This window comes from Myotis myotis, unplaced genomic scaffold (genome assembly GCF_014108235.1).
Source record: "Myotis myotis isolate mMyoMyo1 unplaced genomic scaffold, mMyoMyo1.p scaffold_m19_p_12, whole genome shotgun sequence".
NCBI classification, from domain to species: Eukaryota; Metazoa; Chordata; class Mammalia; order Chiroptera; family Vespertilionidae; genus Myotis; species Myotis myotis.
Window position 1 is genome coordinate 36,796,669 of NW_023416316.1, and position 277,371 is coordinate 37,074,039.

The 277,371-nt window shown below is 40.7% G+C and overlaps 1 protein-coding gene and 1 pseudogene across 8 annotated transcripts; one reads left to right on the forward strand and one right to left on the reverse strand.

Moving 5' to 3' along the window:
* The first annotated feature begins 25,812 nt into the window (after window positions 1-25,812).
* On the forward strand, window positions 25,813-233,929 carry PRUNE2 (prune homolog 2 with BCH domain). Of its 8 annotated transcripts, XM_036330781.1 has the most exons (21): window positions 25,813-25,990; window positions 69,695-69,799; window positions 73,471-73,673; window positions 75,615-75,778; window positions 86,123-86,275; window positions 88,773-88,867; window positions 156,387-156,545; window positions 158,457-165,003; window positions 165,619-166,375; window positions 194,288-194,367; window positions 196,280-196,480; window positions 205,234-205,407; window positions 208,134-208,142; window positions 210,931-211,033; window positions 211,680-211,811; window positions 212,942-213,028; window positions 216,870-216,968; window positions 220,232-220,267; window positions 220,797-220,835; window positions 225,600-225,647; window positions 230,717-233,929. In XM_036330781.1, the coding sequence occupies exons 1-21, from the start codon at window positions 25,955-25,957 to the stop codon at window positions 230,745-230,747; spliced, it is 9,258 nt and encodes a 3,085-aa protein (XP_036186674.1). In that variant the 5' UTR covers window positions 25,813-25,954; the 3' UTR covers window positions 230,748-233,929. The 8 variants fall into 8 exon arrangements, with proteins under 8 accessions (XP_036186674.1, XP_036186676.1, XP_036186675.1 ...); XM_036330783.1 differs by lacking the exon at window positions 225,600-225,647; XM_036330782.1 differs by lacking the exon at window positions 220,797-220,835.
* LOC118667663 lies at window positions 32,186-32,914 on the reverse strand (annotated as a pseudogene).
* Window positions 233,930-277,371: the final 43,442 nt, after the last annotated feature.

The window sequence follows — 277,371 nt, forward strand, 5'->3', positions numbered from 1 at the left end:
CAGCAGTCACACCTTCTAAGCCCATTGCATTCCCTAGAGGCAAACATTTCAGCTATCTCAGCTATTTCGTTTTGTATTGATCTAGGTACTTCTTAAGATTATGCTTATAATGAGATTTCTTGATTTTTTTTTATCATGTTGACATTATCTACTTATTGATTTCCTGTTAAGGTAGATGAGAACTTTACCCTTTTAAATGTCACTCACTTTCTATTCTCTGTCCTTCCGAAAAACTTCTTTTTTAAACATATTTTATTGATTTTTTACAGAGAGGAAGGGAGAGGGATAAAGAGTTAGAAACATCGATCAGCTGCCTCCTGCACACCCACTACTGGGGATGTGCCCGCAACCAAGGTACATGCCCTTGACCAGAATTGAACCTGGGACCCTCCAGTCCACAGGCCGATGCTCTATCCACTGAGCCAAACCAGTAAGGGCCCAAGAAACTTCTTAAGTCAACAGTCAGTGCTTATATTATTATTATCACGTAAATATTGTTCTCTTTTCAATTTTCAAATATACAATACAGTATAAACTGTAGTCATCATGAATCTCCATGATTTATTTTATAGCTAGAAGTTTGTACCTTTTGACTCCGTTCACCCATTTCACTCACCATCTCAATCCTTACCTCTAGCAACCACCAATCTGTTCTGTATATCTATGAACTTAGATGTTGGTTTAGATTCCATATATAAGTGAGGTCATACAGTATTTGTCCTTCTCTATCAGACTTATTTCAGCATAATGCTCTCAAGACCCATGCATGTTGTTGCAAATGGCAAGATTTCCTTCTTTTTCATGGCTAAATAATATTCTATTGTGTGTGTGCCACATTTTATTTATCTATTCATCCACTGATAGACACTTAGGTTGCTTCCATATCTTGGCTATTGTAAATAAGGCTGCAGTGAACACAGGGGTGCAGATATCTTTTTGAGTTAGTGTTTTTATTTTCTTTGGTATTTACCCAGAGTTGAATTTTTAGATCTTATGGTAGCTCCATTTTTAATTCTTTTAGGAACGTCCACACTGTTTTCCACTGTGGTTGCACCAATTTACATTCTCTCCGAAAGTACACAAGCATTCCCTTTTCTCCACATCCTCGCCAACACTTGTTGTTTCTTGTATTTTTGATAATTGCTATTCTAACAGGTGTGATATGTAAAAATCTTGACTCCAGTGGAAAGCAACTGGTTATTGCCTTAAAGAATAGAAGTATTTTTCATCTATATGTAAATATAGTTGTCCTTATGTGTGATACCTTGAGTTTCTCTTTGAACCATTCAAAACACTTACCGTATTTTTCCCGTATAAGATGTCCCCATGTATAAGACGCCCCCCACTTTTCCAACCCAAAATTAAGAAATCAATATTTTAAACATAAAACAACACATTTTTATTTAGTAATTACCACAGGTAATGTTTATATACCAGTACTATGATATTATGCAGTTTATCACTTTATTCAGCTCTGTTGCATCACTGCTCTCTTCTTCATCACTATTAGTTCCAGACATATCAAGTTCTTCAACTTCTATTGTATCACCACTGTCTTCTGAGTCACTGGCTATATATGTGAGATCATCCTCATAAACTGGTGGCATTTTCTGAGCTAACTTTATTCGTGTTCTCATGGCAAACCCTTTTCTCCTCATGAATTTGAAGTACTGTTTTTGCCTTTCCTGTTTTCTCCACTGTCTGATCACGCACGCAGTGGGAGGAGGTCCAAATTGCCTTTCTGCAGCTCTGTTTCCATGCTCTTTTGCATAGCTGATTACATTTATTTTGAATTTTGCAGAGTAAGACAATCGCTTACTGGTATTTATCTTTTCATTTTTTGACATCTTTATGGGCTCAGAACACTCTGGTCCCTGTTGCATCTACGCACTCTCCACCTTCACCTCCAATTATGGCACCAGCTGACGTCAGTAAAAATAAGGCTTGTGATTGGAGGAAGTCTGTTCGACAAGGTATGGGCAGCTACGCACCTGTGTGGCTCCCTCCTCAGCTGACTTCCATGTATAAGACGCTCCTCGATATTCAGTCTAGCGATTTTAGAAAAAAATAGCGTTTTATACACAGAAAAATAGGATACTCACTCCCTCATCAATTAATGAGTGAAACCTTTGACAGTTGTACATTTTATATCTGCATGAGAGTCATGACTACATCTTCTGTCAAAAATAATCTTATAATAGTCTTGGAGGTCATTCACTGAGGGGTGTGGTGGAGTCACCTGACAGCCAGCTAACCTGTGCTGCCATCTTCAGCCCACTATGCCTTTTCTTGGCTCACAAAGGTGAATCTCAAGAAGCAATAGAACCTTAATTTTGCCTAATCTCCATTTCTCTAGCTTTTTTCCTTCCCTACTAATTTTAGTTAAAAATTTTTTGGTTTGCAGATGGAAAGCTCTTCCCTATTGATGGTAGCAATGTTTGGGAATTTGGATTTATGGTCTGACTAATTGATGATTCCTGCAAATGGGTTATAGAGGTCTATTTTCTATTGAGTGAGAGACAACAAAGAACCTGGATTGCTTGTCCTTTGTTTATATGTAATTATATTTATTTCAAATTCAAATCAATTAAGAATTTTATAGTCACCAAGAAGCACAACTTGTTGACAGGTAGTGGAAACCAATCAGTCAGTCCATGTGTAACACCTCCATCCTAGTCCACGGGTAACTTGGCCCAATCAAAAGGAGCATTCTACTCCCCCACCCAGTGACTGATTCAGTGGTGGGCATGTGACCCAACAAGGAGCAATAAGACTTATCCAGAGACTCTTGTGAAAGAGGCAACACAGTTTCAGCTGCACTTGCACATAAAGAATCTCACTTTGAACTTGCTGGCAGGCATGTCTCCATATGTGAAGCCTGAGAATGAAGAGTCACATAAGAAGAGAGTCAGGAGAGAAGGAAAGTGAATCCTGAGGACATTAGTTGAGCTCCTAGAACAACTCTGCAGTCAGAATACAGCCCTAGTCCCAGACTTGTCAATCCTTTCACTTCTGTGGTTGAAAACAGTTGCGTTGTATTTTCTGTTATTTGTATTCAAACGACTCCTCATAATAAAAAGGGGTTCTTCATTCTTGTCATCTTCATCTATCCTAGCCCACTAAGTATATCTTTATCTCTCTGTGCCTCCATTTACTCTTCTGTTTTAGAAAAGATAAACAGATTTACTACTTCAAAGAGTTGTAAATATTAAATGATATCATTTAGAAAACATAAACTTGTTCAATATTGCCGAGATGAGAGAAGCATTATATAGCTTAGGTTTTCAAATTTGAATTAGTTTAGGCCCTACAACTCTATTTACTAGAGCGAGAAGCCACCCTCTGCCAGGCAATATTATGGGCAAGCTTTTCTCTTTAGCAAGGGATACACTTGAATAAAATACGTAGGAACGATCTGATCTTTGGCCCATGGTTGTTGTTACTGGAAGCTTTTAGTGCAAACCTGTAGGGTCCACTACAAGGTGAGTGGTGCTACCACCTCTATGCCAAGTGTGTAGCCCCCAAAACTATGGTGACTGTTGGTTATTTCCTCTAGCAAACACACCAGCTCAACCTGTGACAAGTCCCACTGCATCAGTGTGCACATCCATTGCAAGACACTGATGCTTGTTGAGCACATCTCCATAGTTCTTTCCTCAAACCTCTGTAGCCCCTAATAACCTTCGGAAGCTCCTCCTCTCAACCAAGCACCAATATCAACCCCCATCACCTTTCTCTCAGGAACACTCGGCTGACTTCCCCTCCCTTATGAGAGCCTGGGTAGTGATGTATGACAGGTGTCTAGTCACTCATGCATTTTCATTGCTGTGGCGTTAGGTGTGTGTGGGGGGCTGGGGGGTGTAAGGTGTGGTGTTGTGTAATTCCAGAAAACTTTCAGTTCCTTTGTGTCTCATCTCATTCAACCTGTGCATGTATATGAAAGTGCAATCAATGCGCCAATAGGTTTTATTACTGTCATCAATAAAGTGTTCTATAAATGTATTTTAGAACACATTTCTCTTCAAGGACATTATTCTGCTATCCTGGAACTCCATGTTTCTCACATGCCTAGGGTAGAAGTTCTAGCAGCTGTCTGGAATTATTTTTTTCTTGTGGATAAATAAGGCCATCTGAATAAATATTGTAATTAGGACCATAATGACATATTTTGATTGCTTTTAATGAATAACAACAACCAGATTGTCTCATAGATGTGACACTAATGATCATTAATGGCCAAACTGTTAGATTTAGATCAGAAATTCTTGGCTGAGGATTTTGTGAGTGCAAACTACACTGCTATCAAAGCAGAAAATAAATGTAAAATTTTCTGCAATTGCCTTGTTATCTTACGATAATCTTCAGAAATTTATAACAGAAAAATGCAAGAAACTAGAAGCTGGTATAGCTTAACAGGTATTTTGTGCAGACATATGGGTAAAATTGATATTAAAAAGAACAGGGTTGGAACATTCTTAATAAGTCTGGGCTCTGTTCAGTCTTCAATTTTAGAAAATGTTAGTAAAATCTGGTCAAAAATAAAAAGTTGACATTTGTATGCTATTAGATTCTGAAACCCTCTTGTTCAACTAAAACTTTAGGATCATAAAATTTTGCCTTTTATTTTATTTTTAAAAAATCTACTTTAATATGGTTTTATTGATTTCAGGGAGAGGGAGAGAGATAGAAATAGCAGTAATGAGAGAGAATCGTTGATTGGCTGCCTCCTGAATGTCCTCACTGGGAATAGAGCCAGCAACTGGGCATGTGCCTTGACTGGGAATCAAACTGTGACCTCCTAGTTTATGGCTGAGGCTCAGGCACACTGGCCAGGCAGAATTTTGCTTTTTAAATTAGAAAGTAGTCAAATAAAGATGGCTCATGTTGACATAACAGCACTCTGACTCACTACTCTCTTTGTGATTACATCATGTTGCCATTTTATTTTTACAAAAGTTTTAAAGATGCCAACACCTTCATTTATTTGCAACTTGCCCTTCCACTGTCCTTCGTAAAAATTAATCTTCCCATTTCTTTCATCTTATTGAGAGTTATTGATTCTGAGCAAGTTCTTTATAGACTCAAAGTTTGTTATAGCTTTAAAAAAAACATAAAAAGAAATTGGTTTTTTATTAAAACTGCTAAAGGCCAGCTCTGTGAGAGTTCCCATGAAGTCTCAGTGGTGACACTGCTCAGCAGGTGCCAATGAGAAGGTGAGTCTGAGCTGCCGCCAGCTGCCAGCAGTGGCACACGCCCTGGAGCTTCAGCAACATGACCCCGTTCTGCTTATTGAGACAAACTACTCCCATTCCTCTGGGCAGAATAGGCTTTGGCAACACTGAGAAGGTAGCTATGTGTCTCCAGGACCCTCTCCTCACCCTTCATTTATGTCACCGTCATGTTGTGGAAGGAGCATCTTATACTATGCCATGCCTATATAAAGTCCCCTTTCTGCCAGCCAGGACCCCCCACCTGGGTCTGTGCCTTCATTTACCCAATTCTGTGCATGTTGGCCATGTGTCAGTCATTGTTCTCACCTCACATTTTTTTTTCTGGGGAAAGAAAAAGTGACTTTGAGTTGGGTTTTGAGGAATAAGCCAAAACGACAAGGTAAAGATGGGAAGAGCTTGCTCTAGTTCAGGGGTGGGTAACCTTTTTTCTGTCAAGGGCCATTTAGATATTTATAACATCCTTCTTGGGCCATACAAAATTAGCAACTTAAAAATTAACCTGCTATATGTGGTCAAACATTTAATTAACTCACCCTAATGCTTTGGCAGGGCCAGACCAAATGATTTCACGGGCCTTAGATGACTCGTGGGCCAGATGTTCCCCACCCCTGCAGTTGGAGGGAACAGCATGAAAAAGCCATGGAAGAGTTCTGGCTTCCTGACTTATTAGGAAAAGGCAAGTAGTCAGGTGTGACTAGAGGCAGGTGATGTGGCATATGGAGGCTGGTTTGGGGGTAGTAGGAGGAAGAGGTGGAACTGGAAGATAGGTGGAAGCTAGACTATGAAGGGCTGAGAACTAGATAGAGAAGACAGAAGAAAAATCATTCTTCCTCTCCCAGCAAACATTGGACTTTGAGAGGCAACGTCTCCCCCATGGCTGTGTCACCAAGTCTTTAGCATGGTGAGAATTTTAGAATAGTTGGAGTGAGCATGGCCAGGTTTGCAGTAGGGGTTGGTAAATTACAGCCCAAGGACCAAATCCGACCTTCTGCCTGCTTTTGTACAACTCAAGGGTCTTTAAAAATTATGTTACATTTTTAAATGGTTGATAAAAAGGCAGACATGTGAAACTTATACAAAACTCAAATTTCAGTCTCCACAAATAAAGTTTTATTGAAACAGAGCCATGCTCTTTTGTTATGCATTGACTACAAGGGTGAAATTAAGTAGTGAAAGAAACCATGTGGCCTACAAAGCCTAAAACACTTACTGGCTGGCTCTGTTTAGAAACATTTTTCTGAGTCCTGTTCTAAGCCCCTCAAAAACAAAGGAGTAGCCCGGCTGCAGTGGCTCAGTGGTTGAGCATTGACCTATGAACCAGGAGGTCACAGTTTGATTCCCCATCAGGACACATACCTGGATTGAGGGCTCGATCCTGCAGGAGACAGCTGATCAAAGATCCTCTCTCATTATTGATTTTTCTATCTCTCCCTCTCCCTTCCTCTCTGAAATAAAAAAAAAATATATTTTAAAAAACAAACCAATCAACCCTCTCTCCCTCCCCCCCCTAAACCCCAAAAAACAAAATGATTAGAATACGACTGAGGAAACCAGTCCAAGATGTAGCCCTAGAAAGATATCAGAGGTTTTATGGACCTTAGTCTACAAAACACTTTAACAAAATGTACTAATTCTAGTGACTATGATTTCCCCAGCACTTAACCTCCTATAGCATACTTGGAAGATACAACATGTTTTCTTTAGTATGGCATATGTGGATTGAATATATATATATTTTTTAAATTCAAAATGATTTCTGGGAAATCTGGAAGACAATGTTGACAGCTGTGGTTGGCCTGCATGTTTAGAAGCATTCCCATGGTTGAAGAATCATATAAAGGAGTATCTTCCAGAAATGAGGTTCTAAATCAATATAAATAAATTGCTGAATGATTTTCTAATCTTTTTATAGTTCATGTCTCTTTATGAGAGCAGTAATGCCAATTACATATTTCTCCTTCAGTGTAGGTAATTTAAAAATTATTTTTATATGGTTGGCAGACATTACATTATATAATGTCTTTAAAATTTTTAAAGTAATCCTTACTTCCCAGTTCTACCAAAATTGTAATCATGTATTAATTCAGTTTAAAAGGAAAATTCATAATTGAGAGGGCTGGTTAAAGAAAGGTGAGTGAAGGCCATAATATAACGATAAGAGGGAAAAGTTGGTTGGTCGGGAGACCATAGTAGAGTTCTCAGAGCTGCCTGCCAGTTGATGTATAGTATCTCCAAACAACCAGCATTCTCAGCTGAGAACTTCTGCCTTCCTTGGAATGGTGAGAATAGAGGTTGTATCGACCAGGTTTCCATTGCAGCAAAGAGAAACATCTTATATTAAGCTGAAAGAGATTTAATACAGAGAATTAGATGCTTATGAAATCAGTGGAAAATTAATTACAATAAAAACTAGCCCAGCTGGTATATGGCAGAGCCAGTAGTTAGTTATTCTCAGAAATGTTTGATTCTAAGAATGCACATGACTCAAGCAATACTATGAATTGTGGAGGCTCTGACATCCTCAGAATTTCTTAACTGGAAGGTCTAAAAGCTGACAGTGCTGATCTCTTCCCAATAGTCACAGGTCTGCTTCTTTCTTTGTCAATAGGGGCTTTCCTTCAGTACTCAGGGTTGATAGCACAGACTCAGGTTTAATGGGTTAACCTCCTGGTCTTGGGTGACTTAAGTAGTCACTTTCAAGTTTCTCATGGCTGCTGTACACCTCCTACAAGTGAAATCTGTTTCTTCCAAAAGTGAATAAAGAGCAATAATTTGGCAATGGTTTAAACTAAGAACGACTCTTTTCATTCTCCAACCTTCATCTTTAAGAGGAGGGCATGGTGTTATACACTAAAGCACTTGGAACTCTAGTTTTTCTGCCCTTTGTATAATGTCTTATTTATGTCTTCATTGAGATCCTGTTATCAACGTTCCTGACTACTAATAGTCTGCCCTCCCCATCTTGTAACTACTACACAATGATACATATTTTTTGGTAGAAGAATATAGATTAGAAAATATAGGTGAATAAAAAAACAATAAATAAATAAACAGAACTTTTTTTAAAATTAAATCTTTATTGTTCAGATTATTACATTTGTTCCTCTTTTTCCCCCCCATAACTCCCCTCCTCCCAGTTCCCGCCCCACCCTCCGCCCTCACTCCCCACCCATTGTCCTCATCCATAGGTGCACGATTTTTGTCCAGTCTCTTCCCGCATCTCCCACACCCCTTTCCCTCCCAAGAATAGTCAGTCTATTCCCTTTCTATGTCCCTGATTCTATTATAATCACCAGTTCATTCTATTCATCAGATTATTTATTCACTTGATTCTTAGATTCACTTGTTGATAGATGCATATTTGTTGTTCATAATTTGTATCTTTACCTTTCTCTTCTTCTTCCTCTTCTTAAAGGATACCTTTCAGCATTTCATATAATATTGGTTTGGTGGTGATGAACTCCTTTAGCTTTTCCTTATCTGTGAAGCTCTTTATCTGACCTTCAATTCTGAATGATAGCTTTGCTGGATAAAATAATCTTGGTTGTAGGTTCTTGGTATTCATCACTTTGAATATTTCTTGCCACTCCCTTCTGGCCTGCAAAGTTTCTGTTGAGAAATCTGCTTACAGTCGTATGGGTATTCCCTTGTAAGTAACTGAGTTTCTTTCTCTTGCTGCTTTTAAGATTCTCTCTTTGTCTTTTGCTCTTGGCATTTTAATTATGATGTGTCTTGGTGTGGTCCTCTTTGGATTCCTTTTGGTTGGGGTTCTCTGCGCTTCCTGGACCTGTAAGTCTATTTCTTTCACCAGGTGGGGGAAGTTTTCTGTCATTATTTCTTCAAATAGGTTTTCAATATCTTGCTCTCTCTCATCTTCTGGCATCCCTATAATTCTGATGTTGGTACATTTGAAGCTGTCCCAGAGGCTCCTTACACTATCTTCGAATTTTCAGATTCTTTTTTCATTTTGCTTTTCTGGTTGGGTGTTTTTTGCTTCTTCTCATTTCAAATCTTTGACTTGATTCTTGCGCTCCTCTGGTCTGCTGTTGGGAGTCTGTATAATATTCTTTAATTCAGTCAGTGTATGCTTAATTTCTAGTTGGTTCTTTATCACAACATCTAGGGTCTCATTAGATTTCTTGAGGATCTCACTACATTTATCGGCAGTTTCTAGAAAATTATTGAAAGACCTTAAAAGTGTGGTTTTGAGCTCTATAGCTTCCATTTCTGACATTTGTGTCCTGTTTTTTTGTCTCTGCATTTTTTTATGTTTTCTTGGTGCACCCCCTAGTGGTCTTTGTGCACAGTCTTGTTGTAGTTAAGCCTTGATTGTTGTAGGTAAAACTAGGGGGGATTTGACTTCCAGGCCAAGTGGCTGTGAGAATCAACTGTGTCTGCAGTGAGAGAACTTCTGTCCTCTAGGGAGGTGCTAATCTAGCCTTTGCCTGAGGCTATCCGGCAAATGCCTCTGTGCAGGGCTTGGGTAGGGCGGGTCCCAGGGGATCAACAGGGCGGGCAGAGTGAGCAGTTATGGCTGCTCTCAGTCCCGTCCCCAGAGGCTCTGCCTCTCAGAGTCCCAGCAACCGCTGCAAACCTCGGAGAGAAAGCTGCCTTCGAGTTCCGACTGCTGCCAGACAGTCCCGCTTCTCCCGTTTGAGTCTGGGTCCCTAGAGACTCTCCCGGAACTGGAGCTCAGATTCTGAGACTCCCTCCCGATTGAAACAGACAACCGCACCCTCAGCCGCCAGCCTGCTCCACATGCACTCCGCACCTTAGTATTTGACTTCAGCACTGCGCCTCCTCTGAGTCTCGGTATGCTATTCTCTTTCCTTCTAGTTGTAGAATTTCCACTCAGCCAGCCTTCCTGTGGTTCTGGGTGATGTCCGTTCCGTCTCTTAGTTGTATTTTTGAAGTGGTTGTTCGAGGCAGCAAACTCCGGCGTTAACCTATGCCGCCATCTTGATTTCTTCAAAGCTACAAAGTTTCAATAAACAGAACTTTTATCACATAGAGATAACTACTGTCAATGTAGGTGTCTATCTGTCTAGATGTTTCCAATGCAAAAATATGCATACATATCACTTATTATTAGGTTTGTCTCAAACTATCTCTGAAGATAAGCTGTCCAGAGCTCATGATCTCCTGATTTTGCCATTCCCTTATTCTGTATGTATGTTTCCAACTCAAAGTCCATGATGGCTACCTGAGCCCCAACCATCATATCTAATCCACCTGCAAGAATGTGGAAGGGGTAACAGCACACCCACTCCCTTAAGGGCACTTCCTCATACCCCACTGGCCAGAATTTAGTTGGGGAAATATTTTCTTTATTCCAAGTGGCCTTTTGCCCAATTAACCATCAGAGATTGTATTAACTAAGAAGAAAAGGGGAAACAGGTACTGGTAGGGGACAATTTTTGCTAAACACATTAGATAAAAAAAAATTGTGTTATTTTTTGCTACTTTCCTAATGATTTTTTTCATGTAACAATATTACACTAATATCTTCCTAAGTCATATGCATATATGTATAAAAATGTTATTTTGATGACATTATGTTACTTTATAGGTACAAGCAATTTAATTATTTACTTATTGACAATGAGTTTTTTCAAATTTTTTATATAAACAACCTGTGGCAAATATTCCTGCATTTATGTACTTCTTTTCATACTTTGACTATTTTGAGAATAGATTTTTTTTGAGTCAGATGGTAGGCACATTGTGAACATTTTTCATGTGGACTTTTAGAAAAGGTCAGTGACGGGAACCAGCTTGTAGCAGCTCGTGAGAGTCAGTTGTCCGCATTGCTTTCCAACTTCGTGTTCATTGATGTCATACTGGTATCTTGAAATCAGCCACAATGGGAGTATTTACACCATGGACATCAACAAATGCTACAAATCAGAGCTGTTATTTATTTTTCTTCTGGAGAACTGCTTGCTAAACATAAACTAGCACAATACTGGAAAGTATATACAAATCTTCAGTCTTAATAGTTTATGAAGACCTATTTTTTTCACCTCAAAATTCATAACAGTTCTTAAAACAGTAATAATTCCAGTTGTGATTGTATATTCCAATATTGATAATTTACAATACCTTCTGTATCCCCTGGCCTTTCTTTTCATAGTTTGTTTAGAGGTTGGAAAGAATGTGGGGTATATTTTGATATATTTTGTACTCAGCCAGATCAGTATGGTCCACTAAGCACAACTAAATTTTGCAAAGACTTGGCAGCATTGTGTGATAACTCCAAAGGGTGTCTGTATTCTGGAAAATTGTTATTTATAAAAACCTTTTAAATAATTGCTTTGGCACATATTGTTGTATTGCAAGGAACATCAAACTTGGTGACTCATGGAGAGGAAAAGGGAGTGACCAGAATCTCCAGGAGGCCTTTGGCTAACTTTCCACGATCATCCCAGGCACTCCACTTAAGCCCACAGGTGGGGTTCCTCCAGACCTTGACCCCCAACTCCCACATCGGTAGCTAATAAACCACTTTATGAGAAAGTATAAATGAAGGAGAAGCAGCTTGCATAATGAAAATGGTACTAATGGGAGTCAAGGTCTCCAGAATTCTAGGTCCTATATTGCCAATGGACTGTGCAAGGAATCTGAGGGCTTCCTTTATCATGTTTGTATTCCACAGGCTTGATTTGCTGATCTAACCAACTACATTGTGCTTCAGTTTCCCTCACTATTCCTCCTAGGTCTTTCCTACAAGGACCTATAAGGATCTACTCAAGAAATTACCATGTGGCCTTAGCCAGTTTGGCTTAGTGGATAGAGCATTGGCCTGTGGACTGAAGAGTCCCAGGTTCGATTCCCGGTCAAGGGCAGGGGATGTGCAGGAGGCAGCCAATCAATTATTCTCTCTCATCATTGATGTTCCTATCTCTCTCTCCCTCTCCCTTCCTCTCTAAAATCAATAAAAAATATATTTTTTAAAAAGGAAATTACCATATGGAAGAATATTAGTTTTTCACCAATAGGAGCATAGGAACAGCCACTCTACCACATATGGCTAACTGTATGCTCTTAGACAAGTGTCAGCTTTCCCATCACTACGAAAGGGGTGTGGGAGGGTTGGATTCAATTTGTGAGCCCTCAAGTTCAATGATTCTGTGAAAACAGTTCACCTGCATAGCAAATGTAGTGGAATCAAAATAGCCTTAGCAACAGAAACTAAACTCTCTTGAAAGAAGTGTTTGATCTAGCTTCCACAGAGTGCTCGATGAGAACATGATGCCATGATGTTATATTTCATGTATGCTATAATTTGGTTCTCATTGGAAGAGTACTGCAGTGATGTAAGACACTGTTTATGAGATGATACCCTTGGGGAATGCTTATGCCCCATGAATCTAAGGGCTATAATTCACTTACACAGAGACATCAAATGTTGTTACAAAGTCATTGGAAAAATTTTCATAATTTTAACACCATCTTTAAAATATGTCTTTTATTAAGTAATATGAAACAAGATCAAATTCTGTTTGAGCTTTCTTTTATACTGATCACCTACGGAGCATTTCAAATGTGTAGTCTCTCACAGATCTCTTTTCTCATAAGTATCAATGGCAGTTATTCACCTAATGTAAGTTGGAGGGCGCAACTGAAATCACCAGAACACCCCCAGAATATCTTTTCCACCAACACTTTCAAAATGTTTGCTACTTGATATGGAGAAATCCTTTTTCTAAGTTTTTATCTCCAGCATTCCCTAAAGAATATTGCAATATAAATTGGTCATTAGCTTTGGCCTGAAATGGATAATGCAATTGCCAAATATATAGTTTTAAAAATCTACCACAAATGGGTGGCTTTAAACAATAGATATTTATTCTGTCACAATTCTGGAGGCCAGAAGTCCAAAACCAAGTTGGTTCCTTCTGGATACCCTAAGGGAGAACCCGTTCCTTGTTTCTCTTCTAGCTTCTGGGAGCTGCCAGAAATCCTTGACCTGTAGACACATCACCATTCTGCCTCCATCTTCACATCACCTTCTCTGCTCTGTCTCTGTGTCTCAAATCTTCTGCCGTTCTCTTATAAGGACACTTGCCATTAGATTTAAGGCCCAAACTAAATCCAGGATGATCTCATCTCAGGATCCTTAGCTTAATTATATCTACAGACACTTTCCCCAAATAAGGTCACATTTATAATAGGTTCCAGGGGTTAGAACATGGACATATATTTTTGGAAGGGGGTCACTATTCAACCCACTATACTAAGGGAAGCCCTGACAAAAAGGGACCCAGGATAATAAGTTTAAACTGGAAGGCATGGTAAAAGAAAGATTTTAAAAGGTCACATCAAGATACCAGGTTGAAATTGGGAGCAGAACTAGAGATGGGAAAAGAAGTAATTTTCATTTTACTAGATGAACATTCTGAAAGGGAAGTTGATAATGCATGAAGAAAACTTTGCCTCTGGGCTCTCCTTGCCAATCACATTTGTTAGTCTGACAAACCACTGGCTCTCATGCTGTTGGTACCAACAGAGAAACTGGGAGTGTGACTAGAACTGAACAGTTATGTGGGTGTTGTCTTTTCTGGCTCCTCATTTGTCTATTATTTGTTCCTCAGCCTTCCATTTAGCAAACATTTATTGAGGACTAAATATGTTCCAGGAACATGGGCTGTTACCTCCTTCTCATGTTGGGATCCTCTGTCCTTGTTTGCCCCCTGCATTGGGCTGGACATTTAGTGGAGTTGCATGTTGTCAAATCAGTCACTAAGATTACAATCAAGTGGAGTCCAAAGTGCCCTGGAAAACTCCTTAAAACATCTATAAAGCACATTAATGTGGTTTTCTCTCTGTCTGAACAAATGGTTCAGACATAACAAGCAGTCACAGGATGAAGATGAATGGAGCACACCCTAGAATGATTAGCTTTCTTCTTCTAATGTTATTTCAGTTGTTTTTCCCTTTGCCAAGCTTATAGAATTAAGTTTCTGACAATTATATATTTGACTGTAGCCAAAGCCACATAAGTAGCAGGTAGAGATATAGCAATTGGAAACTTCCAAAACTGTGTGAGCCAGAGGTAACTATAGGGATATTGTGTTTGCTTATTTATTTAGAAGGCACTGTTGTGTGGTGAGGGAGTCAGACAGGTCAGGGTTTGAGTCCAGGTTCAACTACTTCTTTCTGTGTGATAGAAAAAATTCCACAAGAGACTCATACAACCTACCAAAGGCTGGATTGCCTCCTGGTTCATTTTAATGGTACCATCATAAAGGAACCCTCAAAGCATTGACAATAGTTTAAATCTTTACTGAAATATCAAGAAGATGCACCAAAGAGGAAGTCCTTGCATGGTATAGAAAATACTTTCTTAAAACCCCTTTCCCTCATCTCTTTTCCAATACTTTACACATCACAGAAGGCAGTTATCTAAAATTCCAACTTTAAAAATTTATGTTTTTATTGATTTAAGAGAGATGAAGGGAGAGGGAGAGAGAGATAGAAATATCAATGATGAGAGAGAATAACCGAATAGCTGCCTCCTGCATGCCCCCTACTGAGGACTGAACCCTTAACTCAGGGATTTTCCCTGACTGGGAATTGAACTGTGACCTCTTGGTTCATGAGTCAATGTTCAACCACTGAGCCACACTGGCCGGACTAAAATTTCAACTTTTTATCTTTTAAAATTCTGCGAATTCTCCCAAAGCTGTCTGCACTCTGGTTGTCCCCTTCTCTCTCCCTGTCCTCTAAATTTCCTGATCTGAACTTTCGGCGCTTTTAAATCAAGGAGATGGTTTTAGCTTTTCTCAGTTCTCTTGTCCACTTTTCCTCAATCAGATGCACAAAGCACAAAGTAAAGATACACAGAAAATTCTGAGATTAAATTTGAACTGAGCAGTCTGAGTTTGCTTCTTATTAGCTATATGATTTGGGGCAAGTCACCCTTAACTCTCTGATCCTCCTTTTTATTTCTTAATTTGTAAAGTAAAACTCAAAATACCAATTTGGTAAAAAGATGGGTTGAGGAATAAATAAAATAAAAATAATATATATTCAAATTCCTAGCACAGTGTTGGCCCATTACAGTCAATCAAAAATATGCTAGTCCTCTTCTTGCTCTTTTCTCTACAGGCAGACCTCTGTGTAATCAAAGGCTGCTTGATCAATATGAAATCAGATCACATGAATGAAAGCTCTGAAGGCACCATGCTAGTAACTGATAAATCCTGCTACCATGAGAATCATTTTGCAATCATTTTGCTACTACAAACTAGGGGTCTACTTTCCACCAAAATAAAGGTAGGATAGTAGACAGTCATGAAACTTGCAGTGTCTGCTACATTGGATAAATTTGATTTGGCTACTTTCTGTGGTTTCCATTTTGTGAAATTAGGAGTTATTATTCAACAGTGGTAAATTTTACAAGATGAGAATATATCCGTCAGCACAATGTATTTTAGCATTGCTAATGCCATGGAATAAATACATGTAGCATTAGAAGTAGTTAGTCAATTAATGGGTTTTGAATTTACTTCCATGTTGGCTTTCCCTTCAAAATAAATCTTCATTATTATTGTTGTTTTTGTTATTATTACTTTCTTTCTCTCCATCTCTCTACTACCTCTCTTGGTCTAAGCCAGGGGTGGGCAAACTTTTTGACTCGAGGGCCACAAGCGGTTCTTAAACTGGACCGGAGGGCCGGAACAAAAGCATGGATGGAGTGTTTGTGTGAACTAATATAAATTCAAAGTAAACATCATTACATTAAAGGGTACAGTCTTTTTTTTTTCCAGATTTATTCATTTCAAATGGGCTGGATCCGGCCTGCGGGCCGTAGTTTGCCCACGGCTGGTCTAAGCCATCCCCATCTTTTGCGTAGATGCCAGGCTAGACCACTAAGAGGTCTACAACACTTTCTCCCGTACACAGCAAGACTGCCCTTCACATAGCAGTTCCAGTGGTTTTTATAAGAACATACATGAGGCCTCTGATGGTTTCCCACCATTATTTTATCTGGAATAAAATGCTAACACCCAACCTTGCCTCAAGGGTGTTGATGAGCTGGCCCTGCCTCTCAATTGGAACACATCTCCGTTTATTCCTCGTCCAGGGTGTGGCAGCCACGCTGGCCTGCCTTTTACTAGCACATTTGCTCTCCTCTGCCTAGAGTGTCTTCTTCTCCATCTTTACATGGCTGAGTGCTTGTTGCTCAGGTCCTAGTTGAGACTCCTTGGCCATTTCATTTTAAATAGACCTGGCCTTCCCTCTTCAGACATTCCCATGTCATTCTTTTTCTTCATTCCATCCACTACCCTCTGACATTTCGAATTGGTTGTTTATTTATTTAATCGCTTATTGTCTGTCTTCCTCCAACTGAAGTCTCTATGAGACCCCATGCCAATATGTGTCTCCAGTGCCTAGAATAGTGCCTGGAACACAATAGGAGCTTAATACACATTATCCCTAGGTACAGGGATTTGTCACAGATATGAGTGTGAAGAGCAGCAAGTCTTTGATTTCTTCCACCTCCTTGAGGTGTCTTTCCCTCATTTAGAATCATCCCCTCCCAGAGCTCCCGGAATCTCTGGGTTATTAGGAGACTTCTTTATCACAAAGGGAAAGAATCCAGATTTCCCGCCCCCTCCTCCCTCTGGCAGCTTTCTCTACTTCAGGCTGCCTCTACTGTCTGAAAAGTTCATCTGCCTCGATTTTTAATTATGCAGTGTTGCATGGGCATATTTGCATACGCAAATATTTGAGGAATTGAAATGGCAATTAACTGATGTATATTTGAGATTATTTTAAGCTCTCTGCTTGTCTTCCTGCTTTCTTTTTCTGTGGCTCAGTGATGCTGTGTTTCTCCATTCCGCATGTTTTCAGGTCTACACTAACCTCAGTCAGAGTGCTGGAAGATACTGTCCTTGAATACAATTGAAAATCATCATTTTGATCCCTTTCTAGAACTTAATAAGAGATATCAAAAATATCTGCATTTTTTTTTATTTCTACCTGGTTAGTAAACCACTCTTTTTCAAGGCTTTTGCTAGAGAGGAATTGATCAACAATTATTAAAATTACCAAGGACCTGCCATGGGAAGCGCCCTGTGCTGGACACATTACGGGCATACAGAGAGGAAAAAGACCAAAGTCCTCGCCTCTGGAGCCTTCACGTTCCACAGGAGGACGAAGACTAACAACCTGGAGTTGGTATTTGGTGGATGACAGAGCATTCAACATAAAATATTTGCTTCCCACGAAGTTGCCAATGGTTACTGAATCGTTTTGGTGATTGCCATCCAGGACATTAAAAAAATTAAAAATTTTCAACTAACTACTCTATTGGGGAAAACTGGATCTATATTAATTTATTGTTAAATGAGCAGTGACCAAACTAGGTTCTTGTTGCAGTCTGGAGTGGTCATAGAAAAGTGTTGGGGCGATGGAACAAAGAATCCAGAATACAGAAAAGATAGTATCTGCTTCTAACTTCAATTTCTGAGTTAAGTTCAGGGGAATGCTAACATGAATCTTTGAGAGGAGACAGAGCACTTGGATGGCAGCATTTCTCACAGGTGCTTAATTCCAAGTGGTGTATTCCGGGGACTGGGTCAAGGACAGCTTGACAGAGATGTGTGTTGGGAAGCAAATCCTGATGCCTGGGCGGAAGAAACTACAGCCAAGAAGCCAAATGCTGCAGCTGGGCACCATGGCTCCGTGTTAATGGAATTGGATTTTCTTCTTCCCTTCCTTCTGGAACTTTAGGAGTCTTATGATTCAGACATTTAGAGTAGGGACATGCAGAGCAAATAATTTTTGCCCTCATATAAATTGACATTTGGTTGGATTTTCAAAACATCAATTCAATTATACTCCTTTCTATACAGTATTACTGGAAACACATGGAACACTGAATTTTTTTCTTTCTGAGTGAAATATCACCACCCTGTAAGAAGAGAGATCAATGGTCTTTGTTAAATAACAATTTAGCAGCATCCTTTTTAACCTGAAAGTTGAGCCCTTTTCTTCCCAGGCTTTCTGTCATAAATAGATAATTCCTCTGCGGACATCAGTATTTAAAACAGAAGAAATCTGGTACCTTTAACAAATCCTGCTAGTTAATTTTTCTTTTTCCAAGCTAGTTGGTTTACATCTCTTAATTACTGAGCAGTAAATTGCTGTTCCTTAAAACACATTTTTTTCAAATGAAGATTTTTATGCTGACTTAACATATTTCATCTGAGTTGTCTACAAACATATTTTTATACTACAAAAATATTTAAAGACTTTTTATTGGAAATAAGACAATTTTTCTCATATTTTTCATGTTCCTTATGGATATAGAATGATTGCATTATTTAGTTTTGTAATCATAGAAGTTTAAGTTGGAAATAACCTCATAAGCCTTCCATTTTTTCTAGAAAACAAAGTCCTGGGGATACAAAAATCACATCCAAAGGACTAAAACTCATGCCTTTGGCCATTAGTATGTGGTATTTTCCACTTAGGATAGAGAGTGAGTTTGAGGATAGGGCCTGGTTAAGGGACCACATGGTGAGAAAGAAAAAACTCTGATAGCTTAGCCTTAATGTATGGACTTTACAAGGTTTGGGTACATTCTCCTCTTTCTTTCTGGTGAATTTTCTGGTGCATCTGCGAATAGCAGATGTCATATTTATGTGGCCAACAAGTATTGGGTGGGTGAGGGTGTGGCCAGGTCCCTTTTAAGTGTGATGGAAGTGTAATGTAATTGAGAGCGTAGTAATCTGTCTCCAGGTTCTTTTTTTTGGTATGCAGCAATGGACAGGCAGTGATGTGTAATAGCTCAGCACCTGGACTCTGGGATTTGTTACCTGAGTTGGAATCCTAACTTGGTCATTTATTACTTGGATAATTTTAGGCAAATTTCATCTTTGCACCTCAATTTTCACATCTTTAAACTGAGGATAATAAGCCTGGCCAGCATGGCTCAGTGGTTGAGTGTCAACCTGTGAACCAGGAGGTCACAGTTCAATTCCCAGTCAGGGCACATGCCCAAGTTGTGGGCTCCTCCCCAGTGTGAGGTGTGCAGGAGACAGCTAATCAGTGATTCTCTCATCATCATTGATGTTTCTATCTCTCTCTCCCTCTCCCTTCCTCTCTGAAATCAATAAAAATATATTTAAAAAATAAGATGAGGATAATCATAGTACCTATTTTACTCATTTATTATGAGGATTAAATGACATAAAGTTAACTGCTCAATAAGCAATGACTTTTGTAATGAAAAGGGTTTGGATTTGTTAATCCAGTGTCTGGATTTCAATCTTTGGGCATGGCAATACAGAATTTGGGGCCTCCGTTTTACTATCTCTAAAATGGGATCAGTTATCTCTATTGTCCTGGATCTTGTAGGATTGTTGCAAGGACAAGAGAGCACATAGATAGGCTCTCAGGACTGGGAAATTATTAACATTGCACTCTACTTGTGAAATACTTGCTCAGTTAAAATGCATAATGGAACCGTAAATTAAAAGTTATACTGTAGTTCTGTACCATGCAGGATTGTTTTGAAGGGACTTGAGATACTTTTCTGCAGGAAGAGAGTGTGTAAAACTTGAACCACCTGCCCTGAGAGGAAGTGGAAACATTAAGACCATCATCCCCATCTTTCAGCAGGCCGCAGAGCTGAAAGCATGGGCACTGCCTCATTATCCTGATGACTCATAGGGCCAGAGCACTTTCCCTCTCCGCTGCTGTTCCTTCAAATTTAATTCATTGTTCTTCAAGATGTCTGCAGTTCCCAGAAATGACGCAAGTGGTGTGTACCCTAGTCAGAGCCTGGACATTTGACTCTCAGGACATTCTCCCAAGAGATCCTGATCCTGCCACTCAGAAATACAGCCCCTAGCAATTCCAGCAAACCCACTTCTTTCTTAACAGAAACTCAGAGGGTTGTAGCTGTATGGACTCCTTTTTAAAAGTCTTGCAAAGCCTACTGTAAAAAGATTGGATATCCCTGTCAAAACACATGGGTAAAGAATGAGTTCCTTTTGATATTATTTTCATAAGTGACAGTATTTGGTCATCCACAGGGTGAAAAGCAGACATTGGCATAGTTGTTTAAACTCTAAATGAGAGGCACTAGTTAAATCTATTAGCAAACCAGTTAATGCACATCAGTCCTTCTTCATTCTCTCATCCTTGAAGCAAGCTTGAAATGCTTTTAAGTCTAATCAGAGTAGGAGGCACAGTCTCTGGACATCTTTTGTCACATGAAATAATTTAAAAACAGTAAACATAACACCAAGGAGACAACCCCCCATTGGAAGGGATGTTGGCAAGTAAGGAAGCTCGATGGAAATGTGCCTGACTGGTGAGGCAGCAGCTCCCATTCAAGCCACATCACGTTTTAATTTTTTTTCACATTCCATTTTTAAATGTCAGGTACTGTATTTTTTTTTAAATATATTTTATTGATTTTTTACAGAGAGGAAGGGAGAGAGATAGAGAGTTAGAAACATCGATGAGAGAGAAACATCGATTAGCTGCCTCCTGCACATCTCCCACTGGGGATGTGCCCGCAACCCAGGTACATGCCCTTGACCGGAATCGAACCCGGGGCCTTTCAGTCCACAGGCCGACACTCTATCCTTGAGCCAAACCAGTTTCGGCCTGTATTTGTTTTAACCAAACAAAAAACTTTCCTCATTATTCTCCCTTCTGTTAACATTTCCCAATATATGTAGGAATGTTAGCATTTGATATTTTATGATAATCTTGTAAAGGACAGGTATTATTTCCCCCATTTCACAGATGAGGAGATTGATGATCAGAGAGGTCATTGAACTTCCCCAACAGCACACAGACAGGTCTCACATCCACGTTCCCTGATATCATGCTGATGGGAGCTCCAGGGGTACCGACTCTATGGTGAGGAAACCTTCTGGTGCCTCTGTCTCAGTGCTAACTGCAATAAGAGCCCCCTGAGGTGGATGCAGAGCTGCAGGGTTCCCATGAGAGGCTGTGTGTGTGTGTGGGGGGGGGGTAGAGGGGGAGTGGTAATTTGGAAACATAAAACACACAAACCCTGCTGTAAGTGGGAAGTGCAGGGAGATGCTTTATTGCAGAGAAGCATCACAGCTGCAGTGCTTTTCTCTGAAACAGGCATCTCACTGTATGAGTCCCAGATTTCCAAAGGAGTGTAACCTTTACAAGGTGACTGCTAATCCATCTACAATTGAGCCAGATATTCCCCTCCTGTTGGGTTCTCTTCATAGAGACCCTTATGTCCACTTCTAGACTCTTTCTAATGACAACAATGGCAGCTATGGACTAGGAATTGGACACTTTGCATGTGTTATTGCATTACTTTTCACAGCAATCCTAAGAGAAAAGATCATTCCTATTTTATAGATGAAGAGAATGAAACTTAGAGAGGATAACTTGTCCAAAGTTACTTCACCTGTCCATGGGCAGATGTGCTGGTTACATATTGCTGCATAACAAATTACCCAGAAATCTATTGGCTTATCATAACAATCATTTTATTATATTTCACTATTGTGTGGGACAGGAATTTAGACAGGGTACAGCAGAAATAGCCTAACTTTTCCACGTGACATCAGCTATGGTGGCTTGACTGGGGCTAGAGAATCTATTTTCATGATGGTTCATTCATATGGCCGGCAACTGGACTGTTAGCCAGAGTTATCAGTTCTTTTCCACCTGGGCCTCTGTATGTGGCTGCTTGGGTTTTCTCATAGCATGATGGGTAGGTGCCAAGGGTGTGTATTCCAAAAGACAAGAAGTGAAGGCTGCCAATCTCCTAAAGCCATGGTGTCAGTTCTGCTGACTTTTATTGCCCAGGAAGTCACAGAGCTCTTCTAGATTCAAGGAAAGGGAACATAGACCTGACCTCTCATTGGGAGGAATGTCAAAGAATTTGTAGCCATGTTTAATCTACCACAGCAAGGATGAGAATCCAGGTTATAGTCATAACACCATATTGCATCTCAACTAGTTCAATACCAGATGTTGTTTTCAATGACCACATTTGTCTCTTTGTATTCTCATGACTAGACCATGAACAACATAAGGGCAGGAATCTTGCCTTATACATCTCAGGTTAGGCAGAACACCTACCTGAACATAGTCAATCTATAATAATAAAAGTGTAATATGCTAATTAGACCAGACAGCCGAATGACCTTCCGAGCATCATTCTGGATGTCCTTCTGGATGAAGCCGCGGCAGCGAGGGCTGAGGCAGAGTGGTTAGTGGTGATCAGGCAGGCAGGAGAGCAGTTAGGGGCGATCAGGCAGGCGAGTGGTTAGGGGCATCAGGCAGGCAGGCAGGCAGGCAGAGTGGTTAGGGGCGATCAGTCCTGGATTGTGAGAGGGATGTCTGACTGCCAGTGGGATAGGGCCTAAACCAGCAGTCAGACATCCCCCAAGGGGTACCGGATTTCGAGAGGGTGCAGGCCGGGCTGAGGGGACCCCCACACCCCTGCCTGTACATGAATATCATGCACTGGCCCTCTAGTGATGCATAAATGAGTGAATGATGGAGAGCTGAGTTCCAGTCCTGGCTCTGCTAAGCAACTCTGTTAGCCCAAGCAGGATGTTGAAGTACTCTGGTTCTCTGTACCACTCAGTAAAATAAGGAGATGGAATTAGATTGATCCTAAAGTCTTCCTTTTCCTAGCACTGCCATTGCATTAGTCTGCTCAGGCTGCTACCCAAAATACCTTCCTCCTTCCTTGCAGGTGGCCACTTCTTGCTGCATCCTCATGGAGATTTCCTGAGGATACATATTTCTTTTACATTGGATACAGGATAACTAATAATTGCCATTTATAGCTCATAGATGTGGTATGCGGGGAACAAGATAACAGTGAGGGGTTCTGTGGTCTCTAGGCTCTGGTGCAGTGGGTGTGCCCTGAGGGATCTAGAAAAGGAGATTACTGAGTTTCAAAGGTATGTTAGTTCTTTTAGATGCAAAAAGACAATGGACAGGCAAAGATTGACCTTTTTCAAGGAAGCTACAAGCCTAGGACATGACTACCCACAATGACTTCATTTTTAGGAATTTTTATATTCAGACCATCCTATGCAGTTACTTTCAGTCTCTGGGTTTGTAAGACCCACCATGCAAGCCTCCCCTGAACTTGTCAGGTTTAGTATGTGGATTCTTTTTCATCTATAACATCAATATTTTTAAAAGCCTCCCAGGTGATTCCATTCTGCAGCCGGGTTGCTGATTTCTAATCTGGAGTTAAAGGTGCTAGATTACTGGCTGCTATGGAATGCTAAGAAATTGAGGATCACGAGCTGACAGCCACTAAATAACTTGGGTGTGGGTTGTGCGGTATGTTGAATAATAGCTTCCCAAAGAGTCCACATCATAATCCTCAGACTCTGGGAATGTGTTAGGTTACAAGGCAAAGGGGATTATAGGGTGCTAATCAACTGACTTTGAACTGGGGGAGATGATCCTGGGTTATCCAAGTAGGACCATGTAATCACAGGGGCCTTAGAAAGTGGAAGAGGAAGGTAGACAAGAGTCAGAGAGAGAGATGTGGCTAAGGAAGAACAATCAAAGAGGTGAAACGTTGGTTTTGAAGATGGGGAGAGCACCATGAGCCAAGGAGTGTGAGATACTTTTAGGAGCTGGAAAAGGCTAAATAAATAAATAAATAAATAAATAAAAGGATTCGCCCCTAGAGCCTCCAGAAAGGACTGCAGCCCGTCTGACAACTTGATTTCTCCTAGTGGCAGACTTCTGACCTCACGTGGCTTTAAGCCACTGAGCTTGTGGTAACTTGTTACAGCAGCCTCAGGAAACTAGTATAGATGGTCAGTTCAGGAGAGCTTCCTGGAGGAGGTAAATCTCGAGAAACTTTTGCAGGGACATTGTTGGTGGAGAAAAACTCTGCGTAATAGACGTTGGAATTTGAGTCCATCAGAAAAATAAATAAATACATAAATAAATTAATTGAACAAATTTTAAAAAAAACCATAAGTGATCTCAACGCTGTATAACACTTACCAAGGATGTTTAAAATCAAAAGTCAGAGGAATAAGACAGTATTGTGTGATTGCCACTAAATTCCCCAATGGAGTCAGAGGGAAAAAATCCTCGGGAACTTTTATCAGTAATGTTACTTGAATTGTGATCACTTCACAGATTTAAAGGCTGACGAAACACTTGTTATACCTGGATGGTTTTAAACTACTTCAGTCAGCAAAGAGAGCAGATAGGATCTGTAGCTTCCACACAGCTCATCACCTGAATGCAAACTGGAGCTAACGCTCCTATCACTCTCCTTTAATCAGGTCTCCAGACTCTGCTGATTTCTTTTCATTGGATCCTCCGGAATAAAAAAATAATTGGATAATCTCTCTCTCTCTCTCTCTCTCTCTCTCTCTCTCTCTCTCTCTCTCTCTTACACACACACACACACACACACACAGAGAGAGAGAGAGAGAGAGAGAGAGAGCAAAAAAAGCCTCTATATATAAATTTGTTCATTAAAGTATATTTATGAGGATCTGTGTATGACATGAACTGTATTAGGGATACATCAATTAATGAGACAGGCAAGAGGTGGTATATCTGGGGTTCTGATCAGCTTAGAGAGTACATAGGCCAAAACTCCATGGCTTAAAATAAGGTCCATGGCTACTTGTTTAAGTGCACATTGCAGTACTCCTCAAACTTTAATGCTCTTAGAAATTATCTGAGGATCTTGTAGAAATACAGACCCCTATACAGTAGGAAAGTTCTGTTGTCCCAGCTCCCCTGAGTGTGCATGTCTGAGAGAGGATGCAGACTGCAGAAGGATGTACCTGTGCATCAGCCCCAGGGCCAACATAAGGGGCCCCAGTTGGGGTGAACTGCAGATGCCCATTGCTGGGTGGGTATATGTTTTGAGGCTAAGGAGGGTAGATGCATCCTAGTACAAACTTCCAGGCTGCTCTTCTGATTATTTTCCATCAAGGTCGTACTGCTTTTAGCTTTTTAGCTCAGTAATAGCAGCCGCCTCACACCCCGCCATACACCGCCGCCCGCCCCCCCCCCCCCGTCCTCCCCCCCCTTCTCTCCCCGTCTAGCTGAGCACATCCCCTGGCCAGGCCAGCAGAGCCAGCTCATAAAGTGACCGCTGAAGCTCTCTGTAACCTGCCAGCCAGCCAGGGAGCGCTGGCCAAGGAGGGTGGGCTCTTCAGAGGCCCTCTTTCCCCTCTCTCCCTCTTTCCACCTTCCCCTGGCTGTCAGTGGCAGTGCCTGCGGCAGAGCCGCCCTCTGCAGCAGCCCCTGGCACTGGGCTCGCACTTCTGGGCGCTGTCCATGGTTGCAGCATCCTTAGGCGCGCCACGTCAGGAGGCCGCAGCGGGGCCCTGCGATTGGCCCAGGCGCCCTTGCCATCCCCCGACACACCCGCCCCCGGGGCCAGGTCTCAAGCTCCCGCCCCGCAGGCGCGTGCGAGCAAGGGAGCCCGGCGCGCCCTGGGACTTCCGGCGGCACACCCACTTCCCTTAATAGGAAAGAGTCCGGTGCCCCGAGGGGCCGGCGTAGCTCAGGGGTGGGGCTGGGAACCTTAGGACGCGACCGCCCCGGGCGCAGCCACAGCCGCCTCCGAGCGGCAGGAGGGAGCAGAAGGTCGCTGCGCCACTGGAGGCCACTACCCGGAGATCCCGCGCCTCTCTGCCGACTGAGGTCTTCCTCCGCACCGCTCCGGGTACCCCGGGTCCAAACCTCACAACGATATGGAAGAATTTTTGCAACGGGCCAAGTCTAAACTGGTAAGTTGAGGAAGCGAGGCGTGTGTGCGCCTCTCTCTCTCTCTCTCTCTCTCTCTCTCTCTCTCTCTCTCTCTCTCTCTTCTAATGGAGAGGAAAGGGCATTGCAGTAGTAGAGGCAGAAACAACTTTGCACTTAGTTGTCAGGCTATGCGGGCTGTATGCTGGCACGGATCTCTGGAACTCTGGTGTTTTCAGCAAGCAGTCTGCCTCCAGAATCCTTCCCTGCGCCAGACAGAACGCCGACCGGGGGGGTGGTCATAGCCTGGCTCAAGTTGTGTGTCCAGTTTGGTTCCTTCAGCCTGAGGTTGGAGAGAGGCAGATCCAGTCAAATCTGCATTTTGCTCCTGAAGGCTCGAGGAGGAATGGGTGTGGTGCCCCTTGGGAAAAAGAGTCCAGCCTCTGCAGACGCAATAGGTGTCAGTGTAAAAGGAAAACTAAGGATCTCTTAGAACGGCTTTAGCTGGAGGTGGTGGCAAAGCATAAGGGAGGAAGTCAGGGTGCCAGCTAGGAAGGACGTGTGCCAATACGCAGTTTATGCAAACACACCTCACACAGAGCTTGCTCCAGGGCAGCAGTTGGGGATATTCTAATGTGAATCCTGTGTCTCTTGGGTCCCTATTCAGGTCTGTAATTTGGGACAGAAAGAGAAGGGGACAGCCCCAACTGTTGCTGGCCATGTGCATTTTGCCAGACTGGCTCTCCTGGGAGGAGACCAGCGTGTTGGTCGGCTGTGTTTAACTGTTTCACTGTACAAAGAGTGCACAAAAAATTTATGTTGACAGTTGTTACGTTCTAGCAGTTTCCTAATTCCGAATTGTTTTGGCTCTCCATCATAGCATCAACAAACATAATGGAAATGTTTCTGTTTCTACACTTAAAAAAAAAAGCCTCTGCCCATTTCGAAGCAATATCTTTAATGAACAGTGAAAGCACCTTTTATGGGCCTGGCATTGGAGGAAATGCATAATTTATGATGCCTTTAACCTTTAAACCTTCAGAAAAGCCAAAATATAAAGTCTGCATTAAGGTGATGTCTTAATCACAAGGCAGGATATTTGCAGGCTTATTCCTGTAACTCACCCTCCAACAACAAAGGGAGTGCGGAGGAAAGTGTGATTTTTGCAATGGCTTAACTGTAAGTATCTTTAAAAAGACCATTAAAGTTGATTAATGCTAATATAAGTACTTTGTTTTCCACCTTAAGCCTCACAGAGAATGGAACGTTTGCTGGAATTTCAGAATTGAGAAAATATGTGATCATTTCTGTGTTTGTTGCTGACCCCCTTATGAGTTTCACATGAGCATTAGAAGGAAAATACTGATTGCAGAAACTCCCTTGCATTTCTGATATTATACATGGGCCCTGAGTTCTTGACCTGATAATAAGTGAGAGATGGTTAAAAAGGAAAGTCAATTTTGGCAGCTTATTTATTTGTTTTTTGTGTGGATGAAAATGAATGGTTGATCAACGATAACTGCAGTTTTAGACCGCACCTGTACTCTGCTCGCCTTATGTACTCTGCTCGCCAATAAACATTTGATTGTGGGGTCTCATGTGAGCAAGAGGCTTGTCTCATTTCTGAAGAGCAATTGCTGGAATAAAAAGTGCCTATTTTAGAGTAATCAGTTTAGAGTCATGTGTAAGTTTATTTACCGAGTCCCTTCATTAGACGAGCAATTGCTCTACATCATTAAAAAAAAAAGACAGTAAAAAGAAGTGGTTGTTTGCAATACTGATCCCAGTCTACTGCTTTAGCCAGAAGAACAATTACTGCTAATTGTGTGCTTTTCTTGGAATAGATTTCCTGTTGGAGATCACAGTTAGCCTTTCATATTCGGCCACAGCAAAGGTGATTGTGTCACATTTTCTCTGACAAACTACATTTTCTAGGTAAAAAAAAAAATTTTTTTACTTAATATGCAACATTCAGCTATTGTAGTAAATAATTTTTGTTTCAGAGGATGGATAGCCTTTGTTTAGGAGGGAAAAATTGAATAAATAATTATGACATTTATTTGTGAGTTTATTCATAATAAAATAGTAGGATTGTTTAAAAATTGGGCTATTTTTAAGAAGCATTTTAAGGAGAAGAAATTATGTTGGATTTCACTTAAGCTTTATTAGGCCAGAATTAAATAGAATTTAGATGTTATATTTAAGCTGTTTTTCATCAGAAGCTAATACAGATTTATTAATATGATACCTAGACAAACTCTAATTGGCAGATTTTTTCCTACCTACTTCACTTCTTTGATATTCTACCAGCATACGATATATATCTTTGAATGCTTTGAAATTGTCAATGTCCCTTCCAAACTCATAATGTAACCTCATCATCATTGGAGCTAGCTAATTTCAATAGGCCAAAGGAATTTAAAATTCCTAAGTGGAATTGATATTAGCCATTGCTAAAATCTCCCATCATCAGACTTTGGAGAAATTGTTTGTGTGCCTTTAATTCCCAACTAGGATCATTTATCATTTATCTGTCATTGTGAGGAGAGGAGAGGTTTCCCATTCTAGGCCAGGCCCTTGGGTTGAGCAGACATCTCTGAAGCAGAGGGGTGCTTTTGAATTTTTATCAGGTAGTTTGGAGATGATTTCTGTTGAAATCAAGAGAGCCCTCTCTCAATTCTATTTATCATGCCAGTCTGGTTTTGCAAGTCTTTAAACTGAGGCAGATTCGCTGACAATCCCAATCCCCCTTTTCCCTAAATCTCCTTCTAATACCACCTGAGAATAGATGAAACTGATCCTAAATGGCAAAAGTAAACCCCAAGTGTGGCGTCAGAGGCATTGCCCTCTCCTGGAGCTCAAATACTTCTCTAGGGGGCCTGCCTTCTGCCTTGTTAGGACAGGCGTGGGTGTCGGGAGCTATTTCATAAAAAAAGAAAAACCTGGGCTGAAGGTGGAAGGCAGCAGGAGACTGGTTTCTGCCATGCACTGTCTCCATCAATGCTACTTTCTTGACAAAGAAGGAATTGACACAATAACCATTAAAACAATCAAGACAGAGTAAGCAGCATGAGAGCTAGACCCCAAAGCAGTAGAGCTGGTAATCAAAGGGTGATGTTTGTTACTTTGGTTCACTACCCCATGTGAGAACCCAGATGTTTCTGATCTGGACACTTACTGCTAGCACTAGAAATGAAAGTGAAAACATTTTCTTTTTCTCTTGCCACTGCCCACCTGGCTTTTCTTCCACTTGCCTATTCTGGGCTGGAGTAGGGAAAGAGATCAAATCCGGTAGTTCCAGGTCAGCTCTTAAGTTTCAGCCATGCTTTTCATTTTAGTTACACAAGTCTATGGTGGTGTCTCAGTCATTCTCTAGTTATACTATTTCTATGGTAAGAGAAATTGAAGACAGGTAAGAATGAGAACTTCCTGCCCTGGGCTCTAATTTGGGAACTGTCTTCCAGTTTCATGGTGGCCAGCTCAGAAAAATATTTAGGCCCAGACAAAATATTCAGGCCTCATGATGGCAGTAAACAGTCCAAGTCCCCATGAACTCTGGGAAGGGTGGGGGTGGGAGGAGGTAGATGGGGCTCTGGCTGGCAGAAAGCCATGGTCCCCACACTGAGTAGATTGGCTGCTGAGCCTCTCCCGCTGCCCAGACCCCGCAGGCTGATGTAATTCAAGCAGCTGCTCAAGGCCATGGCGAGGTGGGGGGAGGGCCTCTGCAGCACACTGCCCTAAGTTGTAGGTCATGCCAGCCTTGGGTGTGTGTGGCCAGAGTGTCAGCTGCTACCGGAAGGATATAGGGCATATTAATGCCTTAGGAATGCTGTTTTCAAAGACAGGGTGGGGACAGGGCTACCACTACCGTCTGGGGAACGCATCTGCCACTTCAGCAAGTGACAACTGCAGGTGGAGGGCTCATATCTGCAGTGGGTATTGGCCAATAGGTGGACTTCTTCAGAAGAAAAGCTCTGGGTGACCTACCTGCCAACTTATACTCCGTGGTATGTGGTCTAGAGACAAGAAGGCACACTCAAAACTCTACATGAACAACCACATTAGAGTTTATAGAGGGGCTGGGGTTTTAAACAAGAAAGAAAAACACTGCAGCATGCCCACAGACTAATCATCTTGACTAGAAATTGGAGGAATCTTTTCTTCCTGATTTCCTTTATGGGAAGAAGGTGGTGCGGGTCAATAAAAAACGTCTTTAAAGGGAAAGAGGCATACCTTTCAAAGAACTGCTGTGGTGAGGATTGGCAACCGTGAGATGCTGGCAGAGCAGTTTCCCTTGGCGAGCTGAGCTCATTCTGATCAGCGTCCATGGGATCAGTTCCTGCCCCATCATGAGTGAGAGCTGGTGCATTTGAGACTGTGCCTCTTGCCAGAGCATCCTGAGCAGGAAACTCGGGAACCCAAGCTCTTCTGTGAATATGGAGCCACCCCTCAGGGCCTGATGAGAAAAATGCCCTTGGCGGATTTAGACCAGGAGTCAGCTCCATTTCTCACTGCTGGAGCTGTCAGACCATGAGCTGTGAATGTCCCAGCTTCAGGGCCTGCAGAGGAGACCCACGTTTTTCCCTTGTGAATCTCAGAGTGGGTTGGTCTGCCTTGACGGTGAAGAATTGGTCACTCCCATTCAGACAGCACCTAGGTTCTTGAAGGATGGGCTCAGGTGAGTGAGGACACCCTTTAATCAGTGATTTGGGAATATTTTATGTTGACTAGGTAAAAAAGTAACAGCGTTGGTCCTAGAAACCTGTTTGTTTCTATGAAGCCTTTATTTGGGCAGATAGTGACATCATTTTGGGTTTGGTGTACTTCTCTGGGGAGCTCTTGTAAGCAATGGTGTCTTGGTGATGAAGGCTTCACTCTTTCCTTATATCCAGTCCTCCTTGGAGTGTTGGCTGAGCAAAAAAACAAAAAACAAAAAACAAACAAACAAAAAAAATGGCGAGGGAGGAATACCTTGGTCTGGATGGAGGTTTCAAAAGAGGAAAGAACATCCGGGGACTGGAAAGGTAAAGTGCATGGTGTTGCCTTGGTTGGTGATTCTTTTTTGAACCCTGGGGCTTATGGGAGAGTTGTGGAGTTTGGAGTCTTTGAAAAGAACCTGGGAGGGACAGGGCTGATACATTCACATGGACTTCAAATGATGGGCACCCTCTAAGTTTGTGCAGTACACAACCTACACAGTCCAACAGGGCTGCCTTGCCATGGGTCCCACAGCAGCCTGCTCAACATCTCCTGCAAAGTCCCAGATCCACTTCTGTCTGAGCCCTGTGGCTTTTGGCTTTGATTTCCAGGGAAAGTTAATCTCTCATCTTAAGAACTTTTGGGAGGTTAACTGACCCCTAGATTGCCCAGGAAAATCAGACACATGAACGTTTGATTAGAAAAACAAAGCTCATAAAAAAGCCTTGAGTTTTTAATATGAAAAATGGGATAATGATGCCTACTTTGCGGGGCTTGTTGTAAAGCCAAAATAATATACCTAAAGCCCATAGCACAGAACCTGGAACGATGGTTGCTGCTCCCCATTTGCATCCAAGTTGGTCCTTTTCTTCAATTCCTTATCTCAGTGAATAACATTATTATTCATTCAGTTTCTTCAACTTGGAATTTCCTTCTCCTCTCTCCTGCCAAGCAATGGCCAGCTAACCGGTTGGTCTCCTGCAAACCACTCTCCCACTGCTATAAGGTATGTCGCTGTGAAAGCATCTTTCACACTTCCCCCACCCCTTTCTTAAAACCTCGGTCACTTCCCATTGCTCTTAGGAGAATGAACAGACAACACTCTTAATTTGACCCTGGGCTCTGGCCCAGTCTGCTGTCCAGCTTCTGCTGGCTTCTTCTCTTGCTCCCTCGCCCCTCCCCCGGCTTAAATAACTCCTACCTCTTCTTCAGATCAAGTGCAGAAAAAGGGATGACTTTGCTGAACGATACCTCCCCCCCCCCCCCCATTTCATGTCTATAAGTCAGGTGTTTTATTGTTTGCTTGTTTTGCAATGCTTTTAGCTCACTTATCTCAGCTTGTCATTATATCTTAATTTGGCATGTTTATTTGATTGATGAAAGTATGGACCAAGACATGGTATCTCCAGGGCCTGGTACAGTGCCTGAAGCTCACTAAGTAGGGGTGTGTGTGTGTGTGTGTGTTTTGCGGGGGAAGCAATGAATCATGCCATATTATCATTAATTAAGTACAAAGACCTTCCAATCCTGTTACCTAGAGATCATTTCACTTCCTGCTCTGTTTGACAGTCTCTCTCCTCAGGAAAGAGAAATGCCTGGTTTATGGCCTTTCCATTAACAAAACTATTGGTGAGCTGAGGGGCAAAGCTATTGGCATCTTTTATCTGAACCACATCAAAAGAACCAGGATGTCCCTTTCTGTTGCTGATCACACCAATTCTTCCCAAATTAGCACCTCCCATTACCATATACGTGTTAACAGTATCAAAGTTGTTGAAATCGGTAATCTTGCCAGTCAGTTTTCAAATCAATCTGAATGGTGCCCTTCACTTGGATGAAGGGATCTGGGTAGTAGAAAGTCACCAGATGAGGGATTTATTTTGTGTCTACAAAGATCTTTCTTACTTTGCACAACGTGCACTTGGCCTCCTCAAGTGTGATACAATAAACAACGAAGCCACCCTTGGTGCCATAAATCAGAGGGAAGTGCTCTATGGTCTTGTCAATGCTGATGACGTCCATAAAACCACCAGGCTAGGCCGTATCAGTTCAGACCTCAATCTTAATGAATGGCTTCATGCAGATCTTTACTTCACTGCCTGTCAGGGCAGATTTAAGTCTGTTCCTTAGAAAAAGATGCAGGGCAAATATCCTCTCAGCTTGTGGGGATCAGTTGATAGATGAGGAACAATAACACCCATCAGTTTATCCGGCATCCAAAGCTTTGGAGTTGCTATATACTTCAGATGCTTCTTGGGACCAGGAGCCATGACTCTGCTAAGCACAAAAAGAGCAAAGTGTTTTCAGACTGAATAAAGTCATAGGGCAAAAGTCTTGCTCAAACTGGGACACATGGTAGTGGCTCAGTAAAAATGAGTAAGTGGACGAACAGATATAGACTCTTAGAGGTCTGAATCTGAAGAAGGGCTGGTGACAGTATGCAGGACCCAGGTTGGTTGAGTGGAAGGTGGTGAGAAACATTTAGATCACTTTGCACAGAGTGGGTACTTTATACTAAATGTTACTGCAAAATAACAAGGCTAGCCCTGGCCAGGTGGCTTAACTGATTTTAGTTGGTTGGAGTGTTCTCCCATATACCAAAAAGTTGCAGGTTTGATCCCCAGTTCGGGCACATACAGGAGGCAACCAATCTCTCTCTCTCTCTCTCTCTCTCTCTCTCTCTCTCTCTCTCTCTCTCTCCCTCCCTCCCTCCGTCCCTCTAAAAAAAAAAAATCAATGAAAACATACCCTCATCTGAATATTTAAAAAAAAGAAGAAGAAAAACAAAATAACAAGGCTAGCTTTTATGCAAGGCTGAATGGAATGCATATGGTCTTGAATATATTTTGGCAACAGGTCTTGTTTAGTTTAGGGTGTATCTACTCACATTTCAGAATTAGCTTTTTTAGCAATTAATATATTATGCAGATACATCAAAACAAGTGGCTGAAAGTAGACATCAATAAATCAAAAGCATATCTGTGTTATCATCCTTTATGATTGGTGAATTCCCTGGGAGCAGTAAGAACCACACATTTCTATACCTGAGCCCCGAACCCGGTAACATGAAGCAGCCTGTAGTAAAAGTTGCCAGCTCTGATAGGAAGGTTTAGGAAGAATCTCGGAGAGCACTTTTGGATTTGGAGGAACCTTAAAGATCCTGTTGTCCTCCTCACTTCTTTCCCTTCAATGCCATGTGGACTGATGGTGTGGACTCTAGGGGCCAGATGTCTGATTTCAAAGCCTGACATTGCCATTTTTACTTATTCATCAGGCAATTACTTACTCATCAGGCAACTTCACAATTTTCTGAGCCTCGGTTCCCTCATCTGTGATGTGAGAACAATAATAGCACTCCCCACCCAGGGCTGTTGCAGGTATGCATGTACTAAGATGAGAATGTGTTCTTCATCCACAATAATAAAAGCATGATAGGAGCCACTGATGACAAGAGAGCCAGAAAGCCCTGTTTAGAAACAGGGGCAATTGTTCGCTCCCTTTCCTTCAACTAAAATTTGTTGACTATCTATAAGAGTTACATTTTTGTACGTTGATACATTGATTTGAAAACTCAGTGCCCACCATGGTCTTGTGAGGTAGCCATTATTCTCCTTTTGCAGGCTCAGTGAGGTTGGCCCAAGGTTCCACAGCCACTAAAGAGCAGAGGCTTTGTCCCAAATCACCTGATTCCAGTTCCAGGACCCTTCCCCTCATCTGTAAGTACCTCTTCCCACCAGATGTCCTGGAACATTTCATTCCTTTTAAATGAAAAGTGAACAATTTGACACATTAATAGGAGGGTTGAGGGGTAAGTTCACTTGACCCAAGAGAGGTTCATTTCTCTGTTGACTATTTTATATTTAAAACCCTCAGATAACTGAGGAATCCACCAAGGTTGTGAGCACAACTTTTGGTTTTGCAGATTTCTTCATTGTTGCCACTCACTTGCTGGAGACTGGAAGGATTACTTTGATGGTTGATTGTAAGGCGGGTGAGCTCACCCCAGGTGACACAGCTAGTAAGGAGAAGGGCTGGCATTGGGGCTCAGCTCTCAGCTGTGCGGACAAGTCCTCCAGCTGAGTAATGTCCCAGAAACTGCTGGTTATACTTAAGATGCGTGTAGGAGCACAGAAAAAGGGGGAGAAAGGAAAAAGGAGAGGAGGTGGAAGGGAAGGAAAACAGGAGAAAAGAGAAGAATCAAATGATTCAGAGAGGAAGCAAGTTTGAAAAGTGGTGAGAGAGAGAGAGAAGAAAATCCTTCCAAAATCCAGGCTAGAATGAGTTGCAAGAGGCACAGTTCATGTGCCCGGAGTTCACTAATTTGGCAGCATCAGCCAACCTAAAGTCTCCTGAAAACCGGAATTAGGCAAAGGCAGCTTTCCTTCAGGCAAGTAGTGAAACATACCTTTATACTTAGTTCTGTTCTCACAGCAAAATGTCCAAACTCCATTTCTGAGCCCCTTCATGAGGTTATACCTGTAAGTCATTTAGAAAATGCTAGGAACCCAGCAAAGACTCGGGGAATGTTAGCTATAAAAATCATCGTCATTTAGTAATTTGCGCTTTGACAAGCTTGGTTTTCTCAGCTGGGGGTGATGGAAGGAGAGGCTGCCAAAGGCTGTAATTGCTGGTAACTTACAATGGAGGAATTACACAAACAAAACCAAAATCAAACAGAACCTATAATAAGCAGACCCAGGCCCTCCCTCAGTACCCTTTCATCTGTTGTGGGGTACATAAATAGTGCTAAATATCTGCATAGCTTCTGGGGACCATAATATCAGTGAGGTCAAGTCCATCACTGATGTTCACAGTAATGACCCTGAATCATCACGGAAGGAAGATCATTTAAGCTCAGTGTCCCACTTAAGGAGAAAAGTGGGGTACTCAAACAATTTCAGAAAAATTTCCAACTTAGCTAATTAAAATAGAAAAGAAATTGTCACATGGAGGGTAAGCTGTGGCTGTCTGGAAAAGTCCCTTGCATAGGAGACCTCCTTCTTGAGTGAAGCCAGCTAAGTGAAATGTCATGGTTTATAACAAGTGAGTCAGGAGTCGGGACGGACAGTGATGGGGCTGAAGTTGTAAGCCTGATCGGGAAGGTATAGGTAGGCCTGAGGCAGGTACAGGACATGAGAAACCCTACTCCCCACCCCCATCCTAAGTTCACGGCTAAACCTGGTTCCGGACTCTACAGCAGAGCTGCAGGAGGGCCCAGGGGCCTGTAAAATAAGGTCCCTAAGAACAGCCTGAGGGCTGATGGACTTTCACTTATTTGAAAGGTTTTTATGGAAGGGTTCCCATTCATAAGAACCATTTCAAAGGACTTATATGCATGCATATAAGCATCACCAATGGACACAAGACACTGCGGGGGAGGGTAAGGGCATGTGTGGCGGGGGGGGGGGGGGGGGTAAGGGAGGCCGGGGGATGGTGAATGGGGGAAAAAAGGAGACATATGTACTACTATTTGTAATACTTTAAACAAGAAAATAATTTTTTTTAAAAAAGAACCATTTTCTTCAGGTGAAAAAACAGGACTTCTGGGATGAGTGATTTTTTTTTTCTTTAAAAGAAAAGTCCAATTGTTTTGCTGTGAACCTTTATCTAACAATTAATTAAAGGGTACAAAAGAGATATGTGCATGCCTGCCTCTTGCTCTCCAAAATGGAAAAGAAGGAAGAGCTGAGGCAGAGGTGTATCCTGCATGTAGAAACAGCGTTACATTCTTCAAACACACATTCTCTAGCAAGTGGTCAGTGGTGCTGGCCAGACGGCACCTGGCTCTGGGAAGACAGAAGTGTCACAGCAGGTGGACAGATCAGCTGCTGTCGGCCGTGGGTAAATCTGAGAGGACACATGCCCAGCTGCTCCCCTGGGAGACAGTGTCCCAGGGCCCCTCTCCAGGGAGGCAAGGGGGCTGGCCTTTACCCTCCCATCCCGCATTCTCTGCTTCCCCCCACCCCCCTCTCGGCCCTGAGCAGCCCAGTTTGCTTTGCAAGCAGCATTCCCTGGCTGAGCTACCAGGGAGGATTCTTTCACCCTTTGGCGGCTACAATATAAACAGACTCCCAGAGGCACAGCCTGTTGGAGGGCTGGATTATTTCAGGGCAAGGTGAGCAGTATTCCAACTAATTCTTGTGGATTAATACAAGCCTACCCTTTGACTCAGGTTTCCGTGTTTTATGTTTTGAGTGTTTATCAAGATCATTGGGAGAAATTTTTGTTTGTTTGATTTTAGGTTGTGGACAAATGGAAAGGCTGGTGTTAGGAAATGTATAAAGGTCACAGAAAAGGTGACTAGGCGGGAGAATTTTATCCTCTAGCTGCATATTCCCTCTATTTGTTCATCGTGCATTTGTTTTGTAAGACCCTAACGTAAAGCCATGCGTGAATCCAAGTAATTTCAGTGGCTCCGTTACTGTGTCCTGGCCACTTGGCCGATACCCTTGGCCTGTGGCCTGAAGTGCCATCATCCTTGGCTCCAGTCTCCAGAAAAACTGACATAAACTCATGGAGTTGGATGCAGGTCACAATGCCACTCCAGAATGGGCTTTTAAAATATTTTGAAAAATTCATTAGCTCTCCAAAGCATTAGGACAGCCTGAGCCTTATGGAGGGAAAAAATGTGTTGCTCACTCCTGTGGCACCATTTCATGCCCAAATAGCCTGCTGACCAAGCATGACATCGCTGTAGAAACCAGCTCACACTCAGAGAGCTTCCTGAGCTAGCATTCATGTAGTCTGCTTTGAAGAATATCACAAACAGTGAGCCGGGCTGGTTACTACTGGCTCCTGGGTTGGACTTTGGCCATCGGCGAGGTTTGTATCTAGCCACCCTGATCACTCCGTCACACTAGACTCACGCTGACCTGTCACTTCAGAGAGAAGTGTGGGCAATAGGCATAGTATAACAACTAAAAGCTTTAGTCGTTTATTAGTGAGTTCTTGCTGTGAAACTGTTAGTTATCGTAATCACAGACCTAATGTGGGAACTATTGTGGAAGGATGAACTTCAACTGAAACAGATGGCTTTAGACTTTGTGCATTTTCACCTCCTGGTATTATGTTTTAGGCTTCATTGATTTATAATAGAATAAATAAACATTAAAGCAAATTTGGGAAATAAAGGAAGGCTGAAAAATGAACTGTGGATAATAGAAAAAGTAAAAATTACCCACTTTCATTGAAGCATGACTCTTGGCAATATCTCTTAGTCTTTCTTTCCTGTGCATAGGATTAAAATAGGATATTTATATATTTTGGCATCTTGATTTTTATTGTACTTAACATTATTTATTAAATATTTCTTTGTTATTACATAGTATTCCAAATCAGCATCTTAAATAATAAAAAAGATATTCTGTGGATAAACATGTTGATTATCTCTCCTTTTTGATATTGTTAATTGCATTAAAAAGTTGTTGTGCCTAAAACATTTTATCCTGTTTAAGATTGTGTCCTCAAAATAGCTTTTCAAATATTGGAGCAAAAGATATAAATATTCTCAAGTTTCTTGATAAATCTGTCCAACTGGATGAAATCCACCAAATTTCAAGACTCAGAGAAGTTCAGGAAGGTTAACTTGTCCCACAGAACACTGTGACCGAGCCAAGCATAATTTTCAGATCTCTTGGCACCTAGATCTATGCCCCTGACCAGTTGGCGAGGTTGCACAGAATAGTGGGGAGAGCGCTATGCTAATTTTTAAAATATGGATCTGAGCAAATAACCGAAGCTGCCTTGCTGCTAAATTAAGGCGAACACAATACAGCCTGGGCTCTGCCAAGTACAGCTGTTCTTTGAGATCATGCAGTGGAATCTGACTCGAAAGGCCACTTCCTCTTTTTCTTTTCACTTCCGCTCTCAATTATTTCAAAAGGATTGAGCCTTATGGAGCAGTCAAGCCAGTTGCTGTTGTACTTGGTGTGGTCATTCAAGTGCCATGGTATTGTACTTCATAACTGCTTCTACCTATGCAATCTCATGTGATCAACCTTGGATAAGGACATGTTTCATATTTACATCACAGACGAGAGAACAAGGTCAGCGAGGGGACATGCAGCCTCGCCCAAGGACATGCAGCTAGTAAATGGCAAAGTGGCTGTAGAATGTCTTCTGGGTGTCAAGCCCTTTATTGCCAATAGGATCTGTAAGAACAAAACTTGGCCCCCACTTTCAAAAAGTAGTTTGAAAGTTTCATTGAGATTTTGGTTGGTTTGGATTCATCTTCATAAAAGAAAACGGCCAAGTGAAAATACAGGGCACTTTTCCAAGAGGAAAATATCCGATGGTGAAACAAATGCATACTGTAGCTGTGTTACAGGAAAGCAAGGCCACAGAGCTTTGGAGTTTTGTGTGATGAACTCGAACATTTCGCAAGCGTGAGATGAATGGATGTGTGTTTGGTGGAAACATGCTGAGCTCCACAGGCGCTGGGGACCAAGTGTCAGCTGTGACGGGAAGGGGCTCCTGAGAGGCTGGTCTCTGGAGGGCCTGTGGGCTTCATCCCGCACACCTGTAATGGAGGCAACAGGTGATGGGATGTCACTTACGTTGACTTCAGTTGAGAGTTTTATGTAATGGGGGGACGGAAGTTTAATTGCCTGTAATATCAGCTCTTTCCTTGCTATGGAGGAGGTGTAATTCTGTGAAAATCTCTCTCTCTCTCTCTCTCTCTCTCTCTCTCTCTCTCTCTCTCTCTCTCTCTCTCTCCCTCTCCCTCTCCCTCTCTCCTTCTACTGACCCCATCCTCACTATTCTTCATTTGGATCATATTCATTAACTGGCTCAAACCCTGTATGCAACCCATATTTATGCAATAGGGAGTAATTTCTGTTTAGTGCCATTTAATGTAGTGTACACTGAGTTCTTCTCCTTCAAAACACTACGAAACATACTTTTCTGGGCCAATATTTCTTATAACCATGGCCAGACAGAGGCCACACGATGGCTAAATTCAATACCCACAAAGATGAAGATGCACCAGACACATTGGCCTATGCATAGAGGTGCTGGGTTGCCTGTGTTTTCCAATCTATTTAAGAGTTTGATGAATTCATGCTGATGAAAAAAGTGAAACATCCACACATAATTGAAAGGAGATTTAGAGAGATGGAGCTCAAGGCTAGTCTGGGCTTGAAATTCTGTATTAATAACAATTTCAGGTTTATAGGACATCAGTTATTCTGAAAACCTAATATAATTTTTAAGAGAAATTTATTATCTACAGGATGGTTTGTGTACGGTATGGTAATTCCTTTCTAGATGTCGTGTTGGGAAGCTTTAATATATGCCGAGGGAAATATATTTGGGGTGATATTTCTGGTAAGTGTTGGGGTGGGAGTGGAACTGACTGAGAGACGTAGCTGAGTAGTTGTTAAATCCTGCACATCTGTCAATAACTAGCATGCTGTGGGGCAGGAAGTTCTGGAAGGAAACCCTGTGGACCACAACCCTCGCTATCCAACTCCTCCCTGGATACACTTCTGCTTTTTTAAAGACTTAGAGCAGAGAACATGGGGAGCCAGATAGAAGCATTCAGGTTAAGCGAGTGTCTTGCCATGACCAATATCCCTTGTTGGGTCTTCTCTCTTCCCTAATTTCCCCATAACATCTTAATCCTGTTTCTTACCCCTGGCACTCAACCCTCAGCAAAACATGCTCTTGGCAAGAAAGCAAGGTAGTAGAATACCTATCAGTATTTACTCTGCGGTTTACACGGCAGTCCTTGGAGATGGGCGCTGGTATGCCTGGTATATAGCACACAATGTCTAGTATGCTATCTATACCCGAGAGTCTTCCCTTCCATTTCAGCATTCCTCAGGGGTGTGAGACAGCTACTTCAGGAGGAGTGGTCACTGTAGCAGGGCTTCCTAAGCTCATGTGCATGGAGGCCAGATTCTGGCTCAGTGCAGTTTGAGGTGGGACCTGGGATGCTGCGCTTCTAACACACTCTCAGGAGCTGCCAGCCCCCAGACCACAGTTTGCATAGTGAGAGTCTAGGGCAGTGGTTCTCAACCTTCTGGCCCTTTAAATACAGTTCCTCAAGTTGTGACCCCCAACCATAAAATTATTTTTGTTTCTACTTCATAACTGTAATTTTTCTACTGTTATGAATCGTAATGTAAATATCTGATATGCAGGATGGTCTTAGGCGACCCCTGTGAAAGGGTCGTTTGACCCCCAAAGGAGTCGCGACCCACAGGCTGAGAACCGCTGGTCTAGAGCTTTGATTTGCTGAGAGACAGGCCACTGTTCATGGCCCCTTTAAAATATTCCTTAGACTTGGAAGGGGGCTACCCCCTGCTGAAATGGACTGTTTTTCCAGAGGAGGTGTTGCCCTGCTTGCTTTCTTGCAGCCTCGCAGTGCAATCACGCTTCGTGGAGATGCCCAATGAGATGGTGCTGCTGTCTCCCGGGGTGTTAAAAATCTAATGCCAAGGAAGAGATCTTTAGTGCTTATATTTCAGGTGAGAGAAGAATTAGATTGATGACTCTCTCTGCAATCATGCCGCAAGGAGAGTCATCAATCTAATTCCTCAGAAGGCAGGCCCTGTACATAATACCTGCTTCTACTATGTGTTGCTGTTAAAATTATGCTATCCCTTATGCTTTGCCAGTACAAAACATGGGACCACACATTTGTTAATGAGCTTTGGGTGGAGGGGGCGTGGGACAGGAGAAGTGAAGGAAGTGGCAGGGTCTTAGGAAATGCAGGCTCATAACAGAACCCCTGGGATTGTCCCAGGAGAGGGACTAGCTGTAGGAAACAAAATGTTTGCATCAAACTGTTTTGTTTTTCTCTTGAAACAAAACCATTCACAGTTTTCCTCGTCACTCTTTGGTCTCCTTCTTTATCTAAATCATTTTAAAATTTTCTTCTCATTTTGGGATATGGCCTTTCTGGCAGTCCTTTGCTTTCCGTTTCTTTGTTCCCTCCCTGTTGTTAGTGGTGCTTGTTTATATGTGAGCTTTTGTTGTGGACGGTGTTCCTTTATTATTTATGCCTTTCCTTTGTGGATGGCTTTTGTTTAGTCACCCTGCTTCTCTGGTGTGCTCTTTACTCACACTCTATTTCCCACAGCCCCTTTGCCCTTTCCAACTCCTTTTCCCTTAACACGGACTTCTATTTCTATTAGGAGGATCCCAGATGGGCTTCAGGACCTAATGTAGTTGGGAGATGATAAGCAAACAGCTTTGAGTTTTTAGGAATCATTTTAGATATTGCTTTATATCAATTGGCTTTCACTAGATTATGTCCTGGTAGCAAAAATCTCCAATGTCAGTGGCTTTCAACAGCAAAGGGACGTTCTCGCTCCTGTTACATGGAGCTGTGGCTCCAGGTGCCCACTGCATTCTGGATGCAGCTAAAGAAGCTGCAGTTGCACGGGACAGGCCGCACTCGGGCAGAAGAAAAGGAAGCTGATAGGGTTCCCTGATGGCTCTTAGAACTGGAAAAAGCCACTTCCAGTCGTATTGCATCAGCCAAAGCAAGTCACATGGCCAAGCCCGTGGAGTAGGAAGTACACTCCTCCAAGAGGCATGTGCTGCAGTTACATGGCATTGCACAGGGAGGTACTGTGATCCTTCTATAGGAAGGGGGTTAGTGATTAGGAACAACGTTGCAGTGGAGTATATGCTCTAAAGCTGGAATTTATCCTGTCAGGTGGACACTGGACAGACCACACTTCCATTCTACTAGTGGTCATATTCACCAAATAAAAGCTTTGAATAAGAAATCTGACTTAACTTGGCAGTTTTTAATATTATTAATCAGTGAAAACCTCCACTAGCTATTTCATCATCTCTCATGCCTTCAGATGAGGCTTGGACGGTGTTTCTTTGGCACATTTGGGAAACTTTAGGCTGCATCTGTTTCCTAAGTTAGGGCTGTGGGAAAGCTGGGTCAACTTTTTTAGATCACTAGGGAAGCATTTATGGAATAAGACTGCCTGGGAAAATCCTTTCAGTGCTCTGTGCCTTTGTTTCTTCATATATAAACTTGGAATAACAATAGATCCCCCTTATAAGAGGTCTTGAGGATTAAATTAGATATAGATGCAAAACTCTTAAAACTGTGTTTGATTCATAATAAAAATATTTTGTTTTGTTTCCATGACAATGATGGTGATGACTTCTACCAGTTGGGAATTTGAACCCCTGAAAAACATATTAGGTATTCCAATACCATCAATTTTAGAGCTGATAGTCAGTCAGATTTATGTTTTCAAGTTTAAGGTGTACTTTAAATAAAACTAAATCAAAATTAATACAGAAAAGTAGGGGCTTTAATTCCTCTTAGCAAAATTAATCTGTAGGTTGAGTGTTCATGCCCGCCAGTCATTGTGCGAAGTGAAAGTTTTAAAAGTTGTTGCATAAAGTTCTTGTTTCATCTGGTGACTACAGTGCATTTGGGGCATGTGTGAGTTGGGACAGCTGCATGGTTTGCTGGGGAATTCTGGAAGGGCAGAGAGGAGAGGCACGGGACTCTATCCAGAAGCCAGTGGCTTGACCCTAGGGGACTCGTCCTGGGGGAAATGAGTAGAAATATGCAGGTCAGTGCTCTGTGGAGGGTTTACTAGGGAACAGAATGAGGCTTCTGGCCTGGATGGCTGACTTTGTCCCATCAACTCAGCCTGAGCAGCCCCAAGGTAAAAGGAAAGGAGCCAAGGTCATGGAATCAGAATGTCAAGTTAGTGACTTCTCAACTGTATAACCATTTCTTAACCTTTTTGGACCTTGGTTTACTCATAAATGTGATATTACTTAATGTTTATTCAGCTATGGCCATGTACCAGAGTATCTTATATAATAAAAGGCTAATATGCAAATTGTCCCCTTGGGAGTTCAACCAGCTGGGAGTTCGACGGACCCGAGAGTTTGACCGCTCGCTATGATGTGCGCTGAACACCAGGGGGCAGCGTGGAATGAAGGAAGGTACTGGCCAGCAGCCAGGGGAAGGAAGGCCCCCGCCGGCCCTGATCGCCGACCAGCCCTAAGAACCCTATCCCTATACAAATTTTGTGCACTGGGCCTGTAGTTATATATATTCTTTAAGTATTTGCTAAATACTTTTATTTTCACAGTAATTCTATTTGGTAGATATGGTAGATATGATTATATCCATTTTTCAGGTAGAGAATCTGAGGTGGAGAGAGATGAGTAATTTGCTTGCGCTAACACAGACAGGAAGGGGTGGACCTAGGTTTTCAACCCCAGCAGTCTAGCTCCCAAGGCTACGCTCTTATCCACCATGCTGTGCTGTCTCTTGATAAAGTCAACACTTAATCAGGGTTGCTGCTCTGAAGATTAAATCTGTCCATCTCTTCTAAATCCTAGTCCTCTACCTGTCACGTAATAAATAGGTGCTCAATAAACATTGACGGTTATTTCCTATCTTCTCCTTTCTTTGCTTTCAGCTGTCCTGGGAAACATCAGGGGACCAGGATTAGTGGGGTACTAGGAATGGGATGGGAGATCTTCAGCCCTAATTTTCCCTGGGCAAGGCATCACATACTTTTTACCTTGTCTTTGAAGTCCTACTTCTGTCTCATTTACTGCCTGAAGCTTTTTCCACTGTTCTGGCCTTTACTACACCAAGCTGAAGGGTGTGATATCATCTTGTAAAGCAAGCTCTAAATTAAAAAGAATGATGGCTCAGTGTGCTGTTCTTCCCAGCACACCAGCATATCCACATGTGGCCTTTACAGAGCTGCTGCCATGAAGAAACATGTGGCAAACCTCTTCAATGATTGCTTCTTTCATCTGTCTTCTCCCACTGGGACTCTGGTTCCATATTGTCCTTGTGACTAGTGCATGTTTTAGAGGCAGCATTCTGTCTTGGAAAAAGAAATGGCTACAGAGAAAAATGAGATCTGGATGCCAGTGCTTTCCTGTCTATAGGAGCCGTGCGACCTCGGCAAGTTGGTGATCCTTTCTGGGCTTCAGTTTATGCAATTGCAAAATGAAGACGTGGAGTTAGTTCAGCTGTTACAAACCAGGGGCTCTAGTATTTTGAGATCTCCCAAGACAGGGATCCATTTTAATATTTCCAAACTAATACTGCTGTTAAATGGTAGATTAAAACTTTCAAAACATGGAGAAAGAAATTTGAAGGGCTCTCTAGTGCTGAGAGATTGGGGTACAAGAATCAGTTCTTTATTTTTCTTACAGTACCTTCCACATGGTAGGACAAATTATTCACATCTTCAAGCCTCAGTCTTCTCTTCTGTATAGTGAGGATAATTTAGACCCTATTTCAGGAAGTTCAGAGAGTCACTGTGAAAATTAAATGAGATAATGCATATGGAACATGTAGCCAATGGCACTCAATACATTGTGACTATTTTCCTAGTTCTTCAATGTGGGTTCAGAATTACCCAAGGGGGATATTCTGGATTAAACAAGTCCTCACTAGGTTATGCCATAAATGTCCTTAACTCTAGGGCGGTGGACCTGGAGTTCTTTGGGGTTTCGATAACCCAAGGATGGAATAGTTACTGCCTGCTTTCTTAGGAACTATAACCCAAGTGTATTTTGTGCAAACCTTTCAGCTGGATATGCCATCAATTGGTAACATGTGGACCCAGGCAAAAATAAGTGAATAGGGAGAGGAGAGGAAAAGGGCGAGGGAAATATATGGAGACCAACATTCTTAAAACAGAGAGCAGCATTCTGGTTACATGCTCTTCATAGCATACACACTCAGTGATAATTGCTACCATTTAACCAGGGCTGACTATGTGCCTGGCACTGTGCTAACAAATTTGCATGCACTATCTCTTTTAACTTTTGTAGCCACTCTATAACCTCTTCTATCTATTGGCAAAGGAGGTCACAGGCCAGTCCATGTTCAGAGGGTGGAGAGATGAGTCCCCCTCTCTGATGAGAGGAGCGGCTAAGTTTCAGTGTAAGCGCATGGATAAGGAAAGGGACCATTTTTGTAATCAGTTTGCAATAGTCAGAAGATCATGTATTTCCCTGGGGTAACGTCTGTGCCCAAGAAACAGGGAGTCAGGTGGTAAGTGCCTCTTAGCAGCTTGAGTCCCTCTTATTTCAGAGAATTTAAGAGACAATAAAACTGAAATGTGGTCCAATTGTTTGATATGCTCAGGAGCCATATTGCAACTATTTGGGGAATTTTGCCTTTTCTGAATTCACTTGGGTTCTCGTTCAAAACAATCCCCAAGCTAAGTATGTCACTGATCTGTTATCTCAAAGCTCTGCCAAGTGCTACATGGCTAGTGTGGTAACCAAAGCTGTAAATACTTCTACCAGTCTTTTCAAGGGAGAGAGAAAGGGTAATGAATGACAACTTCTAAAAGCAAGCAAGGCCACAACTTACCAAATGATGAAAAGGGTTGGTCAGGACTGAACAGTATTATCCAAAAGGTGAGATGTTTTGTATTATAGGAAGATGATATAATATGAATTCTTGGATGGCTGGATGTGGTTCATGAAATTTTTTCTATATGTAAGCTTTTCATATTTAATAGTAAAAATATGGTTTTCTTTTGAAATATATGCTTATATTAAAAAGTGAGTCAATTAAAATGTAAGCAAACGGGGTAATCTGTGGGTAGGGCAAACATCTTGAAGGTGGTATGTGAATGATTCCTAGCAAATGGAGCCACATGTACAAAAGCTTAGAGACAACCCCTCATTCAAAGTGAGAAAAGTAAGCCCAAAAGAAGAAGTTGCTGAACTTAACATATCTGAGAAAGACCAGATCTGGGCTCTGACCCAGGCCACTGTCTCACATCCCCCCCACCCCAACTATACTAAATTACTCATTCCTTTTATTTTACTTATAAAAAATTTTACTATAAAACAAGAGTAATTCCTTATAATTCAGATTGCTTTTGGGTTAAGAGGTGGGAGTTAATCATGACAGGTAGTTAGACTTTTATAATTTTGGAAGAGAGCTTGTGAAATGCTCTAATCCCAATGGTACCTGTCACAGAATCTATTAAAGCCAGAGGAATGAATACTCTGTCTGCTTCAGCTTTTAGAGATGGTAAAGGGGAAAAGTTCTCATAAACTACTTGATAATCTTAGTCCTCAGAAAACATTTTTACTGTGCACAATCTAGCTTTTGTAAAGTAGGAGCGGGGGTGTCTACCCTCCATCTCTTAGGAAATAGCAGTGTTGCTGTAGGGATTCAGAACTCTCTGGGTACGGGTCACTTCTGGTCCTAAGTAACTTTTCTTTGTGCAGCTAAGAGGTCCACTCAACTGTGGATGATAAAAACCAAGCCAAGGGGGCAGTTGCTTCTTCATAAGAATATTGTGGTTCATCTTCTTGCACAGGACACCCTCCCTGCCTCCAAAGAATTCCCCCTTCAAATCTTTTATGTGTCCCGGTGCTTTAAAAGTAGAGACGGCTCAACTGCCCTTCCTTTTCCTTCTCCTCCTCTCCCTCAGAATTTAAAGAGAAAATTTGGTTCTCTAACCAGTGGCCCTGTCCTCAGGTCAGCCTGCATCTTTGTGCTCAGAGTCACCAATGCCTTGCATCTCCCGTGGCCTCAAGGACTGGCTGACCTTTCTGTTGCAGAGCACAGTTTCTGAGAAATCAGCAGGCCCTGCAGCGCCTTGCTTATGCGGCTATTGATCCTAACCCTGCCCTTGCTAAACAGCTTGATCAGCCCCAGAATCTGTCAATAACAACAACACTGCTGAACCCACACTTCCTGCTAAGTCCAGATCCCACTAAGGGCCACAGGATATCTTTACTCTGTACCTAAGTAGATTTTCTTTTCTGTCTTGAGCAAGTGTATCCCCTAGGTCTGTGGTCGGCAAACTGCGGCTCGCAAGCCACATGCGGCTCTTTGGCCCCTTGAGTGTGGCTCTTCCTAAGCCTTAGGAGCACCCTAATTAAGTTAATAACAATGTACCTACCTATATAGTTTAAGTTTAAAAAATTTGGCTCTCAAAAGAAATTTCAATTATAAGTTGTACTGTTGATATTTGGCTCCGTTGACTAATGAGTTTGCCGACCACTGCCCTAGGTAGATACTCTTTACAAGTTTCAGTGGCTAAAAGGGATATTTTAAGAGATAACAGTTGCCTGTCCCTGAAAAATTGTGCATTATTTGTAACCCAGAGAAAAATTTCCTTCTTCAGGTAGTAGATTACTCATCTGATCACATTTGGTTACTACACTCAAATGTCTCCATATTTTTAAGCATTAATCAAACAAACTCAGGAAAAAGACAACAGCCAAGGAAGATCACCTCCGGGCTGTATGATTAGAGGGATTTTTAAAAGGTCACCCCAAAGTCTTGAGTACAGCATGCCTGGAATTCCACCACTAGAAAGCCATTCCTTTGGTTATTTTTACATGAAACATGCAGAGGTCTTCTTAAAACATAAACTCCCCTGGGATCCTTCGTTCACACCCATATTCTTTTGTTGTTTACCTGTTCTAGAACATTAAAACTGATGATCTAGCTAGCACGTTAGTGATTATCTGGTTAAACCTCCTTCTGTTAGAGCTGAAGAATCTGAAGCTGAGAAGACAGGAGTGTCTAGAGTGGGGTCTCCCAGCTAGTTAGTAATACAGCCTCCTGCCTCTTTATATGCCAGCTTTATGTATCCTATGGCATCCTGAGGAGACATCTTTCTTTTAAATGTGTCAGCCTGCATTAAATTATGTGCCTAAAAATATTTCATGTAATGAAGTTTGATTAGTGTTTCTCTAGAGTCACTGCGGTTCTAGAGAAACAGTCAGGCATTGGGGGTAATTATATATAAAACTCCCTCTTGGGTTTAAGTCACTTCCAAGATCCAATGGTTACTTTAAAACTAGTGCATAAAGTGATATGTTTGGGTAGCAGTGATATTAGAAGCATTAGAATGATTGGCAGGCACTTTTTTAATTTCACTAAGAATGGCGGGATGATGTCAAGCCTTACCCCCACCCACCATCACCAAGTGTAATGGGTATGCCGGGGTATCACAGAAAGAGGGTATAAATTGAAGGAAGGAGAGTGACATTTCTCTGTGATTCACCTCAATCATATCCAAAGAGATTTTGAGTTCTGAGTGTTAATTGTATATATATATATTTTTAAATATATTTTATTGATTTTTTTTTATAGAGAGGAAGGGAGAGGGATAGAGAGTTAGAAACATCGATGAGAGAGAAACATCGATCAGCTGCCTCCTGCACACCCCCTACTGGGGATGTGCCCGCAACCAAGGTACATGCCCTTGACCAGAATTGAACCGGGGACCCTTGAATCCGTTGGCTGACGCTCGATTAGGGCTCATTATATATTTTTACTTCCATTAAATCATTAAAATACTTTTGCTTCTAAAACCCAAGACTGCTTCTTTGGTTCCTCTTGAGATGGGTTTCTCATGGGAAATAGCAGTTTCCAGTTTCTATTATCGATATGTCATAGAGCCATGCTTCCTAGATTACGATGTGCATCACATTCCCTGGGGAGTTTGCCAAAAACATAGGCACCTGGGCCCCCTTCAGTTCTGCCAGTCAGAATGTGGCAGCATGGCACGGGGCTATGTGTTTTTAAAAGCTCTTTATGCTCCTGTATCCGCTTTGTGATCTTGACGTTCTTCTGTCTGAGGCACATGTCAGAAGGATGTAGGAAAAGACACTTAGCAGTGCTATGGCCTAAGCGTCGGGAGCGCCTCTCTGCCCCAGCGTCTCAGTCATTCATTTATAAACATGTACCGAGCACCTGTTTACTGTGTGCACAGAATGTTGCTAGGTTTGGGGCTTACGCGAGTGACTCAAACACAAGTCCTGCCCTGAAGGTGCTCAGAGTTTAGGACAAGTAGCTCTGATGACGTCTATTTACAATTCAGAAATCGCTGGTACTGGAGAGGGTGGGTGGTCAGGAGAGGGTTCACAGAGAAAGGGATGTTTGCACAGTTTTGAAAGAAGGGTCACCCTTCTCCAGGCAGATGAGGGAGAAGGGAATACGAGGGGGGAGAGGGGGAATAGCCAATGCCAAGGCTTGGAGATTGAGATGTGTGGGAGTTTACAACACTCCAGGTCCTTCTCTGGGCTGAAACACACGGAAAGGTGTGTAGGAGGAGGAAAGTCTGGACAAATGGGTGCATTGGCATGAGAAGTATCTATTAGGAACAACAACCCAGACAATTACAGTGGGGTTATTGACAAGAAGATTGATTGATTGCATGTGGAATTGGTGTTTAAGTTGGTTACTGGAATTTTGGTGTTAATTTCTTATTAATTCATGGAGTCCCCATGCACTAACTTCCTCCTCAGCCCCTCTCTCTGATCTTACCTTGTGATGGTTAAAATACTCTTTCAGCTGCGGGCCCTTTCTGCTTCTTTCCCTAATCTCATCTTTATTATTTCTCGCATGATCTGTATCTGAGGCATTGCTTGAGCCTGCAGTCCCTATGATGTCTAAACCATCTTATTAGAATGTGTCTGGTTCCTTTAAATGTTAATTTTAAATTAAGCAGTAATGCCCAAGCTCCAGTGAGGAGATGGAAAATGTTGACTGTCTTTTACCAGTCAGACTAGCCTTGGAATGTAACTCAGATTTATTTTAAAGTTGTCATTTCCTGTCAATGTCAGAAAAATGTCATAAAGCTCTGTCTAGATTTTTAACTCATGGCTGCCAGAGTTCATCTTGATCATTGCTTGTTTTGCATTAGCTGCACCAGTAACAATCAAAACGAGGCCCTAGTTCAAGCATTATTACTCTTCCCAATGTGCTTTTGCATGCACTTTGAAAATGTGGTTTTTTTAAACCAGGAATCCTGTGAATTTTGTAGAATGTTGTTGTTGTTTTCCCCAGTGCAATAGGTGAGCAAGCTGAGACCCAGTCTGATGAACAGTTTGCTGTAGTGATTATATTTTTTATGTTTAATAGGACTCGTATTTCATGTGATTCTGGTGACAGCAGTCTCTCCTTGCATTTAATACTCGAAATGATGCCATGACCAAAGCAGAACTCTAAATGCTGGTGTGGGCTTTAGTATTCATAATTAAGATCGCCTTTATTTGCACTACTAATTCAGGATCACACCTCCCTAATAGATGTACTGAGCAAGCACCGCGGTGACAAGATAAGTTGCCCTGTTTTGTTCCATATGTCTGTGTTCTAACTATTCCACAGTTTTAATTGGTTCCCTGCAGAATAACACTTACAAGCATATGGTATGGAAAACGCTGACTGCTTTTGTTATCACGTATTTTAGTATTGGTGGTGGCCCTGGTTCACTTAGCCTTTAAACGTGATTAGGAGGTGATTTAATGCACGTGATGGTGTACTTTTTCTTCACCTGCCTACTGAGTGTTAAATGCCATTAACATAGTGCATCCGGTTGCTCGTTCACATTCGGGAAGAAAACTAATTCACAAAAGCTTTCACCGTGGGCCTGTGCTGCAAGATGCTGCCTCCCTCCTCGTCTCGTGTGCTGTTGGTTTGCAGAGGCACCGGGAGGCTGCCTACAATCACGCTTCCAAGGAGGATGCGTTGTTTGGAGCCTGAGAGAGCCAAGAGAGCTCTCTGGCCCCTTGTTTGGGAGATTTCCCAGCGATCCCTTGAAAAGGGATTACAGATGTGAAATTAGACTCATGGATGGAAGGGGGACCAGCTGTATTTTGGATATTAGGACTACTTTGGGACTTGGGCAGTTTCCTGAGTGGAGTGAAGCTGAATTATTAATTTTTCTGAGATTTCTTATGAGGCTTTCTTCTTTTTTAAACCTTTGTATTGTGGGAAATTTCGAACACCTACAAACGTGGAAAAAATTGCAAAATGACTCTTCAGTAGACCTATGACTTAGTGTATTCCGAGGGCTGCCAAAACAAAGTACCAAAACATGAGTGGCTTGCCCGGCCGGCATGGCTCAATGGTTGAATATCAACCTATGAACCAGGAGCTCACAGTTCGATTCCTGGTCAGGGCACATGCCTGGGTTGTGGGCTTGATCCCCAGTGGCAGGCATGTAGGAGGCAGCCAATCAATGAGTCTCTCTCATCATTGATGTTTCTATTTCCCTCTCCCTCTCCTTCCTCTCTGAAGTCAATAAAAATATATTTTAAAAATTATTTTTTAAATGAGTGGCTTAAACACAGAGTTTATTGTCTCACAGTTCTGGAGCTCAAAGTCTGAGATCTAAGTGTTCACAGGGCCATGCTCCCTCTGCAGGCACTGGGGAAGGTCTGTTCCAGGCCTCTAGTAGCTTCTGGTAGACTGAGATGTTCTTTGGTTTATAGATGGCCTTCTCTTGGTGTTTTCACCTGGTCTTCCCTCTGTATGTACCTGTGTCCAGATTTCCCCTAAGGACACAGTCATATTGGATCAGGGCCCACCTGATGATCTCATCCCAACTGAACGAATTACATCTTCAACAAACCCATTTCCAAATATAAGGTCACATTCTGAGGCACTGGGAGTAAGAATTCCAACATATGAGTTTTGAGGACCACATTCAACCCATAATACTTATCTTCAGTAATCATCACTGTTTTGCCAATGTTTCATCCATTTCCATACCATACATATACATTCTTGTTTCCTGGGGTATTTGAAAGCAAATCACAGACATCATGCCATTTCACTGGTAAATTCTTCAGTATGCATTTCTGGCTAATAAGGAGTGTGTGTGTGTGTGTGTGTGTGTGTGTGTGTGTGTGTGTGTGTGTTTCCCATCACCAACATGCTCAATGGTTGTTTTTAAATATATTTTTGTTGTTGTTGATATTATTACATATATCTCCCGTTTCCCCTCTTCCCCCCTCCTTCCTCCCAGCCACTACCCACTCCTCCAGGTCTTCACTACCCTATTGCCCCCGTCCGTAGGCTATGCATATAAGTATATAAGTTTTTTGGTTTATCTCTTCTTGTCCCCCCCAACCCCACATCGAGGTATGTCAGTCTGTTCCATGTGCTCAATGGCTTTTAATTTAAGGAGAAGCATGGAAAGAACAGCAGAGACTCCTGCTACTTCTCAGCCTGGGACCTAGAAGAAAGTCGCCTCCTCGGAGAAGCTTCCTGACACTTTAGGGCAGCTAGTACCCCTGTCCTCTGTCCCCACATTGTTTTTCAGTGACCTGTAGCACACGGATAATCACACTGCATTTGTAGCAGGCGCAGTAGAAATGAAAACAGACTGGTTTTTGTGTCTCACTGTCCTCTCCCCTCCCCCATTCTCTAAAAGGAGAGACTTTCCTAAAAGCTCGCCTTAGGGCAAGGAGCTCAGGGAGGGGGAGTTGAGGGAAAGGTTTGAAATGTGCTCCAAGGAGGCCTTGATGGTGGAACTGGCTGGTGCTTCACTCTGGGGCGGGGGGTGGGGGTGGGGTTGCTGGAAGTGAGGGTCCGTCCTCCAAAGTATAACTCTTCCAGTTGGCAAGGACTCAGGTCAGTGTGCCATGCTGTCCATTGTTGCTAGGTGGGGGGCAAGCAATGGACATGTTCTCAATAGTATGCAGTTGTCTGTGCTAATCTGTATGTTTATTATTTTTGTTTTCTACAATGGTATTACCTATAGTGTAAATTTTTTTCAAATTATCATAGTAATCCATAGTTGCCGCATTGGCCCCACAATAATCAAGAGTTGACCATAATTATATTTGAAACATATAAAATGACCGAGGACGTAGAGTGAAGTAGGACTGAGCAGAGCCTTGGAGGCACAGGGTTACCAGAAACTCTACACTGCACGCAGGAAAGCGGTCAAATGATCCCAGTCCTGGACAGTTACCTCAGGAAGTATCTCTGGACCAGATTTCTTAATTTGGGGAAGATAAAGGATCTATCGACCAGGATCCTTAGAGTTGTGTGAAATGATCAGAGAAACCGCATGATCTGTGGCAACAATTCCACAGTTGCTTTGGAGTCACCATTCACTTTGTATAGGTGTGAATGACCCTGCTTAGGGCACAGCCTGTGGAATGTGAGTGGCGCCCCCTGGAGTACTCAGCCATCACTGTTGTTAACTGGTTGCTGCCACTTGGGTTTCTCTCTCTAGTTAGCTGGGATTTGATGACCAAGCAAGTGAGAGGAGAGGACCACTAACCCATCTGAAGGTCCCACACTCTCTCTCTCTCTCATTTTTTTTCTTGTGCCCAAACCCACACTTTAATACCAGCACCCTCTTACCACCACACCCGGAAGCTTAACCATCAAGGATTTTTTTTTTTCCATCTTCTCCCTCCTTTCCACTCTGAGCAACTACATATCTCAAGATGTGAGTGAATTAAAAAGTCACTTCTCTCTCTCTCTCTCTCTCTCTCTCTCTCTCTCTCTCTCACACTCACACACACACAATGTTGGGGAGTCTTATTCTCTATTTTTCTTTGGATGAAAATTTATATTAAATGTAATCCAAGGGCTTGTAGTTGCTACAGGCTTTTGAAACAGAAACAAACCACCAACAACAAAAAACTTGGGAGGGTAGCAGAGGGCAGACTTTGATCTGTTTGTGAAGATAAATGAGACTTTTTTTTAATCAGTTCAAAATCACTGCTAAAATACTATTACCCCTTTGGGTCTTCAAAGTGTAGGTTTACTTCTCTGTTGTTCCCTGAGTAATTGACAAGTATTTCTAATAATACTGTTTGTGTCTATGTTGGTACCTGCAAAGGCTTTGCATCTTACTTAGGCATTATGTCATAAGGTAGAAGTCATTAGTCATACGGTAGGTTACTAAGAGTTCCAAATATTTGGAATTTTCAGAGTAGGCACCATAGTATTAAGAAATCAATATGTAATATTCTGGGTGTTTGGAATTCTAGGCTTCTACTAAGGAAATTACTCAAAAAGAACACTCTCTTAAGGAAAATAAAATGGTAAGAAAATTTGAATCTTTAATTAAAAGCTTTACGTTATTCATCACTGAACATAGCCACAAGCCCAACATGAACAAAGATTTATTTCACAAGATGAGTGCAAATATTTTAAAGCTGATGTCATCCATTTTACAGCTGTTTATTATGGTGAAAGATTTTGGTGGTCTGATGCATTTTTATTATGTTTTGTTACGATTGCCCTAATATTTTTAAACCTTTCTTATTTGTTGATCTTTAGATAGGTATTTTTAATTGACAATCCAATATAACACCTATTTAAAAATTAAAATAACAGAATATTCCTTTATTGTAACAGCTTTTTTTAATGTGACGGATTTATTCAAAACAGCAAAGCAGAAAATTTTGTGTGTTTTGTATTAAAGGTCTTTTCAATAACCTATTTAGTTGATTATGCATCTTAAAATGACAAAATTTTCCATATTGAGGGGCTATGTTTGGAGACTCCTAGCAATTCTCTCAGAGGAGAGCAGGCAAAGGGGAAATGTCTGGGGAATTGAAAACAGGTTATTTACTACTTAGACCATAAAATCATATTATCCCAAGTTGGAAGCGTCTGATGCTTAGAAGACCTGAAGCCCTTCATTGGGAAAGCTTGTCCTTATCGGAGGGTGGTACTCATTTCATGTTAAGATGTTTAGGCTTTTAAAATATCAGTGGAATATACAGAATTTCTATTTGTACACATTTCTCTATCTTCATCTATATATTCTGTGCCATAAGGCATGTATTTTAATAACATTTATTTAATAACTAACTACTGTGTGCCAAATATTGTTTAGTTTGAAAGAGTTCCCTATTTTATAAAATATTTTGAAAGAGAGAGAGAGGTCACCTAAAAGGTGAGGGTGCTTCTGTCACAGAAAAACACACAGTGTAATAAATAATGGCATCATTAAAAACTGTCATCTTTGCAAAGTACAGTAATTGCTCTGCATATCCCTTGCACATTTCCCCATGAACCTGCATAAGTGCGCCTTGCTGGAAACGCACCTTCTCCAGCTTCCAGCCGCTTTTCTGTTCATTACTGTCATGTCTGAGCGGGTTTCAGACATGCCAGGTGTGTGGTGTCACCTACCTGACGTCCGCTCCAAATACTGACATTCACACGCGTGAGTATTAAAGCAATAGATCTTCCTTATGACAACAAAAAGCTGACTGCAGAAAAGCAAACGCTTCTGGGAAAAGTCTTCCGAGCACATCTGGGCTCGTTCCTGGGAGGAGAAAACCTGACTAATTAGCCCCGGCCCTTCCAATCTGAGCGAGGAGAAATAATTACAGCATCGGGAGCAACCTGTGCTTTGGAAGGCCACAGGTTCAGAGGACCTGATCCGAGACAAGGCTCACATTGGAAGTTCCCGGAGCTTAGTATAGAGTGGCAGGAGACTTTTTTTTTCCCTCTTGTCCATAAAGACAGATTAAAGAAAAATTAAAATATTTATGAATCACAGATTTTCCAATAGAAATACATATGTTTAAATTAAAAAAGTAAATTCCTACAACTTACAGTAACTTGAAAGAACCGAAAAATAGCAAGAAAAAAATTACGTGTATTATTAAAATGTTTATCTTCTGAGAAATTTGAGAAGTAGTAATGCAAGCCCAGCTTTCTAGTCTTGCTCTTTTTCTCTCTTAAGTGATATTATATTTTGAAGCGTGGTGGGTGGGGTATTGTCCACCCCTGGGCAGAAGTTCTTTGTCCCGGAGATGCTGCTGTGAGAGGCTCAAGCGGGGAGTGTGTACATGACCCATATGGGTGGGCTTTCATCTTATAGGGTTCCTTTGGCCCATATCAATCCACAGTGTAGCTACTGGGTAAAGAGGGTGACTAAACTATTTTAAAAAATAAAATCCTACATAAGTGTTAATAGCAATATCTCTTCCTCTTTATTCCTAGATATATCTCATTCAAGAGGTTGTTCATATTGATAGACACAATAAATTGGACCAGATCTTGAGAGTGTTATGCAGACATCTAAGCAACCCACCAGCACGTGTCTGAACAAAGATGAACACCTTGTTTTTCAGAAGGTTCTATGTTCTTAGTAGAAGGCCTTGAAACTGTGTTAAGAAGGATAGACAAAGACAGGTAAATCGAAACATTTCAAAGGCCATTATATCTTTTATGCCTTTAGATCTTTTACTCCCAGTTCTTTATAGAAGTTGCTATAAAAGTTTTACAGAAACATTTAGTGCATGTCACATAGGTACAGAGAGTCATCCTCAGTGTTCCCATGATTTACTTACTGATAAGAAACAGTTTATAAAGAAACCCCCATCTCTACCCACCTCTGTTCAGAATGCGTTTCTTCTTTCCGTAGATGGGGAAAGTGAAAAAAGGGGAAGCAGGTCTGAGTGCTTTAGTGAATCAAGCTAAATTTATTCAGCTCAAATCAGATTAACATCACAATTTGGGGCTATTTCTCCACCTTTCATAAATTGCTCTTGACTTACTGCAGCCAGGATAAACGTTTAGACACATGCACACAAGAACATAGGAGTAACGTTAGGCTGCAGACAGGAAGAGGGGAAAGAAGCAAAACCACAAAAGTAAAGCGAAGTGAAGGCTCCCCGCCCTTTATTTTCCTCCAGTAATTTTTCTGATATGAAGTCAACCTGACAGTCCCTGGAAGTATCGCTGAGTTAGCCCTAAATTCTAGTTCCAATGAGAACGTTTTCCCTGTTTGATTGCGTCACAGAAGATTTTGTTTGAATCATGCATCAGGGTGGAATGGGGTGGCTTTGGGTGGTCTGAGACAGTTTGTTATTTCTTTGTTGTGTGCTGATGGTATCCTGCGCACTGCTGTTCCCCTCCACCCCTTTCCCATAAGACAAAGATAAGAAAGAATGAATGTCCAAGAGGGTGTGGTGTGTGTGTGAGGGTTTGTGGGAGAGAAGGTAGTAGGAGATAAGGGAGGAGAAAGACACACAAGGTGGCAGGCAGGTCATTTTCCCGTTTTGCAATTCTATTTGCAATCTAAACTTTAGCTGCTCATGAACTCAGAATTTGGGTTCATTTACTACTTTGGTCCATTCTTTCAACAGATATTTAGTTAAATGCTTTTACCAGGCTCAATTCTAAGTGCTGATTTACTTCTCCAGGTAAAAACCAAAGATATGCTCTGAGTAGTTACCAGGGGTGTTCATTCAAGGGCCTGGGATTTTCATAAAAGTCCATGAAAAAGACCTCCCCTCCTTTCTATCCTTCCTCCTTGTTCCCTCTTCCTTCCCCTTCCTTCTCTTTTTCTTTTCTGCCCCTCTTTCCCCCCCCCTTTCTTTCCTGTAAGCTTCTTTGCTTATTTATCTCTGAATTCAGAAATAAATACGTCTTAAGAAAATGTACTGAAAAGATTTTTATTAGCTTATATCAGAAAACATATCAGAAAACCTCAGCAAACTTAAAAGGAGGAGATAAGTAGGAGTTTGTGTGTGTGTTCTTCCCTTACTCTGAGGTCTACTACCTCACTTTGGAAACCATTGCTAGGTTTCAATGGGGTGAATCATAAGGCGTCTTCTAGCTCTAAAGTTAAGTAAATCTGAAAATATAAATGATCCTAGTTCAGTCAGCAAAGTGTTACTGTCACCCAGGTGGAAATCATAACATGCTTTTCTTCTGAGAGGCAGGATCCAGGAAGGAAGAAGCAGCCATGTGACACTGTGGGAAAAATACTGGAGAACGTTTTTCCAGGTCATTAGATACTGATCTAACTCATTTGTTTGGTATTAGCAGCTTTGCTTCTATGTTATGGATATTCCATAATTTATTCAATGATCCTTGATTGTTGTACATTGAGGTAGTTTTTTATTTCTTTTTCTCCATTAGAAATACCACTTCAATAAACATTCTTTGGGATTTTATTACTTATCCATATTTAACAATGGATTTATTTTCTTTTTAAATTTAATTTATTTTTTAATTAAAATTTTTTTAAAATTACAGTTGGCATTCAATATGATGTTAGTTTCAGGTGTACAGCATAGTGGTTAGACATTTATATAACTTACAAAGGGATCCCCCATAAGTCTAGTACCCACCTGACACCATACATAGTTATTACAATATTATTGACTAAATTTTCTATGCTATATTTTGAAAATGCCAATTTGTACTTCTTATTTCCTTCATCTTTTTTACCCAGTCTGCAACCTCCCTCCCATCTGGCAACCATTAGTTTGTTCTCTGTATCTATGAGTTTAACAATAGCTTTTAAATAATGATAAGAAATTTAGATATATCTATACTTATTGTGGTTTTATTTCTATAGAATAAATTACTAAAAGTGGAATTAAAAGGTTGGATCAGAAAGTGTGAATATCTTGCATTTTAATGGATACTGTCAAATTATTGCCACATTGGTTGTAGTATCCCTTACTGCTACCTACAGTAGTGGATGTTAATACTCTTAATTTTTTGCCAATCTGATAGGCAAAAAAGGTGACATTTTATTTTTGGTCTAATTTGCATTTCCATGACTATTAATGAGGTTGTGTTTCTTTTCATATATATTCATATTCATTTCTTCTTCTTTTAATTGCCTGCTCACACCCTTTACCAATCATTCCATTGTTTTTTTAATCAGTACCTAGGAATTTTTCATGTGTTAGGAATATTGTCCTTTTAATGGCAAGTTGGTGAAAATATTAGGCAAATATCTCCCCCTCTATTGTTTCTCTTTAATCCTTCTTTTTGGTGCTGTTGTCTTACCAAATCCCACTGCTTTTAAAGACATTCCATAATGACACATTTAACATCATACATTTAATTTTAAGGTGCATTATCATTTTTACATGAAGCTAATTACAAAACAGAGGAGTAAGTGCATTCCAGTCGAGAGCTAGACCAGGGCTGTTTTCCACGGCTGTCCTCCAGCAGAGTCTGATGAGTACTATCGCAACATTTTCAGAAAGCAGAGTAAGCAGATTGAGGAAGAAGATGGCACGGAATGTTCTATTGCTCTCCAGTACTTGAAATGATGTCATCTTAAATAATGCATGCTTATTGTATATCTAATGCAACTTATTGAACAAGTTGTTCCATAGATGCCCATGGCCAAAGAACAAAGTGATACCTACTGTTACCAGAGTTGAAAATGTTAATCACATTTTAATAGTTTATTTATCAAGGAGATTAAGACAAAAAACCAGAAAGATATGAAGAGAAAAATTTATAAAAAATAATATATTCATATGAAGAAAATGGCCTAAAGCACTCATTATCATAACAAATCTAAATTAAATTAAAATATTATTTTACTGATCAAAATGATAACGCTTAAACACAGTTGAAGGTTTGAAAATCAGGTATTTCTGTGGGTAAAAAATGTAACTTTCTACAACCCTTCTGGTGAGCATGAAAATATGTACATTCTTTGACCCAGAAATGTAAAATCCAGGGATTAAGACTGAAGAAATAACTAGGGCTGGGCACAAAAATTATCTTCCAAATATTTATTGTGGTCTTATCTAATTAAAAAATTGGAATAAATTAAATCTGCAATAATAAGATATTGACTAAATAAATTTTAATATCCATATTAAAGAATACTATATTAAATGTCATAATAATTAATTTATTTTTTCAATATTTATTGAGCACTTACTCTGTGCAAAGCAATAGCCTGGCATCTGGGGTTACAAAAGCAAACATATATCACCCCTGACCATCACAACATTTATATTTTAGAATTTTGGAAGAACACTTAGAATGTTGTTAAAAAAAAGAGGTTACAAAATATTAACCTTTATAATAAAAGGCTAATATGCAAATTGACTGAACAGTGGAATGACCGGTCACTATGACATGCACTGACTGCCAGGGGGCAGATGCTCAACGCAGGAGCTGCCCCCTGGTGGTCAGTGCAGTCCCACAGGGGGAACGCTGCTCAGCCAGAAGCCCGTAGGGAGTGGGCCTAAGCCATCAGTTGGACATCCCACAAGGGCTCCTGGACTGCAAGAGGGTGCAGGCTGGGCTGAGGGACCACCTCCCTCCTGAGTGCATGAATTTCGTGTACCAGGCCTCTAGTGTATAATAATAACAGTATTACAAAAGAGAACACATAAAAGTATAGAAAAAGTTGGAAGGAATATATTAAATATTCATAATGATTAACTTTGGGTCTTGAGGTTTTTTTTTATGAGTTTCTACATTTTCTAAATGTTTTATGATGAACATACATTATTTTATAATATAATTAATGTATACTAGTAAACCTTAGATGTAGGTTTCTATGTCTGTGTATCAGAGATGTCCTTTCTCATTTGGTTTTTAAAACTCTTTTATTGCCTTTGACATCAATCATTTAGTAAAAGAAGCTCTTCTAAGCTTTCCATAAAGGTGAGGTATCTCCTAGTGGTTTTAAAGTTTGGAATGACTCCAACCTGGAGTTATACATTTAAAAAAACAAACTATATATATATATATATATATATATTTCAACTTATTGAACAAGTTGCATTAGGTATATGTATACCCCTTACTGGGGATCGAACCCAAATCCAGGCATGTGCCCTGACTGGAATTTGACTGTGACCTCCTGGTTCATAGGTTGACACTCAACCACTGAGCCACCTTCCTGAGCTGGAGATCTATCTTAGCTTTAGCTGCCATAACAAAATAGCATAGACTGAGTGGTTTAAACAACAGAAATTTATTTCTCATAGTTCAGGAGTTTGGAAGTCCAAGATTAGGGTGCCAGCATAGTGGGTTCTGGTGAGAGCTCTCTTCTTGGCTTCCTTCTCCATGTGATGTGATCTCACTTGGCAGAAAGAGGGAAAGAGAGAAAGAGTGCAAGCTGTCCGGCGTGTCTTCTTATAAGAGCACTAACCATGTCTTGAGGGCCCCACCCTCATGCCTTCATCTAAACCTAATTATTTGCCAAAGACCCCATTTCCAAATATCATCACATTGGGAGTTAGGGCTTTGACATGAATTTTGGTGGCACACAATTCATTCCATAGCAAGCACCGTAAAGAGGCACAGACAGTGGAAGTTTAGAAGAGGCAGCAGAAAGCCTTGTGGACCTGGGTTTGCATTCCTATAAAGCCAGACGAAAAAGACTATAGCTCAAGTTTGAAAAGGGAACGTTTGAGAGATTATAAAGACCTGTAAAACCATGAAGGACAAACTTCTGGGATGGGACATGTGCATAGGCTAGAACAGGGGTGGGCAAACTTTTTGACTCGAGGGCCACAATGGGTTCTTAAACTGGACCGGAGGGCAGGAACAAAAGCATGGATGGAGTGTTTGTGTGAACTAATATAAATTCAAAGTAAACATCATTACATAAAAGGGTACGGTCTTTTTTTTTTTTTAGTTTTATTCATTTCAAACGGGCTGGATCCGGCCCGCGGGCCGTAGTTTGCCCACGGCTGGGCTAGAAGGAAGTAGTACTTGAATGGGAGATTGAAGAGCCCTACCCAGTTGGTAATACATGTATGGACTCATTTCCCCCAACAGTGGAATGGCTGGAATATGAGCATATCTTAGGAATCTATGAAGAACAGTTCCTATAGGGCCTTTCCGGAAAGCTACGGATTTGGGAGGACCACTCTTTATATTGGAAGCTGTGGAGGGAAAATAATGGTGCTGCTCCCCAAAAGTTGTCCTTTGAGGGTAATGTTAGAAAGAGAACCTTAAAAACAAAGTAAGTGCTGTAAGTAAAAGAACAGTTATGGCCCAAATCATTATTACGATCCAGAAGGTGTAGAGCAACCATATACTAGTATGAGGTCACTCCTTTTGAAAACACTCTGCTTTCAAGATGGGCAGCAAACGGGTTGTAGAAGAACAGATTCAGCTGAAAAGGCAAAAGGGTGGTCGAGTCAGTGTCCAATACTCCAGCTGAAAGAAGCCTGACATCAAGGGAACTGGGGACTCAGATTGGGAGCCAAGAAGCGCCTCAGGCAACACTTGGGTTTACCTTTTGGTTCCTCGTCATCTACCCATGATGGTTTCTTGCATTTGACGATACAGAAAATGATACAGGTGCACATGATCTGAGGTATACATTGACTTTGTTCATACTGACTTGTATCCCCCATTTTTCCCAAATGAGAAATCTTAAAAAAGGGCATTCTCCAGCATGGCAAAGAAAAGGCTGAGGGGGGATATTGTTGGGATTGGTTGGGAGGGCAGTGAGGGAAGAGGTTATAGGCAATATATACCTATCTGAATTGAGTAGGTTTACTTTTATAATCAGTGAGACAATTAAACTACCATAAAATCATTTGAGTCTTATTGAAAGCTTTTTGCCTTTTCCTAATTTGATGGTTTATAGTCATCTATTACATCACCAACTAAATTAAGACATTTATGAGAAAATTAAATATAAAATGTCTATGTCCTGAATTTGTAGATTCTGGTAAATGTTTCTGCTTTTACAGCTCTCAAAGTGGCCTCCAGGTCACTTATGATTGTTTAATAATTAACCATTAGAATAGAACTGGATTAGGTGGCCAGTGGGCTAGAGTTTCCTATTTGTCAGTATCATGGAGACTTGGAAAACAAGAAGGAACAAGGCACCTATGCTGATTCCAGAAATTGTATATATACACTAGAGGCCCAGTGCATGAAATTCGTGCACGGGGGAAAGCGGGGGTCCCCTCAGCCTGGCCTGCACCCTCTCTAATCTGGGACCCTTCGGTGGATGCCTGGGACCGTGTGGCAGGCAGCTTGTCCCTCTCCTGGGCTACAGATGCAGGTGCAGCCACTGGCACCCGGGACCATGGGGTGGGTGGCTTGTCCCTGTCCCAGGCCACAGCCCTAGCCGCTGGTGTCCGGGACTGCAGGGCTACGGGGTGGGCAGCTTGTCCTTCTCCCGGGCTGCAGCCTGGCTGGTCCCCATTCCTCTCTCCCCAGTGTTGCGTGTCTGAGCTGTTACGGCGTGATGGTATGAGGGCGTGATGACCATTTGCATATTAGCTCTTTATTTATACAGGATACCCCCGCCCTGTCCACAACTCCCAGCTCCCACCCTCCAATACACAGACATGTATCCATATAATAGTTACCATTAAGCCAGATAGAATGAAGTAGCTTGGGTCATGGAAAAAGATCAGTAGTGATTTGTTAAGTGAAAATAAAAGGAACTTTCTAAGAGTAGGAATAGAAGCAGCCAATTTTTGTGAAGTATGTGTGTTATATATGTGCATAAATATAAATGTGAAAAAATCTGAAATAATCAACAATATGCTAACAAAGTAGTTGTCATTGTTTTCTTAATGTTGTTGTGTCTGACTTATTCTAATGGCATGTATTTATTTTCTTACCAGAGAAATAAAGAAAAATAAAGAATGAAATACAAAGGTTCCGATTGGTGGGGGAAATCCCTGTATCCTAGAGACCTTGTACCGAGTAATAAGCATTTCCTTCTTTGTTGTTGTTGTTGTTTTTTAAAACTTATGGTTGATGCCATGTTATTCCCTCCAGCATTCTCTCTCTCTGGGTCCCAACCTTTCTCCAGGTAATAATAAGATTATGGAGAATTTCAGGAGTTCAATTCTAGAAATCATTTTAAACTCAAAGCCACTATCAAGAGGCGCCTCGTTTGTTTACCAAATGAACAAAGGATGTGACTTCATCCGTATCTGGCAGAGCTGGTCAAAGGGCTTTGGTTATTGCCTTTGGAGGACCAGGTTGCTCTGGGCATCTCCACAGCTCCCTTAGTCCTTGCTGCTCATTGCACTGTGGCTCCTTAGGCATCCCCTCCCACCTGGCTTTCCTGGTGGAGTCAGGACTTTCAGGGGTACGAGCAGCATGGTAGTTTCCTCCTGCCAGACCTCTGAGCCTTCTAACTTAGAATCATGGCAGCCACAGGTGCATGGGGTCTCCTGGGGAGGAAGTGGGCTGTTTTCTGTATCGCCCACAGCCAGCCTCTAGAAAGGATTCCCTTCGTTGACTTGGGGTTACTAAGTCATCAAGGAAGCACTAGCTCAACTGCCAATTCTTTGCTATGCCTGAAATGATTGGAGATACCATCCAATAAATTCAAGAGACTTTCTTTTCTCTCGCTTCTTCATTTGCTGGTTAAGGGTAGGGACTAAGAAATGTGTCCTGATTTAATATGTGAGGAAGGAGATTGGCCAACTTCTGTGAGTTTTGTCTACAATGTTTTTAATACAAAATAATTTTCAATAAGTTATTTTTGAAAAGTTTTTCATAAGGTTTTAAGAGAAGGATTTAGGGAGGATAGGTATGAAGAGATCATATATAGCTGTATTGCAAGGACTTGTTGACTAAAAGTTTATTGTGGCATTTTAGATGTGGAAAGTTATAGGTGGGAGGAGCTTTATTTCTCGAGGGTGGAGTTATGAAAAAGCTTTCAAAAAGCCTAAGCTTTCAGCAGCCTTCTGGAAGCCCTCCTTCTAATCAATTCCGTTTTCTGTGGGTGTGTTTGAAAGTGCTCTTGCCTGAGAAGTGCAGTTTCCCTTAATGGGCCATTGAATCCGAATGCTTAGGCATTGTGCTGGCTGTTAAAAAGAGATAAGAGTAAACTTCATTAAGAAGTCTCATTTTAGTGATGTATAGAATTACATTTTGAAAGCATATTAAAGTTATGATTGGGAATACTGGCATGTTCAATATATTTTCTTTTATACATTGATTGTGAAAAGATTCTGTCCATCTTTTTGGAAATGTGTATGACAAAGCAGTATAGTAGTATCTATTTCAACCCATTACCAGCATTCCATTGTTTTGGTCTTGCACAGCGCTGTTTTTAGGCATTAGCAATGAGTCCTCCTTGGTCCTTGGTGTGCCTGAGTCTAGGGCAGTGGTCGGCAAACTGAGGCTCGCTAGCCACATGCAGCTCTTTGGCCCCTTGAGTGTGGCCACGAAGTTTCAATCGCACCGTACATGCGCGCCCACACGTGGTATTTTGTGGAAGAGCCACACTCAAGGGGCCGCAGTTTGCCAACCACTGGTCTAGGGAATGAGTGTTTACTTTCCAGATCTATTTACTCCTGGCTAAGAGTTTACAGGGTCACGTTAAGAAAATATATACACTGGGCAGTAGTTATTTGTTGAACATGCTGGCATACTGTTACCTCAGGGCCTTTGCACTTGCTATTCCCTTTGCCTGAGGTATCCTTAGGTCCCAGTTCACTTCAGGCTTTTATTTCGCTGTCACCTTCTCAAATGTACCTCATCTCAGCACACCCATTCTCCTCCACTTATCATTATCTAATTATTTGGTTCATAATCTCCTTGCACTAAATACAAGTGTCATATGGGCTGGGATTTTTGTCTGTTTGGTTCACTACTATATCCCTAGGGCTTATTACTGTGCCTGACACAAACTGCTTTTTATTAGGTGAATGGCAATAATTCATTGAATTGATAAACTTGTCATATGTCATGTTTCCTTGGACACAATTTGTCTGTTTGTGAATAACCCTAACCCTAATATGAGCTGTATCAAGGGACATAGATATTAAGAGTGAACATCTGTGAGTCTGTGGAGGGCCCCCCAGACCTGCTTCGAGAGGTGCAGAGTGTCATTGTGGTCAAGAATCTCCTCTGAGTTCTGTTGACCAGTTTTACTGTGTCTGCAGGGGGGGCCATTGCCACAGAGTAGACCCAGTACTACAAGGACCCCCTATTCCAGTGATGGCGAACCTGTGACACGTGAACTCATTTTTTTGGTTGATTTTTCTTTGTTAAATGGCATTTAAATATATAAAATAAATATCAAAAATATAAGTCTTTGTTTTACTATGGTTGCAAATATCAAAAAATTTCTATATGTGACATGGCACCAGAGTTAAGTTAGGGTTTTTCAAAATGCTGACACACCGAGCTCAAAAGGTTCACCATCACTGCCCTATTCTCTTCCCCGGGCACTTGAAATCAGTCCCCAGACTTTTCTGCCTTGACCCCTGTGCTTGTTCTGTTCACACTGCCAAGGTCGTTTGTGGTGGGAAGCTTGAAAGTGGGTCGGTATTCTCTGGTTCTTGATCCCCAGGTTGAAGAGCCAAATCTTGCACATTCCTTGAACTTACCTATTGGGTGAGTCTACACAACTAATGTCATGGTCTATTCCTACAAGCAGGCAGGAGTCAGTCTGAGTCTGGTTACTGTTATCTCTACCTTGTGCCACCCTCTAATTATATCTTATCAGTGGTTTTTGGTAGGACATCTGAGACTTTTTGAGGTCGAGCCTATCACTTTTAAGGCTTATTGGCAGGCACCAAAGGTACTTTCTAGCTGTGATGTCCCCTTCTGTCTGGTCCAACATTCCCAGCCTACGTGAAATTTCTGGTCATATTTTGGGATTGTGGTGTAATCCCGGGAAGGGCTCCTTAGAGTGAAAGTAGGTTACCTTGGTGAGTAACTCATTAACCCAGGGGTACTCATCGGCATGATCTCTCCATTGGAACTGTTAGTGGTGAAGCAGATATACCCCTGATAGCATGGGCACCAGGATGGTAATTTTGATGTAGGAGGGTGGTGAGGGGAAGAGAGAGTTGGAGCCTGGACATTTGCTGCAGATGGCAGACATGAGCGAATGGCAGGAGAAGATGCCATAACTGTGAGGGAACTTGAGGTGTGGGAAGAAGGGAAGTCAGAGGAGAAAGGAGAGAGCATGAAAAGACAGGCATGTGGCACCAAAAAGAACCCTCCTAGTTTTGCACCAGGATCTTCTATAGCGTGGCCTACAAGATGATATGTACTTTATTTCTCTTTCAATGAAGGACAAATAAATCATAATCTTAGAAGATTCCTGAGTATTGGTCCAAGATGCTCTGTGTTTATAGTTCTATTTAGCTCATTTCTTTTTCTGAGTAGTAATTGGTTTGTACTTGGAAATGAATTGATACATAAGTCTTCTTATCCGCACCCCCCTCCCATGTCTTCTTTTATGCAAGTAGAGTGTTGAACACAGAGCTGTGCCTACGAATTATCGAACCTAGATTAGAAAGCAGATAAGTCAGCTTCAACATAATCTTGGTAGAATGAATGTCTGAAGCCTTGCTGTATTCAGAATGCATATTTAACATCTTCTTCTTTCTTCCACCCCCATGCTCATTCATTTGTAGACTGAAGTTGTTATGGCATTATAGAGTGGTTGGTGCAGGGCAGAGACAGGGCTCACTGAACTGGGTCACGAGTTCTGGGAACAATCTTGGCCACATCACAGACTCCATTGACCTATACAAAGTGTTGTTAATCTGCTTTACAAGATCTGGGAGGAGAAATGAGGTAATGTCTACTGAGACCTTTGAGCTTCTCGGAAGAACAGTATTCTACAGTAATATGATTTCCTAATGCATTTGTTTGTATTGTAATGGAGTGTAATTCCATTTACCTGAATTTCTTTGGATGTCTTTAGAATATCTGATAGTCTTGCACAGGGGAAGCAGTCCAGCTTTGGGAGTAAGAACTGGGCCTAGAACAGAACCCTCAAAGGGTACTCAGCCAAATGAGCCAACTGTAAATCTGTGAGATTAAGGGAAGTTGGGAGAGGAAAATATGGGAGCTAGAGCTGATGGAGATGGGGGAGAGAGTTGTAATTATCTTCAGAGAGTTTATATCATACTTTTAAATCATGTTGTTTTACTAAAGATGAATACTTCAATATATTTTTAAATGTGATTATTTTAATTGAGCAATATTACATATTGCATGACTCATCTGTAATATTGATCCTGCTGTCATTCTCTATATTGGTAGACTCTGTAACTCAGCTTCCTTCAAGATTTGCTTTATTATGTTCCTTGGGCTAACCTGATTGTTTAATAACTTGTTCCAACTCTGACACCTATAGTTCCATACCAATGCTAACAGATTTATAGGTTCATTTGTAAAATACCTGGCAAATTACTAAAGAACACTTTATCTTTGTTCTGTAGATAAGGGAATAAGTAAGTCTTTTTTATTGCAATAGTGCTGAGCAGGGTAATTTTTTATGCAATCTCTTTGAGCAGTATTACAATTGAGTTAGCTTTCTAGTCAGTCCTAAAACAGAAGTTAAAACAAAAGATGAAAGTGAGGGAAATATACATATGTGTCATCTCTGTCATTCTATAAAGATGTCAAGTTAGGTTATAATTATCGTTATTGGACAGTTTTGTTGTGACACTTTCCAGAAGTGGTTAGTTCTTTGGCATTTCAAACCTAGCTATTCAAAAGGAGGTCAGCCCTCTATAAAGGAATATTAAGTAACTATGGAGTTAACTAGGAAAGATAAGCATATATCTTCTTTTCCAGAGAGGGAATTATATACATTTTTTAACAGCAACTGATTTGTATTTTTAGGGGACTGATACTAATCATATTCCTTTCTCTGGAGACGGGAAGGAAAAGTGCTACAACTTTTATTTGCTAAATTATAGAGTATAATGCAGAGAGAACATATCCTATCCCCCAAATGTGGCATAAAAAAAGTAAATTCCTACTAAAGTTTGTGTTGCATGCCAGGGATGTATGAAAAAAGGCACGTTGCCAAATTAAGAAGAACATTTTATATAAGAAAATGATATGAAATACTATGGAATTGTTCTTTAGACCAAAATACAGTAATCTTTTACTAAAAAATTATGACTCAGAGTTATAGTTCATATGAGCTAGATTGTAAATAATCTTAATAAAACCACATTTTTTGTTGGAGGAGGTAGGACATAGCTACTGGTTGACCTGTGAGTCAGACCCAGGCAATCAGAGGCCTCTCATGCCCTCTCCTGCCCCACAATGTATGTTCTGCCCACCGTTCCCACAGTGGGAACCTTTTACAAGGGGGCAGTCTTGCGATAGTAATGTTCTTGTTGAGACCCTACATGACTGAACCCATGTGGGAGCCTCTATATAAACGTCTAATATTCTGGCAGGAGGGTGCAGAGATCTACTTGTCTTGTGGCCACTCATGACAAGCTTTGTAAGTTCCCTCGCTCATTAAACTGCCGCCTCCAAGCTGGAGTGGCCTGCCTCTTTCTTTGGTCTCTCTTTGCTCTCTGTGTATGAGGGCCAGTTTCAGATTTTATCTGGGGAAGCTCCCAAGGTTGTGAACCAACAATTGTCTGTTCCTGGCAATTTACTAAAATTTGAACGAGCACTTCTGAATGTTAACCATGTGCAATTTTATGTCTTGGTGTCAAACCTTCATGATAAATTTATGATTTTCTGCAATCGTGTATGAGTGTAGCTAAGGCCATACTTTAAAAAAAAAGATGGGAAAATGTCCTGTTTATATTGATCTGTTGCATGTTAAATTGTGATATTCTTTTTGAATTTGTTTCAGAATCGAAGCAAGCGCTTGGAGAAGGTCCATGTGGTTATTGGACATAAATCGTGTGACTTGGATTCTCTCATTTCTGCCTTTACATATGCTTACTTTCTAGACAAGGTGAGGGAAAAGAAAATTATGCTTTTTAATTTGAGTTGTGATGTAAATTTTAAGAACACACATTTTCTGGGAATATAAGAAACCTATTAAAGTTTTCATGTTCTGGTTTATTGTTGCAGAGAATAATGCATTATGATCCATTAATCAATAACTATTTATTGATCACCTCCTATATGTTAGGCATTGTTATGGTTATTTCTTACTGAGTCTATTCATACAACATTATTTCAATATGATCAATGTTTTCAAATTGAAAAGAAAAAATGTTTTATAATAGTTGGTTGGTTGTATAAAATTTCAGAGAACTAACAAAAGTAAGAGTCAGGATGTCTTGTTTTCCTTTATCATCCCTTTTGGATAGTCTTTCCCTTGGGAGTAGAAAATATGTGCAGAATAACCTGCATGAACACTACATGAAGTACAGAGCTCATTGGCTGAAACTTTCAGTAACAGAGATATTACATGTCACATCTATATTGTTGTTGCCTTTTAGCCCTGACTGTGTACAACAGGTCATTCTCAGTTAGTGATAATCTCCCCTGAGTGAAAATCTTTGTACTCTGTAAAGTCTATAATATGCCTCTAAAGCTGAAAAAGGCCTTTCAATGAGTTGTTTTAAATTTTCCATTCCATAAAATTCGTTAGCCTACAGTAATGCATTATCTCAAAGCCGAAAAAGGTACATTATTAGTATTTTGGTGCTATTTCCAATTTCACACAATTTTTAATTTTATGGAGTACATTAGCTTTTTATTCCCATTTTATTTGGATCCTTGACTCTTAGGTTATGCATAGCCAATCTAAGTGATTTAATTCACATGAAACCCAGTCTTCCAGAATGAGCTGTGGTGGCAAAAACGGCTTTAGGGCAGCAGCTGACCAAAATGCTGGGTCAGGTACCCTGATCTCTACATACAGTCTTTATAGCAAATTTATCTTTAAAAAAATTTTTTTTACCTTAAATTTTGTTGAATCTTACAAGGGAGATTAATTGGTATGAGGAGATAAGGGTGCCTGTGACAAGGCAAGCATATTAAACACTGATCTTTTTTTTTTTTTTTTAAATATATTTTTTATTGATTTTTTACAGAGAGGAAGGGAGAGAGATAGAGAGTTAGAAACATCGATGAGAGAGAAACATCGATCAGCTGCCTCCTGCACATCTCCCACTGGGGATGTGCCCGCAACCCAGGTACATGCCCTTGACCGGAATCGAACCTGGGACCTTTCAGTCCGCAAGCCGACGCTCTATCCACTGAGCCAAACCGGTTTTGGCAACACTGATCTTATTAACTGAATTTTTTGTTCCTAGAAAAAAATGCCTGTCTCAAGAACATAGAATTGACTGAACCTGACTGACTTTTAGACTGATAGTGGCATGGATTCTTAAGGAAATCATATACTAGTTATACCATCAACAATAACCATAATGTTTTGAATGAGATAATGACATCCAACAAAAGGAGTGGGAAAAGTAGTTGTGATAGATAAAACAAATAGATGAAAATAAAGAGATATGTGGCCTCTTTTCTCCTTTGTCTAAGGTTTGCCACTGAGCATGGAGACAAATATGAATTACTGACGGGCACACACTGGAGATTCGTTATGTTTTTGTGCCTTGCTCTGAGTTTACTGGATCAAGCCCCCTACCAGAGGTCTGCATCTCCATCTTAATTTTTCCTGAGAACCTGGCTATTCCCTCTTAGAGTAGTAACACATAGGATAAGTAGAGAGATTTGCAGCTTCACATGTAAGGGTCTATTACCGTGATGATGAAACTTTTGAGCTCGGTGTGTCAGCATTTTGAAAAACCCTAACTTAACTCTGGTGCCGTGTCACTATAGAAGTTTTTTGATATTTGCAACCATAGCAAAACAAAGATGTATATTTTTGATATTTATTTTATATATTTAAATGCCATTTAACAAAGAAAAATCAACCAAAAAATGAGTTCGCGTGTCACCTCTGACACACGTGTCATAGGTTCGCCATCACTGGTCTATTAACTACTTTCCACTTAGGTAGGTAAGCTCCATTATAGAGATGGGGAAACTAAGGTTCAGAAAAGAAATTGGCTTTCTCAAAGAAATACAGCAGAGGCTGGGCCTATAACCTAGTTCTTCTGACTCTAACCTCAGAATAGGTCCTGCCAGGATAGGCTCAGGATGCATGCTCTCAACTCAAGTTTCAGTGTTCAAAGAGTTAGATATGACTCTACCAGTTAATCAGGAAAAATAACTTTCCATCGATAAATTACTAATGATTATGATACAGTTGTGACTCAGTATTAGCCTGACAGGTTGGAGAAAAACTATTTTGTTGGAGTGGTTTTGTGCTTCACATTAGATAGCAGTGGGTGATTCATTTTTTTCACTCAACAAATACCTATTAAATGTCTATTCTGTGCCAGACCGCTGTTTGCACCAGGAAACATAACTGAACAAAACTGACAAAATGCTCTGTTGTCTTAGAGCTAAGAAAGAGAGATGGATGGTAAGGATGTTAAACCTGTGTAGTACTTAAAGACTATGCTTGTGACAGAGCTGGTGATGATGTGAGAATAAAGGTCATTTACTTTATGCAAAAATTCAATGTCACCAAACCCCACATTTTCTCATTGATATTTAAAGTTTATTGCAATATACTCAGAGTATTTTTTTAAAAAACCCTGTATTTTTTTTAAATTCCTATAGAAAAATCTGTTTATTCTTGTGAATCTGAAATTCTCTAATTCCTACCCATCTTCTCTAACTCCCCCTATTACCACAACTTTAATAATAGGTTTGTTAATATAAGATTTTAAAAATAATAAGAAACCAACATAAATCACAACAATTAGTCTGTGGGCCAAAATCTGGCTCATAAGTGAGTTTTTCATTGACCTATTTAATATTTTTTTTTAATATGTTTTATTGATCTTCTACAGAGAGGAAGGAGAGGGACAGAAAGCTAGAAACATCGATGAGAGAGATCCATCAGCTGCCTCCTGCACGCCCCCCAGTGGGGATGTGCCGGCAACCAAGGCACATGCCCCCGACCGGGATCGAACCCGGGACCCTTGAGTCCGCAGGCCGACACTCTATCCACTGAGCCAAACCGGTTCTGGCTAATATTTTTATTTAAAAAAATTAATTGTAACAATTAAGCATCACAGATAACACCTAAAAATGTAAATTTCCAACTTTTCTTGAGAAATCAAAGGACTTAACTATCCTGGGCCTGGATTTTTTGCAGGTAAACAATGGGCTGGAGCTGAGTGACAGGCATCCCATAGAGATGGGACATGCATGGCTTTCTGCGTCACCACAGACCTCACCTGCCCTATTTCAGTCATCCTAATTTTCTGCTCTCTCCATAAAGAAGCCTGAATTTATTTTCTCTGAAGAGCAGAATGCATACAATTTTTTTTAAAAATTTATGGAGGGGTTGAAGTAAGACAAAATATTTTAAATAAGGCGTGAGAAGTTTCATGTAGAGTGAAAAACATTAGGGGCCTCTTACCCATGGATAAAGCTCTGCTAATGGGGTTCAGGTAAAGTTGGTTATGAATGTCAAATGGCTTAATGAGGCCAAAGGACCTTTGTACCCTTTACTGATGGAACTCAGCTCGAGAGAATGTAGATGTATTCCTTCCTCCTGCTGTTGTCAGAATATGAATTCTTTCTCTGTAGGTCAGTCCCCCCGGGGTTCTCTGTTTGCCGGTGCTGAACATACCCAGTACTGAGTTCAGCTACTTCACCGAGACAAGGTTTATTCTGGAAGAGCTAAACATCTCTGAATCATCCCACATATTCCGAGATGAAATTAATCTGCATCAGCTGAATGACGAAGGGAAGTTATCTATAACACTCATTGGCAGCAACGTGCTGGCGAGGTGAGCCTCTGGAGGTCTGGTCTTTTCAGGAAGGCTCTTCTGGGCAAAGTATCACCTTGTTCACGACTTTTGTGGTTCGGGGATATGTAAAAGGCAGAGGACATTCAGAGGAAAGGAAATATTTTTTCTTCTTTTATGGCAAAATCTGGGCTGCGCCAATTTTCTGTTTTTACTTTTGCATTTCAAATATATGACATCTTTGAGTGGAAAGTTCTTGTAAAATTGACCAAAATTATAATTTTAAACCACTTCAAACACTTGTTGTAGCAAGGCAACTCTTGTGGGTATTGATGCTGAAGATGGGTAATAAAAATAGAAATTAAACACTAAATAAAACTGAAAGGTTCTTAAGAAAGGACTCTCAGTAGTGAAATGGAAATTTATGTAGATGGGCTATGAAAGTCATTTGATCATTGGCTCATCACTCGTAGCATTATTATACTCTAAGAGCAGGATAGATTTTTTTTTTTTAAAGTTCATGTAATTTGAACTCTCTATTTCATGGACAAAAACCTTTTCATCTATTTTTGCAAATGACCTACCCAAGGTACCACATGCAGTTAATAGAGGAGTTTGGATGAAAACTTGGGTCTTCTTCCTCCTTCAATAAGTACTTAAGAATTGCTAACTAGCACAAGAATCTAAAGGTGCCTAAAGAGTAATAAGACAAATTACTCAAGGACCTTACAACCCAACACAAAGATGCCCTTTGATAAGCTCTCTAGTGCTACTGAATGAAGAATCACAGTTAAACATCTGAGTGGTTTTAGATGTTAGGATTTTTTTGCATACTTTGCCAGTTTGCTAATTATTGATGGCATTAACCAGTGGATATTGACTTTAGTATACATAAAATAAAAGCATGCACAATATCTAATTTTTAAACCTTTTTTAGAAAGCATATTTAGTTATGAATATATTGTAATGTTAGGTATGCAGTTATAAACAGTTTTCAGAATAATTTCCCATGGTGTTTGAAACACAAAATTCTTTTTTGACTAATAGTTATCAGTCATTGATAACTGGCTGAGAGTTATTGGTAGGTTATTTGACTAACTTCATTTATAGGTATTCAATACGATCACATGCTTTACTAAATTTATGTTAACCTTTCAGACAACAAATGCAAGTAGATATAAAAAAATAGTTGAAAAAACCAAAGGACTGAGCTATAAAAAATATGTATCAGTTGAAATCTTTGGAAGAGTTTTGTTACCAATTAAAATTGAAAAATTTTGCTTGTTTTGAGACTGAAGTTGTGAACTCTGGCTTTGAGATACTGTATGAAATAGATTGCTTTCCAAAAATAGAGCTCTTCATTTCCTTCACTGCTACTCATTTGGCTTTGGCACAAGAGAGAATAAAGTTAGTTTTATCCACATTTTTCTTCAGAAGTAAATAAGCCCATAGTATTTTTTTCTCTAGCACTATGACTGGATGTGCAAACTTTGGAACCAGATTATCAGAGTCTAAATACAAGCCAGTCTACTTACAGGCTTTCTAACCATGGACAAATTTCTTAACCTCTTCATGCCTCTGTCTCCCCATTTGTAAAGTGCAAATTTTAATAAAATTCACTTAATAGGGTCATTTTATAGTATAAAATGTGATAATACTTCAAAAGTATTTATAACAGTATCTGACCCATAGTGGAAGCTCAACATATGTTAGCAATTATTATTATTATTATTATTATTATTATCCAGTAGCAAAGTGAGAAAGGAGTGCAAAGGTGTGAAGGCACTCTAAGAATCTTGGGGAATATAATTAGTTAACATGAAATGTGAAAACACATAGAATAAGGTTCTTCTGAGTCATATGCACTTATATTTTTGGCTACTGAGAGGAAGTCATTTGTGTGGGAGAAGAGATTAAATAATTCCCCAACGTAAGAAAACATGCTATATTTCTTTCTCTTCCTCTCCTCCATTTGCTTTCCAGTGAGGACAAAGCTTTAGAGTCGGCTGTTGTCAAAGTCATTAGTCCAGTTGAGCAGAGCGATGCTGGGCTTGGGTTCGGCGAGTCTTCTTCCTCCCTCGTGGTGAAAGAGATTCTCCAGGAGGCTCCCGAGCTCATCACCGAGCAGCTGGCTCATCTCCTCCGAGGTGAGATGACTCTTTCTATTAAATACTGGAAGGCTTAATGGAGTGTCTCTCGACTTGCTCATGCAGAAAGAGTGCGATCCATTCTTGGGTTAACAATCCCTTTAAAGACCCCGGGAAGCTTCATCAGAGAGGCAGGGAGTAAAGAGTTTGTTAAAGAGTAGCATTATATAGAATATTAAAAATGTGCATTTAAAAACAGGCATGACGGATCTTTGCTGTTTCAAGGCAAGAATATTAAATGGAACTCCTGAACTTCTGCTGGGGAGCTGGAAGTGCTCCTCGACCCTTTAGCAGCTCCCAGAGGTGTTTCTTGCCCCACAGTGTGAATATGGGCCAGACTTCCACGTTCTCACATTGACTATCTCCTAATGCTGATACCTGCTTGGTTTATATAATGCTGTTTGGATGGCAAACTGCACCTTCCATTTTGGCAATATTGTGCAAGATGGACTTTTATAGTCAAACTGTCACCCCTTTCTCCCCCTCTTGTAATGTATTCCATTGTTACTCAGCCTGCGCCAGGCACTCTGGTCTGCAGTCATCAAGAGCTCCCTAATCTCTATTTCATCTCCATGGAGCCCACTGCTTCCAAAAAGTGATTTCCAAGCTGGAAATTGTCAGTTGACTTTGGTGCCACAATTCCATGTTGCCTCACTTAGGACAGTTTGGGGTTTTGTATTATGAGTTTTGGTATTTGTTTTTTCTTTCTTGAACATGGCAGACATAGATTTTTCTCAGAAGTATTTAACCCAAGAAAGTAAAAACAAGTGATGAATAGACTGAAAGAATTTAAAAAGGAAGAAGACTGAGAGAATGTTGACTCAACTCCTATTCTTTTTACAAGTCTAAATTTTTATTATTAGATTCAACGACAAAGAATAACATTTTAATAATATAATCAGAACAAACAACACATAGGAAAAAGAAAATAAAAACTGCACATTGTTCATTGCAAGTATAAACAAGACAACGAAGAGTGAAATAGCTAGTTCTGCATATTAAATGCCTAAACACAGTTTTGAACAAACACCATATGTACCAATATTTAAGCTTTTAATATGTACAATGTTGGTACAAATATATACCAATACTTAAGTTATGTAAACATATTAAGTTTCTAATGTGATCATTGAACTTGTTTCTTGTTAAAGTGTCTAATATAGATTGGATTAATGACAATGTCACTCATAAGGGATAATGTTTTGTTTTAATAAGATGCATAGTGGAGAAACCAGCTCACAGAGGCATATTAGTGGGAGTGGGACAAGATACTTTAAAGCAATATCAGCACATTCAGGATATTAATTCAATTTTTATGCGGGATTAAGCAAGTGAAGTTATAGCCTAAAGAGTCATCTTAGATCCTTCATAAGTTGACTTAGGTCTTTCAAAGCCTTTTCTTCACTTTCTCTGTCTCTACCACAATTTGGAAGGAAAAGGGTTTAAGAGTCATAAAGTTCCTGTAAATGTTCTAGAATTAATGGCCCCAGTAAACCCATTTAAAATCTTTTTCTGGCTAATGGCATCTGTAAAATGCTCTATGGGAAACTGTGTCCTCAACTAAGCTAAGCAAGCACAATCATTTATCTCCGTGACAGAGCAGAAGGAAAATAAAGGTAATTGGGGATCTCAGCCAAGAGGGAAGCTGATTGATATTTTGTTTGAAAACTAAGAAGGTTTGGCTTATTGTTCAAAAAATACATGTATTATTTAGTAGGAAAGAATTGTAGTCAATGAGCAGTTCATCTTCATGGTTTTCTATAGATAGTAAAATTGACAGTCAAAATGTGATACATTGGTATGAAGATGATTTTGTTGTTGATGCTGATGGTGCTGATGATAATATTCCGATTTAGGGAATTAGAAGGAATACAGACCCTTTTGTTAGTGGCCATGGCTTTAGTTAGCCAAGCTACCAAGAATTAAAGCTGTGGCAAAGGACTTTGGCTTTTCTTATCTTCAGAGGTTTTTCGTAGGGTTGGGCTTGAAGTGGGGCTAGGAAGCAGCCAGACTAGTGAAATCACTTCATTGTTACTCGGAAATTGGAATGTGAGAAGTGAAGTGCCTCTACCTGTGAAGACTGCCAATACTGATACTGTCATGGGAGTCAGAGCCGCTGGGGCCCGGGAGGAGAAGACAGAGGTGGCGTATGTGAATGGAAAGTGGGCTCTGGAGACCTTTTGCCAAGATGGCAGGAGTGCATGTGTGTGCTGTGTATGTGGAGCGGAGAGGAAACATCACTGAATGGCCTTGCCCAGAGGGAACTAATGGACGGTGATCCAAGGAGTTTGACTCAACTGCTCATAAGGCAATGGGCAATTTTTAAAAGGTACTGAATTTTAAGTAAATATAAGAAATGAATCAAGTCAAATTTTGCATTATTCACTAAACTCAAACCTAGATTTCATACTTTTCCAGTCATGTGCTAACGCCAAACCTGAAGGGAGGTGTTTTTTATGTGCCTATAAATCTAGCAATCTTTATTTTCATAACATAAAAAGTTCTCTTTCTGAAGGGTTTCTCTATAAATAGCTACAATATTATTTTGTATTTTGGGGCCATCAAAATGATCATTAATTTGACACACATTTCTAGAACATGTCTTTATGCATTCTTCCAGGTCTTGAAGGAATGCACAATTTCTATGCACACCCTTGCCATAAAGAACTTTGAAAAATGTCTACTTCCAGATGTTGTGAGACTAGATAGTCATGGCCGACTTGGAAGAGTCTTTAAAAAGCTTCATAAGTAGAACTCTGTAGAGAATATATTATTGTAAACTTTGTACCCCCCAAATCTGAATTTACTAAGAACTAAATAATCAGTGTGGTTGTTGGTTGCCTTTCATTCCCAGGGTCAGATCTGAGAACACACCATGCTGTGGCACACGGGTGTGCTCTGAAGGGATTTCAATGGGCCAAGATATTGATCCCCTCAATCCTTGGAGAGCTCCCTAAGTCTGCCCCTTAGCCTCTTATGCTGAAAGGAATATGCATTTTCAATGCATTTCTTAATTTCTAGAAGGTTGAGCCTACTCTTCCTTAGTTGTGCTTGTTAGCTCTTCTCTGGTCAACTTCTAAGTATTGCTATACCCTGGAACGTTGTCTTGGGCATTTTTGCTCTATACACTGACCTCATTTAGTTCTGAGACTTTAGATATAGTACTTAGGCTGTGACTCCCTGTATCTTCAACTGTAATCTCTGTTAGATTTCCAGGTTGATACCTATGCCCACATGACATCTTTGCCTGCATGTCTAATTAGCGCCGCCATCTTTCTCATGGCTGTAATGGAAACCTTTAGTTCCCTGTACCTGCAAACCTGCTTTTATCCCAGTTCCCCCAATTCAGTAAAAGGCACTGGCAAAAAGACAATGACTCAGGCCACAATCAGTCCTGCTGACATACATTTAAAACATAGCCACGATCACTACTAGTGATCAAATTTAAGCCACCATTCTGTCTTGACTTGGCTAATGCAATAGCCTCTTGACTATTGCCCCATTTCCTCCATGAAACCTATTGCCTATGACGTAGTCAAAAGGATCTTTGAATAATATAAACCAGGTCCTGTCAACCTCCTGCTTAATACCCATCACACTCAGAACCCAAGTGCCCCACCCTTGCAAACTGCAACATGATCGTCCCCTCCTACTCTGACATCCTCTCTTGCTATTTCCCCCTTTCCCACTGGGTGCTGCAAGGGCAGGGGCCTTTCAGTCTTCCAAATATGCCCAACTCTTTCCACTTTTGAGGATTTACGTAAGCTGTTCCCTCCTCTGGAATGCATGTTTCTATCTACTTATCTTTCTTGCTGTCACCAGTCTCCTCCCTCTTGACCCCTCACTCCAGAATGTAAGCTTCAGGAGAAGAGCAATCCGACATGTTTTGTTCACTGATCCACTGTTGTGTCTCTGGTGGCTGGAACAGTGCCTGCCACATAGCAGACCCTCAATAAATACCGCCATAAGATGAATTTTGCAAGATTGTTTGTATACTTTCTGTTTTGTTTTTTTTTTTATGGCTAAATTGATTTAGTTAGTGCCATGATATTTTAATATCCATTGCATTCCAGCCCATCTCTCCAACGTTCTTAATGTCCAGACTTTGGACATTATTCATTCTAACAGTTAATCCTTTTTTTAGCTTTTAGAAATCCTAGACTTCGTTTTGTAATTTTGCAAATGTTTGTTTTTATTTTCAGCAGTTGGTTGTTATATATATGACACATATATATTGTATATCATTTTAACCTCTTCATGGAGTATATACACGTACAGAAAAGAATGTACAATATGAATATAAAAACATAAATATATGAGTTATTGCAAAAGGAACCCCCTTTACCAATAACTCGGGTAAAGAAATAGAACAAGGTGACCTCTTTGTACACCTTTCCATCACTGTTCACTTCCTCTCTAACTAAAGGTAACCAGCATTCTGATTTTCATGGCGCATACTTCCTTGTATATCTTTATAGTTTTATCACCTTTGTATGTACCCCATAACACTACAGATTGGTTTTGTCTGTTTTATATATTATGTAACAAGAATCATATGGTGTACACTCTCATTGTTATTAGACCTCTACATTTATATTACCTGCAGTATCTATTTGCTCAGGTCATTTATCTTTCATCTGTCTATCCATTTATTTCATTATTTATCTCCTCCCTTCTTCCATAGAATATTTGAAGTAGTTTATGCAAGTATAAAAAAACAAAAAAAAGTCACGGTCAGGAAACAAAACTATGTAGAGAAAGGAATAAGGTCAAGATATAGTTAAAAAAATGGAGTGAAAATAATATTCAGTTTGAAACTCTGGATATGAGCTTCCTGGAATCAATGAAAATATAGAAATTTAATTAATTGCAATATTTATATTATTACTAAAACACACATACCGGGACTTCATCTTTTAAAAAAAAGTCTAAATCTCAAATGTTTTTCTTTGTATCGGTCTTCTTGGAAAAAACACTTAATAATGTCATAGACATCTTCCAACATATATAATAGCAGTTTTCATAGGAACTGGATACAATATGTCAGATACTTCTCCCTTCTCAATTGTCTTTGAGAATGTGCTCATTCACATGAGATCATAAATGACCCTGATTTTTGGAAATGTCTATTCACTTCTTCACCCCCTCCCTATCTCTGTTTTTGCTGTTGAGGTTTTCTTTGTTCTTTGCTTTCTTTCTCCTTTCTTCCTTTCTTTGTCATCCCTTCCTCTTCTGACTCTTCTCCCTTCTACTGTCTGCTTCCAAGATCTGTTATCATTTTCAGGCAAGCTGCAGCTTGAACTATCTAAAAGTCAAATTACACAGTCATGGTGGCCTAACATTGGTATTTGATTATGCCTGGGGTTTGTGCCCAAAGCAAACAATTACTGTAAACCCGCCAGCTTCCTCAATCCATATTCTTTTATTTCCCCAGAGATGTGTACTAGAGGACTGTTGCCAAATTTAAGGAATATTAAATCGCTGAATCATCTCACTGGAGGGGTGTGTGTGTGTGTGTGTGTGTTTGTGTGTTTAGGAAACCAGCTGGCAATGATGGGATTTCAGCCATTTACCAGGCATGTTTTCATCAAGACAACACTTTATCCTCAAAAGATTTTTCACATGTCTTTGTATAAGGCCTTGGCAGAGCCACAATATGAACAGTGAAACAAATATCAGCAATTGTTCTTAGCTCAGGAGGTGGAAAAACGAAGCCCTCGGTTTTCAGGAAACAGTTTCTCTCCTTTCTATTGGCAGCTCCATTTGAGCTTTAAAAAAGAATAGTTCCCTGCTATTTTAGTAGCCTGGACTAACAGCTTCATAAAGGTCCTTTTAAGGAGGTCAAATAGGAAAGGAAGTGGGCCAGCTTTTTTTTTTTCCCCCCCTCCTCTTGCCCAAAGAGTGAATCATCCCTCTCCTGAAATGGTTACAGAGTCCAAGGGAATTACGTTGCTTGTTTTGCTTAGGAAGAGGAAAGGCCTGTATTGGGAGTAGGGGAAAGAAATTATTTTTTCAGCAAAATATAAAACCAGAACAATTCTCCAACCTCAGAGTGTTAGTTAATTCTTCTGCTGTACAAAGATAAGCCTTATTAATATCAGACATTTAAAATTTATAAGATTATTAAGCACTTGATTTTTTTCATCCCTTTTCAGCTAAAAATGTGAGCTAAGTTGTATTTTCTATATTTTTTCCTTCCTCTTTCCCTCCCTCTATTATTCATTCTTTAATGTTTTTGCTTCTGTATGAAAAAAAATCTGTCCCAGGTGAAACAAGAAACAAGATTTAAGTCCCTTCTTTTCTGCTAAGAATTTATCCTGCAGAATATGCCTTTACTATGGTGAATGTTTTCCCCAAACAACTTCTGGCTTCGTTAGCTCATGTTTAATATTAATATATTGCAATTGCTTTTGGCAAGTGGTCCTTCACTTCTCCATTCTTTTCAACAAAGAAGATTGCGGTTGACTTTTTCCTAACGGAATGAAATGTTTGTTACTATTTTATAATAATTGCTTTCTCTGTTGCTTGTTAATTCCCTCTGGCCTGTGAATAGCTGGGATGCTTTTGGGTACAGTGTATGGACTTAAGTAGTTTTTGAGTTCTGCAGAATTTGCTGGAGGTTAGATCAACTTACTCCAAAAGCAGGTTTGATTTTGTAAAGAGGTGCCTTTGGCTACTGTATATCCTGATACTGATAGGCAACTAAGTGTGTGGTTGCATGGGTCTCTAATGTGAAGAATAAAAATTTCTCTAGATGAGTCTCTTGGATAAATTTGGGCCATAGCTTTTCTTAGGCAGTAGAAACATCTCAGAGTATGGTGACTATCTTTTTGATGCTCATTATTTTTCTCCATATGTGTTAGTACATCATCTCCTTTCTAATTGTGAAGTCACATTTCATCATCAACTGGTGTCAATCTCTTTTCACTGAATTATTCTGTAGGACTCTGTTTAGTGCAGTATCTGTTAGATTAACTTCTGAGTATCCCTTTTCTATAGTATATATTTTAAAAATTAAGATCCTCAAGTAAAAGAAATTGGGTTATTGGTTTGACTGTAAGCCAAGCACATTTTTAAATTCCTATGTATCTTATATTTTGATGTTATTACAGTTTTTTAATATTTAAATTTGATTTTCAAGTTATTATTTATAGAAATACACATTTTGTGTTATTAAACTTATGTCCAACTTGCTAAATTTACTTACTATTTTAAACTCATTTGTAGATTCTTTGATTTTTTTACAGACACAAATAATCTCTGAGGAAAGATGTGTTTATTCCTTTTTTTCCTTTACTTACATACACTTTACTTCTTTTGCTTGCCTTACTGCTCTGGCTAGTATTCACAGTGTTCTACTGAATGGAAATAGTCATTGCAGGCATCCTTGTCTCATTTGGATTTAAGGTGGAAGGCTTTCAATTCTTCACAATTAAATATAATGTTTGATTTCTGTACTTGGTTTTTATAAATGCCTTCATCAAAATAAAGACGTTGTCTTCTATTTCTACTTGGCTGAGATTTTACTAGTATATAAGGATTAAATCTTGTCTTTTATCAAGTAGTTTTACTATTGACATCATTTAAGGTGACCATGATTTTTTCTCTTTTATTCTATTAATAGAGCAGGTTATGTTGATTACTTTTTAAATGTTAATTTGTCCTTGAATTTCTAGGAAATCCCTACCTGGCGACTATATGATATCCCATTACATATTGCTAATTTGATTTGGGAATAGTTTAAAATATTTTTTAAATCTGTGTTTATGAGAGGTTTGCCTCTAATTCTTCTTTCTTGTAATGTCTCTATTGAATATTGGTGTCAAGATTATGCTGAATCCCAGAAATAATTTGGGAAGTGTTCTTTTTATTCTTTGGAGGAATTTGTGTAAAATTAGTATATTTCTTTCTTAAATGTTTGGGACTATGGGTATTAAACTATGGAATGATTTTTATTATTATTTTTAAAATATATTTTATTGATTTTTTACAGAGAGGAAGGGAGAGGGATAGAGAGGTAGAAACATCGATCACCTGCCTCCTGTACACCCCCCACCGGGGATGTGCCCGCAACCAAGGTACATGCCTTTGACCAGAATTGAACCTGGGACCCTTCAGTCCGCAGGCCGACACTCTATCCACTGAGCCAGTTAGGGCTGGATTTATTTTTAAATAAAAAAAGAAACATCCAGATTTTTAACTCTGTCCTTCCAAAACTCTTTATATTAATCTTTTCAAGGAGTCAACTTTTGGTTTTATTAATTTTCTTCATAGGTGTTTGTCTCCTATGCCTTTACATTTTGCTTTATCTTTATTATATCCTTCCTTCTACATTTTTTAGTTAAACTTTCTGGGTTTTATTTTTTTTTTAATTTGTTGTTTTTGTTGTTAGTCCTCACCCAAGGACATTTTTCAGTTGATTTTTAGAAAGTGAAGTAGGAAGAGAGAAAAATACTGTGAGAAATTTATGTGAGAGTGTCACATAAATTGGTTGCCTCCTGCACACACCCCAACCAGGGCCAGGGATGGAACCTGCAACCCAGGTACATACCCTTGACCTGGAATCAAACCCAAGTCCTTTTGGTGCATGGGCCTACACTCTGACCACTGAGAAACACTGGCCAGGGCTGGGTTTTCTTTTAATATCTTATGCTTTTAAGGCTATAAAATTTCCTCAGAGCACAGCTTTAGTTACATTCCACAAGTTTAAATGTCATATTTTCTTTATCATTCAATTAAAATATATTATATTTTACACTAGAGGCCCAGTTCACAAAAATTTGTGCACTTGGGGGGGGGGTGTGTCCCTCAGCATGGCCTGAGCCCTCTCGCAGCCTGGGAGCCCTCGGGGGACGTCCACCTGCTGGCTTAGGCCTGCTCCCCAAGGGATTGGGCCTAAGCTGGCAATCAGACATCCCTCTGGCAGCCTGGGATCCCTCAGGTGATGTCCAACTGTTAGGCCTGCAGAGAGTGGGCCTAAGCCACAGTTGGACATCCTTAGTGCTGCCTAGGAGGCAGGAGAGGCTCCTGCCACTGCTGCTGTGCTCTCAGCCTGGCTTGTGGCTGAGTGGAGCTCCCCCTGTGGGAGTGCACTGACCACCAAGGGGCAGCTCCTGTGTTGGGCATCTGCCCCCTGGTGGTCTGTGTGCATCATAGCAACCGGTTCTGCCATTAGGGTCAATTTGCATATTACCTTTTTATTGTATAGGACTGTGATTTCTTCTTTTACCATGAGTTATTTGGAAGTGCATTGTTTAGTTTCAAAGATTTGGAAATTTTCTAGGTTTTGTTTTATTATGATTTTCAGACTGTTCATGTGGTGATCACAGAATATAACTAATTGTAATGCTTTGAAATTTGTTAAGATTTGATTTATGCCCCAACAGATGGTCAATTTGAGTAAATGTTTCATTTTTCATCATTGATAGCAATGTTCAATATATGTGAATTAAGTCAAATTTGTTGTTCAGGTTGCTCAAATATTCTACATCTTTATACACTTTTTCTACTGGTTCTTAGAGTTGGCGAGAGAAATAAATGTGTTAAAATTTCCCATTGTGACTGTATATTTATCTCTCTTCATCCCATTTTGTCCATTTTTGCTTTACATATTTAGAAGCTATGTTATTAGCGAATATAAATGTCGTATTAAAAAACTGGATGAAGAAAGGGGACTTTCTCCTTCCAGCATCGTCTTACTGCAGTTGAAATGCAATAGAAAAAGCTTTATTCTGGCTGGACTTGGTGTACACTTTAAGAAATAAATAACACAGAATGAGAAAAAGAGAGAGAGAGAGGTATTTCAGAGAGGAGGAAAAAAGGAAGAGAGAGAAACATCAATGATGAGAAAGAATCATTGATTGGCTGCTTCCTGCATGCCCCTCACTGGGGACTGAGCCCACAACCTGGGCATATGCCCCGACCAGGAATTGAACTATGACCTAGTTCATAGGTCAATGTTCAACCACTGAGCCATGCTGGCTGGGCTTACCATTATCTTTCATTCTGAAATCATGTAAAACCAACATTTACCATTTTTATGTATTTGTGTGTGGTGGGGAAAAGCTATATATTTTGTTCCTTTATCCATAAAACTCTGTGTCATAGAGCGTGCGATGGTCAGTTAAGTTGTAGAGATTAATATCCGGAGAAAATGAGAGAGGGCAGATGGTAACCAGTGGATTTTCTAAAAATTACCTCTTGAATGCTACACTCTGGAGGCCCCTGCTCCAGCAAGAAACGGGAAGTGGAAGCAAAGGTGGAGGGGCCAGCAAACACTGCTTTTCCTGGCCGCTTCCTGGCTTGGGTGGAACGTTTAAGGCTGTTTTTATTCCTGCCTTATAGGTAGCATCCTTTTCAAGTACATGACCATGGAATCCGAGAAGATCTCAGAGAAGCAGGAGGAAGTTCTTTCCATCCTGGAAGAAAAGTTCCCTAGCTTACCGCCCAGAGAGGACATCATCACCGTGCTGCAGGAGAGCCACCCCGGGGCCCAAGGTGAGTGACCGTCCCAGCTCTGCCGCAGCTCCGAGAAGGGCTGGTGTCGGCATGAAGTGCTGCCAGGCCCCAGAAGGTGAATTTGACTGCGCCTGCGCTTTGTTCCCTGTTGCTCACACTTGTGGACAATTTCCAGGCACCTGGTGTCGGCTCACCTGGACGCAGGCAGCCTGCAGGCACCCTGTCCTCTGAGGCCTTCGTGTCTGGGTGTGTGGCTAACTCACATGCTCACCCCAGATGATGACACGAAATCTCCCTCCTGAGCAATATCAAGCACAGTGAGGTTTTGTAAATCGATTAATTTTAGAAAATAGAATAAAAGAGGAGACAGCTGAGTAGATAGAATTGTTCTCCAAGTCTAGGCTTTATCAGTACAGCAGATTCCCTGGATCAGTGGTTTTATAATAATAATAATAATAATAATAATAATAATAATAATGATAAATAGCTACAATCCATTGAGTGCCTAAGATACACAAGGTTCCGATGGCATTAACTGCATGGGTTCCTCACTGAGTCCCCGAGACAACCCTGTCAGGTGCTGTTATTGTCCCCAGTTTCTAGGGGAGAACACTGGAGCACAGAGAGGCCTCGTTGCGTTAGCATCATCACACACACAGCTGCCAGGTGGCCGGGCCAGGATTTATACCCAGCAACCTACCTTTGAGGTGCAAAGCTTTCTCCCTTAGTTTGGAATTGCTCAGGGGCAGGGCCTGAGGCAAAGCAGTTTATCGGAGATGTGACCCCAGAGAACACTGATAGGGGATGGAGTTAACTCCATGGGCAATCAGGCCTTCATCCAACTAGGGAGCCCTGGGAAAGAGTATAAACTTGCACCTCAGGGTTATCCCACCTGAGGAGGAGCGAGCGCAGTGGTGTGCTGGAACTTGTTCATGGGAGCTCCAGGAGCTGATGGTTACTTTCAGGGATTTTGTGAGTTGGTCGGTCTTAGTTTGGCAGCATGACAGCATTCGCTCTGTAGACGTATTGACACTAGAGAAACTGACAGATACGACGGGTACTACACATTGGCTTTTGTTGCTGATTGTTTGACATTTACCAATATACCTGGGATATTGATGGCCACTCCGTCCCTGGGGCTGTCACTTCCCCCAGAGCAGCCTCTGGTGGCCAGAGAAAGCCCCCAGGAAAGGAGAGGCAGGTGCTGCTGGTTGAGTGTCATGCTGGGCTCCCTGCTGTGGCAATTGTGGGTGGGGCCCTGTGCGTGCCACACTCTCTGTTACCGACGCACCTGTGTGGCGATACGGTATGCATAGCTGCACACCGGTGTGCATTTTGTCATTCATCTCTAAAACTAGGCCGAACTTTCAATGTCACATCATAGTCTATAAATCATTTCATACCGCAGTATGATAGAGTGCAGCCTTTCAATCTTCGAGTCACAGAAACATATTTAGTACGTGTTTCCCAGACCGCTGTGATTGACTGCGTTCTAAACGGGGAGGAAGGCAAGTGATCAACCCTGGTGTCTTCATGCATCTGGGAAGGATGTATGTGCTGTGCTGGGCTTTCTGATGGGTCTTCTTCCCAAGAGGATAGTTCTAGTCAGATATACTAACCGAGGGCGAGGTTATTAAATGTCAAGCCAGACCCTTTCCTGTGTTTTGGCCATAGGCTTCATTGAAACACATTGGTCAGCCAACCACAACTATGCAGTCCGGATCATTTCACCATTCCAGATGATTTCTCCCATCGTTTAAGTAATTCGGTATCTCCTATGTCAGAGCCGATTACAAAGGGGACCAGCTTAATTATGACAGTTTTATGGGTCACTTTTATAAAGTGCATTTTTAATAAAATTTTACTAGAAAACCTGGGGATCACCCAAATGCATCCAGAAAGCAAAGTAGGGTCTTGTTAGGTATTATTTGGCCAGATTGCTGAGTAATGGGTATGATAGTTTTTGTTTGCCCACCTCCCTCCATTGTATCCGCAGGCCTTGTTTGCTCTGGGCTCCCTGAAGATTATTGCCTTCTGATTGGGTTTGGTTAATGGGAGGAATTAGTAACAGGTGGGGCATGAGGGTCTCCGGAAGAAGAGAGAGGCTATCTTATTCCTTCCTGGCTCCCTGCCTGGTTTGGCGCTGTCTCCGGCAGCCCCTCTTCGGCAGGTCCAGACCTCTGCTTCCTCCCCGCGTCCCTTTGCCAGCCTCTGGGCGCTCACCATGGTTTATTCTCACTCTCAGTCCTGCCCACAGCTCTGTGAGTGTCCTGCCACTAAAGAATCTTCTTTTGGATTATGGGGGGTGAATTCTTTTACCTGCTGGGATCATCCTAAATGATGCAAATATTGTCACTGATGTGATTTTTGCCTTAAAATGTGTGTGTGTGTGTGTGTGTGTGTGTGTGTTTATGATGGATAAAAGCATTATTAGTGGGGAAATATTGAAATTAACAGGATAAATAATTTATCCTTGAAATTACTAGAAAAAAAAGTTCCCAAAATATAACATACTGTATTCCCTTCTCATCCACAGGTTTAAGTATTGAACAGACAATGTTGAAGGACCTAAAAGAACTGACAGATGGAGAAATAAAAGTGGCCATCAGTACCGTGAACATGTCCCTGGAGGTAAGGGAGGGAATGCTTTTTGGCAATGATAGGATTTCCACTATGGCGTCTGAGCACCTGAGGTGCAGCGCTCTCCACCACATAAGTCAGTGTTCGGCTTTTGCTGTGAATTCTTCTTTGCAATAGGTTTGATTAGAAATGCAGGCTATTATTTGGGGTGAAAACACTATACTAAGTCAATGAGTGCTGTTGATTCATCTCAGTAAAACAATACCTCACATATGCACGTGTATGTGTGAGTATAACCTGTTTGATAGCAATAATTATACACTTGGTTGGATTCACTTCTGGTTTGCTTTTTGTTCTGTGTGCCGCCCTGAATTGTTCATACAACTTTTCTAAGAAAATAAGCTGTCCTTTGGCCTTTGTAAGCTGATTGGATACTTATCATTTTGGCAACCAATGGTGACATCTCAAGTATTAATAAGACCCTCCTTCCAATCCCTTCAATGAATGACTCAGAGTGAATGCTACTCTAGTCTTTGTGTGCTTCCTTGGTAAATTATCCTTTGTCTACTTTGGGGATTTTCAATGACTTGTGTGTTAATCTTAATTAACCTCACTAATGGGAATTATATTTTACAGAGGCACGCTTGTGCTGTGCAGAACTTTGTGTATTTCTTTATATTGTTACTAGAGGCCTGATACATGAAATTCATGCAAGAGTAGGCCTTCCTTCCCCCGGTTACTGGCATTGACTTCCCTCTGGCACCCGGGACCCGGCTTTGTCTGGAAGGTTGTCCTGTCTAATTAGCATATTACCCTTTTATTATTATAAATATTGCCTTGGTCAAACTACCCACCTCTGTCTGAGGCACTAAGCTCTCAAGTCATATTGATGGAGATAAAAATTGCAGCATAAAAATTTGTCTTTGGTTTTAATTGTATATTGCTATACTTTTATTTTTTTCCTCATGGTAACGGTGACTGTATCAGTATGTATATTTCTAGGGAATAGCAGGCATGCATATGGGTGTCCACACCTCAGAAAACCCGAGAGCAAACCAGGTGTTGTTGGTTTTTTTTCTGTGATTTCTTTAATGTATTCCCTGTTGATTGATATTGTAATTCAGTTCTTGGATCCACATGAGTACCAGCAGGCAACTATTGTCACTTAAGATAATCAGGCATGGTGGTTATATAGTGTCTCATAGTTTATAGAACACATTCTCATTGTATGTAGAAACTCAGCAGTTTTTATGGACTTTCAAACTGATCAGTGCTTCATATAATTAGATGTTGATGTAACTCAAAACAAGAAATACATGCAATTTGGGATGTAGTAACTAGATAATCACCTTCAATTAGAAATCTGTTTTGTGTCTAAAAGTCCAAGGAAAACGTGGATCTTACAAGGGTCAGTAGCTCTGAAAATCATTTCTCCTAGTTCAAGCCTTAGGGTTTTCTTTCTCTTTCCTCCCTCCCTGTCTCCCTTCATTTAATAGCATTTTATTAGGTTTTAAATGCCTTGTTTGGAATTTCATTCTAAATTAGCATAGAACATCTTGTAATTGCTTAGGAAACTGTCTGTAGTTAGCAAAGTACTTGAAGGCTATTAGCATTGTAGACTTACCATAGCTTTATGTACCTTCATTTATATTACAGGAGTATACAAATGGCATTGTCAGACATGTTAAACTGTAAATGTTTATCAAGCTGAAAAAGTGATAAAATGATCATCTTAATCTTGACAGTAATTTACACAGAGGCTCAGTAATTAATCAGGGGGTTAAGTACATCTTGGAAGTGCTGTATGATTTTCTGGGAAGATATAAAGAGGGTACACAGATTAAACTCTAATCAGCCGAATGGGAACTTTTCACTTGTGCAGAATGGGGATATTAAAAATGACTGAGAAACAGCAAAGGAACTCGGTGACATTCTATAACTTCTCTAAAGATGAAATGCACATTGTTTATTAAATCTGCGAGTTAGAAAAATCCCCAAGTTTAGGGCAGGGTTTGGTTTTCCCAGCAGCTTATCCTGAGATGCAGTGGCATTTCCCCATTTCCTTCTCTTACTTGACTACATTTCAGCATTCCTTTCCCATTCCCGGGTCCTCACTTTTTAAAATAGTGACAGGATCAACACTATTTTATTTTGTGTGTCTAATTGCCCTTTAACTCTAAATATATTCTCAAAGAAATAGTCTTAATTCATATGACTTTATAAGTCTCACTTGTTCTACAAAGTATGGTCAAGACCGTGTTACTTCATGATGATGCTTATAAGTTCTCCTTTTTATTTTTAATAACCACCCTCTGAACTCTTGCAAAATTTAGTCTAAGTGGCCAACTTGAGTCTTATACTGCACTATCTCTTTCATTAATTTGAACTTGTTTCATATATTTAATTATAGTTAGACAATATTTTAAGTGAATTGAGGATAGTGATCTTTGAGTTGATCTTTCTTTAATTTCCTGGCCCAGTGCTGGACACATAGTAGGTATTTAGTACATATTGTCTGAAATTTGTTCCTTTGATATCTGATTTTTATTTCCTTTTGAATTTAAATAGCTAGAAAAGCAAAGCCACCTCGCTGTGCATCTAAGTCAATCCTCTTTGTGGCTTCCTGATTCATTTTTTCCAGATAATTATGGTTGAAGGCTGACATACAAGTGAAGTATGGCCCACATATTTGTAGATAGTACTGCTCATCCAGCTGTCCCAAAATGCAAATAGTTAGCTGTTGTCACGGGAAGCAATCAACTGGAAGTCCCGGGCATGTCAGGGAAACGAGAAAGAAGATTCCTTACATTGTCAGCGGTCCTTTGCAATGCTGCAGTCCCACAGTTGTACATGTCATGGTCTTTATTTTCCTGGTGACCCAGTTAATTTTTGGGGGTAGAAATATTGAGAAAATTAGAAGGATTTGTGTCCTTGCAACATACACAGCATGTTCTTCGGATTGAAGCATTGGTTTGGGAGGTAGAAATCACTGCCTTTGACAGATGGTTGACTATGGCCCTCTACGTTCGTTATAGGGAGAAAGCTACTCAACCCTTTGTCTCTTATTTTTATTGTAGCATAGATCACAAATCATAGTTGTAACCTAATCAAGCTTATAGAAGTTAGAAGTTATTGAAAGACCTATCATAGAAAGGAAGTAATTATAATACTACTGAGTTTCGATGCTTTGCTCAATATATGAGGTCAGAATGAATGTGACTTTGAGGAGCAATGAATAAAAAATGGCCTTATCAGAAATATGGCCGGGGGTTAGCCTTTCTTACAGACAGGACTTAGAAGCTAGGACCACGGAAAAGACACTATAGTCTCATTTCACATGGCCTCCGCCCGGGGCATTCTGAGCCTGACTACAGCACACACCACATATTGGCCTCCACTTCAGTGATTATCATTGTACCCGATCCTTTGTGCCCTTCTCATTGCTTGCTAGTTTATTTATCAAAAGAGAAACACAGGTGGGTTTGATTCTGTTTCAATCCTTCATTTTAGTGGTGAAACCATTATAGAAAAATAAAAGTTGCCAAAAACAAAATCCATTTTAAAAACTAAGAAGTATAAACATTAAGAATAATAAAGCCTTAATCAGAAAAAAAAAGACGAGAATTTATGGATATTAAAACGTATGCTGAACTGGAACCCATTTTGCCTTTATTGTTTTGCCAGCAGGTTGAAGTGGTGATTGCACATCCTAGTTTACTCCCTAGAAAAACAGTATATTAAGATCTAAGGGGAAGAGAAAAATCTTTCCATTTGAATGAGGTCCCACTGAAGAAACTACGGATGTGCCTGGTAGTACTGCATGAATGGTTCCCTTGCGAACCCCAAATAGTATTACACCTCCTCTGAGCCTCTCCTGAAGGGCTTTTAGTCATTAGCATCATTCCTCAGAAAGAACAATGACCAGGCAATGACTTGACCCCTTTTTATTTTGCTCAATCGCATTATGATGTATTCCTGCATACATACTGTGCCAGTCTTCTCAGGCTGCCAAAACAAAGCGCCACAGGCTGGGTGACGTACACAGAAACGTACTGTCTCACAGTTCGGGAGGCTAGAAGTTTAAGATCTGCTGCTGGCAGGATTGGTTCCTTCTGAAGGCTCTGCAAGAGAGGGAATCCGCTCCTGCCCCTCGCCTGCCTCCTGGTTGTTTGCCGGCGATCTTTGATGGTCCTTGGCTGGTAAAATCATCACACACATCTTCTGCCTTCATCTTCACATCATCCCTAGGCATGTCTCTGTGTCCAAATTGCCCTTTATACGAACACCAGTCATTTTGGATTAGGGCCCACCCTAATGACCTCATCTTAACTGTTGTGTCTGCAAATTGCCCCTATTTCCAAATGAGGTCACATTTTGGAGGTGCTGGAGGTTAGGACCTCAATATCTTGAATATACAAATTCAACCCATAACATACACTATTGATAAAAGTAGTCATTTTCCAGACAACTGAAAAGAAGAAAACTATCTGAATGAACCTGTTGCCTGCTAAGCACATCTTATCTATTGCTACCATGTGGTTTTATTTCAAACCAGTTCCTTTAAATGGGGATTTTCAACTCTTGAAATGTTGTCTCCTTTATTCAGCCTGTTTTTTCTCTGCGGCTCTGCTGCACTCTCAGCCCAGGGCCTCCTCATGACCAGACATTGTCATTTGAAACCGGGAACAGAGCACATGAGCTGCATTCTGGTAGAGTGACTCAGACTGCTAGCGCGTTCTGCCCTGCAGAGGTTACCAGCCAAGCTGCACCCTGGAACACTGCAGAGGGGAAAATACCAGCATTTCCTCTTACCCTTCAGAGGCAGGCCGGAATGAATTCCTGAGATCTCTGTTACACTCCTCCCTGACTAAAGGGAATATTGACTCAGGCCACAGTGAAGCATCACTGGACTATTATAACTGGTGATTTTAAGAGTGAGCAATCCACTGTACTAATTTTAAGCACTAAATGTGATTTATCTTTGTTTGAGCTCTGATTTTTTAAGAGTTCAGGATGAAAGTACCTCTGAGTATTTACCTATATTATTCTGTCATAGAATGCATAGAAACACTTGGGGGGAAGCACTTATTATGTTTGATTAGCATATTCTTTAAAACACCAAATGTTTACACTGAAGGTGATTTTTAAAGCCAACTGGCCAACCAACAGAAATATATATACAGCCTCTCCTCCAGGTTCTTAATTAAGTGCCTCCATTTCCTTTATTGGTCCAGGTCTGCCAACTGCTCCTTGTTAAGAAAGGAGTGAACATTTGATGATGTGTGCTCACTGTGCATCAGACAGTAGAGTAAGGACTTGTAAACATTATCTCATTTAATCCTCCAGCAACCCCATGAGGAAGAGGTACTATGATGATCCTTGCATTGGTTAAGATAGCTCTAGTTGCTGTAACAGATAAGTCTCTCAAATCTCAGACACTCACCAGAGAAGTTGTCCATATTTTGTTTATGTAGCAATCCAATTTGGTGTTCCTGGTTGGGTGGCCAGAAATGATTCAGAGACTATCTTCAATCCGTGGCTCCCAGATTGCTTGCGGACATCTCTGTCCTCGCTGCCATGATGAAAATGAGCTTGGAGGGCCGAAAGTGGGAAGTTCTTATGTGTCCAGTCTGAACATAGTATCCATCTCCTTGGCTCACATTTCATTGGCTCAGGTACACTGTCACATCTAACTGTTCTTCTAGCCATACTTCTCTTTAAATGGCCATTTATGTCCCTAAATATTAAAAAGAAAAAAAAAAGCCTCAATACAGCTTTTCTAGCTTTCATTTTGCAGCAGAAATGCGACACATGTTGATCCAGAGTTTAGAGATCATTATCCATTGTGCAGCCTTTGGCATAGGGTAGCGTCCTGGTCCTCTCTCTTTCTCTCTGAAACACTGGAAAAAAAATGCATTGACGTGGAAGAGATGAAAAGGGGAAGTATAGAAAATGCAGAGCCTGCTCCAGGCATAAATTCTCTTCAGAGCCCAGAAACCCCTACTGACTTCCCTGGACAACTGTGCAGTGGGAATGAGGTAATGAGATCAGGTGTGAGGATGACATGGCCTTGTCTGGAGGCTGTGGTGGGGCTTTAAGTGATGCTAACCTAGACATGCCTGTTTGACTCTATGCACAGGAAGAAAGCTGTGGGAGGGTCTGCATGATGTTCTAGGAAGCTCATATGTGGTTCATTGGTAGTTAATGAACAGGTTAGAGTCCGTTTTCCATTTCATGGGCTTTTACTTGCTGCATCTCTAGTGGAGAATGGCTTTGTGTGGCTTAGATTTACATGCAAACATGGGTGTGTATTACTCACTAGAGGCCCAGAGCATGAGATTTGTGCAATGGTGGGTGGGGAGTGGGCCTAAGCTGGCAGTTGGACATCTTTAGCGCTTCTGTGGAGGCGGCAGAGGTTCCTGCTACCGCCGCTATACTTGCCAGCCATGAGCCGGCTTGTGGCTGAGCAGCACTGCCCTGTGGGAGTGCACTGACCACCAAGGGGCAGCTCCTGCATTGTGTGTCTGCCCCCCTGGTGGTCAGTGCACATCATAGCGACCAGTCATTCTGCTGTTCGGTCGATTTGCATATTACCCTTTTATTATATAGGATTACCATTTCCCCTTTTCATTAGGTCCCCACCCCAACATGCTTGTGCAACCCCTTTTGCACCAAGGCCATGGAATAGAACAGAGCTACAATATCCTGACCTGGGGTTTTTGAGGTCCTGATGTGTTGAGTCCAATTTGCTTCCTCCTCACTGCCTCCTCCTCCTCAACATAAACAGGTGTTCCAGTCACGTACTGCTGTGTGGCAAGCCATCCTCAGAGCCCAGAGGCTGAAAACAGATGATTAGCTCTTGTAGGTCTGTAGATTTATTGGGTTCAGCTGGGCAGCACTTGCCCAGTTTCTCACACTTTTGCAGTCAGATGGCGACCCACTGTGAATTCAGTGGGGACTGTCACCTGGCTTGGGTTTCTCATAGCGTGACACTTAGGTTCCCAGAGTCCAGAAACCCCTACTGACTTCCCTGGACAACTGTGCAGTGGATGAGGGAGGGAGTGAGGGAGGAATAAAGGGAGGGAGGGAGGAAGAGAGGGAGGGACGGAGGGAGGAAGGAAAAGAGAGATAGACATAAGAATGAACTTTCTAAGAGACTCAGGTGGAAGCTGCACTTCTTGTGACCTAACGTAAAATGTCTCAGAATATCACCTCCATCATATTCTATTGTTCATGCCAGTCTCTAAGGTCAGCCAGATTGATGATAAAGGACAACCAGCAGTGGTGTGCTGGGAAATGTTTAATGATGAGCTCTCTGGGGGGAGGGGGGGTTTAATCAATCTATCTTTCTATCTATCCATGTATCTGACATAAAGGATATATAGCATACAGTTTACAAATAATTTACTCTTTAAATTACGTATAATCAATCGAATCTCACAGAATGAATTAGTTAATTTTTGTGCAACTCTTGCGTTGCCTTGATGAACAAGTGTTGTTTCCACAATAATGTAGCTGATATTTTTATTTTCTATAACAAGAAAGTGAAACGAAGATTTTTATCTGAATTTCACCTACTTGTCAACAACATGACTTCCTTGCTGAATAGTTTTCAAATACTAGAAGAACATGTCCTCGGGAGTTTCGGGGACATTTTTTGTGCTATTCATAGTGTGATGGCTAGACACACAATCCACTTTAAGTTTAGCCTCTGTAATTAACTTTTTCTCTATTACCTCCCTAAGTCTAGACAAAGTAAATTTTCTTGGTTAAGAGCTAGACCAGGGTGGGCAAACTTTTTGACTCGAGGGCCACCATGGTTTCTTAAACTGGACCGGAGGGCCGGAACAAAAGCATGGATGGAGTGTTTGTGTGAACTAATATAAATTCAAAGTAAACATCATTACATAAAAGGGTACGGTCTTTTTTTCAATAGTTTTATTCATTTCAAACGGGCCGGATCTGGCCCGCGGGCTGTAGTTTGCCCACAGCTGAGCTAGACAGTAAATATTTTAGACTTTGTGGACCAGGAGGCAAAATGGAGGATTTTATGTAGGAACTTAAAATAACAGCTCTCTGAAAGTGTTTGGCTCCCGGGCTGTACTGGGACACACAGAGTACTGAATGTGGCCAGTGGACAGTCATTTGCCAACACCTGCACTAACCAATCAACTAAGCAGTAAAACAGGCTTGAAGATGTAGTGTTTCCAGTTTTCATAGTGTAAATGCATACTGTTACCATGGCCAAGTTCAAGGTGTGAATTTGATATTGGTAGTTGTTGGTAACATTGTGTTGTATAATTGAAATTTGCTAAGGGAATAGATCTTAAGCATTTACACACACACACACACACACACACACACACACACTCACACACACAGGAGAAAAAAGTCAATTAAATATACTACAATTTTATTTGCCAAAAAACAGATTGGGAAGAGATGTGCAGAAACATCCCATTATATGTTATTTCATCAGACAGATGCAAACAACCTCAAGAGCATAGAGAGTAGTAAATGTAGTAAAATAATTAGGAAGGCATGAGTTTTGAGAATTTATGACTTTTTAAAAATGTCATTTAATGTGAAATATGTGATTTGATTTTTATAATGGCTGTATTTACTTTGCAAAGGAGGGGTGTGCATATTTCCTGAAAATATTACAGTTGTCTCTCACTAACCTGTACCAGTCAGCTCCAGCACACCACTGGGAATCGGGCCCCAATTCCTGATGTGAGGAGGAGCATGTGCAAATAGGGAAGGGAGGAACTGAAGGGGCCATCGGTAGTGATTACTGACTGAAGAAAGACATTGCTTCTGATATCCAAGGCTGTGCTGTTAAGTCCCAGACTTTCCCCTATAAATCAAGGAAAAATAGAACCTTAATTTATGATTTATAACTTATCTGGTTTCATGCACTTTGGTCAATGGTATTATATTTCTGACAGTTAATCGTCTTGGCTTAGATTCCGAAGTAGATAGAGCCACCCTGAGTCCTGTGTACAGAACTGAACATCGAATCATTAGTCTTTGCAGTCTTTCTTATTTGGACACAAAATATCACAGCCACCTCTGCCTCCACTCATCAGCCACCACATGTGCTGGAGACTCAGACCCCTATCCTGGAAGCCTTGTCTTCCCTACGCGCTGTCTCTCCTGTTCAGCTGGGCTCAGAGCTGGCTCTCTCCGGGAATGCATCCTGGATTACCACCTTCCTCCTGCGCTCCAGCCGTCATGGGCGGAACCAGTGAGTTCTGATAATGCTCTTTGGGCCACATCATGGAGTTTCCATACCATTGTTAACATTCCCTGTCTTCCCTTGGTAGGTTTGCACAGCTTCTCCCTTTTCCATTTGTCCATCTGCTCCTTTCAGAAGCCCTGCTCTATTTTTCACCGTCATTTCTCCGCCTGGGCAGCAAGCACCACACTTCCTTCTGGTAACTTTATAGTACACATTTGTTATTAAAAAGTCAATAAAAAAATCTTTCCATATATCATCTCCGCTTTGATGCTGTATTTCTGGTACCTGTGCCGCCTTATTTGGGGACCCCTCCTTGACGTTCACTGTCACCTTTGGGGAAATGGGCGTATTATCAGAAGGCATTTTGACTAAATTCATGTATTGCTGCATCTTATAGAAATAAAAATTGTACATTTGTAGACCTTCAAAAACAATCAGAGGGCAATCTTGTTTTGTTGAAATCATTTAGGAGGAGGAGATAATTGACCCTTTCCTTATGAAGGAAGTCAGGTGTCAATGCCCACCTTTCTGAGAAATGAGCTGCGTGGTCTTGGTAGAATTCAATGCCTCTCTTGCTAGTGCCCTTTAATAAATGTTGCTATTTAGAAAGGGAATAGGTGAGCTTTGATTCTAGTCATTTTTATCATTTCATAAGATGACAAAGAAACCAGAAAACAGCCTATTAAGTGAATTCATTCTCAACTTCTGCACTGCTGAGGGAATTAAGAAATAGCATTTCACAAAATATATCTGTGACAGTTTGAACTTTCTTCATAGTACTCTATCGAATTCTCTTCTGCATCTTTCTTTATGAGAAGGGAACCCCTCAGGACATAGTGCTATGCTAGGATGACTGCTCTTTCACTCTGTAAATACATTTTCTAAGAGTACTATAATGTCATTTTGATGGCTTAATTTCTGGAAGGATTTGGCTAATTACATTTTTAGGAATGTGGTCAGACCCGTCTTAGCTGCCTGGTGTTACTTTTAATAGCAGCTGTTGCTTACCTATTTTCTCATTTCTTTCTCTCTCTCTCCTGCTTTCGGAGTTATTGTGCTGCTTTGGAGACCTGACCTTGGTTTAAATTAGTTTGTCTGTAATGCTCCTGTGAATGAAATGCAATATTTTAATAGTTAATTACTACATCGTATCAACTTGTCATAGAAAAGCAGGCTGGGAAACAAAAGGAAAACTGTTCGCTTTGCTTGTGACAGAAGAAACATCTACCAAACAAAAACAGTGGATTGCGACTGTGTTAATCCCCCTTTCCCATCCTTGTAGGTAAAGGCTGAATTGGTTCCCTAAATAACAAGGATTCATTTTTTTGTACTTACTGAAATGAAATCATAATTTTATACCAAATAGCCAGTGGCAATTCGGAGAAATGAAAAGACTCAAACAAAGGAATAATTTAGGGTAGTTACTTTCTAGAATAGACATCTTTTTTGTTTGTTAATCAATGGTGATTGCTAAGGTTGGCTGTGCTGAGCCTGTTTGGAGAGGAGTGGATTATTATAGGTCGGTGGTGCCGCCTAGTGGTGGAAAAAGGAAAAGGGTTAAGTGCTAGGCTGTGATATGGTAATTGTCTTTTCTTATTTCTTCAAAAGAATAATTTAATGCTCATTGTACTTAAGGATGGCACTAGAGTCCATACCCTGAATAATTCAAGGGAAAAATTAATATGATGGTAGCCAACATTCATTGATTGTTTACTATGTACCATACATTTTCTTATTTTCTCAGTGAACCTCCATGGCTACCCTTTGAAATAGGTCTATTATTACTTTTATCTTATGAATGAACTGTAAAAAAACTTCCAGAAAAGGTAGAATATGACATTAAGTATTTTCAGCTTTGTTTTGCCTTCCAACATTTTAGACTAGTATTTTTTTTCCATTATTCCAATATGAAACCCAATTTTCAGTTTCTTCACATATGCCCTTGCCAAGCTCTTCCACTCTGTAAAAACCTGTGGGTGACTCTCCATTGTTCTGTCCTTTAAAGGTGATATATGTATTTCAGAGAGTGGAAGGGAAAAGGAGAGAAACATCCATGATGAGAAAGAATCATTAATCTGCTGTCTCCTGCACGCCCCCTCTTGGGGATCGAGCCCATAAACCAGGCATGTGCCCTGACCAGGAATTGAACGGTGACCTCCTGGTTCATGGGTCGATGCTCAACCACTGAGCCACACCAGCTAGGTCAGGATGCTTTCTTTTTATCACAAACCAGCCATCTTGTACCTACCTGTCCAAACAATGACGCTTCCAATCTATACTACATTCATTAACATCACCAGCTTAGCTTACAGCCCATCAGATTGGATGTGTACTTGGTACACCAGGGTTAAAGAGGAGTAGCCTTCTTCCCAAGAAAATTGTCAGAGTAGTGGATGCAGGAAGGAATACTTACGATAAACCCGATCTGGCCACGGGCAAGGGAGGGCCCGGGTGCATTTTTCAGAGATCCTGCCCACAGGGCTGACTTGAAATGAAAACAAAGCAGATCTCAACCGAGAGAAGTGGGAGGCAGAGCTGGCTTCCTCGGGGCTAGGGAAGTGAGGAGTAGAAATGGATTTCAACTGTCCGGGAGCACAGGGCAGATAGGAGATGGGAGGTCAGACAGATCCATGTAGAGCCCGTGAAAGTAACCCACCTTTGAGAGCAGGAGCTCTAACAGAATTTAGGAACTTCAGAAAGTAACCGTGAAGGAATAACTTTCCTACTCCTTAGACCTCGTCTTACTTCCCTGTGCTCCAACTCCACTGGAGCCAGGAACTAGAGTTAAGAGATGAATGAGGAATAGAGCTGGGGAAAGAATGAAGAGGAGATCACATCCCCTCCCATGGGCTTGGCCTGATTTTTTTTACACAGGATCAAGGCCAGAATTAGCCCCATGCCATGATACCACAATCACGCCTTGTGAGTCCTGCCTATTCTGTATATATCTATAGAAAACCATGAGTCACTGTCTCCTCTAAAGTAAGGAAGGTGGTCTTGTCCCTTCCCTCATTCCATACATTCCTCCCTGCCAGGTATTTGTTTCTTTGGGAATTCTTTCTTCTTTTTTTAAAAAAATATATTTTTTTATTTCAGAGAGGAAGGGAGAGGGGAAGAGACAGAAACATCAATGATGACAAAGAGTCATTAATTGGTTGCCTCCTGCACGCCCCACACTGGGGATCGAGTCCGTAACTGGGAATCAACCCGTGACCTCTTGGTTCATAGATCGATGCTCAACCACTAAGATACGGTGGGGATTCTTTCTTCTTAAAAACCTCGATTTTAACTACATGAGAACCTGTTGGAAGTTAGATGGAGAAAGCATTGACAGAGGGAGCAAACAATGTGTTTTGCTTCTGTTCCTCTCTCCTAAGGATAGCCCTGTGCCTACAACACTTTGGTGTGTGAACCTGAAATGAAGTGATTTTAAACTGAACCATACTTTACAGGAAAGTGTCAGTGTCAGCATGCATATGACAAGCTATTGTGTCCTGGACCAAGTTTAAGCACATTATATAAAGGGGAAAAAGCTTTCTTCTTTGAAAGAGCAAGAACACAGTATTAGAACTTTCCAATCGTATGTGTATTTTTGTAGCAAATTTCAAGTATGTGAGGCTTTCCCTTGTGTGTTTAAGGTTTATTTACAGGTGTGAACTTTGGATATTCACCCATTGCTTGACATTGGTTTTTGATATTTGCAAACTTGCTTCCATTTTATATTTCTTCATGTGTCGGGCAGCAATATGGTGCATGGATTTGTTTTTGTTGTTAAAGCAAGTAAACATGTTAACATTTAATCTTCCAGTAATGGAATCAGAAACAAAAAAATCTCAGCAACTTACAATGCTGTTCGGAGATATTTTTCTGCTGCCTGTTGTGAGAAGTTAGGATATGTAAAATAAATGATGTATGGAGCTGTAGGAATGCGACTTTTCCAGACTACCTTATGTCTAAGGAACATTAAACATAGGGTTCTCGTTTAGCAAATAAATAACCATTCATTTCAATGGCTGCATAGTCTGGACTTTCGTGCATATTTTTGCAAAGATAAGGAGAGGCCATTAGGGATTTAATATAAAATAAATCGCCAAGGGGTCTTCTTGTAGCCCTAGTCTTTCTGCCACATGGTGTGTTACTAATGTGCATAAATGGGCTTAAATGAATTTGTTATCTGTATTACATTTGCAGTATGTATATATTTATATATTATTTTTTAATTGTGTTTAAAAATAAAAACATTAAATACATCATTTTGGTGAGTTGAAACGTAGAATACGCAAATCAATCAGCTTCAATTAGTATTAAAAATGTCAGTATATGAGATTTGCCTGTGGGTGTATTTACCCCACAGAGTTTAATACATTTTAGTTTTGTCATCTATGAGGTAGCCATATGGTTAATTTGTCACCTTATAAAAATAGGCTGTTACAATCCAAGCTCGATTAATGACATAACGCTTATGCGCCATTGAAAGTCCACGTCTTGGTTGTCTTATTGATGCCCTAGGTCAGATTCTGAACATCGTCTCTACGCAGTACTGATGGCTCCAGCTAACTAAGGGGCTTTGCGGCTTTACCCTCTTCTCAAGTTACTCTTGCCATGTTTGCAGTACAGAAACAGGAAATGTTCTGTGTCATAGCAAACGATTTGATAATATCTATTACACCCACAAGGTAGTTTCTGTAAGAATTTACCTTTAGACTTTCTCTCTCTCTTTTTACCGTAAGTGAAAATTGTAGTTTTTACAATGATAGATGAAAATTAATAAATTATAATCTGGTAAAATTTTAAACATAGATATGGTCTTCTTTAGATTCGATTCTGGGATGATTCCAAATGGTTTTGATAACATTTTAAAATATAGTTAATCATCTCATGAGAATAGCTTTGATGTTTGTCCCATAGAAATAGCTCTTATTAAAGACATTTTAAGAAATTAGTTACTTAGCCATGTCAATTCAATTAATTTTTATTGCTTTTCATTAGTAACCTTCTAAATGATGTTGAATTGTTGTAGACATGCTAAATGTTTAATGTCTATTTCATATTTCAAACACAAACTGTGGCATAAATATATTCTAATATTCTTTTCGGCTAATCAATTTTACTTGAGGTGACCATTTTCAAAGAGAGCAAAAATTTATAAATTACATTCAGCCAATACTTACTTTTTAAGCAGCTGTAATTCAATGCTATCATATATGGAAATATCATTCAGTTAAAATATTAGATAACTATTAGACCTTGGTTAATAGCTTTCACTCATATTTGTTTCTGAACGCAATTGAAATCACTGTCTTACAATCTAATGCAAGGGAGAAGGCAGTTGGTGAGCATGGGTGTGTAACCTTTGCATTTGACTGGCAAAGAAAATACTGCTTACTTTGACTTCTCTAAATTTGACCCATTTATCATTTGAGGGTTGTTATTCTTGCTTTTATCGCTGCTTTACTGGAGATGTTTATGGGGCATGGGCTTGAACAGCAGGGGGTTGTTTTTTGAAAAACATTAAGTGTAAAATATATCTGGTAACTTATTCATATGTTATTCAGTGTTTGTTTCCACTCTTTGACAATGTGTGCACACAACCCAACATTTCTGAGTAATCTTAACTGGGTGAAAATCACCCTCGATTCCTTATCAATCCAGAGAAGTAAACAGAGGGGCTGAGGCTCGCTGCAGAGGTGAATTCCCCGTCCAGTGTCCTCCTTTGCTCACGCTCTAACTGATACTGAACTAATTTAACCTCACAGATGTTAGCATCCATTGCCAAAACACACAGCAGCACTTTGGGGTAACAATTAAAGAATTGGAAAATTAACTTGGATATTTTTCATTTAAAAGAATGCCCATAAATGATGGTAAAAAAATGACCTCATTTGCATTTTGCTTTGCTATTCCCAAATAAATGATCCATCACATCTCTGATAGAATGAAAGCAAGAGGCTAGGATTCTAACCCCCGAATCTTTGCTCTCTCAGCCACTGCTCCTATACACTCCAAGTAAGTGCTGCCACGTATGGAATATTTCAAGAAAATAGGCACCGTGGAAGTGGCTCTCACCTCTTTTGTGGTCAGTGAACCCTTTTCAATACAAGTACTTGTCACATTTGAGTGTGAATAAATTGTAAACTATACTGAGCAGGTTGGTATGGAGCTTGACACAATTGCCATTAAATTAAGCAGAGATTATGGCATCTATAAAGCCATCCACAGTGGCCACACAGTTCTGTTTGCCCTTCTAGTTGGAGCGGGACTTTTACTGCTTTGACCACCTGGTTTAATGGACTCATGGGTCAAAGCTCTCTGACTTTCTCACACACACATACTCTTTCTCCAGGCCCAGCATGTATAACATGGCACCTCCTATGTTCAACTCAGAACAAACGATACCCACCCCCTACTCTGAATCTCACTCCTCCCTGTTCAATATTTGATTAAGACTCTAGTACAGGGGTCCTCAAACTTTTTAAACAGGGGGCCAGTTCACTGTCCCTCAGACCATTGGAGGGCCGGACTATAGTTTTAAAAAAAAAACACTATGAACAAATTCCTATGCACACTGCACATATCTTTATTTTGAAGTAAAAAAACAAAACGGGAACAAATACAATATTTGTATTTGCATGTGCCGTAGTTTGAGGACCCCTGCTCTAGTAACACTCGATTGGGGCAAAAAAAATTAACACATTGATAAGGATTTGGCAACACATCTATGGCTTGCTCCAGTCATTGAACATTGCTGACCTTAAGTTTTGATATCACTGCCCCGTATACTAGTATGAAGCCTTCTACCCTGGGGACCTGGATTGGAACACGTGTGATTCTCTAAGGCAGTGGTTCTCAACCTTCCTAATGCCCCGACCCTTTAATACAGTTCCTCATGTTGTAGTGACCCCCAATTTCATTGTTACAAATTGAACATAATTAAAACATAGTGATTAATCACAAAAACAATATGTAATTATATATGTGTTTTCTGATGGTTTTAGGCGACCCCTGTGAAAGGGTCGTTCGACCCCCAAAGGGGTCACGACCCACAGGTTGAGAACCGCTGCTAAGGAGTGTTTTTGCTGAAGTTAACAGCCAAGCAGGACGGTGGGTTAGATCCCATTTCCTCTGAGCCCTTCCTGATATTGGCCTTTGGTGTCTGGCCATTTCCAATATGGAAAAGAGTCAGGGGTGCTCACGTCCCAGGAAAGAGGTTTTGCACCAACTCAGACCATTTATTACAAAATCCTCTTGCAGATCCATGGCCTGCTCATGTGTTTAAGAACGGTCTGATGACAGAGAGAGAAAGGGGAGCCTAAAGCTCTGTGGTTGTTTGAGATACCACAGAGCAGGGCCCTCAGAGCATTCTGACGCTTAATCTTTAGCCTTTTTCTTCCCAGTGAGCACTTAACATTTTAAAACATGTGGTTTACCCATGTTCATAAGAGCTCAATTTACAGTAGGCAAGAGGGAGTGGAAACGCTGATGCTGGCTGCTTCCTCAGACTCTCTTTGGGAAGTGGGCACAAGGCCAGAGCTGCCCTGGGTGCTCACACCCATCTGAGGTGTTCCACTGTGCTCCCCTCCCTCCACTGAGCCCCAACCCTTTCTCTGGGTCCTGTCCACATCTTTCTCAAAGTCTCCCAGCATCTAAGCTTTCTTCCTACCCTTTCTGATGATTTTCCTCTTCCTCAGTTTGAGGCTTCTGAGTCTGTGTAGTCTTCCAGGTCTGTCGTTTATTCCTTGAGTTGTTTCTCTGTTACTCAGCTGCATCACCTCAGCTATGAGCAGTGGATGTCCCATGATCTAGCTTCTCTGAGACCAAAACCAGGAAGTTAAATGAAATACTGGGAGTGAGAGCGTACTGTTTACTCTATCACATACTACATCTCCTACTTCTCATGTATGTGCTGGAGGATAAAGACTGTCTGGGGGAGGCCTTGCTTTCATTTGGCTCTGGCTACAATGCCAGACTAATGTGCACTCAGAGCCCACCAAGGAGGGCTGGGTTTCCTCTGGTTGGGCAAACCGCCAACTTGCAGTAACAAATTCTCGAAGAAACAGTGGCTACCAAGGACAGTTTGACTGCAAAGATCAGTTATAAATATCAATTAACTGAGGGTAAGCATGAAGAAAGGGGTAGGAGTGAAAAGAAAAAGAGTTAAGGCCTGACTGCTGTAGCTCCCTATGAACCAGGAGGTCATGGTTCGATTCCCAGTCAGGGCACATGCCTGGGTTGCAGGCTCAATCTCCAGTGAGGGGGCGTGCAGGAGGCAGCCAGTTGATGATTTGCTCTCATCATTGATGTTTCTATCTATCTCTCCATCTCCTTTCCTCACTCTGAAATCAATAAAACATTAAAAAAAGAAAAAAGTTAACTGATTCCCTGCTCTTGACGAGCACTATAATTCAGCTTTCACTTGTGTTCTGTGGAATCCTCACAAGGGTAGATCCCTGTAGATCCTTTTCTCAGTCCCATTTTAAAGATAAAGAAATAGAGGCTTGCAAAGGTTGACTGGTTCCTCACACTGACGTGAGTGTCTGAGCAGAAGCCAAACAAAGCTTTTGGAAAGTGGAAAACTGATACCGAAAGGAAACATGCCCAGCACTGCGTTTCTGTGTCCTTCCGGTGAAGTCACCCCAACTGTCTGCATGAGCGAGGGTGGTCTCCTCAGGGAGGCAGAAGCGGCACTTTTTGCTTTCCTTCCTGAGTGCATGTAGAGTGACAACTAAAGGGGGGAAAGGGCATTTTGTGTCAAGTAAGAATTTCTAGATATATGACATGAATTTGTGTTTCTCTAAATATATGTTCTAATAGATTTTGACAATTTTCTTCATACCCGTGCCCTATATTATACTTCACAATAATAAATAACAGGAAAGGAAAAAATATCATTTTTAAACTTGAACTCCACATGATAATAAAACTTGTTGTTCTCGACTTCAGAAAGTTTGGTCATAACTATTTTCATTGTAGTTGAAAGCCTCATTGGATTTTTAACCATGTTGCTTCTTGAATGCTTGCTGGATATGATTACACTCCAAATAAACGGAACAGAATTAATTCAAGAGTAAAATCCTTTCTCTTTGTGTTTCTCAGCCTGAAAGTTGCCATATGGGAAGCTCAGCTTCGTTCTCGCAGCAGGCCTAATTTATGGCAAACACACATCCACACTCGGTGAATATGGAAAAACACAGCTTTTCTCCCACTTATTTTTATAAGATCTACTGTGCGCCTTTTTTCTTTGTTTTGCCTGCACTGATTCTAATTTAAATAAATGCCGGTTTCCTGGTAATAGGGGTGGGAAGTGGGTACAAGAAGAATCAATGACATCAAATCATCTCTGAAGAGATGGGGAGAATCAGGGAGTAAATCGTGTCCTGCTTCCTAGTTCTGAGAACCCAGGCGTCAGAGGTAACTGATGAAACGTTCTGATATTTCACTGGCAGGAATATTACCCATTGCAAATTGGGGGCCACTGCATCAGGAAGCTCTGCAGTGTTCTGTAGTTGGCTCATTACTAATTAATCTCTCAATTGATTCATTATTTCCACAAACCAGGCCCTGAGTTAGGCATGGTAATTGCTGAGACACAAGACATGGCCTCCTTCAAGTTGCTCCCAGAAGACAGACAAGATTTTAGAAAATCACTATAAAGTTAGGTACTTACTTGGACTATGAACAAAGTCATCCCGGAGGTTCAGGGCAGGCTATAGGGAAAAAGAAGCTTCGGATGGTTGGAACAGGACTCCGTATCAGTTCCTCCTTCCATCCTGCCTTTTACTGGCCCATTTGGAGGTGCCATTGCAATTTCCCAAGGAAACAATGTATTTGGCGATGGAGAAAAAAGGGAATAGAGTGTGAGATGTGTGGGATTTTCTACCTCGAGAAAGAAATTTGTAAGAGGGGAAAAGTGAAATGTACAAACATAAGGAACATGGCAAATGATCAAATTTTTAAAAGTCAGCAGTAAGGATAAATTTATACTAAATTGATCATTTGAATAATATAATAAATAAATGATGTAACAATGTAACCTGATAATAAAATAAAGAGAGTAAAAACACTTTGGTGATAAGAGAATAAGAAAAGCTGTAACAAAGAATTTCCAAAGTGATGTAGTATGCCAAAACACTGTAAGAAAATGTAATTTAGAGTTAGGGTTTTAGGAAAAGAAATTTTCAGTAAGTTTAAAAAGTTGATAAAGCAGATAAAGAAATGTGATTTCCTAATTGGCATTCTCAAGTGAAGCAAACTGTGAGTCCTTGGTAGGGAGGGAAGGTACAGAGGGTCATGGGTGGGGGAAGGAGCATTTCAGGTCTTGCCCCGTGACTGTGAAGGCCCAGGAGTGATCCCCTCATCCAACTGGTGTAATCAGTCATCCTTCTGGCTTCTGTGACTCTCTCCCCTTAACCTTTGAAAGCATGGACCACAAGGAGCTTTGGGGGTTCTAATTTGCATGATTCCATTGAGGATCCTGCTGTTAAGTGTAATCAGTAATAAAGGGAGAGGAGTAAGTCCAGGAGGCACAGGAAAGAGAAGAAGGTAATGAGTTTGACTCTGGACCTTTTGAGTTTTAAATACCTAAAGTTTATCTAAGGCAACATAGCCAATAGGCAGCATCTTTGGAGATAACCAATAAGGGCCAGAGCATTCAGTTAGTGGCAGGAAATCAAGACTTGAGAGTCATTGTTTTTGAGCAAAAGGGCAATACAACAGAGTAAGGACAGGATTGGTAAGTGATGTGTTGGGAGTAAAGATAAAGGCATGGAAGCGAAGGATGGATGCAAATTTATGTCAAGGAAAGGAGCCAGAGATGGCCAGAAGGTAGTGTCCGTATTAGGAGAATTAAACTCACAACATCAGGCTCATTAGTTTAACTGATGGCCTGAGATCCCTGCATTGGGTCCTGCTGTTGACTGTGGTTCATCGAGACAGGGACAGTGTTTCTCAAAGTTCTTTGTACCCTTGTTTCTTTTGACCAACGTGAGCTTAAATCTAATATTTCTTTGAAACTTTTCTGTTGGTATCGTTGAGAGTTTTTTCTTTCCTCTGAGCATCAGTTCACAGATGACCTCATTCATTGGACCCTCAATGAACAAAGAGGGGATGGAAGTTCAGAGATATCTGTGGAGGCACCTGAGCTGCCTGAATCCTCTCCAAACCTGCTAAATGATTCCTAAAAGATGAGAAAATTCAAATTCTGGCTTCCGCTGAGAATTGAATGTTCCCCCAAATTGCCTGATGCACAGCCCCAGCTGAGACCTAATGCAAGTATTTTGTAAGAGAACTCACAAATGCGAGGTGCTTCTAACAATATGTATCAAGCAGTGTGTAGCCGATGGTAGGAGTTAGATTTATGCATATTGTGGTTGTCCATTTCCAGCTGCTTTTGTGAAGTCAAACTTTTTTTATGTTAACAGATCACATTATTATCACATTTAGTGGAGAATAATGAGATATGATGGTGATACATCATTGGCAGCTCATAGTGCCATTTGAAAACATGCTTGTTTTTTAAGTCTGCAATAATGGGTCAGAGAGAGAGAGCCACACTCTGACATGCACACAGGCACAAACGGCTCTTAACAGTTAGTCCTGAGTAGCTCTTTGTAAATGCTCTGTTGCCAGGAATGAACCTCAACAGGGGCTCATAAGAGAGCTCTATTTCTTCTAATTAACAAAGGAGATAAAGACATCTCAAAGTTGAGATAGGTGACCAGTGGGATTTGCTAAAATTCTGAAGAGCACTGTGTATAGATTGAAATGGATAAAGGCTACCTTTGGGAATTAGTGCTACATTGATTTTGTAAAAAGCTTATTTGATGGCCCAGTGGGTGTGGCCATGGTTTGATTCCCAGTCAGGACACATGCCTGGGTTTCGGGCTCGATCCCCACCCAGTATGGGGCATGTGGAAGACAGCCGATCAATGATTCTCTTTCATCATTGATGTATCTCTCTCTCTCTCTCCCTTTCCCCTCCTCTCTCTGAAATCAATTTTTTTTTTTTAAAGAAAAGCTTATTTGATGTTGTGAAAACAAATGTTCAGCTCACTCAGAGGCCATATGAATCACTGGAGTACATTGTAGTTGCCATTCTGGATTGCCCAAGTATGCCCTAAAACTGGTAGTCTGTTCTCTCTTTCTCTCTATGCCTCACCTTTGTCTTCCTTTCTTCATCTCTGTGTTACTCTTGGAGACTATAGATAGAGAAAGAAATGAAATGTGTTATATAGGATAATAGAAGCTTCTAAATCTTTGCACTCCAAGCTTAGAGGCATGCCCTGAAAACATTCCCTCTGTGGCTCTTGCATCCCATAAATTTATCTAAACCTCTTGTATCAAGTTATACTTTCAATGTGTGCTATTTCATGTGAAAATGAATTCCATAAGTGTCCCTATTTTGCATGAGGTGAGATATTCTATTTATTAAAAACTGTACATCATTCAAGATTTAGGGAATGAGGAAGAGCCTCTTTGGAATAAGGTATGACTCACATATCTGGGGAATTATAAATTAGAGAGATTTTATTGGAGGACACAGGTGGGGGTGATGGCGATGACAAATGAGGCTAAAGGTATGGAGAGAGGCGAGGTCATTGAGCGCCTCAGTGCAAGGCTGAGCACTTGAACTTTATGCTAGAAGGAAACAAAGGGGAGGGATAAAGGACTCTATCATCTTTGGATTGTAAAATGCCATTGATGTCCCTCAGGAGTTTTTTAGTTCCTTAGTGATCATTTAAAACTAATTTTTTTTACATAAGAATGTGGACACTGGACTATGTAATTAAATTCCCACAGTTGCATGTAACATTGAATTCTTCCAGGTTAGCAAAAGGGTTGAGCCCTAGTCAGTTTGGCTCAGTGAATAGAGTGTGGGCCTGTGGACTGAAGGATCCCAGGTTAGGGGCATGTGCAGGAGGCAACCAATCAATGTATCTTTCTCACATGATGTTTTTCTCTTTGTCTCTCCCCTTCCACTCTCTCTAAAAATCAATGCTGGGGAAAAATATCCTTGGGTGAGAATTAACAACAAAAAAAGGATTGATCTGGTGGATATCAAATGGAATAACATTTTGAGGCCTTGAAAATGGGCACAAAAGTGAAAAATGAATTTCAATGTGGAAAAAGGCACTTAGGATGAAGGGATTAGATGATTCACTTCATAGTAATCATGCTATGTGCTACCAAAATAGTCCTGGGAGGGTCCTGAGACTCAGTACAGATGGTTTATTGATGCTTTGGGTCAATACTTTGCTTTAGGGAAAGCAGTCAACCAAATTCTGGGCGATGATATAAACATATTTGGTCTTTAAACCATAGAGAACATGTTGTCCTACCCATGTATGAAGGTCACAGTGCAGAGCTGGGAACCAAACATTAAAAACGAATGTGGCGACCAGAGCCCTGAAGATCAAATGTTATGATGCCTTTGCTTTGCAGGTTAGAACACGGAGGCTAGGAAATATGAAATGACTTGGTCACGGACACACAGTTTAGACGGCAGGGCCATTATTCAGACCTTCTGACCTGCAGTGATCTCCTCCCCTGATTGCCTGTGTCACAGCCAGTACAGGGTTGGATTTGGTATGTTACATGTCTTACGAAACCATCAACATTTTCCTGCCTATTTGGCTCTCTCGTTGGTAATGGTCACTTCATGACTCTATCTTAAATCTGAAACTACTGCCAAATGAACATCGATAATAGGATTGATTTTCCTGTTTACCCTTTAAGGAGTCTATCAATTTATGTTCTAATGTCCTTCCCCACAATCAGCAGCTAGGCATTTGCTGAGATCACACAGCTAGGTAATAGCAGGTTAAAGCCAGGACTTCTGGCTTCTGGTCTGGTTCTCAGCCCACCATGTAAGTCATCCAACCATCAAGACTCCAATAGGCTGGAGCATCAACGGCTCGGAGAAAAGCGGTGTTTGATGATAATCTAGAACTGTGTCACTGCTGAGATTCAGAGCGGACTAGCTCTTTGCCTATTGACTTTGGTGTTTATTGAGACACTAAACACATGTGTTATAATTTGTTAGGATGTCAAGTAGAGGTTCTCAAGGAGATCTCTCCAAATCAAGCTATACTGCTTGAAACTCCAAAATTTTATTTTTATTTAACATATCCATATAGAACTTAACACATGGCCAGTACTCTTTGAAAGGTTTTACAAAATTAACTCACTTAATCCTCAGAGCAATTCCAAGAAGTGGTTCTATTACTGTCTCCATTTTTCAGATAATGAAAGTGAGGCACAGAGAGCATAAGAACTTTTCCAAAGGTCACAGAAATATGAAGAAGCAGTATCTGGACCCAGAGTTCATGCTCTTACCCACTCCCCTGCACTGCCTCTAACATGATCACAAGTACTGCGTGTTCTTCCAATGAGGGGCAATGCGTCACTCATTCTCTCCCTCTCTGCCAGTTCTTCGGTGTCACTTCTCTAAGGGGCCTGAAGTCCGTTTGGGCTTCCTGGCCTTTTCTTCATCTCTGAGTGTCTAACCTACCTGTATCCTGACTCTGAGATCTCCATCTTCTTTGCTGTACACTTTGGTTACAGGGAATTGGAGTCCAGTCGGGTAAAAGATAAAACATCAGGACATTTAAACTAAATCCTTTATCCATTCTCTGTGTATTATGCTAAGTAGTAGAGATAGAGGAAGATAAAATGCAACAGTTCTTCCCCTCGTGGAACTTTCCGTCTAGTGCAGTGATGGCGAACCTTTTGAGCTCGGCGTGTCAGCATTTTGAAAAACCCTAACTTAACTCTGGTGCCGTGTCACATATAGAAATTTTTTGATATTTGCAACCATAGTAAAACAAAGATGTATATTTTTGATATTTATTTTATATATTTAAATGCCATTTAACAAAGAAAAATCAACCAAAAAAATGAGTATGCGTGTCACCTCTGACATGCGTGTCATAGGTTCGCCATCACTGGTCTAGTGGGATAGTTAGACTTTAAACAATTACACAAATATATAGTTCAAACTGGAAACTAAACATTAATATGAAGAAAAATATAGGGTGCTGCGATGAGGAAATATAATAGTAAAATCCAGTTTACAGTAGAGAGGGTGGTTGTGTAAAGCCTCCTTGAGAAAGTGATTTTTAAGCTTTTAAATCCAGGGTGAACCATAGTGAGCCAGGAGAGGACTGGGGGCAAGAACGCTGCAGGCAAAGGGCGAGCAGTGCAGAGGCGCTGAGGCAGGCCATGGAGGGCCACATTCGGAAAATGACAGAGCCTCCTTCAGGAGCTGAGTGAGCAGTAGTGAGTGTGGGAGGAGAGGGTCATGGCAAGCAGGAGAGGTGGGTGGCCCAGGTCATGCCAGGCCTCGAGGGCCAGAGTAAACACTGACTTTCATTGGATCTATTGAATTTTATTGGACCTTATTCTAAGCACAATGTAAACCATTGGAAGAGTATAAGAAGCATAGGGCCGTGGCAAAGAATGCTGGGAATAAGGTAAGAATATGAATAAAGAGATGGACTAGAGCCGTCGTCGGCAAACTGCGGCTCGCGAGCCACACGCGGCTCTTTGGCCCCTTGAGTGTGGCTCTTCCTAAGCCTTAGGAGTACCCTAATTAAGTTAATAACAATGTACCTACCTATATCGTTTAAGTTTAAAAAATTTGGCTCTCAAAAGAAATTTCAGTAGTTGTACTGTTGATATTTGGCTCTGTTGACTAATGAGTTTGCCAACCACTAGACTAGAGGCTTCCATCATATAACAGGGAGAGGTGACAATGAGCGAAGGAGGATAGGGAGCTGTGGGGCTGTAGTAGACAAATTCAAGACATGTGTTTGAGTTATGACAAACAGGATTCGTTGATGGACAAGCCACGGGGTTTAGGGAGGAAAAAATGGATAAATCTCAGGTATAAAAATCTGATGGATGTACTGGGTCATTGGCTGAGATGGGAAATGCCACAGGTTGAGGCAGCCAGCCCACCCCAGCTTTGCAGTGCAGGCTGGTGGCCCCGTGTTAAAGCCTCATACAGACGTCCCCTGGTGCCCCTGTGAAGGCGACTCCTCTGTAGCTCTCAGTGGCTGTCTGTGCAAACAGTTGCTGACACCTAAAAAAGAAACATTTTTGTTTTAGCCTTACCTTGTGCATTAGTTTTAATTTATTTTTTTATTCTATTTTTCAATTACAGTTTACATTCACTGTTACTCTGTATTAGTTTCCCAGATTGAAGCAGCAGGGGGACCATGCTGTAAAGTACACCCTGTGCCTTCATTTTAAATGAATATTGGATACAGGTGGCCAGACAAATGGTCTCTCAACTTTTCTTCCAGTTTATGATTTTTGATTTTTGATACTTTCACTCCTTTCTGCAAATGTATTCAATTTCAAATTAACAGTGCTGAATGTCATTGGACCTATTTCATTATCGGTTTACCAGCTGATAATCAGATAAAGAGAGAAAATATAATTGGGTCATGTAATTATTGCGACCTAGTTTTTTAAAAGATTTTGGGGGGGGAGGGTGGGATATCACATAGGCCTGAATGTTTAATGGCACTTCTTTGGAAAGCCCTTTCTATGCATTTGTTAAATTAGAGGCTAGTGAAGATAACTCTTTAAGAAAATACCATTGTATTTCCTAACTATGAAAACCAAAGTCCTTGTCCAAAGATGGTCTTGACAAGTTATGAGAATCTAACCATTATTCTGGTTTAGTTCTTGTCATTTTCTGTAATAGACTTGTATTTTATCAACAGCCCTCACACGATTTCTTTGTGAAAAAAATTTTTTTTCTCTGTATAGAAGAAAGTTTATAATTTGGAATGTTAAATGCAATTATATTGACATATGGTGATAATGGGATAAAGCATACGGGTTAAAGGTTGCAGGAACCATGGCTTGGCAATTAGCGATGTAAATGAAACATTCATTATCCATCATGCTGAGAAGTTGATGAACTGTACAGTAAATCTGAGCCCACAGTCAGGACTGAGATAAGTCATTTCAGACAATACATGGAGTATTTATGAGCACCAAGGACAATGTTTCAGATTCTTATCATGGAGGTTTCTTCACCTATTTGTTTGTTGGATAAAGACCTTGCAAAATCCAAACTACAGCACTTTCCTCCCACGGGAACATATGAATATGAAATTCTAAAAATTTCTCTTAAAATGAAGCATTTTGAGAGCCAAAGTGACTAGATGTTGACCATTGATTTTTTTTTTTTACATAAAAGTCCATTTCATAAAAAAGATGTATGGTACATTACTTGTTTTGAAGAAGAGCTTTGCTGTATTTAAAAATGGAACCTTGATTTGGGAAGGAAATGATATATTTAGAAATCTCAGTCTTTCCCCCAAGAATTTTAATCCTGAAGGTTGGATTATATAGAAGTAATTGCTAGTTTTCAATTCTCTGCAAGATGGTGGAATGGAATATTAGGATACCTCAAAAAAATAATGTCTAAGTTTTTTACTTTGCCTACTGCCCATTTAATTATCTTGTGTATATTCTAAAGTATTTCCTGTGAACATGAGTATTGCCCATCCAGAAAATGTGAATGCACATTGATTTTATATTTTATTGAAGACTCAAGCTTTAAAAACTTTAATCATTTAAAATAGAGTCTTCCGAAGTGAGAAAGAATTATAGAAGAAATAGTAAAACCTCATTTATTTAAGACTAGAGGCCTGGTGCACAGATTCGTGCACCAGTAGGTCCCTCGGCCTGGCCTGCAGGGATCAGCAGTAACCGGCTCTCCGACATCCCCCCTGTGGGGTCCTGGATTGTGAGAGGTTGCAGGCCAGGGAGGGACCACAGGAGGGCTTCAGGGTGTGTCTGGCCCATCTCGCCCAGTCCCAATTGGCTGGCAGTCCCTATTGGCCGGACCCCAGCAGCAAGCTAACCTACCATCGAGTGTCTGCCCCCTGTTGGTCAGTGCGCATCATAACGACTGGTTGAACAGTTGAACGAAGAGTCAGACACTTACCATATTAGACTTTTATTATATAAAATATTCTTGATGTAGTTAGAAAACTCAAGAAGTCAACTGGAAAGGAAATGTATAGCAATAATGCTCAGCCTTTGCTCAGAACCAGAAACATCTTTGTTAACAGCTCAATGTCTTGAGGCTCAAGAAAGGACAAATCACGCCATGTCAAAACTGTGAAAGCTAATGATGATAATAGTAAAATCTGACATTTCTTAAATTTGACTTTATGCCATTTCTTAATTCCCCACCCATACAGGCTAAGTCAGGTATTGTTCTAAGCACATAAAATAACTCATTTCATCCTCCTAATAACCCAATGAAGTAGGTCATATTATAATCCCACTTTATGGATGAGGGTCCTGAGGCCAAGAGGTGAGAAATGATCATCCAGTCATTCAAGTTCACACAGCTAGTAAACATCTGGGCTGAGCCTCTGATCCAGCCCTGTGCAGTCCCAAGTCCTTATCAAACTACTTTGCTCTTGAACTTGCTCCATGCTGATCTTCCCTGCCTCTGGCCATCTGATTATTCCAGTTTTGCGTCATTTGGGGGGCATTCTTTCCTTCATCATCGGGCATCCAGTGCCTTCCAGTTTTTGTCTTCCCCTGCCAAACCAGAAACACGTAACCTTTAGGACTTTAAGAGAAAAATAATCCATGCCAATGTGTTAAGTTGCTGAATCTGTTGTCCCTTATGCTTTTTAAAAAATAATATACATTTTTTATTGATTTCAGAGAGGAAGGGAGAGGGAGAGAAAGATAGAAACATCAATGATAAGAGAAAATCATAGATTGGCTGCCTCCTGCATGCCCCCCACCGAAGACCAAGCCTTCAACCTGGGCATGTGCCCTTGATGGGAATTGAACCTGGGACCCTTCAGTCCGCAGATCAACGCTCTATCCACTGAGCCAAACCCACTATGGTGCCCTTTATGCTTTAATGGGGATGAAAGGCTGCATTTCTGCCTTAAGAGAATGCTGACTGTCTCTAAAGCGGTTGGATTAGGTCAGTCCTCTGTTCAAAAACACCAGTGGCTTTGGTCCGCAGCCTTGACTCACCTAGGAAACTTGAAAACACATTCCCAAGCCTACCTCCAGAGATTCTGATTTAATTGGTCTAGACTTGGCTCCAGTCATTGATGTATTTAAATAGCCCCTTGGGGGTGATTCTAATTGTGGCTGAGGTTGGGAACCTCTGGAAACAAGTATATGTATGGTCACCTCTAACCTCATCTACTGTGACTTCCTCTCCCCCATCCCTCTCCCTCCACCCCCTTGCTATCTACTCTGTGATAGACATGAGACTTCTTTGGTGTTCCCGGAGCATGACAAGCATGCATTTGCCTTAGGGACTTTGTACCTACCCTTCCCCTTTGGCTGAAACCTGGTTCCTCCAGTTATCTGCATAGTTAGCTCCCTGAGCTTACTTCTGTTCTCTGCTCAAATGTCATCTAAGCAGTGAGTGCTTCCCTGACCACCTTCTATAAAACAATGCTCTCCTTCCTCCTGATATTCCCTATCTACCGGATAGATTTTTATAGTCTATCATCTAATCTATAATCAATAATCAACTACTTTGATAATTCTTTGTATCATCTCTATCACAGTTGACACATGAGGTATTGACTTGCTTTCACCTGTATTATAGCTCCCCAAAGTTGAAATGTAAGTTTCACAAGGGCAGGGAGTTATCCTGTTCTGTTCGTCGCTGTATATCCATGTCTGAAAGAATGCATTGCACAGAGAAGGGGATCAAAAATATTTATTAAACGAAATAAATGAATACATTTGGGAAGGAGCGAAGGAGGGCCTGCGCCTGCAATTCATTTCTTCAGTCCTCAGCAAACTGTACTGAGTGCCCTTCGTGTGCCAGGCTCAGAGCTCTGCCCTGGGGACACCATTTCACGGTGCCTGGTGTGAAAGGCTCAGGTGGCGGTGCTAGGGGATGCTCTTGCCTACTCCACTGGCCCTCTACATTTCCCTGCCCTCCCGCCATCCCTGTGCTCATCACACTCTCCCTCGGCACACTTTCTCTTTCCCCACTGTCAGGCGCAGGGTGGTGTGAAAAACCTCTCTACCAGAACTGAGGCTTGGCACCCGCTCCCACTTCACAGGGGATCCCTCAGCACTTTCCTCAACCCTTGGTCCCTAGCAGCCCAGATGCCTGGGGCCCATGCACTTCTCCCTGTTTGTTCTCTTCCCACCTTCCTCCTCCCTCCTCCCCACTCCTCTCTCTGGTTTAGAGAAGTAAAACTATTCCTTTTCCTCTGCTCTGCCCAAGTTTTCAAATAGATAATCTAGTTGTTATTTGAAACATCCAATTAAGTTTAAAAATACCTACTTTCCTAGCTCTTCAGACTTAAAATAGATTTGCTGTCTTCTAAATAGTTATTTCATTTCGTTTTCACATGTCCCTTCTCTTTATAATTCTCATTTCTCTACTTGCTTTATTCCATCAATTTCTTCCCACCTTCTTTCTGTGGGGTTATTTTTACCAAAATTAATTAACAGATGGGTTCTCCTATTAAGTGTCCTCGTTGTTAGATTCCCTTTACCAATTGTAACATAGGAACAGCAAGAACAGGTTCTGGCATTATTATTGCACATATTTATGTAAAATGTATTAGCTTGCTTGTAATGTGACTGCAGGGTGAATGTATGACAATTAGAAAGCCAGGTAACATGAATTAAAAAAATTGTTTGTCCGGCATAGATCAACTTTTCTTCCAGCTTTTCATTCTGGTATCCTCGTTTACGAAGATTTCTATTTCTTCAGTGGAAAAGGTTTGGGGGTACAGTGGGCTATTTAATTCTTTCTCAATCAGTACATATATTAATTCAGAGATTTTCCTTGACCTGGATGACTTCCAACAGCAACAACAAAAGACCTCTCTGGTAAAGTAAAATTAACGTGGAAAATAAGTATGTGCTTAAAGTAACAGAAAGTAGGGAAGGTGTGGGATCTCAGATAACAAATTCCAGTTTAAGAAATTGTATTGTTCATTTAATTTGGTTTGATTTTTGTTTCCTAATATAAATTGTTTCTTTTCTAAGATGGGAAGGTTTTGGAGGAAATATGAAATTTTCTAGTTCACAGAAAAGCAAAAAGTGATTTGGGTTGTTCTTCCCACCGTTTGATAAAGCCACTTCGTTTTTGAAATCTGTGTGGCTGCCTATCCCAAATTTACTCATCGAAAGTTGCAGTTAGCCTTCCTGGGCAGAAGACTAGCAAAGTCACAGAGGCTGCCTTTGCTTTGCTTTTAAGGGTTTGCTAGAGGTTGGGGACAAACAGTTCTCAGAGTTTCAAGGCTGTGTATGAACTAAAACAAGTGATTGGATAGGCTACTAGACCTATATCTTGCTGTGGTTGTAGAGGCCCAAAGTGATGACTGTTGTAATTTTTAAAAACAACTATACTAGCCCTGGCTGGTGTTTCAAAGTGGTTAGAACGTCGGCCGGCAAAGGGTCTCAGGTTCAATTTTTGGTCAAGGGCACGTACCTCGGTTGCATGTCTGATCCTCAGCTTCAGTTGGGGGGGGGGGGTGCGAGAGGCAACCAATCAATTGTCTCTCTACACCCTCCTTTCCACTCTCTCTAAAATGCAATGGAAAAATATCCTTGTGAGGATTAACAATTAATAAATTAATTAATTAATAAAATTAAACTAAACATTTTGTACAAAATAGTTTGAATATTGAACTAAAGACTCACATCTCTTAGCCTCTCCATACCAGTAATCAAGAACTTCTGTCTGTAGTGGGCACTGTTGTCTGCACCTGGAGAAGCATTGCATTTTGGCACCAGGATTGGCTAAAAACAACAACCAACCAACCAGCAAAAGCCTGTTTTCCTTCAGCAGCCAGGGAGCAGAAGGGAGGCCTTTCCCAGGTGACCCCCTGGCCTAAACCTGGAAGTGGAGTTCGTAGGTCAAAAGGCAGTTTGTGTTGTTGCACCATGTACTCTGTTCTCTGACTTTTCATGGCATATTTGCTGCAATGTTGCTTTGTATTTGGCATCAAAACAGTGGACGCATCTTAATGAACTCACTGAGCCCCATGCTGTTAGTGTGGTCCTGATCCCAAAGTGAGCATTTCTACTGCCTTTCAGTCAAGGAAGCCCAGCGGCTTCTCCTTCCACACTCAGCATCCTATCTGTAAAACACGCCTCAGTGTCCTGCGGGCTTTGTGGGCAGTAAAGGAATATGGTGGCTTTTCCTCTCAGGAAATGATTAGAAATAAAAGCAGAATGCGTTAGCAGATTCTCAGGTTGACTCTTCAGCCAAAATGACATTTCATTTTGGTTTTCATGTTCTCGCTGAATTTTCTGAAAACCAATTTGCTGAATGAACATTTAGCAAATTTTGAAAGTAATGTACTTTACCACAAACTTTTGATGTGTGCATTTCACAGCTACTCAGGACTCTGCTCAGTGTTACCTGAACACCATCCTTGAACATTCAAATTGAACTATCCATTCCCACTCTAGAGTTCTTCATTGAACCTACCCTCATGTGGCCTTGTTATGGCTTGTGTCTGTCTCCTGGCTAGCATTCAAGTTCTCTGGGGCAGGGATTTTGTCACTCCTGTAGCTCCTACTCCTAGAAGGGTGCCCAACACATAGTAATCTTTATTGAATGTTTGAATAAATAATTCATCTTTAACAGCTTTGGAGGATTCTTCATTTTTTTATAAAGTAAAATATTTTTATTAGTGGGAATTATACAAAATAAGGATTTACACAATTTTAATATAGTATAAAATCCACATAGAGTCTCATACTACACAAATGTCTAATGATTTATGATTAAGTCATAGGGAGATACCAATTACTTCAGTGATAAGAAATTCAAAGGAAGAAGTCAGCATAGGGTGAAGTGAGTTAGATTTTTTTCTCCCCAAAATGAGTCTTTTATGAGATGACTTTAACTTCCATTTTCTTTATAAGCCTAAGATAAGCAACCTGAGAGAAAATGAGAGGTGCTGGCTAGAGATAGAGACTTGAGAATCATTAACACTAAGATGCTAGTTCAAGTCCAGAGTGTAAGCAGCTTTCTCAGGAAGCGACCCATACCTGTATGAAAAGGTGATCCGTGGGGTTAAAGGCATAAAGAAATGGAAAACAAGAAGATAAACCATTCTATTTGACTATATCATTGGTGACCGTAGTCAATAGTTTTAGTAGAGGTGAGATTTATGCATTTGTTCAATGGATATTTATCCATCACTAATGTGTGAGACCCCATCCTAGATACTGGGGAATACAAGCAGTGAATAAGACAGATGAGGTCTATGATTTCATGGAGCTTACCGTCTACTTGGGGTGGGGGTTGGGGCAGGTGTGGTGGTGGTGGAGGTAGACAATAACCAATAAATAAGGAAAATAGGATAATTTTGAAAGTGATAATGTGTGTGTGTATATGTGTCTGTATGTGACAATAGTAGGGTGGAGGTGGAGAATAATACACTGGATCAGATAGTACTTTAGAGAGGAAGGTCTCACAAAGGAAGTGATGTTTGAAAACCCTGTATAAGAGGAACCCAAACATTTTAGGCAGAAAAGTGGCAAATCCAAAGGCCCCAGAAGCAGGAGCAAGATTTACAGCTTAAAGAACAAGAAGGCTATTGTTATTGGACCTCAGAGAGCGAGAGGAAGTAGTGCAAAATGAAATGAGAGAGGAATGTTGGGACCAAATTGTGTGAATGAAAGCAAGATTCCCAAAAGAAATGGTTGGGAGGATACATTATCTGTGAATACGATCCAGCTGCCCAAGAAGCTTAATTGGGCAGAGAGGAATAGAATGTTAAGTGGTTCAGATGCAGAATCTAATAATACATGTTTTATATTAAATAAAGGAGAATTGAGCATCCTTAAATACAAAAAGGGAAGAATCCATAAGGGAAGAGAGACTCGACTCTTTTCATTCAGTGTCCATTAGTAATGTATTCTCCTCACAAAGTACACAGCCACTCACTCAATGCTGGCATTAATCTCACACATAGAGGCTTTGCCTGGGTTATGAACATATGGTATCCTCTGAAGCTTTCAACTCTGCTTAGAGCTAGTTTCTAAAAATCAAGAATGATACTATATTTACATTGGCATATTTATTATGATACTTAAACCTTCTAAAGAATAGGATCTGAGAGGCCATCTAGCCTAACCTCTTGATATTAGAGGTAAGGAAACTGAGGCCCAGGAAAATATTGGTTTGGCCAAGTTCAGAAAGCAAAACAGTGACTGTGGAGGCCTTATTCTGTCCCCTATCTCCTGATTCAGATGTCTTCTTACCAGATAAGGCAATGCCTTCTACATTTGAAGACTTTAACCCCAGGGATGAATGGATGGATGAATGGATGGATGGATGGATGGATGGATACACAAATGCATAGATGAACAGATGGATAATTCATTCATTTATTTATTCAAGAAAGATTGAGCAGCCACCCAGTTAGACAGTAGGTTAATGAAAATATGAGAGCTCCTTGTAGTTCCTGTCTCCACTTTCTCATGCCCCTTCTTTCCTTCATCTGCGCCAGGCTGGTTTATAATACTATTCTATTGACACTTCTTTTTTAAGCCAAATCTAAGGATTATTTATCTGTTCTTGTCTTTCTTGGCATCTCAGCAGCATTCAAAACATTTCACTTCCTGCTTTGTAACAACCATTTTGTCTTGACTTCTATTCTATCATTTTCTCCAGATTCCTCCTGCCTCCTGAAAGCTCCTTTTCTATCTCTTTTGCTGGCTCCTCCTCTTCAGTTTGACTTCTGAATATTGGATTTCTCTGCTTGCTTCTAGCTCCTTGACTGGTCTCTAACTTCATGCCTGTGGCAAGTCAGCATGGCCATGGCATACTCAGCCCCACGTTGGGCGCCTTATGTGCTGAGCCAGCTCAGCCAGGTTTGGTGAGCCTAAGAGGGGGCGGTGAAGGATTGGGAAAAGATAGACAAGAGAATGAAAGCTGGGTCTGGGTGGGATGCTGCCCTCTCTGATAGAGAGCTAGCGACAGCACCACGGACTACAAGCTGTGTCTTTATTTTATAGCCAGATTCCATGAGGCAAAGTAAGGGCATGGTCAAGATGTTTACAACATTCTCATGGATTTCGTTCCTACTCAATTACATGTATCTGAACTCTATCAAGCCCACATCACTCAGACATGTGGGGTCACATGTTTGGACCATAAGTTCAAGCTTACAACTATAGCTGTTGGCTCTAATTGTCCTGGGAGGGCTCTGCCCTCCAAGCTGGAACTTGCATGTGGCCATGAGAGGACTGTGCCCTCTCATTAGTCCAAGGCTTGAACCTGTTCAAACACTGTAGCCACTCTCCACACATGCCCGTTTTAGGTGATCATATATCCAGGATCCCTAAATGCATATCTGCTACTGAACTCAAAACTTATTACTTCTAACTTGCCTACTTGACATCTCCATTTAAATGCCTAATGGATATCTCATATTTAACATGTCCTAAACAGAACTATTGACTTTTCCCCTAACTCTGCCTTGCACCATTTTTCTCCCTCTTGGAAAATTCATTCAACTACATTTAACAAGTGTGGTCTATATGCCAAGTTCTGTTCTAGATACTGGGATTAGAGTTGTGAAGGAGACAAAAATCCCTGTCATTAAGTAGCTTATATTCCAGTGGGGGAAGAAGGAGTTTGTGGAAGCTAAGCACATGGCTTGTTCAATCCCCAAAGCCGTAGGCCCAACCATCCGCTCTCACCCTGGACATTGCAGTAACCTACCTAACTGGCCCTTCTGCTATCCAATCTCTACATAATGATCAGAGTAACTTGTATAAAACTAATATAAACACAAATTTTAAGTTGGATACTGTCCCCACATTTAAAACTCTATTAGCTTCCCATTGCTCATCGAATAAAATCTAAATTCATTTCCACAACCCACAAAGTGCTAATACTTCCTGCCACGTAGATCCTCCCTTTGGTCTCTTGACTATAGCCACACCAAATTTCCCTTTGTTTTTCGCATCTACTGAGTTACCCCAAGCCCTTTGTACTTGCTTTATCTTCTATCTGGAATACTCTGACTTCAGAACTTGGAGGAGCTGGCCATTTCTCATTCATGAATGTCAACTTAAATATTTTATCACTTCGTAGATTTCTCAATTTAAAACTGCCTCCCACCTCGTTATGCTCTTTCCCATCACTCTGTGTTATATTCTGCTTGGCACATAACACAACTAAAAATATTTATTTATGTATTTGCAAATCAGAAAGTGAATGTCCAATGTTTTCTGGTCTCACTTGAAGATTACCTGGGATTCATCTTGAATACACCATATATAGTTTATCTGAAACAAGATTGCCAAGTTGCTGGAAAATAGGTGTATCTATTTAAGCTTCTCCAATGTCAAAGCTGAGCTCTTGGCGAAGGGTTTTGCTCCACAACTCAGTCTGTTGATATATGTGCTTACACCCACATACAAGAATCAGGACTGAAGGATGCACAGTTAGTCATTCTGCATGACCTGCATTTTGAAACATGTCAAGAAATAGGGACAACTTGGACAGTTTGGAAAGGGGTAGGCAAGGTTATGGGTACCTCTCTTTAAGTTTGTTAAGAGATGAATGAACATATGTGGAATCTGTGTTTTCATGCAGAACTGAACAGACTGATATTAAAAAGTAGATTTTAAAAGTGGGCCCCCTCCAGAAAGCTCAAGCCAAGCAGACAACATCTATATTATTCCTGCTCATGGCCACTCTCTCTCACCATGTTTCTATACTACTCCTACCTCCATTATTAATAGGTTATCTGGAGAAAATACAGAGTATCATCAATAAAGATTTGGGAATACGTTAAGTCCTTACAGGACTCAAATGCAGCATTTTCTTTATGGGTGAAGCAGAACTTAGGACAATAAGTCACTTTTCCCTACAACACCAGTATGCTGACTTCCATCTTGGCTAACAGATCCTTGTTCCAAGAATTCTTTTTGTTTAAAGTAATCAGACTTAAAAGTGATTTTTGAATTTGTTCCAGATCTTATGGTATCTATTAAGGTATGGTTGGGAAAGATTTCAAAGCAATTAAAGTTAAATGACAATATTTTGAAGTCTTCTTTTAAATGTGATAGACCCAATTGTTTGACCACCCATGGTACATAATATATTACAGCTCCAAAGTAACATTATTTGGATTATAGATTACAAGTCAATTTTAAATTGTACCTATATTCAATGCAGTAGATATAATTTCATATAAAGCTATAAATGATGTATTAAGATAAGGTAGATAGACAGATATATTGTTATCTGGAGTTTATGAGATTTTCTTTACTTTGATAAGTGTTCTCAAGTTAAAAAAATGATGAAAGAAATATTTTTTAAAATTATTTGCTGAAAATTGCATATTTTTTCAATGTTTTTCTATGGATTTCTATTTTCCAATGGAAATTCAGAGCCACCTAGTGACCAAAAGTAAAATGTCTAAAATATAAAACAAAACAAAAAATACTCCCAGTGAAAGAGAAAATCAGTAATTTGACCCTGTCTTTGATGCCCAAGGATAAAATTCCATCCAGCTCAGGTCCACAAAATGAGAGTTTCCATGAATTTAGCATAATACATCTTTGGTTCATTTGGGGTTAAAGATTCCAAACATAGATTTAATACAAATACTACTTTATCAACTGAAATACTTATGACCTATATAAATATAAGCTACTACTCCTCACAGACTGATGTCCTCTTTCTTGATGATGTGGCCTACTCCGGAATAGTCTATGCATTTTATTTCTTGAGAAAAAAGAAGGGGTGTGGAGTGGGGGGTATCTTACAGAAGGTAGGGCTGACAGTGGAAGAATAAGGAAGCTAAGGGGCAGTGCTAAATGGCCCAACTGAGGCTTCTGATTCCTGTTTATTTTAGAGCATAAGGATTTAGGCACTAATCCAGGAGGACCCACCCACTACCCTCAGCACTTGCACATACTGAGATGTATGCGTGCAGATCCCGCTAAAACCAAACTGACAGGATGAATGAAGCCTTCAGTCCTACTTTTTAGTATCATCAGGCCTGCATTTAACTCAGTTCTACACAGTTTGTCCCAAAAGTCTTAATGCAGTTTTACTCCTTAATAGTGTCAGAAGTATAACTACTATGAGTTGACAAAGAACTGAATTTGAAAAGTGTAATTATTATCCTTCTTTCACACTTAGTTGTGTAAGTGTTGAGTAATTTTGAAACTTCAGATTTTCTTTTTTCATCTCTTGATTGAAGAGCACAAACATTAACTGGAAGAAAAATTATAATTAAAAATTACTTTTTCCAAATTTACAAAATTAATACATGTAAAAGGAATAAAGATAACTTTCAAATACTGTGTGATATATGCTTTTATTTAACATCTGTACTTCTAAAGTCATTAAAGTATAAAAACTGCACTAAGACTTTTGGGATAGATTATATTTATAAACTAATGCCATTTTTCTCAGATTTTCTCAACGTGTGGTCCATGGTTGACAGCACCAGAATCCCTTGGAATGCCTGATTCCAGGGCCTGCCTCAAATCTCTGGGGTGAACCAGGAGTCCACATTTTAAATGCATTCCTTAGGTGATTCTTTGTGACCCATGAACTAATGTTTATTTTCAGTGCTATAATCTCTTGACCATTTCACAAAAAGAAAGCTTTGGGTCTCATTAATAAGTTCTCCCTCACCTCAATAATTCACTTTGGAAATGATTTATTGGCACTGTCTAATATTAGTCATCTCCAGCAGAAAGACTCAATGTTTTATGGGTCCTTTTGTTTAAAAAATTTTGGTCTTAATCTTAGTCTAGGCCCATTACTCTACATGAGAGTAAAAAGCAGTTTTCAGCAACTCACATAGCTCAGAATGCAGCCAAGCAATCAATTAAAGTTTCTCTTTGAATTTGCCAATTGACAGTATTTATTCTGGCAGTAGTTAGTGAATCTAAATATTAACTAATTAATCTAGCTTGTAATATTCACTGCTGGTTTCATTGAATGAGGTGGGAGTGGGTCAAATCTGCAGACCATTCCCAATCTCCAAATGCAAATAAAATAGCATTTGTTTGTAGGTAGAACCAAATGATTATAAATGAATAGTGGGCCATCTCCTGGGATTGGACAGAAAGGTCCTGTAAACGGAGAACTGTATCAACAAACAGCTGTTGGGAAAATACTATTATGTTGTAATAGCTGCTATTAAAATCCATTAGCAGTCTTGATGGCCTGTTTGAATTTGATGCATCATTTGCTCTGAATAGCATTTCTTCCTAAAATTTTGTGGCAGAATGTATGCAGATTGATAGGCAGTAGCAGTGACATTCCAGGAGATTAATACCTATTTCGCACTTTGCCTACACTGGCTAATCCAGCCCTGAGAAGTGCTGCAAAAACTACAGTTTTAAGTGCCACTGAGGGGGAATATTCAGCATCAAGACCTTCCCCCCACCCAGGGCCTTTTCACACTTAGTGTGAAGCCTCTATTTTGTTTCTAAGACAAAGGTTTGCAGGACATAAGTGGTTTTCCAGTTTCCCACTTTTTAATAACCTGGCTTTCCTCATTCTAGTACCTTTTCCAGACTCTATGGAGGCCTCCAGGGAGGACACAGTGCCCCAGGGACACAAGCTTGGCCGAAAACATTAGATAGCTAATGAGATTTTGAAAAACGCATGTGTTGGCAAAGAGCATGCAGCTGTTCACTGGGTGGAGGTAGCCTCCAAAGAAGTGGCCAGGAAGAATGGGGAAGTAGCGCCATCTGGGGGCGAGCAAAGCAAAAAGCTTCCAAAGAGAAGAGTGGCCAGGGCTGGGTTTACTAGTATGCCAAGCCCACAGTTCCTGTGTGTCCTGTGCGATCAAGGATACATTTCATGCAGATTAGACGAGACATCAGAGCAAATATCCTGATGAGTTAAATCAAAATGTAATGTGTCTCAAAAAAACAGTTCCTTTTGACACATGCACTTAACAAAACCTCTTCTCAACTGAGGGATTTTCAGATTTTTGCCAAAATGGCTTTGTAAAGAGATGCATTTTAACAAGACTCCAGTCAACAGTAATCCTATATAATAAAAGGCTAATATGCAAATAGACCGAGTGGCAGAATGACCAGTCGTTATGATGCGCACTGACCACCAGGGGGGCAGATGCTCAATGCAGGAGCTACATCCTGGTGGTCAGTGCACTCCTATAGAGGGAGCACTGCTCAGCCAGAAGCCAGGCTCATGGCTGGCGCACACTAAGTATATCCAGGGAGTGGGCCTAAGCTGTCAGTCCGCCATCTCCTGAGGGCTCCTGGACTGCGAGAGGGCACAGGCCGGGCTGAGGGACCACCACCTGTGTGCACTAATTTCGTGCACCAGGCCTCTAGTTAAAAAATAAAATTTTAAAAAAGGAAGAAGGAATAAAATAAACAAGATTCCAGGTATTTGAATGCACAATCACAAGTTGAAGAGGCAAGGGAAGGTGTGAAACAAAGACTTCAAGCCTTAGGTAGGTTTCTTATCACCTTTTTCTTTAAATGCACATATAACTCTCACTAAAGTTATATTTATCAATATTCTGCATGAAGATAGAAAACATTAATTTTAAATTTATTTACAATTTTACATGGTCAATGTTTTTAAAGAACTTTTAGCTTGATCTTGCATGCACCTTAAGCCAATTCCCTCCTAAATTTCAAAATCTGGGACTTTGAATCTTAAAATAAAACTTTGTATGGATTGAGAGGTTTCATTTTTTAATGTATGCAATAAAGAAAATGGCAATTTAGGGTCTTTTCTTTCTTTCTGATTGATGAAGAGCACAGCTAATCTCTCTCTCTTGAAGAGCAGGACTCGAATGCGTGCTCCCAAAGGTGTCCTGGGTTTTCTTCAGATCCAGATTTGATAGTTCTCTACATTTCAGTGGAGGAGAAAAGCCCACTGCTTTCAAAACCACGACTAGTTTTTTGACTTACAGAGGTTTGTAAAGAATAGAATCTGGATATCTGTACTTTCTATCACAATAACTAACCATATCTATTTATTTGTTTGTTTATTTTGGCTGGAGGATGGAGGGATCAGTAAGAATTTCTAGTGATATTTTCTAGGAGAGCTTTCCCCAAATATGACAATTTAAACAAACCCAACAAATATTCTGCCACATCACATTATGGATTTGTCTGGTATGCTTCCCAAGAAGACACAGTGTGTCTACTTCCTGTGACAAAGGCAGAGGGGAATCCAAGGTATAGAGAACAATAATTTAGTGATCCGACTGTGACAGGTTATCTCTTACTCTTTAAAAGTGAAATGTAAAGAGCAAAGTATTTTTGCTCACAATAACTATCCAAAATACAATCTGTGCAGGCATGGAGCACACACTAACTTAAAAGTATGTTTTTTAAATGTATCTTTATTGTTGAAAGTATTGCAGATGTTTTCTTTTTCCCCCCATTGACCCCCTCCACCCTGCACCCCCACCCCCTCAGGTCTTCACCACACCATTGTCTGTGTCCATGGGTTATGCATATCAGTTCTTTGGTTAATCTCTTCCTGTTTCCCCTGCCCCCTTCCCTCTGAGATTCATCAGTCTGTTCCATGCTTCCTTGTCTCAATTCCAGGCCATTCTCCTGACTCTAAATTTTAGTAACTTCATTGTTGAATATCAATGTATTGACCTTACTAAGGTGTATATGTGTGTGCGTGTGCATGCGTGGGTGCGTGCCCACGCCCTGGGGAATTGCTGCCATCTGTCAGTGAAGAATACCTACCATTCTTGCAAAGAACAGGTGTTTGTATCCATCCAGACTGCTTAGGAGAGTAAATGAGGAGAAGCTATTGGTGAGGCAAAAGGAAAGTTTAACTTCTTTATTGTGTGTATGATATGGGTTTAGGTTCAGGAAGGCTAATGTGTGGAGCCAGAAATGCTTGGCAAATTGATAGAGCAGGGACCTTCTGTTGAACATTAATCATTTCTTTCCTTAACTTTTATATATACTTGTTTCCTACGATAGCTCAGAAAATAACAATAAATTCCTGTTGTTTTTGTTTCATCCTTTTGCAGCAGAGGGTCAATATCAGTCCATATTCCCACAATATGTCCTTTGGGTATGCATTAGCAACTTCCAAGTTATATTTTTAGACCTGGCATTTAATTAATTTCTAAACAGGTATGGATATTTTTTGAGGGATATCGTACAACTCTCTTGGTTTTTATACAAGCACCTGAAACTCACAAGGCAAATGGGAACGTGTCCTCTACTCTCTAATCCCATTACTAGAGACTTAGTTCAGTACCTCATCTTGTTTTACCCACAATATAGCGATCAAGACTGTGACTAGCTCATGGATGCCTTCATGTAAATTAGGGCAAGACCCCCTCCTTCAGTTGATACTGCCCCTCGCCCCCCAAAATGGCTTTGTGAGTAGATCATGGAGTGGATCCTGGACTGAATTTTAGCTCCTCCCTACCCTGGTATTGGATACCCTGCTCCAGCACAACCTGCAGGTGATGGGCCTGACAGGGATCATCTCCAGTCTACCCTTCACATTAAAGGGCAAGTCTAATTGCACCTACTCCCTTGCTGAAATCCTTCAGGGACACTCCTTTCCAGTTAAAATGAAACTTTCCTGTGTGGCATTTAGCTTCTGACCCTGGTACCAACTTGTATGGCCTCAAAACAGAATTTTTTTCTCATTATCTTAGAAGAAGCAGGCCTTCCTGGCGATAGGAAATGTCTGAACTTTGGCCAGAATTCCTACTACAAGAGAAGTGAAGAGTATGGAGGGGGAAATGTCTAATCAGGTTTATTTTTAAATCAGATTGTTTGGGGTTGTTGCTTTTTTATGTTGAGTTGTATGGGTTCCTTATATATTTTGGATATTAACCCTTTCTCAGATATCTCATTTGTGAATATCTCCTCCCATTCAGTAGGTTGTTTTTTTGTTTTGTTTTGTTTTGTTGATGGTTTCCTTCACTGTGCAGAAACTTTTTAGTTTGATATGATCTCATTTGTTTATTTTTGCTTTTGTTGCCCATGTAACCAAAAGACATATCCAAAAGAAGGGGGAATAAGGAAGACAGCATACTTGTCTTCAAAGAGAAGAATGTCCTGAAAGAAATTTGTTGTTATCCTTAAAGCAACCGCTTAAGGAATCCCTTCAAGGATTTCATTTCTTAAGGGGGCCAGTTGATTTTCTTCCTCTTAGAGAAGTTGTCTTCCCACATCCAAGAACCAGTTCTGTTACAGAAGTCCACATGGTGAAGCAGAGGGAAGAGCTTTGGGGTTCAACAGACCTGAGTTTGAATTGAGCCTCTTCCTCTGATGCCTGTGTGACATTAGCAAAGTTGCTAGTCCCTTCTGACCCTCAGTCTCCTCACCTATAAAACCTGCAAGATAATAGGATTGTTGGGGAAGCTAAATCATAATGGGATAATGTGTTTAAAGAATCTGGTACAATTCCTGGCACACTGGAGACTCAATAAAGATTTAACTTTTGCATTAATTAGGGCTCTAGTTTTAAAGAGAGAAAACTTACTTGACTTTATTTAAGAAAAAAAAGAGGAAAGGTTTCACTGGCTCATATTTCTAAGCCATGGACTCTCTTCCACCTCTTAGCTCTGCTGCTGCCTGGATCTCCCTCATTCTTCCCTTCTGGACTAGTGGTTGTCACCTGCTGTAGATGAACTTAGGAAATTTTTACTGTTAGAGGAGCTTCTTTCTCTCTTTAAGCTCAGAGGGATGCTAATTAATGCTTGTACGGACACATGTCCCTTCCATTTACCTGACACCAGAGATAGTGAGAGTAAGGTTCACTATAATTAGTCCAGATCAGATCACCTGCCCATCCCTGTGGCCAGAGAGAGGGTTCTGTAAACAGAAGCAGAGAAAAGATGTGGGCAGACAGAAGAAATCCATACATACTACTGTTTTCTTTCCTCTTGGCTGGAAGGTGGAACTTAGTCAAAATCAGGACTCATTGAAACAACGGCTGCATGGTCTTAAGCAACTTATAGGGTGTCTGCGACTTGACTTGAGGCCTTCTCTTAGAGAACAGCCCCTTGCAGGTGAAGCGGACCAGCTGGGAGCAGCCAACTAAAGAGGCTCATTAAAGCATGGAGTGGTAGGCAGCATCCTTTGATCTGCTCTCTACAAACAAGGTCCAGAAAGAGCGGTATGGAGCCCTGGCAGATGCGAGGCCTTGGTGAATGCTGGAGAGAGCTACAAGCTACATTGGGATGGGACTCAAGAGTCAGGGCTTCTTTCCCACGGAGGGTTAAACAAACGGGTTCATAGTAGGGGTAGGAGTGGGTAGGGAAGGGAAGAGAGAGATTACCCACCATGTGAGGAACATTGCCGGAACTCAGAGGCCAATGCTCAGAATGCCTTTGTAAACCAGATTAGCAGTCTCAGCAAGTTCATATTCAGCCTGAGGCAGGTAGGGAGGCTGCTTAGGTCTGATGTTGAGTATGCCAGAGGGGTAACAAAGGGCAGCTACGGTGAGTCATGGAAATGAGGTGAGAACAGCCCCTGTCTTGCAGGAGACGAAACCCTCATCTGTGTAATCCCCCAAGTCCCTGCACTCTTGCTGTCTAGCCCATCACCAGTGAGGCATCTCCCCATTCATGGGAGTCTTCTGTGGTCCTCCCTTTATTCTGGAAGGAATTTTCCCTAATCACTCATCTAATGCTTTAACTTCAACCCCTTTATTGCTTTGACCTTGGAATGTTTGGTTTGCCTAGTTTAAATCTTACAAGGATATTTGCCAACTGGATACACTAATATAATAACACAGCCTCTGAAGTTGGCATAGGAGACACATCTGCAGAGTTTTTTTCTTGTTTGGGTAGATAATGACTTGCATTTTGTTCAGAAGGAAACTGACTGTTTAACAAATGAGTTGCTGAAGGCGCCTCAGTTAACTCTCAGAACCACAAGTGCTTATTAGTGCACTTAGACAAACTTGAGCATATGATCCGGACTCTATATTATAAAACAAAAACAAACTCATAGTTCTTTTTATCATTCTCTCATTTTCCCTTTATTGTATTTTTTTAAACTACAAAAATATACATCCTTATTTTATTAAGAAAAATGGTAGAAATCCTATAAAGAAATGCTAAGTAAATTATCCTGCACACCTACATCCTCAATTACCTTTCCCCAAGGTAACTAAAGTTAACAAATGCAATGTTTACACAACCACATACAGACTTATATACATATATATGGATATATATGTGTGTATATATACATATGTATGGAATATGTAATTATATTGATGTTAACAATAGAATCATACTATCTACATTATTCTGGAACTTTTTTCTCTTAACAGTATGTCAGGTAGAGATCTATATCTAACTCTGTCTTTTAATATCAAACTAGAGGCCCGGTGCATGAAATTCATGCAGAGGTAGGGTCCCTAGGCCTGGTCAATGATCAGGGCTGATCAGGGCCTTCCAACTGCTGGCCAGGGCCTTTCTTCCCCGGCTGCTGGCTGCCTTTTGGGCCTTCCTTCCCCAGCCTTCCTTCCCCAGCTGTTGGCTGTGGGCTGGGGCCTTCCTTCACTCCATGCCACTCCCTGGTGGTCAGCGCACGTCATAGCAAATGGTCTCTCGGTCAAACTCCCACAGGGACACTTTGCACATTAGCCTTTTATATATATAGACTAGAGGCTCGGTGCACAAAAATTTGTGCACTGGAGGGGGTGGGGTCCCTCAGCCCGCCCTGCCCCCTCACAGTTTGGGAGCCCTCAGGGGATGTCCTACTGATGGCTTAGGCCCACTCAGCTGCAGTCTGCCTCCCTCTGTGGGAGGTAACTGGCCAATCAGGGGAAGGTGCTGCCCCATCACCCCGCTGCTGCTGCTGCTGCTGCTGCTGCCAGCCACTGCGACTGCCTGCCCTTGGTTCTCGCAGCCTCCGCGGCTGCCTGCCCTCGGCCCTCACAGCCGCCGCACTTTGTCCAGAAGGACATCTGGTCTAATTAGCACATTATGCTTTTATTATTATAGATTATTATAGACTAGAGGCCTGGTGTATGAATTCGTGCACAGGTGGGGTCCTTCTGGGTGGCCTGCAGGGATCGGGCCAAAACCCACAGTCCAATGCTGCCTGCAGCTCCTACCTGTCACTCCCGCTCATCCTGGACTCACCGTGCCTGCCGCAGGCTCGCGCCCAATCAGTCCCTATCGGGAGAGACTCACGCTGCCACAGCAGCACTCACCAGCCATGAGCCCTGCGCCAGGCACCCTCCCAAGGGGAGTGGCCTGTGGGATCAGGCTGAAACCAGCTCTCCAACATCTCCCCGAGGGGTCCTGGATTGCCAGAAGGCACAGGCCAGGCTGAGGGACCCCACCGGTGCACAATTGAGCTGGGGAGGGACCATGGGAGGGCTCCAGGGTGTGTCCGGCCCATCTCACTCAGTCCCCATCGGCTGCACCTCAGCAGCAAGCTAACCTACTTTCGGAGCATCTGCCCCCTGGTGGTCAGTGCATGTCATAGCGACTGGTCGACTGGTTGACTGTCTGCCCCCTGGTGGCCAGTGCACAGTTGAGCAGCTTTAGCATATCATTAGCATATTACACTTTGATTGTTTGTTCTGTTGTTCTGCTGTTCAGTCTATTTGCATATTACCCTTTTATTAAATAGGATGGTATTTGATGGAACATGACTGTCCTTTTATGGGAAGAGACTATCCCCATAGAGCAGTGCTTCTCAACCTTCTGGCCCTTTAAATACAGTTCCTCATGTTGTGACCCAACCATAAAATTATTTTCGTTGCTACTTCATAACTGTAATGTTGCTACTGTTATGCATCATAATGCAAATATCTGATATGCAGGATGGTCTTAGGAAACCCCTGTGAAAGGGTCATTCGACCGCCAAAGGGGTCGCAACCCACAGTTGAGAACCGCTGCCATAGAGGGACAATCAAATTGTTTCCAACTTTCTGCCACCATGAGACAATGCTGCATTAACTATCCTCAGGCATATATTCCTACATAGTAGTCCTTTTATTTCATAGAATACTTTCTCAAAACTTTTAAATGGTTTGACTCATAAGATTTATTTATTTTCAATAGTGTCAGATTATTTTTCAAAATTTTGTTGTAATCCACACTCTTACCAGCTATATTTTCCTGTACCCTTAGCAGCTCTAGATTTTTTTTCTCCCTTTAGAATTTTAGATATCTGATAGTAAAAATGGTGTCTCATTTGTGTTTAATTTGCCTTTTCCTTGATACTTGTGAGGTAGAACCGTTTTCATATGTTCATTGACCATTTACTTTTTTTCTTCTCTCAATTGCAAGTTTATTTCTTTTGCCCCTATTTCAATTGGGTTGTTTGCCTTCTTCCTTATTGAGTTTTTGGGAAGGTTGTGTATGTTAGGGATTCAGATTTGCTTGTCATAAATTCTACAGATCATTTTTCCAGTTCATCATTTATCCGATGTGTACCAATTTTGGTAACACTATTTGTTAGTCAAAATACTCATTTCCCATTGAGTTTGAAATATCACCCTTATCAAACATTAAATTCCTATATATATTTTCTGGACTCTGTATTCTGGTTCATGAACCAATTGCTGGTGCTGTTAACTGGCACCTATCCCATGACACTTGTTTTGTGATATACCAAATATATCCTGATGATATCAGGAGAGATCACAACATAATATTGTAGTTTAGAAAAGAATTACATAAAGAAAAACAGTCTTATGAAATTTAAAAATTAATACTGTTAGTATTACCATACCTGTTCTAAAAACTCAACTGATAGAGAAATAAATACTACCCACAGCTACAGTGCATCTATAGACCATATTTGTATCTGATTGACAAATGTAGTATACGTAAATGGAATTTTCTGGTTTATTCTATATGAAATTGAAATTTTTATGACTGTAACTTGAGCCATTAAGTCTTGTCTAGAAATCTGCTTTAAAATCTTAATGTGGTCTAAGCACTAGGAAGGGATTCATTTTGTATGGAGTTCAAACCTCACTGATTTAGAAAAATGTAGGAAAAGCCAATATAGTAAGTGAGCTCTGGATTAGGGATTATTTTTTAAATAAGCATAAGTTTTCTAGCATAAAAACTTGAATCAACTAACAGATACCTGATAGCTAGAAGAAATTTGAGTATCTACTTTAATCACCAGTTAAGAGAGATTTCTAATAAAATATAATTTTTTAAATTTTAATTATAAAATGTTAATTAAATATAAAGATTAAAAAATATTATTGTTCAGCAAGTAAAACATTTCTCTTGCAGCATTTGGGAACCACGAAGTGTTTTCATTGAGAAAACAAATGTAAATTTTGAACAGCCTACTGTTTGAATTAATTAGTAAAGTTTATATTAATGAGATTTTTCTTTAATGTCCTTTGGCTTTGTTCTTTGAATTGACTCACATTTTTGGTCAACCAGATGACCTTTCAATGCCTAATTCTAAATTTATCTCAGCATATAATTGGAAATGATCTCTGCTCTTTTCATTGAGCAATGCATATTCAATATTTAACATTCTATTGAGAATTAGTCCAGATCTACAATCCCTCATCTGTAATTCTGAAATCCAAAAAGCTCTAAAAAACTCTAGGATTTCTGAAAATCTTTGACAGCCACTCTGACCTGATATTTATAAGTCTTTATCCCACTATATACATTTTGTTGCATAAATATTTGTGTGTGTTAGGGGCCTGTCCTAGCATAATATTCATTATATGTACCATATTACCTTTCTCAGATAAAACCAATCCCGAATTGCAAAATACAGGTGTCCCCCCAAAAATGTATATACACTTTAACAGCTGATAGCTCAATTTTGAAAATGAAATGTATTTTAATAAACTCTGCCTTTATAATTATTCAAAGTGTGCGTATACCTTTTTGGGGGGCACCCTATATATATCCTTGGCCCCAGGGATTTCTGGTAAGAAATTATAGACCTATATTTGGGAAAGGCTGGGTGGAGCTTTTTTGTTACCATTATTAATGATGGCATCAAAGAATATTAGTACTATCATTTATTGAGTATTTAACTGAGTATATAGGTATTGCTTTAAATTGAGAGCTTGAGGCTATAACTCTTCACAGTGAGATACGCAAAGACAGAGCTGTGTTGGATAGAGTTGGTATCCCCTAGGAATTCCAGCATGTATTCTCACATCTTATGTATATATGTCCACGAGATTTTTCTCTTACTCCCTCAGTCCCCGTTTCATTTCTGCACCGTTGGTGTTCTGTGTAAAAAATAGGTTTCATACAAAACTATATTTTAGCTCTCTATCTATAAGTATCTTCTTAAAGGCAGAGGTGGATGACTTTGCTCTTGGTTTCTCGAGGCACTTTGAATGAAATATCCTTTTATTATCCACTTACAATGTAGTTTGGTCATGGTCCTTGAGCCCTTAGCTCCTCTTTATCACAGTTTCCTCACTTATAAAATGAACTCAAACGCAAGCTTTACCCATTTCATGGGGTGATTGTGAGGCTCTGAAGAGCTAATATATGTAAAGGGCTGTGAAAGGTAATAAGTGCTCTATGACACATGATGACTGACTTCATCCTTCTAAAAATACCTTCTCAACGCAAAGTCTCTTGAATTCTAAAATATGATCATCTGCAATCCTCAATGTTCAGAGTTCTAGACAGAGACTACCTAGAGTTGGGTCCCCAAAAGGAAATGATGAAAGCCAGATGACTCTAAGCACACCCTGAAAGGCATTTCTCTACTCCTGTGAATTTTTAGGCCAAAGTTGTCGCCTAGGACCCTGCCATCTTCAGAGCGTCAGTGAGCTTGCAGACGCGCAGTGGTTAAATCAATAGTTAATGATGTTCGTCATGTAATTTGAGCCTCTAGTTTGTTTATGCTAGACCAACTTTATCCATACTCCAAACAAATTATCTCTTATAATTACCAGCCCGAAGATAAATCTCTAAATGTTTTTCTGATGATAGTGCTGTGGTTGGCAGGTGTTAAAAGTGCCTCCCAGGGACAAAGATTGAAGATGAGCTTGTTCCCGCGAATCCTTCAGGCGAGGATGTTGAGCTTTCTCTCTCACCATGTGCAAAGGAGCCTTGTATGGTGCCCTGTTAATGAAATCTAATAGGCAAAGGTCGTATATCTTTACAAAGAAAAATGCAGAGCTGGTTTGTGATAAATGGGCTCCGTGGGGATCAGTGAATGAGGTTTGGTGAGAAAACCCATGTTCAAACAATTGGCTTGGTTTCTCTCTGATGTTATGCCTTAAATATCTCCTCGTAGTGATTCTCCTCACCTGGTAGAATGATTAAAATAAATACAAAAAATGATAAATCTATGTGTCTTTAGGCTTTGAACCCAAGTGACTGGTCATCCAATTTAATGTTGAACATTAATCACCAGAATAAAGAGTTTACATTAGAGAAAGCTGTAGATCTTTAAAGAAATTCTTTTTTATAAATTACCTAATATTAATGTGCTTTTAAAGTCTTGTAAAGGAAGAAGTCTTAATATCTATATGCTTTTATTAGTACTAGCAGAATGCTAATCAATACATGCAAACGTGCAATGTTTTATCCAAAAAATTTTGCTGTTTACAAATAGACTGAAAATCAGTATGCTTTGAGATAAAAAAAAATAAATAAGTTAAATCTGGAATTATAAAGAGTTAAATAAATCAGATATTGTTGAATCAAATAACTGCTGGTTTTAGGAGAAGTTACCAGTTCATTTGCTGTAGTTGTACTGCTGAGCTAAGAGACAGTTCAATAAATCAACTCAAGCTTGATGGATTCTTCAATTCATTGAAATGAGTGTGTGGAAGAGAAAAGAAATCTCTTAGTATTCCCTCTTTGACAAAAGGGTATGCAAAGAGCCTGAATGGATGAATGGTTGATTAATTTTGCTAGAAATTTTCTTGACAGCAGGAAATGTGTTTTTGCATTACTTTGTTTGCCTGGGATTTATTTGGTAGAGTATGAATTATTGCATGGAAATTTGTACCTGAGGCAATGTTGCTAAAGTAGAAAGCTCCTGGAGAGTTTTCTGACTATGGGACCTATAATATTTTTATATGGTCTTGCACTCTACACCCTTACAGGTTGCCCTACAGCAGTTTATGTAGATGTCTGCTCTCCCTGATGTTAGCAGTAAAGTCAAGCACTGCCCGTGATTCAATATTGAGCTTGGTTTAAGGGATCATCTGTGTCCCTTTCAAGAAAGGATGGGGCTGGAGGCAACCAACTGCCAAAGCTTGATAATTCCTAGACTCATCAACCTGGCAGTTTACTTATAGACTCTTACCTTTAAATAAGGAAGAGAAGGCACAAGGTATGCCCTTGTACTTCTATTTACCGTAAGCCCACAAATGAGCATATTTCTTAGTTTTATCTCAAGCAAGGAAACAGCTAGCTACACATGAAAAGACCTAGGCTGTTACTGATGACAGCCAAACTTTGTGAGACTAGAAATAGTCTCTCTACTTCCTACTGCATACCTTTCCCTAAAGCACAATGACTGCTATGTCACACAGGTGACCTTTTCTGGGTGGGTAGGAGGGTATGAAGGCTTATAAGGTCTCAGAACCTCTACTGGGGCACTAGGTGATACTTTAATTGCTTATACAGGGGTGGGGGAAAGTAGGTTTACAGTTTTTCATATGGAAAATAATGCAATAATTAATAAATAATAATATAAGAATACACTTTGTGTTTTGCATACTCACAACTATAAACCTATTTTTGCCCACCCCTGTATTTTGGCCTCCTCTGCTGCCATGTTCAGATGCTGGAATACTGCAAAGCACAAGGAGGAAGCCACTCATAAATTATTTAGCAACTTCTGGTATATTTTGTTGTCCTTCAAGGGGTTAACACCAGAACTTCTCTTTCTTTTACTAGTAGGTTCCCAGACTGGAAATTATCTTCAGCATAAGGCACAGCATGTAACCTTTTTGCCTAATTTTGCTTGCATTATGTATATGTTTTATTTACAGACCAACTAAATCTCCTGAATGCCTATGACCATGGTATATATATTATTTCTGAAAAATAATGCATAGAGAAATTCTCTCTAAAAAGTTTTCAAACACCCACACTCTACTAAGCCATGATGCTGCAAAGTAATTTTTTATCCAAATTTGATTTCTGATATTTTCTCTTTAGATTACAATATTAGAATGAGAAGTGGTAAAGAGAAAGACAATGTTAAGTTTCTCTCCCCCTTCCTCTCTCTCTCAAATCAATCAATCAATAAAAAAATAAACAAGAGAAATGCAAAATTCCAGGCCCCATCCCAGACCTACTAAATCAGAATCTGCATGTTAATAAGATTCCCAGGTGGTGTGTATTAAAGTTTGAGAGGTTCTGGGATAATATAGCTTCTGACTCAAAAATCCTTATTTTTTTGTGGGGTGAAGAGGGAGAGCTATACACCTTGCCTCTAACAGTAGAAGCTCTCTTAGCCTTTCCTTAACTAATGGTTCACTGAACTAGACACATTTTCCGTTCTGCTTTGTAACATGCCCTTGTTGGGGTCCAGCCCCAGCAGGTCCAGGGGTTCCCAAAGGTGTGGACGGAGTTGGCGAAGAAGGAATGACACGAAGACAGCGTTCAGTTGATCAGCATGGTTGGGTTCTCTCGCCTGGTTCTATCCAGGATCTCCAGCCAGGTTCTGTGTAGGATCTCCAGCCAAGTTCTGTCCGGGTTCTCTTGCCATGTTCTCTAGGTTCTCCAGCCAGGTTCGGTCGCCAGGTTCTGTTTTTTATTGTCTTGTTACATCTGTATTTATACCAGTTGATTTTAATCCTGTCAATTTCTATTCCAAAGGTTAGGGCGTTTCTTATCTCCATTCCAGGGAGTAAAGATTATGTAGCTTAAGGGTGATTGTTCGTAGTTAAAGTGATTAACTACCCGCCTGGCACTTAGTTAAGGGGTTTTATCCCCTCCCTAACTTCAGGGAAAAATCCCCACCTGGGGAAACAACCTTTCTCGGAGAAGTGGCCTTGGTTAAAACACATAGTGCTAAGGGGAGCAAACATATTAAGAACAGTATGCTATATACACCACGTCCCTTGAAACATATGCTGTGCAGATGTTTCTTTCCTGCAGCGACTGTGTCAAGCAGCAAGGAAGGACCGGCTTCCAGCATGTCCTGCCTGATAACCCCAGGTGAATGTTCCCAGCTCTCTGCAAATGTTCTAGAATTCACAAGGCCATGTGTACCCTTTAATTGAATTCAGTGTTTACCAAGAACCAGCTCTGTTTGCTCCCAAACCTGTTTATACCAGTTGTGCTAGTTAACACAATTTAAAGAACACATGGATGAAATAGGAATTAGGATGGTTATTTCTAAGATGAATGCTTTGGAAAGATTCAATGAAATAACATGAAGCATACTCTCAGTGAAACATGCTCTCAAATTAGGGCAATATCAGTGCCACCTGGGAGCTTGCTAGAGCCATTACAATTCCCGACTGGCCCCAGACCTGCTGACTCAGAAACCCTGCGAGTGGGCCCGGGTATGTTTCCAGAAGCCCCAGGTGAATCAGATGCAGCTAAGGTTTGAGGCCCATTGACTTGCTGTGACCACACAGTAACAGCACAACGTGGAGAAGATCTTGTTTCTCCACTTAATCGAAGTCGTTACACTGTCTGGCTAATTTGCCAGGCACTTTCTCTAAACCTGGCGGCTCCTTCAATCAGAAATGTTAGAGCTTAATTATTGAAACAATGGACTGCAACAAAAGAATCTTAGATAGAAAAGGACTTTTTCTAACCTACCTAAGGTAAAAAAAGATGATCTCTAAACTGCACCTAAGGACGGATACTTTCTAATGATCCAGTAGTTGACAGAGAAGTGTACTATTAGCAAAGTTGTAGCTGTTGGTGCTGTGGCTGCTCTCACGGGGAGCTGCGGTGTATCGGGGAGCTGACTCTGAGAGAGCTGGACTAAGCATTTTATAGATGATCTCATTTTATAAAGTAGGTAATATCCTCATTTCCCAGATGAAGGAACGGAAGCTTAGCACGATCAGGTAACTTGCCTAAAGGTGCAGAGATAACAGGGTGTAGGGCTAGGATTTGAATCCTGGGCTATCAGATTTTAAACCCATGCTTTTAAGTACTTCCTTTTAGTATTGCTCATTTGCAGGCAGTTATGGCTACTTTAAAAAAAAAAAAAAAAAAGATGTGAACATATATTTTTGGAATTGGGTTTTCCCCAGGGACTATGAAAGTTCACTCAATGATTAGCGAATGGAAACAAGAAGCACTGATGTAGAAACTGTGTCTACACAGCATGATTTGAAAATGTTTATTATATCAATATGACCACTGTTTTCCCCCTTAGCTGCACATTAGAATAATAGCTGGAATCTCTGAAATATATATGCTGCCCAGGCTCCATCAGTAAGCCAGATAAATTGAAATTTCATGGGGTGGGGTCGGAGTAGAACTCCTGTTCTATCAGAGTTAGCTCAAATACACTCCCTTGTTGGAAAGGTATATAGATAATTTCTAATTTGTATTTAAAGCATATAGCAGGGTACATATATATACAGGATATATATATATATATATATATCTCCTAGCTAATAAAAGACAAAAAGGGTAATTGACCATACCTTCGCTATGCCTCCCATTGGCTAATCAGTGGGATATGCAAATTAACCGCCAACAAAGATGGAGGCTAATTTGCATACTGCAGGCAGGGCGGGACAGCGCCATCCCGCCTGTCCTGCCACCATCCCGGCCTGCTATCGCGACCCGGGGCCACGGACGTCCCGTGTGTGTGACCCGACCCGGGGCAGCAGGGCGGGGCAGCGAAGGCTTGAAGGCAGCTTCAGCTGGAGCGAAGGCCTGGGTCCCAGGTTCCGGAGGAAAACTGGTGCCGGCAGCCAGGGGAAAGGAAGGCCTATTGCACGAATCTTTTCGTGCAACAGGCCTCTAATATATATATATATATATATATATATATATATATATATATATATATATATATATATGTAGTTTTTATTCCTTGGTAAGTATATATATAGTTTTTATTCCTAAGGTACAACCAGGGTTGAGAACTGGAGATGCAGACATACAGATTCAGATAATTCAAGCTCAGAAATGGACATTTTTGTTGTTGTTAATCCTCATCCAAGGACATTTTTTCCATTGATTTTTAGAGAGAAGGGGGAGAGGCAGAGAGAGAAACATTGATATGAAACAGACACATCAGTTGATTGCCTCCCTCATGCTCCCCAACTGGGGCTGGGGCATTGAGCCTTCAAGGTATGTGCCCTTGACCAGAATCTAACCTGGGACCCTCAGTCCTAGGACTGCTCCAACCACTGAGCCAAACCGGCTAGGGCAAAAATGGATTTTGAATTTTTCCATGTACCCTGTTATCAGACAAGGATGCCACACATTCATTGAACACTTGCAATGCCCCAGGCATGTTGCATTGCACTCATATAGCTGCCCTATTTTAGGGTTACCATAATGGAGTTAAAGTATGCGTGTCATTTTGAGGAATCCCAAATATAAAGTTTTGTGTTTTTGCCCTATCTATAATAATAAAAGCATAATATGCTAATTAGACCGGATATCCTTCCATTTGACCTTCCAGATAAAGCTGGGGCTGCGAGGGAAGCCTGGGTCCCCGGTGCTGGCGGCCAGAGGGAAGCCGGTGCAGGCAGCAGAGGGAAGGAAAGCCTACTCTTGCATGAATTTTATGCATCAGGCCTCTAGTTTATTTATAACTGACCTGGATTGATACAATTTTTTTAGACTGACAAAGCTCTGGAAAATACCTAGGAAAATCTCATTTTCCTGAAACAGGGAGTAGATGTTTTAGTAAAATCCTGCCTCTTTCTTTTACATAATTCTACTTTTTTCTTCGTGTAAGGTAATAAAAATGCTGTTTATTTTATAAGCATACCACTATAAACTACAAAATAATTGATGGAAATGTTAAATGTTTTTTACCAGCTTAGAAAAAGGAAATATTTGGCCATTTGGTACTAAAGTACTTACATAAATGCTTCCCATTCATGATTTTATTTTTTAGTTCTCCTACCTCTTAAACCAGACAGAATTAATGATGTGTCTTGCTTTATGCCATGTTTTTAAAAATGTTGAAAGTGATATGATTGTTTTTTTAAGTTTACAAGCATCTCCTACTATTTTTTTTGTTTTCTTTTTTTTTTTTTTTTTTTTAAGCATCTCCTACTATTATTCTCTAAAGCAGTGGTTCTTCATTAGGGCATCTTTGCCCCTCAGAAGACATTTGACAATATCTGGAGACATTTGGTTTTCACAACTAAGGGAAGGAGTTTGCTATTGGCATCGAGTGGGTAGAGGCCATGGATGCTGCTACACATCCTACAATGCACAGCAGAGCCCCCACAGTAGAGAATTGCCCGGCCCAATTGTCAATAGCACTGAGGTTGAGAAGCTCTGCTCTAAAGTTATTTCTTTTTAACCTGTCATGAATTCCAACTGTTTTTCTGTATTTAGCCAGCTTAACGCCTTTTTATAAATAACTCTTGTATAAAATATTTGTATACACAACTCCTGTTCTATCAGAGTTAGCTCAAATACACTCCCGTGTTGGAAGGATCTATAGATCATTTCTAATTTGTATTTAAAGCATTTGAATGCCTCATAGCAGGGTACAAATGGCAATGAAAATTTGACAGTTGTGGTAAGAGATTTGAGCATCTGAAGACTCAGGGGCCAGAAAGAGAATCCCTCCATTGACCTGAAAGAATACAGATTAAGAAGGCTTGGCCTTGTTTTCCTAGATTGATTAGATAACTCTATATGTTTTTGATTGATTAAAGCATAATTTTCATTTTACAAGCTTAGTACTTTTATAGATTTTGTCATTCCTCTTTAGAAAGCCTTCTTCATTAGGTGCAGATTTCCATTCAAATGAAAGTTAACCAAATTACTTCCCTGAGGTTATCCTTCCAAGCATGATGTCTCGTCCTATGACTGGGCTTTCTGGGCTGGAAATAAAAGGGGAATTTGGGAAATTATTTGAAGTGTGTGTAAGAGGTTTTAGACCATGTATGTACATGTGCATGTGTGTTTGTACGTGGATGTGTACATGTTAGTGCGTGGATGTGTACATGTTAGTGCTTTGTGCTGATATCTATGGGTTTATCTGCTCAGCACCCCTCCTCTAGGAAGTGACTCTTAACGCATCACTCTTGTTATAACATGCGCCATGTCTGTATTTTATAGTCCTCCCAATCTACCTCAGTTTCTTGGTGCAGAATTCCTTCTCCAGGGTTTTCAAACTCAAGACCAAGAGGGAGTGGGCCGTGACTAAAGTGGAAAGGTCTACAATGGAACTGCGGCCGCCCATGTTCCCACCACATGGAGAACACTACTTGGCTGCAGGAGAGGAGAAGGAAGCCAGGAAGGGGATGGAGAAGCAGGTGGCCAGCACAGCCCTGGCAACCGCCCTCCTCCCAGCCTGTCCCCCAACACTTCCTTTGCTTCTTCGAGAATGCTCCCAGATCCTTCTGACTCTCTCTTATGCCAGTTTGAGTTCACGGTTTTGTGACTTGCAACCAAGAGAGTTACGACAACACAGTGTCCTTACCTGAAAATGAATTCCTTCAGCTCCCCACACACAGGCTTCATCAAAGGAAAATAAAACCACAAACCCCAGAGTGTATCTGTTTTCAGGAGGGGGTTTCTGGTAATTAGCGTAGATTGCAACAAATGGCACACACAGACTGTTGGCTCTGCGTGTGAGCTCTGAGATTGGTGTTTACCCTATTATATTCCAATTTAAGAATGTCATAAAGTTTATCAGGGAGCACATGGAAACTAGCAAGAACACACATAGGAGTGGTGTTCTTGATATATAATGTGTGCCTTGATATATAGATTTTTTTTTTTAGACTTCAAAAAAAATGACTTTTCTTGAGTTGATAGCAAAGGGGACACAACCGTACTCCCCACTTAAGCTTGGTGATGGTGGGGTATTTTTAGCAAATGAGTTGTCAGCAGAAAGGCTTCATTAGACCCATCAGGATATCTGCCCATGAAGAATGAATCCCAAACTGTACTGGCAGTTTCCTTGAGCCAAAATGATGAAGCACCTCTGACAAGAGCCATATTGTGCTCCCCATGTGAGAAGCGTGAGGAACAAAAGAGACAGTGTGATCGTCATTTGGTCAGGTTAATATTGACACAGCTTAGAGACATCGGAAGTGTGTGTGTGTACACGTACAGCAAAGCACTCCGGAGACGTGGCTGGTGGTTTCCATCAATCAGAAAGGGGCACCCCCAGAGGAAGGAAGGTCTCCTGCTTTCTTGAAATATTGTTCAAACTAGATGATTTATTTTTACAAAGGAAAATAAATAAAGCCATAAGTGTTCAGGCTCATGGCTCAAAAAAAGTCAATAGGGATTTTTTAAAACATCTATACACAATTATGGAAATCATTTATTATTATTATTCGATAGCTAGAGTGTTATCCAGGTTTTACCACTTGAAAAATACAGCATGCCTGCCCTAGCTGGTTTGGCTCAGTGGATAGAGCATTGCTCATGGACTGAAGGGTTTCAGGTTTGATTCTGGGAAAGGGCAGGCACCTCGGTTGCAGGTTCCCCTGCCCTGGTCGGGATGTGTGCAGGAGGCAACCAATTGATGTGTCTCTCTCACATGGATGTTTCTCTCTCTGTCTCTCCCTCTCTCTTCCCCTTTCTCTAAAAATCAATGGAAAAATATCCTCAGCTGAGTATTAACAAACAAAACAAAACAACAAAAATACAGCATGCCTAATGAGAGGATTTCCCATTATGGGTGGGTCCTAAATTATTCATTCCCATGTAGGAATCCTTATAAACATACATGAACACAAAAGGGGCCCTTAGGTGAACAACAGTCTGGCCTTTTTGTCACTGAGTCCTTAAATCCATACTGTATGGAAAAGCTTTGAAGGTTAAGGTCTGTCCCTAAATTAGTCTGAGCTAGTTAATGAGATGATGACTTATTTGCTTCTAATTGGCTGTGTGCCTCCCCACATGCACGAATTCAATCTGCTGTTAACTAGTGTGAGAGCCTGCTTAGGACCTCTCTCGTAGGAGCCTTTTTCCAGGGCAACTCCCTGTAACATTGGTTCTCAATGACACAGTTGATGAGGCTGAGGCAGGACTTCACCACACTTGATTTCAGGTTGACCTGAAACCAGCCCACTTCATTTCAAGAAGTCCTTAACTCAAGCCTGTGCTTTCAGATGAATTATCTCCCAATGCACTCTTCCTCTGTCTCGCTCTCTTTATTAATGATATGGTTATAGGAGGTAATAGATATTGACATGAAAACTGTGACATTCGGATTTACGTAAACATGTGCTCTCCCGTTCTATTCTTGAATTTCAGAACCCAAATGATGACCTTACAAAGGTGATTGACTAAAAGACTCTTGGTTTCTCCTCTAATGCTTATGACATGCTTGACCTAAATTGAAGCATCTGCAGGTTTATACTTAATTTTGTCTTTGATAGTTGTGCCTGTACAAGAAGACTTTGCCTGAAATGATGGTGATACAGTAGGCTTTTTCTATTAAAATGCCCACTCTCAGGGAAAACAATTGCCTTTTTTGTCTCCCTGCCTGCTTCCTGCAATCCTAATTCCTGTTTTTTGGGGGGCTTTTGAAAAAGAAAAGTAATGTTGGAAGCATCCTTACATGATGAGATTTTTACATACTGAATGACAAAGTTGGATTTTTCCCTTGTGTATGTCTAAGCTATTAAAGCAAGAAAAATTATGATACATGAGAATAATTCTGGGTAACCAGGAATTATGCCAGTTCTCCTGCTTTTTTTTTATGTGTGTGTGTGGTTGTGTAAATACATGTTCAACCTTTTTAAAGTACATATTACTGCAAGAATATCACAGCATTATTTGTTTAGTGGTTTCTTTGAACAAGTTTTTAATTTTAGTTTTATACACATATAAGTTAATGATCAGCCTACATTTATATTTTATAGAGTAGATGAGAAAGTAGAAATTAATCTTAAAGCATGATAATATTGGATCATTAAAAATTTAAGCAGCACATATTATTAGCATTTGTTAAAAGCAAGGATGTGGCTTGCTTGTGTATAATGACTAGGGAGAATCAAAATACTAAACAGAAGTATATGAAGTAGCACATAAGTTTTTTATTAAATTAAAAATGAAATTAATAGTATCTTTGGTGATAAAAATGTTCCCATTCAAGAATAACATAGAGGTTAGAGAACATGGGCTCTGAAGTCAAACTAACCTGAGTTCAAGTCCTGTTTTTCACACATATGAGCTGTGTGAAATCAATTATTTAACCTCCAAAAGCCTCCATTTTCTCAATGCAAAAAAAAGGATAATATTACCTATTCCATTGGGTCATCTTAAAATTTAAATGAGATGATGCAAAGCATTTAACAGAGTGCATTATGTAGAAGCAGTGCTTTATTAAATTATGTTAGGCAATGTACTATTGCTTTAAATGAGAATTCTATTGATATGTATATATGTAACATTTATTTATATATTGTAATATTTTTAATTCTAACAAAATCTTTCACAAAACGGCTTTTTCTTTATCTCTAAAAATGAGAACATACACTACACTGTCTCATTGTATTTTCAAAAAATGATGTCTAATACAGTTTTAATAAACCAGTGGAGTTTGTACTACTAAAATGCCTTGACTAGCTTATGAAAATAAGAACAATAGGGTTTTTTAAAAATGACATCTGGTAAAAACATGGGAAATATCTTTGCTTACCAATTAAAGGGTGTATAAAAAACAGAATAAATAAAATCTGTTAATTTATGCATTTTGTGTTCTCATAAATCATTTTCCTGTCAAAATTATCAGATTATTATTGCTGAATATTTTAAACATCATAATGGAATTTTGGTAGCATAAATCATAAAGCTTTCAGTTAGAACATTTGCATACATACCTCAGCATTTTTCTTATATCTTGATTAAAAAATAGTCTTCGGTCTAGAATAAATCTATGCAAAATATAAATGTCAAACTATCCTCTTAAATTTCAGTAACTCAGCAATCCCCACTGGCCCACTGTGCTTACAAGGTAGTTATGGACTGTCAAACTGTGTTTCTAAGACTCACAAGCCTCAAAAGTGAAGCTGTACAAGCTTTTGTTTTAATCTTGGTAATGATTTTTATCTAGAGGCATCCTACCTACAGATGATACCTGCTCACTTGATTTTTCCATTTCCTGCAAGAAGAAAAAAGATTCAGATATAATAAATCTGGGAATAGCTTGTCTATGACATTAGAAAATAATTTGTTTCATTTAATAGAAGCCTTACTCAATATGTTTCATTTGTAGTTTGTAAGAGAGACAGCTGTTTTGGATTACGCATGCAGCCCAGAATGCTGGACCTAAATGGAAAGTATTAGCATCAGGGGTAAAATCCACTGAAGGTCATATAACACTTGGAGGTGAAACTGTGGAAATGATGAAAAAGGCTCAATCACCGTGATTTAGCTGAAGGGAAGATCACTACACACTTTTTGATGCTTTAAAAGCTGTTGCATGTGTAGTGAAAAATGAAAGCTCATTCACTGAGTCTCCCTTGGAATTAAGAACGAAGAATCTATTGAGATAAACACTGCCTCACCCAGAGTATCTGTATCCTACACCATTTTTTAAATGACATGGCTTCATGTTTACCTCTTTGTAACTTCCTCTATCCTCTCACATCTAGGAATTTTGCATATGAATCACTTTTAAATGTGATTATTATTTGAAAGTCGACTTGTATTATAGAGGATATAAGGCAAGAAATTGTAATATGAAAAGCCAGTTCCCATACCAAGAAATTATAAAATACTTTTTATGAATCAGTTTAATCCCTTGAATCCTCAGAATGATCTTTTGATAGCTTAAGAATTAGGAAAGAAAAGAGATCTAATGTTTATTGTCTACTCTATGCCAGGTACTAGGCTGGCTTCTTGATATATGTTCTTAATTCTTTCAACAGTCCTATGAGGTGGGGTTTTAGAGATGAGGAAAATCAAGGCTCAGGGAGGTGAATAACTCACTTATGTTGTCCAGCTAGCAAACGCAGAGCCCAGGGTTAACTCTGGGGTTCAGCCGGCTCCAGAGCCTTTACTAGAAACCTTGGAGAGAGTGTCCTACAATAATGGAGAGGCACAATCAGATTTAGATGACCTCTGTGACTATAATTATGACAACTTTAGTATCAAAGTATCTTAATATCCATTGGACATTAGGTTTCACTGCATATTATTCAAAGACATACAAAAATGACATTCTATTTTACATAATTATAGAAATTATTTTTCACTTAACACTGTCATGAGTGTTTTCTGTGTCATTAAGTATTCTTTGATAGCATGATTTTTAATAGCAGCATAATATTCTTTTGTGTGAATTTTCCATAGTTTGTTTAATCATTTCTCTATTGTTGGATAGTTAGGCTATTACTATAGTTACTAAAGTAATAATTCAGTGACTAGCATTTTCCACAAATCTTTTTTTGTGTATATCTGATTATTTATTTAGAATATATTTCCAACATTGTATGAGAATGCCCATTTAGAAATGTTTTCCAATAATAGGAAAAAGAAGATGGAATATTTTATTATCAAAGTATTTGTTTAATTATCAGATATTTATTGGCCATTTGTATTTCAACTCTGAATTGTCTTTTGTTTTCTACAACTATTTTTCTATCTGCTATGTCTACTTTTTCTCCTTGATAATTAAAATTATATCTTGATATCTAAGATTATATCATCTGAAGGACATCAAATCTTTCTCCTTCTAGTTAAAAAAAAATAGTCACACAGAGAAAGACAAATACTATATGATTCACTTATATGTGAAATCTTAAAAAATAAAAATTAAAAATAAATGAACAAGCAAAATAGAAACAGACTCATAGATACAGAGAACAAACTACTGGTTGCCAGATGGGAGGGGAATTGTGGTCTGGGTGAAAACGGTGAAGGTAGTAAGAAGTACAAATTGGTAGTTACAAAGTAATTACAGGGATGAAAAGTACAGCACAGGGAATATAGTCAGTAGTATTGTAATAACTATGTATGCTGCCAAGTGTGTACTAGACTTATTATTTCTATTAAAATAGAAATAATAATAATTACATTGAGAAACTTTTGATTGGGTTTTAAGCAGAAGAGTGTCATGAGTCTATTTACATTTTTAAAAGCTCTCTCTTGGTGCTATGTGGAGAACTGACATTAGGGAGACAAGAGCAGTTTCAGGAAGGCCAGTTTGGGATCTGCCACCAGAGTCCAGGCAAGAGATGATGGTGACTGTGGCTATGGGAATAATAGAGATGGAGAAAAGGGAAGGAATGTTTGGACTTGGGCTGTGTTTCAAAAGTGAAGTTACCAGGATTTACTGATGCATGAAGAATGAGAAAAGAATCAAGAATAATTCCTTGCCCTAACCAGTTTGGCTCAGTGGATAGAGCGTCGGCCTGCGGATTGAAGGGTCCCAGGTTTGATTCCGGTCAAGGGCATGTACCTTGGTTGCAGGCACATCCCCAGTGGGGGGTGTACAGGAGGCAGCTGATCGATGTTTCTCTCTCATTGATGTTTCTAATTCTCTATCCCTCTTCCTTCCTCTCTATAAAAACTCAGTAAAATATATATTTTTTTTAAAAAAAGAATAATTCCTAGATATTTGGCTTGAGTAACTGATAGATGGTGGTGCCATTTGTGATATGGAGGAACCTGGGGCAGAGGTAGGTTGTATTGTGTTTGAAATGCTTATTAGACATTTACAAGGCAATGTCACATGGATAGGCAAGGTTAGCGTTCAGGTGATGTCGATTTGGTTGTCACTGGCAGATAGAGGGTTTGAATGCCATGCGACTGGGTAAATCGCCAGGGAGAATGTGTAAATAAAGAAGGTTGGAAACAAAGCCTGGATAGAGAACATTTGGAGGTTGGCTGAGAAAAAGAAACCAGCAAAGGTGACTGAGGAGCAGCCAATGAGATGGTAGAAAAACAAGGAGAATGTGATGTCAGGAAAGTGAAGGAATTAAGTGTTTCAAGAAGGAGGGAGAGTCAACCTCATGGAATTCTTTGGAAAAGTCAAACAGAGTAAGAACAGGAGAGTGATTTTTGGATTTGGAACTTTAAAGAACAGCAGCTTGAGTAAAATGATGGGAGTGGAAACCTAGCAGGAGGGCTTCAGGAAACAATAAATAAGCAATAATACAAGAATACACTCTGTTTCACGTACTCACAGTTGTAACCCTACTTTTGCCCACCCATGAATAAACAATGTAAGAAGAGTGGGTTTTTCTCTCTCAAGGACTATTCACATTTAAGTACTCATATATTCATAAGACATTAGTAGATCACTTTTATTTCAAGTGATGCACTAAAGCTACCAGCATATGGCATAAAGATTAAATTTTTCAGAGCAATGGAATGAGAACTAAATAGGAGAGAGTGGGAATTCCACTGCATTTGTTCACACACTTTCAACCACAAATACAGTAAATCTATTGGACATATCACTGTCACTCTCTCGGTTGTTGTATTGGTTAAAGTAGAGCTATATCATTTCTGTTCCTTGCTCTTTGTCACTGTGATCATCAACCTCTTTTTAGGGCCCTTGAGATCTACACCTTAGCTTTTGGCCAGGAAATAAGAAAGCCTTTTTCTCCCATTTCTGGGCCTCCCTACTCATTCCAAAACTGAGTTACTACGGCAAAAGGACTCATGACCTCTAAGATGTTTAATGATCGATCCCATGCTTCCTAACTAATGGAAATAGCCTGGATTTCTGCCTGTCAGTTCCCAACTGTAATAATTAGTAAAGGAACTTCCTAAATTCCATGCAGCCATCTCCAGCTTGGGTCATATTTGAAATGTGGAAGGCTGTATTGGGGTGGGGATGGTAAATTAAAGGAGGATCCCTTTGTGTTCTAAATCTTTGGTAAAATTGAGTGGGCTATGCATACATATAAATGTATATAATTTTAACTTAAGGTGGGGGAAGCATTTTGGAGACGTTCGAGCAGATTAACAAATAGTATTTGTATACACGTAACTAAAACAGTAATTTATCAGGTAGACGGCAAATGGGGGGAGTGAAATGCCGACCTGTATCTACAGTTGGGTTGTGTTGATGATGAAGTGCTGTTTATTCAGGGCCAGCCCAGCTTGTCAGCAACATAAGAGCCACCACAGCACATGACTCCCTGCGTAGCTAGAAGACAATAATAAATTATCTCCTATGCAAACAGCACCGGCATAAAAGCAGAACAAACAGCCTCTGCCTCCCGAATTCCTAAAGATTCTCACTCATTCCCTTGTTTGATTCAGTTTTAAACATGAAACTCCTGGCATTATCCTAAAGACAGTAGGATGGACACTGGTCTGGACAATTTTATTAGGATAGGTAGGACAAGGTTGTTGATGATCTCTGTTTTGGGGTTAAGTATTTTGTTTCTTTAACATGCTTAAATGAGTCCCAGGAATCTTTGTTTTATCAATACTGCATCTGATCCTGTGGAATTTGGGGCCACCCAGAGGAAAACTGGGAGGGTGTTACTCAAGGGTGTTTGAGCCTAAGAATCACTTGCGGTACATAATGAAATACAGATTCTTGAGCTAATCCTCAACCTGCTAAATGAGAAGATGCAAAGCAGCCCAGAACTATACACCCCAGGCTGATTTTTATGATGAGGATAGTGTGAGGAGCAAGGGCCTGAGGGTGTGAATCAGTAAGTCCTGGGACAGCACTGAGATAACCCAAAGGACTGCTTCATAGGAAAATATACCAATTAACTAAGACCTCCCTAGAGCAGTGCTTTTCGGATTTCCATGTGCATCACATCACCTGGGATTTGTGGAAAGGGCAGATTCTGCTTCAGTAGATCTGGGGCGTGGCCTGAGACTCTGCCCTGGACTTGAGTCCAGCAAGTGTCATATTGTCCAATATGACACTTGGACAATAAATAGCTGTCATTTTAACACAGAAGAATCCCAATTGATTGGAGCTCAGCCAACATTTTGGAATAGCAAATGTTCCACTTGTATGGCTTTGCATAATGCTGATTCTACTGAATCCTAACCTTGCCCTCAGATCCAGTAAAATCTGCTCTCTCTTGTTTGACTGACCCAGTGGGAGTGTCATGGTAATTTTATTATGTGTCAGACTCTTAGAAATGTTGTGTCTTCTTTTAGGAGTTTATAAATGCATTTTGGGGTTTTATGTACATAATTTAAAGATATTTTGAAAGGTCCTGGCCACTGTTGTTCAGTGATTAGGGCACTGGCCCATGCACCAAAGGGTCACAGGTTTGATTCCTGGTCAAAGGCACATACCTGTGTTGCAGGTTCAACCCCTGCCCCCGGTTGGGTGTGTGTGTGAGGCAACCAATTGATGTGTCTTTCTCACATCGATGTTTTTCTCTCTCTCTCCTTCCCTTTCTTCCCCCCCTTACCCCCTTCCTTCCTTCCCTCCCTTCCACTCTTTCTAAAAAATGTATACATATATATTTTAAAAGAAAATTGTAAAGCTTCTTGTGCTAAAGCCTTCAGTCACTGGAGATAAAATATACGTAGCTGCTGTCCATTCTTGTTTTCCTTTGGAACCATATCTGGCAGAAAGTTCAGTATTGAGGCTCTTGATGGATAACACCAAGGATTATTTGAAATAATTTTATCTATTGAATGCACATGTATAATCTGAGGTCTGTTTTATTTTTTAAGTTTATTCCAAATATCTACTTTGATTGTGAGTGAATTAATTTTTTAAGTATCCGTTTAAAAATTGTTAATATGACACTTGGACAATAAATAAAAAGCATCAAAGCTGACAGTAGGCATTTTGGAACACATGCTTCCAAAGCTAGTGTATTTGAACATCATTGATTTCATTAGCAAGTCAGTACAGTAGACCCTTGGTATTCATCAGCAATATATTCTGAGGCCTTTGTGAATTCCCATGTGCAATTCCTTGTAACCAAAAAGTGAATGAAAGTGGCCTCCTGAGATGCCTAATAAAAGTGGCTGCTGCAGAAGTAAAAAATAAAGGCCCCTTGAGATGTGGAAGCTGGTGATGGGCTGAGCCTGCAAGTCTGCCAAGTGTCCCTTGTACCCTCTTAGGGGCTCAGAGACCTTGAGGGTGAATTCAGTAGAATTAGAGTACATGTGATATGGATATTTTAAATAGTCTAAGCCACAAACATCATATGTTTCAAAGAGCTACAACATATAAACATTAATCTGGGCATGAACAAATCCTCACCTATATGCTATCTGAGGAGAGGGTATGTGGCACTTCCACTTTGTGTGGTGTACATTTCTGTATTGCTTTAATACTTTACCAGGGGCATGCATAATTCTGATGACTTTTGTCATTAGAAAAAAAATTAATAGAATTCTTTATCTATCTTGAGTGCATTATCATGGTGATTTTCATTAAGTAGCACAATACACTGTCAGTTGATTGATTATATATGATGATCATATATATGCCACATATATGCTATGATGGAGGATTATGTAGTACAGGTTGATTTTGTATATGTGTCTCTCCATTCAATAGACATTTCTTGAGCCACTAGTATATGCCAAGCATTGGTCTTCACTATGTTTCTTTAAGAAAAAGAGAAACCCATGCCAGCAAAGTGGTTCTCATTGTAGTTAATAAAACTTGAAAAGGCCAGCACACCTTCCAAGGAGGTGAGCCATAGGTCTGGGTACTCCGTGGTAGCAGTTGACTTTTCTGCAGTTATTCATTTCTCCTTATTACCATGTAGAACAAGCAGATCTGACATCACAGCCTTTACACAAACCTTCTAGACATCTACTGAATACATGTGTATAAGAGGTCCGATTTTTTTAAAAAGGGGTAAAAAGCATTCAGTAAACTCAGCTAGGTTCATCCTTATGAATTCTGCTTGAAGTTAATAATAATCATTAGAAAACATTATAGAAAAGAACAATAATTTCCTACTTGCTATTTTTCTAGTGGTAAGTTGCAATAATAGCAGACATTCCTATGTCCTAGGATCATTAAGATAAAATATCAGTAATTGAAATGAAAGTCAGTATTTGAATAAATATTTTAGGGGAAAAACAGAGATCTTATTAAGGTATCTGTTTCTTATCTAAACTATTCTTAATAATCATGGCAAAGGCTCTTTCCTTTCTTTGTTTTAGGAAAACAAACAAGCAAGGTACGTCTTAAGCCATCGCATGAAACTTTCCAAACTTCCTCGAAGTATTTATTTCACTTGAGTCTAATAATATATCTCTGTCGCAATACAGCATAGGACTGGACAAATTTGTGGCAAACCGCCCAAAGCTGAGCAGTTTGACATTAATATCAAATTGCCTGTTGTTGTTTTAGAACTGTGTGTTTCACGGCAATATCACCAGTGATTTGAAAGCATTTGCAGACAAGTTCGGTTTTGATGTCCTCATCCTCTTGGCCAGCTATCTATCGGAGGAGCAGCAGCCAAGACGACAGATTGCTGTGTACTCCGAGAACCTAGAGCTGTGCAGTCAGGTAAGGATCTCCTCCCACCCTGGTACGTTTCACTGCATCGTGACCTGCTTGCTCTCAGAGCAGGTGGTGGAGGATGGGAATGGATTGGTGGCATAAGGAAAATGGCCCAGGAGAAAAAGTCCTAGAGTTTGAGTTTTAAGAATTGTTGGGGGTATTTTGTACATTGGGCCTTTTAAAAGAACCCCATAACCATTCTCTTCTGGAATGAATCCATAGTGGGGGATAGATTATAGCTTTCTTATCCAAACGAGGGCCAGTCTTCCTTTGGGTGCTGTTTTCTTAGTCTCTGCCTGAATGCCTGTTTGGTGCCCAGTGTTGAGTAACTTTGATGCTTTAATCAAAGTTAGCCTCTAGGTACTAGAATTCTGACTGGGTAATCAGTTGGACCCTCTCAGTTGAGAGCTGAATCTTTTAACACAAGCCTATGGAAAGTATATAAAATGTAGACAAAATTAATCCAAATACCAAACCAGGTGTATTCAATAAGTAACATGAGAGCATACACGATTCATTATAATATGAATATCATGGCCTAGAATGGGTTCATCAACCAGTCTTTCCTCGCTAATGGATTAGACACCTCGTGTATCCACAGGTGGCAAGGGGCAAAGTCTCGACTTTTCTGCATCCTCGTTCCCGTCTTAAGAGACCTATCTAGGCTTTCTTGACTATAAGGCTGCCCTGTGCTTTCTCATGTCCAAATATGAAAGAGGCCCCTGTCCCTGCTACAGATGCATTTGGTACCTCTTTCTGACCCATACTGTGCATTGTGTCATCAGCCTGAGGCCTCTTCAGTGCTTTGTTCTGCCTTGGGTTTCAAAGCTGAATTTTATTTTCCTATGGACAGGAGTTAGGTCTCCTCAGCCTTCAGTATGGTGGTTTTACACATGACAATTAGTAGAAAATCAATTGTTTAAAGGTTAATTTTAAAAAGACCAACATAGAAGAACAGAAGAAGGGGTTAGAAGCCCTTGGCTGCCTCCACCCCACCTCTCCTTTCCTCACCCAGCCTCCCCACCAGAGACAGCTCTTTGGAACCTAGAGCAATACAGAGTCAGGACTACTCACTCCTAACGAACCCCTCTTTGTTCCTGTGGTCACTGTTAGTCACAGGTCAGCATCTGCAGCTTAACTGTCTGAGTTCAAAATGTGGCTCCTTCACTTGTTAGCTGCATGTGGTTGGTCAAGGTATTTCATCGTCCTGGGTCTCCGTTTACTCCTTGTCAAAACGGGGGTGAAGAGTTCCTACCTTGTAGAATTGTCATTAAGATTAAAGAAGATAATGCATATAAAACCTTTAGAACTGGGCTTGGCATAGGAAAACATTCAATAAATGTTCATTATTAATCACTATTATTATCTATGCAAGCTCTGTAGTTACTTATGATTATTGTTCTTGCTTCTGCTGCTGCTGATGTTGTTACCTTCACTAATCCTGTGGGACCATTTCAAAAGCCCCATGTGAAAATATCCCCAACACTTCCTAAAACCAGGGAGCTTTCCCATTAGTCCTTGTCAGCAACCAGCATTATTTCTGTGTGTGTTTTTCAAATTTGAAAAAATTTGCCCTTTTTTTCACACTTCCACTTCTGTTGGAGGATGGTGTTATATTACACTAAGGAAAAGATTTATGTGGTTTTAGATCTCTTTTCCTACAACTCTCAGAATCCAGCAAAAGTGAGCCCCTGCATTTTGAGTTCAATAAAAAGCCAATTTGATAGGATTAGAGAAAGAGTTGGTGGTCTGTTTGGTGGGACTTTCCATGCATCATACAATTTTCAGTTATTTGAATTCTTCTTTAAAGACAGATGGACACAGATTAATTTTATATTAAGAAAAATTAAGAAAAAGGAGTTGCAAAGAGCAGGGAGTACCTGAGTGCTCATGCAACCCCCTGTGTTTCCCTAACAGATTTGCTGTGAGCTGGAAGAGTGTCAGAATCTTTGCCTAGAGCTGGAGCCCTTTGAATGTGGCTGTGATGAGATCCTGGTGTACCAGCAGGAGAACCCTGCCGTGACTTGTGACCAGGTGGTTCTCCTTGTCAAGGAAGTCATCAATCGGAGGTGTCCAGAGATGATCTCCAACAGCCGGACATCTTCCACTGAAGCCGTGGCAGGCAGCGCCCCCCTCTCCCAGGGGTCGTCTGGGATTATGGAGCTGTATGGCTCTGACATAGAGCCACAGCCCAACTCTGGGAATTTCATAGAAAACCCTCCAGATCTCAATGATTCTAACCAGGCCCAGGTGGATGTCAACACAGACCTCGTCAGCCCAGACAGCGGGTTGGCCACCATTAGGAGCAGCCGTTCATCTAAGGAGAGCTCGGTTTTCCTCAGCGATGACAGTCCAGTGGGAGAAGCTGCCGGGCCTCACCATAGCCTCCTCCCAGGGTTTGATTCCTACAGTCCCATCCCTGAAGGGGCAGTGGTGGAGGAGCACGCCCTGTCCAGAGAACATGGGGAACACTTTGACCTCTTCAACTTTGACCGAACACCCATGGTTTCTGGACAGTCCCAGCCATCTTCCCATTCTGCTGACTACTCCCCATCAGATGACTTCTTCCCCAACAGCGATTCGTCAGAAGGACAGCTCCCCTTGGGGCCTAAAGGACTCAGTGGGATGGGAATGAACATGTCTAATTATTCATCCAGCTCGCTTTTGTCGGAGGCTGGCAAAGATAACCTTGTGGAATTTGATGAGGAGTTTGTCCAGCAACAAGAAAGCCCCGGGGATAACTCTCAAAGAAATTCGAGCCTGACAAATTTTGTGGGAGAGGAGTCTCTTTCTCCTGGAAAGAGAGTCCCACCAACACCTATGAACAGCTTTGTAGAAAGCTCACCATCCACTGAAGACCCAGCCCTACTCTGTTCAGAAGACATGGCCCCAAAAATAGTCGACGCAGGTCACACAGGGCCACCTCAGCCTCGTGCGCGGTGCAGCAGCTGGTGGGGTGGTTTGGAAATTGACTCTAAAACTATTGCAGATACGTGGAGCTCCAGTGAACAGGAGTCCGTCTTCCAGAGCCCCGAGTCCTGGAAAGATCATAAGCCAAGCCCTGTGGATAGGAGAGCCTCTGATTCTATATTTCAACCAAAGAGCCTTGAATGCTCAAAGCCAGGTCCCTGGGAGTCAGAATTTGGTCAGCCTGGGCTGGGCAACAAGAACATTCAAGACCAACATGAGGAAAGCTTGCAGTTTCAGAACCTGCCCACTGAGAAGTCACATTTGCCAGACACCTCTCCTCAGGGAACAAACCATCTGATCGAAGACTTTGCTGCTCTGTGGCGCTCAGATCGCTCCCCCACAGCAATGCCTGAGCCGTGGGGCAACCCCGTGGATGGCGGTGAACCAGCTGCCACAGTGTCATTCCCAGCCTGGGGTGCATTTGGTAAAGAAGATGACACCGAGGCTCTAAAAAATACCTGGAATCTGCACCCAACGAGTGGGGAGTCACCTTCTGTGAGAGACCCGAATGAGTGGGTCGTGGCAAAAAGTGGGTATTCTTTTCCTGCAGAAGACCTGGTGGATAGGTCACCCTGTGAGGCAAGTAATGAAGCAGCTCCAGAGATCTGGGGCCAAAAGAACCATGACTCCAGGGCTGACATCCTCATACCTGGAGACCCCAGGTCTGATCCAGATCACGCATGGAATAGTTCTAAGCCCACAAAGGAAGATCAGGATGGTGCCATGGATCCAAAAATTAGGGGAAAACTCTATGAAAAGGTAGATTCGTGGAACCTTTTTGAGGAGAGTATCAGGAAGAGAGGGTCAGACATCTTAGCTCCTTGGGAAGATTCCTTCCTGTCCTATGAGTGTTCCGATTACAGTGCCTCCAACATAGGGGAAGATTCGGTGCCTTCCCCCTTAGATACCAACTACTCCACCTCCGATTCCTATACGTCACCGACATTTGCTGGAGATGAAAAAGAAACCGAAAAGAAACCACTTGCTAACGAGGGAGATTTTGAGTCAAAAGATGCTAACTTTCCCACGGAAGAGGCTGAAATCCCTCCTCAGTCACCACTGCAGCCGCCTAGACATCGAATTAGCTCAGGTCCTGGGAACCTGGAAATGTGGGCTCCACCTCATGCAGATAATAGTTCTGAAAGAAATGCCACTGACAACCCAGATGAAGATGTACTCAAGACAGAGCCCACAGATGACAAGGACGTCTCCGTGGAGGAGGACGTTGGGGAGAGCAGCCAGTCCAGTTACGACAACCCCAGCATGATGCAGCTGTACAACGAAACCAACCGGCAGCTCACACTCCTGCACAGCAGCACCAACTCCCGGCAGGCGGCCCCCGACAACCTCGACTTGTGGAACAGAGTGATTCTGGAGGACACTCAGTCCACTGCCACCATCTCGGATAACGACTTGGACTGGGATGACTGCAGCGCAGGTGTGGCAATCCCTGGTGAAGGTCAAGCACAAGGACACACAGCTGAAGGTACCGAACCCGAAACCCGATTTTCAGTGAGACAGCTAGAACCGTGGGGCACGGAGTATCAGGAAGCAACCCAGGCAGACTGGGGACGCCCTGCTTCTTATGAGCACAGCAAGGACACCTCTCCCAGCGAACATCACGTGCTGAATGAAAAGAGCGGACAGCTCATCGCAAATAGTATTTGGGATTCTGTCATGAGAGATAACGACATGTCATCATTAATGCGACCAAGTCCATCGTATGTTACAGATTCAGAACAAAGCGGAGTGCCTCCCGAAACTCCCAGTGCTTCAGAAAAAATTAAGGACAGTACCATCCCAGATGTGCTAGAAGCCTCTGGAGCCAGTGAGTCAGGAGCATTTGGTCCAGACGAGGAAAACGCGTGCAGAGGAGACCTGCCAGGTGATACGGCGGTGGCCCTGACAACCAGGCTGGAGAATCCAGGGCTTATTGTATGCTCAGATCCCTGGGAAGGTCCTCGCTATGGACAAAGTGAGGGTGAGACAGAAACCCACAGAGCTGTTGATAGGGAGCACCTGAGCGAGGAGGGGGTGATGGATGGAGCCTCGGGAACTTCTGGAAAAGGGCAAGGCGACCAGGAATGCTCTCCCCTAGTTGTATCTGAACATGAAGAAATTTGCGATGAGTCAAGCAAAATCAGCTCTCATTCAGTAACTTCAAGTCCTCAAACTGAGGAATCCCAGGAGGTTCTAGAGCATGAGGAGGGATCTTACAATTCAGACCCCTGTGATGTGCAAACAGATGTGTCCACAGACTACCTACAGGCAAAAGAGACCTGTGAAAAGCAACTCATGAATCACAGAAATCCAGGTGAAACTACTGAAATTTCAGATAAGCTGACTTTAACAAAAAATGTATCTTTACCTGAAATGGATCTTGAGATAACTGAAGAATGTAACATTCTGGGGCCAGAGAAAGTGAACCAAGAGCCACCTCCTGCATGTCCCCAAAGCCTTGATGTTTGGGATGGCCCTACAGACAGTGATGTGCAGGTCAGTTGCACAAGTTCTGAGATAACTATGAATCTTGAAGGTAAGAGTGCTGAAAACCGGCCTCCAGGACCCAGTTCTTCAGGAAATTATGACAGAGAGAGTGTTTCTAGTGAGTATTCACATTCCAGTGCATCAAGTCCTGACCTCAATGATTCTTCGGCTGCACAGCTTTCTTGGGATCATGAACCCAATACTGGGCGTCAGAAGGAGACTCAAGATGACTGGAGTAAACAGAATCACCAAGAATCTGGACTAATTACTGCTGATGGCCAAGTAGAAGTAATTACCGAAATCAAGGACTCGGAGAAAAACAGCATGGACAAGTTTGAAAGGAGCTTAGGTCACAAGGTTCCTACATATTTAGAGATATGGAATGACTCAATAGATGGTGATTCCTTTTCCTCTTTATCCAGCCCTGAAACAGGCAAATATTCTGAATATTCAGGTGCATATCAGGAAAGAAATCTAGTGGTTAGCCATCAGGAGAGAAATGAACGTGATATTCCTGACGCTGTGCAGCCAGAGGATGCAAAGTTCACATCAGCAAGCTCAGGTTCCGACGATGATAGCGTAGGCGATGAGGAGTCACTGGAGGAAGAGAGCCATTTGGTCACTTGCCAGGTTGCTCAGAGCGAACCCCAAGTTTGGGACTCATTAAATGAATCTAAATTCTTGGACATGGCAGATCCCAAGTCTGAGGAATTATCTGCCTACGTAGGCAGTTCAGGACCAGCAGAGAATGAGAACACATCAAACCCATTCTGTGACAATCCACAAAGCAGCCCTGATCACTCTAATTTCTCACCACTAAAGGAGACTGAAACACAGATGATAGCAGTAGATCAGGAGACGAGATCTCCAGAAACAGGGAAGACAGGAAATATCATATGGCAAATATCTCCCAAAACTGAACCAAAGAATGAAAATAATTCTAAACTGGAAATGCTTGACTTCCCAGCTGAGAGCACTGAGTGGTGGAATGCATCTCTTCAGGAAGGGCCACCAACTGGGAGTGCATTTGAGGGGGAGCTATCTAGCTCAAGTGGTATGCTAGAGATGAATTCTTCCATATACCAACACATGGGTCCCTGGGGCATACCCATTCAGGGTGATATGGAATCCATGGACACACATTGTACTAATCCTTTCAGTGATGAACATCAGCCACCCTTTCTGGATAGTAATACGGAGAACGCCCATGAGCAACTTTGGAACATTCAACCACGGCAGCCAGATCCAGAAGCTGATCAGCTTAGCCAGCTTGTAATATTGGACCAAATTAAAGAAAAGGATCCCAGAGAGCAAACTTTCATGTCTTCTGCTGGTGACAAACTCACTTCTGAAACACCTAGCCAAGAGCAGTGTCATGATGCAGTGCTGCCGGTCTGGGATCAGCCAGACCCAGCATTTACTCACATAGATGAAAATAAATGTGTTACATCTAATGTCTCAACTATTGAGTGTCAAGAAACAAATTGGTGGGAGGAAGAAAAATCGTACCCCAGTGAAATGACAAATTCATGCATTACCTCCAAAGATTCCCCTGCTGTCAGTTCTTCTACCCAGTTGATAAAGAAGTCAGGGGCTGAATGGGATGGCTCTACCCCTAGTGAGGGCCCCCAAAGCACATTTGTTCCAGATATCTTACATGGCAACTTTCAAGAGAGTGGGCAGTTGGCCTCAGCTTCGCCTGACTTGTGGATGGATGCTAAGCAGCCCTTCAGTTTGAAAGCAGATGGTGAGAATCCTGATATACTGACTCACTGTGACCAAGACAGCAATTCTCAGGCTTCCAACAGCCCTGATATTTGTCATGATCATGAAGCCAAGCAAGAGACTGGGCTGCACATCAGCGCTAGGATGGGACCTGAAGGGGAAGCCAATGAGTTATATCTCACCGAGCCAAAGCTGGATGAAGAACCCAGTCACGAGCCTGGGCAGGAATTTGTTCCATACAGTTCAGAACCATGTTCTGAAAACAAAATTCCACTGCCTCCCACGAGCAATCAAGTAAACACAAATGGCTCATCTCAGCCTGCTTCCTCTCACAGTGGTTCTCCCGAACCTTCTGAAATAAATGATGAAAACAACACAGGTTTAAAAGCATCAGAAGCAGGAGCCGACCCAGAGATGGCACCAATTTGGGAGCCCATAGACAGAACAATCCCAATGATTAAAAAGGTGGGAACCGCTATTTTTGTAACTCACCAAGAGCCAACCATGGATGGCAACAGCTCTTGGATCTCAGAGGACTTTTCTCCTGAAAGTCAGACAGGGGAAGCAGCCTTGTTGGACCTCGAGCAGCCATTGACTGCTGGGGACCCTGCCTCAGTTCCCGACGCTCTGCCAGTCTCAGACACTTGTCTGGATGTAAGCGAAGGCATCAGTTTCAGCGATGCCTCAGGTCTCAACACGTCCACGGGAACCATAGATGACATGAGTAAACTGACACTATCAGAAGGCAATCCTGATACACCAGTGGATGGGGATGCTGGGAAGCAAGATATCTGTTCATCTGAAGCCTCGTGGGGTGATTTTGAATGTGATGTCATGGGCCAAAATATTGATGAAGATTTCATGAAAGAGCCTGAACACTTTCTCTATGGTGGTGACCACCCCATGGAAGAAGATGCTCTGAAGCAATCACTGGTACCTTACACGCCTCCCTTTGATTTGTCCTACCTCACAGAACCTGCTCGTGGTGTCAAAACCGCAGAGGAAGCTGGGACTCCAGTGGATAAGTCTGTGGGGAGTGAAGCAGGAGAGATACTGCTTTCCACTCTACCTGATCAAAGAAGCAAGGAAAGCCACACTGAGGCCCAAATCAGCCAACCTGGACACCAGCTGGTTGTACTGCATATTCATGAAGACCCTGAGTCAGTTTCTTTTCCTGTCAGAGGTGATTCCAACGTGGAGTTGTCTCCATCAAACATTGACTGGGAAGTAGAAACAGATAATTCAGATTCACCAGCAGGTGGAGACATAGGACCATCAAACGGTAAGAACCAGCCCATTCCACCAACCCCCAGAAACTGCTGCTTTCATTCAATTAACCCATTTGCAAAACATACTCTTCCTACGGGTGTGGGTAAATGGGAACTAACTATATTTGCAAGGCATGCCTACCTAGCCAAGTCCTATATTACAGCAGCAATATCTCCTCCTTGTATAATACCTATCTTTGAGAGTACATGAGAAGATTAAACATTTTTTTGGTATAAAATATCTTTTTATTACAGTTTACATTCAGTATTACTTTGTATTAGTTTTAGGTGTACAGAATAGTGGTTAGACAATCCTATACTTTACATAGTGTTCCTCTGATATTTTAAGTACCCTCTTGGCACCATACATAGTTATTACAATATTATTGACTATAGTCCCTACACTGTACTTTACATCCCTGTGACTATTCTGTAACTACCAACCTACTTCTTAATCCCTTCACCTTTTGCACCCAGCCTCTCCGCTACATCACCTCTGGCTGCCATCTGTTAAACAGATATTTCTTAAATTATCTCTCCTTAGATGGATCATTTGCAAAGATCACAAATCACATAATGTGTTAATTAAGCCTTGTTTCTCCCCTTCTCACCTCATCTTCCACGTTTAGGTGCCAGCAAAAGAATATTCGAGTTTGAAGAAGAAGCAGTAATTCCTACCCAAGAGCCTGAGCAGATTAAACCAGAATTCGGAGAAGAAAGGAACACGGAGAAGAATGAAGACCATCAAGCACAACACCTGGACTACATCCTTGTAAACCATGAAGAAAATTCACCCCCAGAGCCAGAGGCCTCTGAAGCAAGGGAAAGCACATCGGAATCGACAGAGTTTCACGTAGGTCCCAACCAAACGGAGCTGCTAGGAACTCAAGTAGCAAACTTCCCAGACACTTGTCAGTCCGACTCCTTAAGTGAAAGACAAGATCATTCTGCAGAGAACATGTCTTCTGAAGTTGATAAGAGATCATCTTTTGAAAGCCCTGGGCAAGAACAGAGTTGGATGGTCTTGGGCCATAGTGAGGTTGGCAATCCATCGTCAGAAGCTAGGGACGAAGGGTCTGACAGGACTGTGGAGCCAGCCTCTGATCACAACTTGGGCATGAGTCCCCAGATGCAGGCTCTGGGAGAAACAAAGCCTCTAGAATCTGTAGCAGTAGAGGAGGCCTCTGGTCTGTGCAGCCAATCTCAGAAGAGCAAGAGCGGAGGCAGGGCTGGCCCAGATACAGTTATGTTGCAGACTGTTGCCCATGACAATGAATGGGAAATGCTCTCACCACAGCCTTCGCAGAAAAACATAATCCCTGAGACAGAAATGGAGGAGGAGACAGAGTTTCTGGAGCCCAGAACAAGGAAACCAAGACCAAATGGGTAAGCAAAACACTAAATTTACTTTCTTTCTGAAAATGATTTTATTACAAACCAGGGAAATGGTGAGGGATGATGGGATATTAAGAATACCTAGTTTTGCTTATATTTTTTGCAGAGCATGCCATCAATAAAAGTAGCTGCTGGGTAGCTATAATGATAACCATGATTTGTATATATTTTCAGCCAAAAAAGCCCCTCAGTTTCCACCCAGGATCTTACACTTACCCTCCCAATATTTGTCCTGCTCAACACCAATATCAGCCTTATACAAGCCATTGGAACCAGAGTGGGAAGGGCACTAACATTTATTCATAGCACCAGGCAGGGGCACCATTATCTTATTTAATCCTTACAGCAACCCTGAGGTAGTAGGTATTATTCTCTTTATTTTACCCATACTGATGGCGGGAGGGGACTTAAGGATCAGAAAGATTCTATGACTTGCCTAGAATTAAGTAACCAGAGTGAACAGTCTGGGTTTTTTTTTTACCCCCAAAGACTATACTTTCCAGCAGACACACAGAAAAGGCGATTCTGGTTTTATACAAGTATTTAACTTACTAGTGGGAATAAGGAGACTCCACAACAGGCTTAATGTCTTAGTGTGAAACTTCATTCCCTGATTGGCTGGAAAATCAACAAACCACCATTAAACCAGTGATTCATTTATTCATCCATTCACTCACCACATGGTTTTTGGAATCTGCTCTGTGCTGAGTGTCTGGGTAGCCATGGACATAGCAGGGAACAGGATGCCGCCCCTGCCCTCAAGCTTCCAGGCCCTGCTAACACTGTTTAGAGTTGTTTGTGTTTCTCTTTATTTGCTCTCCTGCCTCCAGAGACAAAAGGGCTAATTGTGAAAAGTAACTTAAGTAAAGGGGAGAATCATGTTTCCCCCTTAAAATGTAGTGAGAGAAAAAAAACATATTACTTTTTTCTATTCATTTTGGGAGTATAAAGGAGTATACACAACACATAGCCACAGCCGGTCAAGGAATCTGGACTCCAGCCTGATGCTATCATGTCGGTTATGCATTTTAGGATAACCCTAGGCTTAAGTCTCCTCATCTGTAAAACCAGTGGGTTGGGCTGGAGGATGTCAAGCCTTCCATCAGTATTAAATCCTGCAAATTTAATTTGTGTGTAGCCACGATACACCCAGGAGAGCTTTGGCATTCAAAAATTACGTTTCTCCAGGAAGGAAGGGAACGGAGAACACACAGAATAGCAGGGGTATGTTGAGGCTTAGTCAAAGGCCATAAAGAGTTAAAAGCTATACCAGATTCAAGTGAAGCTTCATAAATCCAGCATTTTCAGTTGGTCTAATCTTTTTTTCTTCCTGTCAAGCTATTTCCTTCCAGAGACCCCAGATCCGTTATCAGAAAGAGAGCAGCAGATGGATCCCAGCAGCCCTGCTGGCATTGTTATAGATTGAGCTAAGAATGCAGGCAGCCTGGAGTTGGCTGAGCTACTGTTTGGCTTCTTGTCTGCATTTTGCACATGGCCCTGAAGTCAAACAGATGATAGTATTGCATTGTGCCACGTGCCCCTCTACTTTCAATCAGGTTTCTCTGTGCAGCCCTTTCTGTTCAGCTCCTGCTGTAATGAAAGTTGTCTCACAGTTGGGAGATTTTCCTGCTGGCATTTGTAGTACCTGTTGCATAAATAATTTACTTGGAAATATTTGTATTATTACAACTCTAGTGTTATTACCAGCATTAATAGTAGTATAAAAATATTAGTACTTCAAAACTTCCCTCTGTGCTAGATTTTGGAGGAGGCAGAATTGTCTGAAGCAGTGATTCTCTAAGGGGGGTCCAAAACCCAGCAGCCTCAGCATCGCCTGCATATTAGTTATAAATGTGGATTACCAGCCCCACACCAGACCTCCCGACTCAAGAACTCAGATGGGGTCCAGTCATCCGTATTTCAATACCTCCACCAGATGACCCTGATGCACAATAAAAGTTCTGAGAACCACTAGTCTAAAACTTATTCCTAGCCCTCTAGGGATTTACATTTAATAAGGGAGTTAAACACAACTGAAAGGGTAAATAATAGGGCAATACTTAAATGAAGGTAGTTAATGACCAACGTCAGCTAAAACAGAAATAGTTGCCAATTACAAGCATTTGCCATGGACCAGGTACTAAGCACTATGTATGCATGATTTCACATTTCTATGGCAACTGTGTGAGGTAAGAAGTATACAAAGGAGGAAACTGATGTGCAAAAGGTTGAGTCACTTGCTCTGGTTTATAGTTAGAAAGTGAAGACACTGGGGTTTGCATTTGAGACTCTCTGTGTCCAGAGTGTGTGTTGATGCTAGTATGTAAGAGGGGAGGTGTTTTTATGGAGGAATCCGGAACAGCTTATTGTCCAATAAGATCAGGAGGCAGAATTCCCAAGGCCCATTATACTCGAAGGGGTTCAGGAGAGGCTTTGAATTTCTTTGAAAGTCAAAAGGACAAAAAAATTATTACTGTATACTCCTTTGTGGAATATATTTCTTTCTGCCAACAAGGATGTAAAATAAATTTTTAATTTTTTTGTTTAAACGAAGGAAGGAGCCCATGAAGGCAAAAGTGCCTAATGCCCATGAAAGTCACACTGCACCCCACAGGGTGCAGTTCAAGATGGACATTAAATGAAGGTCATGATCTAGAAAGGCACGGGGGGGTGGGGGGGAGGGAAGGGTGGAGAGGCCAGCTACATTAACCGGGTCTTCAGCCCTAGCTGGTTTGGCTCAGTGAATGGAGCATCGGCCTGCAGACTGAAGGGTCCCAGGTTCCATTCCTGTCAAGGGCACATGCCTGCATTGCAGGCTTGACCCACAATAGGGGGCATACAGGAGGCAGCCGCTCAACGATTCTCTCTTCTCATTGATGTTTCTATCTCTCTCTCCCCTTTCTTCTCTGAAAAAAAATAAAAATAAAAAACCTGGTCTTCAAAAACAGAAGTAGCCCCAGCCAATGTTGCTCAGTGGTTGAGCATTAACCCATGAACCAGGAGGTCAGGGTTCAATTCCCAGTCAGGGCACATGCCTGGGTTGTGGGCTTGATCCCCAGTAGGGAATGTACAGGAGGCAGCCAATCCATGCTTCTCTCTCATCATTGATGTGTCTATCCTTCTCTCTCTCTCTCTCCTTTCCTCTCTCTGAAATCAATAAAAATCAAACAAAAAAATAGAAATAGGCTGTGATGTGACACACTAGCTACAAATTGGCTTCTTGCCCTCCGCTCATCCAAGCACAGCCCCTCCCAGCATTCACTGTTTTGAGAGCAGTAAGCTTTTCAAAACCTGAGGAAGATGAGGTGCTTTTTCTCCTCATCCTCCACCTACTAATTCTTTTTCACAAAACTTACTGTGAGTGCTGAGAGAGAAACTCTCACCCTATGATTTTCAGCGCAGTGTTCTAGTTCCCTAGATTCAGTCTTCCCAGAGGCTTTTGCCAACACCTTGGTCATTCCCCAGCTGTAGATGCCCCCACCCCCCAGCTCAGGATCGCTCACTAATTCCTGAGAGTGATGGACGGGCCTGAGCTTTCCTATGCGGTCACAGAGAACATCTGCAGTGTAATCAGCAGCACACGGACTTTTCTGAAGATTAAGAACCATTTATATGTTTCTTTTAAAAAGAAGGCACTGTTGCAAGGATATCATATGAAGAAGGGATACTTTGATTATATATAGTCAGGGTTCTCCAGAGAAACAGAGCCAATAGGAGCAATAGGATATCAGATAGATAGATAGATAGATAGATAGATAGATAGATAGATAGATAGATAGATAGATAGATAGACAGATAGATGAGATGATTGAGTAGATAGAAACTGTTTCAAGGAATGGAATTGGCTTACACAATTTTAGGGACTGAAGTCTATAGGACAGGCCATGGGCTAGAAATTCAGGCAAGAGTTGTGACAATCTTGAGTCCAAATTCTGCAGGGCAGTGGAGTCTCTGGGTTTTAGACTTGAGAAGAATTCCTTCTTTTGGGGGAATCTTGAGACTTTGCTCTTAGGCCTTCAATTGATTAGATGAGGCCCACCCATGGTCTGGAGGATAGTCTGCCTTACTCAAAGTCTGCTGGTTTCAGTGTTAATCACATCTGAAAAATGCCTTCATAGCAATACTTAGAGGGGTGTTTGACCAAAGAGCTGAGCACCATAGCCTAGCCAAGTTGACATGTAACATTAATCATCACAGGTTATATTCAAAAGCCGGAACTACAGGCTAAGCAGGCATGAAACCATTACCATTTGTAAACTAACCATCTGAATTATATAAAAACAGAACAATTGACATACAAATATATTGGCTTTCTATAGGTGTGGGGCAAGGAAATAATTTCCCAGAGGACTAAGAAAACTGACAATACTTATCCAATCTTTAGTAGATACATGCAGCGGGGGCTGGTGGGGAGAGGAGTGAGGGGGAGAGAGGAGGAGTAGCTGTTGTAACGTGTACTTTTGAGACAGTATTTGGCAGTAACCCGATCCTTATATTTGTCGACCTATACCTTGTCTCCTAGCTCTGAGAGGTGAGTTACTTGGTACTCATTAAAATAAAAATCCCCTTCAAACACAATATATTTCATATTCCACACGACCTGCTTCTTATGGTGATGTCTGTGCATTCTTCCTTTTTAAATTAGTCAATTTTGAACTTTATTTCTGTGTGACGAGACTATGGGAAAGAATTCATATTCTTCCCTCTGACCCCATTTGGTCTTTTTTATGTTTTTCATGAGTCCTCTAAATTCAGGCTTTTTCTGTCCAGGACTTCTGGTCGAGGAGTTAGTACATTGGGTCTCACATCCATGTGAATGTTGAAAATGAAAAACAGGTAAAGTAATCATCCGTTCCCTCTTTCTCTCAGTGTTGAGTGATGATATGTTTGGGCACTCTGAGAAGAATCAGGCTCTTTGAGCTCACTCTGCCCCCGCTCTGGGTCCCGCTGTTTGGATGGGCTGTATCCCAGTTCCAAACATTTGTCCTTTCTTCGACGTAATTTGATACTCCATAAACTACAGCAATCCCTTGTTTATTCACTGGTTATTGGCTTTGCCCTGGACTAAACCGAGGAGACCAGACTTGTTGCTCTGTGTTCATTTATTTTTGTAATTGTATTTGATTATTTGGTGTGTTTGGTGAATTGGTGGTGATAATTACCATTAAAAGTCTTTAAATTTGCACTTTAATTCAGGCCTTAGTCTCCTTTTAAAAAAAAAATAAAATTTATTTTTGGTGTCTCCCCCTCATCCCACCCCTATCCCTGCCACCTCTGCACATCTGACCAGCCCAACCCAGACGTCCAATAAGTGCTTACGGATAGACAAATATATTATTTTCTTTGGTCCACCCAATTGCCACTTGAGATTGGGCAAGTTTTATTACCCCTAATTCATAAACTGACTTACGCGAGCTGTTTAATGTCCTCCAGAAATGAGAAAGTGGTCAAGTTGGGACTTGGATGTAAGTCTTCTTCCTTCCAGCTCAGACACACAGGCCACAACAGCCACGTTCGTGAACTTCTTTTATAGGGTGATGCATTTATCCCTATTCTCCCATGGTCCCATTAAAAGGCACATCAAGTTTAATAGCCCAAGTTCCCACCGAGATAGTTTGAGAATAACTGAGTCAGAACGTGGCTCTGACCCTTTACACTGTCACGTGACCTTCTGAGCTTGGTTCGCCCACCCCTGAACACATGTTTCCCACCACAGCAAATCCGTGAGAGCTACTATCGTGTGTGGGCTGCTCCCCAACTGTGGTGTGTGAGGCCAACCTGAGTGGCTGGAGGCCAGAGGGACATGACAGAAACAAAGCCCCTCAATGTGCATTTAAGTTTTTCAGATATTTATAGATGTGGTATTTTGTGGTGAGGCATTTTATAGCAAGAGAAAGCACGGGCACCGAGACGAGGTGGTACAACTCAGCTGTCCTGTGGGAGGGACTCCCACAGAGGAGCCCTTTTGTGTTGTGTTGGCTTCTAGTTTGAGGGAAAAATCCAAGGTACTTCTCTGGCTGGAATGGCGGAATGTCAAAACTAATGTTAGCAAAAAAGGCCTTCATGAAAATTGACAGCATTTTAGGAAAAGGAGAAACCATGGCTCTTAAAAGCAGGATGTATGCGTGTATGAGGGACCCAGCAGGAAAGAGATGGCACATTCAAGTGAGGATAATTTGAGAAATATTTAATGAAGGGGGCATTTATAAAGATGCAGGCAAAGCGTAAGGAACCCACAGGAATAGTGCAGTAACCCAGGAATAGTAACAGTACAGATCTTACTTTTCTTAGGCCTCGGCGGTGAGGAGGGGGAGGTGATTACCACAAGAGGAATTTGGGGTTGAGAGGGCCACAGTGAGAGGAGTGGTGACCTGCCAGGGGACAGCCAGCCTCAGATCTTCCCACTGGAGGGAGCCCGGTGAGTGCATATCCTTTATCTTCCTCAGATCACCCACCAGGGGGCCTCATTAGCCAAAACCCAGTGGAATTCAGTGGGCGAGGGAGCTTCCTGGGGCAGAGAGCAGGTGGTGGAGTAAGTAGGAGAGTGGACCTGAAGCAGCAAACTGAATTTACCTGGCTTCATTGGACAGTGGTGGAAGCTCAGCGTCTGAAAAGTGTACTGAGATGTATTAACACACAGGATTAGCTAACGATTCCTCCAGTGCTTTGGAGGGTCTGTTTCCAACATCTACCTGAGTTCTTTGAGAACAGAGGCTGTGAAAAAGTCACTCCAGGAATGGGTCACCCTGGAGTGACTTTTAGAAATCCAGGGTGTACCAGTCGAGGACATTAGAATGCTACCTTCCCTCTTTTTGAACTTGTTGGTTGAGAGATGTGGCTTCTTTTGATTATTAACATAAGAATTTTGTTTTAAGTAATGGCCAGGGAGTAGAGTTTTTGTTTGTTTAAAGAGTTAAACAGCTTTATTGAGACGAGAAGAATTGGGAGAAAAATAATAAAGCAAAGAGTTTCTCAATATTTATAGGTTGTCCCAAAATTCACACAAGAAGTAATTTTGATAGAGAACACAGGTTTATAATTAAAAATTGTAAATTTTTTATTGATTCATAAAGTATACAGTATAGGGTTATATATGGAATAGCACATAGGGTAAATGGCCTCTACAGCTTTGCTGGCACATATGCAAAGCCGTGGTCTTCATTGGTCTTCATTGTCCCTGCTCCTGGGCCATAATTGGTACTTGGTAATGCTTATCAAATTGAAGGGATTGAAATCAAAGGGCAACAGATATTAGAATCCGATTCAATAAACCAAGTAAAATTGGGCTTTTATTTGTTGTTGTTGTTAATGCTCACGCAAAATTCAAATCTTGCGTGAATTTTGGGACACCCTATACTTAAGTGTTGTCATTCCTTCCATTGCACCACTGTACTCTCGAACTTCTTGCTTGGGTTTAAGACTCTGAGGTGGAAGCTCATTGCCATAGCTAGGATAGTTTCCCAAATATTTGGTTGTTGGGTAATGCACGCCAGAATCTGCATAAATCCTGGCGGTTCCATGTGGACAATGTCACCCGCACGTGCAGCTCTGACCCAGGTGCCAGCTCCGCATGCTCTCCTCTCCCCGGGGCCCACTGCGTGGCACATCCGAGCAGCCGCTGCCCTAGTTCCCACATGCCTGCTGTTGTTCAGGTGGGCTCCGAGAGATGGGCGCAGTGGGAGTAGAGTTTTTAATTCACTCCCTCCCATAAACTATCTCAACATGTTGGTCAACTCAGAATCAGAATATATGGAAGACTGAGTAAAAAATATGTAATGCATATGTTTCTTTGCATGTTCCAAAATCTGCCCTGGCTGAAGCCTAAGCAAGCAAAGGCCTATGGGCACAAGGGCACCATAGTTTCCTTTTTCCTGTATCTTTTTGGTGTGCATCACTGGCTTACCTTGATGAACAACTTTAGGTCAGCCCAGTGGCGCTCATCTCTATGCCAAGGATGTTACTGAGACCAGGATTTTCTAATCAGAGTGCCTGTGCTCTTGTGAGCAAATCCAATCCAATTTCCATTTTGACTATTAACCAGGGAATCGGACTTCCTTTAATTAATAACATTAATGTAATTGATCATGTTTATTATTTTGAGTCAGCTCCTTAGAAGCTTACATTTCACAGCCAAGTTTATCACTCACCAGTATCAAGTGTATAGAATTCTAGAATACGTATTTTATTATATTAATTTAAGTCCTAATGCCATGTTGTGGTCCTGTCAGTATTTTTTCTTTTTCAGCTTACTTTTAAGTCATGTGATGGTGGTGGATTTTTACATATCTACCAGCATTGCCTTAAAGTGAAAGTTTAAATAGATGCATATATCCTCTTCATAGAACTGTTCATGGTTCCCCTGAAGAGACTTTATTCTATTTCTTGCCTCTTTGCTCTTATCTCAGCACCTCTTTTAATTCCTTGCTCCCCTACCTTTTTTTCTGCACATTGGAATTCTGCTTTTCACTGAAGACCCAGACCCTGACTGAATGTCTCTTCCTTCCTAAAACATACCCCATCTTTTCAATCAGAGGTCCTCCCTCCCTCTCCTGCATCTCCCTATACTTTGCCCCCTTTTGTGGGCCTCCTCACAGTCTGCCTCATGTTATATTTATAACTCTCTTATTAAGCTACCTGGTTGTAGGCCCCTCAAGGCTGTGATTTGGCTTGTACATCTTTATATCCATCTAGAATGCTCTTGGCAGGGCTGGCTCATTCTCATTATTTGTGGCTCACCAGCTTCTACAACCACTTCATCTAGAGTAGCCGTAACTGTACCACCAAGTTATTCCAGCCCAGTGATTCTCAACCAGGGGTAATTTTGCATCCTCACCCAGGGAACATTTGGCAATGTCTGGAGACATATTTGGTTGTCATAACTGGGGTAGATGCTGCTGTCATCTAATGGGTAGAGGCCATGGATAGCCAACAGTGCACAAGAGAGCCACCCGCACTCCACCAACAGAGGATTATCCAGTCCTAAATGTCAATAGTGCTGCGATTAAGAACAAAGCTCATTCACAATGTCCTGCTTTATTTTCTTCCTACCACTTTTTTTCTATGTGAAAAGATCTCCTCTCCTATATTGGTTTAGTTGATTCTGCTGTATCCGTCTCCACCTAGGAGATTATATTCTCCAAGAAAGCAGAAGTGTGGTTTGTCTTGTTCATTACTGTACCCCTAGTGCTTCTTAGAACAGCACCTGCCACCCAATAGGCACCCCATCAATATGCCTGATTGAATGAATGGAAAAGAAAGTGCAGTTTGTCCAATATAAGCTGTGATAATTTCTGGTGTTTGTTACTTCCTTTTCCAAGGCAGATGTGCGAGCTTTCGTTTGGGAGTGTTTTAGTCAGTTCAGACTGCTATAAAAAATCACCATAGACTGTGTGACTTATAAACAACAGAAATTTCTATCTCACAGTCTGGAGGCTGGAAGTCCAAGCTCAGGGTGCCAGCAGGGCCCGGTTCTGGTGAGGGCCCTCTTCCTAGTTGCAGACTTGACTTCTTTTTTTTAAATACATTTTATTGATTTTTTACAGAGAGGAGGGGAGAGAGATAGAGAGTTAGAAACATCGACGAGAGAGAAACATCGATCAGCTGCCTCCTGCACATCCCCCACTGGGGATGTGCCCGCAACCCAGGTACATGCCCTTGACCGGAATTGAACCCGGGACCCTTCAGTCCGCAGGCAGACGCTCCATCCACTGAGCCAAACCGGTTTCGACGTTGACTTCTCATTGTATCCTCCCTGGCAGAAAGAATGAGAGAACTCTCTGGGGTCTCTTTGATAAGGGCACTAATTCCATTCATAGAGCTCTACCCTTATGGTCTCATCTAACCCTAATTCCAGAAGGCCCACCTCCTTATACCAGTGCATGAGTGGGAGGGAAGGTTTCAATATACGGATATGGGGGCACACAAGCTTTCACTTCCTAACAGACATATGCACCTTTCTTTTCTAATGTTGCACAATTCATTTTTTTCCCTTCCTTTGAAATTTGAGACCAAAGCTACCTGTTATTCGTGTTTTTGTGCTCCTCCTGTTCATTACAGTTCCTCCAAGACCCTCCTAGCCTTTTAGTTTTCCTAGAGTGCTGTTATCCACTTCACTCACTTCCTGGAGAAAAATAGGTGTGCCTGTTCAATTTTCTTTTCTGGGTCCTTTGTTGCCTACACCAGTTTGATTGTCCAGAGAGGAAAACTTGTTCTATCTGCTTAGTCATCTGTTATACCATCAACTCAAGAAGCAATTGACAATATATTTTTATATATTCTTGCTTTTATTTTTAACCTCCGTTTGTTCATAATCATTTACAAGTATTAGTTTCTCAAAGAATAACGAAAATTCCACTGGAGAAATCTGACTTCTATCATGTCCTTTTTGTCTCTATAATAGGATGCTACTCATTATAGTGAAGCAGTGGTTCTTACTTTTCAAAATAATCCTAACTGCTTCCGTGTAATGAATACAATAATACATTTCCTCAAGTGATGAGCTGACTCTGAGTCCGTGCTATGATGAGAGAACATCCTGCATAACAAAAGGAAATGTCACTTATGAAAACAGAAGTCTCCCGGTTCCCTATTTAACGAAGTATTACTTACCAGTAAATGTTGTAAAGGAATCTGTGACTGGCCTGATGACAGACTTAATCTCTTTCCATATCAGTTGTTGACTTTTAAAATAGACATTCTTATTAAAACAGATTTAGTCCCAGTGTTTGTTCTTCCCACACTTACCTCTTCTTTTTGAGGACTCCAACAGCTGCCTTCTTTTCAGCTGAGAAGGGAAACTCCTTCTAATGAACCAGAACTTCACAAAGACGTGATCTCTCTTTGTCCGCCTTCACCCTGGGCACCCAGAGTGCAGCCAGCTCTGAAACCATCTTTTCTCCCCTGATGACTTTTGGCTCAACTTTAGGAGGCACACCTAGGCATTTGCTGAACCTCTGCGAAGTCACACCCTCCTGATTCTGCCGCCCCTACCTAATCTCTCCAGAGCTGAAAGACAATCAACACATGAGAAATGATTTTATAACTGAAGAACTGTGTAAGCTTTTAACATAAAAGAAGATATAAAACCTTGCTTCTTTCTCTCTCCCTTCTCCACTGCCCCCCCCCCCCACCACCTCCCCAGGTCCTCTGTTGAGTAATTCACCTTCACATTTTATTAGTTAGACCGCTTGGAGATTACCTACATCTTCCTAGTCCCCTATTCTATCGCAGCCTGCTCCCAACCGACCCACCGCTCACCCCACCAAAAAGGAAAAAGATCTAGCAACCCAGTTCTGACGATGGTGCCCACAGTTGTCATTCCCATTGGCAGTTTGCCTAAATATGACCAGGAGCCTTTGTTGGTTTGTCTGACGTTGTTGTTGTTTTTTCTCTGAAGTCAAATCAAGGCATGCCTTTCCACTATGTAAACTTTTCATTCATATTTTCTGCTTTCACTACATCAAATACTTCCGCTGGTGTTTTTAGAATTAATAGCAGTATTAGTAACTAATACTTACTAATTGTGAGTTCATTTTAACCTGGACTCTCTAAGACCTCTATCTGGATGATCTTACTTTCAAGTAACATTAATATTATTATTATCTATTTGCAAATCAGGAGTCCGAGGCACCAGGCAGCTTAGTAACTGCTCCAAACTGGCGAATAAGTGATGGAAGTCAGATTCCAATTTGGGCCTCCGACTTTGGGTCCACATGCTTAAGGCCACACACACACCTTGTCTCCCAAAAGCAAAACAGTGTGGATCTCAGGCAAACATCCTAACTTCCTCTAGGACCTGCAGTTGCTCTTCTTTCTGTATCCCACTGTGCTCCCATACGGCCCTTTGTTCATAGTCCAGGAAATGAAAAGAAGTGCACCACCTTTTCACTGGGTGTGTTGAGAAGCTACAGGATTTTTAAAAAAATAGGTTTCAGGGAAACTAAATTCCTTCCAACCTTTGCTTTGGGCTCATTCACATCCAATCTCACTCAGTAACAGGAGTGACAGCGATATTTTTGAACAGACACAAAACCCAAGTGCATTTCTGACTTTACAAGCTGGGTGAAAGAGTATTTTGTGTTCCCCAATGAAACTCTGCACAGCCCAGCTCTGTCCCCCAGCCCGAGCTGTGGTGGTGGCGGTGGCGGGTACACGGGGAGAGCTGGGAGGCAGGTGATCATCCTTATTTAGATGTGCCAGTGATCATGTGACCAGAAAATGGAGGCGAATCAGTATTTGCAGTTAACTGCTCCAGAAGGGAGATGCTGAGGAGCTGTAACGGAGCATCCTTCTCACCCTCCCGGCAGCCAGGCCCCTCGCATCCTCCTCCCTCTGAAGGTAGGTGGGTCCTGGTGCGCCTTAGGAGGATGGGGTGTGGGGAGGACAGATTGCAAGGGAGAGTGTTGTCCCCGAGACTGGTCTGCTGCTGCTGGGGAGTTGGAGGGGGAGAAAGGAGGGGGACATGAGGATGTGGAGCCCTGCCCAGCCAGCCCCTCACAAGTGACAGCTGGCAGCTGCTTTTCATTCTGTGTCAACTCACACAGGGGAGGCCTGTGGTCCTTTAAGCTCGTCCCCGCCCCTCCCTCCAGGGTCAGGTAATTAGGGAACACAGACTCTGCACAGCTATAAACATTTTTTTATTCCTTCGTGTCTTTGATGAAAAATGGAGATAGAAAAATCAAAGGAAGTGGCACTTTGGAAACATTTTAGGACTTTCGCTCAATGGGGATTACAGTGTCTTTGGGGATTATTTGAGAAGCTGAGCGACCCTGGTACCATGGCACTTTTATTTCTTGTGTTATTGCTAATCGTTATTGAAGGTAGTGACATAAACTTCTCATTTTTCTAATGAATCTTGTCGTCTTTCACTCTTCCCTAAGTTCTAAGCTGCAGAATAGACCATCCTAAAAACTGGGCTTATATACTCTATTGCCTGTTCAAAATCAACAGATAGGATGAATTACCTATAAAATATCAGTATTTCCCCGAAAACTAAGTTAAGTGAGGAACTAAAAAAATATTACCACCTGGTCAATTTCAAATAAGAAATATATGGGTTATTGAATTCTGTGGAAACCAAAAAGAAACACAACTAGACTCCCACTTAGAAGGAATGATTTAAAGTCTGATTCTGTTGGGGGGTCAGAGAACCAGCCATGGTGACTGAAGGGAGGGGCAGGACATAACCTCTATAAACTGCCCCCTTCTTTCCTACGAACTCTTGACATGGTGCCGATCTTATGTAAGCTGCTATTCGGGCCCAGCCTCCAGGCTCACTTCCAACCAGATGGCAGCCCTAAGCCCCCTCCCTACCCCACACCCCCACCACACATACACAGAAAAATGGGAGCTGCTAGTAATGAGTCCATTTCAAAATGTTCATGTGATGAAAAGTTTTCTGAAAGTCATAATTGATAATATTCACAGAGTGTAAAATCTGGAATCATTAGATCACAATTCTTGGTGATTAAAAAAAATGGCCCTTGAAATTTCTCTTAATTGATAACAGAGACTTCTTATCTGGGAGGAAAAAACTGCCTTTATGGAAATGTCTCTATTAGTAAATTACACATATTTAGGATAGTGATAGCTCAGTACTTTAAAAATCGGCTTGGACCTTGCCTTGCTCTGCAACTCAAAGACAAATAAAGTAGAGGAGGCTGTTATCATTCAAAGTTAGCAACACCTAAACATCCCCAGGGGACTTAGCTTTGTAATGCAAAATTACCCTTTTAGTCAGAAATAAGAGCTGAAGCCTCACAGGTGCGTAGTGCTTAAGGATAATGAGCCAGATTGTTCTTCCTATTAACAAAAAGTCAAATTAAGGCTCTCTTCGCTGCATCCCAGTGAATTTTCATTTCCATTCCATTTGGTTTTTCATTCTTGAATGGCTTTGTACTTGGGGGAGGATTTAGCTTGTATTAAAGCAGTGGTTCTCAACCTTCCTAATGCCGCGACCCTTTAATACAGTTCCTCATGTTTTGGTGACCCCCAACCATAAAATTATTTTCGTTGCTACTTCATAACTGTAATGTTGCTACTGTTATGAATCGTAATGTAAATATCTGATATGCTATATGTGTTTTCCGATGGTCGCGACCCACAGGTTGAGAACCGCTGTATTAAAGGATGGAATACTTCCTTGCCCTCTAGACATCATCCTTTCTAGCTAGCTAGAAGACAAGGTCTGGGCTTTGCACATAGGTTCAGGTACTTAAAAGAGGTTACAAGAGAAAAGCTGGAGTTCTCCTACAGAAAGAAAAAAAGAAGAAGAAGAAGCTTTTTATTCTTCTTCTTCGCTAACCCGGAATTGCTACATTTTGTTTGACATGCCAAGATTTTGCAGAAGCTTTACCCCTACCAAGCCCCTCATAGAGTGATTTTGGTGTGTGTGTGTGTGTGTGTGTGTGTGTGTGTGTGTGTGTGTGTGTTATTTGGGATGGGTTCTCAATTCCTTATCAATTCTAGTTAATGGAATAGTTGGGGAGAAAGGGGGCAGATGGAAGAGTAGTGGAGGACAGATGCTGCCCTGTCCGCATCGGAGTTGACAACCGTTAGATACAGCTCCTCTGGATTAATAATGGCAGGAACCGTGGGGTCCTGGGCGATAGATGTGCAAGAGGGTGTAGGAGAAAAGGCAGTGGTGGATGCTGCCTTTTCCAGCACCATATCATTTAAGGGCTCTGTCAAGCCATTTGCCTGCAATTTTGATAGTTGCCTTATTTTCTGTATTATTCTTGCATGCCGAACTTCAACTGCTAAGGTAATATAGGCTGAAATAAAGTCTTAGGATTCATGTTGACTCACTTCTTCAGTTTACAGACAAGAAAATTAGTCCACATTAGAGCGAGTAATTGGATCCAGATTACACAGTCAGTGGCTGGGCTGGGATCAGAACCAGGGTGGCCTACCTCTAGATCTTGTGCTGTTTCCTCCCACCTCAGGGTCTTTGAGAAGCCCTTAGCAGAATCTGATTCATATATTTGCGTTTATCGGTGCTTTAAAAAAAACCTCACAAATTTTTAAAAACCTAGTCTTATATTTTTAAGGATAAAGTGGCATTTTCTAATTCCTTGCAACCCTTAGAAATTCGGGGGAAATGAAACTGAACACCTCTCTCAGAGACTGCGTTTAGAACAAGATGCTATCCCTAAGGAATGCATGTGATACAGAGGTAATTACAATGCAATTTCTTACCTCACTTTAGTGGGGAGGAGGGGGTAAAACAAATGGCTTGCAAAGCCCAAAGTGAAGTCAGTTCCATAAGAGGTATAACCCAAGGGGCTCTGGGACCTCAGAGGTGGGAGAGCCTTGATCCTTCCCATTTGTTATAGAGAAGCAAGGACAGGATTCATGGATGAGGTAGATTCAGTAGTTGGGGGAAAGAGCATTTCAACAGAAAGGAATATAAATCAAACTATAGAGGCTGGAGAGCTATCAGCAAAACTTGAGAAACTAGGAGCTCATTTTGTCTGCAAGGTGGAGCATTTGGGGGCACCGAGGGTGGAATGATTTAAATAGTGAAGAGCCCCGAGAGTCAAACAAAGATGTTTATAATAAATGTGTTGGTTTTGGAAATCAGTGTTTTGTGAGTTGGGTGTTGTGATTGGCAATAGACTAGCAATGAGGTGGGAGAAATGGAAGGCAAGATGGGAGGTGGTAGTCCACCTGAAACATAATAGAAGATGGAATTGTGTCTGGGATGGAAAGAAGAGAGGCAATTCCAGATCTGCAGAATTGGAAGAACGGTATAGTGTTTCAAAATTGAGGGAGATGAGAATCTACTGGGGAGGTGCCTGGAGAAGAATTGGCACACCCTGGGATAGATTATCATTTCATTCCTCTTGATTGAGAGTCTGCAGCCTTGCTGCCCTTGATTTATTTAATAAACGCAAGGGGAAGAAAGCATGATGCTTTCTCCTCTGTACAAGATAGAGCCAACTTTGGCAGAAGCACTTGCAAAAAGCTAAGCACACATCTGATTAGTCAGCATTAGGTCATGGTCCAAATGCTGGACCATGGTTTCTATGCCTGCACTTTCATTGTTACCAAGAGCACAGGTCTGCAAGCTTCTGTATCTACTGAGGTGGACCTAAAGGTTGGGATGTGAAGAGGATGGTGGCATCTCATCCATTTCCCTCCTGAGCAGTGTCTGTCTGACTCTAATCTTACAAGGAGAGGAAGGAGGACTCCGGTTTGAGAACAGGCATCAGGCCAAATGGTGCCCCTGACAAGCTGAAGAACAGAATGAGTCTTCATTGTGGGCTTGGGGCTGGGGACAAAGCCAGAAAAAGGGAGGAAGAGAGCTCAGATGTCATGTACTCTCACTCCCTCCCCAGCCGGTCCACAAGGTCCGGCCCAAATATTGCCTTTTGTCTGGTGGCTCCCAGGCTCACCCACTCTGTGCCCACAATTGGAGGAACTATTCCTATCTCTGAAAGTGCGTGGCTGGCTCTCATGGCATCTTACCCTACCTGTGCTGTTTTCTGTGGACCTGTATCTGCCCTTTTCTCTTTATTCTCCTAAATTTTAAAACTCTCTGATGGCAGAATGTGTGTTTGAACCATCCCCTTCCTCAGACTATTTTATCACTTTCTATATAATTCTAGGACTGAAATGTTTGTTGAATTCCTATGAGAAAGACTAGCCTGGGAAGCAAACAGCGAGTACCAAGGAAGCTGCATCTGTCAAAGCTTGTGGGAACCTGGTTTGCAAACCCTAGGTGGATAATCAAAATCGTTCAGGTGTAGTTTTGCCTGAAGATAGAGAACTTTCAAAATCTCCTTCAATTTAGAAATTCAGAAAGGAACACAGGCTTTCTATAGTGCCCTAAAAAGCACGACTTAGTGTCCCAACCCAACAAGGAAGCCCCATTGATAAAGCTACCGTTGCCCATGAAGCAAGAGAACCACAGGAGGAATAAAAATTACACTTAGCAACTGTGTATTTCTATGTCCAATTCCCAGAAATACCCAGGAAAAGATGAAATTACAAGTTCTAGAAATGGCTCTTCTTAAAATAAAACAGAAGTGAAACCAACATGGTGTGATCTTAACAGAGCAGCTGTATGTTAGAAGGGCAGGTAAATGGAGATGAGCGCTAGAGATTATTGGTTCATGGGAAGGTCAGTATTGATAACTGAAAGAAAGCAAGCTTGGGATGGAGTAAGGCCCCATCCCTGGGCTGGCCATGGGGAAGTTTTCTGGGTGCATTAGACCAAGTTTAGGGTTAGGATTAAAGGTTAAGTTCTTGATATAAGACCTGAGACTGGATTTCCCATGAGAAGCTTTTTTTACTTCTCACTGCATTTATCAGTTTATAAGCTCAAGGTTTGTTTCTAACTATCTTGATGGTTAGGTGGCTAATCTTAGGCTGTTAATTTTACTTTCAAGTGCTACTAAATTTTATTCACCATTGGGACCTGGTAATTAGAAAATGTGAGTGATATACCAGACAGAGTCTTAGAATTCTAGGTAATGTTATAATTCTGTGAACAACAATTATTTAAAAATAGAAGCACCTTTTCCCCCTTAAATAACTGTGAAGACATACCAATGGAAAATAGCTAAATGAACCAGATCTCCCTGTGAAGCTGGCATAGCTGAATGGTTACTGAGTATATCTCCGCAGAGAGTATGAAATTAATCAAGTCTCATAAATTAGTTTCCTTGAATGTGATTATACTATGCAGGGGCATGTGTAAGTGAAGGAGATGGCTTCTTCCTCGCAGTCTCAAGGGGCCTAACAGCTTCTCTCGGCCTCTAGCTCTGTCAGGCAGCAGGGCTTTCTCATAGAAGGGTGAAGGGAAGGAGTGATAATGCCTCTTCCAGAGCTAAGACTCATCTTGAAACTGGGGGTGCCGGTGAAAGCTGTCAGAGACTGTATTAACTTTACTAGAGCTACCCTAACAAAGTACCACAGGCTGGAAGTTTAAGCAACAGAAACTTATTTCTCACAATTCTGGAGGTTAGAAGCCTAAGATCAAGGTGTCCTCAGGGTTGATTTCTTCTGAGGCCTTCTCTCCTTGGCTTTTAGGAGGCCATTTTTTTCCCCCTGTGTTTTTATAATGGCTTTATTTTAACTTAAATGCCTCTTTAAAGGCCTTATCTCCAAATACACTCACATTCTGAGGTCCTGAAGGTTAGGATTTCAACATATGAATTTGGGGGGAGGGGGGAGGGGGAACAAAATCCAGCTCATAAGAGTTACCTGAGGAATGTGACAGTGAATGTGCTGAGAATTCCTGTTGGTTCCATGATGAGTGACTGGCCCATACTTCAGTTGTCATTCTTCATAAGGGTTGAGTCTAAGGGTTGATTCAGGGGTTCCATGACCACCTTAGTTTGGAGCTTAGTTTAGCCCCAAATCTTCTAATAATAGTAAGAGTAATATTAAATAATATGAGTAATAGTAAATATGACAATATAATATGAGTAATATTTTTTGAAATTTTTATTATTTCATGTTGTATCATCATCAAATTCATACTGCTCAAAAAAAGTTTTGGTTTTTTTTTTTTACAATAAACATCTTTTACATATATCTTGGTATATATCTATGAATATTCTGTGCTACCTGCATTTAAATTTTTGATAAATACAGCACCAAACTATCATTTACTTATGTACTTTATACTCACACAACCCCATTTTGGAGTTCCACTTGCACAAAATATTAAAGCTTCACAATTTTCAAAACACATCCAACTTTGAGAAATGAAATTTTATTCAAGTTGTTCTCATCTAGAGCAGAGCTCAGCAAACTAGGGCCCCAGGGCAAACCTAGTCTCCTGCCTGTTTTTTTACCTAAAGTTCTACTGGGACACAAGCACACCTTTTCATTTACATATTGTTTATGGCTGCTTTTGTGTGGCAGTCATTGAGTAGTTGTGACAGAGACTGCAAAGCCCAACATATTTGGTATCTGGCCCTTTACAGAAAAACTTTGCTGAGCCAGCTCTAGAGAAGTTAAAGACTGAAGTCCTCTACCACGCCCTGTGGATCAGCAGATATAACTGCTTGAGCAGCAGTTGGAAGAGTATCCATATAGGCGCCTGTTGATCACATTTCTGGTGCTGGTACCAGCTTGTCCATGCTCTTGAGTGACGTAGGGGAAGAAAATCAATCTAAGACAGTGCAGATGTTGCATTGCCCTGTGAGGCGAGAGGAACGCTTGTGAGTATATTTCTTTGGTCAGGAGCTTAGGGCAGTGATGGCGAACCTTTAGAGCTCGGCGTGTCAGCATTTTGAAAAACCCTAACTTAACTCTGGTGCCGTGTCACATATAGAATTTTTTTGATATTTGCAACCATAGTAAAACAAAGACTTATATTTTTGATATTTATTTTATATATTTAAATGCCATTTCACAAAGAAAAATCAACCAAAAAAATGAGTTCGCGTGTCACCTCTGACATATGTGTCATAGGTTCGCCATCACTGGCTTAGGGCATGGCGGCATTTACAGACAAGTCTGCACCAAGGAGAAATTCCTGGTGATGCTGAGCTGCTGAAGTGGGAGGTGGGCGGGGTGGTTGCAGGAGTCTGTGCTGAGACTGTACCTGGCACTGCAGACTCATCTTTAACCTTGAAGACAAACAATGGTGCACTTCCGAAGAACCTCACCCTTGCTTAGCCTCACCTGCCCCTACTGGTGCATAATATTGTCAGAGAGGAGCTTGTATCCAAGGGAGTGAAATCTACACTGGGTGAACTTTACCTATGAAGTTTGTAGCAGTTACTACTTTGTAATTCACATCTGTAAGAGTCACCTAACATTTCTAAATTATGTTTCACAAAAACTTAACTAATTATCAAAAATAATTTGTTGGTAGGGAATTTTGATAATCAAGTTCTAATATGTAGCAAGAATGAGAAACATTTGCCGAAGAGCAGGACATCTTTACAAATCTAAATAAGGCTGTTTGTTCAAAATGTATTAATTTAGTAATTTCCACCATGTTAGGCCCTAAGCATTGGGAGTGCCTGCCCTCCATGCATCCCCCATTTACAACCAAGGATTTAATTATTATCTGAAAAGCAAATGGTTTAAATGGTATTTAAAGGCTTTCCTTCTATTCCTGCTCACTGTTTTTCAAACTTTAGTGTTCATAAGATATACGGTAAAGAATTTTACACACAAAACTGCATATGCTACAATTCAGGGAGCAATTCAAGAACTTACCCAAGGGTCATGTGTACTGCAAGTGGTTTTTGCTACCTGCAGATTTTTAGAATCCAGCCCTGGGTAAGGAGACATCATGTCCTTCTCCTCTGAGAACAGATGGCTATGGTTTGTGGGTTTTTGCAGAACCCCCAGAGAATGTGATAAGTGGGTGAGTGCTCAGTGCCCATCTTCCTTTTGTCTACTCTCTTCCACTTTCCTTACTTTCACCCCCTTCTTCATCTGCCTCAGCTGCTGACGTCTAGGGGCCACAGCACTTCTGTTCTAGGGGGAGTGAGGCCCAGCTGGGCAGCTAATTGTTGCCAAAGACCTCATTTCATGAGCTCAAACCCAGCTTCCTCTTTGTTACGGGACCTACGCTCCCATCCTTTCCTGGGTATCAGCTTGATGAAACTGAGTGTGAAACCAGTCTTGCCTCTAAGTTGAGTAATTTGATAAGTGCCCTAGGGCTTACAGAGCACCATGGACTCCTGCCTCAAATTGTGCAGCCTCCTTTATCAGACAAGAATCCTGAAATGGCAGCCCTCCAACCACTGGGCTTTAAAGGGCTAATTTATGTACTTAACAAAGGAAGGTGCGCACCTTCTGAAGGGTTTTGTTTGTTTTTTCTTTTTTCTCTTTATCTCCATTTCTAGAGAGAGTAACTTTATCAGTTCAGTATATCTTACTTGACTAGAAGGAAGCCAAGAGAATTTTAGGAATTCTGACATAAAGGCACTTTCTCTTTATGTAATCATTTCCCCAAACTATAGCAGCATATCCAAGCAGTATTTTTCTAAAGAACAATTAACATTTTAACCTTCTATGGAGTTGTATTTTTTAGTTGCCAATCTTGTAAGAATGATTTGTTGCCCCCAAAGGGCTGCCGGTGTCCATGCCTGTCAGGAAACATTACCATCTAGAAATGCGGTCTGTGTGTGTGTGAGGCCACGTCTTGGCTCACTGCTCGTTTCCTATTAAAAAGCACCTGAGCTCAGGCAAGGCTAATCCTTCAACAACAACTAAATCCCTCCAGATTCAGAAATGCTGGAAGGAAGTAAAATGTGGAATGTGCTTACCTCTGTACCTGGACTAAAGGCACGAAGGTGTGTTTAACTGTGTCCAATAGTTTTGCATTTGTGGTCCTTCACTCTTTGGTGTCAGGACTGCTGTGCTCCTGGGTGCTGGCTTCCTTATTAAGAAGCATAAGCACTCATACACATGGGACCCATTCTCAATTCCAGTTACATCACCGTTCCCCTGCTTGGTGGTGTTCATGATTAAATAACATTGCTTCACATAAGGGCATAGTTTTTCCAGTTTCCTGTGTCGAGTTGAACCCTTAGTTAATTGAGTCCATTATTTCCTAATATCTGAATTTAAGGCTATTTTTCCCCTAGGAATTTCTCTAGCTGCTCTCACAAGTTTTTATATGTAGGACTTTATTGTTCATTTTACTTATGAGTGTTGTTTTTCAGTTTTCAAGCTGTCTGTTTGTGATTGATTTCTAAATATATGGCCCTGAAGCCAAGAATACTGACTTTTGGTGTTTCATGAGACATTCTATATAGTCGTTTTTTTGTGTGAGTCTCAAAAAATTGTGTATTTTCATTGAGTGCAAATCTGTCCAATAGATCAAGTTATATCATTACATTGTTTAGATCTTCTATAGTCTTATGTATTTTTTCAGGTTGATTTATAAATTCTTAAGTATATTCAAATTATTTCCCATGGAATTAATTTCTCTTTGTAATTTATATCCAGTTTTTGTTTCATGTTTAGGCTATGTTGTTAAAAGCATATTGGCTCTGGATTATTATATCTTCTCAATTAGTCTTTTTATCATAAAATAATAACATCATTAAAATGCTTTCTTGACTAAAGTTTTTTTTTTTTTATTTGACTTTAATGTTGTTGGTACTAGCTTTCCTGTGGTATTTCTGATATATCTTTTTATATCACTTTATTGCCAACACTTCAGCATTATTATTTTTAGATGTCCCTATTTTAAGCAGCATGGCTACTCAGGGTAGGTAACCCTACCTGCTTAGACAAACAACCCAAATCTCACTGCTTTATCACAATGAAGGTTTAAAACTTACTCTTTAATCATTACAATCTCTTTCATATTTTTTAGGACTTTTATTATTAATCCTTCTGTTTACTATATCTGCTGGCAATCTTTTATAGGGTTTCTTTTCTAGTGTAGCTTATAGTCTTTTTTTTTTTTTTGGTGGGGGGAGGTATTTTGGTATGAGCTTATCTTTCAGGGAGTTTTTACTTTCCCCTAGGTAGATTCCCAGTGAACCTTAGATTGTAAAAGTAGCACTACCAAGTGGTCACATTTGATTCTTCTGGAACCCTAGGCTGGGTCTAGGTCTTCAGTGGTCCTAGATGAATTTTCATTTTAATTTCTTGACTTGGGTTTCCTGTATCATTCAGGTTATATAACTTAAGACATGCTTGGCACACTGTTAGTGTCTCCAATTCTCATGGGTTGTTTTATTTTCCACCCAAGATTTCAAGCAGACTAGGCTTTCCAAGGCCAACGGGTAGAGTTTGTTCTCATCCCCTTTTATTAAGGAGGCAGTTCTTGAAGGTTGAAGGCCTCATTTAGAAAGTTCTCATGTAGGCTTGTCTTCTAGTAACTGGAGATCACATGTCCTAAGGCCTATGTCCAGTCCGAAACCCATGGGCTACCTTCGCATTTGCTTTCTAGAATGACTCTTTATTTCTGGCATCTGGGTATTTCCCTTGTTGTTGTTTTCAATTTTGGAAATGTATTAAATATTTTTTGGGTGTTCTATCTTATACAGTATTTCTTTGTATTTATGATGTTTACCTGGCATTATACCCAGCCAAACACTTTTTAGCAGAGAAAGTCTCAAAGTACAAGAATTTAATAGCATTGTTTTATTTTGATTATATTTAATTTGTATGCATATTTTTAGGCAAGTGATTCTAATTTCCATAAGTATTAGTGATACAAGCATTCCTTTCAAAATAAATCTATTTAGCTAAAATAAGTCAGCTTAAAGAAAAATATTAAATTTGCAAGTGCTAGATGGCTATGATAAAACCATAAAGGTGATATATTAATATTCATGTTTATGGAATAACTTAAGAGTATTTGATGCCCTTCCTAGCTTTTGTTACCATTTTTTTAAAAATGTGCTTTCATGCTTTAGCAACACAGAAAAGAAGATGTGTACCATCAATAGGACCCTAGCCAGTGATGGCGAACCTATGACACACGTGTCAGAGGTGACACGTGAACTCATTTTTTTGGTTGATTTTTCTTTGTTAAATGGCATTTAAATATATAAAATAAATATCAAAAATATAAGTCTTTGTTTTACTATGGTTGCAAATATCAAAAAATTTCTTTATGTGACACGGCACCAGAGTTAAGTTAGGGTTTTTCAAAATGCTGACGCGCCGAGCTCAAAAGGTTCGCCATCACTGGCCTAGGCCGAGAATGTGGGAAATAGGTTACCCAGGTTAAGATAACGGTATGAATCAGATATTCCCTTTAAAACAAGCGGTAAAGATTAAGATGTGGTAACAAAGAAACCCAACATCTCAGGAAAAAAACACACAAAAAAATTCCTTTCTTGTTCACATATCCAGCGAGCTTTAGTTGGGGGCCTCAGCGCCTCACAGTAACTGGGCTACAGCCTGCCAGAGCCGCTCTGTGGCCACCAAGGCACTTGCTCCTAATTCTTCTGACTAGAACTGACACCTGCCACTCCCTTTCTCATTTCATTTGTCAAAGCTACTCACGTGGTCGCCCTAATTTCACAGGAGAGCAGGAAAGTACAATTTTACCATGTACCCAAAGGCCGAGACCCAGAAATAGTTGATGAAATAATTGGTTCCTAATGATTTAGAAACCATTCAGTCAACAACAGTTCTGGATCCATCCTCTAGATGGAGACCTGGAGCTGAGCATCTGTTTGGGAGGTCAGCCCTAGTAGAGTCACACTAGTGTGTTTACAACTCCCTCAGCCGCTTCCTTAGCTGGCACCGGTCTGTACACAGAAAACCCCAAATTAAGTAGTTGCTATGGCTTGATAAGGAAGAACGTCCCTTCACACCAGACTGATTTGTTACCTAACTGATCCCAAGAGGCTTCCATTACCAATTGTAAACTTCCATTCTGTTCAATCACCAAGTACTCTGTTTGACCAGTTCGTTTCTACAAATATTTATAGACCTGATGTGCGAATGTGGTTGAAGTATTTACGATCCGTGCAGCTTGGGTTCAGCTTTCCCTCTCTGTCCCTGGGGTTTCCTAAAATGTCTGCAGTATCCACAGGTTTGTGAGAGTGGCTCTGCTCTGATCACCCCCCGATCACAGCCTTCAGCGTTGACCTTCCCCCACATAGGCCACATCTGGCTTTCTAGCACCTACTTGACAGGGTCTCTGCTCTGTGTTACAAAGAAATATTGAGAGACAAGAGTTCTCCTCACTAAGGCTCAGTGGCGTGTGCAGGCTCTGTGGGGATCTGTGCGGTACTGAAATTTTCCCTTCCCTGGGTTAGTGCTAAAATGATAGCGACCTTCATTGTTTTGTCCAACCATGACACATGCTTCAGTTAAATCGCTGATCCTGCTATTATGTTAAAAATGAGGGGCGGTGAAACCTTAAATTTACTCAGTGCTTTATAATTTACAGAATACTTCCATGTGTTTTATATTCTCCACAGTCACTGTGATGTTAGGTATTTATTATCACCATTTAAAATCACAAAAATGGTCAGCTAATTTCCTCAGAGTTAATTAGCTTGTCAGTGCTAACAGTGGAACTATAACCTCATATCTAGGACTCTCTCGGTTGTTTCATGATGTTGCCCATAACTTACAAACAGTAACAAAATTTCAGACTGATACTATCTATTTTAAAAACCCTTATATTTATTTTGCAGTTAAGGTCAGTACCCTTATGTACTCTGTCAGGCTGTTAGTGAGTGGTATGCTATCTTATTTATTTATTTTTTTTAGGTTGACTCGCAGGCAGAAAATAAGGTATTTGTACATTTTGGGTATTTTAACCTCGATAATTCAGTATTTATCAGGGTTTTTCTTCTAGCAGGTGGTGGAGAAATAACAGTAAAGAAGACAGACATAGTTTCTGTCTTCATGAAGTTTCCAGGCTAATGGAGAAGGCAACTATAATAGATGGCAAAAAGAACTACAACAATAATAGATAACATTTTTATTCTTTCAGTGTTATTTGCAGGTATGACACATCCTTCTCCTATTGGTGAGCAAACTGAATAACTTGCCATATGACAAGTGACAGACTAAGATTTGAATCCAGCTGCTCTCAACAGCAGCCTTTTGCCACTTTATTTTATTTATTTTTATTTTTTTAGAGAGTGAGATTTTTTTTATTTTTTATTTTATTGGTTGGTTACAGAGAGGAAGGGAGAAGGATAGAGAGTTAGAAACATCGATGAGAGAGAAACATTGATCGCTGCCTCCTGCATACTCCCTACTGGGTATGTGCCCGCAGCCAAGGTACATGCCCTTGACCGGAATCGAACCCGGGACCCTTGAGTCCGCAGGCCGACGCTCTATCCACTGAGCCAAACCGGTTAGGGCCTTTTGCCACTTTATAGGTACTGCAATGCAGGGTGAATGTCAAGGAGAATACACAGAAAACGTCAGATGACAAGGATCATTGTAAAGAATTCTGAAAAGCAGCAGCGGCATGGGAAACCCAGACATCCATCCCTCTGGGTCCCAGGACTTTCAGAACTGGGGCCCAGTGCAGGCATTTTTTTTTTTTTTTTTTTTTTTTTTTTTTTTTTTTTTTTTTTTGCTCACCACTCCCACCTCTACCAACAGGCAGTTTGGTCCGCTGTAACCCTGTGTGATGTGTCTGTGTTTGGCACAAATTATCTTGTTCCTGCCAATACATTATTGCCTTTGACTCACACACCAATCTCTTGCTCTCTATTTTTCTGTTAGGGTGCAGGGTTCATTTTAGAGAGCATACATGGTAGAAGTCACAGCAAACGTACTGAGAAAGAAACTCCCTGAGGTGGTGTTTTTGAAGGGGTCTATGGGGTTGATGGGTAAGGACACAGGCATTTACTTCACTCTGAGGAACAGCATTAGGTTATTGGTGATAGTCATCATTATTTTAATCCCATTGTCCCATCTCCACCACAAGAGTGAGGATGGTCTCTTTTGTTCCTCTATATCCTCAGCACATAGTAGACACTCAATACATATTCACTGAATAAACGAAGAAGTACAGTTATCACTAGAGGTGTAGAGTTTTGTTTACATCAGAGGGTTATTGATAATTAGGATTTTGACTTGGATCCTAGAGAGTTTGATCATTTACATAAGCAAACTCCAAATGTTTGATAGACCCAGATTGAAGTGGGGAGAAGGCTCAATAAGAGAGAAAGAAAGGGACTAAATTTAGAACTTAAGAATAAGGTTTATCATGATTAAATTTGGATTCGTGTCTACATCACAAGGATTCATCCTGGATGAGTGAAGTTATATGGGAGCCACCAAGAAGATAAATACATTATTGTGATAAATGAGGATTTACTGAATGAGGGATGGGAGATGAAAATAAGTCAAGAGGAATTGACTGAACAGTGTGGTCAGTTTTCTACAAGAGCATATAAATTTGTCACAATTTTCCTCAGTACTTTTCTATTCCCCTACACTTGTCTTACCAAGTGGGCTCATATAAATGGCCCTGGGCTCGACATTGATTAGAGAGAAGAGACGGTAACTCATGACTGAAACCATCTTCACCAATATGTAATTCACAATGAAAAGAATTAAAAAAAATAACATTGGTTGGTACCTTCTTAAGAATGTTAGGTACTTAACTTCATTGCTTAATCTTTTCAACAACTCATAAGGTAAGTGGTAAACTAGTAACCCTATCCTATATAATAAAAGGCTAATATGCATGAGAATCAACCAAACAGTGGAACGACTGATTGTTATGACGCTCACTGACCACCAGGGAGCAGACGCTCAATGCAGGAGCTGCCTCCTGGTGGTCAGTGCACTCCCACAGGGGGAGTGCCGCTCAGCCAGAAGCCAGGCTCACAGCTGATGAGTGCAGCGGTGGTGGCGGGAGCCTCTCCCACCTCCAGCAGTGCTAAGGCGCAGTGAGCTGAACAGTAAGGAGCAATAAGCAGGTGGGCAGTAAGGAGCGAGGGGTCCCAGACTACGAGAGAGTGCAGGCTGGGCTGAGTGCACAAATTTTGTGCACCAGGCCTCTGGTTTTACAAATAAAGAAAGTGAGACCAGCAGAGAATACTTTTCTATGCCCGTGTTGTTTAAGGAATCTGCTCAAATTTACACAGAGGAAGAGATATATACAAAGTCAGTTCTATCTTTACTCCAAAGCACATATATTCCTTTCTTATTGAAAAATACATATTAATACCCTCTGAAGTATATTTTATTAGTGCTTTGCTTTTCCTGTTTCTGAGTTTTTTACTTGGGGTGTGTTTACTTATGTGAGCTGGTAGGAGTGACAGGCCACATGCATAGAGTGACACTGGTGTCCATGGTTCTCATTCACAGTAACTGAGAAGGTCTTCATTTTAATTTATGGCCACTTAGCATGGATTCAGTACATGTACTTGGTTCATTCCACGTGAATTAAAAATGTTATCCTGGAATCTCGGGGTTTTTCTTTCAAAGAAAAGTAAACCACACACAACTTTGAACACTCTTTGCTTCGCTGTCTTTCAGACCACTGCCAGAGGATGTAGGAATGGACATCCCCTTTGAGCAGGGAATGCTGAGTCCCGGTGCTGCAGACATGAGGCCTGGTGAGAGGAGCATTTGTTTATTTCCTTCAGCGCTATTCTATATTCAAACATTTTCATTATTCAGTGAGAGAACACTTCCTATGCCTCCAACTTGTGAAGAAAGGGGGGAAAATATGTGTGAAGAAGGTGTTAGGCTCAATTTGGTTAATTTCAGGGTTGACTTGAATATTGAGGCTCACTAGTGTGGGCCACCTTGTATATTCTGAGCCATGGCCTTATCTGGCAATGTTTCCACTTCCTGTGATAACTGGCTACTGTATAGCATAACAGCAATTTCTAACATCTCTAAGTTCACCAACTTTATACTTAAGTGTGAGAATGTTTAAAATTAGAAGTGTGATGTCAAGTAACATGGTTATTAAAAAGAAAGAAAGAAAATGAAACCCTATACTCTAAGAGTGTACAACCCAAGGCATATTCAAAAAGGAAGTTAAAATTTTATTTTGCAATCTACATGACTTCCACTTTGTACTAAGGACACTTCTTTGAACTGTACCAGCTTCGGGATCATACCAAGATCCTGAATCCTGACCTTATCCGCCAAGCCTGAAATGGAGTAGGAAGAAGGGACTCAATTTTTTTTTTTTATTTTTGTCTAAGAATTTAAGTACATTCTTCAGAATACTAGTCATGTGACTATTTTTTTATTTTTACTGTTAACAATTTTACAGATGATCCAGTTCCCCCCTCCCCTCTTTGCTCCCTCCACCCAACCCACACCTCCCCCCAGACCTTTACCACACTGTTGTCTGTGTCCATGGCCTATGCATATGTGGCTATTTAAATTAATTAAAGTTAAAATAAATGGGAGAAGTTCAGTTCTTCAGTTACACTAGGTTTATTTCAATTCCTTAACATTTCTATCATTACAAAGATTTCTTCTGGATAGTACTGCTCTGAGATTTTCTATAATATAGAAATCCACTGTTTTTCAAACTTATTGGTAACTAGAAATTTTTTCAAATAATAAAAACATTACACGGGACATAGTTTGGGTGATGTTCTATACAGAACATCTTAATGGCAAAAAAATGGTGTAAACTTCCTTATGAAAAGACCAGATTTGAATTCCAGAATTAAGAGGTATACTAGATGGCCTTCAAAATACTTTGTGAAAGAGAATCCTGAAATTCTGTTTTTAGGAATATTTAATTAGGGTCAACTTGATTAAAAATTACTTCTCCAGTTCTTCTTCTGTTAAGTGAATGACACATTAGTGGCAAGATATACATATTACAATTATAATGTAGCAGCTACTTCCAGGAGCCTTAACATAAGACCATCCCTTCAGGTATGGGAACCAATGACAAACAATATTGGCATAAGAGGTAATATAATGACTCCTTAATAAAAAAAAAATGTAATCTGGGAGGATACCTCAGTTTTATTAAAAATGAAGAAAGAAAGAATGCCAGCCAAAGAAATACCACTGCACATCATCCGCAGAGTTGTCAGAAGCTGAAGAAAAGTATTTGAGGACTATCTGTGAACATAGCAGATAAAGTTCTTACCCTCCCTTCCATAGGATTAGTCTGAATGCACCATGATCAGTTATATGTAAGCTTAACTGTCTTTCTGATACAACACAGACCATAAAATTAAATTTAATATTATATCAGTTTTCAGTTCTGAAATCTGAGCAGGACAGTTCTGAAAACTAGTTTTCTGCCAATTTAGCAATGGCCCCCACTTCCTATTTCTACATGGCCAGGGCTGATGAGTCTGGGACAAGCCAGCACTGAGGCCACTGGTCAAAAAGAGGGTTCTAAATCCCATAGAAGAATTATTTTTTAAGCAGGTCTACCTTTGCTAAAAAGGTTTTAAAAGTGTTTTTCCACTGGGTTCCACGCCCACTCTTGGCAGTCATGCATATGGTCTAATACCTGATATTTTTATTTTGTTTCTTCTTTAGAACCACCCAATTCACTGGATCTTAATGACACTCATCCTCAGAGAATCAAGCTCACAGCCCCAAATATCAATCTTTCTCTGGACCAGAGTGAAGGGTCTGTTCTCTCAGATGATAACCTGGACAGTCCAGATGAAATCGATATCAATGTGGATGAACTGGACACCCCTGACGAAGCAGATTCTTTTGAGTACACTGGGCATGGTAAGTTGCCAAGTTGGCAAGGCCAACATTATGTGAAAAGTGAAATATTATCTAAGTGGCATTAATAACACACCTCCCATTTTGTTGCTGGTGGCTCTTTTCAGTGATTTCTGGAAGCTTCTATTTGTATCTCAGCTCATAGGTGGCTGTGATTGACAGTTTAGAGCTTGACAAAGGTCACGCATAGCCATTGCTCTTTTGTTAAACCCCTACTCTTCCAGAGCCTATACTAGGCATTGGGATTGAGGGAAGGCTGTTACACGCTGTATTGTAAGAAAATTGGGACTGGGTTTGCAGAGAAAAAGAATTTAATCTGGAAGATAAAATTTGAATTAGAGAATTACCAATTTCTCTGTACAAGCTTCCACTGTCTGAAATGTTCTTCTCCCAGATTCTTACATGGCTGTTCCCTTCTCTTTATTCAGATCCCCACCCCCACCATCCAGTCACTCTCTATCCTAGTGCTCATTTTATTTTCCATATCACTAATTGAAATCATGTTATTTAACTAATTGTTTGAATGTTTATTGTCTTTCAGTGGTTCTCAATCTGTGGGTCACGACCCTTTCACAGGGGTCGCCTAAGACCATCGGAAAACACATATATAATTACATATTGTTTTTGTGATTAATCACTATGCTTTAATTATGTTCAATTTGTAACAATGAAATTAGGGGTCACCACAACATGAGGAACTGTATTAAAGGGTCGCAGCATTAGGAAGGTTGAGAACCACTACACTAGAGTGTCCGATCCATGAGAGCAGGGAGTCGATTATGTTTGTTGTTATACGGCCGATAAAGTAAGAAGGAAGGACAAATGGAGTAGGCTGTGGTGAGGCAAGAATGAAAAGGGAGAAAATAAAAAGTTGCTGCATCAAACACAGACACTCCTAATACGAATATCAGTCTCATTTTAATGCTTTCTCTTGCTCAACGATATGGGGTTTGTTATGGAATCTGAGGAACAAAATAAACTAACAAACAAAATAGAAACAGACTCATAGGTATAGAGAACAGACTGACAGCTGTCGGAAGGAAGAGGGGTTGGGAGGCTGAGTGAAAGAGGTGAAGGGATTAAGCAAAAACAAAACAAAACAAAAAAAACTCTCATAGAACAGACAACAGTATGATGATTAGCAGAGGGAAAGGTGTGTAGGGGAAAGTAGAAGAGGGCAAGAGTATGTTTCTACTTTGATTGTTAGTTTTTATAAATTCAATTAAAATAGATAAATAAATAAAATACCTTTGCTTTTTTAAAAATTTGAAATACCATTACTAAATGATGCTCTGACTTTTACAGTCATGTTAATTCCAGCAGTGTCATTCCTAGGGGGACATAATTAGGAAATCCATCAAATTAGTGAATTAATTCAACCAGTGGTCATTGAGCCTCCAGGGGCTACAAGGTTGACCAGCACAGACTGAGTTCTTGGCATCACAGAGCGGAAGGCTTTATCTCCTCAAGCTAATAATAAAAAGAAGTAAAAAATTTAAAAAGGAAGTGGGTTAACTACTAGTTCCATAGTTTATGCTGTTTTAAGTAGTGACTTTATATTGCATTTTTGCCATGCTTTTGAATTTCTATAATCGTCTGGGCATTTGACCCTATAGGTTGAAATACACAAATAAGAAAAAAGAGGCCAAAGAAAGGCTTCCATTCATACTATTTTCTACCATCTCAGAGGCTTTTCCCCAGCTACTCCGTCCATCCCAGCGACCCCCCGGCTGCCCCGGCCCTTTTCCCGCTAAGATATTCTCACATGTGTGAATCATGTCTTGATTTACAGTCCCACAGAAGACAGCTGTGGCATGACCCTGCAGGCTCCTCCCACCCCGCCCCCTGCACTTTCCCGTTGCCCCGGGGAGCTATATCACACCACATCTGAAGCTTTTATTTTTATAAATAGTCAAACTGCCAAGCAAAGTGGTAGTGGCTGAACACACTGGTAATTAAAGCTGCCACTTGCTGACATAGTTCTTTTTAGCCAATACAGTTATGCTGAGAGAACCAGTTTAACAGCCACAGCCCTACTTTTAGGTCTTAAATTCAAAGGACAGAATTTGAATATAACTTGAATGTTAAAGTCCACCCTGATTGTCAGATGAAAGATGAATGTTTAGACACTTTTACACAAAAACATCAGACGCTGAAAACACAAAGTCTATCTGAATAGCTGTATTTTATAAACATGTAGACATGGATAGCTGACTGTGTTGAAAGGGATGGAATACATTTTAGTCCCAAATTATGAAATCAGTGCTTGAAAGCTGCATGTGTTTTGGGTTTCTTGTGTGAGCATTTGAAACTGGGCATATACATTCTAAACAAAATTGGAGTTTTTAAGGCACAGTATTCCAAAAGTGTTTGGTCAGTAATTTATTCTATTTAATGAACACTTCCGTAGTGCTTACTATGTGCCAGGATCTGTGCTAGCTACTTTATAAACATTAACTATGTTAATCCTTATGCCAATACTATGAATAGCTATTTCCCTATTTTAAGATAAGAATACTGAGGCACAGAGAGGTTAAGTAATTTCCCTAAGGTCACACAACTAGTAAATGTTAGAGCCAGCACTTAAGCCCTGAGTTATTGTCCTTGACTCCTGGGCCATCCTGCTTCTCCATAAATATACTGACAATGACTAGGAGAGAGTTGTCTAGGTTGGGCTCACATATCTGAAGCCAACCCTGATAGCACCCCCTCGCATTTACTCCCCATTGTATTCAGCCATTTTCATGACGGAGGGTTCTTACTTTGCCATGTTCTTGAAGGGCATTCAAGTCATTGCCTGTTTTACACAGTATCTAATGACCAACCATTACTGCCAGTTTATTTTCCCACACCGTGATTTTGCTTAATGAAAAAATTTTGAATTTCACTCTCAAAAGATGTTAAATTGGTTTTTACTTCCAAGCAATTTTCTTTTAATAATTGTGTCCAAATAGTTGGAAAATATCATTCAAAGTACTGATATAATTAAGGTTGGATTTCCTTTGATATTTACAAGTGCCAAAGATATGAGAAATATGTAGGTAGTGAAGGACTTAGGAGGTCAGTCTTTCTATTAAAGGAAATCTGAGTTTTCTTTTTAATGCTTCACTATACTAATCTTAAAAACTTCAATATATCCAAAGGTCAGAAAAGATGATGACCTATTTCTGTTTTCCAAACCAACTGCAAAGCTATTTTTACCATAATCCATATCTCAGCAAAGGCATTTTGTAAGAGAAATGGAAAAATGATAAAGAATTTTAGCCTGAATATTTCTGATAAGAATGTTAAAAAAATACTCCTGTGCTTTTATATTTTTGTTCTTCCTAAGTGATGTTTAGTTACTGTATTTAAGCTACCTTTTCTAAAACTAACCTGTAACTAGAGTTTTCTCTGTGAATAAGGTACCCCGAACTTTTTCAGGTGGTCAGGGAGTCACCTCATTTAACTTCCCTGTTTGCCGTCTTCCACTATTTTCATAGCCAGCAGGCAAGCAGCTTATAGAATCAAGTCCATGTTTTAACTCTGCATATAAACGAATCAAGTGTGGAGGTTATTTTATTTTACCCACAAGCAACCTTGTGCTGTGATGGTGTGGTCTGAAAGGTTGATTTTTCTTTGTACTTTTGTATGATGAGTTTTTGCATTTAAATGTATTGCTTGCCTGCTCTTTATCACCATAAAAATGTTAGAAACTTGTTTACTGAGTACAGGATGTCTTTCCTCTAACAAGAAAAAGTTTAAACATAACATCTTTTAAGGTTATTTACATCATCAGTGCAATATCACAATAGAGACAGATAGTCACCTTCCCTAGATGTACGTACGTCCCCAACTGAAGGCCTCAGCTGACGTCATTTCTAATTAGTCCATAATGACACCAATGGTGGATTTCTTACTGTAGTCCGTATAGCATTTAAGAGCTTGTGCACTAAATCAAGAGCTTGTGTACTGAATCATTCAGGAGCTTGTGTATTAAGTCATTTCACAAAACATGGGAGAAAATGTTCAAGTTGGCACCTCCCCTGTGTACCAGGCTTAATTGACTTCAACAGTGGCCAGAGAGAAAAATTTGTTACTGAGGAAAAAAGAGACAAAGAAAATCAAGCATTTCTTAGTGGAGATGGCATGATACCAAAAATGAAATCTGGAGGACCTGGGGAATAGAGAGTTAAATTAAGACCTGAAAATTTTCACAATAGTGAGAAAATGATGGCTAGGGGGAGGATGGTAATTTATAGTTATAGCAGAATTGTTATTAAGATCGGGTGGATAGTGCTAATTCAAGGAAGTAAATAAAGCTAGCTTTACTTTTTACTAGCTTATATTGTGGACTTATAAAAATGAACCTTAAGAGATGTACCCCTAGCCCTTAAATAATTTCTTTTGCCCATTTATACCAGTCCTCAGAGGTGGGGAAGGAGAAGGAACCCCGGCAACTGGCCAGCCCTCACCCTCTGAAACATTAGCAATAACATTTCATAAAATAGTCCAGCCTCAAAATTTTATACTAAAATTAGTAGTAGTACTGTTGTTTTCTAAAAATAAACTGTAGAAAAATGTGTGTGTGTGTGTGTGTGTGTGTGTGTGTGTGTGTGTGTGTATACATATTCTTAAGGTAGAGGTGTCCTTTCTTATTATGATGCAACTAAAGGCCTGATGCACGAAATTTATACAGGGGGGGTTCCCTCAACCCGGCCTGCACCCTCTCACAATCCGGGACCCCTTGGGGGATGTCTGAGTGCCAGTTTAGGCAGTTGGAAATCCCTCTCGCAATCTGGGACTGCTGGCTCCTAACCCCTCTGCCTGCCTGCCTGATCGCCCCTAACCACTCGCCTGCCTGCCTGCCTGATCACCCCTAACCCCTCTGTCTGTCTGCCTGATCACCCCTAACCACTTGCCTGCCTGCCTGATTGCCCCTAACTGCTTGCCTGCCTGCCTAATTGCCCCTAACTGCCTCTGCCTTGGCCCTGGCTTCATCCAGAAGGTCGTTTGGCTGTCCAGTCTAATTAGCATATTATGTTTTTATTAGTATAGATAATAAAAAAAAACATAAAGATAAAAATGGATAGAGTCAACAACATAAAATATATTTACATTTAAAAAACACAAATTTAAAAGGAAAGCATAAGGCAAGAAAATAAGTGCAGTACATGACAAAATTCTATATAAAGAACTCCCATAAACCAATAAGGACAATAGGTAAGGGACTTAAAAGTGCTTCCCTGTCAGTGAAAGAAATATAAATAGCCAATAAGCACTTAAAAATTCTCACCTTCTTGCCTTGGCCGGTTTATCCCAGTGGTTAGTGTTGGCCCACTGACTGAAGGGCCCAGGTTCAATTCCTAAGTAAGAGCATGTACCTGGGTTGCAGGCTTGATCCCAGCTGGGAGGTAACCGATTGATGTTTCTGTTTCTCTCACATCCATGTTTCTCTCTCCCTTCTCTCTCCCTTCTGCTCTCTCTAAAAATCAATGGGGGAAAAAATTATCCTTGGGTGAAGATTGACAAAAAATAAATAAAATGAAAAATTCTCACCTTCTTTAATAATTAAATAAATACAAGTTAAAACAATAAAGAGACAGGTTTCACCCTGAATTGTCAGGGGTTAGAAATTTTGATAAGCTCCAGTGTTTTTGACAGTGTGAGAAAACAGGAATTTCATATATTTTGGTGTCTTATTTTTCAGGGTAGAAATGTTCATAGAAACCTTAGGTGCTTACACCCTCTGATCCAGCATTCCATTGCTAGACACTTAGCCTATAGCAGAAGGTACCTGAATGAGGTAAGATACCAGTACAAAGATAGTTACTAAAGCAAATTCTTTCCAAGGAACAAAAACAAAATGAAATAAAGTTACATTTCTATCCTTATGGGATTGATAAACTAAAAGACATCAGCAGAATGGAACTGGGGCTACTTTTATTTTATTTATTGATTGATTGATTTGAGAGAGAGAAAGAGAGAGAGAGGAAGGGAGAGAGAGAGACATATCAATTTGTTGTTTCACTTATTTATGCATTCATTGGTTGATTCTTGTATGCACCCTGACCGGAAATGAAACTCGAAACCTCAGCATATCAGGGCAGTGCTCTAAGCAACTGAGCTACTGGGCCAGGGCTCTAAGGCCACTTTAAAAACAGAGTTTATATACACTGAGACAGAAAGGAGCCTGTGTGATATTATTGAAGAGGACCACATTGTAGAACAGTGTGTACAGAACATGCAGAATATCTGGAATAATCACACATGTGGAGGGGAAAGGTGTATGTGCACGCATGCACATGGGAAGAAGAATACATATCAAACAATGAGTGAGAGTGGCATTAAAGATTTTTTGTTGTTTTCATGATCAATTTCATATTGCTTGTACTTTTATTGGTGTGTTTTACTTTTGTTGTTATTGTTGTTAATCCTTACCAGAGGATATTTTTCCATTGATTTTTAGAGAGAGTGGGAGAGAGAGAGAGGAAGAGAGAGAGAGAAAGAGAGAGAGAAGCATTGATGTGAGAGAAATACATCGGTTGGTTGCCTAAAGTGTTTGGGCCAACACTCTAACTTCTGAGCACACTGCCCAGGGTGAGTGTGTTTTATTTTTATAATCAGAAAAAAAGAATATAGTGTCCAAAGCTTTGAAGTGAAGTAGCCTCAGGAAAGCATGCAGAAGACAAAACAAGCCCACACTGATCACCCAGGCCAATTTAGAGCTGGCCACAAAGTCTCAAACAGGATGAAGAGGGTTGGTTGATGGTGAGTTCATTGCAGGGGAGAGCCTGTGTGTACAGCAGCATCAAAAGACAAACCAACAACAGAGCCCAGAGTTCTGCAGGCACAGAGACCAGATGGAAAACAGGGTCCCTGGAAGGGAGCTAAGAGGAGCATCCAAGAGCCCTAACCCAACAGGAAGGGAGAAGCAGGAAGGGATTCCATATGCAGATGGATGGATTTATAGCAGCAACACCGTGCTTGATCTGAAGCCAAAGCTGCTGCTTCCCATCCTTAGTGAGCTGCTGAGCGCTGGTGGGAACACAGAGGAGGCCAGGAGAGGCAAGGCTCTGTGGGTGGTGGTAGCTGTTGGTGTTGGCAAAAAAGCCTAGGATTGCTTCCCAACTGGACTTCATTTTATTATTCTAAGTCACAGGTAAATTAGACATGTTTGAATGTGTCTTACGGAATCTTCCGGAGCATAATAGCTTTGTTGTGGCTTCCTTACAGATTGCCTATATTTCCAGGAACTTGTCAAAGCTTTATTTACCCACTCACCTTCCCCATTTTTATTGAGTAGTCTGTGCAGGTTTCCAAGCTAAGTGTGAAGATGAATATTAAAGGTAATTCGGGCAGAACTTCCTAGCCCATGGAACTCACAGCCTCATAGTAAAATAAACAAGAATGAGACAATCACACATTTGAGTTACAATGTGATAGCTTAGAAGAGTAGGAAAGGTCAGGGTTTGACTATATTTGTTTTCTGACTCTGTGACCTAAGGTAACTACTTCAGTTAGTTTTTGCATTGGTATCATGTCTAGTATAATACCCACTACTGTGCCTGACACATGGTAGGTACTCAAAGTATTGCTATTATTATCCAAGTCCCATAAAAAGAATATAAGTAAATCAAAGGTCACTTCCTTGAATGGAAAAATAGGATAGCCCAGCTCGTGTGACTCTGTGGTTGAATGTTGACCCATGAACCAGGAGGTCACGGTTCTATTCCTAGGCAGGGCACATGCCTGAGTTGTGGGCTCATTCCCCAGTAGAGGATGTTCAGGAGGCAGCTGATTGGTGATTCTCTATGATCATTGATGTTTCAATCTCTCTCTCTCTCTACCTCTCCCTTCCTCTCTCTGAAATCAATAAAAACATATTTTTTAAAAAAAGAAAAATTAGATAATCTCACAGAATTATTTTGAAAGTTATCAATAATCATTTCCTCCAAATTACTTAAACCTACAAAGATTAATCATTGTTAAACTCTGCTAGTACTTGAAGCAAAAACAGAAACCATTGCTGTTTATTCTTTTAAAAAATGTAACATGAGTGCTTTTTCTGGATGCACAAGAGTGGGTAGTAAATTTCTCCCCCAAGATGCTCAGTGGGCTTCTTTTATTGCCTTATGCACCTATAAATAGGAGTCTTGAGAATTTGGGGCCTTGGAACATTTCTGGTCTACAGAGTTACTTTCTTGTGTTTCCTGTGAAATCTTGCTCTAGCATGTTTTGAAAAGTTCATGGGAAGTATATCAAATTTATGTCCAGATATGCTCCCAATAGGGACGGAGGTTCCGCTCCATTGTAAGCGTCTCGGAGCAGGGGTCAGACAGTGGTATCATCAAGAGACTAAGGCCCTGCACACTCAGGATACACCAGGAAATGTGGCTCAAGGAAAACAAGATATGTGGACCTGTAATAGCCTTTTACCCCATCAGAAAGGCCTGTGGTCTTCAACCTCTATGACCAAGGATGAGCTGGTACAGCCTATCCCCTCTTGGGCCACTACTGACAAAGGACAGCTCTAGCCCTGCATCTGTCCCCACCCTCAGCTTGATCTTAGCAATGTATCTGGTTGTTCAGTCAGCGAATCCTCAGACTTCCCTGAGTGTCGTTTATGTGGTCAGGATGGTGTGAAGCGCTGTGATTTGTATAAAATAGGCAGTTCCATCAGGTTGACTCTGACAGGAGGCAGCTGGTTGTTGAACTGCCTTAACGGTAAAGGTCTTGCTCCTTCAGTGAAACCTGGCTCTGTGCTTCCTTTCCAGAGAATCCCACAGCCAACAAAGATTCTGGCCAAGAGTCCGAGTCCATTCCGGAATATACGGCCGAAGAGGAGCGGGAGGACAACCGGCTGTGGAGGACAGTGGTGATTGGAGAACAGGAGCAGCGGATTGACATGAAGGTCATCGAGCCCTACAGGAGAGTCATTTCTCACGGAGGTAGTCCAGCTCTTTGTGGATCTGGGAACGGGGGAGCGGGCAGCCTTATATTTTTATTAGAAAATGAAACTAGGGTTCTCTGCAGCATGGCACCCCACAGACCCTATTGGGCAGTCAATGTTTAGGGGACTGTAGAGCTAAATATATCACTTCACACCCAATTCTATAAACATTGCAAAGCCGACTATGCAGAAATAATTTTCCAATGTGAAAAATGCTTTTCATATCACAGATCTGATAGTTGTCATCTTCTATGCAAATTTTTTGAAAGCCAGAGTTGTCCAGTTTAATAATGTCTGTTCAGAATTCATTTGGGTTGGTTGTAGGGTTTAATTGAATTGTTTTTGAGTCCATACTACCGTAGCCTGCAATAAGATCACTATAGTAGAGCTGCTTCTAATCACAAAATAGTATTTTGAATCCTCTTCAGAAGCTTTAGGAAATCTTTTTAGATGCAGCCTTGTCATTGTTTTCCCCTCCCTGAAACTGGCTTTTCTCTAAACTCCATTACACCTCTGCCTGACAGCAGCCAGTTCCAGCCAAAACCTCCACAAGCCTAGTGAGGGGCAAGGGAGGACAGTGGTGATTGGAGAACAAGTGGTGTTTCGTGTTTCTAGTGCTTTCTTGGAGCTTCAGAGCCTGGACTAATCTGGGATTCACAACAAGTCAGATGAGCAGCACATTTCACGTGGTCAACTTCAGAAAGCATCGACGGCTTTTTTTATTTTTCTGCTGCATGCACTCCTTCCCTGCAGTCCCGAGGCACCCCCCTAACCACTGGGCTGTTCCGGAACAGTGTAAGCTGACAAGGCAAACATTCTTCCCTCTTCCTCATCAAGGACAGGGAAATAAGCATCTTGGGACAACATTAAACTCCTAGCTTTTGTTTTCTAACTGGCAGAAGGACATTTTGTATTTTTCAATCAAATTTCCCTCCACCAGCAAATTTTCCACTTTCCAGCCCATGTATTGCTCCCTGCAGGTAAGTATCTGACCACCCAGGGACTCCAACCATGACAGTGAAGGAAAATGCCAATAGGTGTCCTCAGCCATGACCTTCCTTTTCCCTGCTTCACAGTGTGGCCTGAAATGGCAATATGTCCCCAGGATAGTGCTGTGGGCTGAGGCCATTTCCTCTGAGAGAAACTTTCCCATAGCCCTTCAGAATAGAGCTGGCCTGACCTCCCAGAGGTGACAGACAAGTGGTCATAGAGCCAACCCTTTGGTATGATGAAAACCACAACCTGAACGTCACCCAGATCTTCCCAGAAGGCCATGCCTCCTTTGTACCACCCATTGGGCACAAAGGAGGTATGATTTGTTTGGAAATAAAAAACAAATCAGAGGCTAACTTTAAAAGTAGCCTGTGTTCATTCTTTAAAAAGGACAAAAAAGTGTAGAACAGTGATAATATTTATACATTTCTACCCCTTGGTCTTAAGTGGAGAGCCGTTGGTTGTAAAGAAGGCAGGCTCACGGCTCCGCTGCTCTCCTAACACCTCTTGTCCCTCCAGTACACCCCCCTGCCTGTTCTTTCCACCACAGTAAAAGTATGTGGGTTGTGTGAGTGAGTCTGCTGCCTGAATTAGGAGAGAATTGTTATCATCAACACAGTAGGGACAGAAAAAGCCCTGCTTCAGCCTGTCACGTCCTCTGGGATATAACTGAGCTCACCCCTCAGGGATGACCTGGTTTGCTGTGCCCTCCATCCCTGCCACCTGCTCCCATTGGCATTAGCTCCTCTTCGTTCTGTTGCTGAGTTCGGTTTCTGTCTGTGTGACTGTCCAGTTTGGAAGACAAAGCCACCTTTCCTACCCCCAGCTCCACCTCGTCTTTCTCTGGGCGCTGGCCTGCATGAGTGTGCCTCTGGCTGCACCCATCTAGCACATTAGCGCAATGCCGCCCCTTCCTATGCCCTGAACAGCTTTTGTGCTCCGTAGGCAAAGATCGTTCAGATGTTGCTTCTGAATTTGTCAGAGCTTTGTCTTCTGTGTTGGAAGCTCACACCACTTTCTTAGACCTCAGTGATGAGAAGGCAGCCTTCCTTAGTTACCAGTCTGAGGAGTTGGCCATCCTGGCTTCTGATGAGCATTTAAAAAGCAGCACCCCACCATGGATGGGGATCTTGTTTTGGTGTCTTGCATTTTGCTATAAGGATGTTTTCCCATTCAGGCCAACAGAGAAGTGCCAGCTGTTGTGCTCTGTGCAATTGCAAGATGAGAGTTGGGGACGGTTAAAAGAGCTGCATAAATTAACCAGAAACAAGGCCTTACCAAGTGTCCACACTGGCTGGGAATATCAGTGTGGGAGAGCAGTCTTTGAACACAAAATCCGGCCCTCTGCTTTAGTGACCTCGACGTGAGCTATTGTCAGAGGCCCTGCTCACATTTACAAGAACAAGGTTCAAGACCCAATTTTTCCAGGAATTAATTTGTGATCTTGATAATTAATCACATAACTTCTCTGGGCCTCAATCACTTCATCAGTCATAAGAGGGTGACCAATATTCCTGCCATCTGCTTAAATAAAATAGCAAAGAGAGGGCTGGGTGGTTTGGATCCGCCAGCAGCGTGGGGTCACTCTGAGGCCAGAACTGGCTTTTTTGAACTTGAAGCAGAGAATATATTTAAATGACCAAAGGCAGTTGTGCCATAGCATTGTAACAAGGAGTTTCCTTTCTTGTTTTTTGTTTTGTTTTGTTTTTTGTTTTACTTCTTTTATTATAGGAGATTCAGGTAACCTTCTCTGCCGTGTTGCTGGACAAATGATCCTGGAAAGAATGAGAAGAGTTACTGGCTGGTGTGTGTGTGTGTGTGTGTGTGTGTTTTGGTTGTGACTGTGGCATCTTTCCTTCTGTCTCCATTCCATTTGCGGGCCAGCAAACTTGTGTTACGTCCCTTTCATGCCTGTCTGTTCTGCCTCAGGTAAGGTTTGCGTCACTGCTTCAGAGGGTCTCAGGAGGCACCATGGTGGGATTGCTCACTCGCTTCAGCACACATGCTCTGAATTCACCTTATGGTCATTGAGAAGAGAGGCTAATGAAACACACATTTTTAAAACCCAAATTTCAAATGCATCATGCAGTTGCTGACGGGCAACTTCACACGAGGAAGCTGCATATTTAGAATAGAAATCGGGTTAGCCAATCCCCTTGAGGAAATCTGTGAGGGACAAGAGGGAATGGTCCACTCATTCTGGTCATTGCACTTTGTCAGCCGTTGCTGTTTACAGTATCTCCAAAGCCTGTCAACAATGGCACCAGCTCTTGACTGAGATGGAGAACTCTCCTGAGAGCTCTTTTCCTTCCATTTCCCTTCATACATCTCCTCCTCGCCTCCTGTTTCCTTCCTCTCTCTTTTCTTTCCTTCCAACTGTTCAGGTGCCCCAAAGTACAAAAAGCCGTCTTTGTAAATTTTAGTGATTTTTATGTAGAGCCATTCCTGACTTAGACAATGGTCAGAAGGTGGTAAGTTGGTCCTTAAGCATTTGTTTGGTTACATGAACTCCAGTGAACGTGACAGCGTTCCAAGGACAGACAGCATGGACACAGATCTGAACTGCCATTTAAGACGACCTCTGAAATATTGTTCATAAACCCCAGGCTTTCATTTTTTAAGAAACTCTTAAAAATTCTTCAGAAATAGAAAAAGAAATCAAAGCAACTGAGCAGTCATGATCTTGACGTTATTCTGACAGCCAGACAGCTACATTTAGAAAGATGCTTTCCAAAGGATGCTTTTGCACCTGCTTTTAAGGTGGATTCATTATGTCTGTAGTCTCTTCTGATGAAGCCACCTTTTTCATTGTGCTGAGTCCGCATTGCATACTTTCATGGGGTAGGATTAGTGTAGCTAAGTCAACTTATCCTTTATGAATTTTCAATTTATTTAAGCTTCTTAAATAAAATTGTTCCGAGGAACAAATACTTCTTGTATTGAAATATATCTCTGTCATTTTCCTTCATATCACATTCTAAAAGTGTGTTGGCAAATATTGACATATTGGAAAAGATGGAACTAAGGCAAAGAGTCCAGAGGGAAGCTACTGCAATCCTGTTTCACAAACATATGTTGCTTCAGATGTAGACTTACATAGGTAGCATCTTCTGTAAACACTGTACACAACCTCAAATTAGTAATACACATGAACCCATAATTTGATATATTTTTAGATGGTATCACTCTCTTCTCCACCTCTTTTGTGGTAGAATCCCACTCTCTCTTTGTAGAGAACATCTTATTAAACTGCTTTTCAAAAGTTAAGCCCCATCCAAATCTATATCCAGCCAGTATTTTACTGCCTTGTCATCACCAGAGGGGTATTTAGAGTTTAGAAAGAATGAGACACACTGAGTTCTGAGAGGACTGGATCAGGCGTGAGCGTGTGTCCTGTCCTCCCCCTCAGAGCTTTGAGGAAATCTCTGTAATGATTCTGAAGTTCAGAACTATGTGATACGACAAAAATTGCAAGTGTTTAAAAGGGGATATAAAAACATGACCCTACACTGCATTGCTTCCATGTTGAAGTCTGGAAGACACGTGAGATCCCATACACAAACCCATGGGAAACTGACCAACCGCTGCCATGAATTTCAAAGATGAGCTCTAAGGGAACCCAGAGCTTGATTAAAGGATGGAGCCAAGCTTTCCAACGTGGGTAAAATGTCCCGAGATATCTCTGCATTTTCCTTGGCCCTTGGAGTTTCAATAACACACTTGTCTGCATCTCCTGCCTCCTATTTTCTCACCACCATCTGCAAATAGAACTCCACCCTCCACCCATGTTGCCAAGAAGTAATTCTCCAGTTTTTCCAAAGCATCTATTTTCCTAAAACTCCAAACCGACCCTTCTTGAGTTTGCCCTTTCTCTAAGAGACGAGGCTCTGACTTCTGTGCCCAGTTATCTCTACCTGAGAGTGTTTCCCTCACCGACTGTTGCACCTGGAGATCACAGGGAACCAGTCCTCCAAATCAAAGCCAATGTGGTTACTTGTCTACTCACAAGCATCTGGTCGCTGAAGTCTGTGAGTTGGAGATTATAGTAGAATTTGGTGACTAAGTGTTCCCTTCAAATTAAAATTTAAAAGAGCTGAAAATGTGAATTACTCTGGACCTTTTTTTTTTTAGCCATGAAAGGAAAAGAAGTATTAGTTCTTAAAATATATAAATTAGAAACCCATAAATCAGAAGGTGTTGCTCCTATCCTTTGATAAGTTGAGTATTTATACACCCAGGCATGACTATGTACAACACATACAATCGTTAACAATATATGGATAGCCGATATATGCAAATATATTCACACACTGTATTTAAGACTCTAGATAACATATATGTTAACCACTGGGAGATAATTATATGTGTATATACTTATAAAAGTATAGTCTGTATAATACTCAATTAAAGATATATGTTACAACCACATCCACACACTTGCCAAAGCTTCCAGATTTATTCTTTAGGTTAAATATTGTCTTGTTAAAGCTTTCAATTGGTTACAAATGTCTTTTTGTTTGTCTCCCAGGATACTATGGGGATGGCCTAAATGCCATCATTGTGTTTGCCGCCTGTTTTCTGCCAGACAGCAGTCGGGCGGATTACCACTATGTCATGGAAAATCTTTTCCTGTGAGTGATACTTACAACAAAGTGCTTTGAGTTAATGTCTGTGGGCATGTATGGCAGATCAGCATCTTTAATAAAAGGAAATAAGTGATGTAGACTGTGCTAAGCCTTTGAGAAAAAAGCCAATGAAATCTCTGTCTAGGAACATTGCTCAAGAGACTAAAGCCTTTAAAGTCACTCTTGTCAGTAGAATGGATTGAAAACTAAACAAACACAGCTTGGCCTGCATTTTAAAATGCTGTAACATTTCCTCTGGGTGAAGTGTTAATATTTGTTCCCCGATAACATGTTCTTAGTCAACAGTTGAGAACCTGGCTTCATTTAGATCTGCCCTTATTTCATCTGGGTTGCCCTTAGTATATGATAACATTGTTGACATTTTTGAAAGTTAGGTTTCTTACTCACACATATTTTTAGTGTACCTGCATTTAAAAAAAAAAAGAAAGATAACTGTATATTTAAACGAACAGTACTCACTCTCAGAAATGATCTTAGGTAACTGCATTCTTCTCCAGGTGAAGAGGTAATATGCACAACCATTCTCAAATGTTATACACCCTGTCATTTAAATGTTATCTAATGATGGTGTAGACAAGATGAAGTATTTCATGTGGGAACTGAAAACACTCCTCTTCCTTCCTGTGATCAGATATGTAATAAGTACTTTAGAGTTGATGGTAGCTGAAGATTATATGATTGTGTACTTGAATGGTGCAACCCCAAGAAGGAAGATGCCAGGGCTGGGCTGGATGAAGAAATGCTACCAGATGATTGACAGACGGTAGGTGGGCTCCATTATTTAATCCCTAGTTTTACTTTCTCAATAATTCCTATTTCTGACTCCCTCTTAGTCTACCAAAGTGCAGTTATATTTTAGGAACATTGAATTATGCAGAGTTGAGATAATAAATGATAACATATTAATCAAAGTGTCACTTGGTGCCCCAAGCAAATCCTCCCCCGATTTTGTTAAATGTTGTAGTGTCAGATCTAATGACCAAACTGTGCTTTAAACTCTGCATGTTATTGCCACATCGAGGCGCAATTTGAGCTGCTAAACCAGAATCTACAATTCTCTACTGGTGCCATGTGATCTTGATGCTATTAATGTGCATTGGGTCTATTGTGATTTTGAAAAATGTTGAGCTCTTACTTCAGAATTCACTGTTAATTCATGTTAACCACTAGCCTATAAGGTGCCTTTGGGTGCCTCTTCTTCAAGATACTTTACTTTCATTCGTACTGGTTTTAATAGAACAAAACACATTACTGCCATGTACAGGGAAACTGTCATAAAAAACATACCAGTTTATGATATCTATGATGAGTGTGGCATCCACTTAGATGTAGCTCCTTACATAACAGCACATGAGTGCCCTGTTACAGTAACTAAAATTCGTTTAATGATCCAAACATTCATAAAGTAGCATTACTAACGCTGAAAAATGTGCCTGAAAATCAAGAATATTAAAATGGCAACCTGCAGGCCAAACAACCACTTGATATATGGTTTCTGTTTTCACTATATGTAAGAAGACACCAAGGCTCAGAGATCAAATAAATTAAGTTGCTTGTAAAAGTGTACTTTTCAAAATAGTAAGGATAATGCTGACAAAAATGAAAAGCATTGTTAAGCAAAAATATGCCATGATGGTTATAGATTTATGGACTCTGTGAATACAACCACTTAAGTTTATATTTATTCTGAGAAAATAATGCTTGAATCACAAAAGTTTCAAATTACATATCAAAAAGCATTTTTTATGAATTATGACTATTCTATACTTTCCCTATTGGTAATAGCAACTTGCCTAGAACTCTGTGTATATATTCTTATTTGGGAACATGCTTTCTTTTTTAATTCCCACTAAAAATGGGTTATGAGTAATTGTTTTTCCTTTTTCAAACTAGGTTGCGGAAGAATTTGAAATCATTCATCATTGTTCATCCATCTTGGTTCATCAGAACACTCCTTGCAGTGACACGACCTTTTATAAGGTTTGATTATTATTATAGTAAAAGTAAAAGCATTATTAGTAGATTTTTTAAAATTAATTGACCTATAAACAAGAATTCATAAACTAAGAGGGTATTTAGGAAGATATTTGCCTCTGCCTTTCCTGGAAAGATACATTAGACTATCCAGTGAGAGACACTAATTAAGAGTGAGCATTATTTCATAATGATTGTTTCACTGCCAATTATTATAAAGCATGATCTCTATGTGGGTTGCTGTAAATATAAAAGATGACAGGGTGGGTTTCCATGTCACCTTACACAAAGGAATAGACAATACTTTTAAAGTGATATATGGTAAAGAGAATAGAAAAGATAGAGTAACATGACAATAGAAAATAAAGACAAAAACCAAGGACAGAAGCAAGAGCCATGTCTTATCTTAATTGTTCTATTTTTGTTGAACAAATATCATGTGGGTCACCAAAGTTAGGTAAAGAGTCTGGGTAGCCTTGTTGACAGCTGTTTTAAATCTCCCATGAGGATTCTCAGTTTCCTTTTGGTTCAATTCAGTGAATATTTTTTCATCATTTATGTTGTCCCACATGCTATATACCCTTACATTTTGGGAATGCACAGAAAAGTAAGATAGATGTCATAATACAGAAAGACTTGGAACAGTTAAATGAAGGGGATAGTATGCATTTTCTAGAGAACTTAAAAAATATAATAAAATAAAGTATTGCCTAACATCAGGATACAGATTAGATAAACTGACATTTTTCTACCTCAGAGTTATTGATGAATCCCTAAGCAAAATTCTGCTAACCGTACTTCTGGAGAAAAAAAATTGAGGTTAAAATTCCCTCCTCCTTTTTTTAACATAAATTTTACTGTGCCTTCCAAATTCTACCTTTTTTGCTCAGTGTTCACTTATAATTATTTAACATTCCCATTTTCTACTTACGACAATTGAGTGGCATGATTCAATCTAATTTTCCTCTGACAAGGTTAGCTCTTTGCTATGCCATGTCAAATTGCCTTAAAAATAACATGAAATATTTAAAGTATACAAAGAAACATTTATTTTAATAATAGCAGAAAATCCTTTGACAAGGAGTAGGAATTCATGTACAGTGAAGAGCTTATAAAAAGTTTAATGTGTAAAAAGTAAACATTAGAACTGATATGGACTTGATGATTTTTTTAATAATTCAGTCTTTACAAAACAAATGTTTCTTGTTGATAAATCACAAAATGTTTATTACTATAAAAATATTGAAAATTGTTAAAATTCAACATTTATTGAAGGTAGTTTCAATACAGTAATAATTACAGCAACAACAATAGCAAATAGTGTTGTGGTAAATTACATATAATAATGGCTTACATTTATCGATGCTTACGTGCATTATTTCATTTCATCCTCATGACAGTCTTCTGAAGGAAGTACTGTTTACTATTTTCATGATACAGGAAAAAACCCTGAGAATCAGTGAGGCCAAATGAATTGTCTAAAGCAGGAGCCAGCAAACCCACGGTGTAAGGGATCAGATAGTAAATATTGTAGGTTTTGTGGGCCGTATCGTCTCAGTCACAAGTACCCAACTCCACCATTGTGGGGCAGAAGCAGCCACAGACAATATATAAACAATAAGGACAGCTGTGCTTCAGTAAAACTTGATTTATGAATACTGAAATTGAATTTTCTAAATATTTTACATCACAAAATATTCTTGTTTTTGATATTTTTTTTCCTACCATTTAAAAAATATAAAACCCATTCTTAGCTCAAGAACTGTAAAAAGCAGTTAACAAGTTGACTGTGGCCTGTGGGCTGCAGTTTGTCAACCCCAGGTCGAAAGTAACATGTAAGTGAAACTCAGGCTTTGATCCCAGTTATCTGCCTAATTCTGAAGACCACACATTTGTACTTACACATTGTATTTACAGTTCCATCATGTAAGACCCTCTTTTAATATCCCCCTCCTGAATCAATTCACATCAGTGTAACCAACTTTTACACCCAAAAGAAGAGGCCACTTAAATGTATTTGGGGTCTATTTTATAGGTTGTTGGTAGTGTGTGTTCACCCAAGTCTTAGCAGGGCTAGAAGTGACTGTATGGAGAGGAAGGTTGCTCACAAGGCATAGCCAGTGACCCAGGGTCAAAACTGCAAGTAAAATGCTAAAAGTGACTACTATGAGAGAGGTATATGACACATTCCTTTTCAAAAATGAATAGCCTGTTGTGCCAAGCACTGGGCTGGGTGCTGGAGACTGATGAATTAAATAGCTCGGTTGCTGTCCTTAAAGAGGGCAAAGCAGGCAAAGGCATACAATAAACAATTAGAAAGCAGAGTACAATTAAAGCACAATGCGGGGTGATGACTCAAGGTGAGGGGGAGTTCTGGGATCAAAGGTGGAGAAGGCTGAGAGTTGCATTGAGAGAGGAGCTTTCCAGAAGAATGAGCCTTCAAGGTGAGTTTTTTTAAAGAATACATTCTTCTTGATTTCAGAGAGAAAGGGAGAGGGAGAGAGAGAGAAACATCAATGATGAAAGAAAATCATTGATCAGCTGGTTGCTTCCTGCTCACCCCACACTGGGGATCCAGCCTGCAACCCCGGGCATGTGTCCTGACCGGGAATCAAAACATGATCTCCTGGTTCATAGGTTGACACCCAACCACTGAGCCACACTGGCTGGGCAAGGTGAATTTTGACAAACTAATAGGATTGGCTCACTAAAACCAGGTAGAGGAAATAGCAGGTACAAATATACCAAGAAGGAGAAGAGGTGGCATGTTTAGAGAACTGTACATTCCAGCGAACGTAACACTGGAGATGGAGGTTTCCCCTTGCGTGCCTACTTCCTCCCACTCACTCCATTCACTCTGTCTTTTATCAAAACCTGAGTCTGGCACAATAATCTGGAGGAAGGAAGAGGTCCAGTGTAGCATATCATTGGTAGTGTGCGTTCACCCAAGACTCATCAGGAGGGCTAGAAGTGACTATACGGGGAGGAAGTTGCTCACAAGGCACAGCCAGTGACCTGGGGTCAAAACTGCAAGTAAAATGGAAAGATAGGCTATAGAGACATGACCTTGAGAAGCTTCCTGCTAGAATGCACAGTAGTTGAAACAGAAGGAAGTACCGTTGGCGGACAGCTCAGCACAATCCCAATAGACTGGGAGGACCTTTTCATTTGAAACCATCTGAGAAAATTCAATGCTTGATCAAGTTCCCTTTCAAGTGGAATAATAATGCATTTTTAAAATTAGTTTGCAATTACACCAGTAATAGAGACATGCATTCTTATAAAACATCTAATCATTTGGATGGAAGTGGTTTGTAATTGAAACCCAATCATTGGAACCAGTTTTTAACTTTGGTTCATCTGGAATGAACTCTCAGACTAAAACTTTACAGAAAAATTTTAAAAATATTTAAAATGTAACTAAAACTAAAAAAAAAAGAAGAAGAAAATGACAAGATTTTTGTTTGTTAAAAACAAATAAACAAACAAGCAAACCATAACCAGTGACAGTGCAGAGTGGCAGGAACCACAGAAGGTCATGTGATGTGTGGTCCAGAGTATAAATCCAGGCTTTGCCACTTACTGATGGTGGGTACTTAACTCCCTGTGTCTCGGTTGCCTTATCTTTAAAAAGAGAATAATAAGAGTGCCTACTGCACTAGCCTGTACGAAGAAATAAATGAGATAATTCATATAAACCACTTAGTCTCTGGCACATAGTAACTTCTCAGATAATGTATCCTTTCTGCTCAAGAGAGTGCTGGGACCAGGTATTAGTATATCAGGATTTTCAAGAAGGATGAAGGAGCAACTATTCATAGATTTTTCTTTCCTTCCTTTTTTTTAGTTCAAAATTCAGCAGTAAAATTAAATATGTCAGCAGCTTATCAGAGCTCAGTGGGCTGATCCCAATGGATTGCATCCAGATTCCAGAGAGCATCATCAAGTAAGTCCTGATGGTTCTGAAGATTTGGTAAGAAATATTGCATGTTTGGAAAAGGAGATTGGAAAACAACTCATTTCTTCAGTAGTGGGGAAATGGCATTATCTTATGGTTAGAAGAAATATTAAATATTCTCCAGTAAAATAAATATATATATAATCTTAGAACTTAAGATTACTGTTCTGTTCTTTTAGATCCTTTTTCACATAATCTTTCTTTGGAAGTATTGACTAGTGCTCATTTTCACTCTGAATTTTACTATCATTTTGGAGAAAGCATAAATTTAACACAGTCAGCACCTCTGTTACTTGTGTCTCCCACTCCACACAGACACAATTGGGTGTGAGCATAGCACGGATTTCTTTATCGCCTTATATAAAGTTATTTGTCTGCATGACCCTAGGGAAAGAGGGGGAAGGAGAAGTAACCTTTCTCTGTTTTCTTCTGAATCCTTTTTCTTCATGGTTCCCTTCAGGTGAAAATAAGGCTCAGTGGTGAGTGGCAGTTAGGGACAGTTCCTTACTCAGCACAGGGTAATGAAGGCACCAGCGCTGATGCCGAAGGCCACAGGATTGTGCTACAAAAATAGGAGTATAAGTTAACTAAACAACCACTTGGAGCTGGAACTTAAAAACACAGATACAGGAGAGTGAATACTCCTCTTGTTTCATGGTTGCAAAGAACCATTGCTTTCTGTGGGTCGTGTTTTGTTTCACTGTGTCTAATTCCTCGTTTTTTATTTGAATCGAATTGAGAGGAAGGTAACCATCAGCTCAAAGAAAACAGACAAGGATACCCCATCTTTCTTCAGAAGATGGATAAGAAAATGAACCTTCCAATCTGGGCACCCCCATAATAAATAGTCCTCATTTAAAAAAAAAAAGCATAGAAACTGAAAGGGAAGGATTCTCATTTAGTGTGTTTCTATGCCAACTGCACTCTATATCATTCACAGATATGGGAAGACACGTCAGTAAAGAGAAGTTGCTCATGCAAAGAATAAGTAGGAACAAGGAAAGATGGAATTAGAATAGGTTTGGCTGGCAGCCGAGTTCCTGAGCCCTTTCCGAGTAGTTTCCTTCTCCTCCTTTAATGTATCCATCCAAAGTCAAAGCTCAGGAGTAGATGCCTTTGATTTCCCTACATCCCAGCATCAGTCAAGAACCCAGGGTACTGACTGGACTTAGAGTGGCAGTTGGCTCAGCTGAATCAAGCAGAGTGTTCATAAAGTCCCAGCAATGGCTCTCATCTTCTTTAGCTTCTAAGGTTCCCACAACCAGCACACCTCACAGCTCTGGCCTGCTGCTTCAAAATGGTTCGCCCCATCTCAAAAATCAACTCCTACTCTTTAAATTAAAAGAAAGTACTGGAGCACTCACCTCCTAAAATACTGTCTCTATTTGTAAAAAATGACAAGGACAAGTGGAAGTGAGCATTGTCCACACTCCAGGCCAGTGATGGCGAACCTATGACATGCGTGTCAGAGGTGACACGTGAACTCATTTTTTTGGTTGATTTTTTCTTTGTTAAATGGCATTTGAATATATAAAATAAATATCAAAAATATAAGTCTTTGTTTTACTATGGTTGCAAATATAAAAAAATTTTCTATATGTGACACGGCACCAGAGTTAAGGTAGGGCTTTTCAAAATGCTGATACGCCGAGCTCAAAAGGTTCGCCATCACTGCTCTAGGCAAATAAGGTAATGCTTCTATAGGTTGGCTATTGGAAAAAGATGAGAGAATGGGCTTTGGAAGCTTAGTATTAGATGTGAATTTTCCTTACTGGCTCTAAGTGTCTCTGAGACTTCAAGCAACATATGAAAACTCTCTGCATCTCAGCCTCAGCCTCAGCCACCGTGTACTGGAGAAGTGAGGCGCAGGTCATGGGATAGCCCCGAGGACCGAATGAAAACAAAGTACACAAAGCATTCAGAAAATCTCCTGGCACAGAGTTGGTGACCCAGAATGTTATTTATTATAATCATGTTGCTTTTAGAGACTCACTGTCATGTGAGAAACTTTAGTTGAAAAGTTAAACATGCCCTTTTCATTCATCTACACACATTCGTTTCCTAGGGCTCCATTAAAAAGTCACTTCAGGAGGAAGGGTTTCATTTGGAAAGATTTTCTTCTGGAGAAAGAAATTTACAACCACTCATGTCCTCCTCATGTATCCATGTTATCTCCTGTCTCCCATAACCCGTCTCCTCTGGTCGGCTTTTCTGCCATTTTTGTTACTGGCCTTCATTGCTTCATTTTCATGTTATGCCATTTTCAAATCGATACAAGCCATAGCTCCGTCCTATCACTGTGTAACATTCAGAGTATCTGATCTCAACCAATCCCAGCAGCGATATTCAGCTGGGATGGAGCTTGTCATCAAAGGGCTTAAATGAAAGAAACCCTTGCCTAATCTGGAATCAAACTTCTCGTCACTGATTATAGTCAATTCTTGTTATTTGCTAGGGTGATGTTCTAGAACACCAAAGAGCAAATACTAAACTGTTGTTCCTAGAGGAAGTACAGGGTTAAGTTCCTTTGAGCCTCTGGTCACATTTTCATCAACCAATTAATATATAACCTTGTTTTATGTGTTTCTGTTTAAAGATACCTTGCTAGATATATATTGCTGATTCATTATTATTGAACTCATGGCCAACAACACTATAGAACAAAGTTTATCTAACACACATATATTCCCCATAAGGTACAACCCAGCCTTCTTGTGCTTGAGATCACTACACAGCATTTTATCACTAGGTTTGGGGGCCATTTTAAATGGCAAAATACCAACAAAAAGCAAAACAAACAAACAAACCCCAAACCATGGCACTTAATAGATGGCAAAAAGGACACGTGTTTCCAGCATGAGAGCTAAAACAAGAAGGCAGAGCCTCACCTGCCACAGCAGCTGGGCAAGTGCACATCAGGTGGTGCACATTTCCTGCCGCTCTAAGGCCATCCACAAGTGATCATGTAAAGTGCCACAGGTCTTGAGTTGGGGGTTGCAAACAAAGGTTAGCAAGTAGGTGAATTTGCAAACAAAATCTGCAAATAATGAGGATTGGCTGTCTAACATTAGAAATCCTAAATCATTGGTTATATCTAATTAAAATAAGATTTCTCCCAAAATGCAATGGGATTACTATTTGGGTAGGCTTTTTCCTCTCATGTTCTGACTGTTCTTTAAAACATTGACCTGTCTTTTCATTTTCATCCGTTGGCTCATTTTCCTCATTGCATCCATTTTTTATCTCATAAGGTACGATGAAGAGAAATCTCATAAGAGAAGTGTGAGGTAAAAATCTCTTGATCTACAAGTCATGCTGGACCCTCTGTGTGTGTGCACCATTGTCTTATTCGTGGGTGACCTCAACATGCTACCAGAGCCCTTGCACCAGTCCCTTGTGTATACCATTCTTGGTCTTTGTCTTGTGTGTAAAGCTGTTGAGGTCAACCTAATTTGCAACTGAAACCTACTAAACAGATACATCCCTGACGTGGCCCAAGCTGCAAGCTAACTTTAACTACTCAACAGGCTGATGTGGATGTTTTCAGCTTTTTTCAGCCAGCATGTTTCCGATCTCCTTGCAACTTTCATATTCACCATTATGAAGGATTTTGCAAAGTAAACATATGTAAACACTGAATGGGAGGAAATGACTCCGTATTTAATTGAAGGATTGTCTCTCAGGGCTCCACAGGGTGGTTTTTGAAAGCTAATCCGCTCCACTTACGTTTGGCTCTGCTTTGCTGGTGACTGTCTCACGCTCTGCTTGCTTTTTTCCTTTGTTTTGTTCTCTACATTGATGCTTTTGCTCATGCAGACTGGATGAAGAACTGAGGGAAGCATCAGAAGCAACTAAGTAAGACTTGGTTTTCATTCAGCAGCTGGCGTGGTGTTGGCTTGCATTTCAGGAATGAGTTGGGAGAGCCTGCATGCGGGTGTTGTATTTTTTGCATCCTGATAATAACGCTGCTGTTTAGAAGTTCCCTTTGTCTGTGATAGACGCAGTTGCTGTTATTTGTCCTATAGCCCATTTCCCCCAGAATCTTGGGTTATCTTGAAGAACATATTTGTTACTGTTGTTTAATTTTTTTAAATGCACATGCAATTTTATGCACCACAGCAAAAGAATACATCACAGGTACACACACACACACACACACACACACACACACACACTATAATAATAAAAGCGTAATATGCTAATTAGTCCAGACGTCCTTCCGGATGACCTTCCTGACAAAGCTGGGGCTGTGAGGGAAGCCCGGGTCCCAGCAGGCCTACTCTTGCACGAATTTTGTGCATTGGGCCTCTAGTGTATATATAACACATATACTATAATGATCATCTGGATGTTATATTGGGGCAACAAAACCTTACTAATGGAGAGAAATGATACAAGTGGAAATTATTTTTGTAGAACCAATTTAATGACTTTCCAATACTATTTTTCAACACCTTATTTAGTGACTTGGAAATATTGCTTAATCAACAGCTTTTGAGCTGTTTGGCTAAATAGGAAAAAAAAACCATTGCTCACTATTGTTAAAGTATAATTTTCAAAAAGGCAAAATCATAACTTTAACGCAAATATAAAATGAATTCATGCCAGTGATTTTATTTAACTAATTACTTAATGAAGGAACAAGTAAGGTGTTAAAACCAGTTCAAAGAGCATTTCTGAAGCTAGAGATCAATAGGCAATTTAGGAAGGAATGTTAGGATAAGATTGTTGGTTTAGGTACAAAACTTATTCATGTTCAGCAGGGCAATAAACAACCTTAGGATTATCTTTTACTAGAATGCTGGACAACATTATTTGCATCTCTGCTCAACAAAAATCTAAAAGTGAACCTTTGGTCCTAAGAGTTGTAAAATAGTCCTTCAGTCCACTCAGCACTGCTTTGAAAGAATATCCAGTAATTTCCTTTTTTTTATTTCCAAATTACAAATAATTTTTCCGACACTATATGTTAAATGGAGACAAGTACTATTTGGCATGTTTGCTGTATTTCTCCATTTCAAATGTTGCTTACACTGTTAATTTTTATGACCAGCTCCCATTTTAACAGACATTGCAAATGCAGGAAATCTGGACAATGTGCAAACAGCTACAAATTCTGTATAAATAAGATCTTAATTAGTGGCATTTTTCTGCAGAGATGTAAATGCCAATTCCTCATACAAACAATCCATTTAGGTTTTTTTTTCCTATGGCCCATTTTTATTGCACATAATCTATAGAATTATTTCCCTCTAGTGTGAATCTTTTGGGTTAAAAATTCAAGGAAAGTTTTTTGCTTTAGAAAGTTTAGCATTAGGGTAGTTTACTGGTACAATATTTCTATCCTCTAGTTTTCTTTTAACATAACTAACACCCAGTTAAACTAACAATACTCAAAATTATGTAAATTTTTACTCTAAAAAATTTTTCTTAGGCTCTAACTCAACTATTAAAAACAAGAAGTTGTAGAGGGAAGATATTAGGAATCAAGGAACCAAATGTTGGTGTAATGTAAAGCATTCATTGGTACTCAAATTGCACTGTGACATGAGATTCCCCAGAGAGAGAAACAGTAATGAGTTTCTCGTTAAGATTCTTTTTTAAAAAAATATATTTTATTGATTTTTTACAGAGAGGAAGGGAGAGGGATAGAGAGTTAGAAACATCTATGAGAGAGAAACATCAATCAGCTGCCTCCTGCACACCCCCCACTGGGGATATGCCCGCAACCAAGGTACATGCCCTTGACCGGAATCGAACCTGGGACCCTTTGGTCCACAGGCCGACGCTCTATCCACTGAGCCAAACCAGTCAGGGCAAGATTCTTTTTTTAAAAATATATATTTTTATTGATTTCAGAGAGGAAGGGAGAGGGAGAGAGAGATAGAAACATCAATGTTGAGTAGAATCATTGATCACCTGCCTCCTACACACCCTCCACTGGCTGGGGATTGAGCCCGCAATCCAGGCATATGCCCTGACCAGGAATTAAACCATGACCTCCTGGTTCATAGGTCAACAGTCAGCACTGAGCCACACTGGTCGGGCTAAGATTCCTTTTTTTTTTTTAAGGATAACATATTTATGAAATTAGAAAGTTTTTTCCAAGACAAAAAATCTGGGGAACTGACATCAATGATTTCCCAGCCAAACCCATTAGAAAGTCAGATTGCCATGTTTTTTCATTAGTACCATATAATCTAATCTTGCCTCTTTCAGTAGACTTTTCCCCTCCATCCATATTTTTACTCTTCCTGCATAGCTGCCATTGAGAAACAGTTATCATATTTGGTTTAGTTGTGTAGCTTTCTTTTTTTCTCTCAACCCCTTCCTTTTGTTCTCTTTCCTGTGCCCAACCCCTGGTCTCCCCAAGTTTCTAAATAGTCTCAGGTCATGCTGAGATGTCTTGATCTCCTTCCTAAAAGAAGCACCAAGCTCATCCCCAGTACATAGTAGATGCTCAGTAAATTTTTGCTGCATAAATTGATGAATATGCAGAAGATTAAGATTGTTGCTGTGGAGCAGTATTGTTGTGCCTCAGAATAACCTGAAGCACTTGCTAAAACACTGCATCCTGGGCCTCCCAGCAAAGTTTCCGATTTAGCAGGCCCGAGAGCCTGTATTTCTAATAGTTCCCATTGATGCTGGTCTCGGGACCTTGCTTTGAGAATCACCACCTTAAAGTAATTGGCCACATAGATATAATTAGATTTGTCTTAGGGGGCTCTATGCTCTGACTTTGGAATCAGTGGCTAAGCCACCTATCTGAATTCTCCTCCAATTGACCCTCCTTCTTTTGATGGTGACATTACATGTTATGAGAAATTGAAATATATTTGCACATTTGAAAATGTGCAAGGAGAAAGAATTTTACTCTGTTGATCCCACCGATGATTGAAATGCCTCTGTATCCTAGCATTCTGTCAAACCAACTACATCTTCTCAACAACTTTTCAGCCTCTGAGGTGACCCCCAGATCCTTGGACAGACTGTGCATGATGATTTGGGGTTCAGCAAACACAGTCACTGCAGATCTGTGGTGAGCCTGTAGAAGCCAGATATCCCAGGTTCTTTCTATTAACAGACAAATGCACCCTGACTTTCTACATGACCTTTATTGGAAAGCTGCAGGCTGGCTCTAACCAAAGGCAAACCATATACCCTGCCAGGGAACAAAACCTACCTGTCTATTGTTTTGCTTTACTCCCACCTGTGTTTTCAAACATTCATTCTCTCTCCACATACACACACCGCCACCAGCACCTCTCACTGCCTTTCAGAAGGTGATTTCCTCAGCCTGCCTTATTTTTTTAAAAAAACTTTACATCTATACAGAAAAAAAATACTTTTGAAAGTTACATTATATATAGGGGAGCCATTCTTAGGTTGAAAATGGTGCAAAATCCACCTGCTGCCTTTAGAGTGACAATATCTACTGGATGGCAAATTGCTGTTTTCTTTGGAAGAAGTATGCGAAGTTAAAAACCAGAAAAGCTGGCTTTGGAAGATTGCCCTTCCTTGATTCCAGTCCAGCTTTGCTAGGTTTTTCTAGCACACTGTCAACACTTGCCTGACTGTCCTTGTTCACTAGAGTTGCTAAATATACTCCATGAAAATACCAGATCATCAGAGAGAAGGATGGGGAGACAGGGGGACGGGGGGAAGGGGGGGGAGCCCTCTGCCCTTCCCAGGGAGAGATAGCCTTCGGGCTTTAACATTGATAACCATGCCTCTTATTTGCAAATAGATATATAAATTTATGAAATTATTCACAGTATAAAAGGAATTCTCACATGTAAAAAAGATCGCAGAATCCCTGTGACTAGTGTTTGTTTGCCAACAATAAAAGAGTTAACAGAGGAGAAAAAGTAAAAATTTTCATCGGAAATTAATAGAAAGCAAATCTAAAGTTTGCCAACAGAGGAATCGCACCAATATGAAATATCAAAAGCAGCCAATATTACACCAAAAAAGCATAAACACATTCATACACCCTAACACAACTTTTATTTCATGATTTCGTAGGATTACATTTTTCTTTCTGGACATACTCAGTTCTGGTTATTGTTGGGATTCACTTGTCTTACCTGAACGCAGCTCAGCTGTATGGTAGGTAGCAAGTGTCCTGTTATTTTCCTGAAACAAGGACAAGGAAAGCTGACACTAGCATTTTTCCTTTTAGTGTCTTGGAAAATCCTCATTCTTGTGAAAATAGAAAGTTAAGTGTTATATGTAAGTGAAATTAAGCTGCTTGAGAGGGATTGTTCTTTGTATATAAAACATTATACTATTTGGATTATAAATAAAAATTTGCAATATGTTCCCGGAATCAGCTAGAGTGGAAAAATCAGGAGGGAAAATGACAAGGACAGAAGAGCCCACTTGGAGGTGTTTGGAGTTTTCGATCCTCTTTATAGATTTCTCAATGATGGGCAATTACTATATTTCGAAACTAACAGTAAAAGAATCACAGCTTAATTGCATCATTGCAGGTGTAGATATGTTCAATATTAGCAATGGGACAACATTAAGCAGTTTAAAATGCCCAAGTCTTTTGTGCTTGCAAAGTGTAACAGTGGAGAAAATGTTTACTGCTTCCTGTTTTTTCCTTGCACTCAGAACTAGCTGCCTTTACAATGATCCAGAACTGTCTTCTATGGAGAAGGAGTAAGAATTCATCGTCAGTAACAGCTCTGTGGTTACTTGCAGTATTGTATGGCTGGGCTCTGAAAGAAGCAGATATATTGAGGACTGGGTAAACCTCGTTCAGATGTTCAGCGTTCATGTTCTCCACTCCTGAAATTAGAAACTGAAAATGGACTGGGCCATCTTAACACCGTCTCGTTGGTCACCATTATATTCCGTATAGACAGCCGACGTTTAGACGTGGCATCCTATTTTTCCAATGCACACATTGGGAGAAAATGAATTTAGAGCTAAATGTAAGGGCATTTGTGTGAGAGGAACGCAAGTCTGCTTTCTGAATTAACATCACCTATTTTAACTAGTGAAAGTTGGGACTTCCATTTGAACTTAATATTTTGATGCATGGGAGAGAACTTTTTGTTTGTTTTGAAAATTCCAAGAGGCAGTTGAGTCTGGATGGGGCTGGAGGAATGATCTAGTCCATCTAGTCCTGTCCTGTGAGAGATAGAACTCAAACCCATAGTGAGTTCTTACCACATGTCAGGCTCTATAAAAAGCTTCACACACATTAGCTGATTTTTATCCTCGGAATAAGCCTATGAGGTACATTTTATATGTAAGGAAAGATTTATATGTAGGGAGATTGTCTGACCAGCCCAGTGTTTTACAGTCGTAAAGTGGCCCAGAGCCGGGACTGGAATCTGCAGTGCAGTTCCAGTGACGGTGGTTTTGAAATCCAAGGGAAGTGGTCTTCATGCTGGAATGGCTGTGCAACCTCCGACCTAAACAAAGACTAGCGAGGACAAAATTAGGCGCCTAAGAAAACAGTTCATTATTGGCCTCGTCCGTTTCAGGGAATGAACCGTGGTCACCAACATGCTCTCAGAGGGAACCTGGCCACCCAGTTAGGGGCTCCTAACCTGGTTTGAGTTGTGGAGAATTTTAACATTCTTCCCCCCAATCCAAAAGGAGGGGCAAACATCAGATTTAAATGTCTTAGCTATTGTCATGTTTTGTTTTCTTTGGGTCTCCTTTCCCTTGAGGTCACAAGGGAAGTTATAGAATCACAGTGCAATATTTCTCCAGTTGCCATGGTGACCTTACAGTTTAAGGAAGTTTATGCACACAAAAATCCATAGAAAAGGTCCCAGCTGAAAAGCACCCAAGAACAAAGGCTGTCAAGGGACCTTGGAAATCACACAACTATTTTTTTGAAGTTTACATTGTCCCAAACCTTTGAGATGATGACAGTTGCTTCAAGCTAATTGCCACACAGAAATTCTGCAAAGAAAAATACCTGTCCCTTGGCCCACCAGAATTCTTTTTGCAAATCTGACCTTTCTCTGCAAAACAGCGCCCCCCAGAGCAGAGTCCTGCACCCGCAGTTAATGAGCTGTGTGGACAGAATGTCACTCGCTGGCCTATGGCTGCTACATCTGCGGGCATACCCACTCCTTTGTCTACCTGGTCTGTTTTGTTCCTCATTTGTTTATAGTCCCTTTGGGGTTGGGGAGAGAGCAAAGCACTGCTTCTTGTTTGGGTTTGTTCCAGGGCTGGACATGGGAGAGGAAGGGATGCTGCAAATTACTAATGTTCTTCCTGCTTCTCAGAACTATTCTCCATGCTTCCCCTTTCTTCATTTTTTTCTTTTTTCATGGCCCTCTTTTGCCAAGCCCTTGGGAGGCAAATGGTCCTGGTGCAGACTGAGATCCGGGATGAGGGGCAAGAGTGGCTAAGAATTCTCCCTACTGACTTCCAGCCCTGGATTTCTGGCTTTCTTCAGTGTTAGAATAAGGGGCTTCATTTTCCTTCTGGTTCCTGTGTGGAAGCATTTTACACCTTCTAGTACTGACGGGGTAAACTGCAAAATGGGCAAAGGCTCTTCCAAGGAACTCAGTCAGGCCGTGAATAAGATGAAGTGTGTCCTGATGCTGCAGTGGCCTCTCATTTCCCTCAGAGCGAGAAGGGAGGCTATGCCTGTCTTCCCCCCCTTTCTACCTAAACACAGTGTTTTTATCTATTATTAAACACTATATTGTCAGACACGTTGTAAGCAGCCTCGTTTAACACGTTAGAAATAAAATGGCCTATAGGAAAATTGTCAGAAGGTTGCTAGCCTCACTGGAAAGTTATAGAAAACTATGCCCATTTGCCAAACGTGAGGAATATTCCTTTCATATTTCAATTCTGATTAAAAGTACGTGGGTTTTCTTTGTTGTTATTTTTTATTTGTTTTGTTTTGTTTTGTTTTCTAAAAAGCATACCATTTCTCAAAGTAGCCCGAGGTGCTGGCCTCCCTCACTTTTAGGTTTGGAAGTTATTTATTCAGACGTGTCCTAAAACTTGCAACATGCCTTTTTATATTTTTACATTTTAAAAAAGCGTATATGATCCAGGGGATGTGCTTCTATTTGCGGAGACTTAAATTAGTAGCATCGTTGGTAGCTTGATTAGCTCTACAAGGTAACTGTTGTCTCAAAAAATCTTCAGTGTGGTTTTCTGTATTTACTTAAAAATCGTTCACTTTTGACTGTCTCTTGCTTCTTCCATAAATTGGGGAAATAGGTTTCAATGGGTTTTGTTTGTTTGTTTATCCAAAGCTGAAGGGATAAATTAAACCCTAGAAGGTTTACAAAAAAGTCAGTATGAAAAATGAGATGCTTAAAAATGTGCATCATAGCATATGTGGGTTGTTTTTTATTGTTTATTTGTTTTTTAAGATTTTATCAGGGGTCTAGAGGGTAGGGGAAAAAAAGTGACTGTGCACTTTAAACTTTCCAAGATGACGTCAAACATTCTGACCCACATTCACACTTTTCACACAGTGTGCCCCAAATGTTGGTTTAATATATATTCTCTTGGTCTGTGAGAGACACTGAATCATCACCATGGAAGAAAGAATAAAATCCCAATCATCAAATCAAACTTACTGCAGACTTCTGGTAATAACTGCAGCTGGGAAGTAGAATTGAAAACAAGATCAAGAAGGACCTGTTTTGTAAAGGCATGCTAGAAAAAGATCTAGGGGTCATAGTGGATAACAGGAGAACTCCGTGGTAAAACTCTGCAGGTAAGAAAACAAGTCAGATCTTGAAGGCATAAAAAAGAGATTAATATCCATGATGACCTGACCTGCCCTGGCAGTTAACATGTCTGGGTCCAAAAACTCCTTAAGGAGACAAGATTATTATAAGTAGAGTAATTTTGCAAACATGATTTTCCCATTTCAAAGACACCAAGCTACTACTACTACTAATCTATATTAGTACTACTAATAGACATTTACTATGTGTGCACTGTGTACAGTTGAAAACACTTTAGACTTAATCAAGCTGTGAGAGATGATTGTTCTATTTTATAGATACAAAAATGGAACCTTAGAGAAGGTAGGTAACTTGGCCAAGGCCCTATAACTAATAAGGGGTAGAACTGCTGAGGGTGTTTCAAAGGAAAGATTCTTCACTACCTTAAGCCGGATGAGCAGGCAGTGTGGATCACCAATGGCTTTATTTGCAAAGCTGCCACAAGGAGCACTGCTCAGGGGCTGCAAATTCCACAAGCAGAGTAGCCCTTGCACTTCTGCCTCAGGAGGGTGGACCTAAGTGAAATCTGCAGATATTTCCCAGTGGCCTTTTCAGCAAATGAATTTTTTCCTTTTTTCATGGCTGAAATTCCTCCTCTGCGTGTTCACTGAGTGTAGCTCTCTTCTCTGGTAAATATCAGAAAGTCATGATATGTTTGTTATAGAATTTACCAGGCCACCAAAAAATATACAGGAGTACTCTGAGATACAGGAAAAACCCATTTATTTCCAGATGTACTCATACAGTGACTCAGGAGAGCCTGTTTCCAAATCCTGAGCAAACCAACATGGAGGAAGCTTTCTCTTTATACCCTTTGGTTTCTTTGTCCCCAAATAAGGATCAGACTTCCGGACCTTTCCCGGGCTTTGCAAAAAGCCCCGTGTGTTGGGGTGGGGGCCGTGAGACCACACCTAAAGGCCTGGCCTGGTGCCGGTGCTGATAACCCCCTCTGGGGGTTGTGAATTGTTCATGATTTATGGCCTCTGTAAAATATGAGTATTTAGGTAAACAGGTCTTGCAAGACCAGATAATTAAGGAAGGGGCAGTGACCAGTGATGGCGAACCTTTTGAGCTTGGCGTGTCAGCATTTTGAAAAACCCTAACTTAACTCTGGTGCTGTGTCACATATAGACATTTTTTGATATTTGCAACCATAGTAAAACAAAGACTTATATTTTTGATATTTATTTTATATATTTAAATGCCATTTAACAAAGAAAAATCAACCAAAAAAATGAGTTCTCGTGTCACCTCTGACACGCGTGTCATAGGTTCGCCATCACTGGACTAGACTATAGGCTAATAGGAATGTGCATTAGAGATACTGATTAACTAGGTACAGAGTCAGACTACTGGTCTCCCCCCAATAAATGTCTTATTTTTCTCATCATGTTCACTCAGAGGCAAAAGAGAGACACAGTGACCCAAGGACATTTTAGACTTATTCTCTAGATATTTGGGAACCCACTAGACATTCTTAAAAACAAGCTTATCTTAGGTTATAAGAATCCATCTCATTAAAGTAGGCTAACCCCCTTCAGGCAAATCCTTTGGCACTAGAAAATGTTGGGGTTGGGTGTTTGTTTTTTATTTGCCATTGCTGTTTCATTGTTTATACTTTCTGACTATCACTCATCACATATTACTTATTTCAGGCAGATCATGTATTTGCCCCACAAGGAACAATCATTTACTAAAAATCGGTAGATCCTTTATTTCCAAAATGCAATAACATTCTTCATAGTAATCAATTTAAGGAACAGGGCTTAACACGGGTCTTTTGCCTCCTTCGATCACTTCAAAAGGTGTAAAATGCTTCCAGAAACAGTTTTGTAAAAATAAACAGGTTCCATCCTTTGTTCTACCCAATTTTTCAGTGTAAAGAACTTGCATGATGTGTTTTCAGTAAGTCCTCTGAGAAAAAAGAAGCAAACACATGCCACCCGCAATCATTGCTGACTGTTTCTCACTCCGTTTCTCATTTTTTTCTTCCTTTTTTTTTCCAAGTCTTGACCTGAAGTTAAAAGAGAAGCCCTAGTTGGCCATGGCATGAAGAAGAGGATGCCTTTCTGCTTTGTGGTTCTGTTGAGACATATCTACCTGGAAGAGACAGGGCTGATGGTACTTTTTTCCCCTTTGCACTACCTGGTGCCATTCTAAGTTTCTAAGGGGAAAAACAGTAAGGGAATTTGTTTACTCTTAACATGTTTTATGAAATTGTGTGTGTTTTCCTATTTTGCCAATTATGTGCCTCAAACATTTTAGTTGAACCTTAGCAAGAAAGTAGGACCTTCCATTTTCATATTTTGTTTACCCGTGGTACAGTGGTATTTCATCTCTTAGACTGGTATTGACCAATAAGGTAATTTCAATTCACTGTTAATTATAAGTGGATTTGCTTCCATAGATTAGCTCCGTGGTGATGGTTTTAGGTTTAAAATACCCTGGGCTCAACTCTCCCTGGAAATGTTGTCCCCACGTAACTCCACTTTTAAAGTCCTAAACTTGTTTAACACAGCCAGAAACCAGAAATGAGTGAAACCACCCTCAACTAAGTATTCGCTTGGTTCTTGTCCACATGAATGAATTGTCTCTAACTTCTCAATGGGACGCCAGGCTTTCTAGTTCACATCAATTTTATTTTATTGATCAAATTGGGCATCATGTTCCCTGTGAATTTGTTTTTTAAAAAAAGAATTTCTCCAGTAAATGTTGAAGACTTTTGTATTGAGAAACTCAAGGATCATTGCCCACATTTTTGGTGACTGTCTGTGCTTCAGGTCATAAACTTAATTCAAGATGTTCTACTTTAAGTGCCAAGGACTTGAGGGTAAGCTGGCCCACTTAGAAATTCATTGTTTGGTACCATTCAGTTATCTGAATTTCTCTCATACCTTATAAAAAGTAATCTGCTTTGAAACACTGTAATCTGATCACAGGTTTAAAAATTAAATATGAGTATGTACTATCATTTGCAAAATATTCTTTTATAATTTTTATATGTCCTTTAAAATACCAATGTGATTTTGAATCTATGGGCCTCTTGCAGAAGATGACTACCTCCCAATGTAGCCATCGCCTGTTTTCACCTGGCCTTCTAGTTAAGACTGGTTTTCACGTTTTCAGTTGAAAACATTTTCTTACTATTTTTATGACACCTGAAAATTATTCAACTTTCAGTGTTCATGCATAATGTTTTACTGAAACACGGCCACACAGATTTATTTATGAACTCTCTGCAGCTACACTCGTGCTGTAACAGCAGAGCTGAGTAGCTGCAATGGACCCTGTAGCCTACAAAGCCCAAAACATTTACAATCTTTACGGAAAAGTTCGCTGAGCCCTGCTCCAGCACATACATCCTTTGCCCCACCCCACCCCATTTGTATGTAGATATTCGTTTCTCTAACAGAATGCACAAGGAAGACTTCAAATGAACTTATTCTTTAAAAAATAAAGTTTGGCAGAAAAATTCATGGCCAGCTGAAAAAGGTTGTGTTTACATGCCCCTCAGTGAAGCCTGCTGAGAAGGTTTTGGGCTGTTTGCAGGTGTTGCTGAGGTCCTGGTCTCACTCTGGGAACTATTCTTAGTCTTCAGCATCACCTATTACTAATTAGCTAGCAAAAATAAACATGAAGTGGAGAATGGAGTTCCTCCATAATCTTAAGGTGGAAACTACATCCAGGAGAGCTGTCCGTGACACTCGGAGCCCTGGGTATCATAAGCTTTGAAATGCTGTGAAGTGGACTTTGCACAGGTGACTGAATTTCACTGATGTCATTTGCTTCATGTTGGTGTCCCTTCCAGATATGTTCTCATACCTCCATAAGCCATAGTTATGTGTTCCCCTCTGGGTTTCTCTCAGCTGAGTATCTTATTGAACTGTGCTCTTTGGGGTCTTCTCCCTCATCACATCGGCTTGTCTTATAGAAAAACCCTAGAGCATGCCTTCTCTCACAGCCCAGAGCCACCTTTGGAAGCCCAAAGTATGCCTCTCCCAGAACTTAGTGTTGACATAAGTACAGTGACTCAATATTCCGGTTTGTCCGCCCACTTACCATTGTTGCCCTGGCATAATTATTAATGATGCTTCCTTTTGCTCAGTTATGTCCCATTTTGGAAGATGAATTACATGGTCCCCCTAGCCACAGGGAGTAATGAAGAATCCAGTGTTCAGCTTAATGGTGAAGCCTGTGGACATAGAGTTGTTGATAGAGGGCTTTTGTTATATTCAGCCAGATGTGGCAACAATCTCACCATTCACATTTTCTTTGAACTGGTCCAGCCTTCTCATGGAAGACTACTCAGGTGGCATTCTGTTTGAAGTTTAACCTTCCTACACGGAAATTACAAGCATCTTTTCCAATCAGTGATTTTATTTGGGCTGTTCTATGGGCTGTATAACCATCCTGATAGTTAAGCATTTGCTACTTTATTATCTTAGAAAGACAAATTAATTTCATTGCATGTGCTAGAGAAAAGCCACCATGTAAATTCAATCCAAATAAATAGAATCCTAGAAGAATCCTGAAGGATTAATCCCTAAAGCAGATAGGTATGCAGATGTAAACGTTCACATCATTAGCTATCTAGATCTTGCATTCTGAGCATTCTTGCTTTGGTTCTGACTTCTGGGAACTGTTTTGCACTGTTCTGCAGATTTGTAGTTAAGGGAACCAAGGGGCAAAAATATTTACTTCCCAAAGTGGCAACTGCTCTTTGCTTAGCTCCTTGATTAAGAGAAAGAACAAAAATTCTCCCCCAGAAGATACTGTCAAGGAGTGAGGGCAACAGCTGGGTGTAGAAGAAAACTCTGAAGTTCCTATTGAAGCCATACAATGATTCATGGGGTTATCTTTTAAGACATACTCCAAAATGCGTGAGGAAGTCACTACTCCAAGCCTTTGTGTTATTAAGATCCATTTTAAGTATTCATTTATGGTACTGTGTTTGCAGCGCTCATCTGAATCACAATGCCTCCGTAGTTTGCTCCCTTAAACACATTTATGTGTGCACAAATTAATATTTTATATATTTAAAAGGTTTTCTACCATGTATTGGGTTGCTCAGAGTAAAGTATATATTAGACTTTGTTTAGATAAATAATTAAATAAATGATCCTTAAATAGTATGAATTAATAATATAAAGATATGTAACAACACTATATATTTAGAGAGAGACTCTCTGTATAACTGAGAAATAAAAATTGATTCCACAAGTTATGGCTCTTTTTCTTTGAGAAGGTGAGAATCTTCCTCTAACCTCACTGTGGGGCAGCCTTATCCGGTTATCACTCCAGCTTGGCACTTGGTATTGAGGATAGTATAAGTTTTGGCTTTGTTGTTATCTAAATTTTATTCTTTTCACTTTTGCCTTCTATACCTCAGTGACAGAAGCTTCCAAAATGTGTGTTTATCCTCTGGGTGAGCAATGTCTCGCATTGGAAATGTCTCTATGTTACATGGTTACTTGATTTTGTCACTTCCTTTTTCTGCCCCTTGCCTTTTCATGTCATATATTTATTTTAAATTAAAATGCATTAAGTAGCTTTTTTAAATTTTAGAACCTTAAGGCAAAACCAGAGTTGGAAATTACCACTGCGGTGTGTTTTTTCAAATTAATAAATCAATCTGTACAGCTGCTTTGCAGAAAATTAGAGTAACCAAATCAGAAGTGGCTCTACAGCTCTGGCCAGTTTGGCTCAGTGGATAGATCATCGGCTTGCAGACCAAAGGGTCCCGTGTTCAATTCTGGTCAAGGGCACGTACCTTGGTTGCAGGCTCCTCCCTGGCTCAGGCCCTGGTCGGGGCTCGTGCAGGAGGCAACCAATCAATGTGTTTCTCTCTCATCAATGTTTCTCTCTCCAATGGAGCCCAGCTGGCATGGCTCAGTGGTTGAGAGTCGACCCATGAACCAGGAGGTCATGGTTTGATTCCTGGTCAGGGCACATGCCTGGATTGTGGACTCGGTCTCCAGTAGGGGTTGTGCAGGAGACAGTCTATCAATGATTCTCTCTCTCTCCTTTTCTCTGTGAAACCAATAAAAATACCTTTTTTAACTTTTTTAAAAAATAAAAATCAATGAGGGTGAGGATTAACAAAGAGTGAAACATTGCACATTGTTGTGATCTAGGAATGAGTTCTGGTGGATATTATCCTCTACTCAACGAAGGGAAGACAGACAAGAGAAGTAATTACAGGAGAATGAAGGGTCTGGTAGTACAAGGTAAACTGCTACATTGTTCTGCTCCCTTTATGTCACTGTGGGAGTGGGAATTGGAGGCAGGCTGAGTGCCCAGCACTAGAGGAAAGGATGGGTGAGATGTGGTGGGTACACATTATGGCATATTACGCAGCTCTTAGGAACAACAAACTATGCATTCATAGAGCAACACTTAAATCATAGGGCAGAGTGGAAAAAGTAAGAAAGAACTCAATATTTATAGCGTAGTGCCACTTATGTAACTGCTCATTCTACACACACACACACACACACACACACACACACACACACACAAAATACTACATATTATCCAAATCCATGCATGTTTAAGGACTTAGCACACTCATTAGAGTGAGTGCAGGGAGTAAGGGTAGGAGTGAGCATCCAAGATGAAGTTTGGAGATAAAAATAAATAAATAAACAAACAAACAAACAAACAAACACACACACATTTTATGGGCTGAAGTTAAAAGTAACTAAAATGAAGATACCTTAAACTTTCAACTATAGGTGCCAGAACTTTTCAGCCATCTATTATGAAAAAAGCCGTGTTAGGGCACTTTGGGTCCCCAGGAGGCTATTCCCCTCCCAGCTTCTCCTGTGGCCGTACCATTTCTCTGGGTTGGCAGCCTCCACGTGCTGCAGCTGCCAGAAGCTCACCTTGGGTTACATCACCCTGTTTGGTTATGGGGCTTTTAATTAAGCTGGTGCCTTTTGACACTCAATCGTCACATAGCTGTGGGCTTTATAAAGCAAAGAGATTGCTTTGTGAGGCCAATTTTCCTCGAGTTTCACATTCACCTAAAATAACTCTCCTTAGCCCTGCAAAATTATTGATTTTCAATATATAACCATTTTAATGGTACTTAGATAATGGATGCCAATGAATAACTGATCCACTACCTCTCTAACCTTACCCCTAGTGAGAGACCTGCAACCGTGATACTTGATCATGTCACAAACACTTTTTCTCCTTAGATTTGTGGACTGAATTACTATTGCCCCCGTATTTTCTATCTGTTGTATTGCTACATAACAAATTATAGCCGATTCTCATTATTCGGGGTAGTTATGTCCTATAAAGCCACCAAGATCTCTGAATGAGCAAATATTGAACCATTGCTCCTCGAAGAAATGCAGGGTTAGGTTCCTGCCAGCCTCTCGTCACATCATTTCCATGCACTGATCAATACATAACCCTGTTTATCTGTGCTTCTGTTTAAAGACACCTTATTGAATATATATGGTTGATTCATTAACATTGAAATCACAGCCAACCCACGCCTGAACGAAGCTCTGATACATAATTTTCTCCATAAGGCACATCACAGCCTTCTTGTGCTTAGGAACACTAGAGAGCACTTCAGCTCTATGCTTGGAGACCATTTCAAACAGTGAAATCACCAACAGAAATTTAAAAACAAACATGGCACTAAATGGACCATGAAAAGGACACGTGTCTACAATAGAGTTGAAACAAGAAGGCACAACCTTGCCTTGTTCCGCCTCATCTAGGAGCATGTGCATCAAGCAACTCAACATTTTCACTGCTCTGTGCATGTCCCTAGCGACCGTGAAGGTGCAGTGCATGTTGATTTGAGGGTTACAAATAAATTTTAGCAGGCAGGGGGATTTGCAAGTATGCAATCTTTGCATAATGGAAATGGACTGCATCCCAAAACGCAGTGGTCTCAAGCAACACATTTATTCTCCAGTTTCTGTGAATTAGAAATCCAGGTGCATCTCAGTTGGGTCTCCCACCAAAGGTCTCTCACAGGCTGCAAGCACAGTGCTGGCCCAGCGTCTCTCACAAGACTCCATCAAGGTTCAACTGGGGCAGAATCGACTTGCAAGTTCATTCACATGGTGGTCGGCATGATTTCATTTCTTAAAGGGCATTGGACTCCTTTCCTGCTGGCTTTTAGAGGGAGGCCATCCAAGTTCTTTGACTCAAGGGCTCTAATAAGACAGCTTGTTTCATTGAAACCAACCCATCAGAGTCTGCTAACAAGATGGAAGTTACAGTTTTTTGTAACTTAACCACAGAAGTGGGATCCTGTCAATTTTGCTGTATTCTTTGGATCAGAAATAAGTCACTAGATCCAGACTCAAGGAGAAAAAATTACACAGAGGTGTAGATATGAGGGGGTGGGGTTCATTGGGTGCCATTGTAGATGTTGGCCTACCATATCCCCCAACCCTCGGCCAATTCCTGTTTGACTTTCTCTCAACCTACAAGTGATGGCATTTCTCGATGTTTCCCTTTCTTTACGTTTTCTGCCATTTCCCTATGATTTCAACAACACATTTCTTTAGATTATTCAAATCCTTGTTACATTGCCAACCTCCAAACACTCACCATCATTTTCTCACTCTGTCTCTGAGCCCTTTCCAATCTCGGAGGGAAAAAAAAATTGAATTCTCTCCCTTTCCTGACCTGATGAGACTATTTCTTTACTATCCCATTGTCACTGAAATCACAGACACTGGGCTTTAAATCCTGGTCTGCTTACCAGCTATATTACTTTGAGCTAGTTACTTAACTTCTTTGAGTCTTGGTTTATTCATTTATTAAATGTGGATCAAACTGTCATTTTACACACTTATGCAAAAGTTTAAATGGGATTTAAATGTCCAGCCTAGGACTTAATACATAGAGAGCCTTCAATAAACATTAGTTCTCTTCCCCACCCTCTTCTTTTCTTCATCTTCCCACTTACCAAGCCTTTTCTCTGTTAACTTGCCAACTTCTCCAAATCCATTGCCAAGCCCACCCTTAGTTTGTCAGCTATGTCAGCATCTCATTTCCTCTCCCGCCCCTCTTCTAAACAGACTAATTCTCTTTAACCTTTCCTCCTCTTCTCTCAGTTGTAGCTATTTTACTCCATCTTCTGCCCTACACGCCCCCCCCCCAATTCCTTCCAAGTCTCACCTGTTGTCTCAATAAATATCCTTTAGAGCAAAAAGATCCAGTTCAGAATCACACATGGCATTTAATTGTCATGTTGCTTTAGTCTCCTGCAATCTGGAACAATCCTTTAGTCTTGACTTTCATAAAACTGGCACTTATGAAGGTAACTCAGTTATTCTATAAAATGCCCCTCGATTTGTGTTTGCTTGATGGATTCTGTTCATCCAATATCAACAACAATATCTCAGAATGATTTGTGTTACTTACTCTCACTGGATCTTGGTGATGTTCACTTTGAACACTTGGTTAAAATGATGTCCACTGCAAAAGTACCTTTTTTATCTTTGTAATTAATAAGTATTTTTGTTAGAAGGCATTTTGAGTATATGTAAATATACTATAGCTCATCAAACTTTCAATTCATTCATTTATATCAATATAAACTCATGGAATCCTATGTTTAATGTTATAATCTATTATGAATGATGATTTATTTTGATCCACAAGTTGCCCTAAGTCTGGCCAGTGGGAGCCCCTTCAATCTGACTTCTATGTTCTTTGACATGTTCCCATCAATCTGTGAGTACGCATTTACTTTCTGGCGCAAGATATTTCAGGTTTCCAGGCTCATCTTGTATATTCTCCACCCCAGCCTTTGAAATCACCCATTTCTTCAAGGAGCCCTGTCCCTCTCAGTGGAAAATGATATTTGGAAGCCAAGATCTGAGTGTTCATTGCTAACTGGGGTGCCAGTACTCAGAGGACCTCTTAGGGACAGATTAGGGAAAACATACAAAAACATACACACACTTGTTTACATTGATATTTATTTCTTTATATAGAGAGAGATCCGTGAGTTCACACTGATATTTCCCATCCCAATCCAATATTACAAGATTCATTCTATTTCTCTTTTAATATTCATAGTTTTCTTCTCCAATGGTGAGAAATCTGGCTTCCATTATTTTTAGCACATTTCTTATTTGGTCAGTCTCCCTGCATGTACCCAGTCTTCCATACCTGCCTCCTGCTCTCACCCCTTGTACCATCTGCCTTCTTATTCCCCCCAGGTTCTGACACTGCACACAGGGCTGTCCATATTCTTAACCAGATGTACTCCTCACCCTTCTTGGGAGCTAAAACCGATGGAAGGCCATGGTATAGATGCCTCCCTCAGCCTGTGCAACCTGTGAAACCCAGTATGAGGGTTCCCCCCCCATCATGTCCTCCTCACCCACCCAGACTGCTCAGTTGCCTTGGTAGCCTAAAAGCTACCAAGAAGTGCCTCAGGCTGATGTAAGCAGAAGATTCCCTGACAACTCTCCACAGAAGGATGATTTTGAACAGCCCAGGATCAAATCCTCTAGAATCCCAAAGAATTCACATAGCCAATCTTTGAAGGATAAGTATGAATTGAATAGGGAAAAAGCAGGAATCTGGAGGGAATGTGCAGTATCTCAATGATGGCACATGTAATTATTTTTTCATGTGTTTTCCTTTGCGTAGTTGAAGCAGAAAATTTGTATTCATTCAATATCAAATATCTACATTATAATAATATTGTTACTGTGGTAGACATTGGCTGTGCAGGCATGCCTTTAAGATAAAGTCATGGCATAACCCAGTTCTCAAATAGCTCCCATTGAACAGAGGGGCCAAAAGGTCAACCACCAACTATAGTCGAGGAGGAATGGACCCCCTCATTGACCTCTATGGTCTGCAGAGGGCAAGAAGAGTTTAGAGGATGGGGTCATCTTTTGAAGTCCTGCAATGAGGAATTAATCATCCACATTGTATAGATAAGGAAACTAAAGTATGTGAGCAAAACATCACCTACCAAGTTAGATGATGGTTATTGATAAGCCATAAAGATAATGTTTTGTCTTTCTTTTCCATATTCCTTTAAGGAATTCCTAAGATCACAAAAACAACTAGCAGGTGAATCCAGATCTGTCTGGCTTCAAAATTCTCACTCCTCCAAATCTCGCCTGTGGATCAGGAAGATTATGAACATCTAGGAACAGGTTCAGCTCTGTAATTTGTGTGGGTCAATGCAAAATAATATTGGCCCCTTGTTCAAAAAGCAGGAAAAATGTACCACTGAAGTTACTAAATACAGAGGGGTTTTTTTCCCCCCTCTACAGTCTTTTAACTTGTTGTGGTATATCATATTTGCTATTTAATATGCTGAGTAAAAAAAAAAATAACTAAAATTTTGAATTACTAGCATGGATTTACCATTCATCTTTTTATCATGTAATGGCAGTTTTAAGTGGAGATGTAAATTTATCTCATGTGGAATCATCAAAATTACTCAATTTGTACTTTGTCACTTGTGCACATGTATTTTGTTCTTACTAGAACAGTGGAAAAGCTGAACAAAGCAACTCAGCTGTTTTTATTTTACTTCTTAGTAAGCACACATTCTAACAACTATCTCTACCTTCTGTTTCCTGATGAATAAGGAAGGACTTACAGGAAATAGAACTTTTCTTTTTTATGGCATCATTTTCAGCAAAAGTTGTGGGCTAATAAAGAGAAGTAATACAAAATGGATATGAGAGGTTACCTTGTTCATTCATATTTCTTAGAACATCATTTCTTTCCTTCTATGTTCATAGCACGTCCTGGTTCCAAGGTTGTCAGTGACCCTCAATCTCCGTAAGTCATAGACATCACACATTACCCGGACTTGCTTTAAGACTGGATGAGCTCCCATCAGAATTGTGTACTCATGGGTCACCTTGAACATTATATGCAAATGGATAGCAAGAGAAAGGGGCATGCATCTACTCCTCCGTTCTCTTGCAGGCTATATTGTCCCATCAAACGTTACTTACAAAACACAAGTTTAAATGTAAAATCATTAAGAATTTCAAGAAGGTGAAAATAAAGCATGAAACCAAGCTCAGGCCTCTTCTGTATCCAGGACCCGGTGTTGCTACCCAGAAAGCTGGCTCTGCCTGGGAGCTTGTTAGAAATGTTGCTTTCCAACCCTCCCTCCTCACGCTGGCTCAAAATCTGAGCCTTCACAAGCTCCCCAGGTGAGGTTGTAGACATGTTCAAGTTTGGGAAGCTCCTTACAGTCTTAGACCACTGAAGATTCTGTCTCCCTAGCTAGATGCTGAAGTTATGCCTTGGCTGGATGAGTGAACCTGTTTACCCTGTGGGCCTAACTGAAGGTCCCCCAGGATGTCACCAACCCCATGGGTCTATTGGCTTTTTCAAAAACCTACTTATGTGGCATTGCTGAAATCTCATGCATCATCTGCCTTCCATCCAAGGCTTTTGTATATTCATGAATCCTTTGGCAAGGAAGAGACCACAAAAACAGATTTTAGGGGCTGGGCCAGAGGTGGAGCCCCAAAAGGATGAAAGCCTTGTTAATTTACATGTCAATGTGTAACTGAGATGTCTTTATTACCAAGAATTCAAAAGTGAGAATCTTTTTTTCCTCTGTGTTTGCTATTTAGTTCATTCATTTCCCTACTTGTACTAGCTTTAAATTTTCCCAGTATGTGAGGATTTACTATCGTTTTCTCTCTACATTTGTTTGAGATTGAAAATAATAATAAACACCCCTCCCCAAAAATCTTTAGAAAAAAAAAGAAGAGGAGGGGAAGGAGAGAAAAGAGTGAAAAAATGTAATTATCTTTGACATTCCCAAGAATAATAATTTGAGAAAAGAAGTTAAATCAGAATGAAGAAACTTCACCTTCTTGTTTCACTTTCAACCTCAGAAATAAATAGGATCACTTTTCATCCAGAACAGAATCGCCCTTCCACTTGCACCCCAATGTTGCCAGCCAATACGGTATATTTTACACAATAGTGGCTCCCCTCCTTCTGTGTGGGAGGCATGAAAAAAAGAAGAGAAAAGACAAAGAAATTTTAAAAAATAAGAAGAAATGGGTTTTAAAAAGACACCAGTTACTCCTTTGGTAGAAATGGCCTTCTTTTTCTCCAAAGCTTCATGGTCAAGCCCCCAGAAAGCATCCTCCAATGAGCAACCTGGTCAGAAGCCAATATAAGCTCAGTTGCTGCTTGTAATTTGTCAGAACTCTTCTGACATACAGACATCTCAATTTTAAAACCAAGCTTGTATGTTCCCTGACCAGGACTAGAAATGACTGACAGGGAAAAACAAAACAAACAAAAAAACAGCCTTCAGTGGAGAATGAGGAAGCAGCATAGAGGAAGTGTAGGGACAAGACTTGGACCCACAAAGAAACTAGAGGACATCATTAGAACTCACAGAGAGAATAGAGGGCACGACTTGGACCCACAGAGTGAATAGGGGACATTACTGGGACCATAGAGAAGACTGGGGGCGGCATGACTGGAACCCACAGAGAGAGGGGGGCATGACTTGGAAACACAGAGAGGGGGGCATGACTTGGAAACACAGAGGGGGAGCATGACTTGGAAACACAGAGGGGGGGGAATGACTGGGACCACCTGAAAGTCTTGGGCTTTTCAGCAGCTCCTCTCCTTCCCCTCCCCGCAACTAAGGCAAGAGCAACAAAGAAACACCTCAGTAATTAGCTCTTTGGGGGTAAGTTTTTACTGCATAACTGTGTGCTGTGAAGTATTTCCTTATAAATTGTCCTGCTTGCACAATGACTGCATTCTCCTGTGGATCACCAACTCAGGACGTTTGGTAGCGTGACTGACAGGGACATTTTAAATTCATGGGAAATACAAAACCCCCTTTGTGGGCGTTGGTTTCAGCTGCCGCCTCAGGTAACAAGAGTTGAGCTAAGTTTTCCTCCTTTTCCTTTCCTTATCCATTGATTCTCCGGCCAAGGTGCTATCAAGTAGCCTGCTGACCCACAGGCCAAGGGAGGGAGGAGGAGATGAAAAGTGAATTAATTCACCAGATGGAGAGTGGGATGGTTTCATCAGGAGACAGCTCTGCATTTCCAACGCCAGATCAAAATCAGGTTCAAAAAGTCAAGTCTTGCTGAAGGTGTAGAAATCTGAGTGGGTCTGAGCTGGACTAGGATATGGGGAGCTCTCATCCTCTCCTCCATTTCTCCAGGTCCTGGAGCTAGGAGGCTCTAGGCTGGAAAATCCCCACTGTCTGCAGTCAGAGGCCTTGCAGTTAGACCGCAGTTCAAATCCCATTTCTGCCCTTGGGCAAGATGACATCTCTGAACCTCAATATGTTCATCTTTAAAACAGGGACAATGCTACCACCTATCCCGTTGGCTTTCTGGGAGAAATCAACGAATGAGAAAAGATATGCAATAGCCTAATAGCCCAGGGCAAATAGAGCTTAATAACAAGTAGCAGTAATCATAGTTGTTATTGTTTTAAAGGGGAAGCTATTGCCCAGAAGTCCAGCCTCATATACTTCCAAAGGACATAATGAAAGAAACATCAGTGAGTTGGCAAGGCCCCAGGTGACTCACTTCCTGGAGAACCCAGAGGTCTGGCCAGCAAGCTCCAGTTCTGGTCGTGAATAGGTGGAAACACACCACTGCCTTTCATGAGCAACACCTTCTGTCCCTTCTTGCCTGGTTTCCCTCTTCCTATTCTGCCCATCTTGGTCTCTTTTTTCCTCTCTTTTCTCCTCCAAAAGCCCCATCTGCCCCACTCTTTCCTTAGCATTGAGAAAGTCACCTAAGGATGCTGGCATCATCTGCCTCTTCAAGGCAGTGAGGACGATGGAGGAGATGCTGCCTAAATCCCTTTGGAAGCAAACCTTCCACAATTATCCATTCCTCTTCCCTACCCCTCCTTGCCTTTTCTTTTCTTTGCCCTTTGAGCACTCAAAGTACTAGAGAAAAATTCTAGCTGGTTAAGCTTCAGTGACATGCCACAAGTATGGGAAGAAGAAGAAGAAGAAGAAGAAGAAGAAGAAGAAGAAGAAGAAGAAGAAGAAGAAGAAGAAGAAGAAGAAGAAGAAGGAGGAGGAGGAGGAGGAGGAGGAGGAGGAGGAGGAGGAGGAGGAGGAAGAAGAAGAAGAAGAAGAAGAAGAAGAAGAAGAAGAAGAAGAAGAAGAAGAAGAAGGAGAAAGAGGAGGAGGAGGAGGAGAAGGAGGAGGAGGAGGAGGAGGAGGACAACAGGGACCTTGGGCTTCCTTAGTAGGAGAGCAGGACCTGGTTTACAGTCCCACTATGACTGCATGATCTGTGGAAGAGGAGGAGGTGATGCCTCAAATGAAATCACAAAGGAAGAATGGGAAAAAAAGAATGGACATTGGGTTGTGGTGGAGCAAAAAGAAAGAACTACTAAGCCACTGGGCAGACAGAATAAAATTACATATATCTTTCTCTCTTTGGCATTCATTTATTCAATCATCTATTCAGGTATTCACCTTTGAGTGTCCAGACCACTGGAGAGGCAAGTTTTACCTGAACTTGAGGATGTTTAGAACCTGTCATATTTAAATGTTAAAATATTTTGTGTTAATAGTATAGGATCTACTCAGGAAGCAGAGTACTAAATTGAGTATACCTCAAGGCCAACCAAGTCCTTAAGGGAATGGTTACCTAGACCAAACCAGGAATACTGAGCATTCAGAGGACCCCTAGATATAAGCCAGCCCTACAATTCCCAATGTGGAGTGATTTTGCCCCCGATTCCAGGATATGGGGAAGAGAGAGGGAGCACTCCACTGGCATCAACTTGGTAGAGATCAGGATGCTGCCAAACATCTTACAATGCACAAGAAGCTCTCCACACAAAACATTATCCTACCCCAAATGTCAATAGTGCCGAGCTTGAGAAACCCTTAGCAGATGGACAAGGGGCCTTTCAGCCCAATACTCGTGATGCCTTTCCCTGAGTCTGAGAACTGTCTCTTCGTAAGTGCTGACCATGGCCATAATCCAGTTTTATTCAACCAGGTGCTGGCTCTCCCAGGAAGAGAGTCAAAGTGTCTCTGGAGGATCCTTGCTCAAGATCCCTCCTCTTCCTGCTCTCAGACAGGACAGGGCTCATCCAATCCAAGTTCTGCCTGGGACTGTGCATGTTGAGCTAAATGTGTCAGTATAGAAAGAAGAAACAGAGTTTTCCAGCAGCCAGGACGAGACTGATGTGAAATTCCTGCTTCCATGGCTTCCTTTAGCTTCCTCATGCATTCTAAATCTAATTCTCTGGCTTCTCTTGAATCTTCTGAACTGCACCATATTCTCCCAGCAAAAATATCCTTTTTGATCTACTTAGCCAGGCAATTTATGTAGCTTATAACAAAGGTGTTCTAAATGAAACCGAAAATCATCCCATCTCCTTGGCATAAGCGAGGCCCGTGCTTTCCTCCAGCCTCATTCCTGCACACTTTCCCCTTCACACCCTTCACTCCAGCCAACTCAGGATAGTTTTGGTTTCCTGCATGTGGCCCCTTCTCCACTCTCTTTGCTGAGATGCCCTTCCTTCTGCTCTTGGATAGCCCTCGGCAAATATTTCCTCTCGTCCCTCCTCCCTGCCTCTGTAGGGTTGCTTGGGCACATTTGCCTGCTGTGCACACTCTTTCCTGCTGCACAATAAAGATTTTCCCTCTTACCTGACTTCTCCCTTAGCCTGTACCTCCTTGGATAATAGGGGCTGGATTTAGTTAGTCTCTGTCCCAGCACCTGACTGGGTGAGTGGCACCTTCTGTGTGTTCAAAGTGTTGCCGGGTCTTAACTTTACAGCCTTGCCCAGTACTGTAACTTTCTGTGTAGAGAAGCACACACATGCATGCATTTTGTGTGTGTGTGTGTTTAGTATTATTGTGGCACAATATTACTTCCATGCAGAAGCAGGCATAAATAGAGATTGTCATTTCTAGAAACAACAACCTAGCTACCCCCCCTGGGGGTCACCCTACAGGGCAAGCATGTCAGACTCACAGCCCACAACCAATATTTCTGTTGCCCAGCCAATATAACGGTATGTAAGAAACGTTTTCATAAAATTTCATAACTTAATTTTTACACTATTCTGTTATACATAATTATTAATAATGAACTACAACGTTTGCTAATGACTGATTACTATAATCGTGTTACATTCATTTCCCTCCCGCGCCTTAAGCGCAGGCGCACCATTTCTCTCCACTAATACTAGCAGTGAGTAGTTTAGCAGCCAATTGCCACATCATTAGTTTAGTACTGTCTTGTTTGGTGGGCACAACAGGAAATATTTCACTTTCAGAGAACAAGAAAAATAGGTTTATTTGCATTACGCTTATTAATTTGTGCAGTTATTCAGTGTCTGATAGTTTAATGTTCAAGAAAAATATTAATTTTTATTAAAATGTCCTATTATTTTATGTTAATGATTTACTCATTTATTCAGCCCTTTGTATTCAGCATGTCCCTATGGAAATAAACCTACGTTTCTATGAATATTGAAGCTTTTGTGTTTTTTTGCGGCCCATGTGAACTTAAACCTTGTTTATTTGGCCTGTGTTAGCCTTTGAGTTTGACATGCTTGCTGCAGGGAGCCTGTTCTTCCTCCCACTCATTAGCCCAGCTCTGTTACCTGCCTTGTATCTCCCAGGTACCACTGGGCTGAGAAAGCCCTGGCTGTCACCACCTGCCCCAGAAGTACTGAGGAATTTGCGAAGGCCCTCAGAGCAAGCCACATGTAAGAGGAAGCCATGAGTCAGTGGTTTCTAACTCCTTTCGACCTCATTGCCCCACTGTCTGCTAGAACTGACCACTTCCTTGCAATGTTCACACTGCCTTTAGCTTTCTCTAGCGTGGGGATTTCTTAACTCTGCCTTCCCCAACTTTCAACGTCCTTTTTCTTTTGAAAAGGTGCTGCATTTTTTCCCCTAAAGTCTTTTAAAAATGAAGCCTAAGTCTCTCCGATGGAGAACAACATTAGAGTCCAATCTTTATGTGTAATCCATATCGGGCTGGTGGCCTCACGCACTTCTTTGGTTTGAATGAGCTCATTAATTAATTATTCTAGCATCCAAGAGTAAATGAAAAGCAATCTAAATATCTATTAGAATCTCTTATTAAAAATGCCAAGATGAGATTTTATTCATAATATATAAGAAAGCTTCTTAGTGATAAGCCAAAGACATTATATACCTATATTCATGGCCCATGGACACGGGCAATAGGGTGGTGAATGGGAGATATCTGTGATACTATCAACAATAAAAAATATATTAAACAAACAAAAATAAAAGAAAGTCTCTTAAATTTAAGAAGCCTTGAGAAACAAGGAATTTTCAGACTCAGAGATTCCTTTTGTTGAAGTAGGGGATAATTCAAGTAGATAACACACGTATCTGGACAGTAGACAGTAATGAAAAGGGAAGTCCTAGAAGCTGCTACCTTGGTGTCAGTACACAGAGGAAGTTTCTACAGAGGAGACTAAGAGAAGTAAAGTTGGTAATGGGGGTATCATTGAAGGAAGAATCTCGCTCTTGCAAAGTTTACATCGTAAAACGATCCATACATTGGCAAATTGAATTAAATCGGAAGTTCTTCAAAGTGCTTCCCATACACGTACAGGCTTCTGGTTTCAGCAAGATCCGGCATGTGCGCCCCACCCCCGCCGGGCACCCACATTTGTTTTCCCAGGACACATGTGCAGCTCTGTGTATTGGCTATATTTTAGTCACATCAACTTCGTAAGCCATAATGAAGTTAGGATTGTCCTACCAACATTTTTTATTCCATTAATATTTCCTGACAAAATATGTTTCTTATGAAAATGTCATATTTGCATAGGTTTTTGTAGTTTTCAAAGCATTTCAGAATGCCTTTCCTCACTTCATCTTCATAACAACTATCTCTATTTTATAAAGGAGCTCTTTTCACATTTACTTATTTTATTTACTCATCATCCCATTCATACAAAGGACTAGAGGTAGAACAACAGGCTTCACACCGCTGGCAAAGTGCAGGGCCAGGACTGGATGCCAGGCCCCCTGCCTCCTAGCCTGGTGCCCTGTCCGCTAATGCTTTTGATCTTTAACTCTGTGCTCAGAGATGGCCTCCAAAGCAGACTTGATCGGAAGCACAAAACCTTAGGTGTTGACTCAGGTGTGTCATGGTGATGATTTAGGGCGGCTTCGCCAGCCTAAGATAATCCTCATGTCAAAGAGACGTTGTTTTTTTTTAAATATATTTTATTGATTTCTTACAGAGAGGAAGGGAGAGAGATAGAGAGTTAGAAACATTGATCAGCTGCCTCCTGCACATCTACTGGAGATGTGCCCGCAACCCAGGTACATGCCCTTGACCGGAATCGAACCTGGGACCTTTCAGTCCACAGACCGACGCTCTATCCACTGAGCCAAACCGGTTTTGGCGAGAGACGTATTTTAGAGTGACAAATTCTGCTCCTCTTCAGGACACACACAAAAACAGGAGCTTAGAATTGATGTGGGGAGAAGGATTGAGTGGGTTGAGGAAGGTGCTTTGCAGCTGCTTTGGGGACTGGGAGATACAGGTGAGGATGGCATTGCTACAGCAGGAGGGCCTCTTGAGGGGTCAAAGTGCAAGAGATCATAAAGGGCAACTGCACAGATTGCTGGTTCTGTGCGGGGAAAACCACACCCCAGTGGGATGAGGCGGGCATCCATGCAGGAGAAGGTGCCAGAGTCTAAGTAGGGTGAGAACATCTTCCACATGGTGGTGATGTCAGGTCAGGGCCAGGGCAGGGTGAGAAGTACATACGCAGGGGACAGGGGTAGTGGCCATGACTAGAGATTGGTTACATGCTTGACAATTGAGTAAACAAGGAGATTCAAGGAGATTGGGAGCCAAGTTTCTTACTGTTGGAGTTAGGCATTACAAATGTGGAAAAGGAGAAAACTAGAATAAATGTTGTGGTGTTGAAAAGGCATTGGATATATTTGGGGTGAACTCATGGTTTTCAACATATATAGATAGATATAAAAATAAATATAGATGAAAATGTACGTATGTAAGTACTTACATATGTATATGCTATGTAAATTTGTATATAGCTATATACTTACATATATACCACAATGTTGTCTGCTGAGAGGAACTCTAATAGTAATCAACACAGCCCAGATTCCATATTCTTGATACCATTCTGCATTTCTTGGAAAAATGGCTGCTTACAAGGCTGAAGCAGGGAATATACAGGATGGACTTTGTGTCAGAAGCAAGGAATTGATAGGGACATAGCAAATGGACACAGAAGCCAGCTTCCACATCAGAATAAGCTGTCATTATAATGGATATAACTTCTTCAATAAAATTGAAAACCATGAGTCCTTAGCCACATAAATGTATGGATAAATTGAAAGTTTTAAGAGAGAATGGGATATTTACATAGGCTCTCCCCCCACAAAATATGTATTAGTTACAGCAGGGAGAAGAGTAATGTCCTAGTGGAAGGGTGGCAGATACCACCATAATGAAGAGATCAAAGTGAGCATCATCAGTAACGTGAAAAGTTGAAGTCGTGTACTCCTGATAGGATGCAACAAGAAGACTAAAGCATCACTTCCTGTTAAAGAGGCATAAATTAAATCTTATATTAGATAAACCCAAAGTGAGTGATGTCTATAAAATAATAGGCCTGTAGTCTTCAAAAGTATCGAAGTTCGAAAAGTCAAGGGAAGACTGATGATCCAACTGTTGCGAACTCGGGGAGACTAAAGTGATTGACAATTAAATGTAACAAGGGATGCTAAAGTGGATCCTTTTGCTGCAATGGACTCCTTGGACGAGTGCTGAAACGTCAATGGGGTCTGAGGAGTAGACAGTTGAAATGTAATGATGTGAATTTGCAGATGTTAATGAGTGTATTGTCCTTACTTTGAGGAAATACCCGCTGACTTATGGGGAAGGGTGGGGATATTGTATCGTGTAGTCAACGTACTATCAAATTTGTACTGTTTTTTGCAGTTTCTGTAAGATTGAGATTGTTCAAAATAAAATTCATTGTAAAACAAAACTAGTTGTCAGTTTTAAGAAGTACAATAGCAACAGAAAAGAAAGAAAAAAGACTACATCAGAAGCTGCAATGGTGGCAGGAAAACGTTAAGTGATATGAATCCCACATGGATCCCTTTCCCATCAAACAGAATGCTCTTTGCAGGAAGTTACCCCTTCAGGTGGACAAGAAGGTAAAGCTACACCCATTCCAAATAAGGCAACCAAAAGGCTTTTATAAATTCCATAACCACAAACAAGCCCCAGAGAGACTTTGCAAAAGCAAGTTCCAGAAAAAGGAAAGGGTCACATTCCCCATCCCATTATTATCCAGAAGGTGTTTTTCTTGTTTGTATAAATACGACCTTTTAATTGGTAAAATAAGTCTCTTCCTTTCATTTAAAGAAGAATGGCAGCCCAATGAAAAGCTTTGAACTCGGAAAAACTTTCTTCAAACACAGTTTTGGACAACAGGAAGACAAAGAATGCACCAGCCGCCACAATGACTAGTGTGAGCTGTCTGTGCTCCTCTGAGTTTTTTATGTGCCTCCTTTTTAAACAGCTATAACCCTAGCATGCAGTTGTTTTCTGAGTGTAGCATAGAGGTTACACACAGGCTTGAAAGTTGACCAGCCAAGTTCTACATCTGGCCCCTGCAGTCTCAGGGACTTTGAGTTATTTCCTAAGCTGTTATCAGCCTCACTTTTCTCCTGCATCAAACAGGGTTAATATATTCCCTTGTCTTGGGGTTTATGAGAGGACTGAGTAAGATAATGGATGTAAAGCACTTAGCACAGGACATTGTACATTTTATATATTCAGCAAATGCCTGTTTGAATTATAAGCACTCTTTCATGTTTTTCAATATGTTTTTATTTAAAAGAGATAGGGAAAGATAGAAACATCAATGATGAGAATCATTGATCAGCTGCCTCCTGCACGCCCCCTACTGAGGATCCACCCTGCAACCTTTGCATATGCCCTGACTGGGAATCGAACTGTGACCTCCTGGTTCATGGGCCCATGCTCAACCACTGAGCGACACCAGCCAGGTGTCACTTTTCTGTGTTTTTAAAGCATCGTCATAATTACAGTTATTGGCTGCTCCTAAAGAGCTGCTCGAGGAAAGCTTTGGTAGGTGTCTTTTTCAGTGGTCGGTGTGGCAGAATCAGCCAGCTGTTTAACAAAATTGCTTGCCTTTTCTTCCTCAGCACACAGCTGGGTGACCTGAGTGCTGGCAGTAGGGTGTGAGCAGAAGCCACGTGTGCCACTGCCCATGCCCAACTCCCCAGGTTCTCTCTCCTTTGGGCTCACTGACATGGCAACACGCCACCTCAGTGTGGCTTTAGAAGTAATATTTTTTAAATGGCAGAGACACCACTTGATCAAATCCTACAGGGCAACCTTTCCCTGACAGCCAGCAACCCCATCTTGAATTGTTAATGAGTGAGAAAGCTTATATTGTGTTTGAGTGATTACTTACCTGGTCTTTGTGACAGCAGCTAGCATTACTCTGATACATATTGTTTAGGCATGGTTCTAAAAGAAGACATAGGAGAACTCAAAACTCTTAAATGTCTCTTCTAGATTCTGTGAGAAGAAACCACAAAAAAAGACAGCTCTCCTCTGGCAATCTAGAAACTGCCCTCTTTCTGGAGCGATGCTCCTCCTGTCTCCCGGGCTGCCTTCTGTCGGCCTCCTCTGCTTTTTCATCCTCACTTCTCAACCTCAGATATCTTCCCTCATTCCTTTCCCCAACTGCTGGTAGAACACAAAGAATGTATTTGTTTGGTGATCATAATTTTTAACTCTTACCTATGTGCAACCTCATTGTTTGCTATGCATGTCCTTTATAAAGGCTGAGATCATTGATGAAAGAAATCCAGAAAATGCTGAGAGCCACGAATTCAAAGAAGCAACAAAAGCACATGACAATCAATAACCACAATAAAGAGGCAAACAACCCAATTAAAAAGTAGGCGTGCCATTTGAATAAACATTTCTCCAATAAGACAAATAGCCAATACACACATGAAGATGTGCTCAATGTCATAGTCATCAGGAAAAAGCAGTACTGTCGGGAAAAAACACATGCTTAGTCCTATCCCAATAAAAGTTTTAAACGCTAAGAATAAAGAGGAGATCTTGTAAGTGTTCAGACAGAATGAATAAGTTATCTACGATGGGAAAAGAATCGCATCAGACCACAGGCATTGCCTCAGACCACAGCACTGGAAGCCAGAAAGCAGTGAAACATCATTACATAATACTGAAAGCAATTCCATACCCAGGCATCATTTCATTAGTTTGTGAGAGTAAAAGGAGGTATTTATGAGGGAGGATATGCAAGATTTCAGAGAGTATATCTATGATGTATTCCTTTCGAGGAAAATACTCACAAAAAGACTAATCAAATATCAAATAAGTTAGAATATAAATCTAAATATGGGAAAAGATGAAAAAAGAGGAATCATTGGTAAGAATTAATTTTTATACATGTATAGATAGTGCATAGAGAGAAACATTCTGACTACAGATAGATAAGGTAAGTTAAATGAGGACTCTTGAGATGGAAGATTTAGCCTGGCTGGCGTGGTTCAGTGGTTAGCATCTACCTATGAACCAGGAGGTCACAGTTCGATTCTTGGTCAGGGCACATGCCTGGGTTGTCGGCTCTATCCCCAGTGTGGGGCATGCAGGAGGTAATAGATTAATGATTCTCTCTCATCGTTGATGTTTCTATCTTCCTCTCCCTTCCTCTCTGAAAACAATAAAAAATAGTTTGGGGGAAATAATTGAAGATGTATATTATAAGAATATTTCAAATTACAATCTAGAATTAAAACACTAAATGATATCAGAAAAATCTAGGTGTTTAAAGGTGGAAAGGAGGAAGGAAATAGAAATGTTTGAAAATTCACCAGGCATGAATTTCTAGCTAAATTTTATTTACCTTTAAAGGGCTGATCATATTACAGTAGTCTCCTCTTTTCCACAGATCCACAGGGGTGGATATACTCCAAGACCCTCAGTAGATGCCTGAAACTGTGGATAATATTGAAATATATGCTTTTTCCTAGACATACAAACATATGATAAAGTTTGGTTTAGAAATTAGGCATAGTAAGACAGTAACAACCATAACTAACAATAAAATAGGATAATTATAATATACTGTAATGAAAGTTACTTGGGGCCATTATTAAGTGAAATAAGGGTCACTTGAACACAAGCAATGTGTTACTTGAGCACAAGGACAGTTGATCTGACACCCGAGAGGGCTACCATGTGACTAAGGCCGTTCAGAGTGTGGAGACGCTGAACTCACCTCCTGGGTGGGATGGAGCTAGACGGTGTGAGATTCCATCACGATACTCAGAATGGTGTGCAATGTAAAACAGAAATTGTGTTTTTCTGGAATTTCTTACTTAATATTTTTGGACCGCAGTTGACCCCAGGTAACAGAAACTGCAGAAAGCAAAACCTTGGGTAAGTGGGGGGACTAATGTACTTTTATTTAAATGATTACAAGCTATAGAAAAGGATGGGGGGGAACCTAATTCATTTTATAAAGTCAAAACAAACGTAATCCAAGCCGATAAAAGAAAGACAAACTTTAAAATTATAGACAATCTCATGAATATAGATTTAAGAAATCTAGCTAAGGCACTGACAAGTAGAATCCACTCATGTATCCAAAAAAACAGACCATGACTTATTCCATGAAGTCAAGGGTGGTTCAGTACCAGGAAGTATCACAACACAATCTATTACATCAGTCCTCTGAAAGAGAAAAACCACAGATCGTATCCTTAGGTGTTTAAAACTTCTTTAGTAAATAGGCAGCCATTCCTTGTGAGTAAAATAAGAATTTAAAATATTATTTAATCTATATCTATATCTATATCTATCTATATAATAAAGGCGATTTACCAAACCAGTGGCAGAAAAATATCCTAAAACACAAACTGCTATAGCCCTAGCCTGCTTGGCTCAATGGAGCGCATTGGCTTGTGGACCAAAGGGTCCCGGGTTCGATTCAGGTCAAAGGGCACATACTTTGGTTGCAGACTCCTCTCCAGACCAGGCCCTGGTCGGGGCGCGTGCAAGAGGCAGCTGATCAATGTGTTTCTTTCACATCGATGTTTTTCTCTGTCTGTCCCTCTCTCTTCCACTCTTCCTAAAAAATCAATGGAAAAATATCTTCTGGTGAGGATAAACCAAAAAATATAATTAATTAATTAATTAATTAATTAATTTTAAAAAATACAAAATGCTATAAATAATTTTAATTAAACAGAAACTACACAGGGTTATTCACCATCATCATTATGACTAAACATTGACTTAAAAGAAATCCCAAATTAATTAACAAAACAAAAGTACATAATTGAGCCCCGCTGTCACAGGTTCCACTGGCCTGGGTTGCAGGCTCAATCCCCAGTGGGGGCCTACAGGAGGCAGCCCATTGATGATGTTTCTCTCTCATTGATGTTTCTATCTCTGTATCCCTCTCTCTTCCTTTCTAAAAGTCATTAAAAACATATTTTTTTAAAATTTTTTAAGTAAATATTTGACCTAACATTTGAAAATAGGAATAGAACTCTGTTTTTGCTAATGAAGTGATCATTAACCAAGAAAAGAAAAAAAGCAGAACACAAACAAAACAAAAACCAAGTATAGGTAGTAAGAAAATTTGTAACATGAGTGGACAAACAATAAATATTCTCTGAATCCAAACAATAATTATTTAGAAATAGAAACATGGAAAAGTATTTTATTCACAATGATGGCAAAATATAAAATATTTCAGGATAAGTTTATTACGAAAAAAACAAATCCCATATGAATATATATGTACATATAAATATTTGTAGTATATAATATGACATTATATGATTATATATTATAGTTATAAAAATATACAAAATATATATAATTTATTGAAGAAAATAAAACAGGATTTGAACAAATGAAAAGAGAGACTATATTCTAGAATGGAAAAACTAAGGCCATGGAAATGTCAGTTTTCACAAAATTAATATATAAATTTAATGTGATTTCTATTGCAACATTGCTTTATTGCTGCTATAACAAATTATCACAAATTTAGTATCTTAAAACAATACAAATCATTGTCTTACAGTTCTGGAGGTCAAAAGTCCAATATGAGTTTCACAGGGCTAAAGGTGAAGGTGTCAGCAAGGGTGGTTTTTACTGGAGGCTTCGAGGGGAGAATTCACTGTCTTGCTTTTTTCAGCTTCCCATGGCCACCTGTATTCCTTGGCTGTGGCCCCTCTTCAAAGCGCATCACTCAGGTCTGCTGCTGTCATCACATCACCTTCTCTTCCACTCTGACTCCTCTTGTGTTCCTCTTATAAGGACTTTTGTGATTACATTGTACCCACGGGATAACTCAGGCTAAACTCCCCATCTCAAAATCATTAACTTAACCACATGTACAAAGTTCCTTTTGCCATATAAGGTAACATTCACAGATTTCAGGGACTAGGAAGTGGACATAAATTTTTGGGGGGGAAGGAGTATTGTTCAGTCTACCATCAAATAGGATATTTTAAATTGTTATAGAAAAATAAATGGCCAAGAATGTATGAAGAAGAGAAATAGTAAGGGAGGACACATTAAAAGGCATTATAATAAAATCAATATAGAAAAAATAAATATAGTACTGTAGAGAAATAAAATAGATTTGTGGAATAGAACAGAGAATCCAGAAAGATATATCAGTATACAGGGGGAACTTAACACTGTACAAAAGTGCTATTTCAACTCAAGGAGATAAGAATAGGTTATTTAATAAATAATGCTAACATAACTATCAAGTCACAAAAAGAAAATGAAAGTATACACATCTCACAAAATACAAAGTGGTATAAATTGCATAAAGAATGAAGGCTCAGAGGCAAATTTTTAAAAAGTGTGTAAAAACCTACGGCATGTATAATGAGATGAGAAATACCATCTTAACTGAGACGGGAATCCCAAAAGCTACTTTTAAAAAGACATTTTTGAACATAAACAAATGAAAGACCTGTATTTGGAAAACGTGCCAGGTAAAAATCCACTGACAAAGCAATGTGGTTCAAAACTGTTGTCATGCCAAAGCCAAGTTCAGTGTTAGTTTCTAACATACAAAGAGCTCTTGCAAACGGACGGGAATGAGACGACACCATTAAAACCAGCATGAACTGCCTGCTGTCAGCTGCTCCATTTTCCCATCTTTCTCTCTCTAAGGGAGGCTAGCTCCTCGCTGGGCAGAATTTTCAGAGCTCTCTAAAATATTACTTTTATAAGCCCATAGCTGTCCGAACCAAATGAATGATGGCTTTGCTGGTGACTAATGTGAAAATGGTTATCTGCTCCTGCCGGTGAATCAAATATTTTTCACTTCTTCCTCTGACGCTGTTGAAACTGAAAAAAAATAAGAATGTTCTGATTCATTTGTTGTTTTTTTCTCCTTCTCTTTCTGCTGGAGATCACTTAAAAGTTTCCACAGTGAGCTAAGTTGTGGGTGTGTGTTTTTTTAAATGGGCCCAAATGCCATTTTGCTTCGCAGATTTTAAGGTGGGGTATTTTGTTTGTTGCAGTATGTCAACTTTTCCCCTCCCCTTTGATTCAGTAAGCTGTGCTAAATCTGGAAAGAATAAATCAGGAGGTTCTATTACTCTCCAGAGTTGGCAACACAGGAGGGAAATAGAACCTCATCTTGTGCCTAAGAGGGTATACTCACTTACTTGTCACACCCATGAAAGAACTTTCTATCTTAATTCAAACTCTTTCTCTTTCTTCTAAACTATAAGTCCCGACAGAAGTCAATGTGTATTGCAGCCAAAACTCTATTCAAATCTAGAATTGACACAAATGCTAGATGACATTTGTGGTGTTAAGAGCCAGAAAGAGACAAAACGTTTTCCCCAGGGAAACAATATAATGAGAGGAAATAGAGGATGGAGACTCTTACCACGACGTTTATCCCCTCTAAGCCTCAGTTTCCTCATTTGTAAAATGGGAAGGAAAATGGTATCTGCTTCACAGGGCTGTTCTGGAGACTCCATCAGAGAATGCGCAGAACTTAGTCGAGAGCCAGGCATATGGTAAGATTTCAGATGCTGCTGCTGTTTATTTTGTTCTTCTGTAGGTTTGCGAGCACTAATGAGGAGAGTGGCTGCACAGCCGACCCTGGCCAACTTGGGGGTTAGGGCCAGCAACACCACCCCAGTCGAAAATCCGAGCATAACTGTCGACTCCCCCAAAAACTTAACTATAGCTGGCCCTTGGCATCGGCAAATTCAACCAACCACAGACCTGAAAACAGTATTTTCTGCAGAGGTTGGGAATCTGTGCTTGGGAATGCAAAAATACTGTTTTCTATCTGCAGGTTCGTTGAATCTGCAGGTGCGAAACCCATGGCTACAACTGGTGGACAGGAGTTACCGGGGGGAAAGTCAGGGTCTAAGTGGACCCGCGCACTTCAAACCTGTGGTGTTCAAGAGTCAACGACATTTCCATCTCTCGTCTGGGAGGCCGTGGCCTTCACTATGTTAGGTAGAGGCTGCACCCCAGAGGTTCACAAACGTCGTTCCTCGGAGCCCGGAATTCCACCGGCCTGTGGGTTGTGGAGACATCAGCATGAGGCTGTGATGGTGAGTGAGAAGCTTTCTGTTTTTTTCTGTGTTACAGAAAAGGAACCTGCCTAAGATTCACGTTAGCCCTGGCTGGTTTGCTCAGTGGATAGCGTGTCAGCCTGTGGACTGAAGGGTCCCAGGTTAGATCCCGGTCTGGGGCATGTGCCTCGGTCCCGGCACACATTAGTGTTTTTGTCTCTTCCCCTCCCTTCCACTCTCTCTAAAAATCAGTGGGAAAATATCCTTGGGTGAGGATTAACCAAAAATGTAAGAAATAAATTACTTAAAAAAACCAAAAACCCAAACCACTGATCCTTATAATCTGCGTGACTTTTACAATTCTGTTATTCAGTGGCCATTTCTCCTTTTTCAGAATGACTTTTCCCAAGTGTTTTGTAACTCGTCATTGTCTGTCCTTAGCCACCTGATCCTTTCTGGGAGAAAGAAAGCATGTGAGCAGCTGCGTGTATTTTAGTATTTTACTTTGATGTATTGTGCCTTGTAGGAAGTGCCTGCATTTTTAAAAGACTACAAATGAGAAGGGAGCAAATAAAGCTTGCTTTCCTATTAACAGGAATCCTGGCAATATGGGGAAGATTTGGGGGAAGAAGGGATCTTTTGCAGAACTGCTAAAATGACAGCTCCAAACACTGCCTTGATGACAAAATAACAACTGACATTTGTGAAAAGATTCCAGATTTACACAATTTAATCTCCATTTTCCCAGCTGATTAGCACAAGCTTCCTCTAGGAGAGGTACTCCTTTTTTCCCCATGTGCATTTCCAACCTGAGGGCATGGAGGCCCTGGGCGGCTCAGAGACTTGCCTCAATTGGCAGAGTTAGGCCCTGACTCAAGCCTGTCCCCAGGCCTTCCCCCATGTGGGAAGCCAGGCCTGCTGATTACCCACAAGGCACAGACTTTCAAACACTGGGTTTGCAGAAATGGCAAAAGCAGGGCGGCTGGGTTTTCTGACGCTTCCTTTATGGGAATAAAGGAATGGCTGTAGCAGAACTGTCAGCTCTCAATGAGCTCTTTGTGCAAATAAATTCCAGGGTTTTTATGAACGATGATGGCAGTGAGGGCTGCTTTCCCCCCAAGTAGTCAGAAAGTTGATGTTTCAGCCGTGCCTGGCATTCCTCCAGAGAGCTCTTGGCCATATGCACTGTGACTCGCAGACGCCCGGATCAGCGAACTTCAGAGACTGGAGAAAAAGAGATATAAAAAACTTAGGGCAAACCAAGAAGTCCTTGTTTTTCAAGAGTGTATTTTTCTTTCCCTGTCAAAATCTCCAGGGACACAATTTTTTAAAGTTCAAAAAAGTAGACACAAAAGTTATTTAGCAGTGGGGGAAAGATTGCCTTTTTCCATTATGTTTACCTAGAGAAAGTTGTCTAATTTGTACTTATGCCCTCATATCAAGACTGACTGGTATGAGGGCAGATGTGTAACAAGATCTCAATACACATTTGTCGAATGAGAGAATTAATGAATATTTCCTTTGATTTCGGGCCAAGGCATGACGATAGCAGAAGCAACATGTAGCAGAAACAATATGATAACCTCCTCTGGGGTTATCTTTCATTATGATTGACGCCTTGGGAAAACCAGCAAAGAACTCAGATTATTGCTTATTGCGCTCGGGAACATTATCACCTTGATAGAGTCCTAGCAGCATCTCTGAGAGCCAGATTGGGGTATTTATGAGGATTGGGGTTAAAGGCAGGTCTTTCAATGCAGGATTGTGATATAATCATTTAGGATTGGTGGACACAGCAAATTGAAGATTTTGCAGTAAGTTTTGAGGAGTCTTGGAGACAAAATATCACTTGATGCTATTTAATGGAGAGTTGAACAGTCTGGTCTTGGGTGGTATACCAGCTATTAATTGGGTATAGTCCTGTGCACTGAAAGATTGCCAATTCCGTTCCTGGATTGTGGGCTCGATCCCTGGTAGGGGGCGTGCAGGAGGTAGCTAATTGATGTTTTTCTCTCACACCTATGTTTCTCTCTCCCTCTCCCTTCTTTTCTCTCTAAAAATCAATACAAACAATTTTTTTTTAAGTCGAACAGTTTGATGTTCATTCAGTGAGAATTTTCCACTGTTGTTTGCAATTTTTATTATCTTGAACAAGAATTTCCTGGAATAGAAAAGTCATGGTGATAAAGACAGTGGAATAGCAAGGTCATCTTAATGAAGATAACAGAATAGTGCAGTCATGGTCATCTAGACCAGGGTCTGCAAACTTCATTCCAAAGGCCAAATCTGGCTTAGGGCCTGTTTTGTTTTTGTTTTGTTTTGTTTTGTTCTGGTGTGTGTGAGTGTGTGTGAGTGTGTGTGTGTGTGTGTGTGTGTGTGTTGTAAATAATGTTTTATTAGAACATGGCCAAGTTCATTCTCTTAAGTGACTATAGTATGGTTGCTCTCATATTACAAATGCAAAGTTAAGTAATTGTGATACAGACTGTGTGGCCACAAAGTCTAAAATAGTTACTTTCCAGAGAAAGGTTATAACCCTTGCTACAGACAGCAATCTGTGTGGGAGTAGATGGTTTTGAGGTAGGCAGTTAGACAGACATGATCAGAACAAGGACAACCGGCTAAGGACGATTTCACCAGGGCAGAAAGTCCCAGATGCCTAGCAAAGGGCAAAACTAGGGAGGAAAAGGGCCTTGCCCCCAGGGTAATCTTCCTCCCCTAGCATATTGCTGGTCATGTGGCTTAGTCCCCCTGACCTTTAATTTTGCTGGCCATGGGATTCAGACCCTTCCCTGACCTTTCCTCCCCTGGAATCTCACTAGTTGTGCAGTAGATCCCCTTGGAGAAGGAACAAGGGGCTGAAGAGGAGCCTCATGTGACTCCCATGTGGGCACTTGCAGGACCACTTCCTTAAGCATTAACCCCTAAAGATAACATTTAGGCTTCAGTTGTGTTTCAACCCCAAGCCCAGAAATGTGGTAAAACCAGATAAGCAATGCTGTGGCTGACATCAGGACCAGCTGCCTTGAGTCATCACCCCGGTGCTGACCAATCAGTCAAGATCACAACCCAGAAAGGACACTCATGGAAAGCTGATGAATATTCTGTTGGGATCCTCCCCTAAGACCTCAAGATAGATAACCTCAGGAGTGAGGATCCAATGCAGCCCTCTAAGCATGCCTGAGCCTTTCCTCACTCCCTGCCCCAGGCGCATTTTCCTTGTGACTTAGTCCTAAATTCCTAGGGCCCTTCTTTTGCCTCTATAACTTGTTTCCTGAGCCCATTTCTCTAGTGGCTCACTTCTTCTACCTTTGTGACTTTCTAAATAAACTTTCTCCTATCGTTTGAGTCTTGGTTCTGAATTCTTTCTTAGTCAGAACTCAGATATGGAGGTTGTTGAACCAAGATCCAGTCTGACTCCACCAGTCTAGCATCTGGTGCTGTTTTACTGCCAACAGTTGCATTTCTCATTATATTTTTTCATTCATCAAATATTTACTAGGCACCTACTATGTGTAAGGCATCTTTATAGGTGGTGGTAATACAACACTCAACAAGACAAGTGCCTGTCTTTATGGGGACAAACCAGTAAATAAAACAAATCAGATAGTAAGAAGTGCTCTAAAAAAAATTGAGCATGGAAAGAAGATAGAGAGGGATGGCGTTGGTAGAGTGGGGGTGAAGGGGATTCCTTTTGGGATGTGGGTGAAGGAAGGCTTCTCCTAAGAGGGTAACATTTTGCCCAGCTGGTATACCTCAGTGGATTGAGCATCATCCCATGGACCAAGAAGTCCCAGGTTTGAATCCTCATTCCTGGCCAGGGCACATACCCGGAGTTTCAGGCTAGATCCCTAGTAGGGGGCGTGCAGGAGGCAGCCCATTGATGTTCCTATCTCTCCTTCTCCTTTCCTCTTTAGAGGAATCTAGAAATCAGTAAACACACACACACACACACACTTATTTATTTTTATTTATTTATTTATTTATTTATTTATTATTATTATTTATTTATTTTTATTTATTTATTTATTTATTCATTTATTTTTTTAAAGGGTAACATTTGAGTAAGAGCTTGAGTGAAATGAGCTGATTATGTGAAGATGGGGAATAGGACTCTGGGGAGAGATTTCCATGCAAAAGGATACAAAACTGAAAAAAATCCAGAGGTGTTACAAGCTTGGTGTATTGCTAATAGCAAGCAGACCAGTGCAGCTAGAGCAGGGTAAGCAAATGGCAGAGGGGAAAAAGCTGAAACTGAAGAGGTAGCCAGGGCCGGGTGAAGTAGTAGAGCCTCATGGGACAGGCCAGGTTTGAATTTTATACCGAATGTGATGAAAAGTTAATGGATCGGGCGGGGGGGGTGGGGGGGGACTTATTTATTTTCTGCTTCTTGGTTCCTAGTAGGCCACTTCCCTTGAAGTTTTTTAAGATAGTGATCTGTGATACTGAAAAACAACAGCCCTACCTGAAGCTTTGCCACTGCCTGCTTTTCTTTCTTTCTTTCTTTCATCATTCAGTTAGAAATAGCTTCTAATATCATTTGAGATTTTTTTAAACCATGTTTTTTTAGGAATGTGGTACTTAATGAATAAATAGGGGGATTTTCTACCTACGTATTTGTCATCGTTTTCTAATTTAAAGCAATCAGTGTGTGCTTAAAGTATATATCCTCTATATATCAATTCTTTTAAAAATTGTTTTAGAATCAAGAATATCGCCGAAACTGGTTTGGCTCAGTGGATAGAGCGTCGGCCTGCGGACTGAAGGGTCCCAGGTTCGATTCCGGTCAAGGGCATGTACCTGGGTTGCGGGCATACCCCCAGTGGGAGATGTGCAGGAGGCAGCTGATCGATTCTCTCTCATCGATGTTTCTAACTCTCTATCTCTCTCCCTTCCTCTCTGTAAAAAATCAATAAAATATATTTAAAAAAAAAAAAAAGAATATGGTCTAGTTTGATGAATGTTCTATATGCACTCAAAAAGAATGTGTTTTCTGCAGTTGTTATGTATAGGGTTGTATAAATGACTGAAAAACGAAGTTAGTTGGACAGTTTTTCTGATCTTCTAAATTCTTGTTGAGATTTATTTAGTTATATCAATTCACTGACATGGGGCTGTTAAGTTTCCAGCCATGATTGTGGACTTGTTACTTCTCCCTTAGTTCTGCCAATTATACTTCATGCATTCTGAAGCTCTGTCATCAGGAGCATATAATCCAGGGTTGTTATAGCCTCTTGATGAAATGACTATCATTCAGAAATAGCAAACTTTATCTCTGAAATATCCCTTGTGTTGAAGTCTACTTTGCCCAATATTAATATAGCCACATCTGTCTGCATGGCATATGTTTTTAATCCTTTCAACCTTTTATTTTTTGCTTCACCATATTTTTTTCACTCATTTCCCCACCACACCCCATCCTCTTTGGCAACCACCAGTTTGTTCTCTGTATCTATGGGTCTTTCTGTCTTGTTTTATTTATTTTGTATTTTCAGATTCCACATATAAGTGAAATCCTATGGTACTTGTCTTTCTCTGTCTGACTTATTTTACTTAGCATAATAGCCTCTAGTTCCATTCATGTTGTTGCAAATTGCTAGATTTCATTCCTTTTTATTGCTAAGCAATATCCCAGTGTGTGTGTATGTGTGTGTGTGTGTGTGTGTGTGTGTGTGTGTATACCATATCTATTTTATTCATTGACTGATTGACACCGAGTTTGCTTTCATATATTGGCTATCTATCTATATATAAAAGCCCAGTGACCTGAACGGTGGAACGGGCAGAACAAACAGAATGACCAGTGGCTATGATGTGCACTGCGGCAGCCAACCAGCCTGATCCAGGCCCCGATTGGCTCCCCTCCCCCCGCCAGCTCGGCCCCCGATTGGCCCCCTCACCCCAATGGGGGTTAGGGCCTGCTGGCTAACTGCCCGAGGCCCCTCCTCCCCATCGGGGTGGGCCAGCTAGATCCCACCCATGCATGAATTTGTGCACTGGGCCTCTAGTTGTAAATAATGCCTCCGTTTGGTGGGTTTTAAACAAAGGAGTCATGAGGATATGATTTCCATTATAAAGGTTCTCTCTGCCTACCATGTAGAGACTTGGCTGTAGAGGGACAGAGTGGAGGCTGGGATGCCACTACTTGAAAAAAATCATGCTTACATTACACATAGAAACTCGAGGTGGTGGGTGCACACCAATGTAATTTGCAATGAATTTAAAAGCACAGCTAATAAGACCTGCTAATGAGTTGGGCATGGGGTATATGAAAGAAAGAAAGAATCAAAGAGGGTTTAGAATTGAATGACTAGGCAAATGATGATGCCATCCACTGAAATGATGGAAGACTTTAGAGGCAAACAGGGGTGAAATCAAGAGTTCTGTTTTGTTCTTGTTAAATTTCACATGCCTATGAGATGTTCAGATGAAGACGTCAGTTGGATATGAATATGAGCAAATGAGATAGATTGGGCATAAAATCTACTTTGGGATTCATCAACATATGGATAATATTTAAAACCATGGAATTTGGTGAGATCACCAAGGAAATAACTACAAATAAAGAAAGGGACTGATTGCTAAATCCTAGGGCCAGTTGTGAGCTGGAATTGGCTCTAGCTTGCTAGTGAGAGCTGACTACGCATATCTCTTCCCAGCCCCCATTCAGTAACATCATGCGAATGGCTTGAAGTCAGCCACAGTGGAAATATTTGCACCATGAAAATTGGCAAACACCGCGCACCAGAGTGTTTTCCTCCACAGAGCCAGCTGTTGAACATTAACCCGCACAATGCTGCCTGGGACCCTCACAGCTAGAGGTCAGGAACAGCAGAAAGAAACAGTACAAGGGATTGAAAATGACTGGAACATGAATGAGATAGGAAGACTAACAAAAAGGTGTGATGTTCATGTCCAAGTTTATCATGTTGTTTTATGTCATGTCCAAAAGTCAACAGACTAAATGAAATGGTCTTTCGCTTTTCTCCCTTCACAAAGGCTTTCAACACATGGAGTTGATAGAACATATCACACACAGAACATAAATCTTTTTATCTCTCCAATCTGTCCTTCACTTAGTGACTTTAACTCATTCTTGTAAACCCTGATGTTCTGATAAGCCATAATATGAAAAAATATTTCCATGAATTGTAATGGGAAAAACTATGATGTGTTCTATCTCTACCCAAGTGATTTCCACAAATAGAAAAAAATAATTCATTGAAAGCAAGTTCCAATAATAGAGGGTAAATTGAAAGTAAGCAGAGGCTATATAAAATGTTAATTGGCAAAAGCTTACCTTAGTCATTGATTGAACAAGAAAAGCTTAGAGGAAGTTTATACTGTTTGGGGAGAAGATAAATTTAACCCGGATAATGCAAAGTTATTCAGATGTCTCACAGATCATCTGGAAGGGAGGTGCTATATGCTTATGTAATATTTTCATGCAGCGTTGTATGACATTGGAAATCATAAGCCCCTTGGATTTACTATGGAATCTAGCAGATGCTTAGTTAGCCGATGTGTTCATCAAAGATGGAATTTCCCAGTTTCTACTAACTTGTGTCATGACCTTATGTTTAAGTACATTCTTATGTGTACATTTTGAAAAGTTAGCTAGCATCAAAATTAATCAGAAAGGAGTAAAAGGGGATTTTTATTCTAAGCTGAAAAATAGATTCCCGGAGTTGGTTGTTTTGTTTGGGGCTTTTGCCGCTGCCCCCACTCTACCACTTTGAACACTCTTTGGTATAGAGGTGAAACAAACATGCCTTTATATCTACCAATTGAGTAACCTGATCTTCAGCCAAAAAAAAAAAAAAAATGTAACTGGCTCCTAATAACCAGGTGTGATGCAAAGACTGTACCTGAAAGGTTATTCTACACATATACAAGTCAATGGGGGTGGTTATGTGAGTCCCATGAAATTTTCTAGTAAAGAAAACAACCAAGGAAAAAGGAATCTTTTGTTGCAGGAAAACCTCTGGCCAAATTAGAAACAGATTTGATATTGCGTTGGTCTGGGGAATTGTCTAGTCAAATCTAGTCTATTCCTATCCTGGCGGGAGCTGTGTGGTAGATCGTGCAGGACATCCTTGTACTAAAGGGACCACACAACCCTACCTGCCGGCCTCTTTAAATTGAGAAATTTACCTCAGTGTTTAGTGGTAAACTTTTAAAAGTACAATTTGATTCTAGGGTTTGTGAAATGTCTTCATTTTCTGATATTTAGAAGTGATTACCAAATTATGAATTGTAGTTGACAGAAAACTAGTTCTGTAAATTGCTGTGCCCTTTTAAGAACTTGGTATAACAGGGCAAGTGCCAAGAAATGGCATTCCACAACAAAATTCCTTTCTTATCTTCAAAGGTTTTGATTCTGAGAATTCACCAAACTACATTCATAGACCTTTGGCCTACAGCTTACATAACCAATTAGCAGGAATTTAATATAATACATTTACAGTTTTAAATAGTGTCAGTATGCTGGTATTATACTGCTGAGTATAAGTATTCTCTCTGTTTTGTCAGTGTAGTTACCTGTTAATGTCCATCTGAAATATGGAACTTTTTTTTTAAGTCTAGCAATTATTGTCAGGGATCACTGTTCCAATTGTGCTTCCTGTTTCCAAAAGAGAACCATTTTTCATTTTTAAACAGCAATAGACTATTTAAGTTTGTATGAGTATCTGTGATCCCTCAATTTGGGCAAAATGGCATGTTTTCATCAACCAGAGACTAAAAGTATAGAAAGACAGAGAGTTCACCATGAAGGGAAGAACAAATGTTATGAGACATGGCAAGATCTGTGGCTTGAGTATTCAATGTCTAATCTTCCTCTCTTTCAAATAGTGGACCCATATTTTGTTCTGATCTCTACTCTTCAGGGAGGGCAACTCTATCCCTAGTTCAGAATAAAAATCTAAGACTACAAATTTTTTAGACTAAAACTCGGAGTAATAAATAAATTTCATATGGCAACTCAGTACACACATGAATTCTATATAATTTTTATAGAAAATGGAAAAGAAAGTTTAATAAAACAATATCCTTTTCTTGTGCATTCTGTTTTGATATGTTTCTTTTTAATTTATTTTTTAATGGTGATCCTGACCCACTACATTTGATTTTTCCAACACATTATTGGGTCATGAGGCAAAGTTTCAAAAACACTGTCATATCAGTCTTACTCTTCATGACAATGGCTGACTTTGTACTTAGTGATCCATTCAAGTTCATGAGACATGAGGGAGGTCTACCAGGGATATTTTCTTGAATTAAAAGGGTGCATTATACTGATTTCATGGATTAGAAAAAGTCAATATTATTAATATGTCCCCAAAGTGATGTGTAGATTCAACACAATATCAATCAAAATATCATACAGATTTTTTTAAATATATTTCAAGAAATTGATTTTAAGAGTTATGTGGAAAGGCAATGGAATTATAATAATCAAAACAATTTTTTTAAAATAAAGATAATTAACTCATACTTTCTGACTTCAAGATTTACTATGCTAAAGCTATACTAAGCAAGATATACTGATACTGGTGAGAGAATAGACATATGGGAACAGAATAGAGTCCAGAAATAGACCCACACAAATGAAGTCTATCGATTTTGACCAAGAGACAAAGGCAATTAAATGGATAAAAAAATTGAACCTTAATCTGTGCCTCACACTTCATTCAAAAACTAACTTAAAATGGATCCCAGACCTAAATGTAAAAATGCAAAACTTTTAGAAGCAAATCTAAAGACTTCTTAGATATGACACCGGAAATATAATCAATGAAAGAAAAAATTTAATGAATTATACATCATCAAAATTAAATCATTTGCGTCACAAAAGATAGTATTTGGAGAATGAAAAGACAATCTCCAGGCTTTGGAGGATATATTGGTAACACATGTATGACAAAAAAACTTGTATCCAGAGTATACAAAGAATTTTCAAAATCAATAGTGAGGAAAAACAACAATAAAAACAAGCGCAAGGTTTTGAACAGAATCTCCACTAAAGAAGATATATAGATGGCAAATAAGCACAGGAAAGATGTCAAAATCATTATGCATTGGGGAAATGCAAATGAAAGCTACAATGATACACCACTGCACACACATTAGAATTACAAGGAAATGGTTGCCAGAGTTAGGGTTAAAGGGTAGGGTTAACTACAAAGTTTCAGCATGAAGGGATTTGGTGTTTAATGGAACTGTTCTGTTTCTTGATTGTGGGGCTGGTTACATAATTATGTATTTGTCAAAACTCAACTGCACAATAAAGAGGGAATTTTATGTAAATTTAGAATATTTAAAGAAACACAGAGGAAGAGAGGGTTCCTTTTTTGCTCAGATGCATGTGGTATCTGAAAGCAGGGCATCCATTTGTCATCATGGGTGAGCTAGAGTAAAGATTAATATGTGTGGGCAGGAAAGGAGAAAAAATGAAAAAAGTTATCCAAACCTCAAACCAACTCATCTTTGAATCTTATTTCATAAAATAATGATAATTTTCTTTCTAAGTAAGCTATTTTGAATTGGATTCTCTGTCATTTGTAGTCGAAAGTACCCTGTACAGAAAGTCTCAATGACTTTGTTTAAGAAATTGCTTCACTCCTATTAGATACATCCCCTCAACTTATATCAAGAATTTTCAAATAGTATGTTTATGTAGCTTTATAGAAAAGATTATCCTGTGACTTTTAAAATGCAATGTGAGTGAAATATGTTTTGGGATTGGCAGGTGCCACAAACTGGAAGAAGGTTGTCAAACCTAACCCACAGTTACCTATTTCTCTTAACAAGTACTTCATGTGTCTTATCTCTTTTTCAAAGTGCATTCATCATAATAAAAAAGAATGATGTCATACATGAACTTAAATTTGAATAATGTTTGCCTTGGCCAGGTGTCTCAGTGGGTTGGAGCATTGTCCCATACACCAAAAGTCTGTGGGTTCGATTTCCAGTCAGGGCACATACCTAGGTTGCAAGTTCTATCCTCAGTCAGTGCATATACAGGAGGCAACCGCTTGATGTTTCTCAGAGTGGTTTCTCTCTCTCTCTCTCTCTCTCTCTCTCTCTCTCTCTCATCAATAAAAACATATCCTCAAGTAAGGATTTAAAAAATTGAATAATTTGGCACCAAGGAAAATTGAATTTCAAAATAATGCTATACCTAACCAGGCTTTATGAAGTATAATAATCAACACCAGCAGTGCCCTGTCCCTATGAGCTTTTCATCTACTAGGATAGATAGACATTGAATAGGTAATTCCCAATGTGACACATTATAAACAAAAGAAAAGACAGGATGTTGTGTGAACATATAATAGGAGCAGGAAAATCAGCTTGAACATCCCAAGAATGCCCTAGGAAGTGACATTTAGGCTATTTGTGATCTCTGTGTTGGTGTCTAATGCCCACACATTCTTCGCCCAGGCCAGACAGCCCCTTCATGTGGGTACCTCTCTCATAGAGGATAGAGTTGGTGATGGAGAACACCTCAGTGAGAGAGGAACACTTACTCACTTACAGTATGATAACTAATGGTTACTTTACTTCTTATTAGGTTGCATCTAATGGCCTGATAGCAAAACAACATCATTAACACCATGTTTGGCCAGAGTAACTGGGTACTCAAAATGGGACAAGGCTTGAAGGAACTTTCACTGTACAAATCTAGGGTAATTTGAATATAAAAATAAAGAGTAATGGAACCTATTCATAATGATACTTTATTAAAAAATTTAGCCCTAACCAGTTTGGCTCAGTGGATAGAGTGTTGGCATCTATGTTTCTAACTCTCTATCTCTCTCCCTTCCTCTCTGTAAAAAATCAATAAAATACATTTAAAAAAAATTTAAACAGAGCCCTAGCCAGTTTTGCTCAATGGATAGAGCATCAGACTTCGGACTGAAGGGTCCCAGGTTCGATTTTGGTCAAGGGCACATGCCCAGGTTGCAGGCTTAATCCCCAGTAGGGAGTATGCAGGAGGCAGCTGATCAATGATTCTCTGTCATCATTTATGTTTCTATCTCTCTCTCCCTCTCCCTTCCTCTCTAAAATCAATAAAAAAATATTTTTTAAAAATTTTAACAGCGTGGTAAAGACAAAGAGAAAGTTCTTCTTTACAGAAAAGTGCCAACAAATAAATGTAGAAGAAATTATTGAATTAGAAAATAATCATTTTGCGAACCTTGTTGGAGAACCAAGATGGCGGCATAGGTTAACGCCGGAGTTTGCTGCCTTGAACAACTACTTCAAAAGTGAAACTAAAAAACCAAACGGACATCACCCAGAACCACAGGAACGCTGGCTGAGTGGAAGTCCTACAACTAGAAGGAAAGAGAAACGCATACGGACACTCAGAGGAGGCGCAGTGCTGAAGTCAAGTTCTGAGGTGCGGAGTGCACGGAGCGGGCTGGCGGCGGAGGGCACGGTTGGCATTTTCAATCGGGAGGGAGTCACAGACTCTGAGCTCCAGATACGGGCGAGTCTCTAGGGACCCAGACTCAAACAGGAGAAGCGGGACTGTCTGGCTTCAGTCGGAACTCGAAGGCAGCTTTCTCTCCGAGGTTTGCAGCGGTTGCTGGGACTCTGTGAGGCAGAGCCCCTAGGGACGGAACTGAGAGCAGCCATAACTGCTCTCTCCTGCCCACCCTGTTGAGCCCGAGCGACCCACCCGCCCCACCCAAGCCCTGCACAGAGCCATTTGCCACATAGCCTCAGGCAAAGGCTAGATTAGCACCTCCCTAGAGGACAGAAGTTTTCCCACTGCAGACATAGCTGATTCTCACAGCCAGCTGGCCTGGAGGTCAAATCCCCCTAGTATTAACTACAACAATCAAGGCTTAACTACAGGAGGACTGCACACAAAGACCACTAGGGGGTGCACCAAGAAAGCATAAAAAATGCGGAGACAAAGAAACCAGACAAAACTGTCAATGGAGGATATTCAGTTCAGAACCACACTTTTAAGGTCTCTCAAGAACTGTTTAGAAGCCGCCGATAAACTTAATGAGATCTACAAGAAAACTAATGAGACCCTCGATGTTATATTGGGGAACCAACTAGAAATTAAGCATACACGGACTGAAATAATGAATATTATACAGACTCCCGACAGCAGACCAGAGGAGCGCAAGAATCAAGGCAAAGATTTGAAATGCGAGGAAGCAAAAAACACCCAACCAGAAAAGCAAAATGAAAAAAGAATCCAAAAATGCGAGGATAGTGTAAAGAGCCTCTGGGACAGCTTCAAGCGTACCAACATCAGAATTATAGGGGTGCCAGAAGATGAGAGAGAGCAAGATATTGAAAACCTATTTGAAGAAATAATGACAGAAAACTTCCCCCACCTGGTGAAAGAAATGAACTTACAGGTCCAAGAAGCGCGGAGAACCCCAAACAAAAGGAATCCAAAGAGGACCACACCAAGACACATCATAATTAAAATGCCAAGAGCAAAAGATAAAGAGAGAATCTTAAAAACAGCAAGAGAAAGAAACTCAGTTACCTACAAGGGAATACCCATACGACTGTCAGCTGATTTCTCAACAGAAACTTTGCAGGCCAGAAGGGAGTGGCAAGAAATATTCAAAGTGATGAATACCAAGAACCTACAACCAAGATTACTTTATCCAGCAAAGCTATCATTCAGAATTGAAGGTCAGATAAAGAGCTTCACAGATAAGGAAAAGCTAAAGGAGTTCATCACCACCAAACCAGGATTATATGAAATGCTGAAAGGTATCCTTTAAGAAGAGGAAGAGGAAGAAAAAGGTAAAGATACAAATTATGAACAACAAACATGCATCTATCAACAAGTGAATCTAAGAATCAAGTGAATAAATAATCTGATGAACAGAATGAACTGGTGATTATAATAGAATCAGGGACATAGAAAGGGAATAGACTGACTATTCTTGGGGGGGAAAGGGGTGTGGGAGATGCGGGAAGAGACTGGACAAAAATCGTGCACCTATGGATGAGGACAGTGGGTGGGGAGTGAGGGTGGATGGTGGGGCGGGAACTGGGAGGAGGGGAGTTATGGGGGGGAAAAAAGAGGAACAAATGTAATAATCTGAACAATAAAGATTTAATTAAAAAAAATAAATGATAACCTTGTTGAGTAGAATAAAAAAAAAAAAGAAAATAATCATTTTGCAATAATGAATTCAGCAAATAATTACCAATCAATGTTAAAACTTTTGAGTGAAAGGTTTTGAGAAATTGGATAGTCAAAATATCACACAAAATATTATTTGTCAATTAAAAAAACTAAAATATCTTTACAATGGAGAAATATGGCAACCATTACCAAATTTGATATCAGCAAAGATAAGACTGACAATATGTGCCTCCTAATGTAGTAAATGTAGGAGTACACTTAAGCTGCATCGCTGTTATATCATATACTAGAGGCCTGATGCACAAAATTCATGCTAGAGTAGGCCTTCCTGCCCCCTGGCTGCCGGCACCGGCTTCCCTCTGGCACCTGGGACCCAGGCTTCCCTCACAGCCCCGGCTTTTCGTCTGGAAGGTCATCCGGAAGGACATTTGGTCTGATTAGCATATTATGCTTTTATTGTTATAGCTAGTTTGTCTAGTCTTTGTACATGGTTTCTAGCAGAGAGCTTCTAAAACCCTTGAAATTTCCTTAGTGGTTGAAGTGTCTTTGTTATTCATGAACCTCTTGGATCACACCTGAGTTTATGCCAAAAGATGATTCATGCCTGGCCAGCATGGCTCAGTGGTTGAGCGGCAACCTATGAACCAGGAGGTCATGGTTCGATTCCCAGTCAGGGCGCATGCCCAGGTTGTGGGCTCAATCTCCAGTGTGAGGCATGCAGGAGGCAGCCGAGCAATGATTCTCTCTCATCATTGATGTTTCTCTCTCTCTCTCTCTCTCTCTCTCTCTCTCTCTCTCTCTCTCTCTCTCTTTCTCTCTCTATCTATCTATCTCTATGTCTCTCCCTTCCTCTCTGAAATCAATAAAAATATATTTAAAATAAAATAAAAGACTCATGGTGGGCCCTAGATAACTTCAGGATGAGAGCTAGTTACCAGAAAGACCAACCACTTGATTAGAAGATCAGAACTTTGAACCAGAACTTCTGGGGAAGGGAAGAGGGCTGAGCTCAATCATGTGATCAATGATTCACTCAATTATGCCTATATGATGAAACGCCAATAAAACTTCTGGACACTGTAGCTCAGTGGAACTTCCTGTTTGGTGAACACATTGATGCCCCAGGAAGGTGATGTGCCCTGATTGCAGAGGGACATGGCACAGAAGCTGTGTGTTTAAGACTCTCCCAGACCTCACCTCTATGTCTCTTCATTTGGCCATTCCTGAGTTGTAGCTTTTATAATAATAAGTATAGTGAAGGGGAACAAAATTTGACACCCCAAAATATGCTTTGACATAAGGATTATCTTAAACTGGTTATTTTAAAAAACAGCAGATGTGGGAGACACTCTGAAAACCAAGTAGAAGTTACTCTTTTGTAAGAGACACTTACATTTATAAGGGAAATCTTCATTTGTAAGGGTGTCTCCCTCTTTGCACCAGGAAGAAAAGGATGACTAAATCTCTAGAAGCTCATAAATGGAGAAGGTGCCTACTTAACTCTGCAAACAATCTTGTTTACTGTGCTTTGCCTGGTAACCTCCAATAACTGGCTCCTCCCACCCTTGATATTTTATTTTGTCTTTAGCTGAAGATGGTATTTAAGGTGGGGCTTGGGCCATTTCTGGGAGTTGCTCCCATGTATATTAGAGATATGCATGTTGTTAAACTTCTGTATAGTTTCTTCCTGTTAATCCGACTTTTATTATGGGGTGTCTTGGCCAGGAACCCAGAAGGATAGAGGGAAAATTATTTTTCCTCCCCTACAATCGCATTTTTTTAGTTTTGTGAGTCATTCTAGGGAATTATTGAACTCAAGGGGGTCCTAAGGATCCCTGAATTTGAGGCAAGTTGGTCAGAGTGTGGTGGCCTGGGGATCCCCTGATCTTGCAGCTGGCATCTCAAGTGAAGGCAGTCTTTGGGGAGAATGCCCTCTACTTGTGGAGTCTATGCTAACTCCAGGTGGTTAGTACCACAATTGAATTGACACCAATTGGTGTCAAAACAATTGCCTTCGTACCAATAATGCTTAACTTGAATCCAAGCACAAAGAAACAGACCCAAAAAATCAAGGAATATTCTTCAAAACACTGTCCTGGACTCTTCAGAGTAGCAATGTACAGAAAGACACATACATGTGCCAGCGCACTCATGCACACACATACATACACACACACACACACACACACACACACACACACACACACACACACACTAGGTATGTGTTCCAGATTCAAGGATGCTAAGGAAACGTGACAACTAAATACGATGTGATCTTTCGGTCCTGAACTGTAAAAATAAATAAACAAGGGCCTGTGTGCTTTGAAAAGAGAGTCCTTGCATTTCAGAGATACATGGAAAAGCATTCAACAGTGATTTGTCATGATGTCTGTAACTTAATCCCAAGTGCTTCAGCAAGAACAAACTAGTATACACTGTGAGAGAGTGAAAAAAAATAAAGAAAAATGTTAATAAATGGAGAATCTAGGTGAATGGCTATACATTGCTCTGTTTTTTCAGAAATTTTAAAAACAAACAAGTTGGGGAAAAATTACTGCATCAGATGGGCTACCTCAAAATGTCCCCTGCATCAGAAGGCTACGTCAAGTACAACATCATGAATGTTACACTTGACGGAGTTGTTCTTGATTTAATGCCACTGAATTGTACACTTGAAAATGGTCAAAGGTGCTAAATTTTGTTATGTATATAACATACACAGTTTTTTAAAATATATTTTGATTGATTTCAAAAAGGAAGGGAGAGGGAGAGAGATAGAAAGATCAATGATGAGAGAGAATCATTGATTGGCTGCCTCCTGCATGCCCCCTACTGTGGATCGAGCCCACAGCCTGGGTATTTGCCCTTGACAGGAATTGAACCTGGGACCCCTCAGTCCACAGGCTGAAGCTCTAATCCACCGAGCCAAACTGGCTAGGGCACTACAATTTTTTTAATACTATGTCACAATCAGGTCTTGTCCACTCCATGCAGGGAAGCAGCGAGTTGAAGGACAGCTGGTGAAGGAGTCCTGTCTGATTGACATAAGGAGGGGCCAGGAAATGAGGCCCGAGAGGGAGATAAGAGACGCAACAGGCACAGGCGGAACCTCCTCAACAGATTGTGAAGCCATTAGAAGTTTAAGACAGCTGACTGACTGGATCAGACCCAGCTATTCTAGATGACTCTGGCCCGGCCGCAGTGAAAGCTGTTTCAGCCCAGGCACCTCTCTCCCCCCTCAATAGCCTAGTCTGTGGACCCTGCCTTCTTAGCTCCCTCCTCTCCACTCAGGTGAGCACCTGGCCAGGTGAAGTTGGCTGGTGGCCAGTTCTAATGTTGGGAAGCCAGGTGTCTGGAATGCTCATATTTTGTCTCAATTTTAATGGAAAAGTGAAGGAAATAACAATGTGGGCACATCTCCAGATGTAATATGCTGCCCACTTGGCAGCTCCTGGGAGCGACCTGCTGAGGTTCAAATCCAGAGATGGTTTTTGTGAAGGGGCTCAGCAGGCCTGGTCAGGGCTTCCCTTTAGCCCAACCACAGAACCAACTTGGAGGCAGGAATATGGCAAAAGTACTGTCGCCAAAGGTTTCTCTTTACAGCTATTCAAGTAGCACTTTTTTTTCTTCTTTTTAGCACATGTCACATAGACACTTGAATAATTTTGGGCAAAGTAGAACAATTTTTAAGCATTTGTTTTTAGTATTTTATTTATCATTCTAGGACTTCCACCCCTTCCCTTTCCCTTCTCTCTCACCCTCTCTCTCGCTCTCTCTCTCTCATGGTAAAATATACGTGTAGCATAAAACTTAGCTTTTAAACCATTTTAAGTGTACAGTTCAGTGTCATTAAGTACCCTTTCCTTTTTAATTTAAACTAGTTTTTATAATTATTATTACAAAAAGTAATTTATGCATATGATTAAAAACAATGCAAACACTATAGGGGACAAAATATTTTTTTAAGACGAAAGAAAGAAAGAAAGAAAGAAAGAAAGAAAGAAAGAAAGAAAGAAAGAAAGAAAGAAAGAAATGTTTATCACCCTGCCATCCCAAAAGGTGCTGTTAATATTTTTTTGTGAAACCTGTCTGAAACATTTTAATGTACCATCACTTTTTAGTAACACAAACATAGTCACTTGCTCCTCAGGGGTAAGCGGGCTCAGGCCTTGGAAGCATAATGATTGCTTTTTCTTCCTAGAGATGTAAGGGAGGTTTCCTTTACACACCAATGAGAATATAAGCCCATGGACACACACACACACACACACACACACACACACACACACACATTCAGCACATGCCTGCATTCTTTTTTTTTTTAATATATATTTTATTGATTTTTTTACAGAGAGGAAGGGAGAGGGATAGAAAGTCAGAAACATTGATGAGAGAGAAACATCGATCAGCTGCCTCCTGCATGCCCCCCACTGGGGATGTGTCTGCAACCAAGGCACATGCCCTTGACTGGAATCGAACCCGGGACCCCTCAATCTGCAGGCGGTCGCTCCATCCACGGAGCAAACCAGTCAGGGCATGCCTGCATTCTTATAATTCTCTCTCTCTCTCTCTCTCTCTCTCTCTCTCTCTCTCTCTCTCTCTATATATATATATATATATATATATATATCCTGTCTAATAAAAGAGAAACATGGTAATTGGCATACGACCGATACCCTTCTCATTGGCTAATCAGGGTGATATGCAAATTAACTGCCAGTCAAGATGGCGGCCGGCAGCCAGGCAGCTTAAACTGAACATGAGGCTTGCTTGCTTCAGTGACGGAGGACTCCAATGTTCCCCGCCTGCCTTGCCGGCCTCTGAGCCTGCAGTTTAAAAAACATTGTGACAAATATAGAAGCTAAACAAAACCCCAGAAACCAGCTTTCAGAGAGCTGGGATCTCAGAGCTGGAGTTGATACAGAGTTTCGATTATAGAACCGAAACAAACCAGATACCTGTTTTCAGCAGCTGAGGCCTCAGAGCTGGAGCCAAGCCTCAGAGCTAAAGCTGGCCCAGAACAAAAAAAAGAAAAAAGAAAAAAAGGAGCAGTTGGAAGCTTCAGTCCCAGCCTGAAAACAGTCCTCAGTCCCTGACCCAGACTGGCCAGGCACCCCAGTGGGGACCCCCACCCTGAAGGGTGTGTGACCATCTGCAAACAGCCATCATCCCCTCATCCAGGCTGGCCAGGCACCCCAGTGGGGACCCCCACCCTGATCCAGGACACCCTTCACGGCAAACCAGCTAGCCCCCACCCATGCACCAGGCCTCTATTCTATATAGTAAAAGGGTAATATGCCTCCCAGCACCGGGATCAGCGTGACAGGGGGCAGCGCCCAAACCCCCTGATTGCCCTGCGGCTCTGTGTGTGACAGGGGTGGGGCCACAACCTCCCTATCGGCCCTGCTCTGTTCGTGACAGGGGAAGGTGCCCCAACCCCCTGATCGGCCCTGCTCTGTGCCTGATAGGGGGGAGCTCCCCAACCCCCTGATCACCCTGTGGCTCTCTGTGCGACAGGGTGCGGTGCCCCAACCCCCCTACCCCACGGGCCCTGCTCTGTGTGTGACAGGGTAGAGCCATAACCTCCCCATCAGCCCTGCCCTGAGTGTGAGAGTGGTGGCGCCCCAACCCCCGGATTGGCCCTGCTCTGTGCGTGACAGGGGGTGGCGCCACAACCTCCCCATCGATCCTGCCTTGAGTATGACAGGGGGCAGTGCCCCAACCCCCCAATCGGCCCTACCCTGAGCATGACTGAGGGTGGCATCGCAACCTCCCGATCCGCCCTGCTCTGTGCATGACAGGGGGCGACGCCCCAACTCCCCAATCGGCCCTGCTCTGAGCCCGACCAGGGGCTGCACCTAGGGATTGGGCCTGCCCTCTGCCACCCGGGAGCAGGCCTAA

Bases quoted from the DNA above. Each gene is read 5' to 3' on its own strand.
- PRUNE2 (XM_036330781.1), top strand. From the start codon at position 25,955: ATGGAAGAATTTTTGCAACGGGCCAAGTCTAAACTG. The intron at 25,991-69,694 runs GTAAGTTGAGGA...AATTTGTTTCAG, and splicing joins AACGGGCCAAGTCTAAACTG to AATCGAAGCAAGCGCTTGGA. The intron at 220,268-220,796 runs GTAAAAATCTCT...TTGCTCATGCAG, and splicing joins TCTCATAAGAGAAGTGTGAG to ACTGGATGAAGAACTGAGGG.